Below are 288,358 nucleotides of genomic sequence, written 5' to 3' on the forward strand. Positions count from 1 at the left end.
CCATAATGTTCACAATATATAGCTGACCCTTGAACAAATGGGGTTTAGGGGTGCTGACCCTCGTGTAGCCCAAAAGCCAAGTATAACTTTGTACGCCCCCCCAAAACTTAACTGCTGTTAAGTTAACCTCTGGTTGGCTGAAGCCTCACTAATGGCATAAACAGTCAAGGACCACATGTTTTTTATTTTTTTGCCAAGTTGTTTCTTGAGTATAGTTGACACACAATGTTACGTTAGTTTCAAGTATACAACATAGTGATTCAGCAAGTCTCTATGTTAGGCTGTGCTCCACAAGAGACCCTCCATCACCAGAGATTCTCATACTGCCTTTGAGTATGTTCCTTATATTCCCATGACAGATTCTTTCCATAACTGGACATCTGTATCTTCTCCTCCCCCTCACCCATTTTGCCCGCCCTCCCCCTCTCGTCCCTCTGGCAACCACTAGTTTGTTCTTTGTACTTAAAGGTTTGATTCTGCCTTTGAGGAACACATTTTTTTTTTAATGTTATGTATGATATCCTCTATCTTTAGAAGAATGGCTAACTATCTTTTCTTCTTTTTCTTTTCTTTTTTGGTATTTCTAGGCTACATGGTTTGTCTGCAAGTGTTTCCAAATTGTCACAGATGTCAAGAAAAATTTGCAATATATTTACTGAAAAGAGTCTGTGTGTAAGTGGACTTGTACAGTTCAAATCTGTGTTGTTCATCTAATGTTAAGGGACCAAAAAAAGGATCAGACTGACTATGGAGGTCAGTTCTAACTGTGCCTGTGGGTGTATATCTATGGGAAAATAATTACCTCTGATTAGGTATTGTTCTCTTGAACTGTATCCCACATGCAGGTCTGAGACATTCCTGGAGGTAACTTTATTTTAAAGAAACTATGGTCATTGTATCTATTAAATGGTAGCGTCTATCCAGTCATCCTGAGTTCTTAAGGAATTAGGAAGACGTTAATTGATTCAGGTCGATGACATGAACGGATGAATTTTTTTTTTCTTTCTGAAAGTACGTACCTTCAGATACTTCCTGAGCTCCTAAGATGCCTTGAAGGTTAAATTTAATCTACATTCTCTGTTTTGGATTAGGGTTTTCCTTATTTTTCCTCACGTGTACATATGACAGAAGATATTCACAGACTGGGCATACCTTCATGAATGTATTTTGATTTACACACAATTTCCAGAGTGATAATGGTAACATCAGTTATTTCATTAAAATCCTGGAAGTTCAGATGATTTAGGTATACACCACTGCAATCTGTTATTCACGTATTAACTAAACATCTAGCATTTTCTCTCTTTTAAGTTGTGGAGAGGTGCTCTCAGTTGGGTTTCTTTTTGAGAAGGAGAACTGCTTTTTCATCCTGTGATACAGCAGACTCCACAGCTCTGATGAAGTAAGGGAAGTGAGAACCAGTGTCAAGGGTGTTGGATCTTACAACAATCGAGTGCCTCTCTCCTCTTCTGCCCAGATAGCCAAAGAGAAGAGAGACTCTTCCCTACATCTTTCCTCCTCCTGACTGTCTTCAACAAAATTCCAGGGTAACTTTTTCTCTGGCTATCAGGGTTAACCCAAAGCACAATGTAATTTGTTTCAAAGATGTGTAAGCAAGGAAAGAAAAGGTCCAATAACACTGGCTCGTATGTGATAGATGTTACACATGTGATAGATGTTACAGATGCGATAGATGTTACAGATCGGATAGAAAGAGAAGATCTCTCTTCCTTGCAAAAGCCTAACTGGCACAGTGGCTGGGCTCTGAGAAGACTCCCAAATCTCTGATTCTTCCTTCTCAGTTTCTCTTTCACCCTAGTCCCCACTATCCCCAACACCACACCTGCATTCCAACCCCTGAAAGGAGGAGAGGAGAAAGAGGGTTGGAGGCATGGACCTTCCCCTTATGAACCCAGACATGACAGACATCACTTGCACACATAGCCTCTGGCCAGAGCTAAATCACACAGCTGCACCCAGCTGAGAGCAAGACTGGGAACCGTAGACATGTTCTGTGCCTCTGATACTAAGGCATATGGGGAGGGTGGCTAATGAAGGGCAGCTTGCAATCTCTCCCACAGTGAGCATATACGAAGAACCCCAAGGAGGAGCTTACGGAAACTTTGAAAATAGATTCATATTCAGAAACGATTGTATTGTGACCCTTTTTTCTCACCCAGACAGAATTTAAGTTGCAGGTAATGCAAAACAAGTACAATGAGGACTAGTGGTGTTACTAGATTGACTTACTTTCTGGAAATATAAGGTCTTTCCAGAACTTCTTCATTAATGTGAGTAAAATTTTCCCCCTTTCCTGCCCATCAGACAGAAACAGTCACACCTCAGAATGACTAACTGTTTTTGTCGTCAACCTCAGAAGATAATAGCCTCAAAAAAAATAATAATAATAACTGGAGGCCTCCCCCTTCTTTTTGTACCATCAGTGTCTTAACTGGATTTGGATACTTTAAATACGAGGGCCAGTGTTCCAGCCCCTGAAAGTTTTTCAGAGGTAAAGAGCAACAATCAAATAGTCAATCAACTGGGACATTTAAAAATGAGATTTGTGCTCTTTCTTCTGCTTGTATTCTGTCTTCCCAAGCACCAATAATGAAAATGAGAAGAATCACCTGGGAATGTTGTTAAAAGCACAAATTCCTGGTCCCTCTTCTCCAACGAGAACCCAGTGAGCCTGGATTAGATTCCAGGAAACTGCACTTTTCAAAGGCTTAAAAAAATTTTAATTTAGTTTAATTTTCAACTTAATACATAGTCAGATTTGAAGTTCACAAGCTGATCATAGTGATCTCATCCCATATCATAAATAACTATATTGATAAATCCAACATATATAAGCAAACCACTATGAATTAACATCTACAATACTTAGAAATATTTTTTAGTAATGCTATTAAGTGCGTTTTGCGATATCTATACTAAATGTTCCTGACCTTTCATAATCCACCTCCTAAATTACGAGTAAGTAGCTTTTATTATATGTAAAAATGTGTTTATGGAGTTCCATTTTATGTTTTGTAAGAACTGAAGGAAAATCTTGAATATTTCTTTTGGTCGTTGACCCACTGAGAATCACAATTGTGATAATAGATACCCTTTTAGACAATCAGAGTAAGTGATTGTACCCATTAGGGGTTTTTTTCATTATTATTTTTAATGTAAATTCAATTAATTAACATGCAATGTATTAGTAGTTTCAGAGATAGAATTCAGTGATTCATCAGTACCCATTAGTTTTTGACCAAAAGAACAAAAATTTCCCCAAGTCTTACAACAAAGGGAATTTCCTGCAGGGAAGTGGTTACTTTGGTGGTAAGAGAGCAGAAAAGCCAAATGGAGGAGGCAGCAGATGACCCAGAAATTAGCAACAACCAGAAAACCAGTACTGCCCTTAGGCCGGGGATGAAAGGGAGAAGCAGTGACACCTGAGACCTGGGACCAACACCACCTAATGGAAACTATAATCACTTCAGGTCTGTTTGGTAGGAGCTTGAGTCTTGAGAAGGTGCAGTTGTTACCAGACATGCCATCTAAGACTGTGGGGTAGGAAAGCAATGATCTGTCTTGTCCCCTCCCCAGTCCTCCAGTCTCTCATCAGTTAGCTGCACCTGACAGAAAGCCAGTTGATAGAGACAGCCTGAGCAGCACATCCTGTGGAAGTTAGAGGATGAGGGGAACAGGGGCAGGGTGAGGACCAGCACAGACTAAGAGATGCTGTGAGGATAAGCGTGTTGGTGGTTAGGGGTGAGAAGTGAAAGAAAATGTGATCCAAAACAAAGAATGTTGCCAAACATTAATTATAAGCCAAGAAGGAGTCCTTGATAACAAAATTCAAAATCTGACAACAGGTAAAGATCAGGTTATCTGCTTCTGCTATAAACTAGACTCCCACCTCTAAAAAAAATGCTTGGAAGATACAAGGCATTATGTAAGGCTATAGCATACATCAAAAGTCATACTCATGTCATCTTTCTTAAAAACTGTACTTTATTCATTCAAATGTCTACGATTATCAAATTTCAAAAACAGGAATTAATTTGAAGTAAATTATATAGACCAGAGAAAAGGAGAATAAAAAGATATCTGATTTTAGAATTTAAATTAAGAGACAACTATGAACAATCATATGCCAACAAATTGGATAACCTAGAACAAATGGATAAGTTCCTAGAAACATACAACTTTCTAAAATGGAATCATGAAGAAATAGATAATCTGAACAGATCAAATACTGGTAAGGAACCTAAAACTCCCCAAACAAGAAAAGCACAGCCCAGGACCAGATGGTTTCACAGGTAAAATCTACCAAATATTTAAAGAATAATTAATGCCAATCTTTCTCAAACTCTTCAAAAAACTTGAGAGAAGGGAACACTACGGAAGCCAGAAGAGAATACTACAAGTAAAGAACACTACTGTCCAATATCCCTGATGAATATAGATGTGAAAATTCTTAGCTGAATAACAGCAAACCAATTCCACAGCACATCAGAATGATCACTCACCATGATCAAGTGGGAGTCCTTCACAGGATGCAAGAGTGGTTCAAATATGCAAAGCAATAAATGGGATACATCACATTCATAGAATGGAAGATAAAAACCATATGATCATCTCGAGAGATGCAGAAAAAGCATTTGACAAAATTCAACATCCATTCATGATAAAAACTCAGCAAACTGAATATAGAGGGAATGTACCTCAACATAGTAAAGGTCAAATATGACAAACTTATACCTAACATCATCCTCTAGGATCAGGAACAAAAGACAAGGATGTCCACTCTCACCACTCTTTTTTGATTTTATTTATTTGTCAGAGATAGAGAGAGAGAGTACACACAAGCCGGCAGAGAGGCAGGCAGAGGCAGCGAGAGAAGCAGGCTCCCTGCCGAGCAAGGAGCCTGATATGGGACTCGAACCCAGGACCCCAGGATCATGACCCGAGCCGAAGGCAGAGGCTTAACCAACTGAGCCACCCAGGCGTCCCCACTCTCACCACTCTTATTCAACATAGTACTGAAGGTCCTAATCAGACTGATAAGGCAAAAGGAAAAAAGAATAAAATTCATCCAAATTGGAAAGGAAGAACTAAAAATGTCTCTGCTTGCAGATGACACACAATCTTATATACAGAAAACCCTAACGACTCCACCAAAAACATATTAGAACTAATAAGCAAACACAGTAAGGTTACAGGATATAAAATTGACAAAAATCAGTCGCATTTCTATACTTTAATAATGAACTATCAGAAAGTGTTACAAAAAGAAACCATCCCATTTACAATAGCATCAAAAATAATAAAATACTTAGGAATAAATTTAACCAAGGATGTGAAAGATCTGTGCCCTGAAAACTATAAGACATTAATGAAAGAAATTGAAGAAGATAAAAAAATAAATGGGACGATATCTTGTGTTCATGCATTGGAAGACTATTGTTAAAATGTCCATAATATTGAAAGTGATTTTCATATTAAATGCAATTCCTTTCAATATTCCAATTGCATTTTTTCACAGAAATAGAAAAAAAAATCAACCCTAAATTCATATGGAACCATAAAAAGCCTTGAATATTTATGGCAATCTTGAAAAAGAAACAAAGCTGGAGACATTATACTTCCTGATTTCAAACTATATTACAAAGCTGGAGTAATCAAAACAGTATGGTACGGCCATAAAAACAGATGCAGGCCAATAGGACACAATTGAGAGCACAAACACATGAATGTACAGTCAACTACTCAGTGGAGGAAAAAAATAGTCTCCTTAAAACTGGATATCCACAGGCAAAGTAATGAAACTGTACCCCTATCTTACAACATACACAAAAATTAACTCAATATGAAATAGATAATTTAATGTAAGACCTGAAACCATAATTCTTCTGGAAGAAAATATAGGGAAAAACTCCTTGACAGAAGTGTCTTGGCAATCATTTCTTGACTATGATACTGAAAGCACAAGCAACAGAGGCAGAATTAAACAAGTGGGACTATATCAAATTAAAAGGCTGTGCAGCAAAAGGAACAATCAACAAAATGAAAAGACATTCTATAAAATGGGAGAAAGTGTATGCAAATGACATATTTGGTAAGCAATAAATATTTAATATACATAAGGAACTCATATAAGTCAATAGCAAAACACTACTAGTAATAATAATACAATTAAAAATGGGCAGAGAAACAGAGTAGATGTTTTTCCAAAGAGACATACAAATGGCACACGAAGAAATGCTCAGTACCACTAATCACCAGGGACATACAAATCAAAAGCACAAGGACATATCAGCTCTCATGTGTTAGAATGGTTGTTATTAAAAAGACAAGAAATAACAAGTGCTGGTGAGAATGTAGAGAAGAGAACAGCAGGGCAGTTCCATTAGTTGGAATGAATGTACCATCTGGTGGGGGATGTTGATGTGTACATGTGTAGAGGCAGGGGGGCATACTTTTTTCACAGCTCAATTTTCTTGTGAACCTAAGACTACTCTAAAAATTAAAATCGATTTTTAAAACACTTAAGGAATGTTTAATGCAGTGACTGTAACTATTAAGTGAATTTGTCAAGGTTATAGGACAGATGGCCAATAAAAATTAGTTGTGTTTCCTTATACCATCAGAAATTAAATTTTCAAAATCTTCCTGCTTACATTAGTGTAAAAAATATAAACTATTTAGAGATGAATTTAAGAACAGACATGTAACAATTGTATATCAAAAACTATAAAACACTGCTGAGAAAAATTAAAGGAAGTATACATAAAGGGAGAAATATACTATGTTCATGGATCAGAACACATCATCAAGATGTTAATTTACTCCAAATTCATTTATAGATCCCATGAAGCCTTATCAAAATTGCAATTTTTTGGCAGCCACTGACAAGCAGATATGTACATGGAAATTCAAAGGACCTATAGTAGTTAAAACAAACTTTAAAAAAATGAAGTTGGAGAAGTTCCCTTCCTTATTCTGAGATTTTTATAGAGCTACAACAGACAAGGTAGTGTAGCATTGACATAAATATAGAATAACAGATCAATGGAACAGAATTGGGAGTCCAGACAGAGACACAAACTTATGTGATCTATTAACTGGTTTTCAACTGAGACACCAAAGCAATTATGTGGGAAAATGTGTGCTATCTATAAGTACCTGACATTAAGCTTTTGGTTGCTAAGGCATCCATTTCAAAAGACATCCAGCTTGAATAAACGTATTGCCAGCTGTAAGTAGCAAAACAACCAGGTGAGGAACCAGATTGCTCCTCCCATGAAACTCCTTCTTTTAAAAAAGTCCTGGGTGATCTAGATAATCAACTGTGTGAGTGATCCCACTTCTCCCCTCCTGCTTCCTAACTCCCACACTCATGCCTTAAATTAACCAATAAAGAATGGACCACAAAACCCTAGACACCTTTGGACCATAATAAAGGCATAACCCCAGGTTCACACTCTTGTCTTCTCTCTACCCCCCAGAACTGGCCATGTGGGCTCTCAGGTATGTCCTCTACCCTCCAGGACTTGTTAGTAATTAATCTTCTTCCTCAAAATATCCTAACGATAACTTGCTAAAGTGTGTCCTTTGATCATGATAAAGATTATAAGAGATGGACCAACCATAAATAATGGCCACAGTAGAAAAAACGTATGGGGACCTTTGTATGAGTGATGTGTGTCCAGCTGGGTGCTGCAGACATTTCTAACTGAGTGTGCTACCCTCAGTAGCCTCAGGACCCATAGAATAGTAAGTCCTTATGTGAATGGTGATGGAGCAATTGGGTGACCACCTGGTACCTCGATGCGGACCTCACACTGCATGCAAAAATTAATCTAAGGTAGATTAGAGACCTAACTATAAAAACTTCTAGATAAAACTATAAAACTTCTAGAAGAATCATAAGAGAATATCTTCATGACTTGGGGGGTAAACAAAACTTTATTAGAGAGGATTCAGAAATTACTAACTATAAAAAGGTTTTGATTGATATTTTTCCTCAAAATAAAAAATTCTCATCACAAACACTTAAGAAAATGAAGATGAGGAAGACTCCTGGGTGGCACAGTCAGTTAAGTGTCTGAGTCTTGGTTTGAGCTCAGGTCATGATCTCAGGGTGGTAGATGGATTCCCACTCAGTGGGGACCCTGCTTAAGATTTTCTCCCCCTCTCTCTTTGCCCTTCTCCCCTGCTCTCTCTGTCTCTGTCTCTCTAACAAATAAATCTTGGAAGGAAGGAAGGAAGGAAGGAAGGAAGGAAGGAAGGAAGGAAGGAAGGAAGGAAGGAAATGAAGGGAACAAGCCACAGACTGGGAGAAAATATTTGGCACACCTGTATGTGAAAACAGAGCCTGTTACAGAACATATATTTTTTTAAAATCCCTCCAATTCCATAGTAAAAAGGTGGTTTGTTAAAAACATGAGCAAATCATCTTGAATAGACATTTCACAAAGGAATTTGTATTAATAGGCAATATGCATATGAAAAATTCCCAATATATTGTTATTGGGGAAATGCAGATTAAAATGACAGAGAGATATTATTGCACACCCACTAAAATGGTAAAATTTAAAATACCAAGCAATTAGAAATTGCATGTACTGGTGGTAGGAGTGTAAAATTGTGCAATCACTTTGGAAAAAATTTAGCAGCTTCGTGTAATCTTTTCCCCCTATTACCCAGCAATCACACCCCTAAGTATTTACTGGAAAGAAATGAAAACATGTGCCCACACCAAGAATCATAAACAAGTATTGATAGAAGCTTTATTCATAATGGCCCCAAGCTAGAAACAGCCTGAAGTCCATCAACTGATGAGCAAACAAACCATGGGAAGACTAAAAGGTGAGGGTATTCAGTTATAGGGAGTAGAGGTGGGCTCTAGTCAACTGAGAGGGCCTCTAGGGAAGCTGTAGGTTTTATACTTCAACCAGCTCACCCGACACCTAAGATTGTGAAATGATTATCTTGAAAACATTTGTACGTGTGGATTCTATCAAATGGAGTGAAATCAGTAAAATTTGCTAAAAACCCACCAATGTAAGAAAATTGTTTCAGCAGAAACACTGCCAGCTTGGGCTAAAAGGGACAAAGAAAATAGGGGGACTCCCAAAATTCTCCACGAGAAGTGGGCTACTAAAACTGCCCAAGTGTAAACAGCCACCTTCATGCAAAAGGAGGGAGGAAGCAGAAGATAAAACCAAAAGCCCAGAGCGCACACCTGGGAGCTGGAAGGTATTATTCCCAGGCCTTGAAATCTTTTCAGGAAATTCCCACTTTCTCAGCTGTAGTTCAGAACAGCATTTAACAGGGAGGTAAGTTCTATCTTCCATTTTCCCATTTTTTGGAACCGTAATACTGTAAGTGTTATCCTATGGCTGTCGCACCATGACATGTTGGGAGCAAATAATTTACATCTTCAGTTTCACATCTGCACAGATGAAGAAAAATTGGGTCCTTCTGTACTCAATAGATTACACCTAGCTGCCTTATTCCCACCTGGCACTGGTTTCGATTCTGTATATGGGCTGATAAAATTTAGATGAGATTTTGGACTTTGAATGGATACTGTAGTGGGATGAAACTCTTGGGAACCTTGAGGGATGGATGTATTTTGCATTTGGGAGGAACCTAAATGATTGAGAGTGAAGGAGTGGAGTATGGTAGGCAGAATTCTGACATGGTGCCCAAGATTCCCACCCCATAGCATGCACACTTTGTATAAATCCTTTTCCTTAATTGTAGCCTTGATCTGGAGAATAAGATGGTGTGCCCCCATGATCCCCTGAAAGTCAGGTGACTTGGAGTTCAGCAAAAGAGATACTGTTGTGGGTGGGTCTCATCTAATCAGGTAGGCCCTTATAGAGAAGGGAAGCAGTAGTAGGTATGCTCCTCTTGGCCTGGAAGAAAGAAAACCAGTAGCCATCTTGTGATCTACCTATGGGACCACACAAAACAGGGAACTGTGGGTGGCCTTCAGGAGCCGAGACTAGTCCCTGGTAATAACTAGCAGGAGAGTGGGACCTCTCATATGATTGTAAGGGAAGGAATTTCTCCAACAACCAGTGAGCTGGGAAGAGAACTCTGCACCTTGGCTGAGTGTCCCAGACCTTGCCAACACCTTCACTTCAGCAGGTTATCTCATGCAAGCAAAGCCAGGGGAGAGTCCTAATAACATATAAAGGACATTCCTTGCTTCATTTCACTCAGTCAGCCACACTACTTCTATCAAAGAGCTGAAATGTTATGTTCAGAATGAAGAAAATATTATTGACCTATCTTCATTACCTTGGCTGCCTCAAGATGGATTAAGTTTTGATTTTCTTTGTCTTTGGATGTAATAAATGGCCACAACCTGAAGGTTAATGAACTGCTCACAGAGTTTTGGTGTAGTGAAACTCTATGAACACTTCTTTCTGTCTATGCCACAGCAAAGACTAGATTGATAGTTTCACTTTGGGTCCTGAAAATGTATTACTTCCTACTAGAAGTAAAACTTGACTTTAATTATACTGTAAGTCAAAGAACACAATGAAATGAACAAAAATGTTGTTATTTTAAGGATCTTATCAAAATAGAGGTCATCTCCTTGAATGCATTTGTCTTTTTGAATTATGTTATTTTGAATCATAAAGTAATATCAGTTCCTATGCTCAGGTTTTTACTGTGGAGCAATGGGATATATTGACTGAATACCCACCTTAGGCTGGGTCTTTGTGTCCAGATGTATCAGTAGAGCCACCATATTAGACAAACTTTGACTAGTACAAAAATACTCAAAGTTGTACTGTCAGCTCAGTTGTTAGTTTTCTTTCTTATCCAGAAGATGTGTATAAAGGCACACTGAAGAAAACACACACACAGACACACACACACACACACACACACACACCCCACATGGCTTTCTGATGTGTAGCTAAAATGAAACTAAAAGACCTTGGTTGTTTTGAATCTAGTTCTTTCATAGTAATTTCCAGTAATTGTTTTTTTAAATGTCTCTTTCAGGTCAAGAGAACTGGGGAAGACCTGTTTTGCCCTGGCCCATACTATTAGAAGTTACATTTCTAGACTTTTTATTCAATCCTTGTTGTATTTCATTCAAATCTGTAAGTGGCTATTACATACCAGTTTGGACTTAGCACCAGCAATAAAAATTATACTGATAATAAGAGGTGCCATTGTAACTTTATTTTGTGTCAAGAACTGTTCTTAACATATATGATTTCATGAAATTCTCATAATAACACGATGAGACAGATTTCTTTTTGCATTCCTCATTTTATATACAGGAAAAGTGGTAGAAGAATTGGGTTATCACAAGGCATCAAGGTACATGGGCATGATGAGCTCAAAGGAATCTACTTCATAGAAGTATCATCTTCACATTAAAAACAATTTGGTTTTAGGGTGCCTGGGTGGCTCAGTTGGTTAAGCATCTGCCTTTAGCTCAGGTCATGGTCCCAGGGTCCTGGAATCAAGGCCCATGCTGGGCTCCCTGCTCAGAGAAATAAACACATCAGAAGAGTCTTCAATTATTTAAAAGGTTGTTGCCCAAAGAGTCAATGCATTGTTCTTCATGGCCTTATTGCTAGAGCTATAATAAGTGGGTAGAAGCCACACACACACATACACAATCAAAGTTGTGGCAAGATTGGAAAGATGGAATGGGCTACCTCGTGCAGAAATTACTTTCCTTTCTTTGGCTGCATTTCAGCATAGAATTTCATGACCAGTTGGGGTCTTGGGTGTAGATGGGAAGGGTAGCCCAAAAGGCCTTTAATGTCCCTTCCTGTGCTGAGATTCTCTGTTTCTTAAGGAAAGGTTATTGAAGCTAGGAAAATAGGAGATAGACTTCACCCAGTACTGTTTTACTGTTTCTCCAGGACTACGTCTCTTTGTGATGAAATCTGAAAAATATGCAGTATCTCAAAGACATAGGAGGTACCAACTAACATTTAAAAAGCAAGTGGTTGTTATTCTTAGGAAAGCTCTTTAACAACTGAGATGAAAAGCAGGGAAACAAAGGATTAAGCTAATATCATGTCAATGAATGGGTAGGAGAGCTTCTCTTCTGGACATGAGAAAGATGGTCCTCCAGTTACTTCTTCAGTCCTCCAGTTACCTCTTTCTTTGCTACACATTTAAATGGAGAAACTAGCTCCCCATACTTCCCTTCCATGGTCCACTATATTCCTCATGAAAGTATAAAATTGGTTCATTCTCCGCCTCAGAGAAGTCCTGATAGGAGAAACATCATTACTGAGAGACAGTAGATAAATTGAAAGGAAACACTACATGCCACTATTTTAAAAGAACTGGCAGAAATGAGAATCTTGGAGAAGAGAAGGAGCCCAGGGCATTAAAGCTGACAGAGAACAAAATGAGTGTGGTAACAGTAGAAGTGTCCCATTCACTTCATAGTCCAACACCCATACCTGAAAAAAATTGGTCAACGTAAGTATCAGTAAATAAACAAATATGAACCAATTAAGTATTTTCCTCCTTTTCTGCAGTACAAAGTTTAAAATTTTGCTTTGCAATTTTGAAATCTTGTAAAATGTAGATAGATGAGAAAACATACTCAGAATTATTCTCTCTTTACATTAAAAATATAGGTAATATTTCTGTAAAGCCATATTGATTCAACATATCAACTTGACTTCTAGTATAAAAGAAAACAACCCAGATATTACTTTTCCTTCGTTCATACATTATCAAAGAAAAATGGGTAAAATATCCCCAAATTAAGCCTGAATTATTATTTATTCCTCTCCCTCAGTGATCCCAGCATGAGTCTATCACACCAACTCCTCCTTGTCACCCGTATGACACACAGTCCACCTCGCCCTCTCATACTTCTCATTACCTAACTCTGTCTACTTTTCCTATTTTCCATAATTACCTTTGGAACAATTGATAATGTACTTCTTTAGATTGTTTATTATTCATTGTCCCCTCCTGGTGGAATGAGGGCTCTAACAGAGCAATAATCTCTGCTGTTTTTCCTCACTAATTTATTCCACATCCAAAACAACCAGATACATGGCAAGTGTACAATCCTTACTTGTTGATGAATAAATGCCACTCATCTATTTCTTACCTGTTTTTTTTTTCTCCACAAAGTTATAAATTCCTTAGAAACAGAAACTGTTTCTAATTTGTGATGATGTCCCAGCACACAGCAAACAGTTAACAATGTTGAGTGAATTGAGAAAGGAAAAAGAGCAACCACGGACCTTCAGAAGACGGCTGGCACTCACGGGGATGTCATCTCATTCTCCTATTAGACATAAACAACCTCATAGAACACCAACCTCAAACAAGATAACTCTGAGACCATGGTAAAATGAGATGAAGCAACTTCGTAATTCTGTCTAAGCACGGACAAAGCAAGGTCCCTATGCCACCCACAAATACCAGACACTCCTCCCTCTTGCATAAAATAAGGGACCTTACAGCTTTATTTTCGTATTAGTGTTCCTTCCTTCATGTAAGATTTATTGAGATGCTCAGTCTTAGACATTATCCAAACCAGAGAAAACCTCCATTTCCTTAGACCCTCTTCCAGTTCACCCTAATTCTAAAAGTGGTTCTTTTCAATACTTCTTATGGGGATACCCCGTTTTTCCTCATGGTGTGTGTTCTTGCTCATTGCAATAAGTAATAAGTTCAACTTGTTTCACTACTAGTGTTTTTGGTGGTCCTTGGCTGAAGAGCATTGACAGAAAAAATGAACTAATTCACATGAGCATTTCCTAAATTATCTGCTTTGGGATTCCTTAATATCCTGAATTTTACAATTTCCTAAAGCCATTACAGGGAAAAGCATTTAATCTGCCCTCTTCTCCAGAAAAAAAGATGTTGTCCCATCTCGGGACAAACTTCAGGAGACATATTTCAGTAGGATTTTGTCATCTAAAAGTAAATCCACAAATCAGGGATAAGGGATGTGAAAGCCTTATGGAGCATTTTTAAATTATAAAGTCATACGTTGTATATTTATTCATAACCAAAATGCCATTGCTTATAAAAACAACTAATTCAAAGTACATCTCTGACCTGTAGACAGTTACTTTTCCAAGGTATTGATACATCAAGGGCTTTAGCAGTTCTTTGAAGTTCAAAGTAATGAGTATTACTATACAATCTGTGTTGTATAAACCCAGAGAAATGGCAATAAAGGGAGGACAGGGAAGGAATAGGGATTTGGAAGGCATTTTTCAAGGACCTGGTACCCAAGATAAGCAATGCCTGGGCACTGGTTAAAACAGCAATAGGGAGAGAGTCTAGCATAAGCCAACTTCATCTTCCATCTGTACAGAAGTGACTGACTGAGCGTTTTAAAGGGAGAATGTGGGGTTCGGGGGGAGTGGGGATGGAGTGGATTGGAGCAAACAGCGAATCTTGAGCTTTCACAGTAGGAACGTAAGGAAGACTAGGGTCCTCCTGAGGAACCTGAGCCATAAGAAACTATGCTCTGTTATGTTTGAGTCTCCTAGTGTGGGTGTTTGGACAAAATCTTTTATGCTGAGGGTCTGTAGTCCTTATTAGCCTAGTCAAGAAGAGAGCTCCGAAGAGCCTGAGTTTGGTCAAAAAGAGGGTCTCTGTCAATAGTAAGATTGACCAAGCAGCCCTGGACTTCAGTGTCCCCACGTGACTAACACAAATACGGTATTTATTGCCAACATGGTAACTAGGTTACTGGTGTAGACGGTAGCAGACATTGAAATTGTCCTCACAACATCCATCCTATCTTCCTCTATGTGTAGCATCCATACGATTTGAGTGTGTCTGACCCCATTCTCAGCTAATGGGGATTGGGGGTGATGGGAAGGTTGATGGGTCTGAACCAGTCAGGAGAGTTCCTTCCCTCTTGTTTCAGTGTCCCAGTCTTAGCCAGTCAGCATACACCATTCCCCTAGCCACATGGATTCAAAGGTGTGGGCCAGGTGGGGACACACTCTCTGCTTATGCTGGGTGGCAGTGAGAAGTCACCCACTGTCTTTTCAGGACTGCTGTACAGCTATGATTGTTAGCCCTCTCCCTGCAGTGAGAGACATCAGCCCGAAGATGAACTGGGATACAGAGGAGGGCAGAGTGGAAAGAAACATTCAAGACTACAACCAGAGGGGCGCCTGGGTGGCTCAGTGGGTTAAGCCTCTGCCTTCACTCAGGTCATGATCCCAGGGTCCTGGGATGGAGCCCCACATCGGGCTCTCTGCTCAGCAGGGAGCCTGCTTTCCCTGCCTTTCTCTGCCTGCCTCTCTGCCTACTTGTGATCTCTCTCTCTGTCAAATAAATTAATTAATTAATTAAAAAAAAAAAAAAACAAGAGCAGTGCCAAAAAAAAAAAAAAGACTACAACCAGAGCTCTGATCAAACAGTGCAGCCTGCTCTTCCCTTAGCCAATAAGTCTCCCTTTTTGTTCAGGACAGTCTGGGTTTGCTTTCCTATTGTTTGAAACTAAACTGAAGTATAAATTTTAATATGACCTTTTGAAAACAAACGGTACAAACACAACCAGGGGACAAATTCTTCATTTGTTTTCAACAGAACTTCAACAAGAAATGAGAAACACAGAATCATTTTACAATTTAATGATTTGGTGTTTCATATATAAGAGGGAAATTTCCAAACCTATTACTCCAAGTGGGAAGATGGTAGGTACGTGGAAGCCTAGTAGTGACCACAGATATCATCTTTTGTCCTGAGTACACTTGTTCACTGGGCACCTTTTATTTTCCCCAGTAGTAATTGGTTGCTCTGAAGTATACATTAAAATAAAATTAGTTGGTGAGTAATAACCCCTTTTAAATTCATGTACCATAATGGTGTCAATTTATTTGAATAGTTAGCTTAAAAAGCCATTGTATTGAACTGGGCATAAGCACATTCACAGGCAAGTGCCTTTTATACCCCTGTGCTCTCTATTCTCTCATCCATTATCTCCTAATTAAACAACAAAGGTTCTCTGGAAATGCCCCAGTTCGACATCATTACTAAGCATTTTGCCATCATTTGCTGGATTAATGTGACTAATTATACAACCTGCAGCAATGAGTCAAGACCTTGGTGAAACAGTTGAAATGAGGTGTACAAATCCCTTTGTAAATTGCTTTAAATCAAAGCGAGTTTATGTGTTATTGATAGACTAGATTACTTTAAATGTCAGTATCTCTCTTTTCCTCCCAGTCATTGCACGCTCTAAAAGGTGACTGGACGATTTATAGCTCTTGGGGATTACTTCTCAGGAACAACATTGGATCCTTGTTCTGCTTCAGAGCCACAACCATTTCGTCTGCGTCGGGAGACTAGGTATTGTATTAGGTCTTCTTCTCCTGGTACAGATCAGGAGAAGGGTAAAAAGAAAAGTCCACAGAACATATGCCACATGCTTGATAACCATTTATGTCTAAAAGGATGGCAGGAGGGCTTCCTGGCTGGCTCAGTAGGTAGACTATATGACTCTTTAGCTCAGTGTTACAAGTTCAAGTCCCACTTTGGGTGTAGTGAGTATTAAAAATCTTTAAAAAATAAAACAGAAAAGTAAAAGGATTGAAAGGGAGACTTAGTGGTTTAAAAGGTAGGCTCTGAGGAGAAATCATCAGGGCTCAGTTCCTGGCTCTTCTCCTTCCTAGTTGTGTAATCTTAGGGAAATATGTGATCCTTTCAAGCCTCATTTTCCCACTCTGTAAAATGGGTATAATAATTACTCCTATCACATCACATTGTTGTGAGAACTCAGTGCTTACGAAGTGCTCAGCCACGATACTTACTAAAATTCCACAAAAGTTAGCTTACAGTTTTATGAAGAGGAATATGATAATCTGGTATAAAAAATTGAATATTAATACAAATGTGTTTATAATTATATTTATTCTTATTACATACTATTAGCATCTCAGAAGAGGGATTTAGGGCATTTCTAAGATTTGAAATCTGATATAAGGCCTTTCCAGTGTGGGGCTGAAGTAGAAGAGGGTAGAGACCAAGACATAATAGTTCAAGATTGGTGACAATAGTGGTACAAAGATTTCTAGACAAGAGGTTCAAATAGACTCGGGGTATAAATTATCATTTGCTCTTCTCTGAGGAGAGCTGATGGGTCTTTCAGGGAATCCTTGAACTGAGTGATAAGGTTACTTGCCTCTTACATTTTCCTGAGTGAGAGCTTCCTAGAACAAAATTGTGTTGATGAACAGATTGGAATAAAAGTCACATTAATGTGGACAATAAGCTGTGTGAACTTCTGATTTTAATGTAAAATAAAATAGTGGTTAACTCAGAATTTGCTTCCATGGAAAACCTTCTAGGATTAATTTTTGCAAGAAATTTCAATTCCAAACTTTATTTTGTAAAAGTGCTGCTAAGTGTCTGTGTGTTCATTTAGTACTTCCCATGTGTGCATACAAGAAAAGGAACTGGGAAGGAAAGAAGTTAGCCTTAACTTCTCTTTAGAGAATCCACATTTGCAGACTTAAGAAACTACTTAGCATGATGAATAACAAAGAATTATGTCAAAGTTCTGGTCTCTTTATTTGGGATGTTCTCAAGGTTTGATTTGGGGTTACACTGCTGAAATCTTTTGTTTGTTTGTTTGTTTGTTTTTCTGGATGTGAAGGAGAAAATCATTAAAAAGAACATGGCAACAACTCTCTCTCCTTACCAGTCATTGGACTCCACTATTTCTTTCTTTCTTTTTTTTTTTTTGAGATTTTATTTATTCATTTGAAAGAGAGCGAGAGCACCAAAGCAGGGGGAGAGGCAGAGGGAGAGGGAGAAGCAGACTCCCCGCTGAGCAGGGAGCCCAATGCAGCCTCATGGACATCATGACCTGAGCCGAAGGCAGATGCTTAACCATCTGAGCCACCCAAGCGTCCTCCACTGTATTTCCTTACCCTCTTGGCTCTACACCCTCCTTACTCAATTCATAGTATATAAATCAATTCATATTCTATAAATCTTAAAAAGTGATGACAACTGACAGGCACTGCCATTGCTAACCCTTCAAATCTCTTGCCCTTTTCTTCCTGAATGCCACTTATCTTGCAAAACACCACCCATTGATGAACCCAGTTGTTGCAAATGGAGAGCCATGCCCACTTTTACTTAGCCATGCAAAATCCTTGGTTATTTTTGGTAACAGTAGTACAGACAGTTTGAAGTAGGTGAAAGCTGGCTATTTCCTCACAAATCCACTGATTGGTTATAATAAAATCGAGGCACAGATTAAATGTTGCCACAAACATAGACTTCTTGTGTACAATTATGTATTAGCAAGCAGGTGACAGAAGTTCTGTAGGCTCAGCGTTCTGGCCTTTTAGAGGTCTGTCTACCTCTGGCATGAAACTAACTTGACACAGACACAACACGGCACAACCCTTACGTTTGCTGTTAGACGATCAAAAACTCTTTAACCAATGACTAGACCAGAGTCCATATAAGGATATATTTTGCTCCTATGCCTTCAAAATATTTTAGGCAACTCACATATCTTGAATACCACTGATTTCACCACTGAGAGCCCATTTCCAACAATTATGTTAATTCACAAGCCTCTAACTTTGCAAATAAAACTTAACATTCATGTGCTAATAAAGAAAAAAATCCTGGTGTCGATCAGGAACAGAAAGTGCTACATTTCTTGCAGTGAATGCCTAAGAGTGTGGCCTGTCTAGCATCCTTGAAAGGCAAATCCTAAGATGACAACTGACTGCTCCTCCAGCAGACTCTCAATATTTTTAATCTGGAGGAAATTTTAAATGATTTTCAGATACAAAATGTCCAAGAGGCATGATATATGTGGCATATGGTATATGAACATGGACATTTTTCTCTTGTTTAAAATTAAAAGTAACTTGGGATGCCTGGGTGGCTGTCGGTTAAATGTCTGCCTTTGGCTCAGGTCATGATTCCAGGGTTCTGGGATGGAGCCCTGCGTCGGGCTCCCTGTTCAGTGGGGAGCCTGCTTATCTCTCTGCCTCCACCTGTCACTCTGCCTGCTTGTGCACCATCGCTCGCTCTCTCTGACAAATAAATAAATAAAATCTTAAAAAAAAATAAACAAAATTAAAAATAACTTCAATCATTGTTGGATAAAAGGTAGAACAGTTAAGCTTACTTTACCTTTCTTAAAATTTAACTCTTCCTTTCCTTTTAGAAATTTTAAACACTCATAAAGCAAATATAATACCTTTCTGTTAAATAACTAGTTTAAACCAAAATGGAATTTAATTTTTTAAAATCTGGCTCAATAGAGAAAATTTAAAGAAAGATTATAAATTTACTTTAATGTTATTTATAGTGTGAAAATGTATAGGCAAACAATAAAACAATAAATAATAAATAGCAAAGCTTCTAAAATCATAAGCCAAAGCAAAATGAATAAAAATATAGCTTAAGAAATGATTTTAACATAACCCTTTGACAAGCATTTCTTACAAAGTGATATAATCAAGCTCAAATATGGGCTTAGCAACTACAAAATTATATGTGTTGATTTCTTCATCTTTTTGAGAAACCTACATATGCATTTAAAAAGTGTTATTTTTGAAACTGAAAATAAAGGATGAAATTTACCTCTTAAATTCAAAACTGCTTGCACGGTGTCGCATCAAAATTCAATTCTGCGTCAAACTTGAGACAAACACACACAGATTTCATTTTCAACTGAAATTGGATAATTTTTGCTCCTGCTCCACGTTTGAGAACATTCGAAATCAGCAGCCAAATGTCTGTTGTTTCCTCTTAACTGGCGGGACACTCTTTTTATGCAGAAATCCAGCTCTTGTTGAGGGAGACATCAAGAGTGTAAAATTATATATCTCTATAGCTCCCAGACTTTTTCCTCTTCTCCCAAAACTGTGTTGTCAGGCTGAGCAAAAGATTGAGAGAAAGGCTCCCTCAGCTGGTCATGCACTTGCATTTAAAGAGAGGGAAAATATAATTCAAGTTTCTTCTGGTTCTTCTGGTTCTTTTTTTCAATAAGGATAGACATCTGTTGGTAGCCTTAGGCTCAACTAACAATGCAAACATCTGAAGATTTTCTTTGCAATATGATTTTTTCCAAAAATGCCATTTCCTTCTAAGTCCAAAAATCTTGACATTTGGCATGAAAATGTTTTTTGCAAAGACTTGTTTAACTGATTGGTGTGATGAAAAACATCTGCTAATTTGGCGAGGGTCAGCAGCCATCTTCCATCTTGGAAGCGCTCTGCGAAATGTGGTCTTCTATGTTCTTGAAATTTTCCCTCAAGCGCACCAGTGAAATTTCTTTTTGTGGGAGATTATGTCTCTTCATTGGGGTTTTCATACAATTTTTTAAAAATTTTCAATTGAGCTAACCTTTGTCTAATGAAGCTAACCATATTTGTGGCATCCAAAAGTTTTTCCATTTCCTCTCCAAGAGTTTTTGATCCAAGCATCTCTTTATGAACCAATCACAGTGTTGTGACAATGTCAGGATTTCCTCTCTCTTTTTACAAAAGAGGGAATTTCTCACAGAGCCAACCATGGAAAAGGCCTTACCAGTACAGATGCCAACACGATTCCTCCAAAACCGATGCTTTGCTTCAAGACATGAAAACAAAAATGAAAATACGTCTTGGCCTTGGCTTGTTTGAGCAGCTTGTTGTAGCTGACAATATTTCTTGGATTTTGTCATTATTTACAAACCTTACAAATGACACAATTGGTATCAAGCTAGATGAAGAAGCTGTTTTTATCAGTTTATTACACAAAACCTTTCCCGCATCAAGTGGCTTCTCACCAATACGTCAACTCATCATACAGCAGAATGTAGGAGAGAGAGAGCAGAACCTTTCCTATTTTTTGTGCTGTAAATTGTCCTAGCATTTAAATCAGTATAATTTTATGTGCTGGGGATTATTAGGTTCTCACCAAAGGTTTGATCTTTTTACTTTTTTGGGGCAATAAGTTTTGCTACTAAAAAAGTTGCTTCCTGAGCCATCTTTCTGAAAGAGAGTCTTTAAAAAATACGCTACACAGTTTCAAAATTCCAATGACGATTTAAAATAGTCAACATCTGTCCTTGTCAGGCTTCTTATAAGGTATCTTTTCCATTTTGCCAGAGTCACTGTAGCTTTCATTAAGTTGTTTGCCATGGAGAATGTGAAATGGGGTAGAACAATTTGGATGAGCTATGCCATCCACTGATGAGCAGTTTCCACTGTACGTACGAACCTGTAGGCTTCTTGTGTGCCCTTCGATGCAACGAAATGACTCAGAAGACAGGTTCTTTGTCACTCCATCGCTTTATCAGAACTGTCTGTAAGTCTAGATCTAGAAATCTCTTACATCTCACATGTCATTTTCAAAAATCACCACATGACCCCTCAGACGTGTTTGGAAACATAAATCCCTATGAATTATTATGCAGGATGTATAATGAATAACTGAACAAAAATTGCAAAAAAAAATATGAAAAGGTCACAATAAAATTCCCTTCTAACCTACAAGGTGCTGCTTCAAAAGGTTTATAGCAGCAAAATGGCAGGGGTGGTGGTGGAAGGCAGAAGTAGAAACTATGAAAATACCTTCTTTAAAGTGAAAATTCCCTCCAATTTTCTATTGCCACTCTGGGTTCAACTTGTCTGCTCCGTGGATTAGCCAGGAGTGTGGGAGGGTCGGGGAAGGCTGTGTAATTCTGAAAGGGAGAGAGCGCTATCTTGTCTAGGGCTCTCCATACATGCAAGACGACACTCACCCGTCATTAACAGCCTTCCGCAAATGCACACAGTCCCACTGTTCACCGCCATCCAGCAGGGCAAGAGAACCTCTACCAAAATTCTGACAAGTCAGCTGGGTCACTAGTAACACTAGCATCATGGGGTTTGTGAAGTTCCAAAAATGGTGTTTACTGTTTCATTCATGACCTCTTGTTGTCTCACAAGATCCCTAGTCTTTGTGTAGTGTAAATGAACACACACATTTATATCTTACCGTTTATGCTAAAGCGTATTAGAAGTAAATAACAGACGATTGGTGAGTGTCCACTTTCCTATGATTGTCCTTGGGCATCTGAGGGTTTCTGAAACAGTTCACGTGACCCAGTTGTGTCAGGGATGTTTCCGATGTCTGGTAACTCCCATTGGCCTGCTAACTGTAGGGGGCATCTCTGGTAGGCTTGCTCTGCCATCTTTCCCAAGGACAGTTTCATACTTTTCCTTCTGTTTTCAAATCACACATTGAGCCTCCCTCTTATGTCTTCTCCCGAACGCTCTCAGTTTCCAGCGACTTCCATCATACTTCACGACCTGCTTCATACCCCTCTCAGCAAAACTAAATATAAACCTATTTTCAGTTAGCCTCAACCTTCATGTATTCCCTTCTGCCATCATGAAAGAGGTGTCCTTCCTTTTATCCGTGACAACCTCTTTGCTTGGTCTGCATCCCATCTAGTCTTTTCCCCTTCAAGACTTTCATCTGCGTGGTCCCATTTCTCTTACACCAGCCTGTCTTTCAACTGGGTCATTTCCATCAACATGAAAATGTACTGTAATATCTCTCAACTTAAAAACAAAGTGAAAAATACCTCCAGATGTTATCCAGCCCTATGACCTCTTTCACAGTAAAACCACTTGAACTAGTGCTTCCCACAAACTCTTTCCACTTCCTCACCTGTTAGCTCTCCTCAGACTAATACACATTTGTGTCACTTCACTCTGCCTGCTTTTGTCCAAGTGACCACTGTCTTCTAGTTACCAGATATGCTGATTCTACACCTCCTCTTAACAGCATTTTGTGTAATTCACCCTCCCATCTTTTATTTATTTTTTGCTACAAGAATATTTATTTTTGTAATGGGTTTATTGAGATACAATTTATACGCCACACAAATAGTTCATTTAAAGCATACAATGCAATGGTTTTTAGGATATTCTCAGAGTTGTACAACCATCACCACAATAATTTTTACAACACTTTTATCATCCCAGAAAGAAACACTGTACTCTACTGTGGCCATCACTTTCTAATCTCTCCAACTCCCCTCCCAGCCCAAGGCATCGAATAATCTACCTTCTATCTCTACAGAATTTTCTATTCTGGACGTATCATTTAAATAGAATTATACAATTTATTATCTTTTCACAGAGCATGTTTTCAAAGTTATCCATGTTATAGACTGAATCAGTACTTCATTCTTTTTTTTTTAAGATTTTATTTATTCATTTGACACAGAGAGAGAGAGATCACAAGAAAGCAGAGCAGCAAGCGGGGGGAGGGGTGGGGGGAATCAGGCTCCCCGCTGAGCAGACAGCCCGATGCAGGGCTCAATCCCAGGACCCTGAGACCATGACATGAGCCAAAGGCAGAGGCTTAACCCACTGAGCCCCCCAGGTGCCCCAGTACTTCATTCTTCTTGATTGTCTAATAATGTTCCACTGTGTGGATATATCATATTTTCTTTTTTCTTCTTTTCTCTTGGGTACACGCCAAGGAGTAGAATTATGAGGGCAAATGGTAGCTCTATGTTTAACCTTTTGAGGAACCACAAGACTGTTTTCCAAAGTGGCTATGCCAATTTACGTTCCCACCAGCAATCAATAAAGGTTCTAATTTTCCCCTTTTTACCAACACTGGTTCTTGTCCACCTTTTTGATTATTGCCATCCTAGTGGATGTGAAGTGATACGTCATTGTGGTTTTGACTGGCATTTCCCTGATGACTAATAAGCACTATTCATGTGCTTATAGGTCATTTTTATATCTACTTCAGAGAAATGTCTATTTGAATCCTTTGTCCAGCTTAAAAATTATTTACTGATATTTTTATTATTGAATTATGTGTTATTTATATATACTAAATACAAGTTCCTTATTTGATATATGATTTGCAAATATTTTCTCCCGTTTTGTGAGTTGTGATGAAATTCAATTTATTTCTTTTCCTTCTGTTGCCTGTGCTTTTGGGGTCATATTTGAGAAATCATTGCCTAATTCAAGTCACAAAGATTTATCCCTTCGTTTTCTTCTAGGAGTTTAATAGTTTAACTCTCGCACTTACATGCATTTTGAATTAATTGTTGTGTATAATGTGAGGTAGGGGTCCAACTACATTCTTTCGCATGTAGATATCCAGTTTTCCTAGCACCATTTGTGGAAAAGACTATTCTTTCTTTATTGAACTGTTTTGGTAACTTCGTTAAAAATCAATTGACCATAAGTGTGAAGGTTTGCTTCTAGGTTCCTAGTTCTATTCTTTTGACCTATGTACCTGTTCTTATGGCAATACCACACATCTTCTTGTAACACATTATCCTCTTGGCTTCCAGATCACAAAACTTTCCCTGTTTTTCTCCAAACTTTCTATATCCTATGTGGGTTCATCTGTTTCTGCCAGCATCCTCTAGTATTTAAATTTGTCTAACAAACTTGTTTAACACTACTTAGATATCGCATAGGTATTTCACACTTTATGTGTCTGAAACTAAACTTTTGCTCCTGTCACACACCAAAAATTTCTGATCCAACTCATCCCATCATAATAAATGGCATTTTCTGCCCAACTTAAACTAGAAACCTGAAAATCATTCTTGTCTCCCTCTCTTAGCTTCATCTACATCAGTTAGGATATAATCAAAAGACACCTCACTAGTTCTTTTAACAGAAAGAATTTAATATAAAGAATTCTAGTCAGATATTAGAGAATATGAAAAGGCAAAAGAAGTACTGAGCTATCACAATGATAGTAAATGCAGGGTACAACTATAGCCTTATGGCTGTGGAGACACAGGGATAAGGTTGGAATTATTAAAAGTTTGGGGTGATGAGAAGCTTGGGAGAGGTATTCCATGGAGCAGGCATTCAGATTTCTAAGGAGGGATCACTACTGGCTGTTGCTGGTACCTGGAGGTGAGGGTGGGGATCATAATGAAGTTGAATCTGGGAGTATTAGGAGACAGACATAAAACAAACTGAAATTCACTGTTACAGCCAAGGTGTAGAATGCTGACTAGAGCAATGTTGACAGGAACAGGAAGGAGCAGGCCCCCTCTTACCCCTCCAGCTTTCTAGTAACACTTTAATGTCTCCTTTTGGCAGAGCACAAGTTGGGAGCTGACAAAGTCATGTGGATTTGAAGAATCTCTGTCTCAGCATCAAAAAAGTGAATGAAGAAGTGTGGCTTTAAAGTTAAGAAATAATAATTTAATAACCAGGACACTCCACTATTCATTCAGATCCAGACCTCCCATTGCTCCTACCTATGTGCTCTGAACCTTACCTGAGCCTCTAAACTTGGTCCCTAATTCAAAAGACTTTGGTCATTTTAACTTTCTTTCAGATCCTCAAATCTACATAATAAATTCTTTTTTTTTACTTTTTTTTTTTATTTGACAGACAGAGATCACAAGTAGGCAGAGAGGCAGGCAGAGAGAGAGGGGGAAGCAGGCTCCCTGCAAAGCAGAGAGCCCGACGTGAGCCTCGATCCCAGGACCCTGGGATCATGACCTGAGCCGAAGGCAGAGGCTTTAACCCACTGAGCCACCCAGGTGCCCCTTTTGGCTTGTTTTTTGTTTTGTTTTGTTTTGTTTTGTTTTTGCTCTGGCTCCTTCCTTTTCATCTTTAAAGTCTTAGCTAAATTATCTCTTGCACTGAGTGGGCTTCTTTATCCACACAAAATAGCAACTGACCTTTGTTCCCAGCACTTTTTTCTTTTCCTTCGTTGCACTCATTATAATTTTCACTGTATGTTTATTTGTGTGACTATTTGTTTTATGTCTGTCTCTGTCAACAGAACACAAGCTTCGTACTTAACTTTGTTCATCACTTCATATATATGACCTAGTGCAACTCCCACCATTTAATAATGCTGAATAAATATGGATGGAAGGGATGCTGTATGGAACCGCCTCATTCTATCAGGAGGGGTCGAGTTCATCCACAAAAGAATCAATTTCAGATTGAGTAAGTGTTGGGTCAGTAATTGTGAGTTTGCGGGGGCGGGGGCAGAGGGGAGAAGCCCAGTGAGGAGAATAATTTTCTTGCCTTCATGTCAAACATAGCACCAAAACCAGAGTTGCATTAAGAAAATATTTAAGAAACAGAGCCAAAATTATCTGGGGGAAAAAAAAAAAAAACAGAAAATGGGTATCTGGAAGACGTGGAAATAGGCAAGATATGTTCTCATTATGGACACTCAGAAAGCCAAACACAGCGTCCAGAGCAACCTGATTACCCCTGAGAACCAGGAAAGAGTTAGTTTCTGGTGTACTAGCACAGAAGTAGTTGAGCCAGTAGAAAATGTTCCAATAAAAGCCATGTGTCAGTGAACTGACTACATTAACAAGGAGGTGTAACACATCTACCAACCCTATCTCTAGATGAGGGAAGGGAAAGTTTGGGAGCTAAGAGTAAAAGAGAGGCATAAGGAAATGGGGGTTTTTCAAATTGACCTACATTTTGTCCCTTTTCTTTTTGTTGTTTTTTTTTTTTTTTTTACTTGCCTGTTCTCAAGGACCCCAAAACAAAGTATTTTCACTAAAAGGACTAGTCTCCATCAACACCCTTCAGCAGATAATGTCGGGAATTCATTACTTGTAGTTGGGGCTGACTTTGTGGGTGTACAGCCAGCACAGTTGTATGGGACCCCAGCTCATAAGAGCAACACACTTGATCTCACATTCTCCTGTTGCCATCTTGAAATGCAAATAACTTTTGAGCAAGGGGTACTGCATTTTTATTTTGTACTAGACACTGCAAATGATAAAACCAGCCTTTCTTTTAGTGTAATTCTATATTATGCTGAATGTAAAGCCATACATTTGTCCTTCCCAACCCTAGGTTTCATTAGGAATGAAATTGGAAATGTCATTCACTGGAAATTTCTTCTATTAGTTTGAATCTAGAAAGTGCTATGACCCAGCACTCTTCCCCCTTCCTGAGACTTCCATCCCCGCCCTCCACTACCAGAAGCTTCAGTACTACTCCACAATAAACATGGGTGGGAATTAATGATGGCTCAAATTCCCCAAAATGAAGGTCACAAACCAACAGATCCTCCAAAGATGGTCTTGTGCAACATAAATGAGGGCAGGGGCAGCCTGTGCTTTGGGGATGATATTAAAGGGTGTGTGAAATAACGTAAACCAACTCCCTCCTTTCTCTGTAGCCTCAGGTCCCTGGTCTCACACAGTTTAAAGCACAGTTTGAATTTTTAGTATGTTATAACCAATCCCAGGTTCCCTCTTAAAGGTTTGTGTGGTTTAAAAAAAAAAAAAAAAAATATATATATATATATATATATATATATATATATATATATATAACACATATAAAGCATTTGCTAGTTCTCTAAGTGTTTAACCTACTTTGTGTCCTTTGATTACCACAGTAACCTGTGCAGCAGGCAGGATGGATCTTACAGTCTCGCATGGCAATGCCGTCAAGGGCAGAGAGTGGAAAGAAGGCAGGTAAATCAGGGTCAGATCTTGGCTAGAAGGCTTTCTTATCTGTCAAGTGGGGTTTTAGAGAGCTTAAACGTGAAGTTGTATAAAAATCCATGTGCAATGCCTGGCAGTAATAGGTACTCCACATACAGGAGCTTTGGTTGTGTGCGCACTTTCTCAGGAAGGCCAGGATAGCACCATCTCGATTAGAACCCATCCGCTCTCCTCACTGCTGCCCTGACCTCGCTCCACCATTCCCAGACTACATCACACTCTCCTGTGGCCCGTTGGCTTTCCACCTCCTGCTCTCTCAGAAATTGCTGCTGCCCCTTTTCTATCTGGCTCACTCCCACTTATTCCTAAATACTATCTACTGGGCCCCCTTTCTTTAGCCTTTCCCCAGTGGCCCTCCTCCACCTGTGTGAGGTGCTCATTCCATTCTGTGGACTCCTGTCTCCCACTCTTCTTATCTCTATGGCGCAGAATGTTGTGCCATAGACATCTGTTCCCAAGTTTACCAACTCTGGTGTCTATACTTACCAGTAGGGCAGGACCTGTGTCTTTCCTCTCTGCTTCTGAGTCTCTGAATAGATGTTCAGTAAATACTTCTCCTTAAATGAACGAATATGTAACTGGATAAAAGAAGGCAGGAAAGAATGACTTAATTTGCTTCGTATGTGTGTGTGTGCCCCCTAGTAACAGAAGCCAGGAGCAAACCAGGCTTTCTAATAACCTGGAGATAAGCCAGCACTCCCTTTTGAAGCTGAAAGCAGCAGGACATCATTTCTCTAAATAAAAGGAGTTCTGGGGTTCTCAGGAATCTGGCCCGTGGCCACAGGTATAGAAACAGCAGACTGCTAGATCTGGGTTGGGGGAAGGAGCATCACTTGACTGCAGAGATCATTTTTCTTGGCACTTGTCAAAGAAGAGGACAGAGACATCTGCATGCCCCAATGACATCACTTGGCCCTGCCTTGCACAATAGAGGAAAAAAACTGCCAGGGCAAGTTTCCAGTTTATCTAGACATAGCTGAGCCAAGGCCAGGATTTTCCACCCCTCTCCCAACCCTTACTGATCCCAGCACTGAAATGGCTCTTGGAACTCTGCATAAAACTGACCTCAAAGAGCCAAACTCTTAATCGGATTTGCAGCCATGAATTCAAGGCACTGTTACCACCTCCCTCTTTCCTTCATGCCTCCATCCTCCCCCAATCTAACTCCCGCCCAAGGAAACCACTGTCTTCAATCTGGGCTCGGTCATCCCTTCACCTTTCTTTGTACTTAAACTATACATGCACATATTCTTAAAAGTATATAACATTGCTTTATATATTTTAAACTTTACATGTTATATGATGTTGTATGTATGTTTTCATCTTTGATTTTCCTTAAACTTACTGTGTCTTCTCGATGCAACATTGTAAGATCTATCCTCATGGACCACTGTAGCTCTTCTTCATTCATGATATGTAATGGCATGCCTTTTGATAGTATCAGCTCCCTTGGGAGACTGTCAAATGTGGCAGAGATACCAGTTCAAGATGCCCTGCATGTGTTATGGGAGACGGGGGTGGAGACGAAGAGGACACACCATGCACAGGGCTCTACCTTTTTTCATCCTGGGGTGTCTGGTTGTGTCAGGGGGCTGGGGGTATCTGTGGTATGTTGTACAACATGCAGATGAGGCTGGTCTTATTTCGTGAGCTTTGTTCACACCTTGAGTCATTCTATAATCTGATAGTATCTTATTGCCAGAAGAACTCTAGGCTGGAAGTTAGGAACCCAGCCTCTTGTCCCAGTTCTTGGTAAGAACTTGCATGATCTTGGGCAAGAAGTTTCACCTCCTAAGCCTCCTGGTTTCCTCATGGAGTATAAATGATTCCTCTAAGCTGCACTGGTCTGAGAGAAACATGGATGTGGTTATTGCGTGAAATGTGGTGAAATTGTTGAACTTTGTGCAGAGAGGAGCACTGGGCCTTCTGTACAAAGTTCAACAGAAGGACCCAGTGCTCCTCTCTGCAAAGGAACTTTGCAGATGGGACTAAGTTACAAGGAAATTGAAATGGGAAATTACCCGGGATTAGCAGGTGGACCCAGTGTGATCACAAGGGTCCTTATACAAGGGAAACAGGAGGCTCAGAGTTGAAGAAGCAGGAGACATGGTGCTAAAAGCACAAGTATGTGTGTCGGGTGTGGGGGAGAAGCAGAAAGATTTGAAGATACTCCATTGTTTGCTTTGAAGATGAAAGAGGAGACACAGGTCAAGGAATGCAATGGTGTCTAGAAGCTGGAAAAACAAAGGGAAGACAGAATTTCCCCAGAGCATCCAGAAAGAACACAGCCCTGCCAACATCTTGATTTTAGGACTTCTAACTTCTAGAACCATAACCTAATGCATTTGTGCTGCTCCCACCACTAAATTTGTGGCACTCTGTTATACTACCAATAGGTAATTAATACAAGGGGTGAATGAGTTCGACATGATAAATCCACTCCAGCATTTCTATCTCCCCTTTTGATTCCTTTGTGTGCACTGAGCCAAGACATTTCTGGCACCACCAAATCCTTCAGTTGGCCCACAATTTCCCAAGTCAATGTTTCAATCAACACTCCACTGTTGAGAACCATTCTCAATTATTCGAGCTTAACCCACAGAATGCAGAATCTCAGTAAATGTCCCTTATACGATAAGTTCAGCCTAATCTACAATTATGTTCTTTTCTTCTATGACCTTTAGAACCCCGCTCCCATCCTTCCCTGGTTTCTGTTGATATTAATTAGCAAAATCTTGCAATTTGTTAGGTGTGTGAGTCTTCTCTTTTCGGGTGGGACTCTGTGCTTACCCACTGAAACTTTGCGGGGATCCTGACTGCGGTGTTGTCAGGAATGGAGAAGCCAGGGACCTGGGGGCATTGAGGGAACAAGTGCCCCCTTGTTCAGTCATCACTTCAGGTGAGATCTTTTCGTGAAGTGACAGGAACAGAGGCTCCGCTTCTGCTGGTAATGAAGCTCTGTTCAGGTTTACATCTGACACCCTCCTTCCTATCTTCTCTTTCCTAACATGGTTCTCTTTTCACAAAAAAGACGGTGTGACTTTGGAAATACACAGCCTCTGCTGTACTTCAGCAGCTCACAAAGGTAGACTGAGTCCCTGATTCTTAGATGCATCAGCCTGTGGCTACAAAATGTGAGAAATGTTTTTTAAGGGCATTCACAGAAGTTTCTTGGCTTTCTATTTATTAAACATGGAATTTAAGCCTTGTGTTAGCATATTTTGTTTTCATTAAGCTTTCTGGCATAGTAAAAAACAAGGAGCTCGTATTCTGAAGGTATGGTATCTTTATTGCTTTCAATCCAACCAGATAAGATTATAATCCCCAGATCCTCCCCCACCTCTTTTTTTTGGGAAGACTGATACTACTTACTATTGGGGTAAAAGTTCAGTTGCAGAGAATAGATCTTACGCTAGCTGGTTTAAGTAAGAAAAGACTTATCACAGACTATTAAACGCATTCTAGAATCATCAGAGAAACTGCGGAAACAAATTCTGAGCTGAGCTTCTAAGAACAAGTTTTAAATCACAGGGCATCCCTGGCAACCAGGAGAGTTGCCGCTTCTGCTGCGGTCAGGCACGAAGAAGCTGCTGACGGAGGGACAAAAGCTGACTCTGCACCTACTGGTTCCAGAGCCACACTGGCTGGGCTAGGACCTATGCAAACCCAGGAGGAGGTTCATTGCCCATCTCACATTCAAATCCCAAGCAAATGTTTCTGCTCAGCAGATCTAAGTCATAGCCAGTACCACCCCCGCCAAACAAAAAACCAAACCAAACCAAAAGGCTCTAGCAGCCGGGGTGGGGGGGGGGGTTGTTCTAGGAGACGTAATCTACAGCATCGCAGCATTTCCTCTAGGAAGAAAGCCATCCACCGTGTTGGCTCATTTCCCTGGAGGGCTCCTAAATGAAGTGTCCTCAAGGATCTATTTGGAAAACTGCGGCGCCAGTCACCGGAGCCAGATGGCTGCATTGGTGGCTTAGGGACACACCCGGAATCTCTTCAGGACAGGGGTCTGGGAGACAGAACCAGCACTGAGAAGGAGGCAGGACCAGCTGCCTTGCAATTTAGGAAGGGAATTCGGCCTCAGTGCGTATATGTTCCTCAGTTCAGAAATTCAGACTCTGAATCGTGTTCCATTGTTACCTCTCTGTGTTTTAGATTTTCCTCCGTAGTTACTTTTATCTCATTTTCCTAAGTCCTCCAATTCTATTGCCGAATGAGAGGCAAACAAGATGTCGCTCCTGTATTCAAGATAGGCAGTGGGAGCCGCTGCGAGCGAGAGAGAGTGCCTACCACAGGGGAATTCCCTCCGACCAGCTACTTGATTTAAGATTTCTCAGTTTATGTTCAATTTTGGCAAATGGGCGAGCCAAATATGCACTGTTTTTATTTTGAAGTTTGTATCTATACAATTAACTAAGTAAAAGCTAGCATGCCACATGAATGCTAATTAATCACGCCTCATTTAAATAACAACAATTAAGACATTGTTCAAGCTGTCCTGGTTTGCATATGCAAATTGTGTTTTCCTCTGCTACTGGAAACTCACTCATCACAGCTGTGTGAAAAATGTCTGGTTTATGAAGTTTCCATCAATCTTCACATGATAATGCTTAGTTATGCTGAATTAATTAGCATTTGCAAATTAACAAATTTGACTTTCATCTACATCTACCTTTAACTCCCAGAATTGTACCATGAATCCCTAAGAGAACTGGTGAAGAAAAACCATTTAATATTAAACCAAATAATAAAACATTTAAATTGGAGAGCACACGTGTGAAGAAACTGGAGAACAAGCATGCGTCTGACAAACGGAACATACGGAGCCTTTTGATTTATATAAGAGCAATGGTTCCTGAGAGCCCACAACAGGCCGTGTTGGCACAGATTCTCCAGTGACTAAGACTGTTCTTTTTTCTCTATACCTCTTTCCATTTTTCCATAAGGATTTTTTAAGCTTTGTATTGTTTATTTAAGCCGAAATCACCAAATCACCTCAGAATTTTACAATAGAGCACGAGAAGGGCTATTATTTTAGTCATTGCTGTTAACAGGGGTGCAGATGTTTTAACATCTCCTATGGTCTATGCAGCCAAATCACTTCTCCCTCTGTGCATTCACACCAAGGAAGACTAGTTTGTCATTTATTTAGATGTATATTGGAGATTTGTATACCTTTAAAAAAAAGATACCTCTAAGCCCCCAAACCCAAATCTTAGAAAATATCCGCATTTCCCCCCTCCCACCCCAATGACTCAGTCTAGAAATCAATGTGCTCTAGAAGTAAACTTGGGTATTTCTTTTTTTTAAATTTTTAGTTATTTATTTATATATTTAAGATTTTGTTTATTTGTTTGACAGAGATCACAAGTAGGCAGAGAGGCACGTAGAGAGAGGAGGGGGAAGTAGGCTGCCTGCTGAGCAGAGAGCCCGATGCGGGGCTCAATCCCAGGACTCTGAGATCAGGACCTGAGCAGAAGGCAGTGGCTTAACCCACTTAGCCACCCAGGCGCCTCAACTTGGGTATTTCTAAAAATCCAATATGGATAATTGGATAAAGAAATAGTATCCAAATTTTCTCTCAGCTATGCAGGTCTAGCTACAAACCACCAGGTTCTGGGTCTTAAACACTGGGCGATTGACATAAGATTTTTTTCCCAGGCTGAATGTATAGCCTTGTCTCCAATTAAAGGCTTCCTTCCTCAGTGCTATACTATTGATTAATTTGTAATCTGCTAGCACATCTTCTTGTGTTTGTTACCTAAGACACAGTTCCAGAGAGGAATTCTTTGTGAAACACCTTGTCAGTGATAATTCAAAGTACAATTGTGCATCTTAATGATTTCTTGGTGAACAGATGTTATTCTGAATAATCAATTTTGTTATTCATCTGCTTCTCTCTTCTCTTATATCTTTCACAGATAATATTTATCAACTGGATAATTTATCTTAATAATCAAGAAATTAGTCACATATGCTTGTGGTGTATGGTAATTGGGGAAAACATTTCCCGAGATCAAGAGGGGTTGAAATAAATTGTAACTGACTAGGCAAACTGACTTCAATATTTTATTGATTCTCATAAACTATTCAAAAGCATCAGATGTTACCATTTCTTGCCTCCCTGAACACATACCAGAGGGTTTCTCGGTAGTGTTGGAGGCACCGATACGTTCAGCCGCCAATAACATCTATCTCCATAGGAAGAACAACTTCTTTGGCCTGGCTTCATTGCCTGGTCCTATAAGGAGAGCAAAATACTTGGTATCTTTCCAGAATACATGTTGACTCCCATGAGAACTCATGTAGGAAACCCACAAGTTTTTAAGTACCATATTAGTCAACCATGTTTAGTAACTTTCACATAGACACATGCAAAAATTTGCTTCCACACTGTTTTTGATAATCTATTCTGGAGAGAGCAACGTGGTTAATTCATGGGCCAACTCCATGAACTCATTAAATCTTTCTGGAACCCTGCATTAAGATTCTGAGGTCCTATATAAATTTAATAGGAAAGAACACAGGTCAAACATCATTGTTGCCTCGTCTCCTATCTTTTGCATGGAACTTTGACCTACCAAACCACCTGTACACAGGTGAGGTATGACAGCACCTCAGTTCACCTACATTATGCATCTTTTGTCTTCTGTCCAGGGACATCTGTGTTCCTGTTGTCTGGGGTGTTTGTAGGAAATAGACTAGCCTTTCTACCAGAGGGCAAACTGTTGGGGCAACCCTTGGCCTTGAGCTGGGAGCCAATGACCAAGTACTCCATTTCTGTCTTGGAAAGGCAACTCTAAAGAACATTCTATACTGTTCCTCGGACAGCCCTTAGGGTTGAGTGTTAGTTGCCCACGGCAGGAACCAGCTCAATAATGCTTGCATGGATTCCCTCTTTCACCCCCTCAACTCCCCAATCCTAGCCTCTGAAAGCTCTTCTCAAAGTAAATTATTGCCATAGAAGTTCTTATTTCTAGTTCTGTTTTTTTGGAAAATCCAAGCTAGGAAAAAATGCCACACTAAATTATTGGGGTCAGCCATGAGGGAAGGATTCATGAGGAGTTACAACTCTAAGCTACATAGTTGCCATGCAGAGTCTCTTCCATCCTTTATAATGATTTAAATTCTAATAATTCTAATAATGCCTTAAATTCTAATAAAAACAGAGCAGCTGACTCTGCCCTGAGGGTTGGTCAGCTGAAGTAGTTTCGTTAGGTAAGAACCAACAAAGTGTTTTAACGTCAAGCTTGATCTTTGGCTCATTACCTTTAAAAAACTGAGACAAATTATTCATTCTCATCATCCATCAACAATATCAATAACCTTATCTGGGTGTTTTTTCTGGGTGTGTACTTTTTCAAAATATGATGGAAGTGTTGGGGAAGATCAAGCAGAGAAAAGCAACAACACCTGCTTGAGGACTAACATGTCAATGATAAAGAGAAGGCCCAAGGAGAAAAGTTAAAATAATACCACGAAATTGCATATTTTAAAGGCTACATTAAAAAAAAAATAAAACAAAAGCTAAATAAATGACATGAAGAAAGTCTCATCACCTTCAGGGTGATTCTGCAGGGAAGAGGTGGAAGTTGACTGGATGTACTGAGCAAGATTGCACAGACAAAGGAGGAGACTGAAATTTCCAGGCTGAGCACTGGCTTGGACAAAGTGTAGCCTGGGAATAATTAGTCAGCAAGTTTAGGAGAGGACCCTTATGGAAACAGAAGGAGATAAGTTTGGGGAGATAGAGTGGGGCTAGACTATAGAGAAAGATGAAGATCAGAGTTAGAATCTACAAGCAGAGGGTCTTACTATTTATTGACTCAAATGCTTATCAACAATGCCTGATATTTTGGATCAGAAGCAGTGAGAAAATATCTCAGGTCATATTGGAAAGCACAAAGAAGACCACAGTCTGCTCTTAAAGCGCACAACTGCTCCCCCCATGACTTGGGGAGAGTGAAAAGTTAGTGTGGGAACTTTAAATAATGCTTGAACACCAGAGAAGCAAAAGCCAAGAACTTACTGTTTAAGCCTGCAGCTTCTAGTCTGGATACCAGTGTTTTTTCTTCGAAGGACTTTAAGTAATCTCTACACTCAGTGTGGGGCTTGAACTTACAACACTGAGATCAAGTGTCACATGCTTTACCAACCGAATCAGCCAGGCTGATTTTTTCTGAACAAAGTCACTGTTCTTTACAAAAATCATCTCTAGATTCCAAGACTTAGAAGGTGTTTTAAATCCCCATAGTAAGTGACCAATTAAATGAAGCTTAAAATTTTTTAAGTTTTATTTTCCATTTCATAAAAAAAATTAAAAATCCATGACCATGCATCAGTGATTTTCCTAGTTCTGGTCTCAGCATTTGAGTAAAACTTGAATGTCTCCAAGAAATTTTTACATTTGGTTAGAACTTAAATGTTTCCATTAGGTTTTTACATTTCTGTAGGAAATCCTAACTTACTTGTCCATAAGGGATGGCCAAGTCAGCTTCCATGGATTTGGATTCACTGCTTTCCCTCTGACTTGAAAAGCAGATAACAGACTGAAAGAATTTTTTTGTTTCACATGTTTCTACTCAGATCCCTTAGGATGTTCACTTTCTATCTTCTCAAACATTCAAAAATTCTCTCTAGCAATCTTGAAATGTGAAGTAATTCTTTTATTGCTCTTTCCATTCTGCTTTGAGTTTAATTCTTCAAGATTCCATTATTTAAGCTTTAAGTAAGTGATCATTATGATTTTATTACATCAGAAATTCAGCTGGTGAATTTTCTACAACTAACCATTGAAAAAAAAGCTTTTTAATACTTAGATTTCCTTAGGCAAAGATAATACAATGGCTAAAAACTCCAGAAATTAGCAAATTCCATCATATTCATAATAAACCTGATGTCTTTGATAGTTCTGTGGTGGCGTTTCTATGGAATGAAAAACCTTGTGCAAGCTGGAAAAATACTTAAGAGTGACATTATGAGGTTGCTCTTAACCTATTTTTTAACCTGCAGAAAAATAACAACAAAAAAGGACATTAGAAACATCATAGTCTTAGTTTCAAGAACTACTTTTGTCTGAAAATGGAAAAAAAAAAATGTACCGTGTTTGCCCACAGTTGACATTTCTCCATCAGATAGAAAGGAAAGCAAAAGTACATAGCAAAATGTGATTTTGATCAGTTGCTTCAGGTATCCAACAAGAATATATTGACCTTGTGTCTTCTTCCAAGGATGCTGCACAAGCATTTTCTTCACAAAAGGCAAAACCAGTCACTGTTCAAAACCAACATGGCTAGGTTGAAAATATCAGCAACATCTGTGAATTTCTCTTCAAACCCATCAGCAGGAACAGGCGGTAATTTAACAACCAAATAAGCAAAGTAAATGACTCTACAGAGAACTCCTTTATAGAGGATGGGCTGTGGGAGTTGATGCAATCAAATTACTCAGGCTGTCCCACTGAGTTTGCAATTTTCTTCTCCAAATATAATGCCAACTATAGTGGCTGCTGCTGTAACCACCTAGGTCTGAATGTCCTCTACTTCCTGCTACCCATCTGCTACTCCCCTCAGAGAGGACAGCTCCATGTCTTCCAAACCATTATAAACTCACAGCTTCTCATCTTTACCCATGCTATTCCCTCTTCCTAGACTCATGCTTATTTCTTTCCTTGGAGAATGTCTGCTCATTCTTCCAGATCTTGTTCACAACAGTATCTTCTCTCAGAAGGCTTTCTAGATACCCTGCCTCCCAGAGGCATGTCACAGAACAGTTAGTCATCATTTACCTTTTGTTACGGGCTTAATGCTTGTGTCCTCCCTCCTTCCAAAATTTATACATTGAAGTCCCAACAGGACCTGATTGTTTTTGGAGATAGGGACTTTATGAAAGTGATTAAAGTTAAGTGAGTCCATATGGGTGGGCTCTAATCCAATATGGCTGACGTCCTTACAAGAAGAGATTAGGGCACCTGGGTGGCTCGGATAGTTAAGCGTCCCCCTTCTGTTCAGGTCATGGTCCCAGGGTCCTGGGATTGAGTTTCCACATCGGGCTCCCTGCTCCTTGGGGAGCCTACTTCCCCCTCTGCCTCCACCGCCCTCAGTCTCTGTCTCTAATAAATAAATAAAATCTTTAAAAAATAAAAAAGAAGAGGAGATTAGAACACAGGCACACATGGGGGGAAAACTATATAAGGACATGGGAAACATGGTCTACAAGCCAAAGAAAGAACCAACCCTACCAACACCTTGTTTTCATGCTTCCAGCCTCCAGAACTGTGAGGGGAAAAAAATTCTATTGTTTAAGCCCCCTATCTGTGGTACTTTGTGACGCATCCCTAGCAAACTAATCCACTTCTCCAGCCCCTCCCACGAGAATGTGAGTCTCCAAGACAGAAACTATGCCTCAGTCCCACAATACGTGCTCAGTTCGCGCTTACTGAGTGAAAAAAAAAAGCTGACAATGAGACAGAACAGGAGAATGGACATAAGAATGTAGTAAAGGAGTCACTCGTCACAGTGACAGAGATGGTCACCCTTCTTCTAATAGAAACACCCTCCTTACTTCTTGCTAACTACAAATTCGATTTTTCAAAAGCAAGGATTTCAAGATGAAAAAACCAGCTCTTGAACATGCTTGCTCCTGCTCTGCTAGCTGATGCTTGGGCAAAGGCCAAAAGTCGCCTGTCAGTACAGATCAGGGACTTCAGCAAGCCGTCCTGTCAGCCTCAACGGTGAGCGGCAGATAGCACTGCTTGTACTGATAAACGTTTCCATCTCACACTCTAGTGGGATTAGGAAAGCGCTGAAGTAAATATCTTTAAACTGGCATTATTCACAAGAGATAAGATATGGGAACAACTTACGTGTTTGTCAACCGTGAGTGGATAAAGAACAGGTGGTATATATACAAAATGGAGTATGATTCAGCTTTAGAAATGAAGGAAGCCCTGCCATTTGGGACAACATGGGTGAACCTGGAGGGCACTTATGATAAGGGAAATAAATCAGTCACAGAGAAAGACAAAGACTATATGATCTCGCATATGTGGGAATCTAAAAAAATAAATAAAACCCTCAAACTCGGGCTGCCTGGGTGGCTCAGTGGGTTAAGCCTCTAGAGGTCTTCAGCTCAGGTCTTGATCTCAGGGTCCTGGGATCGAGCCCCACATCGGGTTCTCTGCTCAGTGGAGAGCTTGCTTCTCCCTCTCTCTGCCTGCCTCTCTGCCTACTTGTGATCTCTCGCTCTCTGTCAAATAAATAAATAAAATCTTAAAACAAAACAAAACAAAACAAAACCCTCAAACTCCTGGAGACAGAGAGTAGAAAACTGGCTGCCAGGGGTCAGGGGCTAGGAGGTAGGGGAAGAGGTAGGTCACCGGGCATAAGCTTCCAGTTGTAAGATGAGTAAGTTCTGGGATGTAATGCCCAGCATAGTGACTACAGTTAATCACACTGTATTGTACACTCTTAATTTGCTCACAGACTACATTTTAAGCCTTCTCAGCCAAAAGAAAAAAAACAAAACAAAACAAAACAAAAATGTAATTATGCAAGGTGATGAGTATGTTACTTAAGTTGATTGTGGGAGTCATTTCACAATGTATACAGATAGCAAATCATGCTGTATACTCTATATTACAATTTTATTTGTCAGCTATACCTCAAGAAAACTCAAGTAGTTGTCAGTCTCTGCCCCATCTACTCTATTATTTTAATGATAATTTTTTAGCTCAAATTTATTTATTGCTATATTAATATCTGATTTTGCATGTTAACTTTGTGCATATAATCTTTGAAATACTCAACCTTATAATTTATTTACAGATTCTTTTTAGTTCTCTAAGTACACAATCATCTCATCTCTAATGATGCCTTTTTTTTCCCCTCTCCAAGCTTCATGTGTTTACTTCTTATCTCACTCTGCTGATTAGAACTTCTAGGATAATGTTAAAATGTGGTGAAAGCAAATACTTTTGCCTTTATCTTGATATCACATGGTGAAGTTTTCACTGTTTGAACATTAAATTGACTCTAAGGTTTTTTTAGGTGTTTTTTGTCAAAGAAGTACTCTTCTGTAACTAAGCTAAGAGTTTCAACATGGAAGGATGTCAAATTATATCAATTGTTTTTCTGCATTTCTTAAAACAAGGGTGATTTTTCTCTTTCAATCAGTTATTGTGGTGACTGATGTTGATTGTCTACTGTTAAACTAATATTGCAACTAGGCATGATGGATTATAGGTCTTAAATATTCCTGGAATTGTTTTGCTCATAACTTGCACCTGTATTTATGAGTAAGATTGGACTGCGAATTTCTGTATGTTCTTCTCAAATGTGACAGAGGAATTCATAAAGAAAATGTGGTGTATACATACAATGGAATATGATTCAGTCTTGAGAAAGTGTGCCAAGTGTGACAACGTGCACGAACCTGGCAGACATCACGCTAAGTGAAATAAACTGGCCAGAGAAGGACGAATGCTGTACCATGATTCCACTTACACAAGGAATGCAAAATAGGAACCCGATTCATAGAAACATAGAGTAGAATGGTGGGTGCCAGGGACTCAGGGGAAAACAGGGAGCTGCTGTTCGACAGGTTAAAGTCTCAGTAACGCAAGATGAATCTGTTCTAGAAGTCTGATGTACCACATTTTGCCTATAGTTAACAATACTGCATGAGGCACTTCGAAATTAATTACGAGGATAGCTATCATGTCAAATTTTCTTACTGCAGTAAAAATTCAAAAAAATAAAAAGGAGCACTTGTTTCATGCAATTGGTTGGAATAATATCTCCCACCTTTTTTTTTTCCTATTCAATAATAGGTATATGATGTAAGTTATTTTAGTAGTTTTATTACTTTAAACACATGTATTAAGGAACAATTTACCTGCAATAAAATTCATACATTTTAATTATACGATCAAGGTCTTTTGCCGAATGTCTATCAAGTACACCCAGTAGAGGCATAGAGCATTTCCATCTGTCTCTTCCATCTCTTGCGTCTCCACGGTCTCACTTTCCATCCCCAGCCCCTGTCCCCAGGAAACCACTCATCTACCTTCTATCACTCAGATAGGTTCTGCCTGCTCTAGAAGTTCACATAAATGGAGACATGCAGTAGGCTCTCTTCCTCTGTGTCTGGCTTCTTCCACTCAGCGTCAGGTGGAAGGCGTTGTTCCCGGACCTGTTCTATGCGGGAGCAGCACCAAAGTACAGGCTGGGAGGAGTCATCCTTACCATCCTGTCCTGGGTATGATCCATTTAAACGTGGCTTCTCCCAGCGGAAGCCCCCACTGGCAGGCATCCTGTCTGCTGACAGCAAGCCTTTGACAGTGCTGCTTCTCCGCGTGCTGTGGTTTGGTGTCGTTGTGAAGTCATGTTGTTGTTGCTGTTTGCCTTGTTGCTTTTAGGCAATTTCTGACAGAAGACGGTTCTGTCATTACTGTGCCTTTTTAAGACTGGAAGCCAGGGGCTTTGTACCTTGGTCAGAGTTAGCTGCTCCCTCTGCCTCGAAAAGATCTACCGCTCAGTGCCTCCCCCTGAGACATCCTAACCTCTGAGGCGGATTCCTCCTTCGGGTGTGATTTCAACGCCACACGTTCCCACACCACACAGAGTGGCGCTCTGAAGTGAGCTTGTTGCCTTAGTTGTTTACTTGGTTTCAGTCCCTTCCCCTCCCAGAATGGAAGGGGTACTTGAAATAATCCCTGAGTCAAAAAGGCTTTAATAGATATTTATGAATGAGGGCACTACAGAAGTTGTCAGCTGGGGCTCCTGGGGGGGCTCAGTGGGTTAAGCCTCTGCCTTCGGCACAGGTGATGATCTCAGGGTCCTGGGATCGAGCCCCGCGTTGGGCTCTTTGCTTGGCGAGGAGCCTGCTTCTCCCTCTCCCTCTGCCTGCCTCTCTGCCTACGGGTAATCTCTCGCTGTGTGTCAAATAAATAAAATCTTAAAAAAAAAAAAAGTTATCAGTTGACTTTCTGGTTTTATAAATCGGCTTCCTATATGCTGCTTTAACATAAATTGGTATCTCCGGGGCTGGTCTTTCTTGACAGATTTGATTCTATCAAAACCATGAACACAGTCAAAGGGACTCTGGGACAACACAGTGTCCAATCTAAGGGAGCTACTCCTTTGTCCTTCTGTCTCTCCCTTTCAACCCAGACCTGTAACTTGACCAAAACTGAGAAGAAGCCTAGATCTAGGATTTTTCATTGGCAGTTACTTTTCTTAAAAAAAAAAAAAATTATTTATTTATTATTTATTACAGAAAGAGAGCCTGAGTGCAGGGAGGAACAGAGGAAGAGGGACAAGCAGGCTCCGTGCTGAACACAGAGATCATGACCTGAGCTGAAACCAAGGGACCAGCGCTTAACCGACTGAGCCCCCCAGGTGCCCCGGCAGTTACTTTTCTGGGAACAAAAACCTTTAATTTTAGGACATAATACTTTTCTGAAACTATCTTTAAGAACAAGCACCTGTAGGGCACCTGGGTGGCTCAGTCAGTTGGGCATCTGCCTCCAGCTCAGGTCATGATCCCAGGGGCCTGGGATCGAGTCCCACAGGGGGCCTCCCTGCTCTGCGGGACCTTGTTTCTCCCTCTGCCCCTCCCCCGACTCATTCTCTCTCACACATGTACTTTCTCTCTTAAATAAATAAAATCTTAAAAAAAAAAAAAAAAGAATGCCCACCTATAGAAGACAGAATGGCATTTCCCAAAGTTGCCCATCCCCTGATTCTCAGAGAGAACTAAAATCACAGATCTTACAATAGAGATACCCTGAATTATCTGGGCAAACCTAGTCTGACCTAATGAGCCATTAAAGGCAGAGAGTTGTCTCTGGCTAGAGGCCAGAGATGTGGCAGAAGGGGAGTCAGGGAGAGTCCAAGCAAGAAGGCAAGGACATTGCTGATCTTCTATGTGGGCCCTCCTGTGAGAACTAGAGGAAAACTTTGGGGGAGTTCCTATCTGACAACCAGGAAGAAAATGAGGTTTCAGACCTACAGCCGTGAGAGATGGGACTCTGCTGCCCACCAGCCTGAAGAGCCCAGGAGTCAGTTCTTCCAGAACCTCCCAACACTGTGATTTCAGAGAAACCAGCTGAGTCCATCCCGACTTCTGGTCTACAAACTGTGATATCACAAATTTGTTTTATTTTAAACCGTTCAGTGTATGATAATTTGTTATAGCGGCCATAGCCAACAAACACAGCACTCTATTTGAAAATAGTCATTCCTTGACTCAGGACTATTGATTAATTATTAATGAATAAATCTACTTATTTATTGACTTATCACTGATCTTTATGGAGATGATCTGATTCGTTTTCTTTTTTAATTTTTTTAATATTTATTTATTTGAGAGAGAGGGAGAGAGAGCAGACAGGGGGAGGGGCAGAGGCGAGGAAGGGGGGGTATCTCCCGCAGACTCCCCGCTAAGCACAGAGCCTGCTACGGGGCTTGATCTCACAACCTTTCAGGGGTTGGGGAGGGCTGAATGTGTGGGGAAGTGAATGTAGTGGGTGCACCAGGGAGGTGGCTGAGGTGTGAGGCTGGGCCACAGCTTCAGCGAGAAGTGAGTCCCTGGCGGGCTGGGGCAGGGGAGTGGCGTGCCTGCCTGGGGCATGGGCAGGACCACTCTGGCCGCTGGCTGAGGGCAGGCTGCCAGTGGAACAGGACGGAAGCCGGAGCACCACTTAGGAGGACCTCCCCAGCGCAATCCTGCATTGACCCTGAGACATATTTACCCCACACATCTGTGCTTGTGTGTAAACACCTTCATGCTGATAACATCTCACTCTGTGGCAGATAAGAGCTCCACAGACTTCGAACAGTCACTCTGACTTTCTTGTTATACCTACATCGCTGTTCCCTCTAAAACTGAGCCCACATGGGAAAATCACCTGTATTTCTTCCTCTTGACACACTGAAGAGCTTTACTTAGTCGGTAAGGCAACTCACAATTGGGAGAGCAAGACAAAGTTAAATCACTGTGTATTTAGTCCTATCCTTACACATTTTCCCCTGGCAGCTTTAGCAGATGGCTTCTTGAACCAATGCTTTTGATCTAGTCCTGTGGTCTCTCCCCCACTAGGAGGTGAGCCAACCACCTAGACAGAGGACTTCCAAACTTCAGATAATAGTGTCTTCTGAAAATAGAATTTACATAAAAATTTACATAAAACTTACTCCACATCTCTAATAGGTTTTGATGCTTACATTTCAGAAAATGCAAAGGATTTTTGTTTTGTTTGTTTGGGTTTTTTTTTCTTTGTTTGTTTGTTTGTTTTGCATTTCCTGAGGATTCACTGTAAAACCCATCATAAACTTGGTGTTCCTTAAATACTTATTGAAAAATTAATTAATTTTGCTATAAAGTCAACTGATCACAGCAGAAGACAGAGCCAGTCTGTGAGAGTAACTGCGAAGGTCAAATGCAGGCAGAAAAGCTATTTCCAATGGGTCCATTTACTTCAAGATAGGATCTGCTAAGGACACTTAGGGCTGCCTGGGAAAAGCAAAGAATCACCTGGAAAGACATTTTCTCCAGATATCCCAAAATTTTTTAATTGAAAGAAGAAACAAGTGGATGCTTAAAAACATGCTCTACGATTGCAAAGGTCCAAGGTCCTGATGCTCTCATCGCTGTGTGGCCACAGGTCCATTGGAACTGGGACGTAGAGGCATTTGGGCCCTATTTTCAACAACTTTTGAAACTTGCAACAATTAACAGTGTTCTCAAGAAAAGAAAAAAAAAAATGCTTCAAGCCTGGACTTTCATGTTTAAAGGAACTCCCCACAAACACTCTTTCTGAGCTACACTTTTTTCTATCTTCTAGTGGAAATTATAACCACAGGTTACCATGTTTTCTTTCCTGTGTTTGAAAACCACATGTGTTTTAGTGAAAACAGTAGGGTGAACAATGAAATTCAAGACTTTAAAATACCAGATAGTTGTCACTGGAAATGGAAACGTCTTACTTATGGCTTCCTCTGTTGCAAAAAATTCTAGTTAAGTTGAAAATGTAACTTTTAGGCAATCTCCACACATACAAACCAATTATCTAACTGATATCAGTGTAATTATCTGGAGTAAAAAAATAAGAAGTACAAATATTTTCAGAGTCAAGTTAGTTTATACTTTTAGATTTTTAAAATTGCAATGAACATTTTATAGTCCATCACAATGGAGGAAACAGAGCCCCAGAGAGATGGGTCTCCCCCATACAGACATGGATGGTCAATACTGAAGCCCAGGGGCGCCTGGGTGGCTCAGTTGGTTAAGCGTCTGCTTTTGGCTCAGGTCGTGATCCCAGGGTCCTGGGATCAAGTCCCACGTCAGGCTCCTCGCTCAGCAGGGAGCCTGCTTCTTCCTCTGCCTGCTGTTCTCCCTGCTTGTGCTCACCCTCTTGCTCTCTCTTTCTGACAAATAAATAAAAAATTCTTAAAAAAAAAAATAGTGGAGCCCAGTCATGAATCTAGATTTCTTCTGCTCCAAAGTCCATGCACTTTCCATCGGACCACGCTTACTGTATCTTAATATAGCAGAGAACATTAAAAGGTGGGTGGGGGGTGCCTGGGTGACTCCTTGGGTTTAGCGTCTGCCTTTGGCTCAGGTCATTATCTCGGGGTCCTGGGATCAACCCCCACATCAGGCTCCCTGCTCTCCGGGAAGCCTGCATCTCCCTCTCCCTCTGCTTGTGTTCCCTCTCTCACTGTATGTCTCTCTGTCAAATGAATAAATAAAATCTTAAGAAGAAGAAGAAGAAGAAGAAGAAGAAGGAGAAGGAGGAGGAGAAGAAGGAGAAGAAGAGGGGGAGAGGTGCACATGGCATGCTTACTTATAAATTTCCACGTCTTATTTAAACGAATTCTTACCTGTGAGGTAGATAAATGGAAGCGAAGCAGTGCTGTAAAATGTACTGAGCACCTACTAGGCGAGTAAGAACTTTAAATGCCACAGGGAGCCTTTTATGATCAAGATTTAGTTGCTGTTAAAGGTGGAGAAATGGGTGATGGTGCTTCTTTAAGGCTGAGAGTCAGAAACCAAGTTCACATTTACACTTTTCTGAAGGCAGAGCTTGAAAATTCCCTCTCTTTCTCTGAGTTCCTCACCAACACCAGAGGTACAAGCAGGACCCCATTATGAAGAGACACCCACCCCTGCACCGGACATCATGTTGCTCACAGGCTTTTGTGATGGGGAGGCGAAGGGAGAAGGTCACGCAGAGCCCGCAGTCACTTTCAGCTTGGACAGCAAGGACCTTCCTCCATCCAGCTCCCTTGCTCCTACGATGCCCCCTTTTCCTATGCCCAACTGGCCCCTCAGGGTGGCTGCTCCTTGAAAGATTCCTATTCCAGCCTCTGACCCTGGGTTTGGCAGTTTTAGAAACTCAATTTTGCCTGCATGATCCATGCCTGATGAGAAAACGCGCACTCTCTCTAAAGAAGGGTCTGTCTCACGAGTCACCAGCATCTCTCCCATCACCCGGGAGACTAAACACAGATCAGATTGCTTCTTCATGAGCAAAGAAATGTTTGAAGAACAAGAATAAAGGAAAGTGAGTGTTCTCAAGAGGCATTTATATCAAGCTAAGAGCGGTTTGTCTTTCTGCAGGGTAGCAACTTCCCTTTGGGAACAAATATTTTCAGCTCCTGAAGTAAAGAAGTACAATGAAGTATAGTTGAACAATTCAGAAGACAAGCAGACAAATTCTCATCATCCAAACTTCCAACTTCCTTTTTAATGTTCTTTATCAATCCTGTTTTCTATCATGTAAACCTCATCTCTCATTGATTCAAGTAAAACTTTTCCAGATGATTCCTTATGGTCTTTGTTTATATTTCACGGCAGTTACTTCATGATCCTTGAATCTCACAGACATGCTACCTTCATGTTGAGTGGACATAGTTACTCCCATTTACACTTTATGTTCTTGATTGGGTCAGATTAAGAAACTGGCATGAACTGCCTCTCACCCAAAGTTGAAAAATATTTTGTCCTTTTTTTTTTTTTTTAATTTTTGAGGCATTTACCCACTAATTAACATGAGGAACAAACTTTTCTTTACTGGGTTTTTGCCTTTAAAAGAGCAGATATTTGGTATAGCCTGCTCCGCATGGGGCATGGTGGAAGGATCCAGGGAGGCAGCATAAACCCATACAGAGGGGTTGTCAATGGGGTGCCACTAGCAGGATGTGCCCTAGGACTTCAGAGAGATAGAGATAGAGAGAGGGAGAGACATCACTGTGAAAACAAGAGCGGGGGAGGAGCAGGAGTTTAGGATTAAAGCAAGGCGGGGGGGGGGGGGGGGTCAAAAGGACTGGAAACACCATCTTAACTAACTCCTTCACTCATTAAGCAAGAAAAAAAGGATTCGAAGTATTACTAATTTGGGGTCACACTGTCATTAAACTTAATTTGTTGGCTTTCTAAAAAACACAAAGAGAGAGGAAGATAGACAGAAACAGAAACAGAGAAACAGCAAGAAATAGAGAGACAGAAGCAGGGAGACAAAGACAGAGAAAGGGGGAGAAAGAGACAGAGAATCACAATGAGACAGAGAGACAGAGAGAGGGAGAGATCTGCACTCACTGTGACTCTCACTGAATTAATCAGCTCTCCCTTACCTGGAACAAGAACACTATTTCTGCCTATACAGAAAGGGCTTTATGAATATGATAATATTGCATTCCATTTTCAAATAACCTTTTTAAAAAGATTCAATCTATTTAAACTAAAACAAACAAACAGAAAACAAAAAAAACCAGTCTACCCACTTCTCCTACCCCCATCTCCCACCTCTGGTAACCACAGATCTGTTCTCTATATCTATGAGCTTAGTTGTTCTTTTATTTGTTTTAGATTCTGTGTTTAAGAGAGGTCGTATGGTAATTTGTCTTTCTGTCTGACTTATTTCACCGAGCGTAATGCCTTTGAGGTCTATGTTGTTGCAAATGGCAAGATTTCATTCTTTTTTTTTTAATGGCTGAATAATATTCCATTTAAACGTATATATGTGGTGACATTTTCTTTATCCATTTATCCACTGATGGACACTTAGGTTACATCCATAACTTGGCTATTATAAATAAGCCTGGTGGTGGGTATTAAGAAGGGCATATATTGCATGGAGCACTGGGTGTGGTGCATAAACAATGAATTCTGGAACACTGAAAAGGAATTTAAAAAATAAATAAAAATTTAAAAAAATAATGATGCAGTAAACATGGGTGTATATACCTTCTTGAAATAGTGTTTTTGTTTTCTTTGTGTAGACACCTAGAAATTGAATTGCTGAATGATACGGTCGTTCCTTATATAATTGTTAGAGGAGCCTCCATTCTGTTTTCCATAATGGCTGCACTAATTTACATTCCACCAACAGTGCATGAGGGTTCTTTCCCTTTGTCCACATCTTGCCAACACTTGTTATTTCTAGTCTCTTTCAAATAACATTTCATTGGGGTTGATACACCCAGGAAAGCCCAGAAGCCACAAATATGTAGCCAGATGGATTTTTACAAAGTGAACCTATCTACGTAACCCACTTCTTGTACCAAGTGATCAAAATATCACCAACACAGCATAAACCATCTTAACCCCCCTTCCCAGACACTACATCACCACCTCCCCAAAGGTAATAACTGTTATCCTGACCTCTCATGGCCTGAATTCATGTTGCCCATTTTTTAACTTTATGTAGATGAAATCATACGGTATCTTTTAACCCAGACTTCCTTCGTTCTGTGCTATGATTACAAGATTTGCTCATGCTGGTGCACTAGTGTGTGAATTTTCATCTCTGTTTCCTGCCTGTTGATTGACATGTCACAGTTTAATGATGCATTTTCCAGTTGATGGATGCTTGAGCCACCTCCAGCGTGAGGTGATTACAAACAGTGCCGAAACGAATATGTTATACCCATCTCTTCGTGCATATGTGTACATCTTTCTGTGGGTTGTGTGTTCCTGGAATGCCTGGACCATGCGATAGGCATATACTCAGCTTCAGTAGACATTGCCAAGCAGTTTCCCAAAGTAGTGCTAATTTGCATGAGAATTCCACTTTCTGCACAACCTCCCCAGAATGTACATAATGGACTCACTATGTCCAGGGAGTCACAAAATAGATGGAGGAATTTTTGGAATTTTCTTTTTTAGCTAAGAAATAAAAGGAAGAATTTAAGTGTAGAACCATGGAAGAGGTCTCCATTCTGTCCAAATGAAATTGCAAGGAATAGAGAGGCTAATTTTCAAATTCTCAAATTCTCAAAATGTAAGTAAATAGAGAGAGGCTTGGAAAAACAAATACACATACAATAGTTTGTTTTTTAATTCTTTGAAGTTCTTTGGCACTCTGTGGTACATGCAGAAGGCCACGATAACCTCAAGAACCTATGTATAAACAGTTCCAGTTGATTTCTTGTTTGGTTTCTTGAGTGAGGTTTTACTAGGTTCCCAGGAAAAGTAGAAGCTGGGTAATAACATCTAGCAACTAGAATTTTCTGCACCTTGCTGTGTTTCACCCAGAAGCCTTTTTAAGTTCTGAAGGTTTTAAGTCTTTTTAAGTGCCCTTGGCAGGTCAAGTCACAAGACATGAAAGTTCTCAAGCAACAGCTTTCTTGTCTTTTGCCTAGAGACAAACTTTCTTAGTGGGATTAAAATTAATCCACATTTCTGCAGCCCTCCCAGATTTACGTAACACCTAAACTTATTTACTTAATCTGGCCGTCAGAATCAGTTTCTTTGGCCTGACCAAAAGCTTTCTCCTCTAGCTAAAAGTGCATGAACCAATTAGTAAACAGGGAGTTGGTTTTCTTTCACTGTGAAGGGGACACGGCTTAAAGCAAGTCACATTTGAAGAAAAAAAAATAAACCACTCTGTAGAATTATAAGGGCAGATTCAAACAGTGACATTGCTCATTCTTGAAGGTATTTTGTGTAGGGGGGAATAATTTGTGTCATTTAGTAAAAAGTAAAGTAGCCAGTCTTATTTAGAGCAATGGAAGAATTACAATCATCTGTCTAAAAATCATATTTGCAATTCCTTGACAAATAAAACATCAACAAATCAATAAAAAATCAAATAACTAAAAAGATTTCATGGACTGTAAGTGACACACATGATACAGGTAGTTTTAGCTTTTGTCTCAAGACTTGTGTCCTCAGTCAACAACAAGAATAAGAGACCAACAGATAATAGTTATCTTTATATTTTGAGTTTATGAAGGAATTAAAGTTTCTTTTATACACACATTTATGTTTTTCAAATGACCTCTGATGAATATCCATTACTTTATGATCAGACAACAAATAAAATTTATTTTTAAAATAAAATAATTCCCCAAATTTCACATAGTTATAAGATAGTAAGGAAATACAACAAAATGTTCATTGTCTTGGATTGGGGAGTTATGAGCAGTCATTTTTTTTTTTTTTGTTCTTGCCTTTCTCTAATATCTAGATGTGTGTGTGTATGTGTGTGTGCATACAAGTAAATGTGTAACTTTTATCCTAGGAAAAATAACAAATAGTATTTTTCAAAATCATCTTATAGATTATGACCCCCATTTTTAGCCTTTGTAGATGATGGCCAGAATTCTCCAGACACAGCTTAGTGGATCCAAATGAGCCCACCTGGGTTCTGATTTTGGCTCGACCACTCTTGCTGTGTGATACTGGGTAAGTTACTTATCCTCCCCGAACCTCGATGCTCTCATCTGTAAAGTATGAATAACAACACCCATATTATGGGATTGTTATAACAGTGTAACAAGGTGATTTATGTAAAATACCATGGTACAAATGCTCTACAAATGGTAGTTGAGCATTCAAAGTGCAGCATTCTCTTCTTAAGGTTTTCTGGGGATCAAAGTACTTTAAAGATCTTGTCTACTCAATTCTCCTAAGAAGTCTGCAGAATGTGATAAGACTACCTCCCCTTTTACTAATTTTAAAACAAACACTTGGAGGACAGAATTTTTGAAATTTTGAAATTTTGAAATAATGTATGACATCTGTCATCTATTTAGAAAAATAAGCATATCTTCTAATCTGAGATACTATGTGTCTTTGATTTTTTCAAGAAAAATTATTATTGGAATATAGTGGACATACAATGAATGCCACCTCAGCTTGGGGTGCACAGCATAATGATTCTATACACTTAGCTTTGGTTCTGAGCATATCTCCATCAAGTTCAAATAGGAGGTGTGAAAACATCATTTTTCATCATTTTAAATGTTGCATAAATGTACAAATAAAGAGAAGCTACTGATATGATTACTTAGAGATCACAGGTTTTTCTTTAATCGTCAGAGTACATTTATTCAAATACTGAACAATCTGTGTGTGTATGTGAGTTCGTGTGTTTCATGTGTAAAACAGAGACAAAACCTCCACTCTCCAAAGATATGTTAAATCCCAAATGCAGTGCTTTACTTCTTTTATTTGCTGACTCTGTCGAGTAACAAGCAGAAAAAGAAAAAGAAGAAGAAAATGTCAGCTTTGGATCTACTTACAACTTATGAGCCAATATAAGTGTAAAAAAATAACCAGTCTTGAGGGTTGCCATTTGGGGTTAAAACCAAACATTTCAGGGGTGAGATGGCTGGGCTGGGGGATGATGTGTGACGGTGCAACATAGCACTTTGAACTGACTCACACAACAGCTAAATATGGTCAATTTAATCTCATTAGGCCACTGTTCTGACCAGTGAGAAAAAAAAAATTACTTAAATTTCTGTTTCATAAAATTTATACTTGAAAGTGAACAGTTGAGACTCTGATGTAGGGAGGACAGTTATGCACAAAGAAGAAAGTAATGATTTTCGGTGTTTCCTGTGCTATCAGTGTATGACTTCCTTGACAGTATTTGAATTTTTTATTCTAGTGAATATATTTAAATAGAATGAGTACTAGGAGAAAATTATATCACATTCCCCATCACTGACAATCAGAACTTTCTTTTAATTGGCATTTATTTTCAGAATTTTAAAGCTGGAATAAACCTGACTATCTCATTTAGTACAACATAAATTGTATGTGTGTGTGTGTGTTAATATCAAAATAAAACCATCAGTGGTGTGTATTTGAGGGTGTGGATGAAGAAGAGAGTAGTGAAGGGCAGGTGTGGTATTTGCTTCTAAAAAAAAAAAAAGGATTGAGAGAATAAAGTGGTTTAATCTAAAGTAATGTGCCTTCACTGATAGATTTTTAAAATCCTAGGCAACTGCATTATGACAAATTATAGAATTGTAATAACCAAATTCATAAATATGACAGGGTTCATCTTGATTTCTTCCTCTGGGATTCACAGATTAATTCTCAGATTTATTGGTCCACCCTGTGGAGAATTTCTCATCAAATGTTCAGGCTTTTGGACTTTCAGGTTGCTTTGCTTTTCAGTGGTAGAGAATCACTAAAAAGGGGGTCTCTGTAGAGCATTCTATCTAATCAATAACTCTTTAGTTTCAGACAAAATTTTATATGCATTTGGGCCGTCCTCATTATGCTGATATCCTTGGACTCACCAAATCCAGAATTGTATCTGTGGATCCTTAGAAATACTGTACCTTTCCTTCCTCCCTGATTCTGCCCTTAGACCTCACAAACACACCAGAAGTTTATTGTGTTAACTTGTATCTCTGCTATAACAACATTGAAAATGTTACTATTTGCTACATGATTCAGATACTTATGTTGCAATTAGAGTCTCTGTTATCAGTGATGACTTTAAAAAAAAAAATCAGTGCTATAGTATTTCAGAAGCCACAACTAAAACAAGACAGTAATATAGAGTTTTTATAACTCCCCTACCTTAAAAACAAAAACAAAAACAAAAACAAAAACGGTTTGGGGGTGGTGAAGAAGAAATACTATCATGCTCAATTTCATTCTTCTGTAATGTAAGAATAGTTGATGTTCAAGAAAAAAATGACCTCTAAATGTTCTACAACATTAAAGATTGAATTCTTGCTTTATTTTCTATGGCTGCCTTGTTAAGTGGGCATTTTGATACATTATAATTTATAAATTGGCCATGTATACATATGTTAATTCCTTTTAAAATACCATGTTAACTAGGACATCTGTAACCATACACATTTCCTTTACTGTTTCAAGAATCAGACTATAGTTTCAGCTCTTGTTTCTGTGTATATAATGATAAAAGTCATACATTTGGGGCTCAAAAGACTAGGAGTCAAACATACACCATTACTTACCGGCTCAGTGAGCCTGGCAAGTCACCTGATTGATCCCTAAGGCTCAGCTCTTACATCTATAAAATGAAGAGGATATTCCCCATCTCGGGGGAGTCACTGTAACAATCAAATGAAATAAATAGTGCTGCACACCTTGCCCTGGCACATGTTATAAATGCACAATAAATATTAGTTACTATGAGGTCACTCATCATCCTTTTTGTAAATGGAGATATTATACCTACCTCCCATACCTTGTCTAAGATTTTAAAACTAGCTTAACTTTACTAAGCATACATAACAATGATGGGACTTTCAAAAACATCACATTATGAACCTTGTTCCTCTTTTAACTCAAGATAAAAATCAGTATTCATCATTCCCCCTCCTGATTTGGAAGAATTGGTATCAATCTTCTTACCAATAGAAATCAAGGTTTATTTAGTCCCTAAAGGAGAGTGAGTTTGGTTTCAATGTTTAGAGCTCTCTTCTTGCAATAACAATTTCTACCTTCTAATTATCCTTTTTCCCATTTGAATGCATAAAGTTAGACTGAATAGGAAAAAAAAAAAATCTCCCTTTCCCTTGTCCCAGCTGTGAATTTAAAATACCTGTTTTTCATCTGCATGTCTGTCACTTTCACCTATAGCTCCTAGAATAATTTTTACATTTTCTGAATAAATTTATACTAGACTCCACATGTTTCTCTGGTCTTGGTAATGGCAGATCATTGTCTTCTAATTCCATGCCGTTCTTCTGGGGATTCAGGCTGACTCCTTTAAAAACAATCTTTGCCAGGCCTTTCGGAAAGTGACAGGGGGAGAGCCAACTCCTCATGAAATTGTCCAAACTGGTTTCCCTCTGAGTGGTGACTTACTGCAGAGACAGAAGTGTCCTTGTTAAATAATCCTTTGTTCAAACTGTCTGTCACGTCCCACTTCTCCCCAAATACCATCTTCTCCGATTTGAGGCTCATAATAAGAACATCATCTCTTTAATTTCTATCCTAAATCCTTTATCGAAGATGAACCTCACAGATGCAGGACGTGGTCTCTTCTGGAGACAGAAGATAATCGTCAGCTAGGTCCAAAATAAAAGGAAGGTGATGATGTCTCAGGCTCCTTCTTGCAAATTCCCGGTTGGAGAAAGATGGATTGTCATCTCTCCAGAGATAAGATTCTTGAAGTCGTTTATTTCTTAGCTCTGGATCCAAAGCAGGGATCATGTCTGTTCCAGTTAAGGGGGACTGAAATGGCTGTACCACAGTATGAATTCAGCATCATTCCAGGAAACTTTAGGGCAGAAACTGAGGGGGAAAAGAAGTACACAACCAAAAGTTTGAGTGTGTTTAATGCAATGAGTGGAACCTCCCCACCCACATGTAGTCCCCTCCAGGAAATGCCATTTCCTCTTCCAGGAAACAAAGGTGTGGAGAGCTTCTGAGCAGCAGACGTGTTTATAAAACAATGAGACAAAGTCTAATATAAAACAGAAATACCTTGTAGCCTGGGAAAGGAGGAGACTGCTCCCCCCCTCCCAGGACACCGGGATCAAAAAGATCTATCGGTATCCCTAACACCTAGCATGTAACAAGAACAGATCTGGATTTTTTTCTTTCAGGTGGGATTCAAGACAAATAAACACCCACAACAGGCAAAAACCTCTTCCTAGACTTCTGATGAATATTGTTTTAAAAGATTCAGTCTTTAGATTAATGGGTTTCCAATTGCTATAGAATAGGAGAGGGGCATGGGTCCCCAGGGACCAGCTGTCCCAAGGAGAGCCAAGCAGAAAACAGAGGGAATGGCTGTAGAAGGGAGACAATATCCAACAGTGTTTGGGGGAATGCTTCACACGGGCCTGAGTTTGAATCCTGGTTCCAGTACTTTACTAACTGTGGGGTTTGAGGCAGGCTCTATTATTATTATTGTAAGTTTCATTATTCTTATCCCTAATATAGAGATGATAGTGATGATATAACATCTACCCCATAACTGTTACAAGGACTAAATAAACAGGGCATCAAAGTGTTCATCATATTGCTTGGTATAGAGGTCCTCAGGACATGATCATCATTATTTGGAACCTTTTTAAAGTCACTGACTATAGACTACATTAACAGGACATATCAATTTCCCTTGAACTCCTATAGGTACGGAACCCCTTATGTGAATGGTCAATGAAAATCCCAGTAGTGGGGAATGAGTGGGTTCACTATGTTCCGGGCACGGCAGCATCCGCAGCTGCCATCTCTTCTTGATGTGATGGGCTCCGTTTAAGGATGGCAGGAGAAGAACCAGGAGGAAGGAATTTTGAACTTCTCAGTGGGACTAATTCTGCCAGCTCTGTCACCTTGTGCCCAGTCATACCTACCTTTTGCCACCAAATTTCAATAGCAAGTATACAATGAGTGCCTACTATGTGCAGGGCTTTCATGATGTCATCGTGAGTGGCACATCTGAGGTTCCATCCATTCTTACACCTCCTGGCTAGAATCTTCCAAGAGATGGCAGCCTCTGTGCTGGGTGATTCTGCCTGAGGGCCAGTTCAATGCTGTTAGATGTTAACAAGTGTAGGAGAGGGGCTAGTTTTCAGGGATTATAGTTTTATCCTTAAAAGGTGTGTGTTTCTCTTGCTGAATTCATATCGATGAGGGGTAAGAGACCATACGCGGCTTCCCAACAGAGGCCTGCCGCAAAGCAGCAGCGTGAATCGCTCAAGTCACCCAAACCTTCTGGGTCTGCATTTTTTCATCTGTAGATTAAAAGTCTAGAACTAGCTGTAGGCAGAGGACCTTTTCAGCGGACACTCTACACATGCGAGATCAGAAGCCTAAGCCAAGGTTTTGCTCTTTGAAACCTTTTAAATCTTCCTCTCTCAAAAAAAGAAATCATTTCGGGGCGCCTGGGTGGCTCAGTGGGTTAAGCCGCTGCCTTCGGCTCAGGTCATGATCCCAGGGTCCTGGGATCGAGCCCCGCATCGGGCTCTCTGCTCAGCGGGGAGCCTGCTTCCCTTCCTCTCTCTGCCTGCCTCTCTGCCTACTTGTGATCTCTGCCTGTCAAATAAATAAATAAAATCTTTAAAAAAAATCATTTCGCAGACTCCTCTGGTCTTAGCACATGATAGCAGCAAATGCCTTGAACCCAGCGCATTTTAATCATGCAGTATCCTAACGGAAAGAGAATAGCTCCATAATAATATTAGTAACCAGACATGAAGTTTCTGAATGAAAAACTAACTCTAAGGAGTATAGGAAAAACCACCCCGATTATCCTCATCCTGATTACCATTAGTCTCCCCAACAAGGTGTACAAGTCTTCAAATGACAAGTGCACTGTGAGGACGTTACGCTGCAGTTTCAAGGGCTGTCAGATTTCAAGCAATGCAACTTTGCAAATTATACGTAAGACCCTCAGTGTGCAAAATCGAAAAAAAAAAAAATCCTACGTTAGGGCACAACCTAGAAAAGACCTACGCCAAACCTCCTGGCGTAGGTCCCTTGAAAACTTCAGACCAACGTTGACGAGCCCTTTCTAGAGTAAAAACAGACAAAAGCGACGAAGTTCTTTTTACCGAACGACCTTGATCCTTCCCCTTCGGAAGGATCGTTTTCGATTTTCAGTTTGGGAAGGCGCAGAGCCCCCGCGCGCCCGGCCCGCGGCTGCTGCGCGGCGCCCCTTCCGGCGACCTTCCGCCTCCCCGGGGCGGGGGCACGCGGAGGGTCGTCCCCGGGGCCGAGCTGCCGCCGCGCGGGTAGCGCGGGGGAGGAGCGCGGCCGCGGTGGGAGGGGACGCGGCGCGGGGCGCGGGCTCCTGGGCGTGCGTCCGCGGAGCCCGCTCGGGCGCTCGGGCGGCGGGGTGACGAGCGCCCCCTGGCCGGCGCGGAGCCCCGCCAGAGCCCGCGCGGCCGCCGAGCAGCAGCGCGCAGGGACCCCGGCCGCCCCGCCTGCAGGTAGGTGCCTGGGCGCGCGTCGCCGGCCGCGGGAGGGCAGGGGGGCGTCTGCGCGGGGCCGGGAGCGCGGCCCGGCGAGGGGGGGAGGCCCGTCCGGCGCCCGCTCTGAGGCGTTCCGGGGCGGGGGGCGCGGGCTGACTGCCAAGCCGCAGAGGGACTAGAGCGCAGCGAGCTTGGGGCCACTCGCTTCCTGTGGTTTCTTGCGTGCGGGGGGCGCGGGATGCTGCGGCCCCTGGCCGTGTGGACGCCCCGGGGCTGGGGGCGCCTTCTCTTCCCTCTCGGTCCCCCGCACCCCTTACCTGAACTGACTGGGGTGGGAGGGAGGGAGGGAAGAAAGTGGCAAGTTTTATGTCCTTGGCAAACATCTGGAGGAGAGGACGGTGATGCAGGTGGTGACCAGTCCACAGGAGACAGTTCGCTTGTTTTCTTGGGTTTGTGAGAGCAGCGGACGAGGCTGCCAAGACTCACTTCTAAGCAAACGCAAGTTGCTTTTCAAGGGCCTGGAGTAGGGTGAGGCGGCTCTGTGATAGACCGAGGGGAGGAAAAAGAGTCTGTCGCTCAGCCCCGTAACCTCAAGTGAACCCGTTCGTATATCAGCATTCAGGGCCACATGTTAAGAAACTAGAGGTAAATATCTTTATTTCATTTAAATTTTAAGAGCCCCAGTTATCAGTGTGAAAGGGACTGACACCAAAGGCTTGGGCACTGCCTATAGCCATGAATGAAGAGGAGCCCCAGGCTGGCCCCGCTGGAAACGGTTCTTTCCGCCTTGACCTTTGGGGTTGTCCTGCCCCAAGTGGCGCCAAGAAAACGTTTTGCGCTCATGGCACAAGCTGACGAGGTCGGGGTGGTGATGTGGGGGGAGAACTGAGAACTCACTGCTCTCCTCCGTCCGTCCGTCCCTAGCGAGGGTGCAGCCCCCTCGGGAGGCGAAGGTCCTGCCAGCGACGGGTGCGCACCCCAGAACGAGTCTGGCAGCCCCTTCACTACTTCGCCCCACGCTCCCCTTGCACCTCTGTGGAAGCGGTGACCGCCGCCACCCCTCCCTGGCAGGGACGTTCGGGCACAGGAGCCCTGCTCCTCCGCTCCTGGGTCTGCCCCACCCCAACCTTGCCAATCACCATCTTCATTTGTTTCCTAACTCGTCTTGGGTAACTGGTAAAATGGAAGGCTTACTGTGGGTGCTTAATCTCTTTAGAAAATGCTGTGTCTAGTGGGAAAGAGGGTGACGTTTACTAATTTGGTTGCAAATTACTTTTGAAGTTTATGCACAGCTGTTTGAAATCCCTCTGAGATCAGGGCCATTGTTTGAGGCAGGTGTCTGCCGCAGATAGATCTTGTTAGTGCCTTTCTTCTGCTGATTGAATGTATGTGTATTTAAAGCCTGGGCATAGGACGACCTTCTCAAACCTTCAAAGCCTCAGCTGTGAAACTCCTCCCAGTTAGTAATTAAGACTAAATTGTTTTGTTTGGTTTGGGGTTGTTGTTTTTTCTGTCTCTTAAATGGTTATCTCTGATTTTGAGAGTCACCTGTTCAGCATTACCAGTCTTTGTTTTCAACCTCCTGTGATTTTTCTTGTAAACTTTTAAAATGTAAAGTTCCAGGGAACACTCTTGTCACCACCCTCCACTCTGTCATGTTCACTTCCGCCACCGTCTTGTGCTATGGTGGCTCAGAACGACAAGTAGTGCTTGGGCAAGCTTCTTTGTCAGATCTCCTACCGGGTCCCCCTTCCCCGGACAGATACTCCCTGATCGAGTCTGCTTTGAATGCATGTGGGTCAGTTATTGGACTGTAATTTCTTTTGTTTCTGCCATTTCTCTTTCAAATATGCAGGGATATTGTCCAATTCGTTACACCTTGGTCCCTCTTATCATCTCAAAGCTCCCTTTCAACACTAACCCTCAGTTTTGCTTGTTCAGAGCAGGTACTGGAGGGCCCCTTGCATAGCGCTTTTGTCTTTGTCATTTTTATTTTATTTTCTATTTTAAGATTTTATTTATTTATTTGATGGACAGAGATCACAAGTAGACGGGGAGGGAGCGGGGAGCAGTCTCCCTACTGAGCAGAGAGCCCAATGTGATGCTCTATCCCAGGACCCTGGGATCATGACCTGAGTGGAAGGCAGAGGCTTTAACCCACTGAGCCACACAGGTGCCCCATCTTTTGTCATTTTTATAAAGGTCCCTCATTCCGTTGTACTGTATTCTCTGAAGAGATGGGAAAGACATGATTCTTCTGTATAATGAACTTGATGTTTTATCTGAAATTCTCTGTGGACTGGGTCCAGGATTTTTTGAGAGTGTGGGCTTATAGTGCAACTCTGTAACTGGCACCCAAGAGTAAAATCCGCAAATCCCCTCCTAATGCAGGATTTAATGATAGGACATTTGGCTTCCTTAAAATAGGAAGGAGAATTAGTACTTCCTGTTTTTAAGGTATTTCATGTTTTAGACTTACTGATTATATTGTTTCCTCCTGAGAATATTGCTGATAGAGTAAATGCCTGTGACTGTTAATAAGGTTGTATTTCATCTCAGCTGATTTTCTTTGTATAGGGTTCAACCTTTTCTTCTTTAGAAGTACTTTTTCTAAATTGTTTAAAACAAAGAAATTGTTATATGATGAAAAATCCCAGAGAACACAGATGTATCATGTGATGCTATATTGATATAATTTTGTTGCCCCAAATCAAATCTGTAATTGAAAGTAAAGAAAGTAGATTATGGTGACATACATAGCATTTAACTTCTTTCTGTTTCTGTTCATTATATTAAATTTTCAAATGTTTCTTTTTCAAGTAGCAGTGGATCTCATTTTGCCTTTTCATACATATCCTGCTTGTTAAGGAAGAAATCTTGAGAAACTCAGAAAAACATTGAGGCAGAAAGGTGAACCAAAAAGGTGTTTTCTTTTTTTTTTTAATTTAATTTTTTCAGTGTTCCAAGATTTATTGTTTATGCACCACACCCCGTGCTGCATGCAATCCGTGCCCTCCTTGATACCCACCACCAGGCTCACCCAACCCTCCAACCCCCTCCCCTCAAAAACCTTCAGTTTGTTTCTCAGAGTCCACAGTTTCTCGTGGTTCATCTCCCCCTCCAATTTCCCCCACTTTACTTTTCCTTTTCTTTTCCTAATGTTCTCCTAATGTTATTCCTTATGCTCAGAAATATGGGTAAAGAAGATATGGTCCATATATACAATGGAATATTATGCCTCCATCAGAAAGGGTGATGACCCGACTTTTGTATCAAAAGGTGTTTTCTTGCATAAGGGAAACATCTTCATTGTTTTAATACATCAAGTATTAATATACAAATTCACATTGCTGTGTCATCTAAAAATATTCTTAGGACAAAATGAGAATCAGAGACTTCAGAAATTAGGACTAGTTTACCAGCCTAGAATCATAGATTTCTGTTCCTGGGATTAAATTAGCAGATTTGTAATGTACTCACTTTGGTGGGACATATTTCTACAGCTTGATGTTAGTTTTTGAGTTAACTAGTCATATTGGTGATTAATGATAATAAAGCCAACAAAATATGCCAGTTATGAAACTCAGAATTTTGTATTTGACAAACATTACTATCTCATTTAATCTTCGCAGAGCTTTTATAAATTAGACGTTGTCATCATTTCATTTTATGAGTGAAGAAGCTGAGACTCCAGGAAGTCATGTCACTTGCCTGGCTCTCACAGCTGGCATGTGCTGGAGTCAGGTTTGTCTGATTCTGATACCAAGCAGAACAACCTACCAGTTCAAGTGTTTGTTTTTTTGTTTTTTTAATTGCGGTAGAATTGTACACATAACGTAAAATTCACCATCTTAATCATTTTGGAATGTACAGTTCATGGGCATTAATTGTACTCATACTGTTGGGCAAACATCACCACTGTCTGTCCACAGAACTCTTTCATCCTGCAAAACTGAAACTCTGTCCCCATTAACATTCCCTGTCCCCCTCCTTCCAGCTCCTGGCAACCTTCCTCCTATTTTCTGTCTCTGTGAATTTGACTACTCTAGGCCCCTTATAGAACGGAGTCATATCTTGCTTATTTCACTTGCCATCATGTTCTTCAGATTCATTGTTGTTGTAGCATATGTCAGAATTTCCTTCCTTTTAAAGGCTGAGTAATATTCCATTGTGTGTATATATCCTGTTTTGTTTATCCATTCTTCTGTTCAGGGACACTCGGGTTGCTTCCACATTTTGGTTTACATATAAAAATGCTTTGAACGTGGGTGTATAATATCTCTTTAAGTCTCTGTTTTAAATTCTTTTGACTGGATTAAATGGTAATTCTATGTTTAATTTTCTGAGGAAACATCATACTGTTTTCCGCAGTGGCTGCGCCATTTCATATCCCCACTGACAGTGCATGAAGGTTTCGGGTTCTCCACATCTTCTCCAACACTTGATATTTTCTGATTTTTGTTTGTTTTGATAGTGGTCATCCTAATGTGTTGTAAGGTGATAACTGATGAATTCTTTTACAAAATTGGTTGAGGGGTCTGTGGACTGATGCTACTCCTCAATTTATTGGTTTTTCCTTCCTCTCCTGTGCTTGTATACTTTTCTCTAGTCCGAATCATTGGAAGAGCTACTATTCACGCATCCCCTGAAGGAATAGGGAACCCATAGGCAGGAGGGCGCCTGAAAGATAAAAGGTCCCTCCAAGTAGGGTTGCCCCTACCTCCATGAAGGAGCTCATGGTTTAGAAATAAATTGTCAAGAATAAAGTAAGCATGATGTTTGTGCTAGAAACTCTAAATACGTAGAACAGACCCTTTGCGGATTAAAAGTTAAATTACCTCTGGCATTCAAGCAAAACCAGACAAATTCTCAGGACAATGGGGAGAGCCAAAAGGTTGAGGGCTGTACTTTAATTCACCAGGCTTTTGTTATGAGCCTCAGAAGCACACACTGTCCTGTATAATCCATAGGGGAAATGCACACAGTCAAGGGGAAATGATAATGAAGTCTGATAATTTCATCATGTATCTATATTGCTACATGTCAGTTTATAATGTTACTGTGTGTAACTACATTACGTATCTGTTTATTTCTTGTCTATTTCCTTCTCTAGAATGGGAGCTAGTGTTTCATCCATTGCTGTATCTCTAGGTGCTGTAGCAGGGCCTGGCACGTAGTAAGCCCTCAGTGCAGAGTGAGTGTGGACTTGCCATCCTGGGGATGTACTTGGGAGTACCTCGATTTGGGGTAGCTGAGAAGATATCTCAGGAGAAGTGATGGCTCAGGTAGATGGCTGTCAGCTCAGTGAGAGTGTTCCAGAAGTTGGGAATGGCCTTTGTAGAGAATGGCCTGACAGCGTGTGAGCATGACATCTTAGCCAAGGAAAGGAATACAGTCTGGTCTGAGCACAGCAGGTGAGAGCAAGAGAGCAGGGTAAGCCCAGGAACTCCCCTCAAAATGTGTTTGTGGCACCCACTACCACTCTTTAGTTAAAAATATGAAGAGCATACCCTTAACTGTCCCTGGATCTCTTTTCCTCCTGCTCATCTCCAGCCCTCTGAGCCATTCACCCTGAGCGAGGACTAAAAAAAGTGCCTAGTGAGTAGAAGCTCTCAGGACACTGGTGATTCCTGAGCAAACCAAGTGCTATGAGTTTATGGTCAGATAAGATGACTTGTCACAGCCCAGATGATCAAGAAGCCAAGAGTTTTATGACCATAAGCTGAAATGTCTTTCTTGCAGTTTGGGAGAAGTTCGTTTAGTCATGTGTTTTCCATTTTTGGAACAATAGTCTTCAACCTTTTCCATTCCGTGGTCCATGTATGGACTGATTTCAGTGATAGCAAAACAGGGCTCTTATGCCATGTTTTTTAAACTGCAAGACACAATCCATTATTGGATAATGAAATTAATTGATTGATTTATGATGAACATATCTTTAAAAATGAAATAGATTGGAACAGAAAACACTAGACCCCACTTTGTGTAGCAAGAGTAATTATTTCATGAAGTTTTATGTCGCGGAATTTCGGGCATATTCAATCTGTTTTGTACCTAAACATTGGAAAATTATAGACTTATGACATTCCTGTTAAGTCATAGAATCACATAAACTCTGGGCTGGAGGGAAGAAGGAAAAATAGAAAAGAAAGTGACATGGGTTGAGTGTGTGCTGTGGCAAGTGCCCGGATACATGGGATCCTTTACTCCCAAAGCCTGTGCGTCAGACGGGTCAGAGGGAACACTGGATCTGGTAGAGGTTAAGACACTCCATCAGGGGTCACACAACAAATTACTAGCAGCGAGCCCCGATCTCTTGGCCCCTAATTTAATATTCTTTCTATGCCTCTGCATCAAATGTGGGTTGTATTCTCCAAGTTTGTTCATTGTTGGCTGTTTGTGGGAGATACTTTCTTGGAGCAGGTGTTGTAACCATATTCCACATTGTTAGGAAGAATGTAAACTTTGAGCTATATCCCATCAGCTTCTTAAAGGACTAGATCAGTTAGGAGGGAATAGTGTTGATTCTATGGACCAAGGATCATTCATCCTGAAGTTGACAAAAGTGAAAACAGCTACTCCTTCCCCACTCCCCCGCACCCCCCCCACCCTGACAAAGTTTTGCCCCAGAGCTGGAAGACGAGGAACAATGAGCGGTGCCATTGAGATAGTGTGCTTTCCTTTCTGAAGCTGGGACCCCTGGGGCTATGACTGAATCCAACTGTCCACTTTCTCCAGCGTGTATACAGAGATTGATGAGTTTTAATGGACAAAATTGTGCAACTATGCAAATTCATGATGTTCTGATTCCATGATTTCCACCTTCAGCCAGGCTCTCAGGCTTTCCCCGGTCAACTCCACTTGCTTTCTACAGCACGTCGGACCTTCCTCTGACACCCCATCCCCTTACTCCCAGCACGTTGCCTTGCTTCCTGCTTCGCTGAGAAAAATGGAAGTTTTCCTGATGAGATCAGCCTGCCTTCGTGATCACAAGGCTATAATCTAACTTCATCTGGGTCTCCCTTCCCATCCTCACCTCCTTTTTACAATGGAAAAAAAAAAAATCACCTCCTGGCTAATGTTCCTCATCCATTGGTGCTCTGGGATCCATTTCTTCCTCATTCTTGGGCATCTCATTCTCCTGATTCTCTCCTCTCTCATCTGTGTTTTCCTTCCCTCCCTCATCAGTGGCTCCATTTTCACTGCATCAAACATGCTTAAAACCCTTTCTTCTTTGAAGGAAAAGACTGCCCTTCCTCTAGGTACTTTCTTCTCTCTTTCCTCCTCACAACCAAACTCCTTAAATTGTCCTGTCTGCCTGCTACTCTGTCCTGGCCACAGGCATCTGGCTTTGCCTCTCCTAACTCTTAGGAAACTGTGGCTCACACTCCAGTGCTCACCCTTGCTGAAGTCTCTTCCTATCTTACTTGACTTCTCTGCAGCAGACCATGTACTGAACTCTCCTGCATTCTTGAAGCAGTGTTTCCCTTCCATCCCCTTTCTCGTTGTTCTTCCTTCTTCTCTTCTTTGAAATCTCCTCCTCTCCGCTCTGCTCCTGGGAGGCTGGTGAGCATCAATTCTCTCTCCCCATGACAACCTCATCTCTCACTCATCTTAGGAACCATCTCCTCGCTGACCACTACCCCAAAGTTACCTATCCAAAGTTCTGCTGATCTTCTTCTGCCACTAGTTGATGTCCACATTCAATATCAAATGCCCCAAACTGAATACATCACCTTCCCCTTTCTCTTGCTGCAAATATTTCCCTCCCACTCTTTTCTGTACCTGGCATTGGCATCACTTCTTCTCACACAAGCAGAAATCTGGATGTTTTTACTTGACTCCTCGCCTCCATAGCTCACCCCAAATCACATTCTATCAATTCCACCCCCTGAATCTCTATTCCATCCACCCTTTCCCACCTCCCTTTCCCCAGTCTATTTACAGATCAACACCATTTCTCTTCTGTATTACTTCTGGAACTTTCTACCTGGCCTCTGTTATTATAGACAGGTTCTTCCTGTTGCAGCTGGAAGAGCCCTTCTAGGACCCAGATCTGAGCATGTCACTCCTGGCTTTAAACTCCGCTGCCCAATGCACTTGGAAGGAAACCCAGACTTTGCAACATGAACTGGAGGGTTCTAGTTGATCTGCACTCCCCTGTCCTCTCAAGCAGCACACTCATCACATTCTCCCAAGTCCAAGCCTCTTTGTGTTCCTTAGGGGTCACGTGCGTGGTCATTGCCTCATGACCTTTTTGCTCAACCCCTAAACCCCTCCTTCCTTTTGCAAATTCCTATACATCTTCAGCCCCTGTCTTAGATACCTTTTCCTCAGAATGCTTATCCTCATCTTGTAAATTTGGGTTTTGTTTCCTTCTACATGTTCTTAAAAGACAGGTGAGATCATTCATATAAAGTGCTTAGCACCATATGTAGCACTTAGTAAGCAAATAATGAATGTTGGTGACCACAGCACTTACACAGTATTGCCATTGTTTGTTTATTTTTAGATTTCCCGAACAGATTACAAGCTCGATGAGGGCAGATGCCACATTTCCATTTATTCTCTGTTGAATCCCTAGCATCTGTTAACATATGTGATGTATAATAAGTGCTTAATAAATATTTGTGGGATAAATAAATGAGCCATAAATTTTAGAACCTGTCATGTCTAAGAGACTACATGCTAAGTGATAGGAGAAAGGAATCCTAATCCAGAGAGTTTTAATATGTGCACAAGAGCATCATTATCATCTTGGCCAGTCTTGTGGGTCTATGGATTTGTCTGGATAAATTCTAGAAAGTAAGACTTGGAGGTGATGGGAACATTCAAAGATGCTAAAAGACAATTTGCTGCAAGATAAAAAAATCTCCCATCTCCCCTCCTTACAGTGTGATTTTTTTTCCTCTCTCCATCATTCCCCCTCCAATTTCCTTCCAGTTTCTCACTTTAATGACCACTATAATGGCAACAATAAAAGGGAAAAAAAGACTAAGTCAAGAATGATCAGGAAATAAAAGGCAATATTAAAATATTCTGAAATATCCTACAAGCAAAAGGGTGAGGCAATAGGTAAACTTTAAACGTAGATATACCAATAACTCAAATTATTTTAATAAAAAGAAAATATTAAAGGATAAAAAAGGTAAAAATTTTTTAATGAAATAATAAAAGATTTTAAGAAATCTTCAGAAATAATCATAATCATCTTAAAAAATTCATTAAAGCAGGTAATAGCAAGAAAGGTAAAAAGTAAAAGCCTAAATCCAAGAATTTGGATGATAAAAGTGTGCCAAAGATAAAATCATTGAAAGCAGTTAAAGAAAAATGTTTTAAAAATACAGAAGAGGGGCACCTGGGTGGCTCAGTCATTAAGTGGCTGCCTTCAGCTCAGGTCATGATCCCGGGGTTCTGGGATCGAGCCCCACATCAGACTCTCTGCTCGGCAGGAGGCCTCCTCCCTCTCTCACTTCCCCTGCTTGTGTTCCCTCTCTCACTGTCTCTCTCTCTCTCTGTCAAATAAAGAAATAAAATCTTTAAAAAAAAATGATAAGTTATTTAGGGGGACTCATTTACTGGTAGAATAACCAAAAAATATTGAAACCAAGGCAAAAAATACCGTAATCTTTCAAAAGAAGATAAAAAATAAATCTCAACACTAATAAAACTTAATGGGCACATGCAGAGGTTCCTACCAATATGTAAGCCAAAGCTAAAACAATGTTAAAACTGGAGTTTAGGACTCTGGCTTATAACAAAAAAAGCCCGTGTAACCTCTGTGGGATTTCAGAGGCAGATTTCAAAGTATGCTTTGTTACATGAATGGCATTGTGTTTCAGGGAAAATACACTGTGAGTTCCATTGTGACATTTCCCTCCTGTGGAGTACTGACATAAAGTCAGCTAAGGGTAACCAAATAGTAAGCTCACCTTTGTCTGTGGACTAAGGGAGACGACACTACTCACTGTGAAAGACTTAGACTTCTCTGCATTCCAGCCCCATAAGGGCTTCACCACCCAGAGTATCCTGCTTTCCTTGGGGAAATAAGAAAGTAAGGTAGCCTCCCAAACTCTAAGTGTATTCTTTCTTCTGCTCGTGAAGAACTCTTCTCAATCGTAGTCTCTTTGGGCAACTACAAAAAGTGTCTTTTTGTGTTATGACTTTGCTGTGTAGTGTGTAATGCATTTACCCTCTCTCTTGTACTTTCTTGTGTCTCTGAGGACTTGCAGTTTCTATCCAGCTCATAACCATAGATCAGTAATGATATTTTAATTCCTGAGTAAGCCTACCTAAGGGCATGTGACAGGTCTTCCATTTCTCTTTCTTTAGCTCAGAGCACAGAGCTCAGGCTGCATCTGGAGCTGAGGAAGGGAATATATTTTATTTTCTTCCAGCTGTCAGCATGAAGCATTCTATCAAGATCACATTTTTCAGGGCCCTAACCTCCACAATTTTTGTCCATATTTGCAAGGTGAGGTGTAGGGACCTAACTGAAAAGTGGTTCATAGAGCTAAGTACATTATGGCGATTTGCTGTGCTGACTTCTGGTAGCCAGTCCCTAGCTGGGCATCTGCATCTGCTTCCCTCCCCTCACTAGTTCTCTGGTGCCTTCTCTGCTCATCGTTCTCCAGGTTCCTTGCTAAATGGGGACATATGGTAGTCAGCACACAGGGTATTAAGAATCTGAATTAGAGTCTCCCGTTCAGTGGAAGAGACTGGAGAGGAGCTGTTGGGTCTTGTGGCATTGCCCTTTGTCCCCTGCCTTTGTCCTGCTTTTCCAGACACCCACCAGTCTTTCACGGCCATCCCCCTGTGAAGGCAGATAGGAAGATCTTAGACATGACTGTGAAAACAGAGTTGTCAATCCAGTTTTGCGATATGGATCAAAAGATACGTGAATTGAATGATGGGTCTCTAGGATGTCTCTCGGATTCCCCCTGATCCTAATATTTTGTGGCTGTTTCCTGGGTTCCTTTGATATCCACATATTCCAATCAGATGTCACCGGGCACCTGGGGTGGTACAGTATTGGGTGAGTGTCAAGGTTCCCAGGCCACAGCTAGCCCGTTTGTAAGCGTTGGTGACTAGGCTATGTGGTGAGTGAATGTCACCAAGAGAGGAATGTGTAACCCGTCACCCATATGTGGAACCTTAGTCACCTGAGCTCCAAAGCTGTCCAGCGACAGTTCTGACTTTGTAACTAGAAAACATCTTTCCTTCGGTCTTAGTGAAGATTAACATGCCAAATTTCCTCAAATGTTGAACAGCCAAGTTTCCTTAAAGTCCTGGTTCTCCAAAAGGAACAACCTGACTTCCTCAGCGGATTTTGTTTCTGGAAGATAAAACGATGAGGAATAGCAGCCAGATAGAATCTTCTATCCTCTAAGAATGGGAATTTTTTAAAAATTGGTTCTGTGTTAGTTATTCAAAAACAAGAATAAATTGACACGGATTTTTTAAAGATTTTTGTTTATTTATTTGACAGAGAGAGAGAGATCACAGGTAGGCAGAGAGGCAGGCAGAGAGAGAGAGAGGGAAGCAGGCTCCCTGCTGAGCAGAGAGCCCGATGTGGGGCTCGATCCCAGGACCCTGAGATCATGACCTGAGCTGAAGGCAGCGGCTTAACCCACTGAGCCGAAGGCAGCGGCTTAACCCACTGAGCCACCCAGACGCCCCAACACGGACTTTTTATACACATTAAGGCTATTTAGAAGGGATAATATTCATAGTAAACATAAATAAACTCTTTCAGAAGAGGAACTTAAGGGGTGCCTGGGTGGCTCAGTCAGTTAAGCCTCTGCCTTCAGCTCAGGTCAAGATTCCAGGTCCTGGGATCAAGCCCCCTGTTGGGCTCCCTGCTCAGTGGGCAATCTGCTTCTTCCCTTTTCTTCTGTGTTCCCTCTGCTTCTGCTCTCCAGCTTGCTCTCTGTGTCAAATAAGTAAAATATTAAAAAAAAAAAAAAAAGGAACGTGAATCACTCTACCCCTTAGATATAACTGAGCCAATCCTAGATTTTTGTAAAAATCCTTTTAATGTTGATGAAATAATTCAGTGAGAAAGAACTTGCATAATCCCAAATTCTGAAGCAGAGGCAGCGTAAGTATTTGCTAAAGGCACAGCCCAAGATTCTTGAACCTTCCTTCCTCTGTTCCAATAAAGAGAAGGATGTTACTACTGAGATCCTTCCTAGTTCCTAAGCATTGAGATTTGTTAATGTTTATAGTACACTTGAGATCGGAGCTAACGTGCTTTAGGAGAGTAAGCCACATGAGCAGTAGGAAGAGGTTTTTTGTCTCCTGTTGAAATAAATGTGATGTATTTGGCACACAAAAAAATTCCTATATTGTTAAGTATAAATTAGCATATAATTTTAGAAATTAATGAACTAAAAGGCATCCATTAACAGTTTCTCATGGGCAGAGCTGGCAACGGGAAATGTCTACGCATGACATCATATTTGAATTTTATTATTTCAATAGAAAGGAGGGGAAGAAGGACAAGCCCCTTCAGAGAACAGACTACAAGTATGCAGCACAGAGAGGATATGTGTTTATTTAAATATATAAAATCGATTTTCTCCTGGAAAAATATCGCCGATATTTTCTTTTGGAGAGATAATCTAGTCCTTTGGGTCTAAATATCTAGACCTAGAGAGATATCACACTATTTATTCAAGTACTGGACTATCTCAAGACACTGCACCATACAGCTCTGAAAGCAAATTATGAAGAATCATCAAACATCCTGTGGGTCCAATGCGTGGAACATGTGTTTGTTTGGATATTTGTCTGAAAACTACCAACAGGAAAATTTAGATGGCACTCCGGGGAATTGTAATGCACACACCACATTTTCTTAGCTTTTTGCAAGGCAGAATCAGAGGACCACATTTTCTAAGACCCACCTTTTAAAAAGCTTGAGCCCTCATCAGTTGAGTGTGACATAGGCTTGAAATGAGATTTGGTAATAAATCATCAATAGTGAAGGACAAGTTCACACATATTGATAGTGGACCAGAGCTCTTGCCCTGAAGTTGTCAAAGTTGCAGTTTCTTATTTATCTGACATGTATTTATTTGGCTCAGAAGGTTGCTTTGGATATCAGTCCCTGTGGGATGAACTTCCCCCAAAACTTAGTGACTTAAAACAATATCATTTCATTTGTTCATGATGCTGTGGATTAGGCATGTGGGCTGGCTCTGTTCCTCGGGGCGTTACCTGGGGTCTCTCACGAGATTGTGGTCCAGACAGGAAATGTGCTCAATCATGTTTGGCTCCTAGCAGGTATGGCTAGAAGGCAGGGACCACCCACTCCCTCCCTTGCTCTGTGTAGCTACTTTGAGCTTCTTTTCGTGGTGATTAGAGCCTAAGAGTGAGTATTCTGAGTGCACAAAGGCCAAAGCTGAGATGTCTTAGCGGGCAAACTGAGAATTCACAGAGCATCACTCCTGACCCATTTGCCTGGTCAGCAAGTCAAGGCCAGCCAAGGTCATGAGCAGGGGCAGTAGGCTGTACCCCTCTGGGGTGAGGCCAAGCAGCATTGCAGAAGAGCTGTGGAGGGGGCATTACGGTCACAGCTGTCTTGGGAGACGTTGTCTAGCCCAAGACATTAGGCTGTCAGGGAAACCATTTCATGAGGGGGACCTCATGCTGGTCTTCCGAGTTGTAGCCTTCATGTGGCTCTTCCCATGAACACCACACACACTGTGCTGATAGAGGAGCTGACAAACACACCATCTGAAGGCAAATTTCCACTTGACAAGTCCATGGTTACTCCACACCACCCTTAGAATGCAATTCAGACCCTTGGCATGGCTTGCCAGGCCCTTTCCACCCTGTCCCTACCTGTTTCTCTGACCTCTCCACTCGAAGGCTTACATGCCCTGTTCTTCAGCTGTCTCTGGGGTAGCAGTGCTCCACATGCAACCATGTGCTGCCACACCCTGCTTCCCATCAGAATCCCGTCCCCCAACACTCACACATCCCCCATGTGCCTGGGGTCCTGCAGTGATGGCACTGCCCCCACCCCAACCCCCTCCCCGACCCCAACCCCAACCCCACAGGCATCTGTCTCTTAGTCCACCATCCAGCCCTTCCCCTTGCGAATAGGTCCCTCCATGAGTGCTTGGTACCATTTACTGATGTCACCATCCCAGTGCAATGGCAGAGCTGAGGAGTGCCTTCTGGGTAGTCCGAGAATCCCAAACAGGAGGAAGGGGGGTGTGATGATGAAGGTGAGCTTGTGATAGAGCCTGAGTGGCGGGTCCAGTGCCACCAAAGTGCAGACAGAGAATGTGCTAGATGAGATACAATCACAGTCAGTGGAAGAGAAAATTCCATTGGATGTGGGGGACAGCCAGACATGTCATGGCTAAGCACAAAGCAGTGAACAGAGGGCCTTCTGTCAGACCAGCCCTGTGGCCTCTGCAGAGATGTGCAAAGAGTGCCCCTCCAGGGTGCCCGGGACCTGAAAATGGGACACCCCAATCTAAGCAATGTGTGACTCTCGGCAAGTGACCAACCATCCCAAGAGGTCAGAGGAGAAGTTGAGCAGAGAGAAGGGAAGAGCCTGCTTCTGGAAAAGTGTGTGGGACTGTCTCTTGGGCGGATGCCTTCATCCCTGAGCTCAGTTGACTGGGTCCCATGAACATGACACAGATGGTGATGTGCTTGGCTTTGACAAAGAGGACCTGGTGTGACTGGGGAGAGGTGAGGTGACCCCTAAGCCCGACCAAGGGAGACTTACCTTGAAAGAACCCATAGTCTTCTTCTGACTGAACAAATATAAAGAAAGTAATCATCGTGTGGAAATATTTTTGCGTATACCAGCAGCTGCTCTGCTCAACTTACATCCATTAGTTCACCTGGGGTAGGTCCTCTCATTGTCCTCATTTTACAGGTGAGGTCATGGGTAAATTAGGTGGTTCAAGGTCACAGAACTCCTAAGTGGCAGACCTAGAATGCCATCACAGGCAGCTTGATGCTATGGTCTCTGTTCTTATTCTACTTGGCTAAACCTGAGTTTGGCAATATACTCTAGCTACAGATTCATTTTTTTAAAAATGCTACCTGACATCGGTGTTAATTTTGAGAAGTGAGTTTTGAGAGTTCCTCTTCTCTTTATATCTCAATTACTTTTGGGGCACATTTAAAAATGGCAAATTCTATCATATGTGGACACACACATGTACATGTCTACACACAGCTATAACTTGGAAAGAACTGTGAGAAGAATGTTTAATTAAAAGTGAGTGAGAAATGCAGCCATATTAACATTCCTTGGTAATCACTTTGAAGTCTGAACTTCAGTCTTATGGGATCATTCTGGAAATTGGAAGAATGATGTATTGTTATACTGTGAGATACATTTAAATTGTTTCTAGCATATGCTTGATGTGACTGTGTAATTTGCTTTTTAGCCAGTAAGTTTTCACATCTATGAATCACTAATAAGGTTCACATTAAGGTTTTGATCCTTTTAGGTCTAGTATTTATTATTATTTGACAAATTCCTGAAGCCCAAGATTCTGAAAAGTTCAGAGATACCTCTATTTAAGAAAATATTACTCTTGTCAGTATTTTCCAGAGATTAATTTTTAAAATCCCAAGAAATCTGTACTTTATCATTTTTTTGTTGGGTTGCAAAATAAAATCAGAAACACAATAGATGCTTCATATTTGAGCCAATGGACAATTTTCAGATGTTGAGCAATTCATTGAATTTAAATAATAGCCCTCAAAATATATAAATAGGAAACTTATAATAACAACCAAGGCACAGGACATCATGATTCATGATCTCAGAGACAGAAACGAAGTATCTACATTTTGTATGCCTTCTATTTTAACCTTATCCTTCTATCCTTCGTGGACCCCTGATGTGCCAGCTTGCAGCCAGGACTTTTAAAGGACTTATGGATTCAGCCACAGAGGAAGGGAAGAAGTTGTGAGCAGAACAGAGTGTTTTTTTTTTTCCCCCTTGAAGTGTACTTCCCAGCAAATCCAAGGGTGACCACCTTTGGAATGCCACCTCCTCCCTGATCTCAAAATACCTCCTGTTGCACTGCCAGAAAGTTCTCACTTCACTTTATTCCAGTACCTGGAATTCTGCCAACTAGATGTTAAAGGCATAGGTCCTCTTAGAAATGCCAGTCCTGGCGAGGTTTCCCTCCGATGTTAGAGGGACTTGCTCGTTAACTTAGAGAGGATGGGACTCTTCATGAGAAGGAAGGCTGGAATTTATTCAGTCAACGGATATAAATTGACCAGGCACATAATTGATTATTGGTCAGTGACTGATCTAGGTGTTGGGAGCACAGGGGAAAAAGGGGGCCAAGATCCTGGCCGTGTGAAGCTTACTTCCTTTTGGAAGAGAAAGACAATGTAAATGAGATGATTCAGATGATGACAGTGCTATGAAATAATAGTGAAGAAGGTAAAGATCGAAATAAGCAAGTTTTTGGAATGTGGCCTGCTCTTAGAATGCCACATGCCTTGTCTTTATGGACAGTGAGGGAAAGGAAAAATGTGAGAGGGACTCACTGCCACAAAATTATGGTTTTAAAAAAAGGGTGCAGATAAGTCCTGAGATGACCTAGGAAAGGTGTAATCTGTCCTTCCCCAGTCCCAGATAATGTATAATTCTCATCTTCTGCCTTCTTCCTGGGGCCGTGGCTTCTTCTCCATTGCTGTGTTCCTTTGTTGGTACATGCCTGGGATGCAGTAAGTGGTCCATTAATATTACTCTCTCTCTCTCTTATTTAGGGTCTGTTAGGAATCGGACTTTAGGATTCCTGTTAGTAATGAGGAGCTAAGGACATACACCTTTTATTTCTTTTTTTTTTTTAAGATTTTATTTATTTATCAGACAGAGATCACAAGTAGGCAGAGAGACAGGCAGAGAGAGAGGGGGGACGTAGGCTCCCCACTGAGCAGACAGCCCCATGTGGGGCTCAATCCCAGGACGCCAGTTCATGACCTGAGCTGAAGGCAGAGGCTTAACCCACTGAGCCACCCAGGCGCCCTGGAGCTACACCTTTTCTTAAAAAAAAAAAAATACACACACACAAAAAAAACAAAAACAAACAAAAAAACCCCAACAACTTTACTTTGCACTGCCTGTTGCTACAATTTCAGCAGGTAAGCACATGAGCAGAAGGAAACTCTAAGTTTGCCTAATTAATTCCCACTTGTGTAGCCCCAGCCCCAACGTTTTTACTTCCTGTCCTCTTTGTAACTTCCACATATGCCACATCTGAAGGGACAAGCCTTGCTGTGCTTGAGAATGATTTCGGTACTCTAAATATTTCACTGGGAAGAGAATGGCCATCCTCAGTTTTTAAACAGGGTCTCTTATTGCCCCTTTTTCTTAAATCCCAAGGGTAAAAACCATCTCTGAGACTCTCCCCCAAGTCTTAATAATACTTAGATTAAAAATAGTAAAATATGGAATTTTAGCATGTACAAATATGAGTTATTCTTCTCAGAATCCTCATGTTCAAGGCTAGGAGAGTGGGGTTTAGAGGTTCCAGGCAGGACATTCCAAGGTGTCACAGCTGGTTGGTGGTAGGATCAAGATTATCCTGAAGGATTCTTGACTCCCACTGTTTAACTCTGGCTCTAAAACAACCTTCACAAATACCAGCGATCTCCCATGCCAACCAGAAAAAATCAACTTCAACCTAAAAATCTTGCCTCTTCTTCTGTATCAAGGTGACCGTGTCTTCTCAAGTGAAAGGGACGTGATTCAGTAGATGAAACTAGTCCAGCAAGCAGGACTAATGTTCCACTAAGAACATTATGTCCATCGAGTCAGTCCACCAGCTTCCAAAGCAATTTCCCAGACCTTCATACTACGCCCATGATGTCTACTTGCTGAACCATCAACTTTAACTTCTTAACCCCCTATCTTTCATCTCAGTTTTCTGGTTGTGTTTTATCTAAGTCATCTTTACTTTAGTTGAGCTAAAGCTGTGGTTTTGCAAATTAAATCAGTTGTGGGTTTCTGCATATATCTCCTCTATGTGTTTACTAAGCCTTTTTTTTTTTAAATTAGCATTCTGTGTCTGTTTTCATCTTTTAGTTGTGTGAGGGAAGATTTGTTTTGCTTAAGGTTTTCTAAAAGCACATTCAAAACTATTTAGAGGAACACATTTAAAGAAACCAAAATGCTTTTTAAACCTATAGTTTTAGCCATCATTGAACCCTTAAAGTTTTGATGTTTGATTCTAATGAAGAGATCATGCAGCTTTTGAGCCTGGAACTAATGCTTGAAGCAGAAAAGATGTTCTATGTTTTTCAACATGGAAGAGGTTTTGAAAGGCATCTCTTATAGCTACTGCGGAAGAGGAATAGGCAGAGGGTTGGTATTAATTAGGAATCCACTGTATTTAAAGAAACTATCTGAAGTTCTCAAACTAAAATACTAAAGAGTAGGGATCAAGTACGAAATAAATAACCAGATAAAATTCATAGGACTTATTGCATAGTGGGATGGAAATGAGAGTGAAGGAGTACTCAGAGTTGAGTCCAATGTGTGTAGCTTAGGAGACTCAATAAATGGTAATTGCCTTGATCAAGACAGAGGAGAGAGGAGAGGCATAGGCATTGGGGAAATGGTAGAATTCATATTTATCTTGATTGTACATGAGAAGCTAGTGGGACACCACTTGGAGAGGTCCAATACACAGTTGAAAACATAGGACTGAAAGACAAGCAAGTATGTATCAAGAAAAACATACCTTTTGAAGTTATCATTACGTAGAAGACCATTGAAGCCATCATTATGGTTTCACAATGGTCCACAGATATTTCTTTCTCTCTCTCTCTCTCTCTCTCTCACACACACACACTTAGGGTCTGTTAGGACCCTTAAAAAAAGGTCAAGTCCAAATCTGGATGTTTTCCATAATATTTAGGCAAAGCAAACTGAACCAAGAGAGTAGACTAAGGGTGACCAAAGTGATGGAAGGGACAGCCGGAGGGAAGCAGGGGAGTTGGCAGCGTAATGTAGGGGAGTGAGGAAGAAGAGTGAGAATGAACCAGTGATCTGGAGGGGGCATCATCACTGCCTTGGAGAGAGCAGGACTGGCACGGTGGTGGGTGGTGGAAGCCAAGGGGCAGAATGTGGAGAAGCCAAGGGAAGGTGAGGAAATGAAAATGGTCTGCAGATCTTGTTGGCGAAGGAAAGAGTCAGTGCCACGTCTGCAGGAGAAGCAACGTCAGAAGTTGTCAGGGGACAGGAAGTGTGAGCACGTTTGCAGGGGGGAGTGGGACAGAGGCCGAAATCACAAGAATGACAAGGGGTAAAAGGGAATAATAGTTCCAGGGATGTGGCCAGGGGCACGGTCATACTTGGGACACTCCGGAGAGAAGAGGTAGAAATAAAGAGAGGTTGAACCAGAGTGACAGAAGCTGAACAAATCTGTGTCTTGTGGCTTCCATTTTCTCATCAAAATGGACTAGCCCATCCACTGAGAGAAGAGAGAATTATGTTTTTGGAGACGCAAGGAGAACAAGTGTGGGATGGCCAGCTAGGAAATGGGGAAGGAAGCAGCCCAGGAATGAGATAAAGTTCAGATTGTTGGCAAATTCAGTAATAAATCAAATGCTTTGTAAATACTAAAGTGTTATTTGTTGTTTCTTATAGTAAAAATACACATAGCATAAAATTTACCTTTTTAACTATTTTTTAAGCACACAGTGCAATGGTATTAGATTCACCACTGCTGTGATCAATTTCCAGAATTTTCTCACCATCCCAAACAGAAACTCAGGACCCACTAAGCAATAACTCCCCATGACCAGCTCCCCCCAACCCCTGGAAACTGCCATTCCATTTTCTGTCTGTATGGATTGCCTGTTCTAGGTAGCTCATATTTATTGCTTTTAAAGGCATGATGTACAAACTAAGAAAAAAGGGAATAACCAGGAGGTTATTCCTGTTCTGTGTTCTGTATGTGATGTTCTGTAATGAAGAGGTCATTCTTAAACCATCTCCTATCCTCTTTAATCCGCCCTATGGTATCCACTTACAAAACATAACTATAGGGGCACCAGGGTGGCTCAATGGGTTAAGCCTCTGCCTTCCCCCTTCTTAGGGTCCTGGGATCGGCCCCGCATCGGGCTTTCTGCTCAGCAGGGAGCCTGCTTCTCCCTCCCTCTCTGCCTGCCTCTCTGCCTACTTCTGGTCTCTCTCTCTCTCTGTCAAATAAATAAATAAAATCTTTAAAGAAACATAACTATAATATTATAAACTTGGTAAAATGCATTACCCTTAAAGAAATTCAAATTTAATTTGAAACCCCTTAAATTCTCCTTTGATGTCTGCTTACAATATCTGTACACAACAACGGGTGCCTTTTTCCCTCATCCAAATGGTAGCAAAGAATTGCAGTTTGGTAAATATTTTCCTGTTTAGCAGTCTGTTTCAGAGGATTGCTCTCTTCATCTGCATCTCTGTTGTCTGAAATAGAAGCTCCTAAAAATAGCTTGTATATGCATCACTTAGAAAGATGAGAGATTCTACTACTAAGATACGCAAACAGATAACCGCTCTGCTTTAATGTCAGTTATAGGTTATGTGAACACATCCTTACTGTCCACGAGGAGATGTGGATGAGTCGCTCTAGCACTAGACTCCGCTATTCTTCATGGAAATCGTTTTTTATTCCCAGTGAAAGTAACTTCTGATAGGAGACTTCCGGGAAGAAATGTCTGATACTGCCAACTTCCACTTTCATTTTCTGTGACCAACCCCAGAAAGAGTCGACAAAATTCCCTTAGTGGAGGTGAGTGATAGGTGCCTCTTCCTACAGCAGTGCCCAGGGGGTGAGACCTCACCAGGTGCCTTCTAAATTTAGGGTTCTACGCAGAAACGTTGACAGCCAGGGGTACCCGGTGATTCAGTTGGTTAAACATGTGACTCTTGGTCACCGATCGGGTCTTGACCTCAGGGTCATGAGTTCAAAACTTGCACTGGGCTTCACGCTGGGCATGGAGCCTACTTGAATAAAGAAAAGAGAAGGGAAAGGGAATGTGAGCAGCCATGGTACCTTCCGGAGCCTTGAGGCTGACTACCATCCTCTAAACAGTGCTGACCACGCTGTCAGAAAGGGGAATTGTTTTCATATTGTTTCCCTTCTCCCAACCTTATCTCCCCTCATCCCATTCCAGTGCATCTCTGCTGCCCCACTTTGAGCCCTATTTCTCTCCTGAAACTAGTGCTCTGGGGTTTCCTCTCGTCAGAAACCATTCCTTTAGAATCTTTGTGGGTGGGCTTGGGCACCCACTGGATTTTGCTGCTTATGTGCATCAGTCATGTGTCCCAAAGAATCTATAATCTTTTTTTTTAAAGATTTTATTTATTTATCTGACAGACAGAGATCACAAGTAGGCAGAGGGGCAGACAGAGAGAGAGGAGGAAGCAGGCTCCCTGCTGAACAGAGAGCCCGATGCGGGGCTCGATCCCAGGACCCTGGGATCATGACCTGAGCTGAAGGCAGAGGCTTAACCCACTGAGCCACCCAGACACCCCAGAATCTATAATCTTCTTGAAGGTGCTGTGTTTTCGTCCACAGAATCATGAAACATTACTGCTTTACAGATGAGGACGTTAAGCCCAGAGAGGTGAAGTCCCTGGGTTAAGGTCACACAGCTGAATTCAACAGACAGTTGAATTGGACATTAAAAGGATGGAGAGAGAGAGAAGTCTGTTTCTTCCTCAAAAGTACTTGAAGGGGCTCTGCCAGAGTTTGTCTTTGTGGCTGTTTTTTCTTCTTTTTTTCTGTTTCCGTTGCTAACTGGCACCTTTGTGTTTCAGAGACCTTTCTCCACACAAAATACAATTCCATACTATTAGTTATATTTTGGTCTTAAAAATTATAATCACATTTCCTGCCTTCTACAGATAATCATGATTGAAGTTTTAGGTGTTTGGAAGCTAGTGACGCATTTACAGATTTAAAATTTTCGAGAGTAATTTGGCAATAACTACAATTACACAACCTGTAGTTTGATTACTTCGCACATATTCTATAGAAATTCTCAGACATGTGCCAAAGGAAAGATCTACAAGGATGCTCGTAATGGTATTGTTATTATAGCAAACAAACAAACAATGAACCCAAGCAAAAACAAAATGAAGCAAAACCCATCAAACTTCAACAGAAGAACAAATATAAGATCTTCATGGGTGTATTTCATAGAGAAATTTCATAGAGAGCAGTGATTCTCAAAGTGTGTTTCTGGGAGAACCCCAGAGATATGCAAGACTTTTTCAGGGACGTCTCATCTCAAAACTGATTTTATAGAACTACTAAGGCCTTTTTACCTTTTCATTTTTATTCTATCCAGTGGAATTTTCCAGAGACTCTATGTTTTGATAGCAACAGACTGGATGCATGAGTAGATATGAAAAGCCTGCTGTCTTCTATGAAGTGAGATATTAAAAAGATTTGCAAAAAGAGGTTGCCTGGGTGGCCCAGTTGGTTAAGTGTCTGCCTTCAGCTTAGGTCATGGTCCCAGGGTCCTGGGACCGAGCCCGGAGTCGGGCTCCCTGCTTGGCAGAGAGTCTGCTGCTGCTTCTCCCTCTGCCTCCTGCTCCCCCTGCTTGTGCTTTTGCTCTCTCTCAAATGAGTAAATAAAATCCTAAACAAACAAAACAAAACAAAAAGCAAAAGCCCCATTAAAAAATAGGCAAAGGACTTGAACGGACATTTCTCTGCAGATATTACACAGATGGCTAAGAAGCAGCTCAACATCACTAACAGTTAGAAAAATGCAAATTAAGATCACGGTGAGGTACTACCTCACCTCTATTAGATGGCTACTCTCAAAAAGAAGTTTCAGTGAGGATGCAGCGAAATTGGGACCCTTGTCCAATAGGGAATGTAAAGTGGTATACCTTCTATGGAAAACAATTTAGTAATTACTCAAAAAATCAAAAGTAGAATTGCAGCATGATCCAGCAGTCCCACTTGTGGGCGTAGAGCCAAAAAAACTGAAAGCAACAGCTCAAGGGATATTTGCACACCTCTGTTCGTAGCAGCATTATTGACGACAGCCCGTGTGTGGAGACAACCCAAATGACCATTGCTGGATGACGTACGTACAATCCAACACTATTCGGGGGCGCCTGGGTGGCTCAGTGGGTTAAGCCTCTGCCTTCAGCTCAGGTCAGGATCTCAGGGTTCTGGGATCGAGTCCCGCATCGGGCTCTCTGCTCGGCAGGGAGCCTGCTTTCCCCTCTCTCTGCCTGCCTCTCTGCCTACTTGTGATCTCTCTCTGTCAAATAAATAAAATCTTAAAAAAAAAAAAAAGAAACACTGTTTGGTCTTAAAAAGAAAGAAAATTCTGACATATTCTAAACATGGAGGAGACTTGAGGACATGATCTAAGGGAAATCAGCCATTTACAAGACAGAAAAATAGTTTCTGGCCACCCCACAGCCACCATCCGTCTCCAGATTCTGCTTACATGAGGGGTCAAAAGTAAGAGTCATGGAAACAGAAACTAGAATGGTGGTCCCCAGGGACTGTGGGGAGGTAAAATGGGCAATTGTTGTTCCATGGTTTTCCGAGTCTCAGTTGTGCATGCTGGAAAGTTCTAGAGATCCGTTGTCCAATGATGTGAATATCCGTAACTCCACTGAATTAAAAATGGTTAGGATGGTACCTTTTATGTTGTTTTTTACCACAATAAATGGATAGTTCTAGCAAGGCTTCATCTGACCCAGGAATTTTTGGGTTCCTTGCTCTCACTGCAGTTATTGTTAAAAATAGTTAATTAACTAAATCTGAATTATCTAACTCTATTTCTTGCTCGGACTCCCTGCTTCTAGTCTTTTACTTTCGTTCATACTGAGCGTTCTGCCCTTCCAGAATACCCTCTATTTCCTCTCACCTACCTAAGTCCTACCTGAAGGAATTCTGATGGGTCCCTCTGGAGGATGCCCAGGCTCCACATTCTCCTTGATAGAATCAGGAGCCATTCTAAGTCGTTTGGATCCCTGCTGCCTTGAGGACTGAGCACACTTATTTCGTATACAACCTATCGCCCATTACTCATCTCATCCATTTTCTGTTTGGTCTTTGATCACCCCAACTAGAATTTAAGCCCTGGAAGACGAGTACCAGTAACATTACTGTTGCTTATGTTTGCCTGCCACTGATCTTCGCACGTAGCCAGCACACAGTAAGACTGGTGAATGCATGAATTATCGGATGAGTGGACAGATGGATCAGTGGGATTTTAAAGCTGGAGCTGAGCTGAATGTGGCAAAATTAAGTATAATATCTTCTCAGAACTCTGGCTCTGTTTTCCCTATGCTTTACATATATTCCTTGCACCAAACCCCAGATTTCTTCTCAACAGCCCTGTCTTGCACTATCCAAAGAGGCAATTCTACCCCAAGCCTGGGTGGAGAGCGGGTAAGGTTGTCTTTATTCCTTTACCCTGCTCCCCCTGAAACTCCCCTACTTATGGCCCTTTTGTTTTAAGGGGCTTACCATTTTTTTTAAGATTTTATTTATTTATTTGAGAGAGAGAGAGAATGAGAGAAAGCACAAGACGGGGGAGGGTCAGAGGGAGAAGCAGACTCCCCATGGAGCAGGGAGCCCGAGTGGGACTTGATCCCGGGACTCCAGGATCATGACCTGAGCCAAAGGGATTTGCCCAACCAACTGAGCCACCCAGGCGCCCTAAGGGGCTTACTATTAATTGGCACACAACAGCAGACTGCAGGTAGCAAAAATGCTAAGTACCAGGGCTTGCACAACACTATAAGAGTCATGCTTGGTATTTGATGTTAGATGTCTCTCATCTCAATTCCTTACTATTCTACTTACAAGCTGTGACAATATAACCTTTTTTAAAATTGTAGTAAAATATGTGTGGCATCACGTTTACCATCTTAACCATTTTAAAGTGTATAGTTAAGTGGCATTAAGTACATTCACCTTGTGCAACCCACAGCCACCATCCGTCTCCAGAAGTTCTCAACTTCCCAAAGTTTCTGTTCCCACTAAACACTAACTCCAAACCCCCCTCCCCCCCCGGTGTCTGGTAACCTCTATTTTACTTTCTGTCTCTATGAATTTGGCTATTCCCTTTACCTCATATAAGTGAAATCGTAATATTTGTCCTTTATGTCTGGATTCTTTCACTTACGAAAATGTCCTCAAGGTTCATCCACATTGTACCATGCATTAGAATTTTGTTCTTTTTGGAGGCTGAGAATATTCTATTTGAAACTTTTTTGGACTTTAGTTGCCTCTTCTCTAAAATGGGATCAGGGGGTTTTAAAGCCCATTTTTTAAAGTTTGCTGTGAAGACTTAACAAGACCATGAGCAATGGCAGACAGTGCCCAACACAGTGCTTTGACTTAAGATGCTGATCGAGTTTCCTTTGTTCCCTTTCTATTCTATAAATTTCATGAGGACCAGGTGCAAGAAATATGTCTTTCTCATTTCCCTAGTTCCTTATGTCACACAACAGTGAGAGCACAGAAATGATCCTGTGCAACCAAATTAGAGAATCCCCTGATTTAATAAATTAGAGATCCTATGCCAGGGTCCCAGCATTATAAAAGTGATTGTCTGTTTCACTCCTTTCTGCTCCTCCTCCTCACCCCTACCTATAAATCAATATCAGAGAGAATAATAGCAGACTTCCATCACTCAGGTAGACAAAGTTGATGGGATACACCATGGGATTTGGTTCTCTAATAGCTTAGGTAAGAAAGAGGGTTTGAATGGGTTATCTCGTAAATTCAGATGGTGAGGATAGGCTGAGAGCATCAAGGCATAAGTTTTCAGTTATCTTAATTAATCTTTTCACCTAAGTCAATTAGAGTTAATCACTGTGGAGTTAATTATAGTATCACTCCCTTGTTGTTACCAGTATGTTCTGTGGTCTTCCCATTAGAATGACAAATGGATACTTAAGGGTTGACAGTATAGCTGGGTCACTAAAGAGTCAAATCTGATGGAGAACCTTGAGTGATGTTGATTCTGGTAGAAATACAAAGCCTTCCAGGAACTTTCCAGAACGGATGTCAAGTGGCAGGAATTAAACTAAAAACAGACTCTATGACAAGCAGTGTAACTTCTTTCAGATTGATTTTCACCATTGTTAAAGTTACTGTGAAAGAATTTACTTCACATTCTCTTTTGTTTCTTAAAACATGGTTTACCCCAAACCCCTCTTCCTAGAGCTCCCTCAAAATATTTATTTGATACGGAAATATTTTGCCTTGAGAATTTCTTTTTTCTTCAATATGAATGAATGACTCCAGCCTTAATTCATAGTAGGGGTATGCTCAGGGAGAAGAGTCAAGTTTTTTGAAATCCTATATTCTGTTAAATGAATCTTACCTATCTAGACTGAGATAGCAGTAAGTGTGTGAGTTTATGTAGAAATCAATGTCAAAGTCTACTTTATTTTGTCTTAAGAAAAATTGGGCTGGTAGAGTTTGTGAATATTAGGCACCTAAAATAATATAGCTTTCCAGTTTGTTGAAAGTAAATGTGTCATCTTTGTTAAAGAGTAGGCTTCTGAATGTTTCAGGAATGATACACTACATGTCTCAGGAAGACCAAGCCCTTAACTGATGGAAAATAAAGGGACCCTATATTTGTGCCACAAGCATACCTCGGAGCTATTATGGGTTTGGCTCTAGACTACTGTAAATATCACAATAAAGCAATTATCACAATAAGGGAAGTCAAATGAAATTTTTGGTTTCTAAGTGGATGTAAAACTTACGTTTACACTATACGGTGGTCTACTAAGTGTACAATAGCATTATGTCTAAAAAAAAATCAATGTATATACTTCATTTTAAAATACTTGATTGCTAAGCAATGCTAACCATCATCTGAGCTTCCAGCGAGTTGTAATCTTTTTGCTGGTGGAGGGTCTTGCCTCTGTGTTGATGGCCGCTGACCGATCGGGGTGGTGGTTGCTGAAAGTGGGGGTGGCTGTAGCAATTTGTCAAAATAACACAATTGAGTTTGCCACATTAATTAGCCCTTCTTTTCATGAATGATTTCTCTGTAGCATGTGATGTCATTTGGTAGCATTTTATCCACTGGAGAATTTCTTTGGACAACTGGAATCAGTCCTCTCAAACCTTGCTGCTGCTTTGTCAAGTTTATGTGATACTCTAAATCTCTTGTCATCATTTCCACCGTCTTCACAGCAACATCAGGAGGAGGGGATTCCATCTCAAGAATCCACTTTCTTTGCTCATCAATGAGAAGCAACTCTCATCCATTCAGGTTTAATCATGAGATCGCAGCAGTCAGTCCCATCCTCAGGCTCCACTTCTAATTCTGGCTCTCTGGCTGTTTCCACCTCCTCGGCAGTGTGCCACTGGATCAGCCCCTAAGAAGAGAGTCAGCCTGTCCCTTGAATCTTGGAAGCCACGCATTACCTTCTCTCTAGCTATGAGAGTTGCAGATGGCATGTTCTTCCAACACAAGGCTGGTTCATCTGCATTGACACTCTATTGTTTCTTGTAGCCACTTTCATTAATTATCTAAGACAGATTCTGGATCACTTCCTGCTTCACCTTGCTCTTTTATGTTACAGAGATGACTTCTTTCCTTAAACTTCATGAACCACTTTCTGCTAGTTTCCCACTTTTCTTCTGCAGCTTCCTTACCTCTCTGAGCCTTCGTAGACTTGACGAGAGTTAGGGCCTTGCTCTGGATGTGGCTTTGTCTGGTTTGATCTTCCATCCGACCTCTCAGACTTTCTCTGTATCAGCAGTAAGGCTCTCTTGCTTTCTTATCATTTATGTTCAGTAGAATAACACTTCTAATTTCTTTCTGGAATTTTTCCTTTGCATTCATAACTTGGCTAACTGTCACAAGAGGCCTGACTCACTAAGTTTAATCTTGTCTAGTTTTTGATTTAGAGAGAGATGTGTGACTCTTCCTTTCACTTAAACACTTAAATCCCCTTGTAGGGTCATCAACTGGCTCAATTTCAATATTGTTATGTCTCAGGGAATAGGGAGAAGGAGAGAGAGTGGCGAACCGCCAGTTGGTGGAGCAGTCAGGACACACATTGATTAAATTCACCATCTTATGGGTGCGGTTTATAGCACCCCAAAACAATTGCAATAGTAACACCAAAAATGGCTGATCACGCATCGCCATAACAAATACAACAATAATGAAGAAGTCCGAACTATTGCAAGGATTACCAAGATGTGACACAGAGACATGAAGTGAGCAAAAGCTGTTGGAAAATGTGCTGATAGACTTGCTTGAAGCAGGATTGCAAAAGAGAAGCAATATCCAAAAGTACAATAAAATGAAGTTTAATGAAATGAGGTATACTTCTGCACTAAAACTGGAGACCAAAATAATGTGTAGGTCATACAGAGTTGGCCGTTTGTCTAGAAACAAAGAAAGGACAAAACATAATATTGTACAAATATTCCATCTTGTCTTTTCTTCCCGGGATCCCATACTTAAGGGTCACCCAGGGGCTCCCAAAGGATAGAGTATCTTAGCAATGAAGCAGCGATGGCTTTGGAGGCAGCTAAGGCAGTGTAGATCCCTGGTCATTGGCAGGGCAGGTGGGGATGCAGAGGGGCTCAGATCTCTAGACCCACCCTGCACATAATGATAAAGTAAAAATTAACATGGTACTCATATGTTTGCTGTCTTGTCTTTCTCTCCAGATGTATATTGTGAGTCTTCTGTATGACAGACGCACAGTAAGAAAACTAAGTCTGCATTAATGAAATGAATTAATTAAATCACAATAAACAGTTCCTTTGTTTTAATTCTAGTTTATCAATTTCGGGGGGAGGTAAAGTAATTTAAGTCGTTAAAAATAGGTTGTTGGAGGCCGCCACCTTTAAACATAGAAACTGGCTGGCCTGGAGAGTGGAGTGGGCCTTCTGTGTTAAATCGTGGCTCTTTCCCTTTTTAGCAGTAAATCCTTATGTGAGATGTTTAACCTCTGCACCTAATTTCTTCATCTGTGAAGTAGGGATGATGATTTCCACTTTGCAGAGCTGCTTCTGGCATTTTTTTTTTTTCAGATGAATGTTAAGTACACAATAGGTACTCAATCAGTGTAGCCAATCATGTTATTTCTAACTTGCTATTTCCATTGTAAATATCTGTAACTTACACACTTAAACATACCCACTTTAGACTCAAAATAGTGTTAGCACTTCCCAAACGTTTACCAAGATATGTTCTCCAGAGATAACTCTCCATCTAACACTTCCTTGTGAAATTTGACACATATTCCAAATTAATCATGGATGAGGGGTAGACTGAATTAATGAGGTTTTCTGTTTATCGTAGCGAGTGCTAAAATCTGTTTTACTTACCCGAGGGAAGCACGGTAACCGGCCTTGAAGGTATATGCAAACCACCTGAAAAACACGTAACCCTCTTAACATGGGTTCAGAGATGACTTTTCCTTTTCCCATAATGAGGAGGGTTGACGTGCTGGTTCCCAGTCCTGACAACTGCCTACACAGAGTGTAAGTCCAACAAGATCACTGTCATCTCAGCCAGGAAGGACGCACCTGACCAGTGAATGCCAGGAGGGGCACGGGGGGCAACAGCACGGCCTGTGCCCAGATTTCCCCACGCGGGTGTTCATTCCAGCACCAGCCTGGGTTTCCCTGAAGAGTAGCCCCACCGGGCATAGAGCAAAAAACCAGCCTCGTCAGAAACTGGGCTCTGCTCGAGTGAGTGTCTGTCATCCTTCACGACAGTCTCAAGCATCTGGAGGTGTATGTTTGCTTTTCTCATGTAACCACAAAATAGCAGTTGGTTTCTAATAGATAAGGGTGACAGAAGTTGCTGCTGGCTTGGAAATGAAGTATAAACTCTAGAATTCTGAGAAGGAACTAGTGAGTTTAGTCAAACAGACCTAGTTCTCACTTCTTCCTCTGCCTTTTTCCCAACTCCACTCATCCCCACTCCGTTTTCTCCTTCCTTCCGAGCTGCGAAGAGACCCGAGAGGGCTCAGCAGAAAATGTCAGGAAGCATGCGCCGTGCTGACCGTGTTTTCTGATGCCTGGGTTCCACCTGTGTGACTTTTTCTTCTTTTCTTTTTTTTAAAAGTAAACACCGCAGGGTGTGTGTGCACCAATTACTGAGCAGACAGAAATGCAGGACTGGCTTCAAAGGACAGAGGCAGGCTCTGGGTGCCTCCCTGCCAGGCAGTTAAAGAGCTATGCTCTCTCCGGAAGAAGAGTTCACTTCCTACCCCTGGACTTTTTGTAGAGCCCTGCACAAGGGACTCTAACTTAGGGAAAGGATGGCTTGGCAGGGGGGATTCCTTCTAGCTCTGAGACCTTCTGAATCCCTCCTGTCTTAGAACTGTTAGGACTAAAATTATAGACACAAAGTTACTCACATGTCCCTGGCTTCTGTCGGGCTGCTGTATCCATGTTTTGTTGCTCCCACTAAAATGTAAGTGTTGCAAGGAGGAAATGCCTATCATCCATGCTTGATGAATATTTATTGTGTGAATGTTATGGCACAGATCATTTCTGTGTTATTCCTATAACATCTGAATGCAAGGATGTTTCTCCAGGATGGCAGGCTCCCATCTGCAAGTATGTTAGAATAGCAGAACGACGAGCACAACTAGCAACCCCCTCACCGTAGGGGGCTGTGGCACAAATAGACTGCAGAGATTAATCTCTACTCCCGGGTCTTATAGGCCAAGAAGCTGAGACCTGCAGAGATGAAGTGATTTTCCCAGACTTGCCAGTTCCTCACTGAGCTTTGTACTGGCCTCTTTTTCTTGGTGGGAACACAAGAACTGGCCACAGTTGGGACCTCGGTCCCTTTGCAAAGCCCAGGTTCCTGCCTCTAGCAGAGAATCAAGGAACGTGGTGATTGTGTTTGCTTTCCTAGACCTTGAACTTCATATTGCAGAAATGCCCTTGGGCTCAGCATTTTAATAAGTTCATATGGAAATCAGATGTTACCCAGTGAGTAGGGGAAAAAAATCATTTGAAATTTGAATATGAATACTTTTTGGAGAAAAGCATAAAGAATAGATATTACTTTGTATGGGAAAGAGAAGGCTTGGGGGTGACTTTAATATGTCACATCAATATAAGCAAGATAATTGAAAAGAGTCCTAACTAGCAATCTTCTGATCTTCGCTTAAAAGGGAGAAATAGGCTTTTAACAAGGCAGAAAGTTTTCTGTTTAGTTGTTAAAAAAAAAAAAAAAGATAAAAAAGTGATAATCAGCAGAATTCACAGATTTAATAAATTTCATGCCAAACTCACCTAATTTCCATTTTTTGTAGGTTTACCAGACTGGTGAAATGCTAGGCTGGCAAGGGTGCATTTTTATTTCAGTGAGACACGTATCCAGAATGTCTTTTTTTTTTTTTAATTTTATTTTTTATAAACATATAATGTATTTTTATCCCCAGGGGTACAGGTCTGTGAATTGCCAGGTTTACACACTTCACAGCACTCACCATAGCACATACCCTCCCCAATGTCCATCACCCCACTCCCCCAACCCCCCTCCCCGCATCAACCCTCAGTTTGTTTTGTGAGATTAAGAGTCACTTATGGTTTGTCTCCCTCCCAATCCCATCTTGTTTCATTTATTCTTCTCCTACCTCCTAAACCCCCCATGTTGCATCTCCTCTCCCTCATATCAGGGAGATCATATGATAGTTGTCCTTCTCCGATTTACTTATTTCACTAAGCATGATACCCTCTAGTTCCATCCAGAATGTCTTATAATCCTATTGCTCAATATATGGAAATGGCCCTGTTGGTCTCAGGAGAGACACGAGAGAATCTCCAACCAAATTAAAACTGTGTGTGTGTGTGTGTGTGTGTGTGTGTGTGTGATAGGACTATCATGGCTAACTGCACATCTAAGGAGTCACAGTATTTTCTGGAAAGAATTTTTATGCAATCTGTGATTCCAAATGCTGAACTCAGAATGTCCACAAGGTCAGTATATGTAACTTTAGACAAAGTTCTCCAAGTTCTAACATGTCACTGCCTTTCACCAATGAGTCCCAGAATTATGGTAAAACAAAGTTTTAGGATCAACAGAGAGGAAAGCAGAGACTCTAATTATCAAATGCACTAATATTTCTTCTCTCATGTGAAGAACCGTAACCTGATGCTTACCGTGTCACTTTCAATTACTAAAGGTAAATTAAAAGTACTTCCTTTACAGATTGTTTGGAAACAGTTCAGTTAAAGGTTGACAGGGAGCCTAGAATCGGACATTGGAGGTTCGTTCTTGTTCCAACTCCAACCTCCCTCTAAGCAGCAGAGAGAGACACACGTCACCTTGGTGACAGCGTTATGGCATCACCGCAAAGCAAGGAAATTCTCAGTTTTCGTACTGCCTTGGTTCTCTGAAAGCAGAAAGAACCAGAGTCTTGGGGACTCTGGGGAGGAGTCTTGGTTTTAAAGAACCATTCCTCATCCTCAAACCTAGTCATGCCAACTGCAGATTTGAAACCAAGCATTGAACGTTTCCCAATGAAACAGCTTCTGTAAGATGCTTCTCGTCTCTCTGCTAAGAGTCATTCCCGTTAGAATGCCATCTTCTCCAGTCAGAAACCAGCCTGGCTTTCTTAGCTTACTGCAGGCCCAGCAAAGACATAGCTGAAAATGGTGTAGACAGGTTGCGCCAGACTTGCCTACCCATGTCCTGCTCCTCCCAAAGTCAGCCATCCCTGGGTCCTGGTCCTGTGGCCCCAGAAGTCGGATGACAGTGGACAGGACCCCTAGACAAGCTACAGAGTCTAATCAGCCCAGCAAGATAAGAGGGCATTATTCTGGGGGATGCTGGCAGAAGCCATGGTCCCAGTCTTGCTCCTGCTGGAGGTGATGTGCACAGTCCTTCTGGGGAGAGAAGATCCAGGGAGAAAATCTCTCTCCTCCCTCTCTGCCTGCCTGTTTGCATGAAGGCCAGATGTTCTGTTTCTGTCACTGTGTTTTAAGCCATCCCATCCCCCTGGAGGAAGCAAGGAATTACAGAGGCCCCAAAGGAGGAAGCGTGGGTAGGGTGTCACCATGGATGCGGAACCAGAAAAGGCAGAATTGTTCCTGCTTCCCTGACCAACTTTGCAAAGACAGGAAGTGTGGCTTCATTACTGGGATCAACTCAGATGAAGGTATCCCTTGAGGACCTTAGAGAAGCATTAGATGAATAATACCTTTTAATCATCATGTCTTCGCTGTGAAGACCAGCTGCGGAGAACGCGGTGGGAACCCAGAGGTTTCTCAACAAAGATGTCAACATAACTCTCTCAGTCAGATGTAATTAAAAATAATTACTTATAGAACAGAACTGAGCTTACAGGAAATCAAAAAACTATGTGTCTTTTGGAAAAGACACCGTAAAGGGGAGAGAAGGTTTACAGCAGAGGGCCCTCAGGTCAGCCTCTGTGGCACTTGAGTTCCAGTCCCCCACTCCACCACGATTAGCTGTGCGAGCTTGAACATATGTCCTCACCTCCCGAGCCTATTTTCCTGTCTGTAAAAATGGATAAGAGCACCAACTTGAATGTGTTAGAAGACCACAGTATTCAAATGGGGGAAATGTATGTGAAATCATTTTGAGTAAATGTCAGATTTTGCTATCCCTGATTCTTGTTCATTTCCTGGAGAGGTAAACTGAGGTACAGATTAATGAAATAGCATATTGCTTTCAATTCTTTTTAGAACAAGATGAAATGTTGGTTTTAAAAACAAAAGTAAGAGAGAAGAAGAATCCCCCACTTCCCTAGAGCCATTCACAAATCCCCCAGTGAAGAGCCAAGAGTGCTCAGCCCTTCTCCATGTCCATCTATCCATGCTCCCTCACCCCACATGGTTAAGGGCCCATCTGTCTGTCCTGTAAGCATGACCAGCCTACTGCAGTGGACACCTGACCAGTGCTCACTCCTCTCTGAGCCCTGGGGAAGAGAGACATTGAGAATTAGGGGCAGGGGTATTTTCAAGATACTGTAGGTTTTGTTTTGTTTCAAGGAGGAAAAGGCTGTGTCCTAGAGCTCAGGCTTTTGCTTCTTGCAGCCCAAGAGCATGACAGAGGTACTAAGTCTACAATGTGTTTCCTTCTGCTTTCTCTCCCAAAGGTCTTCCCTAGGCAAATTTGAATTTCAAATGTTTAAACCTCGGGAAAATATCTGTGCCCAGAAGATAGTTCGGGTTTGTTTTATGCTGTTCATTGCGGGGATGGGAATATGACACTGATGCCAGATGCCCCATTTGACTACCATTGTCACATCCTCTTTCCTGGGAGCAGGACAGGGAGAATTGGCTGGTCATTCTGAAGGCAGAGAAGAGGAAGGAGCAGAGAGGGGAAGAGGACTTTGTAGAGTAGAAGAATAAAATTCGGTTTTCTTATCAGGATAATTATTGTTCAGAAAATGCTTTCCGTTCTATTCTTACTTCTTACTAAAGTCTTGGGAAGTGCAGTATTCATTAGTCTCTATGTTTGGCTGATGTTCCAGAACTCCAAAATGACAGTGGTGTAAGCTTGATAGCTGACTTCCCTCCCATCTGAGAATCCAGACTCAGGTGGCCAAACACATTGCCAAAGTGACTCAGTGCCACCACCTCCATATTCTAGCCAGTGGCAGGAGGCAGGTGGGCCCAACCTGGAGGATGAGCATCAGCAAGACTTACCCGTCATTGGCCACATCCAGATCCAAGGGAATTGAAGGGAATAAATCAGGGGACAGCTCTCTATCTCTGTGCCTGCCCTGACCTTCAAATGCCCCTTTTTGGAGACCACCATTTGCACACGTTCTTCTTCTTGTCCTCATCCTCCTTTTTCTTAGTTCACCTTCCCCAGCATCACTCTCCACTGCCCTGTCTCCACTCCCACTCCCAGCCCCTGTCCTCTTTTCCTGCTGTACCTCTCTAATCCATGCTCAGCATCACCTGCCCGGCTCATCTCCCAACTTCTGCTACCTCCCCAGAGTCCTTCCCCATACCTTAACTCGCACCGCCCTTGGCCATGGGACCCCTCAGGTGTCCTGGAGCTAGGGAAGGACCTGATCCCACTGCTCAGTAAACAAAGAACTTCTCACCAGACTTCCCCAAGCTGTCTTAGATTGTGTTCTCAAACTCTAAATGGGAGGTTGGGATGCATTGCCTAGTAAGTCTATTGGAAATTCATTGTAGGTGGTTTCAGGGTATCATTTAGTACTATAGAAAATGTGCACATGTGGCTTCAGCATGGGTAACACTGCTATGGGGGAAAAAGTCTATTCTCTGACCTAAACAAGTTACTTATTAATGGACTTAGAGACCACTACTCTTTCCTAAATTAGGAATCCCTATTATAAGAATTGGAATAGCCTTGAAATCAAGAGCTATGACTTCGTTGTCTTAGTGCTTCCCCATGACACATCATCCATAGGGTGCCCCCTAATCAGGTGGGTATGAAACAAAAGAATGACTTCTTGAATTGCCAAATGTTACCAAGGCTGGGGATCTGAATGCATGCCAGGTGATATCCGGGGCCAAGTCAGCAGAGGCCTTGCCATGGAAAGGGACAAGATATGGAATCAGAGGACACAGGCAGGCCCCATCATACAAGTTCTGTAATCTTGAAGAAAGTCCTTACTTCCGCAGGCATCCGCTTCTCCCTTCTCTGCAATGGGAACCATCCATCCTACTTTATGTAATTGTTAGGAATGAAAGAGGAATCAATATGTGAAAAGCAGTTTTCCCTTTTGGTTATACAAGATCATTTTACAAAATCAGAATTGTCAGCTCCTCAAAAGTAACTACTTAAAATCACCTAAAATCCAGTCCACCCAGTGATGACATTTTGGTTCAGATTTTTTTCCCACTAAGATTTTCAGGAAACAAACTGAGGGTTTTAGAAGGGAGGGGGTGGCGTGTGATGGGTGAGCCTGGTGATGGGTATTAAGGAGGGCACAGATCACATGGGGCACTGGGTGTTACACACTAACAATGAATCATGGAACCCTACATCAAAAATTAATGATGGGTGATATGGTGACACAATTAAAAAAATAGATTTATGCATGTAAATTTATATCTTTTGAAATGAGTTCCTATTAAACATATGTATAGTGATCTATATGCTGAGGTTAGTACATACCATTTCTTAACATATATTATTTGTTTCAGGGGTACATGTTTAGTACATCCCTTTTTTAGCTTAACTCTATCCTGTAAATATCTTTATTATGGTGAATAACAATCTACTGGTTGTAAAATATTCCATTGTAGTTATTTGCTATAATATATTCCAAAATATTATATTTTTGGACATTAAGGATGGTTCTGGGTATGTCATTATTAAGCAGTGCCTCAGTGGGCATTCTTGTATGTATACCTTCATATACTTGCCTTAAAGTCATTTGATATATATTTTCTTCCATAAAGATTGGACATGTCCCTTCTCCAAACCATTATGACCAGCTCTGTTTCCAAATTTATACTTTATAAAGGTAGTAAACTTAAACATGTATATTGCAAAATATTCCCAATAACCTGTATGTTGGGGGAAGGACATTAACAGTTACATTTAGTGTAAAAAATCGATCATAAATAGCCCATCTCAGGTTTGCTACAAAATTACTTCATACTACAGAATGATTTCTTTTCTATTTTCTCAGCATTTTAGATTTTGGAATTATAAAGAAGGGATCATGAAGCTGGCCAATTTACATTTCTTCTATTTCTAGTGAAGTTGACCTTTTTCATATTTTATTCACCCTTCATAATATTTATTTTGTGAGATGTCTGCTCTCAAACTTTGTTAGTTTTTTTAAGTAGGTAAATAGTATTTCATTATTAGACTTTCCTCTTTTCATTGATGTTTAATAGCTTTTCACATATTTGTCAAATATTTTGCTGCATACATTACAATTGTGTCTCCTGCTTTGTTGTTTTAGACTTTAAGTATAACAAAGTATACATTTTTAGGTAACATAGTATAGAAATTTATTCCTTTCTGGAGCTGGTCTGTGGTATCATGTTTGAGAATTAGGATATATCATACTCTAATTCCAAAGGATATAATTGTTAATCTACATATCTAGTTCTTCTAGTAGTTGGAGAGATTTTATCTCTACATTAATACCCTCAACCTATCAATTTTAGTTTGATGTTCACTTTAATATAGGTTTTAGGTAACATACATTTTTAGGTAACATCGTATAGGAATATATTCCTTTCTGGATCTAGTCTGTAGTATATTTGAGAAGTCTCCCCTAATTCCAAAGGATATAATTATTAATTTACATATCTAGTACTTCTAGTGGTAGAGAAGTTTTATCTACATTGATATCATCAACCTATCAATTTTATTTTGATGTTAGCTTTAATATAGGTTTTAGCAAATGGCCCACAGCCCCATGTATGAAGCAATCCTTCCTTTCCCCACTGGCTTCAAATGCCATCTTCATTATACACGAAACTTTTGTAAATATTTGGTCTGTTTCAGGACAGACTGTCTTATTCTGACAATCTGCCCAACTCTTATGCTACCAGCACCACATAATTTCTATTATTATATCTTTATTTTTTAAATTTTAGTATCAATTAGGGCTGGGGAGGAAGGGGGGATGTATATAGACTGATCACAGGATTTTTGAGACAGTAAAACTCTTCTGTGCGATACTATAGTGACGGATACCTGTCATGACACATTTGTCCAAAGGCAACGAATGTGTAACACTGAGAATGAGCCCTGAAGTGAGCTATGGGCATGGGGCGATGGTGGTATGTGCAGTGCAGGTTCAAAGCCTGTCACTACTGTACCATCTGCTGGGGGATGATGATAGTGGGGGAAGGTTGTGGGGAGCCAGGGCGTGTGTGGGAAATCTCTGTACCTTCTGAATTTTGCTATAGATCTAAAACTGTTCTTTTTTTAAATTTTTTTTATTTTGTTATAAACATATAATGTAGTATTAGCCCCAGGGGTACAGGTCTGTGAATCGCCAGGTTTACACACTTCACAGCACTCACCATAGCACATATCCTCCCCAATGTCCATAACCCCACCACCCTAAAACTGTTGTAAGAAATGAAATCTAAAAAAAAAAAAAAGAAGAAGAAGAAGAAGAAAGAAAAACTAGGCATTACTTCTGAAATCAAAGAGCTTATATTCAAGTAGTGGGTGAATATAAAAAGATAAATAGAAAATTAAAGTAGATTGCAATTTAGCAAGTATTGTGATACAAAGGGTGACTATCATAACACAATTTAAAAAAAAAAATGCTTCTCAACTCTGATGAAGAACCAGTTTTGAAAAACAAGAGCAATTTCCAGTACCTATTAGCACTAGCAACCTCCTTATTACCTTCATTTTTGAAGAGCTATTTGTAAACTGTCAAGTACTCTATGCGTATCACTTGTTCTTTGCCACTCATCTGTAATGGATTCCTTGTTAAAATGAAGATATTCATTCACTCCACCTACCTTCTACTCTGGAGAACAATGAAATTGCAGTCATGAAGTGCTGTGCTGTCCTTTTAGGAGACTGTTGTTTTACAACAACAGGCTGAAGTACATTTCAAACAATGGCTCTGATCACAAAATTGTCTTAAGGGCGCACGAAAAATTCACGAGGTAAAGTCAAGCTTGGCACTTGCAGGAGATAGAGCCCATAATCAAATGCTTCTTTTTCTTTTTACCATTTTTTTTTCCCCTTCAAAGCAGCGACGTTTTTAATCTCTCACATTTTGTGTGTATATGATGAATACAGAAAACCCCCTTTGGGATGTGCGCAGTGAGCAGTCATGGGCTGAGGGCCTGGTTTACTGTATCTACAGCTGCTGAAATCCACGAAACTGTCCACATCACAGAAAAATCAGCATGGACCACGGGTCTCGCATGAGGCGGGTTACACAGTCTTTCTGTGCAAGCAGTGCTAATACTCTGTGCATAGACTATGTGACTATAGACCCAACCGTTTTTCCAGATCATACTCCTCATTGAACGGCATCCACAACAGTAGAACACAGGAACAGCGGAGAGATAAATGCAGAAGAATCTAGGGGACCTGAGCCGTAGCAACACTTCTTTCCCTAATTAGACTGGCCACTTTGATCTCTTGCCTTAATTTCTCTGAGCCTTAATCCTCTCATCTGTTATGAGAGAGGACAGACCTCTTGATGACTAAGCGCCCTTTCAGCTTTCAAGAAGAAAAAAAAAAAAAAAAACAAAAAAAACAGATCAACTAATTTGTTCACTGATTTATTCATTCCTAATTGATTTGTCAAAAGATAAATTGTGAGAGTGTTGTTTGTCAGTTACTGCGCTACTTGTGGTCCCCAAATGGGAAGGCAGTATGGAAAAGAGAGACCCGTTGCCCCAGGCCTGTGCACTCCCTTCTTTCTGTGGGGCTAGAATTCATTAACTGTGGGGAAGTGATGAGAGACGGTGATGGATGGGTAAGGGAAACCCTCAGACTTCACCACAGTTCATGCATATAGTTAGAACAGGAATGCTCAAACTTAGCACGGTTAATGCTTTTGTGTGGTGGCTGCCTGGTGCATTACAGGATGTTTAGTTCAGCTACATCTCTGGCCCCAGCCCACCTGATGTGAGTTGCATCCCTCCAAGGTGTTTGTGACAACCAAAGAGGTCTCTAGACATTGCCAAGCATTCCCTGAAGGCAGATCACCCTGGTGGAGAACCAGCTTGGAGAACCAACCAAGTGCCCAGCACTGTGCTGGATACTGAGCAAGTCAAAATGAGGAGGACACGGGCCTGGCCTTGTGGAGCTGTTGCTAGTGGGCTCTTTGTCCAATCTCAGTGCCCACCTTGGAAGTGGAAGCCTCCGGATTGCTGAGCCCTGCCCACAGAGTTTCTGATTCAAGTGGGACTGGGTGGGGCTGGGGCATTTGCATTTCTAGAGTTCCTCCATCCGTGTTGATGCTCAGTGAGAACCTCTGAGCTAGTGGGTTCCCATCCTGCCATTGAGGTGTGTGACCACTGGAGTTGTGGCCGACAATATGTCCGTTCTCTTCTCATGCGGTACAACTCGTGTTCCCTGAGAGTCAGAGTGATCTGTGGTTTTTAAAATGAGAAAATGGACCCCAAATGGGCCACTAAGCCTACAATAAATTTGACATATCGCAGGAAGAAAAACAAGTAGAGGATGTCATAACCTAGAACAGTGACAAATGCTGGTCAATGTTATGTTAATTTTGACTTCATTCTGAATGAACAGATTAATTAAGGTCAGTCAATGGGCTAGTGTAGGAACCTAAATTTCAGTTTCCATGGATTCTCAGCTGTAATTACAAACATGCTTTTACAACCCACTCATTTCTAATTTGGGGACATTTCTCTGTGCGACAAGATGTGGGTAACTCCACACGCACTCCGATCTACCCAAGATCATCTGACCTTGCTCTGCCTCTTTCTTTTCTACTCCTGGTCCCCATCCCTGGTCCATCCCATCCCCTTCTCGGCAGCCCTCTTCGTGAGATGGGCAGTTACCCAGAGCAGCATTGCCTGCCATGGCTCACACACACAGAGGATTCCCTGCGTGTTATTCTGTACAAAACTCTGAGTTCATTTGTGGACTGAACACCGCTATTTCCGTTTGCTGTGGTGATACTACCAAATACTGTATTTTCTTTGAAAAGCATCACCCAGGAGGAAGTGGGGTGTGGTATCAGAGCAGCACTGGGAGGGCGGGGTATTTTGACAGCGGTGTACCCAGAAGTGAGAGCCTAAGTTGTCATTTCTTGTCTTTTCAGTCTCTAACGCAAAGTCCATATTAGCTGGCCACATCACTTTACTGACAGGAGAGAAGGACAAGAAAGTAGAGTGCAGGTTCTCAAAACCCCCTTCTTGTATCCGGCACAGTGCTGCTTATATAGCAAGTAGGTTCAGCAGATGCTTATTAATGACCCAAAATGGACGTGCACATTGCTTCTTTCCTCAGCCCGTAGTTTAGGAGTATAATATAGTCCATTGAGCAAGTTACCATCATTGGCAGCTAATTTTCATCAGGGAGAATTTCTAAGGATACTCTGCTGGGAAAGTCCTGAGGGAATTCACCAAACTCGACTATAAGCATTTCCCTTAAGTTAATTCATTTTATTCCCATGACAACCCTACGAGGTAGAGCTGTTATTTTCCCTGTGTTACAGATGGGGAAATGTAGACACAGAGAAATGAGGTCATTTGTCTCAGACTGTGCAGTTGTAAAAGCTGCATTTTCTTCCACAACAGTGTCATTGACACACCCGTGAGCTCATCCGGGTGTCTCCATCCTCCCAGTCTCCGGCCGTGCGAAGGCCAGAGGAAAGTGGACTGTGTGTCTGGGACTTCAGCGTCACCTTCTCAGTCACGGTGCTCACTGACCAGAGTTCCCTGGGCCCTGGCTCTTATTTCACACCGCTGGAGGAGGTTGTGTGCTTTTCCTCACTGATGACCTAACTCCCAGCAGAAAACTCTTGACTCTTGTGCATTAGGAAGATTACAGGGTATCCCCCCTCTCCTGAGAGTTCCTGGGTTGACAAAAAGAGAAAATTGTCTGTCTCCCCAATGTGATTGAGATACAACTGACAATTTCAATGCGGATACACTTAAGGTATACAACTCGGGGACTGGAGGTGTCTACACATTGCGGAAATATCAGTACGGTCAAGCTAATTGAACCTATTCACTTCGTAGTTACTTTGTGCGTGTCTGTGTATGTGTGTGTGTGGTAAAGATTATCTTTTAAGAGTAAATATTGACCCAGGGACAGAGTGTACATTAAATTTGCTTCCTTTACGAGGCAGCGTCTTTGGGCTCAGGACGTGATTACTCTAACCGTGGTCAGAAAATGGTGCCAAGGAGACCCAGTGCCTCGCAACTTTATGTGTTAGTTCCAGATCCTGGCCATGTAAATCCTCGCTCATCCCAACCCTCCACCTCCAACCTCATGAATGGCCAGAGCAGGCAGGTGTGGGAGCACACACTGGCGACATCCCGGGGATGGCACCCAGCTCAGCAGTGTTGACCTCACTTCCAGGTGACAGCTTATGTTATTCCAGGAAACCTCAATGCCCATTATAGCCCCCACTTTTTCACAGCTGTGGGGTAGAAAGATCATTAAACCACAGGTACCGACAAAGAGAAACGTCACATTAGTACCTGAAGTAATTAAGCAGGTAGGCAGCATGGAGGCTGCTGGAAAAGCCCTTGTGGGTTGTTGTGATAGTCCTTTCTAATTAGGGGCTGGTCGATCACTCTGTGGGGAAATCTCCATGCTTTCACTTCCTTCCTGAGCTAACCTTAAAAGGCATTTTCTAACACGGAATAATGAACTAGTTTGGGTGGAGATGCTTAGCAATGAAGCCTGGAATCCAGGCTCTGCTCTTGACTCACTCTGTGACCCTCCCCAAGCTACTTACCCCAGCAAGCCTCAGGCTTCTTATCTATAGACTGGAGCTAATTCTACCCACCTCCTTGCAGAGGAGACTGAGTGATGGAAACTATGTAGAGCTCTTTACATACATGTGAATTTACACATGCATTGTAGGGGGTCCATAAGTAACCCCTTCGTGGTTTTGTTGGTGTTTGGGACAAATGGAGAGATAGATCAGAAGTCAGAGAGATGGAAAAAAAATTCAACTCGAGGCTGGTTTGGTGGATATGGCTAAAGTGTTCAGGCAAATGGGCTGGTCTTTGTCCATGTGTCACAGGCACTGCTGGACGATGGCTGGCCTCCCAGGGCTGAGGGGGTGGGCCCTACCCTGCTTACGGCAGAGAAGAGTGGAGAAGCATGCTAGGAGTCAGCAGATTCCCTCCAAAAGAAAGGAAGGTCTGGGCTTGGCAGGTGCGGTTTGTTCTTCTAAAACTTACCCATCAGATAAATCATTCCTCTTTCTGTGGGGAACAGGGAAAAATTTCTAAATGAGGCAGTCTGTGAGTGAGGTCCCCCCAACATGAGAAGGATTGGGGGATGGCAGTTGTGCATGGGTGGGGAGGACAGAGCACTCCAAACAGAGGCACTGAGGCACATAGCCACCGAGACGATGGTTAGCAAGCAGAGAAGCTGAGATGTGTTGAGAAGCGCGCTGTGTGGGGAGGGCCCGTGGGAGCCAATGGGTGGAGGCTCTGAGATAACAGGTTAAGAAGCCATGATTTAATTCAGCAAGGACGGGACAGTTTTCTTGAGTATTGGTATAATTTGATCAGAGCTATGCTTCATTGGACTATCTGTTTATGTCGCGCATTTAAATTAGTGTCAGAATAGTAGCAATGTTAACTGGGTGTTTCGTTTTCTACGTTTCAATATTTCTTTCTATTTCTACGTTATTTTTGGTGATAGTCGTTATATTCTGCTGGGGCTGACATTACAGAATACTGCAAACTGAGAGGCTCTCATAGTTCGGGAGGCTGGATGTCTAAGGTCAAGATACCCTCAGAGTTGGTTTCGGTGACAGTTCTCTTCCCACAGGTTGACAGCACCTTCCCACCGTGTCCTCACATCATGGAGAGAGAGAATGAAGTAAGACACCAGAAGACTTCTGTTGTCTCTTCTTCTTGCGAGGACTTATAAGGTCTTCTTATAAGGACCCTATCGGATTAGGGTCCCACCCTTACGACCTCATTGAACCCTAGTTACCTCCTTAAACACCCTAACTCCAAATACAGTCACATGGGGGCCCAGAGTCTCAATGTGTGAATTTGTGGGGGACATAGCTCAGTCTCTAACAGTTGGTGGGGGATGTCTTGTTAGTGTTTTCAGGTAGAAGTGCAGTACGAGTTCTGTCAACAAATCCCCTTCCTTATTACTATTTCTAACAATTGGTTGAATGTTGGGCTTACATTCTTTGGTCATTACAACACATGCTGTAGGGGTTATTTTAAAATATTAAATATATAATATTAAAATATTATAATACATAATATTAAAAATAAATTTAATTTAAAATATTAAAAATATATAATATTAAAATATTATAATATGCTATTTTCCATGCTTTTTTAATTCTCTTTTGAGCCCATATTTGCAGGCAAGAAGCTAATATTTAATCGGGTTACTTTTATTATACTACTTTGTAGAAGTCTTAGCAGCAGGCTAAAACACTTTTTGTTTGATCATTCACTATTTGCCATCTTTCTTCTCTGCCCATTGCAAGGCAAGTTATTCTTAATTTATAGGTTATTTTCTCTAACAGTCACTTTTACCCAAGAAACCTATCTGTAAAGACCTGTAAAAGCTACAGATGTTACTTAATTTGCCCACATTTGCCTGATGTTTAATTTCCCAAACTTCGGCTGAGCTGACCCACTTGGACGCCATTGAATGCTTTTTGTCTCTCATTCCTGGGTTGACTGTTGATTGGTGTTCCCTCTTCTCTAAGTCTGAGGCTTTGATATTTCTCTGAGACTCCCCCTTTGTCTCTGAGACATCTCCTGCTAAATTATAGCAATACGAATGCTGTTCACTCTTTTGTTTTGAAATAAAGAAGTACGCTCATTCTTACTTCACTTGCTGCAGAGAAAGAGAAGTCTTGGTATTTTTTTAGCTGATGAGAGCATATAGATCTCCTGTTGCTTTCTATTTCTTTGCAACTTCTCTTCCTCAGGTTTTGTTATGTGGTGGCAATGCTTAACATTGCTGTGAAAGCATTTGGCAGATTTGAATGGTGATAGGTGAGTCACCCTGGGCAAGTAGGTGAGTCAGCACCCAGGGAGTCAAGACCAGTATTCTCAGCTCAGCACTTAAGAGTGTATGACCTTAAGCACGCTTCTGAGCCATTATACTTGGCCATCTCCCTGTGTCATAGCCACTTGCTAAAGACAAAGGAGATCACACTTAAAGGTGAAAACATTGAGTCATAAGAGTAAAGATTCTCTGCAAATTTAAAGTGTGTATTATGATGATATTTCGCAGCTGAGATCGCGAAAGCACAGAAGATTGGATGGGCAGACACACAGTCCATTATGATAAGTTCCGGCATCGAGATGACTCTATCAGACGGTAGTAAGTGCTCTTGGAGAGATACATGTGGGGTTTTATGGGAGCTCAGTGGCAGAGCACAGAGGGAGGCCACATGATTCAGCCCAGATAGGCTCCTAAAAGACTATTTGTACTCTCTTCCTGCCCTTTTTTGGTACAAACTAATAAAGTCAGTAAAGTCCATTGGAAAATATATCAGAGTTGCAGTAATAATAATAACTAACATTTTTGAGTTTACCCTGTGCCAGTCCCATTCTAAGCACCTCCCTGTATTTGCCCATTCTGTCCGCATAGCCCTTTGAGACAAGTAATGGCACTATTACCACTTTCCAAATGAAAGGACAGGCTTAGGGAGGCTAAATAATTCCTGCATTTGAGCTCATAATGGCATTGGTTCTTTGTAACAATGCCTGGGACGTTTCCCTTGTAGTGACTTCCTCTACTACTGCCTGCTGCCTAGTTGGACCAGACTATACCCTTGCAGGTAAAAGGAATGCATAAAGATTAAGAGATTATTTCAAAAGCCTTCCTTTTGAAAATTAAGTTACTTAGCAAAATTGCATTGAGCATCTATTACATGTCAGACAGAGGGATCAGCCCTGGAGATGTGTGGATGATTGAGGCTTGATCCCTGCTCTCAGAGATCACAGACCTATTTGGGAAGACAAATATGAACCAATAGATCTAATAAAATATTTTAGGGAAATCTGGCTGTGTGGGACCAGCTCTGGATCTCCTCCACAGTTCCACGAAGCCGACTTAAATGTCCAAAGCAACGTGTTAATAGAGAAAACCGTTTATCACAGTTTGGGTCTCGTAAGTGAGGCACCCACTTGCACTCACTCTGGAGGGGTTTTGCTAGATACTTTGCAGATGAAACCAGTGCGACTTCTATGGTTTGAGTGATATCCCTCTTCTGAGTGTCAGTAATACCTTAAGAATTACGCAGGAGAAATCCTGGTGGGGCTCTTCTATGTCCCCCAGTTTTGGAGGCTGGAAATAGGGAGACAAAGAGAATTTGAGTTATAGGACCTGCCCCACTCAGAAATGGGAAAGAGCAAGCCATGGCAAATGAACATGGCAAGTGCTGTCTCAGCCATGCCCAGGAAGCTGTGGGGGACCTGGAGGGCTGAATGGGTTCCAGCAGGGTGTGCTGGAGGGAGTGTGATGGAGGTAGAGGGAAGAAAGGCTTCAAAGAGAAGGTAGGGACTGAGCAGGAATTTGAAAGGTGAGGAAGTGGGGGTGGGGGGGGCGAGAGAGGATGGAGTGAAATAGGAAGGCATTCCAGGGGGAGGGAACAGCGTTACTAAAAGCCCAGAGCTGTGAAACAGCTTGACACATTGGAGAAACTGTAATAGTTCTGCACAGTCCTAAGTAGGATCCTTTGGGCTGCAGCATGGAGACGTGCCTGGGAGTGAGACTTGCCAAGACTGGGTAGAGGGACAGGTCAGCTGCTGCGAGACGTGGAATCCAGGTAAGGGGAGGGGAGTAGGAAGGAACAAAACAAATGGGCTCTGGAGCGGGAGGGGAGATGCGACCTCTGCGTGCTGAGCTGAGAGCCGTGGTACCCGCCGCTGAGCTGGTAAAATAGAAGGGGCAGATTTGAAAGGCTGGACAGAGTTCTGCCTGGACCTGGCAGGTTGAGGGTCCTCAGGAGCCGTCCAGGAGGGAATGGAATGTGTGATTGTGTCATTCAGAAGAGAGGTCTGTAGAGCGACCTGACTGCTGCACTGTCCAGAACAGCCTGGCCAGTCCGTCCTGTACACACACTGTCTGTTGTAAAGGGGGAGACCACCATGAATGGCCAGCAGAGAGGACGCTTATGAAATCTGCATTCCACAGAGAGACGAGGGAAGGCATCTCTGACAGATGTTATTCCAGTACATGTAGTATTATACAAGGCAATTCCCCTTTCTATCTGAGCCCCCAGGGAAATCCCCCTTCTCCCTTAACCTCAAGCTCTGAGCACAAAAGACCAGCCCACAAAAATCTTCCGTGTTAATTTCACCTTTATATGCTTATTACAGATCTTCTAGGCTCTCTCTACATACATATATACACATACACATACTGTACATGCAGGTATGCGTGTGTTCCACAAGATTGTGGAAACTGCCGCTCACAACAGCATTATATCAAAGTGTATGATTCGTGTTGTCCTTGCCAGTGTAGGTAAGAGCATTTCAAAAATATTTGCTAATTTCATGAGTAAAAAATATTATTGTGTTGTATTTTATAAGTATTTTAACTTATTTTATTATTATAGTTTAAATCAAGAGTTGAGTATTAATGGATCCCCAAAGAAAATGCATTATCAAATTCTAATATTATTTTTTCTCTGCTGTTTGCTCCAAAATGCAAAAATTTTCCAGACAGCTTAAATAGCAGAGTAAAAGCTATTTGTTTTTCTTAAGGCTCTGACATTTTCCCTTTGGTAAATTGAAGCTACTCTTGATTACTTTAGATTTTACTATTTTATTATATGAATTTCTAGTTTCCTAATGTATATTCATTCATCTGTACCTAATGTGCATTTTATCTATATAACCACTGAATTTATAGTCCATGCCTTGAAATGCCAATAGCATATCTTAAAATTTTGGTCTTTAAATGATCATATGGCAAAATTGATGGTTGTTCTTGCTGTATAACTCTGTGAATTTAAATCTAGATTTCTGTGATCACTACCATAACCAGGCTATAGTACAGCTTCATCTTCTCTCCAAAGCTTGTTCATGCTGTATCTTTATAATGCCCTGTCTCCTGTTCCCCTGTCCAAACCACTGCTAACCATTGTTTTCTCCAAGGAGCTTTGTCTTTTCAAGAGTGTTATATAAATGCAATTATATAGTATCTTGTTTTTTTTAAAGATTTATTTATTTGTGAGAGAGAAAGAGAGTGCAGGAAGGGGATGGGTAGAGGGAGCAGGAGAGAGTCTCAAGCAGAGTTTCCACTGAGTGCAGAGCCGGGTATGGTGCTCAGCCCCATGACCCTGAGATCACGATCTGAGCCAAAAGCACGAGTTAGGCGTTTAACCAACTGAGTCACCCAGGTGTCCCATATCTTGTTTTATTTTGGATTTCTTAAATTGCTCACAAGGCCGAACATTTTCCCATATACCTAGTTATAATTATGGTTTGTTTTGTTTTGTTGGGTTTGCTTTGTTTTGTTTGTAGTATTTCATGTAGTTTGTGTCATTGCCACTTAATTACTTGGGTCATAAGCCGTTTTTGTTTGGTTTGCTTTTACAGACTTACATACACTTATTATGTCAGAATGATGTTTAGTTACTGTCCGTTGTACTTACCATAGATATTTTCCCTGCTAAGTCTTTGCCTTTAGGTTTTATTGTTTTCTTTACATGTGTAAGACTTACAAATAATACTACTACTTGATCTGGTAATATTGACTAGTGATCTAGTCTGATGCATTATTCCTAAATTTTTTTTATTATAAAAAAGTCCTTATCACAGCTTTATTTCTATCATGGGAGATCTGGAAGCCATATAAATATGTAACTATAAGACATTGGTAAACCAGATCATGGAGCTGCCCCTCACTAGAATGCCATGCAAGAATTAAAAGGATGCTTACAAAGATGACACAGCAACTTGGACAGTTTTTATGGTAAAACATTAAAAATAAAAAGCCAGATATAATCCCATAAACACAGTATGAGCTTAGCATGTAGAACAAATCCAAAATAATAATAGTGATTTGCTGGTGGAACTATGAGGAGACTTTTTACCAATTTTGTGTATTTTCTTTATTTTTCATAATGATCACGTTGCTGTTACAGGAGGGGAAAAAGTTCTGACTAGCTCAGTAGTAAAATGCTTCCTTTTGTCTTAAAAACACACCCCTGAGCAAACAACGTGTTAGGTTCAGCACACAGATGCCAATTCTGTCTTCTAGATGTCAAAATGTCAGATACCGTCTCAGTGACTGGACCTGTTTAAAGAGAAGCAGTGGCTTGGCTATTGAACAGGTGCTTGCATTGGGTAAGCCGGCAGAATGCTTATCCGTGAGGGGCTAGGGAAGCCAATCTGGACTGCTAGAGGGATAGGAAGTCAGCTAATGTCTAATCAAGACGTGCTGGGGGAGAGAGGCTTCCTCTCCGACTCTCACACTGTACCAGAAACCCTGGTCACCCCAGAGGTTTCGCTCTGCTCCCCAGACAGACTTTCCCAGGTGCATGTTGAGCTGCTCCTGCTGCTAATTCTGAACCCAGCCTGGAAATAGCAGAGTGACACAGCTGTCACTAAAGGTCACCGTGGTTGTGACTCGGGCTTCATGAGTCTCTGATCCCTCCGGATTCAAATCCAAATTAATTACTCACCTTTACTCATGTTGAGGAAATCTTCAGAGTGTCCACACGTGGTAAACACTCTTGTAGATGAGGATAGTTCTTGGCAAACTTTCCTGATCAGTGCAGAATTATAGATTTATCCAGAAGACCTACGTGACCCAGGAAAGGGGGTTCTCAAGGCAGGTTTCTCCAGAGAGCTCTTAATCGTTAGCTCAGCTCCTGTCCAAGAATCCTAAACTCGGAGCATGAAGGGGGCCCCTAAAGACACATCTAGAAGTCATCTAGCAGCTGTTCCAACATTTGACTCATACAGAATGAGTTTCAGAGACTAAGATCACCTGATTAATACGATGATTCTACCAGCGCCTCCTTTAATTAAACCTGCTAAGCTGTGGGAAATTGAGAATTCCTTAGAATTCACAAAGTTAAGAGCGGTTACCAGGAGCCCCTAAACTCACTCCGTATGTTCAAAAAATGCCCAAAGACCACCAGCATTTCAGAGAACAAGCGGTCTTTAATGGCTCTGCCAGATTTGGGATGATGGGCCCCAGATTTCCAGTTAGGCCGTTGGTGCTCCCATGCAGGCTCTTACTATTCTGAGGAGCTGACTTTCTTCACACGAAGGTCGAGAGGACAGCTCCTGCTTTGTTCTTCTTACCTTCAGCTTACTTAAGATTCTGAAAGAAAATTAGGGAGGAGAAAACAGTTCAAGAAGAGAGGAGAAGCAAAGAAGTAACTTTTTCACTGAGTACCAGAGGATGGTTTCAGATCAATAGGATCTCATGGAAAAGTAGGTTAAAAAAAAAGAAAGAGGAAGGAAGGAAGGAAGAGAGGGAGGGAGGGAGAGACTTGGGGGTGGGGGAGAGTGGTGGTTGGTTGAGGTAAGTGGCCAAACAAGGACAAGGAGGGAATGGCAGATGAAACATCAGACTAGAACCCTAGAACTTGTTAGCCAGCGTTATGATGGTGTTCACCTGTATCTCCAGGTATGCGTGATTATTGGTATACTTTGTTTATCTTTAGATGATAAAGCATGACTTTATGGTGGGCAATGACTTAGGGTTTTTTAAGTGGTTTATAGAGTTCAAAGACTCATTCTATATATAGGTAGATGTGTGTGCGTATGTGCATACATATATACACATTCACAGGACTCTGAAGAAGGTAGACCTTTCTGAAATGTCTGAAGTAAACAGAGTCCAGTTGCTAAATGCCCAGAGCCAAGTGCGTCATGTACATAAATAGCCCGTATAAGAATTTTGTGGTGTCATATTTAACTGTTGTGACTAAAATAGACTCACCCTTTCTAAACTCATTTTCTTGTTATTGTGGTTTGTTTCTTGGGTACTTACTTGAATAGTAGAAGAAATAAAATATCAGAAATTGTTTGCCTCTCTCTGCAACTATTAGATGTAACTCCATTACATTAAGAGTGGAATTATAATTCTAACTGATGGGGTCGAATAAGGCAGACGTCCGGAAAACCTCTTTCCGTAGCAAGTCAGTCTGTGGTTTGGGGTGAGCCCAGGAATGTCCTTTGTCGAAGGGGAAGTAAAAGCATTTGTTCAGATGGATAGCTGAACCATTTGAGCTTCTGGGCTGCTGGTGATAAAGCACTGGGTACGTGGGAACGGGACACCAAAATAACTTATTGTATGGCATTTGTCTTTTGTCATTTTGCAGGGAGCAATCATGTCACCATTTCTTCGAATTGGTTTGTCCAACTTTGACTGTGGGTCCTGCCAGGCATGTCAAGGAGAGGCTGTTAACCCTTACTGTGCTGTGCTTGTCAAAGAATATGTAGAATCAGGTAAGCTGCTCGAGCGGGTGTTCGAGGTGGGGGAGGAGGAACGTCCTGCTGTGAACTATGAGGCAAGTCCTTCCAGGAACTTAGAGTCATCTGGTTCAGTCTAATTTTACAGTTCAGGAAACTGATGCCCAGCCAAGCCAAGTACTTCCTCAAGGGCGTAGGAGCTAGTGACAGACTCGGAAGGAGACCCAGTTTTCCTACCTCATGTTCCATTTCCCTGTGCCATTTTTCTACATAAGCAAAAGGAACAAAGGAAAGGAGAAATGGGTTGAGGACAAGATTCGAGGGGGTAAAGGGGCTAATAGACTACTGGTAAACTCAAGTGGAACAGGGGACCCATAATGTTAACGCTGGTTGTTTCCAATGATTACAGATAGGGTCAGTCTTCATAATCTTGCAATTAAGCCTAAAGATAGCTTATTTCTTCTTTGGGCTAAGCTTAGATAAATGTTAAAAGAATATGTAATTAGCCATTAGAATCCAGATTTCAGAAAACTTATATCTTTACAAAACCCTGGATTACTGAAAGAATTGTCATGTTTTATCAAATGTAAATATTTACAGGCAGTTCATGGTAAGGGGGAAAGTGTGACAGATCCCAAGATTCATTTTGTGGGTTTAGATCATTCAATTAAAGTAATCCTGTTCTGCCTAAAACCTCTCCACGGAAGTTTACATCCCACCTCTTTCCCCGTTTCACCACTTTTCTCTATTTCCCTACATACCTTTCTTGTTTTAGTAGACACATTGTAGAGACATGTGATTAACACCAGTGCAGGTTCGTAGTAACTATAGGAGCCATTCCATTTGCCTTACACAGAAAGTGTTTACGGAGTGGGAGAGTAAAAGCGCCTTTTCCTTAGAGCTTCTGTTCTAGCAGAGTAAGAGAGGCATGGGGCAAACTGGAATATTTGGAATAATGGTAAGTGCCGGGCAGCAAACCCAAGCAGGGCAAAGTGGAGAGCAAAGGCTTGGGGACAGAGAGGTGTGTGTTATTTCGTATAGGGTAGTCCTTAAAATGCCTCTTATGGAGTGGCAGTTATGGGTGGAGGAGGAACCCAGTTCAGCAGTTGAGAACCTCCAGTGAGGTGTTTCCAGCTCAGAATCTTGGGTTTCCAGATCCTACCATGCTAGTTTTTTCCTCCCTTGCAAGATTTGTGCTTTATGATCGATTCCACCCCTATAGCCAGTGTGAGAGCATCAAAGCTGAAGAGAAGGTCTGAATCATCCTGATTTCCCTTCTGCCTGGATTTCTCTCCCGTTTCATTAAAAGTGAGAATGGCACTTGCTCCCAATCTAAAACCTTTCAAATGTCACAGAAACCTTTGAAGTGTAAAATGTCTTGAGTTTTTCAAAGCCGCTTTCAACTTAATGGGTCTCCTGGATCCCATTCTCTATAAGCACAGGGCCTCACTGACATTTGCCTCCCAAGAGCCTTTTTAAAATTTCTTCTTCTTCTTTTGGCCTTGCCTTTGAACTTGCTCTGATCAGCCATGTGGATCAAGGGACCTTGTCAGAAAGGAAGACTTCGTTTTTCCAAAAGGTTAGCCTGTGGAGTTCGGAGGTTTTGGTTTTTGATTCTGTTTTGGTTTTGTTCTGAAAAGGAACCACTCTGCACATCAAAGTTCAAGTATTACTTCAATAGAATTTATGTTTTTGTTTTTGTTTTTTTTTTTTAGATTTCTTAATTTGATTATAGTTGACACACAGTGTTCTATTCTTTTCAGGTGTGATTTACACGTTACACTATGCCCACCACGAGTAGACCTACCATCTGTCACAAGTCAGCACTGCTACAGTACCGTTGGCTATATTCCCTGTGCAGTAACTTTCATCCCTATGACTTATTCACTCCAGAACTGGAAGCCTGGACCCCCCACTCTCCTTCACCCATTTTTCCCATTCCCCACTGCACCCCTCTAGAAACCATCAGTTTGTTCTCCATATTTATAGGTCTCATTCTGCTTTTTGTGTATTTATTAATTTGGTTTTCTTAGATCTTACATATGAGTAAGAAATCATGGCATATTTTTCTTTTTTTAATTTGCCTTATTTTACTTACCCTAATACTCTCTAGACCATCTCTGTTGTTGCAGGTGGCACGATCTCATCCTTCTTAGGGCCATATATTCTCTCCCATTAGGTATACATCTTATACATTTGTGTTTCGTTGAACACTTAGGTTGTTTCCATATCTTGGCTATTATAGATTATGTTGCAATAAACATAGAGGCACATGTTTTTCTTCAAATTCATGTTTTTGTTCTCTTTGGGTAAATACCCAGCAGTGGAAGTACCGGGTCATATGGTAGTTCTATTTTTAAGTTCTGAGAAGCCTCCCTACTATTTTCCACAGTGGCTGCCCCAATATTTAAAAGCGTATCCATCTTGGAAGTCTTAGATTGCATTTTCCATGATGAGTCAACTGAACAGGGACCAACAGGGCAGAGTGTTGTCAGTCTGGGAGTCTGGGAAGCTCTGGAAATGGTAAAACTCACTGAAAGTCATTAGGATCCCGAGTTCTGGTCCTCTTTTTAGGCAATTACAAACCTCATGAATGAGAAGAAGGTGAGAAGAGCCTCACCACAGATCTCTCTGTCCCTTGCAGGCGCGGGGAGAAAGGTTACAGCTGAGGAGTTACAAGAAAGAGGGGCTTCCCGTCTGTGGAAATAGAGTGTTACTGTGGCCATTAGAATTGCCATGGGTATTTTTTTTAAAAGTCCAATCTCCAGTAAAATCTTTTCAAGCAAGCCATCAAAACCTTCCCCTTCCTCTTCCACTTTGGACCTTGCCAGAGTTTGTCCCTTTCATAGCCAGGTTTATGGAAAATTAGAAGTTTCTGTTTATTCAAGTGCTCGTACACATCCCAAAGGACAATTTAGCAAATGATAGGCTTGTGTTCTGCTTTGCCATCATGCATCAGAGAGAATTGGCCATCAGGACTCTGAACTGCATTGTTTCCTTGCTTAAATGGATTTTTCCTTTTTGCTTTCCCAACATCTCTGAATTGCTAAATCTGCCACTTAGTGTGCTTATCAAAAGAAACCAACTCTCAAATACAGCTGCAGTTTGCTGTTCCTGAAATGATTAAAGAATAAACACTACAGAAAATCCAGTGGGGATGAAACATATGCCCCTATCACTTAATCACACTAACAGACTCTTTTCCAATCTCTTGGTGGTTCTGGAGAGGTTTTCCTACCCTTTATCACCCTGACCACAGTTCTTGTCATCAGCCACCTCCAGATCTCTCTCCTGTCTGCCTTTTCTCATCTGTAGGTCCACAGCCTACTTCCCTGATCCCATGGACTGAGACCACTGCCTCTCTGAGTTATGTGTTAGTTTTTGCATAGGGTGCGCATTGCGTGTAAAATGTATCCTCCCTTGAGAATTAGAGAAAAGAAATAATGGCTCATTATGCTTTAAAGGTTTTTACCTCACAGTGCATTTATGTCAAATGGAAAAATTTTAAAGGTCTTTTTAAGGAGCACTTACTGTAAGCCTTAAATTATGCCATAGAGTCTGTCAGATGAACACACAGTAGTTTTCTATCAACTCTTTTTAACTAGATGACAGTGACATTAATTAGTTGTGTGTCCACCCTTTGTAGATCATTAGAGGAAAGTCCCAGAAGGCTTAAAAGTGTATGACATGTAGAGGATGGGACCTAGGTCATTCTAACCTCCCGAATATAGTAGGCTTGGCCCCCGATTGTCTTTCTATTTGCTCAAAGTAAAGAAACTGACTGTTCAATAGGAAAAGAACGTCGGCAGTCCAAGACATTATCATCTATTTGCTGCTTAAATTACCAGATTGACTTTTAAGTTTCAGTGTATCACCTTGTGTATCAAGGTGATCACTCAGATACTGATATAGTGTATCACTCATACAGACCTTGGGACTTTCTCATTTTGTCCTATATTGTCTCTAATTGTTTAATGTGTTACTTTTGACTTCCCAATGGAATTATATATCCTAGAGGACAGAGGGAGCAGGTGCCACTATGAAGTTGAATTATTTCCCAGAGTTGGCTAAAGGAGTAATGAGAATATTTCTTTCTGTTCCTAGAGAATGGGCAAATGTATATCCAGAAAAAGCCAACTATGTACCCGCCCTGGGACAGCACTTTCGATGCCCACATCAACAAGGGAAGAGTAATGCAGATCATTGTGAAGGGCAAGAACATGGATCTGATATCTGAAACTACCGTCGAGCTCTCCTCTCTGGCGGAGCGATGCAGGAAGAACAACGGGAAGGCAGAGATATGGGTAAATATCCAGGCTGTGAGCTCCTTTTAAAGTGTTCCCACCACTAAGTGGTAAGCATCATGCTTGCTGAAGACAGAGCAGAGTTTCTGTGTCATCCTGGAATTATGACACACTCGTCTTAGGTAAACAGATTCCCTACCACTTACTCACTGATGACTTGATAATGACAATGACTGTTCTTGTGGACTGTCAAACATACGAACATATTCAAATGTCTAGACTCCTGTGTAAGGTGAAGAAGGTCTCTTAGGCTATGAAGAGTCATTATTGATCTATAAGTGTAAGATAAGCTCAGAAATATCGCAAATTCCCCTTAATTTGGGAAACCTAGCTGTGGACTATTTGTTGAGGTATCTATCTATGTGATCTCTTGATAAGATGTCTTGGATAAGGTGATAGATAAGGGAAAAGACCAGCAAGATCCATGTGAGGTTTGGTCTTCCCTCTCCATACTTTGCCAATCCTTGTCAATTTTTTTTAGTCATAACTATTCATTTAGTTCACTTTGTACTAAACACATTGTGTGTGTACATCACACACAATCCATGTTGCTGCACTAAGTTTTTGAAAACTTAGGTTATAACTGTTTGGGTAGTGAATGTTTAGAAACGTTAAAGGAAAGAGTGAAATATGAAAGCATAAAAATTCTCATGAAGATTTCTGGGGTTCACACAATGAAAAAACAAAGCAACCACAAACACTAGTAAAAACTGTTTTTAAATGATCTGAAACTCAGAAAATGTTCTCAAATGCTCTATCATTTATGCAAAAGGAGAGAATCTTACCTTTTCACTTCTCGTTTCCTATAACTCAAATTTCTAAGAACTCCACTCAGAAGATTTTGAAGTTGCTGGTTTCAAAATGGGAATGACAGAAACCTAACAACTAGAATTCTGTGTCAGTTTTCTATTTTTGACCTCAAAAAAAAAAAAGTACTTTCTAGGAGAGTATATATTTATCCACATCTTTGCTGGTGACACTAAAGTAATCTTTGAAGATAAACATATACCAAGATTTTTTGTCTTTTAAGTCCCCATGCTCGGATATGTTTAGTAAATGTAGGCCAGCAGTATCTGTGGAGCACTTCTATGTCTGGTTGGAGAAATGATCCTGCAGATAGATCTCGGTTTGGGGGTGCTGCTTAGGCAGGTAGAAGAGGCTGAGTAACTAAATATCATCACAGGTGCAGGCTTAATGTGGAAGGGTCTACACACGAGGGAGGGAGCGTGAGACGCCAGTCAGCTCAGGGCCTGAAGGGGGGCCAACACCTAGCTCAGCTAGGAGAAGAGATTAATTAGACCAAATGTTATCTACTTTTCACTCATCCCCATTTATCTTCTGCTTTCTGCCTCATTTTTTTAAAGATTTTATTTATTTGACAGACAGAGATCACAAGTAGGCAGAGAGGCAGGCAGAGAGAGAGGGGGAAGCAGGCTCCCCGCTGAGCAGAGAGCCCGATGCGGGGCTCGATCCCAGGACCCTGGGATCATGACCTGAGCTGAAGGCAGAGGCTTTAACCCACTGAGCCACACAGGCGCCCCCTCATTATTTAAAAAAAGTCACCAAATCCCTAATTTTTAAAAGTAGCACACTCTTTGGGGTGCCTGGCTGGCTCAGTCCATGGAGTGTGTAACTCTGGATGCCGGGGTTGGGAGTTCAAGCCCACACTGGGTGTAGAGATCACCTAAAAATAAAAATCTTTAAAATGAACAAACAAACAAAAAAAAAACAAACAGAAAAGTAGCATGCTGTTGGATTTCCTTCTCCCTTAACAAACGGATAACTAATTTTTAAGTTATTTGCCTAGGCTTCCCTGACAAGCAGGTTGGTTTTCTATTTATAGCTCTTAAAGTTGTGTTTGATTTCTTGCTTAGGTGTCTCCTGATTTTATTCCTTTGAAGTTTTGATTGATTGATTGTATTCTACAGTTATTAAAGCCATAAGCACTTGGTGGCCTTCAGATTCTCATTTTACTTAAGCAACCTTTTTACATTTTGTAGCTTTTCTTTCCCAAGAATGTTTCCTAGTTTACTTTCATTTATAGTGTCTAAGGGCCAACAGGGTGCTTTGGACTTTGATTTCCCCTTGCTCTATTGAAATCCACTTTCTTAGAAATAATTTCTCTGTCTAAAAAAATATCCACAGAGGAAAGTGGGGAAAAGAGAATGGAAAGAAATCAAAGAGGGAGACAAACCTTGAGAGACTCTGGACTCTGGGAAACAAACTGAGGGTTGCAGAAGGGAGGGATTTGGAGAGATGGATTTGTCATTTTCCCCTTTGTCACATCACATGATAACCTGAATCCTCCCTTCAGTGCTACTCTGCTCTGGTCTCTTCTATGTAATGATACTGAAATGTGTATTTTTGTCCATTTTTAGACAAATCTAATCAGAATTTCCCATGGTAGATTATCTAGCACTTTCCCAAAGACAGTTTCCTTACTTTCCTTACCAAAGAAAAACACAGCTCCCAGTTCGTACCCTGGTTAACCTAGAGGCATGTGGGTAGGCACCTTCAAAGCAGGATCCATCTTGTCTTCCAGAAGACCTACTGTTAACTGGTCCCAGTGCCCCGGATCCTTTTGTCATGATGAAGATCTGAACCTGCCCTAGTCACAACCGTGCCGATGAGGGCCAGCACAGGGCAAGAATATCAAACGGAAACTGTTTTAGAATTTTGTTTCTTCCTCATGGAAAGTTTGATCTCCAAGTAAAATTAATGAGCTGCTGAGGTGTTTTAATAAAAAAAAAAAAAAAAAAAAAAAAAGGTTGAATGCACAGATGGCGCACTATTTGGATGGTAACCGCTATGAGTAAAAAGTGAGGAGGAGGCGGTCTTGGGTTCTACACTGGAAATCTCCTGCAGCCACCACACTCACCAGTTACTGTGTCATTCAACGTACAGCTTGTTTTGCATTCTCACTGATATTTCCTTTTTTTCTCTCAATCAGTTAGAGCTGAAACCTCAAGGTCGAATGCTAATGAATGCAAGATACTTTCTGGAAATGAGTGGTAAGTGACATTTTGTCTTGTTTGTGGGTGAGGAGGGCGTGTCCTTTCTCCTCGTGTGCAAACTGTTTGACTTTTGCAATAGCAGAGAAAATCATTAGGAGAAAAGGAAACACAGGAAGTTTTCTCAGAAGTTTTCAGTGGTGTTCAAATATTGTTGAAAATTTACTCTCTGGGCCAGAGAAATGTAGAAATAGAAAACATTTATAGCATTAGTTTCTCAATAGTGTGAACTCATGTGCCCAGTGCTTTTAGAGTCAGTCTTTATTTTAGTTTGGAAATGTCATGTAAATACAAAAGGCTCTGTTGACATGTCACTATATGAGTATTAAATAAGAGGTCACACTGTCAGTAAAATACAAAATGAATAGGAAACCGGTAAGTATTTCTCATAATGCTAGTAGCAAAATAATAATGCTTCAAGTTAGCCACCTCAAATCCTTTTAGGAACGGAAGGAAAACGTGCATTGGAACGTCATTTCCACGTCACGCACAGACATGGGTCACAGAGGTGACTAGAAGCAGGGCTCTTGGTGCCTGTGACAACCTGTCCATTCCTTCTATTGCATTTGTGCTCTGCCATCAAAGTGCCGTGCAAACAAATCAAATGCTGCTACTCCTGAAATCGTAAACCTCAGGATGGATATGTGTACTTACTGATCACAGACTGATTTTGTTTTTTCCTAAATTAGTTTAACTACCAAGAGAAATTTTTAGTTTAGAGATTTATGGTGCTTTCTGGGCTTTGGCTTAACATATCTAGTGTCTTTGGGTCCAGATTCATACAAATGCATTGGGGGGAAAAAACATATTATGAGATTATCAGGGAATCTTGAACCCTCACCAGGTGTTTGGTGATATGGAGGCATTGTTATTAGTTTTCTAGGTGGGATGATGGTATTGTGGTTCTGTTTCCTAAAATGGGTCCTCATCTTTAAGAGACATACTAAGGGGCACCTGGGTGGCTCCGTGGGTTAAAGCTTCTGCTTTCAGCTCAGGTCATGATCCCAGGGTCCTGGGATTGAGCCCCGCATCGGGCTCTCTGCTCAGTGGGGAGCCTGCTTCCGCCCATCTCTCTGCCTGCCTCTCTGCCTACTTGTGATCACTGTCAAATAAATAAATTAATCTTTTAAAAAAAGAGAGGGAGACATACTAAAATGTTTATAGATAATGCAACACCAGGCATTTGCTTCAAAATAACCCATTGGTATGTGCGTGTGGATAGCAGATAGCATGGTTTGGAAAATAGTGGCCTTAGACCGATCATTATTGAAACTGGATGATCTATACTGGGAAATTGATTACATGTTTGCTCAGCTTTTGTATGGATTTAAAAATTCCCATAATAAAGCTTTTTTTTTTCTTTAAGAAGAAAAGGATCCCTAAAGAGGTAGCAGTACAATATGAAATTTTCTTTTATCTCGTGGAGGCTCTAGGTACATAGAACGTGGCATTGTGCCATTTTTTAAAAGATTTTTTTATTTATTTGAGAGAGAGAGAGACTGTTCACAAGCAGGGGAAATGGCAGAGGGAGAGGGAGAAGCAGGCTCCCCTCTGACCAGAGAGCCCGACGCAGGACTTGATCCCCAAACCCTGGTATCATGACCTGAGCCAAACATTCAACCGACTGAGCCACCCAGGTGCCCCAGCATTGTACTACTTCTGAGTTGGCCAAATGGTAGAGTGGTTGTAGGAGCTGAATAACTGGGTTAAGTGTTTCTGGTAAATGGTTCAAAGAACACTGCTTTGAAAAACAATTTCAAGGATATTTATCCTGTTGCTTCAAAACTTAATTTTCTGGGGCACCTGGGTGGCTCAGTGGGTTAAGCTGCTGCCTTCGGCTCAGGTCATGATCCCAGGGTCCTGGGATCGAGCCCCGCATCGGGCTCTCTGCACAGCGGGGGGCCTGCTTCCCCCTCTCTCTCTGCCTGCCTCTCTGCCTACTTGGGATCTCTCTGTCAAATAAATAAATAAAATCTTTAAAAAAAAATTAATTTTCTCTTAGAATGAGAGATAACATTCAGGTGGCCCCAAAACAATGATATTTCATGGATAGTAATTACCCAGATCCAAGACTTTTTTTTTTTTTAAGGATAAAATTTTGTCATGTTTAAAATTTTTGTATCTAGACCCAGATTGAGACTCTGTTTCAAAAGTTTTATATATCTAAAAGCTTTAATTTTTAAGAAACAATATTTTGGACTAGCCTAACTAGAAAATTCTTTATTGATGACAAGAACTATAAGATATCATTCTATTTTAAGAATATTTTATTTATTTATTTATTTATTTATTTATTATAAGAAATAGTTTTTGGAAGGATTCAGAAAACCAAGACATGAGTTCTCATATTCAAGGAACTTAAGCCTAGATTGGAGAAGTGGTATAGACTAAACTATTGGAGAAGATACCACACAAATACTGATTAACCAAGAGATCAATAGGGGTTGCCTTCATTTCAGAAAATTCCATAGAGTAGACATTGAAAGACTGGCATAATTGAATTTGCATACAAGAGGGATAGCTTTCTAGGAGGAAAACATGAATATTTGAGCAAAAATATAAATGGATGTAGAACTGTGAGAAGACCAGTCTAGGCAGATCATAGGGCACCTGCTAAAACCAGAATGAAGAACCTAAGACAGATCTCAGAGGGCTTGGAATCCAGGCAAGAGGAGTGAGTAGATCTAGGAGAGTTACCAACAAGGAGTCACAGTCCCATTCTTGAGCAGGCCATGATATGATGAAAGCAATGTTTGGGGGAAATTGCTTCTGAATGAATATGGGACAGATCTGGAAAAGGAAATAGACTGGGTATAGAGAGAGCCTATAAATTTCATTTTTGCAATGGAGAGGTGATGAGAACCTGGTCTTGGGTCGTGGTTATAGGAATGAAATAAAAGAAAGAGTCCAAACAAAAATAAGATTTCATGGCAGTGTAGATGAAAGGTTATGCCCATTATGAGTAAATAGTTGAAGTACTTTATAATTCTTTAAAAGTGGAAGTTGAATAAAGGCAAAAATATTAATGATATTCCTTAAAATAGTTGGACCAGGAAAATGATAATGGGAGTGGTAAGAATGGGAGGTATGGGAAGAGAAAGCAATTGGGGGAGGATACGGGATTCAGTCGTGGATAACATTTCTGATAATGTCATGTCTCCAGTACTCCTCTTTTATGGAAGCATCGATATTTTTCTACTCTACAGGGTAGCAGATGGCTATTGCTCTCCACACACAAATCACTCCATTCTCTCTGTTTCAAAATCCTCATTCTGTGATTTCTGTGTTAGATTACTTTGTCTTCCTCCCTTGCTCTCCTACCAATCAGTCTTGGCAGCTTTAGTCTTCATTCCCACCTCATATTTTGACACCTTCCTACACTTTTCTTTATCCATTCAAAAACCTGCAGTGACACCAGGTTTTCACTTGGAATTCTCCACTGTTGAGAACTCAGAGTCAGACCTTTCTCTCTCAGAGCTCATCTTCCTCCCCTGTCAGTTCTGTCCTTTCTTTCACCCACTAGCTACAGGAATCTACCCTAACCTGGTTTCTCTCTTCACACCGTTTGTTAGCCCACATCTGTCCTTGACTCCCTACCTTGCCTGAAGTCCATAGCCCTTTCCAGCACTCTGCTGTCATGAGTGCCCTCCTCTGCCAAAAATGTTCTGATCTCCAAACCTAGCTTTCTTCCCTCTCCTCCAAGGCTTTGCTAGAAAAAGCCATCCAGCTGAGTCCATTACAAACTGTTGCTGGTAGATAATGTTCTGATGTTTCAGATTCATGTACTTAACCCCTTAGTGGATCTTTCCAAGTAGATTTCCTGTATTACTTGGAATTCAATATGTCCAAAGTTACACTCACCATTTTCACCAGTAACCTATTCCTTTTGTACTCACTATTTCAGTTAATTATTACTCCAGCCACTCAGAAACCTGGAAGTAACTTTTATAGCCTCTCTTTACTTGACTTCCCACCTTAATCCAACAGTTTTTGCCCATGTTGTCTCTTCAGCATTTTTCGGTTTTTCTCCTGCTTTTCATCATCCTTGCCTCTTGCCAAATCCCAACATTCTCCTACATGGCTGCCAGAATAAACTATGTAAACTCTGTTCTGAATATGCCAGGCTTCTCTTCCCCCCTTTGCCCCTGCCTACAGCCTTTCAGTGTTTGCAAATTATCTATAGGAAAATGTTCAAACTGACCTGATACCTACAAATCTTCTGTGTGTGACCACTGAGGTTTTCTGTTTCATATTCCATGCTCTGGGAGTACACACATCCTCAGGGACCTTATCTGAATGTACTCTTGTGCATTCCCTTCCATCTAGAGAGGACATCTTTTGCTTTTCCCCACCATACCATCTCCTACTCATTGGTAGAAGTTATCTATTCTTCAGAACCCAGCCCAGAAATCATCTTTTAGTACCTTTCCTGTCCAACTTTACTCTTTTTCTCACCTCCACCTCTCTATACCTGCCTTAACTGGTGTAGTTTCCTTATCTCTGGTTACATAGCATCCTGTGAATATTTATGTTCTGACTTTTACTGCAATAATTGTCCTCTGTAGACTCTAAATTTCTTGCAGGAAGGCAATGGCTGAACCATGTCTTATTTGTCTCTTTAACTCCAGCACTAGGTTGCATGCCACGTACATAGGAGGGACTTAATAAATGTTCATTGAACTACTCAGACTCACCCTGGAATTTAGAAATTCCTTTTATTCCCATACAATGGCTATTCCAAAATTACCCTACTCCTCAGTTTCTAAAGGTATCTCATTTTTCTCTCACTTTCGGAGTTTGGCTGTGCCCCCAGTTTAACCAGGAATGACTCTTATCTCCTGTCTGTCTCTGTACATTAGAGATAGCTGCTGCTCCCTATACTTGCTTCCTGCTCTGTGGACTCAGAAACAGTCAGTCCCTCCCTTTCTGGGTCTCCTGCCTCAAATTCCTAGCAGTTACCTACCATAAGCTCTGTAGCATCTTCAATGTTTCCTTCTCTCTTAGGTTTCCAACTCATTGCCAAGACATACTGAATTAAGCCATCTCATCCAGTCTGAAAAAAAAGATAATTTTTTACCTTAAAAGTCTGGCTTATATTTTGACAGACCCACTAAGTTGCTTTCTTCAAGAGTATGATTCCGCAAAACAAATTTCGCTTTCTTAGCCTCTGGTTTCCTTGATATCTCTATACTAATGCTGCAAAGCCCATTCTTTCTTGGCTTACCCAATGTGATACTATTGAAGTTTTTCTCTTAATTTTTTAACTGTTCCTTCCTGGTCTCTTTTGTAATCCCTTTTACTACCTCCTAAAAAATATGGGTGTACATATCAACATGTCCATTCCAAACCATCACATACTGTTCTTTGTGTGAGTGCCATGTCTTCCTGACTTGACTGTTAGCCACTCAGAAGTTAGGGATAATATCTCATATTTTTTCAGAACATTAGGCATAGAAGTTTGCTCTGAGCTGCCCAGGAAACATCTGTGGTTGACTGGTTACAAGCAAGTGATAGGTTAGGCTAAATAATAGATTAGGAACTATTGCTAGAAAGAAATAACCAAACATACAAAAACCAATAAGCTTATTCAAGCCAATAGAGAGCAGATTCCTTCAGAAAAAAATAAATACCAGAAGAATTCTGAGTGTTTATATAGTTGCTCTCCTGTAATGATCAAAATGGTTAGAGGATAAAGAAAAATCAAAGGAAGTCCCAAGGGAATAAATGTATTTCTAGCACTTTCTGACATCTTAAAAAATTTACAGTTTTATATAGTTTAATGTTCAGAATATGCATATATGCATATATATATTTATTTACAGTAATAAATTTTATAGTATTTAATATTTACATTTATAGTAAATTTACAGTATTTAATATTTACAGTAATAAAATTAGGATTCCCGGAATAATTCACTTCTATTGCCTGAATTTAAAAGTAATTTTATACTTTATTTCATTTCATATGGACCAAAATAGAAATGAGTCAGATCTTACTGACAAACTACCTACTACGCCAGTCACAAGTTGTAAATAGATCTGCTTATACCAGAACTTGCAGAAAACAGCAGTTGCCTCAGTGACCCTGAATTTAACCCCTCATTCACCAAACCTAATTTATTTCCAGCTCAGTTCTATATAAAAAGATCTACATTACCTAACCTTAAAGTATTGGGCAAAATATTATATCTCATCTGTGGAACTTTTTAGAGTTATTCGGAATGCTCTTTATCTGAGAGTTGGAGTTGCCATAAAACAGACCTGTGGACCACTGTAGAGAAGATGTTAGTCATAAAATGGGGCATGGGATTTGGATGGGTTGCTGGGGGAGAGCTCTCTATCCACATGCCCCCCACCCTTTATCTATCCAATGTATTTCTAGCCTGGTTCCATTAAAGATATGGAAAATAAAGTACATTGGCAGGGGCATTTGTCTCAAGAGTATCATCATACCTCTGCCACTGCTTATCCAGAATGGAAGTAATTTAGTTTAAATATTGCTAAGTCATTATATTTGTGAGATATAAGCCTCGTATTCTTGCTAAGCCTCCATTTTTAATACTTGTAAAAATATAAGAAATGTAAATAATCTAAGATACTTTCCAGCTATTTAAAATTATAGCATTAGAAGTTACAATCACTAAATTCCTTATCCTTATTTTAGTAATAATTATTTTTTCTATTTATTTTTATTTTTAAAAAATTTTTTATTATGTTATGTTAGTCACCATACAGTACATCATTAGTTTTTGATGTAGTGTTCCATGATTCATTGTTTGTATATAACACCCAGTGCTCTATGCAATACATGCCCCCCTTAATACCCATCACCAGGCTAACCCATTCCGCTACCTCCCCGGAACAAAACCCTCGGTTTGATTCCTGAAGTCCATAGTCTTTCATGGTTTGTCTCCCCATCTAATTTCCTCCCCCCCTTCATTTTTCCCTTCCTTCTCCTAATGTCCTCCATGCTATTCCTTATGTTCCACAAATAAGTGAAACCATATGATAATTGTCTTTCTCTGTTTGACTTATTTCACTTAGCATAATCTCCTCCAGTTCCATTCATGTTGACATAAATGTTGGATATTCATCCTTTCTGATCCCTGAGTAATATTCCATTGTATATATGGACCACATCTTCTTTATCCATTTGTCTGTTGAAAGACATCTTGGCTCCTTCCACAGTTTGGATATCATGGACATTGCTGCTATGAACATTAGGGTGCATATGGCTCTTATTTTCACTACATCTGTATCTTTGGGGTAAATACCCAGTAATGCAATTCCTGGGTCATAGGATAACTCTATTTTTTAACTTTTTGAGGAACCTCCACACTGTTTTCCAGAGTGGCTATACCAACTTGCATTCCCACCAACACTGTAAGAGGGTTCCCCTTTCTCCATAACCTCTCCAAAATTTGTTGTTTCTTGCCTTGTTAAGGTAAGGTTAAGGTTTGGTGAATGAGGGGTTAAATTCAGGGTCACTGAGGCAACTGCTGTTTTCTGCAAGTTCTGGTATAAGCAGATCTATTTACAACTAGTGACTGGCGTAGTAGGTAGTTTGTCAGTAAGATCTGACTCATTTCTATTTTGGTCCATATGAAATGAAATAAAGTATAAAATTACTTTTAAATTCAGGCAATAGAAGTGAATTATTCCGGGAATCCTAATTTTATTACTGTAAGGTGGTATCTCAATGTGGTTTTGATATGTATTTCCCTGATGGTTAATGGTGATGAACATTTTTTCTTGTGTCTGTTAGCCATTTGTATGTCTTCTTTGGAGAAGTGTCTGTTCATGTCTTCTGCCCATTTTTTGACTTGATTGTCTGTTTTTTGGGTGTTGAGTTTGAGAAGTTCCTTATAGATCTTGGATACCAGCTCTTTATCTGTAGTGTCATTTGCAAATATCTTCTCCCTTTTATATTTATCTCTTGTTTACCATTTTCTTCTCTCTTGAATGTTGGAGTTGTCATTACACTTTGAACCATGATTGCCTGCTTTTGTGTGTTTTCTTCAAGTCTGTGCTTCAGCCAGGAATCATTAGTATTCTCAGAATTTTACCAGCCTTTTAGAAATATGTTAAATTGGCATGGGGCACTATGGACAGTGACTATCATAGTACCTTCACCAATATTCTGAGCCCAGAATGAACTGAAGAAATGTGAATGTGATGATTTGATTTAGATGAGTAGAATTCCAGAATTACCTAGACATTTAAAAACAATTGCAGTCAACTATTAATTTCTGGCTTTTTCCATGCTGACTGTATAGACTGTAGTCTATAAATTTATAGCTGGTGCACCTGATCACTGTGGACATCATGAACCAGAGCATAAACTTTCCAAAGTTCTTTTGCCCTCACACACAAGTCTGGCCAGCTCCCCTCCATCTACTGGACCCTGCCCATAAACCACCAGACATAAAGCATCCTGGGAAATTTAAAAAAAAAAAAAAAGCTGTTTCTAAGTTGCTGTCAGTAACCACATTATTCTCTTGAATACAGGCAAAAAGTATTTACCACTTCCTGCTTTTTCTGGCTGACTCATTATTGACAATAGGAGAGGTTGATAAATACTTTGAAAGTTCTGACCTCTGGTTTTAAAAACTGAAAGAGGATAGCTTAGCACAGTCAAAGAGGCATGAGGGCTTGAGCCAGTAATCCAACCTCATTGTTTCGACCATATAGTAATACACCCTACAATAATTCTGTATTCTAGAATTAAAGAAAGAAGCTTAGTGCTATACCACCCTTAATAAGAACCTGGGATTTTACTGGTTTCAGTGCTTGCCTAATTACTTGTCTGTCTCCATCTTTTCCCCATCTCCCCTCCACCCACTTTGTCCCTTGTCCTGTTCCTGCAGACACAAAGGACATGAGTGAATTTGAGACTGAAGGCTTCTTCGCTTTGCATCACCGCCGAGGAGCCATCAAACAGGCCAAAGTCCACCATGTCAAGTGCCATGAGTTCACCGCCACCTTTTTCCCACAACCCACATTTTGCTCTGTCTGCCATGAGTTTGTCTGGTATGGTAACTTGGCATTTCACTCCAAACTTCAGCTTGTGCATTGAGTCAGATCCTCTCAACCTGTCATGCCCAGCATGCTCCACCCTCAGGGGAGTGTGCTGGCATAAGCACTACATGGAAGGATGAGGCTTAAAGAGTGTGAATCTATACAATATTTTCGTAATATGACTCCTCTAGAGAAAGGAATCCAGCTCTAGCAGAAAAAGTTTTCAAGAACTTTAGCTTCTGATTAAATGGGGGCCACTCGGGGTAAGAGGGAAGGACAGAAGAGGGAAACATCTTTACTGCTGGCACAGTTTTACAGTTGAAACCTCTACCACCTTAATAGCCCAACTGTGCTGTTACTAATGTGTGTGAAATGCAAGACTTTTGCTTTGGAGCTAATGGGTTTAGATGTTCACGGGCTCTTGGGCATCTTAGCAGCCCTCAGACAGAGATCAGTTCAACCTCAGTAAGCACACAGCAAAGGCGATGGGACTGCAGAGACTTGAAATGACTCCTGTCTCTGGTCTCTGCGTCCTCGCCTCTTGATGGGGTGTTTTTTCCTTTGGGCTGCTTCAGAATCCATCAGCTCACCACCCCAGTCTAACTAGGGAATCTAAAGGTCAAATAGACTTTTGATGGATTTCCACCAACTGTTTCCATTGAATGATTAGAATTGTCTTCCTTTCTAATAATGAGCATTTCTCAGGAATGAGTCTTACGCTCAAGAATTTAGTGGTTGCAAATATTCTCAGATACTCAGAAAAAGGAAGCAACACATTGTACAGATATCTTTGCTTATCTCTACCGAGCTTAGAGAGACAATGAATTTTTAAGTGTAAGACATGGAAATTTGCTACTAGGAGCCTGTGATGCATTTTCAGTCATGTATTTTCATCTCTACATGTTTGTTTGGAAAAAACACGAGTGAGAGGAGAAACACAGTTTCTCATTTAATTATCAGACTTTCAACAAAGCAGTAGAAATTAAAAAACAAAAAACAACAATACATGTTAACACTTTCATCCAGTGACAGACCAGGGCTGCTGATCAGGGAATGCTTTGTGATACTAGGAAGCTATGGGATCTTGTTTGAACGTTTATGGTGCTGCTGTTGGCGCAAACCTCCAAGTAAGCCAGACATGTGCTTTATTTCAGGGGTCTGAACAAACAAGGCTACCAGTGCCGACGTAAGTAAGAAGGCTTTCTGTTGTCTTATTGTCATTCTTTTTACTTTGTTGTTCCTTAACTTCTGAAAATCTTAAGTTGCAATAATTTCTTTTCAGAGTGTAATGCAGCAATTCACAAGAAGTGTATCGATAAAGTTATAGCTAAATGCACGGGATCAGCCATCAATAGCCGAGAAACCATGGTATGTGTTCGGGTTCCTCTTTCTGTCTGGAATATGGTCATTTTATCCTAACATTCAGTTTTACAGCCCACTAATTCTTTTTAGTATTGCCTGAGCTTGAATGCATAAGCTTATCAATGAACAGCAATCTCCATAAAACCCTTTCCTCTTCAGTAATGATTATTACTGAGATCCAAAACCAGGGGGTAAGTACGAAAAACAAAATAAGACTATTGATGACTCTACCTTTTCCAGGACATCATGATAGAGAGTGCCCAGGAAACAGTTTTGGTCAATTATATGAGAACAAATCTTGTGGCATCTATAGCTAGAATGGACAGTTAAGGATTAGAGGCAAATGATGACAAAATACAGATGCAGGCATTTACAAGGTTAGTGTGAGATGTAACAGAAGTATAATTCTTATGTTGAGAGGCAAGTGTTACTTTCATAATGAACTTTAAGACATATGGCATAAGGACAGGTTGGATGTTACCCTGTAGGGAAGGGAAGGAGAGCTAGAGAGTCAGGCATACTTTCTTTCTTCATTCAACAAATATTTAGTGTATATGTAATACATGGAAGGTACTATACTACTATGTACAATGCAAAACAGAGCACAAAACAGACCTGGTCTTCCTTTTATAGAACTTACTGTAAAATTAGGGAAACACATAATTAACAAACAGCAATGTATTTTTTCCATTTATATTAAATAACCAACAAGGTGTGATGATGGAGAAAAATTGAGTGACCTACATAAACCTAAGTTAAGGGAATCTCCCAGGTGAGCATTTAAGCTGAGAGCTAAGGGTAAAGGAGCCAGCTATATGAACAGCAGGAGGAAGCAGCCTCCAGACAGAAAAGGCCCCAAGGAGGAAAGAGTCAGCATGTTCTAGGAACTAAAATGAGACCATGCAGCTAGAACAGCGAGGGTAAGAAAGTGAATAGAATACGAAGTTGGGGAACTTGGCAGGACCTAGATTAGATTTTTATTTTTTTAAGACCCTGGAGAAGTGGTTGGATTTTATTTGACCTATAGTGGGAAGCCCACGTGATGACTGATATAGGGGAAATTATGGGTTGAGGTATGAATGTAAAAACCAGAGGTGACTGCAGAAGTCCTCTCAAGGAGAAAGGTTGTTGGCTTGTACCAGTATGGTAACAATGGAGAGGGAACAAAGTGATCAGGTTTTCGGGTGATTTTCTTGTTAGAAATGACTGGATTTGTCAATGGATTGGAAGTGGAAAATAAAAAAGAGGGAAATAAAGATGATGCCTAAGTGTCTGTCTTGAACAGTGGGGAAGTGGCAGAACCATTAACAAAGTAAGACTGAAGGAGAAATTGATATTTCAGTTCTTAATAAGTCCAGCTGAGATGCCCGTGGACATCCAAGTGGGGGTATCAAGTGGACAATACTACATGCATTTGGAATTCACAGGAACCAGTAGACCAAATATATAAATTCCCCAAAGGAATCTAAAGTTGCATGTTAGGTAGAAGAGAAGGAGCTTGTGCTAAAGACTGAGAGTTGATATAGGGCTCTTCAGATATTAAGAGTACATGAGGTTACAGAAACCAGAAAGCAAAGGGCTCAGTTGCATTCAGGGCAGTTAAGAAGTTGAGAAAAATGAGGACCCTGTGGAGATCTCCAGAGCCCTTGATTGGAGAAATTTCAGAAAATCGTAGAGGTGTTTGCTTCACTGACCAACACTGACGGTCACTGAGAGTTGGTGACATGGAAACAATTTATGTGCTAATATTATCAGGAATATTAACCTGAAGCTCATTGAAGTAGGACAGTCTCTGAAAGGAGGTGAAACAAAGGGATGGGAATATCTCCACTGCTAGAGAGAGAGGAGAGATGGATGAAGCTAGAGAGAAAGCAACAACCAAAGCAGTCAAGGAGGAAGAAGTCCACCCTTGGCAAGAGGGGATGATGTCTAAAGCACATGTGGAGATGGGTCTCTAACAGAGAGATGGTTGGTTCATCAATTGTAACAGAAAGGGAGAAGGTGATGATGGCGGATTGTAGATTTGGGGGCAGGCAGATGAGAGAGCTTCGCTGAGACAGCTTACCTTCAGTGTCATCTGAAGGTTGGTGGGAGGAAGAAGAGAAGGCCGCAAGTGGCTTTGAGGAGAAAGGACCTGTGAGAGAATTATCTTGGGATGGAAAAGCAAGGTGGTTAGAGAGGAAGAGTGGGATTGCTGAGGACCATGCAAAGTCAGCCTGAGTTTGAGGGGCCAACCTGCCCGGGTGTGTGATTTTCTCCAGCCACGGGGCAGGCACAGAGATGGCTAATTGGTTGGGTTCTGTAGAGCAGAGTTTCTTTTAAAAGTTAGAGTTAGAAGGGGACAGTCTCCTATTAAAACTGACTCTGCTAAAGCTCAAAGAGGTTAAAGTAGTTTGTCTGCAGTCAGTCACATTTGATATAAGTAGTTGGCCTGGGACAAAAGTTCAGATCTCAGTCTCCCAGAGCAGTGTGATAGACTCCCCCCACCCAGTTTTATTAAGCAATAATTGGCATATATCACTGTATACATTTAAGGCATACATGATGATGGTTTGGCTTGTGTATACTATGAAATGATCACCACAATAGGTTCAGCTAACATCCGTCATCTTACATAGATCCAATAAAAAGAGAAAACAAGATTTCTTCTTGTGATGAGAACTCTTAAGATCTACTCTCTGAACACCTTCCCTGTATATCGCACAGCAGTGTTAGCTGTGGTCACCATGCCGTACATTCCCTCCCTAGGACTTATTTATCTTATGAGCAGAAGTACCTTTTGACCACCTTCCTCCACTTCCACCTTCCTCCTACCCCCTACCTCTGCGAACCACAAGTCTGATCCCTTTCTATGAGTTTGGTGGGACTTTGTTTTGGTTTGGTTTTTTGGATTCCACATATAAGTGAGATCATGTAATATTTGTCTTTCTCTGACAAGTGTTTTGTTTCTTTAAATGAAATTGCCACCTCCCAACCTGCCTCCTGCTCTCTCTACGTGATGCCTTCAGTTTTCCTGGGAAAATCACAAATTATAAGAATGACTGTTAACTTCAGTAGCTTTCCCTGAAAACAGAATGAGAGCCGCAAGTGCAACTTAAAATTTTCAGGTATCCTCGTATAAAAATTGAGGAGATAGTTTACATTATTTTTCTCATAAAAAATCTTCAGAATCCAGAATGTGCTTTACACTGATAGTGTATTGTCTTGTCATCTTGCACAGACTCACTTGGCCCATGTGGCTAATTGGAAAATACAAATCTATAGTCTTTTCCAGACATATTTGGAACTATTTTGAGCGAGGGGTCAAAATTTGAGGTTGAAGTCTTCCAGCCCAGACCTTGACATAAATTGTTCATCTTTGTATGGAAATGTTTATACAAAATGAGATCTGAAAATTATTTTTTCTTGGTTGAAAATGGCTAAGATAAGTTCTGAGTAACATTTGAACAATTCTAAACAGCTGTTCTAATGACCCGATGTTAGCCAACATCCTCGGTGGAAATATTAGATATATCACTGTTAATGAAAAAGCTTAAGGCTTCATGGCTGTGCACATTCCCAAGGAAATTGTTTAATTAAAAACTTCTGAGGAGATTATAAGTCTTAAGTAAAACTTTCTATATTACACAAGAATATTGGTATTCTCACCAGGAATCAGACCTCATGGTTCTGTTATTGCTGTTGTTCACGTGATATGTTTGGCTAAAGGAGAGAATTTCAACTCTGGAAAACAAAACAAAACAAAAAATCCTGTAATACATCAGCTACCAGCACCCCCTCTCATCTCCCCTCTTCCCATCTCCTAACTCATCACCTTGACTTTGAGAGAAGAAAGGGTCATGACGGAAAGAGGATAGGCTGATTCTGACTTCAGGCCTGTAGATGTCCCAGCTCACAGCTGTGGGACCTAAACAAGTATCTTGTCCTCTCTGTGCCTACGTTCCTCATTTATCAACTGAGGACTCTAATAAAGGCTCCTGCAAGGGGGTATTTGCAATATAACCTGTGTAAAAGATAATACGTGTGACATGCTTATCCATAGCACTGGCAGGACCTGTCACCTGCTGCTCACCCCCTCCAATCCATGTGTAATAGCTACGAAATTCTCCATACTTAGGCTTTTATAGTAATAAACCTGAAACAGGGTTTCCCCTAGAGGAGGCATTATATAACATCTTCCAAAGGTTAGAGTCCTAGTTCTGAGTTGAAAAAGAAAAGGCAATATGTATACTAAAATAGGAAGGGCAGTGCAGTGTTCACCCAGATCCCATTTAGATAAGTAATCCCAGTCCCACCTTCCTGAGGATATTAGCCTACCCGTGAGAATGTCTCAAACCTCAGCGTATTCCTGGTTACTTGATGTGTGTCTTAGCACACAGTCCCCTTGCCCGGAGGAGCTAATGGCTGGCTGCCTTCTTTGGCCATGTCTGTAAGGTTGACAAGGAAAGCTTATGGCTTAAAGCACACACCATTCCAGTGTTTTTAGTGCTCTGTTAGGCTAGAGCAGCTGCTAAGACTCCAGAGGCTGAGAACCAGGGACATGCACGTGGTCACATGTTCTCTTCTTTCAGTTCCACAAGGAGAGGTTCAAAATTGACATGCCGCATAGATTTAAAGTCTACAATTACAAAAGCCCGACCTTCTGCGAGCACTGTGGGACACTGCTGTGGGGCCTGGCCAGGCAAGGACTCAAGTGCGACGGTGAGTCCAGTGGGAAATGAGCGTGGGGCCCGTACGGAACCCCAGCGGGGTGGCTTTGCAGCTTTAATGGAGAGCACGAGAAGAAGAGGGGGCACAGAGGGTTGACTTCTCCGGCTAGCCCAGAGGACCCTGGGATCAGGAATCTGAAGTTCCCAGGACAGCAGGCCACTGCTCTTCTTTCCCGTCCATCTCCAACACCATCATCCCGGAATCCCAGAGAAGTGCAAACCTGCTCACGCTCTGTGTCAAGTCTCCTGGCCTGTCACCCTTCTGTTGTACCTCGTGCTAGGAAGAGAGGAAGATGGCACTTTCCCTGGGACCTGCACTGCTGTCTCCTGGTGTTCTTGGCCTGCCCCTTCTGACCCTGGCCACTCAAGCTATACCCCCACCAATCTCCCTCACACCTTAAGATTCTCTCTGTAGCCCACCGAGAAGCAAGCCCGGGACATCTGCTTGGCTGGTGGATGGTCCTGCACGTAGGCGTTCCGACTTAGACTGGAGGGTCGATGCCCAAAGCATGCCCAGTAGGAGGCCCAGCCCAGCACGGACCATCATGTCCCTTCCTCTGATCTCTCCTTAAAGGCTGGCATTGCAGCAAGGCCTGATTGTGCTTCTCAGACCTGCCCTGAAGAAAGCAAAAAGCATGTTCTTGCTCTAAAAGTTCAAATTTCTAAGGCAATAACCTTTGGAAACTGAGATCTGTTACACCAGGATTATGCAGTAGGGAGGGAAACTCCAGTAGGGCACTTGTGCCTTCTGCGCTGGGAGGGAGGGTGGGGCAGGGCTAGACATTCAGAAAGGAGGGCCTCTGGTTGCAGCAGAGGTCTTTCTATTTCAGATTATTAAATATGGAAGCCACTTTGCTTTTTCTTGGCCTTCCCATTTTGTTTTATGCCGCTGGCTTCATCTTTTAAAATTCTTATCTTTTAAGTGATAAAGGTGAGGGTCACCTTCAACAGCCTTCTCTTCCTCATGCCCACTGTGCTCATGTGTCTGGTGAAGTCTGGAGTGGTGTCTTGTAGAGATGGGGAGGGTTAGGTTTTCACATGCGGTGAAAATTCACCTTAATCATCCCTTAGGAACAGCACTGTGCACCTTGCTGTCTACACCAGTTCAAGAGCACAGATGGGGCCCTGGTACTCTGTGGAGTATCCTTATCTTTAGGCATTCACAGGCAAGAGTAATTTCAGAATTGAACAAGCAGGCATGAGCAATCAGATCTCCTCTGCGGGTTCCCCAGGTCCTCTGATGTTCTCCCTCACAGGGCAAGTTCCTTTACCCTGGAGCCTGAGCACCCCACCTGCCCAGTGGTGCCAGCAGCCTGACTGATGCCTCTGAACTCAGAACATCCATGAGGGTTCTTGCCATTGTTTCACGACCCACACACCTGCTCTGTTCCATCCCCCCCTAACATTCTTTCTCCCCCGTCCCTTCTCTTTCTCTCTCTCCCCTCTCCTCCTACAGGCCAGGCAGCCCCTCTCCTCTCCCCCCTCCTCTCCTCTCCCCTTTCCTCCCCTCCCTGTCCCCCCCAACACCCTCTGCTCTCAAGGCTGACACCTGCAGACATCACTGTGTCCTTGCCCCCCATGCCCTTGACATTACCTCCCCTTCCAATCTACTCTTTGGGCTCTGTTCCTCTGCCTTGGCCCTGTTTTTCTGTCTTGTTCTCTTCTAAGTCACCTTCCTAAATAAGGCCTCCCTTCATCTTCACTCTATCCTTTTCTCTCTCCACTTTAATTCCCATGAAAATCACCATCCAAAGGGACTGTTTGCACTCAAAGAGATCAAGTTATCACCTAATAGGTCAGTAACAGAGACATATGACATTATCAAAGTGGGAATGGGGCCTGCCTTCATGGGAGTGTGTCTGAGAAAAGCTTAGGTCCAGCTACCATGTTTCAAAAACAAAGTGAAACTCTCCAAACCCCCCACGCTCAGTCCTTGTTTGCTGCCTCCCTTTGGCGTGTGGTAAAGAGTAAGGAAATGCAGCAAGGGCTGCTGAGTGTGCAACCTGCCTCAAGTCCAGTAGGAGTCCTGCTAAATTCAGAAGGGCAGAGTGCCCTCAGCAGCAGCACTGTTACTGTATTACAGAATTTAGATATACATAGAAGATTTCACTTAGAACAGATTTTGGTTATATCAATGCATATAGGCTGGGACAAGTACTAGGCTATACTTACACAGAAAATGCTAGTTTATTTTTATTAGGAACTATCTGAGAAGAATAAGCTAGTTAAAACTAAAGGCTGAAGCCTGCTAAAGTTTCACTTAAGTATTTTAAAACATATCTCATTGGAATAAATAATGAAGATGAAAAAGAAGTATTTGTTGAGTACTTATTTAGGGCCAATCACTGTGCTAAGTTCTTTACACACAAATGGGCTAATAAACAGGTGAGGGTAAAAGTGCACTATTTTATAGCCTGTCCTGCCTACTGCCTTATAAAAACCCCTATTGATAGACCCTGATAGAATGAAATAGGACTTGAGAATAGAATTCTATCAGCCAGAGTTTGGAAATCTTAAATTATTTTTTTATTGTAATGGCAATATTTCATAAGCGGAATCTTGGTATTCTAAACTAACAATGTGAAGTTGTGGTTGTCTTTATACAGACGGACAGGTGCACACACATCCCAATCCAAGATAGCCCATGGTATCACAGTGAGTGGAGGGTGGACCTTTCTTGTGCTGTTTTCGGGACTAATCAGAACATTCCCCCGGGATCATAGGTCTATATAAATCATTTGGTTGAACTAGCCCAACTCTGTGATAGGATGAAGATGAGGTCTCCAGGCCACTTTCTGTCCTCCCCCGCTTGTCCCTAAGCTCAGACCACCCCCTGTCCTTTCCATTTCAGTTCTGCTGGCTGAGGTTGCACCCTGGGCTTCAACTTAGAGTGAGAGAAACTCCTTGGGGTCCATGTGGGAAAGGGGTTGTTTGGGCTCCAGTCCAGAGTGGGAGTAAATCACCTTGCATCCCAGCATTGCACATTTCCCCCCCACCCCCAGAGAGTCAGCGTCATGTTTTTCTCTCAGCAGGGGCACAGTGTAAATGCATACTCCCCTATCAGCAAGCCTCTGGTTCTGACTCAAGTGGGAGTCATTCCCCAGCATCAAATAGAGGAACATCTGGTCTGTGTGGTAGTCTTGGCAAGGGGAGGTGGAAGCATAGAGACATCATAAAAATACTGCCCTAACTAATTTATTTGTGTGCAGTGTCTCCTTCTGCTGGGAGGATGGCTCTAGATATTTACCAGTTGTCCCTCAACATATGTGTACCTACAACAGTCCTGTGAAAAGTCCACTCAGTGAGTTCTGCTGCTTTCGCTCAGTGACTCTTTCTCCTTTTCAGCATGTGGCATGAACGTCCACCACAGATGCCAGACAAAGGTGGCCAACCTTTGTGGCATAAACCAGAAGCTAATGGCTGAAGCACTGGCCATGATTGAAAGCACTCAACAGGTAGGAAAGGGATTTAGGTTGAGTTCCTGTGATTTCCACTCAGCAAGGACCAGTCCAGTCCTTTTGCCCTTGGAGCTGTGGGACAACATGGGGTCTGTCCCTGAGCCCCTGTCTTTGCCCTGACTTTCATCCTCATATGCCTATTTATTTAATACATTTGAATTGCATAGTTCTTTAGAAGATCTTAAATTCTTTGTGGGATAAGCAAGAGCAGAAACAAATTCATTAAGATTATTGAGGATTCATTACCATCTTTATACTTATATCCTTGCTAGAATCATCCCTAAAATGAGCACAGAACATGGAGTCCAGGGAAACTTCTGCCTTGCCACTTACTCATGTGCACTAGCATGCTGAATTTACCTATCCAAGAACAAAACCTCTTTAAGACTTGGTGCTGCCTATGAAAGCTATTTTTTCATCCATTGACCTTCCATTCTTATTTGTGACTGAATGATGTAGATAGCATAGGAAAAACCAGTTAGCTGCCCCTCCCCCTCAACCCTGGCTATAGACTCCTCCAGGGTATGGAATCCTAAAGGAGTGCTAAAGGAAAGAAGAATGTTGGTTTTCTAATGCATTTAGAAATGTTAAATGGATCTCATCCCCAAGAGCAGCAGGCTGAGCTGTCCCGGCTGTAGTGGATGGGTAGGTCAGTGGTCTAACTCTTTGTTTCTACTCCAGGCTCGCTGCTTAAGAGATACTGAACACATCTTCAGAGAAGGTCCAGTTGAAATTGGTCTCCCGTGCTCCATAAAAGGTGAAGCTAGGGTGCCGTGTGTACCAGCACCTGCGAAAAAAGGTAGCTATCCTGGCCCTCAGTGGAGTCATTGTCAGTGATTAATCTTGGTCAACCCTAACCTGAGTCCTCTGCATTTAAATTCTCCATTTACCTGGTCTGATAGATAAGAGCCTCCTACTTCTTGGAAGTGAAACCAAAATGTGCCCCATTAGGAAAGAGGGTGGGAAGTGGGGGCAGGGGTCTGAGCTGAAGGCAGACGCTCAAGCATCTGAGCCACCCAGGCGCCCCAGATATATCTTTTGCAAACATCTTCTTCCATTCACTAGGTAGCCGTTTTGTGTGGTTTTTTTTTTTAAGATTTTTATTTATTTATTTGACAGAGAGAGAGAGAGATCACAAGTAGGCAGAGAGGCAGGCAGAGAGAGGAGGAAGCAGGCTCACTGCTGAGCAGAGAGCCCGATGCAGGGCTCGATCCCAGGACCCTGAGATCATGACCTGACCCGAAGACAGAGGCTTAACCCACTGAGCCACCCAGGCACCCCACTAGGTAGCCTTTCTGTTTTGTTAATGGTTTCCTTTGCTGTGCAGAAGCTTTTTTATTTTGGTGTAGTCCCAATACTTTATTTTTGCTTTTGTTTCCCTTGCCCAGGAGACAGATCTGTAAACATGTGGCTAAGACTGATGTCTAAGAGATTACTGCCTATGTCTTCTTTTAGGAGTTTTATGGTTTTAGGTCTGACACTTAGGTTTCAATCCATTGTGAGTTTATTTTTGTGCATGGTATAAGAAAGGAATGCAGTTTTGTTCTTTTGCATGTAGCTGTTCAGTTTTCCCAGCACCATTTGTTTAAAGGACTATTTTTTAAAAAAGAAAGAAAAAACTATTTATCCCCATGGTATGTTCTGGCTTCCCATGTCATAAATTAATTGACCATATAGGTATGTTTTTATTTCTGGACCCACTATTCTGTTTCATTGATCTATATGTCTGTTTTTGTGTGAGTACCAAACTGTTTTGATTATTATAGCTTTGTAATGTTTCTTGAAATCTGGGATTGTGATACCTCCAGCTTTGTTCTTCTTCCTCAAGATGACTTGGCTATTCAAGGTCTTTTGTGATTCCATTCAAATTTTAATATTATTTGTCCTAGTTCTGTGAAAAATGCTGTTGGTATATTGATAGGGATTACACTGCATCTGTAAATTGTTTTGGGTAGTGTGGACAATTTAACAATGTTAATTCTTCCAAGCCATGAGCACAGAATATCTTTCCAGTTGTTCTGTCATCTTCAATTTCTTCCATCAGTGTTTTATAGTTTTTAGAGTACAGGTTTCACCTCCTTGGTTAAATTTATTCCTAAGTATTTTATTCTTCTTGATGCAATTGTAAATGGGATTGTTTTCTTCATTTCTTTTTCTATTACTCTGTTATTAGTGTATAGAAATGCAACAGATTTCAGTATATTAATTTTGCATTTTCTTGACTTTCATTAGTTACAATAGTGTTTTGATGCAGTCTTTACAGTTTTCTAAAGATAATATGTCATTTGCAAATAGTGACAGTTTTACCTCTTCCTTATCAGTTTGGATGGTATTCATTCCTTTTTCTTTTCTGATGGCGACAGCTAGGACTTCCAGTACTGTGTGGAATTAAAGTGGCTTGAGTGGACATCCTTATTTGTCCTGATCTCAGAGAAGAAGATTTTAGTTCTTCACCATTGAGTATGATGTTAGCTGTGGGTATGTCATCTGTGGTCTTTATTACATTGAGATGTTTCCTCTAAACTCACTTTGTTGAGAGTTTTTATCATGAATTAATGTTGTTTTTTATTTTGTCAAATGCTTTTTCTGCATCTGTTGAGATGACCATGAGGTTTTTATCCTTCCTCTTGTTAATGTGGTATGTCCCATTGATTGATTTGTAAATACTGAGGTATTCTTGCATCCTTGGAATAAAAGCTATTTGATTGTGGTGAATGTTTTTTCTAATGTGTTGCCTAATTCAGTTTGCTGATATTTTTTGAAGATTTTTGCATCTAAGTTAATCAGAGCTATTGGCCCATGGTTTTCTTTTTTTGGTATCATATTCGCCTGGTTTTGGTATCAGGGTAATCTTGGCCTCATTGAATGAATTTGGAAGTTTCCTCCTTGTATATTTTTGAATAGTTTGAGAAGAATAGGTATTAAACCCTCTTTAAATGTTCGATAGAATTTCCCTTGGAAAGCCATCTGGTCCTGGAGTTTTGTTGGGAATTTTTGACTACTGATTCAATTTGATTACTAGTAATCAGCCTGTTTGGATTTTGTATATCCTCAAGATTCAGTCTTGGAATATGTTTCTAGGAATTTATCCATTTCTTCTAGGTTGTCCAATTTGATGGCACTCCATTTTTCATAATTTTTTTAAGTAATTGTTTGTATATCTGTGGTAAAGTTGTTATTCTTCTTCATTTGATTTTGAGTCTTCTTTTTCCTTGATGATTGTGACTAAAAGTTTATCAATTTTGTTTACCTTTTCAAAGAACCATCTCTTGGTTTCATTGATTTTTTTAATTATTTTTTAAGTCTCTGTTTAATTTATTTCTTCTCTAATCTTTATATTTCCTTCCTTCTACTATCTTTGGGCTTTGCTTTTGTTTTTCTAGCTCCCTTAGGTGTAAGGTTACGTTATTATATTTGGGATTTTTCTTATTTCTTGAGATAGACCTGTATTGCTATAAAGTTCCCTCTTAGAACTGCTTTTGCTATGGCCCCAAAATTTTAGATCATTGTCTTTTTGTTTTTATTTGTCTCCATGAATTTCTGATTTCCTCTTTGAGTTGTTGACCCATTTGTTGTTTAGGAGTATGTCCTTCAGCTCTATGTGTTCATGTTTTTTCCAGATTATTTTCTTTTAATTGGTTTCCAGTTTCATACCACAGTGTTCGAATGGAGGCTTGATCTGACTTCGGTATCCTTAAATTTATTGACTTTTTGTGTGTGAGTGAACTAATGTGATATATTCTGGAGAATGTCCCATGTGTATTTGAGAAGAATGTGTATTCTACTGTTTTGGGCTGGAGTGTTCTGTATATATCTTGTTACATCTATCTGCTCTAATATATTGTTCAAAGCCACTGTTTTCTTATTGACCTTTTATCCATTGATAGAAGTGGTGTATTAAATTTCCCTAGTATTATTGTATTACTATCAATTTCTCCCTTTACATGTTAATATTTGCTTTATTCAATTTGGTACTGCAATGTTGGGTGCATAAATATTCATAATTTTATGTCCTCTTGTTGGATTGATTCCTTTATCATTATGTAGTGCCCTTCTTTGTCTTGATGCAGCCTTTGTCTTAAAGTCTGTTTTGTCTGATGTAAGTATTGCTACCCCAGCCTTTTTTTTTTTTCTTTCTGTTTGCATGGCATATGTTTTCCCAGATTTCATTTTCAGTCTGTATGTGTCTCTAGGTCTGAAGTGAGTCTCTTGTAGGCAGCATATGATGGATCTTTTTTTTTTTTTTTTAATCCATTTAGGCATGCTATGACTTTTTTTTGGAGCATTTAGTACATTTACGGTAATTATTGACAGGTGTGTACTTATAGCCATTTTGTTAATTGTTTTCTAGCTGTTTTTGTAGTTTTTCTCTATTTTCTTTTTTCTTTCCTCCATTACTCTTTCATTGTGATTTGATGCCTTTCTCTACTGTTACACTTGGATTCTTTTCTCTTTACTTTTTGTATATCTATTACAGGCTTTTGATTTGCTTTTACCATTGAGTTTATATATAACATCTTATGTGTACAGCAGCCTATATTATGTTGATGGTCACTTAAGTTCAAACACATTCTAAAAGCACTGAATTCTTACTCCTCCCCTGCCTTTATGTATAGGATGTCATATTTTATACCTTTTTATTTTGTGAATACTTTGACTCTTTTTGTAGATATAATTGATTTTACTACTTTTGTGTTCTAACCACCATACTGGCTTTATACATAATTAATCTACTACCTTTACTATATATTTGCTTTTACCAGTGAATTCTTTTCCTTTCATAATTTTCTTCTAATTATGGCTTTTCTTTTCACTTGAAGAATTCCCCCTTAACATTTCTTATAAAGCTGGTTTAGCGGTAATGAACTCCTTTAACTTTAGTTTGTCTGGGAAACTCTCTTATCTCTCCTTCTATTCTGAATGATAGCCTTGCTGGATAGACTATTCTTGGTTGCAGGCTTTCTTCTTTCAACACTTTGAATATATCATGCCACGCTCTCTGGCCTCCAAAATTTCTGCTGAAATAGCCTTATGGGGTTTCCCTTGTTTGTAACTGTTTTCTTTTCTCTTGCTGTTTTTAAGATCTCTCTCTTTATCATGACTTTTTGCCATTTTTATCATTATGGGTCTTATTGTGGACCTCCTTGGGTTCATCTTGTTTGGGGCTCTCTTTGCTTCCTGGGCTAAAAAGCTTATTTTCTCCCCAGAATAGGAAAGTTTTCAGCTCTTATTTCTTCAAATAAATTTTCTGTCCCCCTTTCTCTTTCTCCTCCTTCTGGAATCCCTACAATGCAGTGTTATAATTCTTAATGGTGTTGCCAAGTTCCCTAACTTATTTTTTATTTTTTATTTTTGCTATTCAGCTTGCTTGCTTTCCATTACTCTCCCTTTCAGATTGCTCATCCCTTTCAGATAGCATTCTCTAACCTGCTCTTGATTCCCTCTAGTGTATTTTTATTTCAGTTCTTATATTCTAAAGCTCTGGTTGGTTCTTATTTTCTATTTTCTGTCTCCTTGATGAAGATTTCACTGAGATCATCTACTGTTTTCTCAAGTCCGGATGTATCTTTATGACTACTACTTTGAATTCTTTATCAAGAAAACTGCTTGGGGCGCCTGGGTGGCTCAGTGGGTTAAAGCCTCTGCCTTTGGCTGAGGTCATGATCCCGGGGTCCTGGGATCGAGCCCCACATTGGGCTCTCTGCTCAGCAGGGAGCCTGCTTCCCTCCCTCTCCCTGCCTGCCTCTCTGCCTACTTGTGATCTTTCAAATAAATAAATAAAATCTTAAAAAAAAAAAAAAAAGAAAGAAAACTGCTTATCTCCTTTTCATTTTAGCTCTTTCACTGTGATTTTTGTCTTGTTCTTTCATTTGTGATCTCTCTCTGTCTCATTTTGTCTGTGTTTGTTTCTGCATATTAGGCATTCAACTACATCTCCTGTTCTTGAAAGTAATGGCCTTGATAAGAAGAGGTCCTATGGTGTCATGAAGTGCAGTTCCCCGGGTCATAAGAATTAGGAGCTCCAGAGGTGTTCGTGGCTGGACAGTGTGTACCCTATTGGGGAGGCTGAGCCATAATTGCCTTCAGCTGAGCAGGCTGCACTGACCTACTTTGCCTGCTGTGGGTGCACAGGGCAGGCTCTCTTCCCCAAACGACTGAGAGGCCTGTCTAATGCCACTGTGGGGTTGTTGGTGGGTGGAGCCAACAATCAGCCTATCTAGGGTTAACCTTTCTGCTACAGCTGCAGGTTCACTGAGGGGCGTTGATCCCTCCCTGCACAACTAGGTGAGACTGAATGTTGGAACGAGGGGTGCACTGGTGTGTGTAGTTATCTCCTCTATGCAGATGGGGATGTTACTTAGGATGGGCAGTTACTTAGGAGTGGTACTGGTCCCTACTGGGGTTTCCTGTGGTGTTGGTGGGGCAAGAGCTGCTTTAGAGGGATGCCTGCTGAAGTGGGCACGTTGAATGGGGCAGGTCCACAGATGATTGCTGGGGCAGGGCATGTGGTATTGTCAAAGTAGATGGATCTCACAGTCATCTGGCTATCTAGGCTTGGGAAGGGAAAGAGATTTCTCTTGGTGCCTGCCCATAGTTTTGTTCCCAGAGAAATCCCCTGAAGATCCCTGACTCTCCAGCACACATTCTAAGATTCATCCATAGATCTTAATGTATACCCCAGGCATTTTTTAAACTGCTGCTTCTGTGCTGTCTTGAGCCAAGTTATTATGATGGTTCTTTAAGTTCTGTGTGATAGGGACTCATTTTCGTGTCACGCTCCTGCTCTCCCCAGAGTTAAGGCTGCTGATTTTTAAAGCTCCTAGTTTCAAGCCCTACGGGTTTTCCAAGCCAAATGTTATTGACATTTATCTTCTCAGTACAGGCCCCCATGCCAGGGGTGCCTTCTGTGGCATCTGATCCTCTGGCTTCTCTGTGCTTGTGGTATCCTTCCATTTGTGGCTAGTCTCACATGGGTTTGGTTCCCAACTGTATCTATACTCCTTCCATCTTTCTAAATGTGGCCTCCTGAGTATAATCAACTATGGAGGGTCTGTTCTGCCAGTCTTCAGGTCATTTCCAGTGTTAGTTGCATAGATGTGACTGTTACCTTGTTGTGCTCATGGGATGAGGTAAGCTCAAGATCCTCCTTCTCTGCCATCTTCCCCATGATACCCCCATGAAATTTTTTGTAAGCCAAAATGACATAAAGCAAAGAAACAATTACTATTACTTTATATAGAATACTTTTTGAGTATTCCCAGACCCAAAAAAATCACCTTAGGCTTTTCTAATAGCTTAGAACACATATTGCTAACTGAGGCACAGCATACTTGACATCAAGCACTAATGCTCACACAGTTCAAAACTCTGGATGCTGGATGCTGAGCTGCTGAGTGCAGTTCCTGGGGAAGGGACTGGGTGGTACAACTCTTGATGTTCAGGTGTGCTGCCTCTTGCCAGCTTGCTGCAAAACCAATGCAGGATATTATTTGTACTTTTCTTTTTTCTGTAAAAGAGAAAATCCTCTTCAGATTTTTTTTTTCAGCTAGCAAAAGCAGGTAATAATGTAGATCTCTCATGAAAGCGAAGTGGCAAACGTAAACTTTCAAAAACCTGGGGGATGCCTATATTTATTTCCCTTGGGTTTAGGGAGAAGATGAAAAGTAAATCTGGAGATTGAAAATAAAAGAAATGTCATTATTCCATCCAGAAAAAAGAAAACTTACGTGATGTGATAGAGGGGCTGTTGCAAAATGGCCATCGTATCACAATATATAAATGTATCATGCAAACAATATCAAAAACTAATGATGTACTGTGTGGTGACTAACATAACATTTCATATATATATATATATATATATATAAAGTCAACATGTTGTACACCTTAAATGAACATAATATGATGTGTCAAATATATTTCAATAAAAAAGAAGAAATGTTATAAAGGGTTGGGAGAAAGATTCCAAAAAAGTTTTCTGTACTTCCTCTGGCATTGGGTGAGGAATAAATTGGCTGACTTGAATACAATGAGGGATGATGCAATTCAGATCTCCATCAGTCTGCTTTCCATTTCCTCATCCCTCACTTGCAACATCACATGTTGCCACTGTGCCTGTGAGCCATGCAAGTAGCTGAGAACCCTTTTTTTCCTCAAATTTGGTTAAAATCTCTATTTTCCCCATGATTTGACATGATTTAAAGTACCCCTTTGTTTTGCATATTTGATCTTTTGCTAATTAGAATATGTTTCCTAACATTAAATTTCTCCCAGTTTATTGAGTAGATAAGAGATAAGAGTCCATGCCCCAAATGTCAGGCTCACAGGGACTGCCTCCCCCCCATTTTTGTGGATAGAGCCTCAGAGTGGGAAGTGGAAGAGAGAGTGTTCTCAAAATAACTAGAATGATCCTCCATTGTTTCTTGTTTACTTTTAACTGCTAGCTTGCTATTTTCAGAGCCTCAGGGAATCTCTTGGGAATCTCCTTTGGATGGGATGGAGAAAATGTGCCATCGTCCAGAACCTGAACCGAACATAGAAAGACCATCTGTACATATGAAACTAAAAATCGAGGATTTTATCTTGCACAAAATGTTGGGGAAAGGAAGTTTTGGCAAGGTATGATACTATAGAATTCTACAGACCAACTTAGAGAAATTGAAAAGCAAAGCTCCTAAACTTGTGGGACCAGAAATGGTCATGGGGTTGGAGAGGACATTCCTGTGCATTTTTTTGCCAGGATAGAGAGGGGTCTGAGTAAAAAGGAAACCCAGGAACTCTAGGAAGTAGTGGCCTCTGCTTCCTGGGAATCATTGTTCCCAAGCCATTTTGTTTCAAAGATGTACATCCCACACAATTATGAGTTTGATATATTTGGACAACAAGGAAATGAAAAGCTGCCTCAGCCAGTTTCTATTTCTTACAGGTTTTTTGGTTTTCGTTTCTCTTTGGCTCTTTTCTCGAACTTGGCAGTGTTGTTTTACTTTGAATGCAATTTTTTTTTTCTTCTATCAAATGTTCTGTCTTGTATTAGTTTGCTAGGACAAATGTAACAAAGTATCACAGACTGAGGGACTCAAACAACAGAAATTTATTTTCTTATCATTCTGGAGGTTGGAAGTCTAAGACCTACGTGTTCATAGAGTTGTTTCTTCTTTCTTTGGCTTGTGTATGACCATCTTCTCCCTGTGTCTTCACATCATTCCTCTGTGAATCTGTGTCCTAATCTCCTCTTCTTATAAGGACACTAATCATGCTGGATGAAAGCCCACCCTAATGAACTTATTTTAACTTGATTACCTCTGTAAAGACCCTGCCTCCAAATACAGTCACATTGTGAGGAACAGGGGTTTAGGACTTCAGCATGTAAATATTTCAGAGGGGACACAATTCAGTTCATAACAAAGCTGTAGCTTGAGAGTCATGAGAGAAGTTTCATGGGGAAAGTCCCTCCTCTAAATCCTTCCTGCCACACACTCGAGTTATGGGCTGTCTCTGTCAGTCACAAAGGACAAATGGAAAAGGAGGAAGATGACACAATTTACGATCAACTATCAGTGATGGAAAAAAAAAAACTTCAAGCTAGTGAATGTAAAGAGGGATGACATGGGACATGAGCCTTGAGATTATTCTAGATATTAAGGCAATCTATTATATTAATGACACTCTCAGTTTTATTCTTGGATGAAACTCCTAGGAAAATTTTAGCCAGAGACTACTTCTATGAATTTGTACATCCAAAGCCAGCATTATGCTCCACACCTGCTCACCAGACTTTGGCTGGGAAACTCACCCAGTTTATTTAATAATAAACTAGAACGCAACTGAGCATCACCACAGCTGAATCACATTATCCTCCAACTGGGTTTGGATTTAAACACCACTGCAATGCTTTTGGCAAAATCTGTTCTGCCCTGCAAACTAGCTGATCTCCATTAATTCTTTTAGTTCATTTCCACAATAATATGAAACACAGCAGGCTCATTTGGTGTTAATCTGTGTAATAGGCAATTTTATAGCTAGTCTTCATTATAATTTAGCATCAATTAATGTGCAATTATAACCTGTTACCAAAAATTGAAAGCCCATTATAGAGATGGAAATTGCCTTTTCAGCTTCTTAGTTTATGGCTGGTTTGGGGATGTTTTATTGAAAGAAACAATTACCAAAAGAGCACTTTTAATTGTTAATGGAATGTTTATGTTTCTCTGTTCCCACGTGGGTTTCTATATTTGAACAAGGTTAATAAGAAAGACATTAGGTTAAACCTACAAGTCTTTATAAAATATCCCAAGGGACAACTGAGACACTCAGGTATCCTCTGTTTTATGTCCAAAGCAATATGCCCCTTGCCATCAGGACCCTGAATCCCTACAGACTGAGAAGACTGAAACGTGGGACCCAAAGAAAGGAGGACAAAACACCAAAGCAAAATGGGACAGTCATATTTCCCTTTCTTACAACCCTGAGAATACTCTAAAACTTGTTTTCCTTCTTTCTTTTGGCTCTAGATAGGAAGTATGGTTTCTCAGCAAAATGGTAGCCTCGGTATAGTCTTATTCTCAATTTACTTTGAGGTCCAGAAAAAAAAATTGGGGTTTTTTTTGTTTTTTGTTTTTTGTTTTTTGTTTTCTGGGAATATGCACATTATCCATTTGCCTGCAATATTATCTAAGTTCTATGCCCTCTATCAAGCCAGCTACCCCAAAGCTATGTATGTGCACCATATTATTTTAAATATAGACACATACATTTTCAGTACTGGTTTGGTGTCATTGACTTTGACATTCCCTAAAAGTCAAGAAACAAATGACAAGTATTCTTAATAACTGTCATTTCAAGAGCATTTTATAGTTTCCAAATCACTTTCCCATGTGGTAGTCATTTGATTTTCACAATGGTCCTGCAAGTTGGAGAATGTCATGACAATTATCTCTTTTACACATTTAGGAAACCGAAGCCCAGAGAGGTTAATTGGTTTGCCCACATTCCCCCAGCTAGTAAATGTCTATGAAAAGAGACCCAAGCTGGAGTTTTCTGTTTCCAAATGCCATGTCCTCACAACTGTCCGTCATCTGTTGCTGCATCATTTGCAAAAGCAAAAGTTGTAGAAACTCTCCATTATATGCCATCTGGTGTCCTTTCATATAAGATTCATGAAATCAAGTAAAAAAGTAAATTTGGAATTGTGTTTTTTCCACTGAGTAGCTCCATGAATTTGACCGAGTGAAGTTACTCTCTAAACCCAGTGTTTTGTTTTGTTCTTTTTTATTACTATCTATCTTGTGGAGAATCCTGAGCTAAGAATTAGATAAGAAGCAGAGTATGTGACACACAGTAGGACCTACACATGGCATTAGTGCCTATGCTATCAGATGAAATGGTGTGCACTCTTTTAAGCATCAGGAAAATTCTATTCCCCTGTATTCTTTTTTTCACCTTGAAAAACTGGGTAAAACTTAGAGCTAAGTTTTATGCTCATTTGCATTGATGTTTCAAGTGTAATCAAATCCTCCTCTCTGCTACTTGCTCTTGCTTCCTTCAGTATGCACTTAGTTTCTGGGAATTTATATTATGAATTTACTCAGGTCCCTGGGCAGACAGATCATACTTTTTTTTTTAAAGATTTTATTTATTTATTTGACAGAGATCACAGGTAGGCAGAGAGGCAGGCAGAGAGGAAGGGAGGCAGGCTCCCAGCTGAGCAGAGAGCCCAATGTTGGGCTCAATCCCAAGACCCTGGGATCATGACCTGAGCCTAAAGCAGAGGCTTAACCCACTGAGCCACCCAGGCACCCCAGATCATACTTTTTTTTTTTAATTTCTTTTCAGCGTAACAGTATTCATTGTTTTTGCACCACACCCAGTGCTCCATGCAATCCGTGCCCTCTCTGATACCCACGACCTGATTCCCCCAACCTCCCACCCCCCGCCCCTTCAAAACCCTCAGATTGTTTTTCAGAGTCCATAGTCTCTCATGGTTCACCTCCCCTTCCAATTTCCCTCAACTCCCTTCTCCTCTCCATCTCCCCTTGTCCTCCATGCTATTTGTTATGCTCCACAAATAAGTGAAACCATATGATAATTTTTTAAACAAAATTTTTCCGGGACTGACAATAACTCATCCAATTGTACATTAGTTTTGTGGAACCCTTTGAAAGGTACAAAGCAAGTGTGAAACTACTAGGTAATATTCTAAAATCAGTGAAATGCTCTATTTTGTATCTGTAAAGGGGATAGAGGAGGATTAGAGAAGAAATTCTCTTCTCAGCCAACACAGATCTCTCTCAGGACTTTGCCCTTTTTTAGTGAGTATGAGATCAAATTCTAAAATAAAGTTACTTCTTACCTTTCCTTCTAGGTCTTCCTAGCAGAGTTCAAGAAAACCAATCAGTTTTTTGCAATAAAAGCCTTAAAGAAAGACGTGGTTTTGATGGATGATGATGTTGAGTGCACAATGGTAGAGAAGAGAGTTCTCTCCTTGGCCTGGGAGCATCCGTTCTTAACGCACATGTTCTGTACATTCCAGACCAAGGTAAGGCTTGGACAACCCTTCGTCCACCTCTCACCCAGCAAATGTGGAGATTAAGCAGGGTGCCCCTATGGCTTCCTTATTAGGAGACACGGGGAATTGTCTCCATATTTTTCTTTATCTTTCAGTTCACCTTCCATTCGTCCAAATGAGTTTCTTCTCCAAACACCGCTGATATATTATTTCTAATTTTTAACATAGTTGGGTGGGAAAGGGCTTTAATTCTGGGTTTGTCTATTTGATTGTGTTTTAGAATTTTATTTTATTTATATAACAAGAATTCTAATCAGCCTGTGACTTGCTTGCTGAAGCAGAGCTTTGTGAGGGCCAAAGATGTGATACTTGTTTGTTCATCTACTGTATATGTTTTTGAAGAGACAAAAGTTGGACAGTAGATCAAAATGTGTGTGCACTGTCATATTCCCTCGTGTGGCCAGCAGAGACGCAGGCTTACAGTGGGCCTGAGCAGTGAGGTAAAAGGGTGAATTCTGTCAAAAGGTTCTCTTCTTCTGGGATGATTCTCTTCCTGATCTCCTTATTCCTTAAAAAAAAAAAATGTTCTAATTGCCTGTTTTTCACGATGTCCTGACTTAGTCAGATCTTGCATGTCAAACAGAATAACCAACTAAATACCACAGGTGAGTGTAAAAAGCAGCAATTGAAATGCATGATGATTTGCTGTGGGAAAATTTTGGAAGTTGCCTTTCTGAGGGAATGACCGCTACTTTGCACACTAGTGAAAGATATTAGATAACATAAATGAGCTGTTCACTTTTCTGGGGGGTATTGTTGTTTATAGGCAAAGTTATTCATTGGCTTTCTACCTCCAAAGAACCCAGCTGTTGGAATGCCAGGTTACTCAGGAGATTCTGAAGAATAGTTATTTGCCTGTTACTTATTATTATTTTTGTTGAAGTGTAATTGACATACAATATTCTATTAGTTCCAAGTGTACATCATAGTGATGCAGTATTTTTATACAATACAAAATGGTCCTCCTGAAACGTGTAGTTACCATCCACCACCATGAAGAGTTACTACAATATTAACTGTATTTTCTATGCTAAATATTATATCCTGTGACTGACTTATCTTATAACTGAAACTTTGTATCTCTTAATACCCATCACCTATTTCAATCACCCCTCGAACCCCTCCTCACTCAGGGGACTCACAGTTTATTTCCTGTATCCGTATGTCAGTTTCTGGTTTGTTTGTTTTATTAGATTCTACATATAAGTGAGATCACACAGTGTCTTTCTGCATCTGACTTATTTCACTTAGCATAATACCCTCTAGTTTCATCCATGTTGTCACAGATGGTTTCATACAACTTTCAGAATTCTTTGTCCTAGTTCTGTGAAAAATACCATTGGTATTTTGATTGGGATTGTATTGATTCTGTAGATACCTTTAGGTAGTACAGACATTTTAATAATATTAATTCTTCCAATCCATGAACATGATATATCTTCAATTTCTGTTGTCTTCAGTTTCTTTCACCAGTGTCTTACAGTCTCCAGAGTACAGGTATTTCACCTTCTTGATAAAATTTATTTGTAGGTACTTTATTCTTTTTGATGCATTGTAAGTGGGATTGCTTTCTTAATTTCTCTTTCTGATAGTTCATTTTTAGTGTATGGTAACCAATGCAACCACTTTCTGTATGTTAATTTTGTATCTTGTAAGGATGCCTTTTACTTCTCTTTTTTTCTTTCCTTATTGCTCTGGCCAAGGGTTCCAATACTATGATGACTAAAAGAAGTGAAAATGGGCATCCTTGTCTTCTTCCTGATTTTAGAGGAAAAGCTTAGAGCTTTTTACTATTGAATATGATAGTAGCTGTGGGTTGGTCAGATACGGTCTCTATTATGTTGAGGTACATTACTTTTATACCCAGTCTGTTGATCATTTTTATCCTAAATGGATGTTGAGTTTTGTCAAATACTTTTTCTGTATCTATTAAGATATCATGATTCTTATCCTTTGTTCTGTTAATGTGGTGTATCACATTGATTTATGGATGCTGAACTATTGTTACCTCCCTGTAATAAATCCCAGTTGAGAGTGGTGAATGATCTTTTTAACGTTTTATTGAATTCAGTTTGCTAAAATCTTGTTGAAGATTTTAATCTATATTCATCAGGGATATTAGTCTGTAATTTTCTTTTTTGTGTGTGGTGACTTTGGTTTGGTTTCAGGGTAATGCTGACCTTGTAAAATGAAGTATTCTTTCCTTTTCATTTCTTCTTTGAATGATTTGAGAAGGATAGGTACTAGCTCTTCTTTAATGTTTGGTAGAATTCACCAGTGAAGCCATCTGATCCTATACTAGTTATTTTGGAAGAGTTTTTAAATTACTGGTTCATCATTAAAATTGGTCTATTTAGATTTTCTGTATCTTCATGAATCAGCCTCAGAATGCTGTATGTTTCTAGGAATTTATCCAACTCCTCTAGGTTTTTCAGTTTGTTGGTGTATAATTCCTCATAGTGCATTCCTATGATCCTTTGTGTTTTTGTGGTCAGTTCGTAACTTCTCTCATTTCTGACTTTATTTTGGCCCCTCTCTTTTTTTCCTAATGAATCTGGCCAGAGATTTATCAATTTTATCTTTTCAAAGACCATATTTTGATTTCTTTAATCTTTTTTTTTAAAGGATTGATAGATTAATTGGTTGATTGAGAGACAGAGCATGAGAGAGGAGAGTAGGAGAGGGAGAGAGAAAAGTAGGCCCCCTGGGAGCCTGATACAAGGCTTGGTCCCAGGATCCTGGAATCATGACCTGAGCCAAAGGCAGATGCTTAACCAACTGAGCCACCTAGGTGCCCCAGTATCTTTAATCTTTCCTATAGTTGTTTTTTTTTTTTTTTAAGCCTGTCTTCCACTTATTTCCATTATGATCTTTGTCATTTACTTCCTTCTACTAACTTTCAATTTTGCTTTTTTCTAGTTCCTTTATTTGTGAAGTTAAATTGTTTATATCAGAATTTTTCTTGTTTCTTAAGGTCGACCTGTATTGCTATAAACTTTTAGAACTTCTTCGGGGAAAGTCACATAAATTTTGGAAAGTTAAGTCTTCGTTTTCATTTGTTTCTAGGTATTTTTAGATTTCCTCTTTTATTTCTTTGTTGCTCCATTGGTTGTTTAGTAGCATGTTGTTTAGTCTCCATGTTTTGTGTGTCTCCCACTTTTCTTCTGTAATTGCTTTCTAGTTCCATACTGCTATGGTGGAAAAGATACTTGATATAATTTCATTGCTCTTGAATTTGTTGAGACTTCTTTTGTGACCTATCATATGATTTATCCTATAGAATTTTCCAAGTGCACTTGAAGGGAATGTGTATTCTGTTGTTTGGGATTAAATTTTCTGAACTATCAATTAAGTCAATCTGGTCTAATGTGTCATTTAATGTCAGTGTTTTCTTACTGCTTTTCTGTCTGAATGATGTCGCCATTGAGATAGGTGGTGTATTAAAGTCCCCTACTCTTACTGTATTGTTTCAATTGTATTGCTATCAATTTCTCCCTTCTGTTTGTTAATATTTGCTTATATGTAGATGCTTCTATGTTAGATGCATAAATATTTATGAATGTTATATCTTCTTCTTGGACTGATCCCTTGGTTATTATTTAATGCTTTCTGTGTGTATGCGTGTGCTTTCTAACAATCTTTGTTTAATGTCTGTTTTGTCTGATAGAAGTATTGCTCCCTCCCTTCACTTTCAGTCTGCATGTCTTTAGATCTGAAGTGAGTTTCTTGTAGGCAGCACATCAGTGGGTCTTATTTTTCTATCCATTCAGCTATCCTATGTCCATTGATTGGAGCATTTAGTCTATTTACATTTAAATTAATTATTGATAGGTATGTACTTCTATCTTGTTGACTGGTTTTCTGGTTGCTTTTGCAGTTCTTTTTTCTCTCTTCTTTTGGTATCTTCCCTTGTGGTTTGATGGGTTTTCTTTAGCGTTATATATGGGTTCCTTTCTCTTTACTTTGTGCATATCTATTGTAGGTTTTGGTTTCTCAGTACCATGATATGTGTGTGTGTGTATACACTACCAGCATATATATATATATATATATATTTTATATATATATATATATATATATTTTATATTTATATTTATATATTTGTGTGTGTCCATGTACTTAAAGTTGATAGTTGCTTAAATTTATACACATTCTGAAAATACATACTCCATCTTGTGTTTTCGATGTCATATTTTATATCTTTATTTTGTGTATCCCTTAACTACTTATTGTAGTTATAATTGACTTTACTATCTTGCCTGATCAACTTTCATACTAGCTTTTTAAATGGCTGATCCACTGCCTTTACTATAAAACTACCTTTGCCAGGGAGATTTATTCTTAAATATATTTTCTTTTTTTAATTTTTAAAAATTTTCAATTGAAGTGTATTTGACATACAGTATTATATTAGATTCAAGTGTACAACATAGTAATTTGGCAACTATACACATTATGAAATGTTCAGAATGATAAGTGTAGTTAGCATCTGTCACTACACAAAAGTATTATAATATTAACCGTATTCCCTACACTGAACTTTTCATCCCTGTGACTTATTTTATAACTGAAAATTTGTACTTCTTAATCTCTTTCACTTATTTTGCCCATCTGTACAGCTCCTCACCTTAGGCAAGTACCAATTTGTTCTCTGTGTTTATGAGTCCTTTTCTGTTGCTTTTAGTTTATACATTTGTTTTCTTTTTAGTATTCCACATATAAGTGAAATCATATAGTATTTGTCTTTCTCTGTCTTCTTTCACTTAACCTAACACCTTCTAGGTCCATCTGTGTTGTTGCAAATGACAAGATCTAATTCTTTATTTGGCTGATATTTAATTTTACACACACACAGCCTGCTTCTTTGGCATTTATCTATTGACAGACACGTAGGTGGCTTCCACATCTTTGCTATTATAAATAATATTGCATTGAATATGGGGGCACTTACATCACTTTGAATTAGTGTTTTCTTTTTCTTTAGGTAAATACCCAGAAGTAGAATTCCTAGATCATAATGGCACTTATAATTTTAATTTTTATATCCTTTATTTTTAATGACTATACCAATTTATGTTCCCACCAACAGTGCATGAGGGTTCCCTTTTCTCTACACCCTTGACAATGCTTGTTCTTTCTTTCTTTAAATTTGAGCCTTGCTGACACACAAGGTTACATTAGTTTCAGTTGTTATTTCACGTCTTTTTCACACCAGCAATTCTAACCGGTGTGTGGTGGTATCTCATTGTGGTTTTGATTTGCATTTCCCTGAGAGTTAGCAGTGCTGGGTGTATTCTCATGTGTCTGTTGGCCATCTGTATGTCTTCCTTGGAAAAATGTTTGTTCAAGTGCTCTGCCCATTTTTTAACCAGATTGTTCTGTTGCTGTTGTTGTTTTGGGGTTGAGTTCTTTCTGTATTTTGGATAATAAGCTCTTAGTGGATAATCATTTGAAATAACTTCTTCCATTCAGTAGGTTGCCTTTTTGTCTTGCTGATGGTTTCTTTCACTGTGCAAAAATTTCAAAATATGATGTGGTCCAAATATTTACTTTTGCTTATGTTTCCTTTGCCTAAGAAAACAGACCCAGAAAAAATATAGCTAAGGCTGCTCTCTAAGATTTTACTGCTTATGTTTCTTCTGTAGGACTTCTTTGGCTTTGGGTTTCATGGTAAGATTTTAATCTACTTAAAATTTTTATGTGTGTATGGTATAATAAAGTGGTCTAGTTTATTTTTTTCTTCCTTTTTTTTCTGGCACATAATCATCCAGTTTTATTGAAGACAGTTTATTTTACCCTTTGTATACTCATGCCACCTTTGTCACAGATAATTGACAATATAAGCATGAGTTTATTTCTAGTCTCTATTCTGTTCCACTGATATATGTGTCCAATTTTGCACTGTACCATAATGTTTTGATTATTTTAGCTTTGTAGTATAGTTTGAAATCTAGGATTGTGTTCCTCTTAGCTTTATTCCGCTTTCTCAAGATTGCATTGGCTATTTGAGGACTGTTGTGGTGCCATATAAATTTAGAATTATTTGTTGTAGTTCTGTGAAAACTATTTATATTTTCATAGGGATTACATAAGGATTACATAGTAGATTGATTTGGGTAGTACAGACATTCAGTCAATATTAATTCTTCCAATCCATGAACATGGAATATCTGTCCATTTATGTCATCTTCAGTTTCTTTCATCAGTGTCTTATAGGTTTTCAGAATACAGATTTTTCTCCTCTTTGGTTAAATTTATTCCTAAATATTTTAAGCTTTTTGATGTAATTATAAATGAGATTGGTTTCTTAATTTTTTATGTTAATTTATTGTTAGTGTACGAAAATACAACTGATTTCTGTATATTAATTTTGTATTTGGTAACTCCACTGAATTCATTTATCCTATAGTTTTTTAGTGGAGTAATCACAGTTTTATATATATAGTATCATATATCTTCAAATACAGTTTTATTTATTCCTTACAAATTTGGATGGCTTTTCCTTTTTTTAATCTGTTTGCTATTGCTAGGATTTCCACTGTGTTGAATAAAAATGGAAAAAATGGATATCTTTGTCTTGTGCCTGGTCTTGCTTTAATCCTGATCACCACTGAATGGTGATGTTAGCTGTGTATCTGTCACAAATGGTTTTTATTATGTTGAGGTATGTTCCCTTTAAGTCCATTTTGTTGTGTTTTTATCATAAACAGATGTTAAATTTTGTCACATTCTTTTTCTGCATCTGTTGAGATGATCATATGACTTTTATCCTTGATTTTATTATTGTGATGTACCACATTGATTGATTTGCTAGTGTCAAACTGTGTTGAGCCTCTGGAATAGATCCCACTTGATCTTGCTGAATAACCCTTTTATATATTGTTAAATTTGGTCTGTTAATATTTTATTGAAGATTTATGCATCTGTGCTCATCAGAGATATTGGCCTACATTTGTCTACAATTTCCTTTTGCAGTTTCTTTGTCTGGTTTTTGTGTAAGAGTAATGCTGGCCTTGAAGAATAAATTTGGAAGCATTCCTCCCTCTTCTGTTTTTTGGAATATTTTTAGAAAGATAGATATTAATTCTTTAAATATTTGGCAGAACTCACCAGTGAAGCCATCTGTCTGGTCCTGGACTTTTGTTTGTTGCAAGTTTTTTGGTTTTTTTTTGAATTACTGATTCAGTTTCATTACTAGTAATTTGTTCAGATGTTGTATATCTTCATGATTCAGCTTTATAGAATTGTGTATTTCTAGGAATTTTATCCATTTCTTTTAGGTCATCCAATTTGTTGGCATATAATTTTGTGTAGTAACTCATAATACTATCAATTTCTGTGGTGTTAGTTATACTTCTCTTTCATTTCTGATTTTGAGTTCTTTCTCTTTTTTTCTTGGTAATTGGCTAAAGGTTTATCAATTTTGTTTATTTTTTTCAAAGAACCATCACTTAGTTTCATTAATCTTTTCTATCGTGTTTTTAGTCTCTATTTCATTATTTCATTTATTGCCCATCTGATCTTTATTATTCCCACCTTTCTACTAACTTTTGGCTTTGTTGTTTTCTTTTTCTTACTCCTTTATGTGTAAAATTGTTTATTTGATTGTTTTTGCTGTTTCTTGAGGTATGTCTGTATCACTATAAACGTCCCTCTTACAGCAGCTTTCTCTGTGTTCCAGAGATTTTGAACCATTGTGTATCCATTTTCATTTGTCTCCATGTATTTTTTAATTCCATCTCTGATTTATTCATCTACGCATGGGTTGTTTAATACCATGATGTCTAGTTTCCATGTGTTCATGTTTTTTACAGTTTTTTGCTTTTAATTGATTTTTAGTTTCATACTGTTGTTGTGGTCAGAAGAGATGTTTGATATAGTTTCAGTATTCAAAATTTATTGAGACTTGTTTAATGGCCTTACATGTCATTTATCCTGGACAGTGTTCCATGTGCACTTGAAAAGACTGTGCATTCTACCCTTTTGGATGGACTATTCTATTTATATCTATTAGGTCAGTCTCATCAAGTGTGTTGTTCAAACCCATGGTTTTCTTATTGATATTGTCTGGATGATTTTCCCACTTATATAAGTGAATATTAAAGTCCCTTATTATTATTATTGATTTTCTTTCAATTTTTCCCTTTATGTCTGTTAATATTTATGTGTTTAAGTACTCCTGTGTTGGGTGTATAAATACTTAAAATTGTTATATCCTTTTGCAGATTGAAAGCTTTTATCATTATATAATGTCCTTCTTTGTCTCTAGTTAGTATTTGATTTAAAGTCTATTTTATCTGATCTAAATAACGCTACTCCAGCTTTCTCTTCATTTACATTTGCATAGAATATTTTTTTTTCCATAACTTCAGTTTCAGTCTGTATATGTCTTTCTTTAGGTGGAAGTAATGTTCTTGTAGGCAGCTAACAGATGAGTCTTGGGGGTTTTGTTTTGTTTTAATTCATTCAGTCACCATGTCTTTTGATTGCTACATATAGTCCATTTAAAGTGTTTGTTGATATGTATACTTATCACCATTTTCCTTATTGTTTTCTCTCTCTTTTTTTGTGTGTGGTTCTCTTTCTTCTCTTACCCTAAGCTTTTTATTTGTTGATTTTTCTTTAGTATTATACTCAGATTCCTTTCTGTTTACTTTTTGTGTATCTATTATAGGTTTATCATTTGGGTATATCATGAGGCTTCTATATAACATTCTGCGTTATAACATAGTATAGCAGTCTATATCAAGTTGATCGCGTAACTTCAAACATATTTAAAAGCACTACATTTTTGCTTCCCCCACCATATTTTATGTATATGATGTCACATTTTACATTTTTCATTTTGTGAATTTCTTATTTAATTTCATAGATATAATTAATTTTACTTTTTAACATTCATACTACATTTTGCTTTTACCATTGAAATTTTCCTTTCATAAATTTCTTGCTTCTAGTTTTGGCCTTTAACTTTCTGCTTAATCCACAGCCTTAAACATTTCCTGTAAGGCTGGTTTAGTGGTGGTGAATTCCTCTAAATTTTGTTTGTCTGAAAAACTCTCTCTTCTTCAATTCTGAATTTGCAAAGTAGAGTATTCCTTTTTTTTAATAATAAAAAATCACTTGTTAAATAGGAAGGAATTTGTTAAAAAGGAAATAGATAAACCAGATAAAATATTTAAGTAGAGTATTCCTGATTGTAGGTTTTTTACCTTGAGAACTTTCAATGCATCATGCCACTTTCTTCTGGTCTGCAAAGTTTCTATTGAAAATCAGCTGACAGCCTTATGGGGTTTCTCTTGTATGTAACTGTTTGTTTTTCTCTAGCTTCTTTTAAGATCCTTTATCCTTAATCTTTGAAATTTTTAATTATCAGGTGTCTTGGTGTGATGGTTCTTAGGTTAATCTTTTGGGAGCTTTCTGTGTTTCCTGGACATCTGTTTCCTTTCCCAGATTATGGCACTTTTTAGCTATTATTTCTTCAAATACATTTTCTGCCTCTTTCTCTCATCTCCCTCTGGAACCTTTATAATATGATTGTTAGTACACTTTATATTTTCCCATATGTCCCCACCTAAACTCATTTTTTAAAGTTTTTTTTTTTTTTTTTTGCTCTTCAGCTGGGGTGTTTTCCACTACCCTGTATTCCAGATTGTTGATTTGTTCCTCTATATTATCTAATTAGTGTTGATTCCATCCAATATATTTTTCATTCCAGTTATTCTTAAACTCTGATTGGTTCTTTTTTTTATATTTTCTAATTCTGCTGAAGTTCTGAGTTCATCCCCTCTTCTCTAGTCCAGTGAGCATCTTTGTGATGTTTTTTGACCTCTATCTGAAACATTTATCTCGGTTTCATTCAGTTCTTTTTCTGAGCTTTTGCTTTGTTCTTTCACTTGCAACATATTCTTCTGTCTTCTCATTTTGTCTGACTCTGTAGGTTTGTTTCTATGTATTAGGTGAGTCAAGCATGTCTTCTGATCTTAAAAGTGGTGGTCTTAGGATATAGGTATCCTGTGAAGCCTGGTAGCAAAATTCTTCATTGTTTTCTACAATCAGGGAGAACAGGGTGTCCCCTCTGTTCAGTCCCTCTGGAGGGACTGAATGCACCCTCCTTTTGTGACTGGTCCAAAACTGCTGCTGGCACCCTGGTTGATGGGGTTGATGCTCATCCCAGGTATCAGCAATGACAGGCTATGACTAATGCAAGAACACTGGTAGGTAGAGCTGACTCCTGGCATGGCAAGCTGAGAAACCCAGCTAGAGCTACTGTAGGTGTGCTTACAGATGTGTCTAGCCCTATCATACCTGGTCTACTTCAACTGCTAAGGGTGTACTGGTGGGCAGGGCTCCCCCTGTGCTAGGGCAGTCACCAGTCTCTGCCGGGGCTGTCTGCTAGTGTGGTAGATATAGTCATTTTGGGGGTTATGTCAGTGCTGATCAAGCCTGCCCATCAGGTGTGGTTGGATGGAGGAGCTTCTTTGGAGGGTTGTCTGCTAGGGTGAACAGAACTAGAAAGGTAGATGATAAGTGTCAGAATTGGCTCCTACAAGTGTCTGGTAAGCTAGGCTGAGGAAGTCCAAGAAAAATGGTGCCTGCCAGGACTTCTCCTTCTGGGGAAAGCTCCCACAGATCCCTCACCCTCCAGCACATGTCCTAAAATTAGTCAGTAAATTTCCTTCACCTATAAGGAGGTTTTTAAATTCTGCCTCTGTACTATATCTCAAACCAAGTGCTGTAGCACACTGGCCCTTTGAGGGTGGGCTCTCAGTTTCCTATAGCCCTCCATCTCTCCCAGAGTTAAGCCCCACTTATTTTCAAAGCTCCTGGAGTTAAGCCCTGCAGATTTTCAAAGCCAGACATTATGCGGGTTTGTCTTCTAGGTACAGGTACCCAGGGCTGGTGTGTGCCCAATGTGGGGCTTAATCCCTTCATTCCTCAGAGAGAACCTCAGCACTTGTGATATCCCTCCCACTTGTGGTTTGCCACACTGAGAGTTTAGTTCCTGACCTCATCTCTGCCTCTTCTACCCTTCTCAGTGTGGCTTCCTCTTTATGTCTTTTGCTGTGGAAGATCTGTACTGTTAGACTTCAGGTCTTTCTGAGTGAATTGCATCACTTGAGGTGTTGGGCTCTGCATGTTCATATTGGGTGGAGGGTGGAGGTGAGCTCAGCATTTCTAGTTATCACCTCTTCTCTTCCACTAAAGACAATCCTTTAACACTTCTTGGAAGGCCAGTATAGTGATAAATTCCTTTAGTTTTTCTTGTCTGAGAACTTCTCTCTCTTTCAGTCCGAATGATAATCTTGTTGTGTAGAGTATTCTTAGTTGAACATTTTTTCCTTTTTAGTCCTTTAAATATATCCTGACACTCACTTCTAACCTGCAAAGTTTCTGCTGAAAAAATCAGCATCACCTTGTATACTGAATGTGTCTGGCAGCTTTGGCAGGCCAGCTAAAGCTGGAGCAGGTGCACTCTTGGCGGTCCCAGGGCATGCTAAATTTGGGTCATTTGAGGGAGGGCTGGATCTAGAGCTGGTATGGCCAAGACTGTCCCAAGGCATGCTTCCCTTGGGCTGCCTTGGCAGGACAGCTGGAGCTAAAGTAGTGGGCTGGGTGTACTGGAATGAGCTTTACCACAGCCATCTTGATCAAACATGTGGATTGGGGGCAGGCTGGGGAGTGGTCTTGAGATATACCACACCCAGGCTACCTTGCACAACAGCAGTGTTGTAGCAGGTGCAAGCTGGGGGATCCCAGTGTGAACTGCAGTCACCCTGGAGTGATGGCAGGGGCTTCAGAAAGCAAAGGCTGAGGGCCCTGGGGCATACTTTGCTGGGGCTACCTTGGTGAGATGGCTTGATCTGGGGCAGGTGTGGGCAAGGGTACCTGGGGGCACATGATCTTGGGACCATCTTGGGGGACTGTTGGAGCTGGTGTGGGCAAGGGGCCTAGGGCTCATTGGGGTAGCCCTAATAGGCTGGCTGGAGCATGTGGACCCTTCTCCTGTCTATGCTATCAAGGTAGAGAGTGAACATGAACAATGGCACTTGCTGGCATCTCCAGCCCTAGATAAAGTTCCAGCAGTTTCCCTCCCCTTGGCAGACACTCTAGGGTTTGTAAATGGATTTCTTTCACTTACAGTCTAGTTGCCTTTAAATCAGATATTTTTGCTGTGCCACAGACAAGTGAGTATGCACCAGCCTCTTGGTGATATCCCTATATACTGTAGGTCACTGTATCAGGAGTAGAGTTCCCATCATTACCGCATCTCTATCCTTCCTGCCCTTCTCTGTGTGGTCTCTCTTTTGTTTGTTTAGCAAATCTGTACAGTTAGCCCTCAGTTCTTTTTCTGGAGGGATTGCTTTATATGTAGATATAGATTCATTATGTCAAGGGAAGGTGAGTTCAGGACTTCCTGTGACACCATCTTGAACAGATCCTATCCATTTATTATCTATCAGGGCCACTAGTTTAAATCTTGAAAGGCTTTTAAAGCTTGGTATGAGGGGACTGTGGCACGTGAAGTGTACAAATATGGCAAGGCCATTTAGGAAGCCATGGAGAATGAAAATAGCTGTGGGTTTGTCTCCTCAAGCAGTTTAGTCCCAACTCAACCATTTGTCATCTAGACTCTGAGGCTCCCTTCCTCCCCTGCATGGGGTAGAGTAAGAATGACTGTGTAAAAGGGTTGTGGAGTTATAAACCAGGTACCACATGTGGAATCACAGTGCTTGGGACCTAAATGTGCAAAACAATACTGGTTGAATCTAAACCTGAATCTGAGGGAGGCTCAAAAAAAAATTTTTTTTTTAATTTTTCTCTGTGATACATCAAGATAACTTTGTACATCATTCAGATTATGACATAAATTATTAGTATCAGTCTAGTAGAAATCAGGATTATGAGAAGTTGTCTTAGCAGGAGGGAATGGCTTTTTATTCTTTACTTTTACTAATATTTTTCCATTTTAAAAATATTTATATTTTCTATGTCTCACATGAAAGTCCAGAGGGCTTAAAATTGCATGGTCCCTCCTGGTATCAAATGCAGTCTGAATGCCACCCACCTTCACACTACTGGATTTTACGCCCATATATTCTGTCCATATTTTTCACTGCTTACATTCCCCAAAAATGTAAAAATAGGAAAATCCACAATCAAGTTTTATGTATAAGAAGAATTGTCATAAGTCTTTTTACTGTACTAACAAGTCAATTAAAAATTATTAGAATCAAACTAATTATTCATGGAACCTTGAAAAACATTCATTTCACAGCCTACTTTCAAAGATTACTGTGTAATTCAAATTTTTTATGGTGGACCTACTATTTGTAAGTTCTCTAGCTTTCCCCAAAATAGGCAAGACTCTAAAACTGTATGAGGATTAAATCACAAAGCTATTTCCCTTTCCTACCTAATTCTAGTTAGTAAATAGAAAACAAAGTCCTACCAAATTTGGAAAAATATTCCACTTTCTTTATCTTAATATATCATTAACAATTCTATGCACTATTAATTTTCTTGATAAAATAATTATTTTAAAATTGTATACATTAGAAACTATCTCCAAATATTAAGATTGTCTAAATGTGAAATAATGTGTAAGAATTTGCCATGGGTTGGGGAAGCATGTGAGTGGTACAGTCAGTTAAGCATCTGATTCTTGTTTTCAGCTTAGTTCTTGATCTCAGGGTCATGAGATCTAGCCCTGTGTTGGGCTCCAAGCTCAGCAGAGAGTCAACTTGAGACTCTCTCCCCATCTGCCCTCCTCCCACTCTAAAATAAATAAACCTTCAAAAAGAAAAAAGAAATTTCCACTGGCTGCTGGTAACAGGGACCTGGCTTCAATGAGCTGTAAGTGTTTCTGTCTTCATCTAAAAGGAGTGAGGCATGTGCAGTTCAGAGCATCTGTGATAGTTCCATTGTGTCATCAGAGATCCAGGCACTATCTACTTCCTGTTCTATCATCCTAGGCACTTTGCTTCTATCCGCAAGGGTACTCCTTAGTCCCATATGGTTGCTGGAGCCCAGCCCTCACAACTACAGTCCAGTTAAGAGACTGGAAGAAGAGGGAGAGGATAGAACAATCCCATGCTTGCTCCTTCTTTATTAATTCACTTTTCCATAAGACCATAAGAAAACTATTTACATTTTTCTGACTCTTCTATAGCTGCAAGAAAAGCTATAAACTTGGTCTTTCAGTTAGGCATACTGCTACCAAGAATATTTTTTTCCCTAAGGTAGGCAACAAACCCTCTTTGCCCCCAAAATTTTTTTTAATAGAAAATATTTTAAAATTAGAAAATGTTTTTTTTTTAAATAGAAAAATAGGATAAAAACTACCTTTACTGAAGGTCGGTCTATTCTAGGTAGCTTCCTAAGGACTTTAAATATATTATCTCATTGAATTCCACTAACTCAGGTGAAGTGGATATTGTTACAAACCTCATTTTACTTATCATAAAACTGAGGCTAAAAAAGATGAAGTTTGCCTAAGACCATTCAGCTGGGAACTGGGAACAATGTGCAATCTTACTTTTGTCTCTGTGTCCAGATATCGGCCTCCTGTGTATCATACACTGTAAATGTCTTGGCGACATGTCATCTCTGTAATAACTAAACATATACTTACAGGGAAGAAAAAACACTGAGAAAAATAATATTCCTGTCTAAATTAGCACAAAAAAAAGATCAGTAATTCAATTATCCAAAATTTCTCTGATCTATCTCTAATAACACTATGGAAGAATAAGGGGGGTTAGTTACAAAATTAGTTTGGTAAGGAAAGAAGCATCTAACAATGTGAGAATGGCTTTATTTTCCTTTTTTTTTTTAAAGATGAAATACAGTTGACACACAATGTTACATTAGTTTCCAATGTACAACATACTGATTCAACAAGTCTCTGCATTCTGCTGGGTTTTATATGTCACCCCATATAACATTAACAAAACCACGGACTATATTTCCCAATGCTGACCTTTCATCCTTGTGACTTTTTCTCTCTATAACTGAAAGCCTGTACATCCCACTCCTCTTCACCCATTTTGCCCATCCTTCCCCTCTCTTCTGGTAACCAACAGTTCATTCTCTGGATTTATGAGTCTGGTTCTGCTTTTGTTTGTTTTCTTAGATTCCACACAAAGTGAAATCATATGGTATTTTTCTGACTTATTTCACTTAGCATTACGTTTTTGGGATCCATCCATGCTGTCATGAATGTCAAGATCTCATTCTTTTTTACATCTGAATAATATTCCATTCTGTGTATGTACATGCCACTTCTTTTTTCAAGTTTCTTTTTTTTTATTAATTTCTTTTCAGCGTAACAGAATTCATTGTTTATGCACCACACCCAGTGCTCCATGCCATACGTGCCTTCCATAATACCCACCACCTGGCTCCCCCAACCTCCCACTCCCTGCCCCTTCAAGTTTCTATTTTAATTCCAGTTAATATCACAATATTGTATCAGTTACAGATGTACAATATAGTGATTCAACAATTCCATACATCACTCAGGGCTCATCATGACAAGTGCATTCCTTAATCCCCCTCATCCATTTAACCAACCCCCCACCACCGCCTCTCCTCTGATAACCATCAGTTTGTTCTCTATAGTTAAAAGAGTCTGTTTCTTGGTTTGTCTCTCTCTTGTTTTTTCCCTTTGCTCGTTTGTTTTGTTTCTTAAATTCCATATATGAGTGAAATCCTATGATGTTTGTCTTTCTCTGACTGACTGACTTCACTTAGCATCATACCCCCTAGCTCTATCCATGTCATCGCAAATAGCAAGATCTCTTTCTTAATCTATTCATCAGTCAGTGGACACTGGGTCTACTTCCACGTCTTGACTTTCATGGATAATGCTGTGATAAACATAGGGTGCATGCGTCTCTTTGGATGAGTGTTTTTGTAGTCTTTGGGTAAATACCCAGCAGTGGGATTGCTGGATCATAAGGTTGCTCTATTTAAAACTTTTTGAGGAACCTCCATACTTGTTTTCCACAGTGACCACTCCAATTTACATTTCCACCAACAGTGCCTGAGGGTTCTTTTTATTCCACATCATTGCCAGAACCTGATATTCTCCATCATTTTGACAATAGCCATTCTGATAAGCATAAGGTGATATCTCGCTATGGTTTTGATTTTCATTTTCCTGATGATTAGTGATGTTGAGCATTTATCCGTGTGTAAGTTGGCCACCTTTATGTCTTTTTGGAAAAATGTCTATTCAGCTTCTCTGCCCATTTTTTAATCAGATATCGGGTTTGGGTGTTGAGTTGTAGAAGTTCTTTATATATCTTAGATGTTAACCTCTTATATATCATATCATTTGCCCTATAAACCCACGTTGTTGAGAGTTTTTATCAAGAATAGACAGTTGAGGGGCACCTGGGTGGCTCCGTGGGTTAAGCCGCTGCCTTCGGCTCAGGTCATGATCTCAGGGTCCTGGGATCGAGTCCCGCATCGGGCTCTCTGCTCAGCAGGGAGACTGCTTCCCTCTCTCTCTCTCTCTCTCTCTGTCTGCCTCTCTGCCTACTTGTGATCTGTCCCTGTCAAATAAATAAATAAAATCTTAAAAAAAAAAAGAATAGACGTTGAACTTTGTCAAATTTTTTTTTTAATGTATCCATTGAGATGATCATATGATTTCTGTCCTCTTTAGAGGACATCATGTGCAAAAGGGCTGCCTTTGCATTTTGTTGATGGTTTCCTTCACGGTGAAAAAGCTTTCTTATTTTAGAGTATGCCCAGTTGTTTAATTTTGCATTTGTTTCCCCTGCCTGTGGAGACCTATCCATAAACATGTTTCTAAGACCAATGTCAAAGAAAATATCTCCTATGTTTTAGAGATTGTGATTACAGAACTCACACTGAAGTCTGTAGTCCATTGTGAGTTTACTTTTGAGTGTGGTGTAAGAAAGTGGTCTAGTTTCATTCTTTGCATATAGCCGTCCAGTTTTCCAAGAACCATTTATTGAAGAAACTAATTTTTCCCCGCGGTACATTCTTGCCTCCTTTGTCAGTTTGCTGGGTGTTTTTTTTTTTTTTATTACCGATTTAATTTCCTTGCTGGTAATTGGTCTATTCAAGTTCCCTATTTCTTCCTAATTCAATTTTTTTAAAGATTTAATGAATTTATTTGATAGAGAAAGAGAGAGAGAGAGCTCAAGCAGAGGGAGAGAGAGAGAAGCAGGCTCCCTGCCAAGCAGAGAGCCAGATGCAGGACTCAATCCCAGGACCCTGGGATCATAACCTGAGCTGAAGTCAGATGCTTAACTGACGGCTACCCCGGTGCCCCCTAATTCAATTTTTGAAGATTATATGTTTCTAGGAATTCATCCATTTCTTCTGGGTAGTCCAATTTGGGGCATATAATTTTTCATAATATTCACTTACTGTCTTTTATACTTCTGTGGTGTTGGTTGTTATTTCTTCCCTTTCATTTCTTACTTTATCTAAATACTCTCTCCTTTTTTTTTTTAATCAGTCTGGCTAAATGTTGATCTATTTTGTTGAACTTTTCAAAGAACCAGCTCCTGATATCATTGATCTTTTATCTGCTCTATTGACTTTTTAGTTTAGTTTAGTTTTTTTTTTTTCTGGTCTAACCTTTATTATTCCCTTCCTTCTGCTAGTTTTGGGTTTCATTTATTCTCCTTATAGTTCCTTTAGATGTAAATTTATTTGAGATTTTTCTTGCTTTGTTAAATAAGCCGGTATTACTGTAAACTTCCCTTAGAACAGCTTTTCCTATGTATCAAAAAATTTGGACCGCTGTGTTTTCGTTTTCATTTGTCTCCATGTAGTTTTTTATTTTGCCTTTGATTTCTTAGTTGGCCCATTCATTGTTTTGTGACATGTACTTGTTTGCCTTTCAGGTTTTTTCTTGTGGTTGATTTCTACTTTCGTAGTGGTGTGGTCAGAAAAGATGCATGGCGTGACTTCTCTCTTTTTTAATTTGTTGAGACTTGCCTTTGTGGCCTAATATTTGACATATTCTAGAGGATGTTGTATGTGCAACTGAATAGAATGTGTATTCTGCTGTTTTAGGATGGAATGCTCTGAATATTTGTTAGATCCATGTGGTCCAATGTGTCATTCAAAGTGACTGTTTCCTTATTGATTTTCTGTTTGGATGATGCATCCATTGGTGTAAGTGGGGTTGAAGTCCCCTGCTATTACTATATTACTATCAATTACTTCCTTTGTTTTTATTATAGCTGCTTTGTGTATTTGGGTTCTCTTATGTTGGGTGCATAAACATTTCCAATTATTTTATCTTCTTGTTGGATTATTCTGTTTGATTATGTAGTATCCTTCTTTGTCCCGTGTTACAGCCTTTGTCTTAAAGTCTGTTTTCTCCGCTATAAGTATTGCTATTTCCGTTTGCATGATAAATTGTTTCTCCATCCCTTCCCTTTCAGTCTGCATGTCTTTAGGTCCGAAATGAGTCTCTTCTAGGCAGCATACAGATGGGTCCTGTTTTTTTATCCACCTTATGTCTTTTGATTGGAGCATTTAATCCATTTACATTCAAAGTAATTATTGATATGGGTGTATTTATTGCCATTTTGTTACTTGTTTTGTGGTTGTTTTTGTAGTTCCTCTCTGTTTGTCTCTTGATAGTTTCTCTCATGATTAGTTGGCTTTCTCTAGCGAAATATTCAGGTTTCTTTTTCTTTTTATTTTTTTGCATGTCTGTTACTGTTTTTTGAGTTGCAGTTACCATTTACTTTATATATAACATTTTCAGCATATAGCAATCTATATTAAGCTGATGGTATCTTACCTTTGAACTTATCCTTTTCTCCTCTCCCCTCCACATTTCAGGTATTTGTTATCCTATTATACATCCTTTTATTCTGTGCTTCTCTTAACTGATTTTTACAGATCACTCTCTGGTTTACTCGGATGTGAGTGATATTTAGTTGTTAACATGGGACTTAGGGTCCTCCTACTCTGCCGTCTTCCCAAGTTCCTCCCTCGTCCTGTACTTTTGTTTGTTGGGAGATTTTTGATTACAGATTCAATTTCATACTAGTAATTGTCCTGTTCAGATTTTTTATTTCCTTTTGATTCAGTTTTGGAAGATTACATGTTTCTAAATTTATCCATTTCTCCTACGTAGTCAAATTTCTTGGCATATAATTTTTCATAACAGTCTTTTAAAGATTTTATTTATTTATTTGCCACAGAGTGAGACCACAAGCAGACAGAGAGGCAGGCAGAGAGAGAGGGGGAAGCAGGCTCCCTGCTGAGCAGAGAGCCCGACACAGGGCTGGATCCCAGTTCCCTGGGATCATGACCTGAGCCGAAGGCAGAGGCTTAACCCACTGAGTCACCCAGGCGTCCCTCATAGCAGTCCTATAATCTTTTTTTTTTTAAGTCCTATAATCTTTTATTTCTGTGCTGTCTTGTTTTTTTTTTTTCATTTCTGATTTAATTTACTTGAGTTCTCATTTTTCTTGTAGAATCTAGCTAAAGCTTTATCAATTTTGTTTATCTTTTCAAAGAGCCAGGTTGGTTTCACTGACTTTTTTTCTATTTCTTTGAGTCTCTATTTCTCATCTGATCTTCATTATTTCCTTCTTCTTACTAACTTTGGACTTTGTTCTTCTTTCTCTAGTTTCTGGTATAAGGTTAGATTGAGATTTTTATTTCTTGAGGTAGGCTTGAGTTCTATAAATTTGCCTCTTAGAACTGCTTTTGCTGCGTTCCAAAGATTTTGGCTTATTGTATTTTCATTTGTGTACATGTACTTTTTGATTTCTTCTTTGATTTCTTCATTGACTCATTGTAACATGTTGTTTAGTCTTCGCATATTTGTATTTTTTCCATCTTTTAATTGATTTCTAGTTTCATGCTGCTGTTGTCAGAAAAGATGTGTGATATGATTTTACTATTCTTCAATTTGCTGAAACTAGTTTTGTGTCCTAACATGTGATCTATCTTGGAGAATGTTCCTGTGCATTTGAAAAGAACATGTATTCTGTTTCCAGATAGAGTGTTCTGTATATTCTCTTAAGTCATCTGGCCTGATGTATCATTCAAAGACATTGTTTCCATATTCATTTTCTGCCTGGGTGGCCTATCCACTGATGTAAGTGGGTTGTTAAATTCCCCTACTATTATTTTCATTATTGTCAATTTCTCCCTTTATGCCTGTTAATATGTGCTTTGTGTATTCAGGTGTGCCAGTGTTGTGTGCATGTATATTTACAATTGTTATAGCCTCATGTTGATTTGATCCCTTTATCATTATCTAATACCCTTCTTTGTCTGTTATTACGGTCTTTGTTTTAAAATAAATTTTGTCTGATATAAGTATTGCTTCCTTGCCTTTTAGTTTGCTTCCTGTGCATAGAATATCTTTTTCTATCCTTTCACTTTCATCTGTGTGTGTCTTTATGTCTAATGTGAGTCTGGTGTAGGCAACATATATATGGGTTTGGGTTTTTTATCCGATTTGCCATCCAGAGTTTTTTGGTTAGAGCATTTAGACCATTTAAAGTAATTATTCATAGGTATGTATTTCCCATTTTGTTAATTATTTTCTGGTTTTTTTCTCCTTATCACTCCCTCAATTCTGAATGATAACCTTGCCTGGTAGAATATTCTTGGTAGTATGTTTTTATTTTCAGCAGTTTGAATGTATTATGTCACTCCTTTCTGGTCTGCAGTGTTTCCGTTTTTTGTTTTTTAATTTTGATTGTGTTATGTTAGTCACCATAAAATACATCATTTGTTTTTGATGCCGTGTTTCTGCTGAAAAATCAGCTGGTAGCTTTATGGGATTTCCCATGTATGCAACTATTTGCTTCTCTCTTGCCATTTTTATAATTATCTCTTTATGTTTAACATTTGGCATTTTCATTATTATGTGTTATGGGGTGGACCTCTCTGGCTTCATCGTGATTGGAACTCTCTGTGCTTCCTGAGCCTGGAAGTCTGTTTCCTGTCCATTTATTTCTCTCTCTTTCTCTCTCTTCTCCTTCTAGCACCCTCATAATGTGAATGTTCATCTGAGGTTCAAGAAATTCCTTAACCTAGCCTTTTGTTTTGTTTTGTTTTTGCTGATCAACTGGAGTATTTTCCGTCCTCCTGCCTTCCAGATTGCTGGTCCATTCTTTGGCATCTGCTAATCTGTCCTTCATTCCTTCCAGTGCATTTTTTATTTCAGCTGTTGTATTCTTTAGTCTGCTTGGTTCTTTTTTACATTTTCTTACACTTTGTAGAAGATCTGTGTTGATCCACCCTTCTCTCTAGTTCAGTGAGGGACTTTATGATTATTTAAACCCTTTATCATACTTATTTTCATTCCAGTATCTTGTTTCGTTTGGAGCTTATTCCTTGGTCTTATCATTTTTTACTTTGTGTTTCCATGAATTATGCGGAAGAACTACATTTCCTAAACTTAAAGGAATGGTCCTATGTATGGTTCTCCTCTGTGTAGACTGTGCACGCAGTGCTTTGGATGGCTGGAGCTGTAACTGGTGTGGGATGGGGTCCTGGGGAACTCCATACTGGGATGGCCCTGATGGGATGGTGAGAGAGAAAGTGGGCATGCACTGGAGTGTTTCCTGGGCTCTCTGTACAGACAGCACCTTGGCAGGACAGCTGCAGTTGAAATAGGATCATCTGAGTGCTCAGGGCTGGGGTGGTAGCTAGCTAGGATACTCAGGCACTCCCTTCGCCTATCTGTGCTATAAAGGTGGAAGGGGAATGTATCTATCTGGAGAGAGTTCTAGGGCTAGATCTTTTATATTCTAGTTGCTCTTCAAAGCCTTTCTGTGCCCTATGGCATCCAGAGCTGGTATGGGCTAGGGACCTGGGACTTACTGAGATGGTAGGCTTTTTAGGGTACCCAAACCCTGCTCTCATCGGTGCTATGATGAGGGGAGTGGCGCATAAGCTATCTATCTTGCTTGCCTCCTTCTCCAACCCAGAGAGAGTTCCAACAGTTTTCCCACTGTTTATCAAGGTTCTAGGGCTTTTTCCTTTATATTCTAGTTACGCTTTTTAGATCTCAACTTTTTTTCTGTACCCCAAGGCCCTCAGGACTCTCTCTCCCCACTGTAGTTTCCAGCCTCAAAGGCAGGGGTTCCTTTCTTTACTGTGTTTCTATCTCTTTTGTTGTTCTCTATATTGTCTAGGTCTTTTGTATAGAAGCTGTTTAGCCATCCCTCAGTCCTTCTTCAGGAGGAATTGCGGTATAAATAGGTGTAGATTTGGTGTGTCCCTGGAGAAAATGAGTTCAGGTTTTCCTAGGTGACGGTCCTTAATTGGAAGCTCAGTTTTAAGGAAATAATTTTTCCTTAGAAATTAAAACTATAGGCTCCATTTTTGTCTCCTTTGAATTTGGGAAGTGTTAGATTGTATATTGTATATCTCTGGGCCCCTCAGGTTGAATGTGAGTGAAAGCACTGTGGTTTTACAAGTCTCTGTAAAGAAACTCTCCAACATGATGTCAGGAGTGAAGATGCTAGTGTTACTTCATATATTTACACCACCACCCTTGACTTCCACACTCCCAGTCTGACCCAATTGAGCCTTTTATGTCAGTATTACTTTGCACATTAGCTTTTATGAAAAAGAAAATGGAGTTTCACTTTCCATTTAGAGAATAAACAAAGCTTAACTTCCGGACCTTAACTCCCCTGTGCTTATGATTTCAGGGTATGAGTTTATGCCTGGTGCTTTGTGTGACTCTCAACAAGTCACCACTTGTTTTTATCCTTGGTTCTCCTCTTTTTACATCCAAAGGGATCATGTTTTACAAAATAGCATGTATGGAGAAGTTTGAATCCTTTGTGGATAGAGTACCGTACTGACTATAAGATATTCTTACTACTTGAAATAGAAGGCAAACCCTTTCAATGTGCTAGGTTTTTGAAGCATGTCATTCTGGTACTTCCATGGTTTAAAGGCAAAATCCATCCACGATTGCCAGACAGTTTTTAATTTCAAGTATTTTATTCAGGAACTGCCTCATCTGAAGCTCTAACACTTTAATCCATAAACCCTGCAGTTGAGTTAAGGGTGCTGGTAATTATCACAATTTTAGCAAGAAAAAAAAAAAGCCACATAAACCACATCCTCAAAAACACTTATCCATGAAGTAAGAATTAACTTTGTGTTGTCCCATTTATAGTGACTGATATGTCTCTCTTCTTTAAAGTACTTTTGCAGTTTTCTGGTACTAAGACTACTTGAAAATTGTTATTTCAGAAACTTCACTTCACTTTGATGTCCTTGAGATGCCCTTTTTGCTCAACTAAACTGTGATTTGACAGATGATAGAGTCAGGGTAGATCGGGGTTGCACGCACCAAGTTTTAGATCCTGCCTTCCACAAAACACTAGAGATAATCAGCAATTAGTGAATAAATATTCAGGAAGTCTTTGACAATGAGCATTGCCTGGTGAGTCTGAAATGTCATGTCCTTTCTGCACACCTGCTTTTTAAGCTCACAGAGATTTTCTCACCTTTGTGTATGACTTTTTAATGTTTCTTCAGGGCTTAGGCGCACACACTGTCAGTCCATTGCTCTGTCAGCTGTTGTCTCAAAGCCCCAAAAGTATCGTCACCAGCTTCCCTCAAGACAGGAGCATTTTAAGAGCAGGAAAATGCCCCTCCTCTGTGAATCTACATACCCTCTTTGGAAAGCTTGCTCAAAGCTCCATAATGGCTTTCAGAGTCACTAAATTCTACTTAAATACTACTATCTTTCACCTTCTCAGGTTGCTCAGCTTACAAGACCCAGAAAGGTGGTTTTTTTTTTCCCCTGTATCATGTGGCCTTTTCTGTGGCAGTTTTCATATGTACTCTGTTTTGCCACTTAATACATTCCTCATATCAAGAAAAATGGTTTGCTCTTTTCCTTTTTTATATTTTACCCACAGACTGCTAATGTTCAGAGTGGGGGTAGTAAAAGAAAAGGAAATGTCCTATAGTAAATTATATTCCCTGACTAGAATGTCTGCTGGTATCTTCAGGTGCAGAGAAGAGGTCTCCTTGGCATACTTTCTCCCACTTTTCTGTGACCTTGACCCAGGTCCCCATGACCTTGTGCCCACTACAGCTCTCTGGACTGTCTGCCTTCATCTCCAAAGCATCCCTAGTCTCGGCACATCAAAGCTTGTATTGCTTCACTGTCCTTTTCTCAGCTAACCATCTTAAAGGAAATACATGATAAATAGTATATGGCTACTTATAACAGATTCAAATGTATTGTTCTCAGCAGTAGTTTCTTAAAACAGAGTACTTGGAGATGCAGTCCATTATTAATCTGTTTTTAAGAATTCAGCTGAGGATAGGTAAAGATCAAATGGACTTTATTCAGGGATTCATGGGTTAGACAGCATCCCCTCTAGGAAATAGAAAGGAGTTCCAAAGAGCTGTGTGAAATGGAAGGCTTTTTACAGGCGGAAAGTGGGCAAGACATAGAGGGTATTGCTTTAGCGATGGTCACTTTGGACGAAGGTCAGGAGCCTGTCCCTCGGCTTACCACACTAGTGCCGATAAGGTAATTCCAGGTTTACTGCTTAAAGGTCACATTCCTAGGAGAGGCTGAAACTGCAGTTAGGTTAGACATTAAGTCTTGGTTTGCTAATGTGACACATTAGTCACACAAGTGACTCTTACTTGGAGGACTTGGTCTCTTTTTAAACAACACCCCCATTTGGATCTCACTTTAACAGGGAAGTGGACCCAGGGGCCTCTGACATACAGATCAGAGTTTTTGAGGCAAAATCCTATGGCCTGAAGGGTTACTTCCCTTATCAAGGGCCTGGGAGACATGGATGATGGGTTTTTTTCTTTTCAGGCCAGTGCAGCATGAAGGAAAGAAAATGAAGGAAGGATTTTGCTTCAAGTATGAAGTCTTAGCCAGGCATGTTTGGGGGGCGGGGTGGGGGAGTGGTCTACATCAACGCAAGCTCGTTGGTTTGGCTTACGTAGCACCGGATGTCAGGCAGAGCCTTCTTCAGCTGTGACATATGGGGAGGGAGGGAGGAGAACAGGGTATAGTCCCTTCTGTGGAGATTCAAGACCAGTCTTTGTTCTTAGTGCTTCCAAATTCCTAAGAAGGGTGAGAGAAAACTGGAAATGTCAGTTTGGAGAGCTGTAGCCAGATATCTAAGGAAGCTAGAATAATTTAGATCTAGTCCAGTTTGCAGGTACATAACACAACCTCAAATACAATTAACAAGACTAGAATCTAATATTTGCAAAGGTGCAGACATAATTTCTCTAATTACCCCCATTTTTAAATCAAACATAATCACAGTAAAACAAATTTATTTGCATTAAATTTGGCCTGATTATGTAAGTGCAGCAAGCATGGTGACTGACCCTATAAGCTCTTTCTTAAAGACTTTCTGCTGGAGTTTGTCACATGGAGTGTGGGCTTGAACACTTAGAAGCCTCTGAGGCCAGGAAGCTACCAAGGGTTCACCATCAGGTTTCACCTGCAGGGCCATTCCAGCCAAAGTCATCATGATATAGCCAATGTTTTCAGTTGTATCCTATTATATAAATAACTATACTGCCATGAAATGGATATTCGAGAGTTTCCCAACACTGGAAGGATCAGGTAGGAAGAAAAAAATGTTACATCTTTATTTACAAAGAGATATTTTACCAAATTGTAAGTCACAAACAACTTAACAGGAAAAGTTTCCTCAAATCCAGTGAACAAGCAATTGTTCAAAGAAGCAGCCATAAAAACTATAATAATCCTCCTCCTCATTCATTCAGTCCCCTGTTATTAATCCTTCTCTGCTTGAATCCAGCTGTTTTCATTAATTCTGGAAATCTTTACCCAATTCAGTCTTAGGATCTTATAAAGCCCTTTCCATGAAGCTCCTCAAAGATGAAGAATTTTTGCAGGAACACTTTTGCAGAAGCACCACAGTAAAACTAATTTTGTGAATGACAAAAGACTTAATATCCTCAGTTAAAGATCTGAGGAGAGTTCATTATAACAGAATTGACAAGGATATATGGTTATTTTATGTTATATGAAATTATGACTAATCACATTATACCAGAACAGATCTGATTTTTAGGAATTTCATATAATTTTTAGAACACTTATAACACATACTTGTACAAATATAACAAAGCTAACCTATCAAAAAGCCTAATCCTTTTACTATCTCACTTTTTATAAAGAGAGTGAACAAAACTTTTGCGATCTATGGACCCCCTTCAAAAGTTAGTTCAAGGTCAGAACTCATACAATTTTTAAATTTAAATTCCAGTAAAGGCACTCATAAGTTTGTTAGTTGAAAGAATACTGAGGGGTACCTGGATGGTTCCGTCAATTAAGCATCTGTCTTCGGCCCAAGTCATGATCTCAGGGTCCTGGGATGGAGCCCCATATCAGGCTCCCTGCTCTTGGGAAGTCTACTTCTCCCTCCCCTTCTGTCCCTGTGCTCGTTATCTCTCTCTCTCTCTCTCTCTCTCGCTCGCTCAAGTAAATAAGATCTTTAAAAATCTTAAAATAAAAAAAAGGAAAACTGATATAAAAAGTTCACAATTGCTAATCTTTAAGTTTCTAGTGAAAACTAAGAGTCAAGAATTCTAACGTAATTAAGACTACTAGAAATAAGGGATATAACTCTATAAACAAGAAAAGTAAGATCTGTGTTTTTGAAAAAATGAGGAATGGAAATACATTTTTTGTTGAGGGAAAAGAAAATAATTTTGTCCTGAGACTGGTTATTTAAATAAGAAACACTTAGGGACAAAATCTGAAGGTACAGAGTAAAGCTGTAGAAGGTTTGCAGTGATGGAAGTCTTAGAAGGGAATTGTGTGTGGTCAGTTCTGGCTAAGACAGGAATAAATTGAAGTAAATGAGTTTTTTTTAAGATTTTATTTGATAGACAGAGAGATCACAAGTAGGCAAAGAGGCAGGCAGAGAGAGGAGGAAGCAGGCTCCCCGCAGAGCAGAGAGCCCCATACGGGGCTCGAACCCAGGACCCCAAAGAACCATGACCTGAGCCGAAAAAAGAGGCTTTAACCCACTGAGCCACCCAGGTGCCCCAAGTAAATGAGTTTTAATATAAAAAAATACACTGATACAAAGTTAAAATTTTTGCTTTTGCTGTTAAAAGGTTTTCTTAAACTTTTGATCTGCTCTTAATAAATTGATATTGTAACCAGAAAAAAAAAGTTTGTCAAAAATATCAAGTTTTAAAAACATTTGGTCACAAAGGATCATAGATAACAAAAGAAATGGGGATGCCTGGGTGGCTTAGTCAGTTAAGCATCTGCCTTTGGCTCAGGTCATGATCTGAGGACCCTGGGACTGAGTCTCCCATGGGCCCCTTGCTCAGCGAGGAGTCTGCTTCTCCCTGCCTGTGCACTCTCTCTCTCTCTCTCTCACAATCACTGAGGTAAGATGGATACCTAAGTATTGTTTTAAAGTAATCAGAGAGGGGCACCTGGCACCTGCGTGGCTCAGTTGGTTAGTCATATGCCTTTGGCTCAGGTCATGATCCCAGGACCCCGGGCTCAAGCCCTGCATCAGGTTTCCTGCTCAGCAGGGTGTCTGCTTCTCCCTCTCTATCTGCCTCTCTCCCCCTCCCCTGTTGGTGCTCTCTTGCTCTCTCCCTCTCAAAGTAATCAAAGGCCTGATAAAACAAAATGAAACACAGGAAATTATTTTAAGACACAAAATATGTTTTCTAGGCATATTGCTTAAAAAGGTAAAGAAAAAATATTTTACAATCCGGAAAACTTTGTCCTTTATAACAAAAACCAAACTGATTTGGTAGCAGCTTACTTCTGTTAACTAAACTTCATTCACTTAGTTAAATTCATTTCAATCTTAGCCAGTCCTGACCACACCTATAATTCCTTTCCACAAACCTTAGAGGCTTTAATTATATGTATTAGAATTTTTAACCCTGAACACCTTAATTTTTTACTAAAAATAATTATGAATTTTCTCTTACAGTAGTTTTTGGTGGACTGGCAGATTTATACTCTCTATAATTTCTAGAAATGCATGCTTTCTCAAGTAAATATCTCAGCAAGGACACAAAATGTATTGACTAATAAATCCCAATATCTTTAGTTCCTCTGTAAAAGGAAGACAAAATTGGATAAACCTATGTTCAATAATTAATGTTTTAGTATTTTATTTGGAAATAATCTAGATATTTAATGACTATTCATCATTTAATTTAACTTACTTAACTTCAAGGTTTTGGGTTACCAAAAAGATTAGGAAAACTATTTTTTAAATTCATCTAAAAACATTTATTTTGCTTACATTATTTAATTCACTTGTACTCAACAATTTTTTTGTTTTTGTTTTTGTTTTGCTGACATGTTTTATAATAGAAAGAACATGAACTTGTTTGACTTGTAAACCCAGGCAGAATAAAAGTTGTATGTTTGCACAATATTCAATGTTGATAATGCTGAAGACATGTCTGTTTTAATTAAACCCACAAACTTAGTTTTAGTAGTGAATATTTTCCCAGATTGTGTGAACCTGAAAAACATTTAGGTTAGTTTCTATTACATTTCTGAGAATTTTAGGATTCATATAAGTGCTTACTTTTCTTGAAGCCAATTAAATAGAGCTCTTTTACAAATATAGCACTCCCATCCTGAGAAGAAAAATACCACCCATCCCAACACACATTAACATATAAATAGAGACACTTTATAGGTTCCATCTTAAAATTACTGCCACGAATCAGGTATAGTACAAAGCTCACTAGTTAGAAAGAAGCTGGATCTAGGTTGTTTTTCCTAGTAGACATAACAAGGGGAGGTTATCTGCGCATATGGCTAAAGCTTTTTACTAATATTTGTGCAGGACACATCTGTTTCATTTGAGCTGATGTGGAAGAATTTGCATAGAACTTTGAGAACATTTTTTTTTTCTGGTGTCCCAGATGCTTGACCCTAGGGCCACTGTTTTGATGGTGGACCCCTAGGGGAGTGTGATGTGGGGAAGGTGTTAGGATAGATGCGTGTCCTTGAGCTGTTGTAGCAGGAAGCACAGTGTCTCGGTGGACTTTTGTTTACAGTCGTGTTTCAAAGTCCTTTCAAAGTGCTCAGTGATGGTCCCAAGTTCATCCAACCTAGTGGCCTCCCATCCCATTCTCTACCTTTTGTTCAATTTACTAATCTCGGGCAGCAAGAACAGTTTGGGTGGCCTCATTTATTGTATGGAACCTAGAATGCCCTAGGAAGAGAGCTTCCTTAAAAGTCTTAATTTTTAAAAGTCTTAAAAGTCTGCCATACATTCATCCAACAAATGATGTGCATGTTTGAATGATAGACAAATCAATGTGGGCTTGGAATTCTCCAAGAATGAATTTTTTTTTTGTAAGATTTTTATTTATTTGTCAGAAAGAGTGCATGCACAAGCAGGGAGAGAAGCAGGCTCCCCACTGTGCAAGGAGCCCGAGGTGGGGCTCGAACCCAGGAGCCTGGGATCATGACCGAGCTGAAGGCAGACGCTTAGCCAACTGAGCCACCCAGGCATCCCCAAGAATGGCTTTAAAAAGATCAGTCAGTACTCTGCCAGCTTTTTCTGGTCCATTAGGAGACCATGTTGAAAGGCCATAATCTTTGCTATCACCCAAAAGGTTATACGACCCTGCTTCTTGCATCTAAGTTTTCCACCAGCAGGTGCACAAGCTGATAAAGATCTGGAAGCCTGGGGTAATGACTCAAAATTGTTCAGAAAACTTGTGTGTATCCTCCCTGGGTTTAAGAAGTCCTTAATCTGTGGCCCTTAGTTCAGTCTTGGTCCAAGGAATGAAAGGCACCTGAGGAAAGTCTCCCATAACCTTGAGTAGCTTTATTTTAAAAAGTAACTGGCTCACATGGTTAAGGGACTTTGGCTCAGGTCATGATCCTAGAGTCCCAGGATCCTGTCCCACGTTGGGCTCCCAGCTCCTCGGGGAGTCTGCTTCTCCCTCTGACCTTCTCTCCTCTCACGCTCTCTCTCTCGCGCTCTCTCAAATAAATAAAGAAAAGCTTTTTTTTAAAAAAGTAACTGTTTAACAGTCTCTCCAGAGTGGAAACAGTTCAGACAGAGGACCAGTAGAACACTCAGGCAAAGGAGAGTAGAAGGGAGCAGGAAGAGTCCCATCAGTTCTATCTTGTGTCTTTAATTTTTCATTAGCTATTTGCAATAATTTTTTTTTAAAAAAGCAATTTTGGAATCTTGAAGCCTTTTAAAATGCATTAAAAATGCATATGAATTAAAATAGCTATTCCAACCTGTTTATGTATTCTGCTCTTGCTTTCAAGTACACTTCTTAAATGAATGATCTTGTCTGTTGTAATGTTCCCCATAATAGCCATTATAATCCTAGCTTTAGTAAGATTTTGCCATTTTTGTAGATATTTATAGCTTCCAGGGCCAAAGTTTTGAGACATAAAATAAGCAGGTGTGCTTCCAGGCATCATGCTTAATTTTTTAGAATTTAAGGATCCTTTTTTTTTTAGAATTTAAGGATCCTTTTTTTTTTTTTTTTTTTTTAAGTAAGTCTCTTGGCCCCAAGCTAATACCCAAGTGGGATGAGAAGCTGCTGGGTTGGGGTTTGTGTGGTGTTTTCATCACACAATGGTGTGCCCCATTGCATAGATGTTTTAACCTAATGTCGGAGTCTTTGAGTTAGGTGGCAAGCATTCCAACAGGGAACAGATACAGACACCCATTCGCAACAGCATTTATCTATGTAAAACGAGATGAAAAGCATGTGTGCCTTAACGTATTGGTAGGAATCAAGAGATTTTACTACATCCTGGCCCAAAGAGGGCCCTATGCCGAAACAAACATGCATGGCACCCTAATCTATCAGGAGTAAGCAAGAGATATGACTGCATCCTGGCCAAGAGAAAGCCTCCTGTGCTGTGGCACCAGGTCCCCCTGGAACCTTGGACTGGGCGAGGGGCTGACTCAGCAGATCTCAGCAAAGGCAGACTGTGGCCTGGCAGCTCCACAGAAGTGGGGAAGTGCCAAGTACCACGAGCAGTTCCCCTCTGGATTTAGGGACAGAATCAAGGGCTGGGTGTTTCCACCAATTAAATGAGAATTGTGAACTGAAGTACCAGCGGCTGCCTCTGTAGAACCAACTAAGAGCCAATTAGATCAGGAGCTTAACATAAGAGAACAGAACTGAGAGGAACTTCCCCGGGGCTCTCAGAAATGGGGGAGGGCGTGGTACGGGTACTCAGAATTCAGGATTATCACACCGTGGTTTTCCTATCGTGTCCAATGCTGTCAGGAGTTTGCTTTGGATCCCATCACTACCACCAATTCTCTTAAACATTCAACTGAATAAATTTAAAGATCACATTGGTTTTATCCAGTGATTTACAAGTCAGGCAGCACCCCAGCTAGCAAATAGAAAGGAGCTCCGAAGACAAAGAAAGTGTATTGTTTCAGGCAAAGTCACTTTCTTTTGGAGGAAGGGGGTGGGGGTCCCCTCATGCAGATTACCTACCAAGTGCTGGCCGCATAATTCCAGGTTGGCTGCTTAAAAGTTACATTCCCGAGAGAGGCTGAAACTGCTGTTCAGTTAGATATTAAGTCTTGGATTATTGATGTGGGTTTAGCACAAGTGAGTGTTTTGCATCTTTTGTCTCTTTAACAAAACCAAAGACCACATTGCATTTAAGGGGATTATGAGTACATACTGAGGAAGGGGGAAATGTGAGACTCTTTGCAAACAGGCAGGAGTTGGAACTACGGGAAACTATGTGACTTGTAATAAACCTACGGAAGAGGTTCAAGTAGCAAACCAGAGCATCCCCCTTCTAAGCCAGAAGTAGTAGAAGGAAGAAGAGGAAAGGTACATGACAAAGACCCCTCAGAGAGGGTAGTGTGGGGGGGGGTTGGGGGAATCAGAAGAGAAAGATAAATGGACAGGGAAGGATTTCAAAAAAGAGAGGACTGTACCCAGAGTGGTGAGGGCGCTGACTGGGCTGTTTAGGAGGAACAGAGGGAAGCATCTAGTGGGAGGAGGAGGGACTAGGTCGGTCTTGAGTGACAGGTGGGTAGACTCAGTGGTTATACAGAAGTCTTTCAGACAGCCCGTGATCACATGGCTCGAGGGTTAATGGAGGACTCTGATGACAGAGGAAGAAGCCAGACAAGAGGCAGGAATTCATGGAGGAAGATTTTGGAAAATGAAGAGGTGAGGGATAAAGCATATAGCAAACTCGTGGTAAGGAGAGGGGCACTTCTAGGACGTGAATGGAAAGCTGGAGGCAGGAGAGAAAATTGGATTGTGTGCGTCATGGTTGCAACCATTCCAGGAAAGAAGGAACCTTTCTCAGGCTGACAATGACAGGGACAGGAATGGGAATGAGCACAAGAAGACCTAGAAAAGGCTTGAAATGTCAGCAGCAGGGGCACCAGTAACAATTTCGTACAAGACAGAGCACGAACTGTGAGATACCATCGAAGGGCCAGAGTCTGAGGAGAAACAGGGATGGGAGTTTGCAAGGGTGGAAACTGGCAGGGTTTTAGGGAAATAAACTGAAATAAAACTGATAGTGTGCCTCCTCTACCCACTTTATAAGGATTTGCATTTAGCTAGAATGTGAATGAGCTCTTAAATCCTAAGTGTTTAATAGGTTAACAGATAATAAAAGATAATAAAAGATAAGCGGTAATTCTCCAGGAAACTCTAGTGTTTTTTTTTTCCTAGAAGAGCAGTTACAAATATTTTGATTAAGTAGATGCTATCAACCAAAGTAAATAAAAATGTTTCTGGAAGTCATATTTTCAAGGAAGATTTTACATAAAACCTGCAAGCTCTACCTTCTTTGTATAAATTTCTACCGTTATAGGACACATAAACTCTATAAGAATTTAGAATTTTATTAGTCTCCATATTCTTTAGCCATTATTTTATTGATATTTGTACAAATTCCACATGAGGATGAATCTTAAGCATGTTTTTTTCTAGTCTTATATATTAGCATCACTTCGAATGTACTGGCTAGCCTAGAGCTACCTTTTTTTTTTTTTAATTAATAGACTATGTTTTTAGAGCAGACTTAGGTTTACAGAAAAACTGAGTGGAAAGTAGACAGTCCCATCCCTCCCTGGCAGTCCCCAGAGTTTCTGTGTTTAAATCTTGCTTTAGTGTGGTACATTTGTTGCAACCAAAGAGTCAATACTAATACATTGTTATTATTAACTAAAGTCCGTAGTTTATATCAGGGTTACTTTTTGTATTGAACATCATATAGGTTTTGATAAATGTATGACATATATCCACTATTGCAGGATCATACAGAATCATTTCACTGCTCTAAAAATCTTCCCTTCACTCCTGGCAACCACTGATCTCTTTACCGTCTCCATAGTTTTGCCTTTTCCAAAATGTCATGTAGTTGGAATCATTCGGTATTACAGCCTTTTCACATAGGCTTCTGCCACTTAGTTATATGCATGTAAAGTGCCTCCATGTCTTTTAGTGGTGTACCAGCTCATGTCACCGCTGAATTATATTCCGTTGTCTGGATGCACTACCGCTTGTTTATATATTCACTTGCCGGGGAACATCTTGGTTGTCTGTGCTCATTTGTTTTTCTTAGATTGATAGACTCAATAGATAAAGCATTATTAAAGCGGCTTTCAATTAACGAGGCATTGGGGGATTGCATGGAGCACTGGGTGTGGTGCAAAAATAATGAATACTGTTACACTGAAAAAAATAAATTAAAAAAAAAAAAAAAACAAGGCATTGGGGAAGGGGTCTAAGATGGCATCTTATGAAGATCCTGAATTCACATCCTCCCATGCACAGACAAAATCCACAGCTACATAGGAATCCTTTCCCCCTGAAGAATATATGAAAACTAGATGAGGTGCTCACCATGAGAAAGGATACAAGGACCATGCTGAGACCTAAAGGAGAGGCAGAGACAGTCTCACAAAACCCCACCCTTAGGGCAGCAACACGCAATAGGGATCTCACTAGAGAGCTACTTTCCCCAAAGAACCAAGAGATTGGTTTGGATCCCAGGGACCAAGGTGCCTGATGTGAGACACCAGGGAGAAGAGCCAACACTCAACAAAGTGGTTATGGAAGGAACATAACATAATAAAGGAACATAACATAATAACATAACATAATAAAGCTGTGAATGGCACACTCACAGCTCATATTCAACAGTGAAAAGGTAAACCTTTTTACTCTGGGAAAAAGACAACAATGTCCACTCTTACCACCTTTATTCAACCTGTTATGGGAAGTTCTAGCCACAACAAGCAAATGATGTAAAAAGCATTCAAATTGGAGAATTAAAACCATTTTCAGATAACATGATACTATATATAAATAAAAAGCCCTAAAGACTCCACCAGAAAACTATCATAATTTAGTAAAGTTGTAGATACAAAATTAATATACAGAAATCTGTTGCATTTCTGTGTATCAATAATGAAGTAGCAGAAAGAGAAATTAAGACAATGATGCAATTGTAAATGGAATCATTAAGAATAAAATACTAGGAATAAATTTAACCAAGAAGGTGAAAGACCTGTACTATGAAAAATCTAAGACCTTGATAAAAGAAACTGAAGAAGAATCAAATAGAAAGGTATTCAGTACTTATGGATTAGAAGAATTAATACTTTTAAAACATACATACTACCCAAAGCAATCTACAGATTTGGTGCGATCCCTACCGAAATACCAATGGCATTTTTCATAGAACTAGAACAAAAAAAAATTTTTATTTGTATAAAATCACAGAAGAACTCAAAGGACCAAAACATTCTGGCGAAAGAACAACAAACCTGATGGTATCATGCTCCTTAAATTCAAAGTATACTACAAAGTCTTGTAATGAAACAGAATAATATTGACTCAAAAACACATACATAGACCCAATAGAACAGAATAAAAATAGAGAGTCCAACAACAAACTCATGCTTTTACAGTCAATCTTTGGCAAAGGGGGCTAGAACATACGATGGGGAAAAGAATCTCTTCATTAAATGACGTTGGGAAAACTGGACAGTCACATGCAGAAGAATGAACTGGACTTTGTTACACCAGACACAAAAATAAAGTCAAAATGGTAAAACTCCTAGAAGAAAACATAGGCAGTAAGCTCTTGGACATTAGTCTAAGTGACATTCTTTTGTGTCCTCAGATAAGGCAATAAGCACAAAAATAAATGAGACACCTTCAAACTAAAAAGCTTTTGTACAGAAAGGAAACCATAAAGAAAAGGCAACTAACTGAAGGGGTTCTACTGATAGAAGATATTTATAAATGATAACAAATAAAGGCTTAGTATCCAAAATATAAGAACAGATACAATTCGATATAAAAAAAATAACCAATTGAAAAATGGGCAGAGGACCTGAATAGACGTTTCTTCAATTAAGACATACAAATGGCCAACAGACCTATGAAATGTGTTTAAACACTACTCATCAAGGAAATGCAGATCAAAGCCACAATGAGATATCACCTGACACCTGCCTGAATGGCTATTATAAAAAGTCAAAAATAACAACAGTTGGCAAGGATGTGGAGAAAGGGAACCACTGTGCACTCTTGGTGGGAACGTCAATGGTGCAGCCATTATGCCAAACCGTATGGTAGTTCCTCACAAATCTAAAAATAGAACTGCCACGTGGTCCAGTAATTTCACTTTTGGCTGTTGATCCAAAGAAAATGAAAACACTAATTTGAAAAGATCTATGCACTCCTATGTTAATGCAACATTATTTATAATAGCCAACACATGGAAATAACCTAAGTTGCCATCAATGGCTACATGGATAAAGAAGATATGCGTGTGTGTGTGTGTGTGTATGTGTAATGGAATACCACTCGGCTGCAAAAAATAAAATCTTAACATTTACAACAACATGTATGGACCTTGAGTGTATCATGCTAAGTAAAATAAGTCAGAGAAAGACAAACATCACATGATTTTACTTTTATGTGCAATCTAAAAAACAAAACAAAGAAAACAAAACCCAGACTTATGGATACAGAGAATGGGTTGGTGGTTGCCAGAACTCCGGGAGGGGGTTGGGGGTGAAATAGGTGAAGGGAATTAAGGACTACAAACTTCTAGCTATAAAATAAAGTAATGAAGATGTAATGTACAGCAAGAGGACTATGGTCTGTAGTAGTGTATAAACTTTGTAAAGTGACAGACAGTAATTAGACTTATTGTGGTAACCATTTCCCAATGTATACAAATGCCGAATCACTGTATTATACACCTGAAACTAGTATAATATTGTTTGTTAATTATATCGATATATTTTTAGAAGTTTTTTAAGCATAGGAGTTGAAATTTTGGGGTCAGCAGCTTCCCCCATTTTGCAGTGAAGGAAATGGAAATCCAAGAGTCAGCCTAGCTGATCACATGTCAGTGTTCTTTTCTAGATAGTATCAATCCAAAATTAGAAAAATTGAGATTTCAAGGTGCCTAAACACCAAATCTGACTCACAACTCATTTTAAAGTTGTTTTGTTGGTTTTTTTTTTTTTTTTTTTTTTTTTTTTTTTTTGACAGAGATCACACGTAGGCAGAGAGGCAGGCAGAGAGAGAGGAGGAAGCAGGCTCCCTGCCAAGCAGAGAGCCCAATGCAGGACTCGATCCCAGGACCCTGAGATCATGACCTGAGCCGAAGGCAGAGGCTTAACCCACTGAGCCACCCAGGTGCCCCCACAACTCATTTTATTACAGAATTATCCTTTTCATGACTTAAGCCTTAGACACAAGCAACAGAGGGGGGGCTCTCTAGCTTGCTCTCTCTTTAGCACTCTCTGTATGTATGTATAGAAATATAAAATATATTTAATGCAATAGTTGATAAACTTGATTTTTAACACTTAAATTTTTTTTAAATATTTTATTTATTTATTTGACAGAGATCACAAGTAGGCATAGAGGCAGGCAGAGAGAGAGGGGAAGGGAAGCAGGCTCTGCTGAGCAGAGAGCCCAATGCAGGGCTCAATCCCAGGACCCTGAGATCATGATCTGAGCCGAAGACAGAGGCTTAACCTGCTGAGCCACTGAGGCGCCCCAACACTTAAATTTTTATACGTATGGTATTGGCATCCACTTGTACCCTTGCTCCAGACCTTGCAAATGTTGGGGCCATCCTTGCTCTGACTATAATACAGATTAATGTTTTTATTCCCTAGGTGATAAATAATGACAATATACATAATATGTGATGAGTTCTTATACTATTCCAAGCACAGAGCTAAATACTTTAGGTGTATTATTTCATTTTAGTTTGGACAAGCTCTTCTTTGTTCTCCAGGATACACCTCCCAGCTCCTTCCATGAGCTCTATCACGGTATATCCCAAAGAGTTTAATTCCATTCTTCAATTTCCATCCTGTTACACTATGATCTTGCATATTACAGCATTTACTAAGGACTTAACACAGGATACTCTGAAGGAGGTACTGGTATACTTTGTAATAAATATTCCAGTTGTATTTCTTCAGACATTGCAAGTCCTCTCTTGTATACAGTTTATGACATTAACTTACTAGTCTTTGAAGGAAAAAAAGCTAGGAAAAAGGACTACGATGGTTCTTTTCCTCCTTTTCCTGGAAATGAAGTCTATATTCCTCACCTCATTTGCGTGGTATTTGCAAAGTTCTCCATTTATTTTCAAAGTTATTACTGGTTTGATAAGATTATTAATGTCTTTAATGCTATAAAGTCTACATTCATCTAAGAACATCTGCACATTTGGCAACTGTTCTCTTATTTACTTAGTATTTGGCTACATTGAATAGTAGTCATCTCTAAATAATTTCCCAGGTTCTTCATTTTCATGCTCTTAATAAAAAGAATTATGGTCATTCTTAAGGCCGTATAGAAGGCACATTATATTAGCGTAACTTTTGGAATCCCTCCTTCACTAATTCTAGAATTTTCATTCACAAAATGTCAATGTTTAAAGCATACGCTAATATTTTAAAAGGATGTGTTTTGAAAGCCCTAGGACTCTTAACTTTGCTAAATGACATCTGTGTCTGCAAACAGCCCCATGGGAATTACACAACTGGTTTTATGAAATCCCACCTTAATCTTGTACGCAATCAACTTTCTTTCATATGGTGACTACAGATTTCTCTTTTAACAATGTTTCCTTTTTTAGGTCTTTTCAGTTTTGAGTCTTTTGAAAGAATGAGTCTATTGATATTATTTGATTAGAAAGGACTTTAAAAGTATCTAATCAGAAGACTCGACTGCCCTGTGGGTGGCCACACTTTTGTCAGAATGTTTAAGCCTTCCAGTTTCAATTTAGGTGACCTCCAAAAAAAAAAAAAAAAGCCTCTCGCTTGACATCACTTAATCTAAAGTCCATGCCAGCCTTACAAATAGCAATACTCATTTTATCAGCGAACCAGACTTATTCCAGGCCTCTCTGAAATTGATACACAGGCTAGAGTACAAGGCTCTAGCCACTCCTTGTACTTTTGGAGAATCATTCAGTAGCTTAAATCCGAACAGGATTAGCAAGCCCCCTGGACAAATGTTGAGAATATATACCATATAAATATAAGATGATAGAAAAAAAAAATCACCCACTTATAATTTCTAAGTCATATTAATATTTTCCCTAATTATAAAATTTTATAAAATTATAAAATTTAGAAAAAATATAAAATGTTCCCTAATTATAAAAATTACAAAATTTTCCCTAATTATAAAATTATAATGTATAAAAATACATTAGAAATTGGAAAATACATAAAAGTACTATAAAAAGGAGAGAGTCGTTCCAAATTAGAGCACTCAGAGGCACTCAGAAATAGGATTTTTGAGTATTTTTATCTTCTTTTTACATCTTTTTTTAGTAACTAGTGACTGACCAAATAGTTTAAATCCAGTATTAATGATTTAGTGACAAATCTTCAGCAAATTAGGTCATTTCATATCAAAACTATATATTGCTTAAAACTATCCTTTTATTTTAGAACTTGGTCTTTAAGAGGTCGTTTTGTGCTTGTGAATATATGTCTCAACATGCCTATGCACATGTACCATACATATACAATAGCTACCATTGTAAGTGTACTAACAGCGGACATTCATAGAGCACTCCCTGTGTGCTGGTCCATGTTGTAGCCACCTTACCCGTTCTGGCTCATTTACTCTTCATAGCAACCCCCATAAAGTAGATACTGTTCTTATCCCCATTTTACAGATAAAAAAAATGAGGTGATCTTTAAGGGATAGGCAACACATCAAAGGTGAAACACCTGTTAAGCAGGGAGCCAGGATTTAAACTCAGGCAGTTCAAGTGGTGAGGTCCATAGGCCTAACTGCTTTAGGGCTTCTCATTAGAGACCTAATCCTATCACGGGAAACAATTTTAAAATTCACGAAATGGAGTTCTGTTTGTACTTTGTCATGAAAGGAAATAATTTGTTAGTTAATGCAAAAAGACCCCGTGGGACAATTAAGCCAGTAAATACCAACTGAGCCTGAGTTCCCGTTGCAAGATACAGACCTCTAGAAATTCAGGCACATTATTTCTGAAATGTACTAATAGGTCTATTAAAGGCAGTGAATTTTACTAATTAGAGTTTAAAGCCCTAATGAATGAGTTTGCTGGTCTGTAGAAAGGAATTTCTCCCCCCCCCCCACCACACACACTCCCTAGTTAGATATAAAATGCACACATATGATTATCTGTTGGGTTTGAGGATGTGTCCTTAATGAAAAAGGAAATAAGCCTGTTGTTGTAGGATGTTCGAATATATAGCTCAGTATAGAAGAAAGCAATAGATACAATACTCCAGATTCCCTTCCAAACTACATGCATAACTAGGAAGTTGAGTGTTGGGGTGACCAAACTGATAAGATGTAAGTATACAGGTGAGCCCACCACCCAGTGTGCCCCACACTTGTGCCAACCGGAAGCAAGCTCCACCCCCACTTGGGGTGCTCCTTCCGAGGACGTGGCTCAGGTTGCTCTGCCCCCAGCTCTGTATTCTTCCAGACAGGAAACCCCTCCCATTTCTGCATGACCACAGAGCTGGGGATGTCAGAAAGGCAACTTTCCCAGGTTGTAATTCTCAACTAAAACCTTGCTTCTGGGGGGACAGTAAGTGGAAGTAAAAACTTCTGAGGTCGTTCACACTCTGAAGGGGATGGTATGTCCACTTATAATATGAGTTAAGACTCAGCACATCGAGGGCGTAAGTAAAAATGATGGGAGACACAAAGGTAGAGGTTCAAAGGCAATGTCTTAAATTCAGACCAGAATGGTCTAAATATAAAGGTATTTAGATATTAGAGCCTCCCTACAGCAGTCTCATATTTTGTAAGAACATAGGAGAGAGAACCAAGTATAGTGTTCCATCAGCCAAGTAATGAAAGATATTTGTAGGAACTGGAAAGCCCAGTACTTTTGTACCCAAAGACACAGAATTCTTTGCAAAATGCTAGGTTATTTTGAATTTTTGAAAGTACTTAATATATATTATTTAAGTGATTTTAGAATATAATAAATACCATTTTTTAAATCACCAAAAAAAAAAAGAGCTACAGAACTTCCAATAAGAGTAAAAACATCAATAACTATGTTCAGTTGTCAGAAAATCACAGTAAAACAATATATAACTGTCCCTCTCATTTTTATAGTCTGGCATACAGAACAGCATGTATGCCATAGGTATATTTATAAACTGAGCATTGGTAAAGGTTATTGAATGGTATGTCAAATACTTTCTTGTTAGCTAGAGGTTCTTCAGGACTATTCAAGGCAGCTCTTCTTCTAGTGGCTATAATGTCATTGTACTGTCAAACCCCAGCTAAACTTACTTTACTGAGAGGATGGAAATATGCTCAGTGTTTTTATTGTTTCACTAATAAAATCAGTGGATGAAGGAAGGACACTTGGAGAACTCACTCTAAAGACCAGGAAGGCTTACTGAATACTCTTTTTTACAAATCAGTCTGTTCGAGTTCATACCAACAGAGCTTACAAGACCCTCAGCATGTTTCCTCCTGCAGGGAACGCAAGGCAAATTTTCTTTTGTAAATTTCACTTTTCCAAGGAGTACTTGACAGAATTTTATGTTTTTGCCACCTACATACACAAGAAAAAATTCACTGATTACACTGGGGACAATATCCCTATAGGTTGTCAGACTCGACTCCATTGTTTCTATTCTTTTCCAAAGTCACAGACGTTCTTCTTTAAGCAAGCCTGCTTGAGTTCTAAGACACTAAAATACACGATTCAGAAACAAAATAGAACAATCAAAAAGTTATTGTCTTGCCACTCAATGTCTGCTCAAAACAGTGTTAAGACACATCCTAACCCATTCTAACCCATGGGACACAGAGGTATCTGCCCCCAACCAATAGCCATGTTCTAGGAGCATAACCAGGAGACTACTTAAATGGGAAGAAGTCATCTGACCACTATTCTAGAGCCTTCTTTGGGGTGTCATGGTGGGCCATAATGCTTACCTCCTTTGAGAAGAGTTCCAAGGGAAGCTCACCTCTATTCTTTAATTTTATTTCAAATATGCATTGTTTCCAGACAAGGACTTCTCATAAGAATTTTGCAAGCCTCCCATCCTCTTAAATGCATTTTGCCATCAGGGAGGAACTCCATGGATCTTATGTACTCAGTAGGTTAAGTCATCTTTATCCCCAAAGGAAAAAAAAAATTAAATGTATGGTGAAAATCAGGGGGTGCTGAGGCCACTAAAGAGGAGTTTGGTCGATATCCCTCGTGTCTCAGAGGTTGAAAGACCGAGGCCTGGGATGGCATGATTTCCGGGTCACACAGACTGTCAGTGATGGCACAGAGACAAGAATTTCTACTCCATGGTTGCTGTGCCAGGAGCTGCTGACAGAGTCTAAGACCAGGGCAGATTGGAGCACCCCATCCCCCAACACCCTCACAATGTCAAGTCTCCCTCCGCAAAAGAATCACGTGCTTCAGTTAACGTGTATTACTAAGCATTAAGAGAGTTCCACACTGTTGTGTGTGGTTCACAAGCCCACATCCTTCCTCAGCAGTCTGCTTTGCATTTTCTCTCAGCTTGTCACCAGAACAGAGAGGACACCACTGGAGGAGACCTAGCCTCCTGCTTTCCTCTTTGTTTCGAGAGCCCCAGGACCATGTAGGTCCTTTTTCTGAGAAGTATCTGCTATTGTTTGGTTTTGGACATCATGTTAGTACTTCCTGTAAGACATAATGAAAATTAAGAAAGGTGGAATTGCTTATATAGATGTCCACCATTTCTTGAAGAGACTGTCTTTGCTCTGTTGTATTGCTTTTGCTTCTTTTTCAAAGGTCAGTTGACTATATTTGTGAGGTCTATTTCTGGATTCGGTTTTGTTCCATTGATCTACTTATCTATTCTTTTGCCAATACCACACTGTCTTGATTACTGTGGCTTTATGGTAAGTCTTCAAGAGGAATAGTGTCAGTCCTTCAACATTGTTCTTCTCCTTCATAAAATTTTTTGTCCATTTGGGGTCTTTTGACTGTCTGTGTAAACTTTAGAATCAGTTTTTAGGTATTCACAGAATAACTCACTGGGATTTTGATTGGGATTTCACTAAATCTATAGGTCAAATTCGAAAGAACAGACATCTTGATAATCTTGTATTCCTATTTATGAACATGGAATCTCTAGTTAGTTCTTCTGATCTGCTGGGGTTTTTTAACTGGCTTTTCAAATTGTTTCCTATAACAACAGCTACCAATCATCAAGTGCATGCTGAGGGCTAACCCTGAACCAGCTTTCTACCTATATCAACTCATGTAATACTCATGATAACCCTATGAAGTGGGATTGTTCCTCCATTTTGCAAATAAGTAAAGATGAGGTTTAGGAGAGGTTAACTTCTCCAAAGTCACAAATAAAGGAACTATGAACTCAGCTCCCAGTAAAGACAAAGCTTCTGGTCTTGACCATTACCCTGAGTCTTGTCCTTCTGGGTTTAGTTCTGTCTGAGCCAATGTGGAGTCTTTTCAGTGGGCAGACTTCTCTTTTTGAGAGTGATCCTATAGGGTTCCAGGTTAGCGGTAGGTCACCTTCAGCTCTGAGCACTCTTTTTTTTTATTAATCATTTTTTAAATTTATTTTCAACATAACAGTTTTTGTACCACACCCAGTGCTCCATTCAATCTGTGCCCTAATACCCACCACCTGGTTCCCCCAACCTCCCACCCCCCCCACCTCTTCAAACCCTTCAGATTGTTTTCAGAGTCCATAGTCTCTCACTGTTCACCTCCACTTCCAATTTCCCTCAACTCCCTTCTCCTAACTCCCCACATCCTCCATGCTATTTGTTATGCTCCACAAATAAGTGAAACCATATGATAATTGACTCTCTGCTTGACTTATTTCACTCAGCATCATCTCTTCCAGTCCCGTCCATGTTGCTACAAAAGTTGGGTATTCATCCTTTCTGATGGAGGCATAATACTCCATAGTGTATATGGACCACATCTTCCTTATCCATTCGTCCATTGAAGGGCATCTTTGTTCTTTCCACAGTTTGGCGACCGTGGCCATTGCTGCTATAAACATTGGGGTACAGATGGCCCTTCTTTTCACTACATCTGTATCTCTGGGGTAAATACCCAGTAGTGCAATTGCAGGGTCATAGGGAAGCTCTAATTTTAATATCTTGAGGAATCTCCACACTGTTCTCCAAAGTGGCTGCACCAACTTGCATTCCCACCAACAGTGTAAGAGGGTTCCCCTTTCTCCACATCCCCTCCAACACATGTTGTTTCCTGTCTTGCTAATTTTGGCCATTCTAAGTGGTGTAAGGGGGTATCTCAATGTGGTTTTAATTTGAATCTCCCTGATGGCTAGTGATGATGAACATTTTTTCATGTGTCTGATAGCCATTTGTATGTCTTCATTGGAGAAGTGTCTGTTCATATCTTCTTCCCATTTTTTGATATGATTGTCTGTTTTGTGTGTGTTGAGTTTGAGGAGTTCTTTATATATCCTGGATATCAACCTTTTGTCTGTACTGTGATTTGCAAATATCTTCTCCCATTCCGTGGGTTGCCTCTTTGTTTTGTTGACTGTTTCCTTTGCTGTGCAGAAGCTTTTGATTTTGATGAAGTCCTAAAAGTTCATTTTTGCTTTTGTTTCCTTTGCCTTTGGAGACATATCTTGAAAGAAGTTGCAGTAATCTCTTCGATATCTGCCACAGCAACTTCTGAGCACTCTTTTTTCAGCCATTTATGGAAGTCTGAGTCTGTTTTATTTGTATTTACTTTTTATGACTGGAACTTGGGATTCAACTTTTAAAAGATTTATCTATCCTTCAGAATGTGATCCTTGAAACCCAAACCCTAGGACTGTGTGGTTTGTGTGTATATGTATTTATTCTCATTTCATCACAGAGCCATCTCATTGAGCCCAGAGTGGACCCAACAGTTCCCTGGATGAGTAGTTACCTGAGACTTCCAGTTTCTAGAACCCTCTAGAAAAGAGCAGCACCTTCTAGCAGGATAACTGGTTTCTCCCATCCTGCCCACCTAAAAGCTGGACCTCCAGGCATGGACTGCCCTAAACCCCTATAAGCAGCCCAACTGGTAGTTGCCCAAACCAAGCACTTCAACTGAAGCAAAATGCCATCATAAATAACCAAAGAGGATTGATTGGCTTTTTTCAGCGTCCCTGGCTTAACCTAAAGATGAGAATTAGAAGAGATTGGTTTAAAAAGATTTATTGTAGAGACAAAACCTTTTAATAGGATAAGTATGGCATCCAAGATCCTCTAAATCTCCATTACCATTTAATTAATAACCACTATGGTAGTGTGTCTTCTTGGAATGCCCAAGGGAGTAAACAATGACACTGCCTTGGGATATCTTGGACTCTTTCACCACACAGATTCAGCCCCCAATCCTTCACAGCTAGGTGCAGAGCTGATGGAAGCCCAAGAACTGATGGGACTACTATGCCCATGGTTGTGTAGAAGTTAAGGTTGGCCTCTTGCCTGTAGTCTTAGCTGACAATATATAAATTCCAAATTTTCAACTTTTATAGGAATTTGCAAGCTCCCTAACTCTTGAGGATCTTTTTGTCTGAGCACTGTTATCAATGACCTTACTTTAAGCTTTTGTATCTTTCATTCTCCTGAGCATCTAGGCAATTCTACCACTGTGTGTGTACAGGTCATCATAGTTTTATGTTAAAGGGTAGTTACAAGTCCATACAGTACTTAAAAGAATAAGAGGTAAAGGAAAGATGTGCTGTTGCTAAAGCAGATGTGTGAAGATTGGACAAATGATTAATCTCAAATTTCGTGTGAAATAACAATGTTAAGTTAGGACTTCTATCTGCAGAGAATTTCAGCCTGTCCATAATGGAAAGGGATCCACTTGAAGATATATGGAACCAGTAAACTAGATCAGGGGTCCACTTCCGAAAAAGCAGGACAACACCTAAACTATTGAGATAATAGCCCCAGTATTTAGTTTCCCAGTAGAAATGTCAGGCTGTACGTCACTGTCAGACCAGAATACCGTCACCTCATATGCCCCAGGGCCTTGGTTAGTCTCACATCAAAACTCAAAGGTTAATTCTGTTAAAAATCACCCAAGTGAGACTTTCAGGAGCAAATTCATCCACAGATATGTTAAATGTCTTCACACTTCAAGGATGACTAATTTTGTGGTTCATGAGGACACTCAGAATCGAGATGCTCAAAATGCCATAGAAGTACTTATTGGAGAAGTATGGTCTCACACAGTAGGGGGAACTCAGGCTCATTGCAATTGTAGTCACATCTGATACTCTAACCACAACCTGAAGACCACTCTGCCTTGCTTTGGATGGCCGCCATTCAAAGGGACCAACCCAAGTACCGTGCATGGTGTCTTCTGTTAGGAACAGCGAGCTGGCTCATTAGCTGTGACTCACAAGCGAAATCAGGACTGGAAAGAAGTAAGACTATACTTAATCATAAGGTTCCTGAAGACACGACTGTTTCATCTCTCATGGCTGAGGCAGGAACACACATCCCCCAGTCTTGCCACAGTGCCATACCTGTACAATATGTTCAGAACTACCAGCTGAGTGTTGAATGCACACTTCCAAGCCCTGAAACTGGAATTGGAGCCCCAAACTGTATTCTTTTTACCCTCCTACACATCATCAATTTCAGTACTTCTACAGTCTAAGTGCCCAACACCATCCCACTGCTGGGTGGGGAAGTCCAATGGGACCCTCCTTCAGGCTGTGACCCACCTGCTGAATCATAGCAGCAAGTATCCCAGCAAATGTTACGCATACATGTACGCCTCCCATATGCCCCAAGCTTCTTGGTGTTCAGAAATGCTATACGTCAGCTAAGTTACTGGGACCGTCTTTTTATATGTGATCAAGACAGAATTGGTTTCCCTGAAATAATCTAAATCCATTTAAAAAGTAGTCCTTGTTTTCTTATTTTTTTAAAAAGCTGAAATTTGGAATGGTTTTGTTTTTCTCTAGGAAAACCTCTTCTTTGTGATGGAGTATCTCAATGGAGGGGACTTAATGTACCACATCCAAAGCTGCCACAAGTTTGATCTTTCCAGAGCAACGTAAGAGCCTTCTGAAGGGTTTGGGGTTTTTCCAGTGTTCTTGTCAGGTATCAAGTACTTACTTTACCCACAGAATATTCCTCCCATGTGGCATTTTTCCTGTTGCCTCACTCAGCATGCCACTATCCCAGGTCAGGGCAACTGCCTGGGGACATATCAGACAAGGTAACGTTCCCAGTTTGTGAAGTTTAAACTGGAGTCTGTTTCATTTCATTTCTTTGTGTTTTGAAATCAACAACTTGGTTTCTTAAGATGCTGCCCCAATACATCATGCTTCTAGATAATCTAAACACAGAAGCAAATATTTGCCCTTTGAAAAGAATTAGTCAGATGAAACACAGATCTTTAAAAGGTGGTCATGGGGATGAAGCTTTAACTAAAGCTTTTAACTAAGGCTTTAACTAATGGGGAGCTCTATGTGAAGGCGTAAAGCATCTGGCTCCGGGGACATGAGTATTACAAAACCAGAAGAGGCATTTACTCCTTGAGAATATATCTTCACCTTTTCTGGCATCAAGTGAAAATAGGCAGACTGCATTTACCAGGTGGTAACACAGCTGAGTTCCACAGAAACCCCTGGTACTCCTCCTCCCATGGGCCCTGTTTCCTCAAAAATAAAACCGCTGTGACCTTCAGAAAAAGAGAAAACTGTGCCATGAGGCTCACTTAAAAATATGGATACACACTAGCTTTCTTTGCCTGGTGCTCTGTAATCTTTCACTCACCCCTAATGAGCACTTTGAGTGGTTTAGGCTGAGCTGGGCTGAAAAATGGACTGGTCCTACCAGCTCCTACAGAAACCCGTGGGTGAAATGACTTTTTGTCAAAGCCATTGCCTAGCATACCACTAAGCTCATCGCCTCCAGGAACCATCAGCAAAGTGCCCAGAGATAATTTTATGGGATTTCTGCGAAGCAGAAAAATCATCAAGCAGTTTTCATGCTAAAGGATTGTCAACGTGCCTTTCTCATACCTCTGGAAGGCATGAAAGCCGTCAGAGACATGCTGTCTGCTCTGAATGCCTCCCAGGTGCCGGTCCTCACTGGAGATGGAGCACAGCATCTCACTCCCATCTTCCAATATCCCTTCCTTTACCTCTCGGGCTACATTTCTTGCCCATAAACAACTCAGATCTATGTGGAATGACCCTGCATGTAGGTCTAAGGGCACTAAGCAGAGTTTAAAATAAAAGGGAAAATTATTTTCTTGGACTACTTACACTATTATGTTTAGTGTCCATGGGTGTTTTATTAGAAAAAAAGTTGGAAAATCATAGCTTAAAGTATAAGAATAAGCACTAGGTGCAGATAAGACTAAATTCCGGCTTTATTTCATCCTCTCAGGGCTGGGGTTGCACATACAGAATGGATGACGTCTCCCTTTTTTTGGGACTGAACAAAATTATAAACAGAAGTTGTGTGTACACACTGAGAATATATAAAATGGGGATTTTCTTTCATTCCATTAATGCATCCATATTCCACTTTGATTTTCCTTCCCTCAGGTTCTATGCTGCTGAAATCATTCTCGGTCTACAGTTCCTTCATTCCAAAGGAATTGTGTACAGGTAAAGTTTACTCTTTGGAAACACATGCTGAGAGATCTGGATTTCCCTGTCCAGTTAATTGAATCACTGTAGTGAGGGGAAAGGGCCGGGTGCTTTTGTGGCAGGAAGTTCTATGCCCATGGTGAGGACAATCAACTCAAGAACTCCAGTCTCCAAAGCAGTAAGGGTCTGTCCTCATTTTGTTCTTTGTTCTGATCATTACAGTTATCATCCCTCGCATGTCCACTTTCCTCATCTCCTTCCATTACCCTGATTTCTCTTTGGCATCTTATTATGGCTTTCTCTCTGCCTCCTTCAAATCTCTTGGTTTTGCATGGGTCAGCTAGAAATGCTTATGGAATGTTCTCTTCTTGGGTAGGAAAGGAGGGGAATGTTTCCTTGAACATTCAAATGCACCTGTGGGAACGTATCTGCCTACACCTGAAAGAAGTGCATAGAAGCCACACATGTACCCTCCTTCATGAATGCATGTCTGTCCAAAATGTCTCTATCATACACCATTTTTTCACATCCTTCTTCGAGGAAAGCTGTTGTGCTTTAATCTCCTTAACTTCTTTTCTCAAAATACAGTTTGACACTTATTTAACATAGAAACCCTCAAAAGCTTAGTTTTTTGGTTTCTGACACACTGCAGGCTAAGGGAAAAAATAAGAATTTAAAAAAAAAAAAAAAAAGAGCTAGACAGGAGGCTGGCTGAGCTGCTGAGGATGGCCCAGCAAGCACAGTGAGAGGGGCATGTTGAATCTGACATAAAAGGAAGATGTGAGACAACTTAAAGGCCCTGGGAGAGTGGGATTATGTGCTCTCCTGTAGCAAGTGTTCATAACACTGACCTGGAGTCATCAGTAAGGTTCAGTGGTAAGAGGGGGTCCAAGACAACAGCTTAGGAAAAGCCTAAACTTACCTCCTTAGGAAAAGCCTAAACTTACTGTTGGAGTAGATTTGTGTACACACAAATCTACTCCAACATATGGAGGAACAATTCCACCTGAAGAACTTAGGGCCAACTAGACCACTTCTCCTCAGCAAAGTATAGAGGCACAGTAATGATGGGAGCCCAACACTACCAACTTCAGAGGGCGGTATGGCACTGAGGAGGGCCATGCAGACTTGCCCACCTGGAGGAATAGTGGTTTAAAGGGCAACTAGACTCCAAGTGAAGGAGACCCATTTACTAATCCTACTAATGTCCACCAAACAGTGGGGGAAACTGCTGAAACTCTCCCTGAAATCAGAGGTGCCAGCAAGAACCACTGTTTAAGTTCCCCTTGTACTTTGATAGTGCAGATAGGAGCAGGGTCCAGGCCCTCTAGCCAAGCTGTTGTTTCTGGGAGCCCCAGGGTGCCAGCCTACACCAGCTCCATCCATCCCCCTAAGGCAACTCCCACCCCCACCTGCCCCACCTCCAGCCATCTCACTAGGGCTGCTCCAGTATGTACATATTAGGACACTTCTAGACAGCATCCACTATGGCTCCAGCCATCTAGCCATGGCAACAAAAATGCAAAGCACTCTAGGACACCCCTAGCCCATGCCCACCCCAGCTCCAGCCATCCACCAGGGCAAACTGATATAAGTTGCCCTAGGATGTACCAGCCTATGTTCACTTCAGCTCCAGCCATCCTGCCAGGGCACTTGCTTTGTGTAGCATGCTGGCCCATCCCCATCTAGCTCCAGCTGCCCCACCAGGACACCCTCAGTGTGGAATGTCCCAGGAACTCCCAGGCTGCACCCAGTTTAGCTCCAGCCACCCTGTCAGGAAAGCCATAGTGCAGAATGCCCGAAGACCCTTTAGCCTATACTTGCATTAGCTCCAACCATCCCTCCAAGAAGCCCACTGCACAGAGCACCCCAGGCATACACAGTCTATACAGAGGACATTCCTACACAAAGTGATTCCTTCAAGACTAGGGAAAGTAACTTTATCCCCTAATTCATAGAAATAAACAGAAAAAGTCAGAGTGAGAAGAATATGTTCCAAGCTAAAGAACAAGACAAAACTTCAGAAAAAGAACTACATAAAATGGAGATAGCAATCTAACAGACAAAGAGTTCAAAGTAATGGTCATGAAGATGCCCACCAGACTTGAGAGAAAAGTGGATGAACTCTGAGAATTCAACAAACAGAAAATACAAAAAAGAGCCAATCAAATAAAGAATGCAATAGCAGAAATGAAAATTACACTAGAAGGAATTAATACTAGATTAGAGGATGTAGAACAGATCAGCATGTGGAAAACAGCATGTAGAAAGCATGGAAGCTGAAGAGCAAAAAGAAAAAAAAACAAAAACTTAAAAATTAGCATTGGGTGGCTCAGTCAGTTAAGCATCCAACTCTTGGTTTCAGCCCAGGTCATTATCTTATGCGTCATGAGATCGAGCCCCATGTTGGGCTCTGTGCTCAGCAGGTAGTCTTGAAGATTATCTCACTCTGCTCCTCCTCCCCACTCGCTCGCTCTCTAAAATAAATAAATCTTTTCAAAAAATTAGCATAGGTTAAGGGACCTCTGTGACAACATCAAGTATACTAACATTTGTATTAGAAGAGAAGAGAAAAAGGGGTGGAAAATTTATTTGAAGACATAATAGCTAAAAATTTCCCTAACCTAAGGAAATAAAGAGACATCCGGGTTCACGAAGCATAGAATCCATACAAGAGGAACTCAAGAGGTCCACACCAAGACACAAAATATTTAAAATATAAGAAATTAAAGATAAGGAGAATCTCAAAAGAGGCAAGAGAAAAACAACTAGTTATGTTTAAATGAAACTCCATAAGGCAGATACTCTGAAGGCAAAAAGGCATGATATATTCAAAGTGCTGAAAGGAAGAAAACTGTAACCAAGAATACTCTACCCTGCAAGGTTATCATTCAGAACTGAAGAAGACAAAGAATTTTCCTGGCAAAGGTTAAAAGATTTCATCACCACCAAACCAGCCTTATAAGAAATTTAAAAGGACTACTTTAAGCAGAAAAGAAGGGCCTTGAAGAAAATAATGAAAGAAAAAAAAATCACTGGTAAAAGAAAACAGAGAAAATCACTTGTAAACCTAGTATGAAGGTTAAAATGGAAAATCAGTTATATGTACAAAAATTCTTGGATTCACTATATAAAAGTATACATAAAATAAACTATCATAGAGTGCCTGGGTGGCTCAGTTGGTTAGGCAGCTGCCTTCTGCTCAGGTCATGATCCTGGAGTCCCAGGATCGAGTCCCAGCACCAGGGACTCTAACCCTCCCCACCCTCATGTTCTCATTCTCTCTAAAATAAATAAATAAAATCTTTTCTTAAAAATAGAACATTAAAAATACATAACGTGGAGGGGGAGGACTAAGAATGTAGTCTGAACTTAAGTGACCATCAAGCTAGTATAGACTGCTATGTACTCGGGATGCATTTATACATCTATAATAGATAACAAAAAATAAAGAGAAAGGAACCCAAGCATAACACTAAAGGAAGTCACCAGTCATAAGGGAGGAGAGCAAGAGGAGAACAGAGAACTACAAAACAACCAGAAAACAATTAACAAAGTAGTGATAAGTCCATACTTATCAATAATCACTTTAAATGTAAACAGACTAATGTTCTTGTCCAAGGACGTAAATGACTGAGTAGATTAAAGAACAAGACCCAATTACATGCTGCCTACAAGAGACTTAAGATATAAAGACACAGAGAAAGTAAAGGTGTGGAAAACATAATCCATGCAGATGGAAGAAAAAAACTATAGTGATATTGTATCAGACGGAATCAGGTTTAAACTGAAGGCTGTAACAGAGGCAAGCATTGCATAATTATAAAGGAACTGATCCAACAAAAGGACATAAAAATTATAAATATGTATCAACACAAGAGCATCTAACATAGGAAGCAAATATTGACAGACATAAAGGGAGAAATTAACTACAATGCAATAATAGGGGATTTTAACACCCTGCCTACATCGATAGACAGAACATCCAGGCAGAAAATCAATATGGTAACAGTGGTTTTAAATTCATTAGACTACATGAACTGAACAGATGTACACAGAACATTCTATCTGAAAACAGTAGAATAAACATTCTTTTCAAGTGCACATAGGACATTTTCCAGGATAGATCATGGGTTAGCCCACAAAACAAGTCTCAATAAATTCAAGAACAGTGAAATCTTATTAAACATTTTTCCAACCACAGCAATATGAAACTAGAACTCAGAAGAAAAAAAAAAAACCTGGAAAAAACACAGACACATGGAGGGTAAACATTCTACTCAACAGCCAGTGGGTAGATGAAGTCAAGAAGGAAATCAAATATACTTGGAGACAAGTGAACCTGGAAACACAGCGGTTCAAAATCTTTGGGACACAGGAAAAGCTGTCAGTGAAATTTATAAGGATACAGGCCCACCTCAAGAAAGAAGTCTCTCAAATAAACAATCTAAATTTAAACCAAAGAGAACAAGAAAAAGAAGAAACAAAGCCCCAATTTATGGGAAATAATAAAGTTCAGAGCAAAAATAAAAGAAATAAAGAAAAAAAAACTAGAAAAGATCAGTGAATCTAAGAGGTAGATCTTTAAAAAGATAAAATTGGCAGAACTTTTGTCATAGTAATCACAAAGAGAGAGAGAGAGGACCCCAAATAAATAATATCAGAAATGAAAGAGAAGTTACAACTGATGGCACAGAAATATATAGGGTTATAAGGAACTATAAAAAATTATATGCCAACAAATTGGGACAACCTAGAAGAAATGGATAAATTCCTACAAATATACAATCTTTCCAAGACTGAATCAAGAAGAAATAGAAAATCTGAACTGATTACTAGTAACAAAATTGAATAAGTAAAAAAAAAAAAAATCAAATTCAACAATACATTAAAAAAGAGTCATTCACCGTGACCAAATAGAATTTATTCTAGGGATGCAAGTATGGTTAAATACTAGCTACTCAAGGTGAATACACCATACCTGCAAAATGAAAAATAAAAATCATATGATCATCTCGACAGATGTAGCAAAAGCATTGATCAAATTCAACATCCTTTTATGATAAAAACTTTCAAGATGGGTTTAGAAGGATCACCACACATCAACATAACGGAGGCCACACATGACAAACCCACAGGTAACCTTATGTGCAGTGGTGAAAAACTGAGAGCCTTTCTTCTAAGATCATGGACAAGACAAGAATGTCCATTCATGCCACTTTTATTCAACAGTATTGGAAGCAGGAAAAAGAAACAAAGCCATATTGGTTAAAAAAAAAAAAAAAGTAAAACTCATTATTTGTTGAGGACATGACACTATATATAGAAAATCCTGAAGATTCCAGGAAAAAAAAAAAAAAAACTATTAGACTAAATGAATTCAGTGAACTTGCAAATACAAAATTAATATATAGAACCTGCTGCTACATCTTTATATACTAATAGTGAAGTATCACAAAGAGAAATCAAGGAAACAACCCCACTTACATCAAAAAAATACATAGGAATAAATTTAACCAAGGACATGAAAGCTATGTACGCTGAAAACTAACACACTGAGGAAAGAAATTGAAGACAAAACAAATAAAAGGAAAGATACTTGCTGCTCATGGTTTGGAAGAACACTGTTAAGATGTCCAGACTACACAAAGCAATCTGCAGATTCATTGCAATCCATATCAGAATTCCAGTGGCATTTTTCACAGAACTAGAATAAAAAACTTTAAATTTTTATGGAACCACAAAAGACCCCAAATGGCCAAAACATTCTTGAGAAAGAAAATTAAACCTGGATGTATCAAGTTTCATGATTTCAAACTCTACTATGAAGCTATAGTAATCAAAACAGTATGGTAGTATGGTAGTATGAATGGATCCAGAAGGTATTATGCTAAGTGAAATGAGTCAGACATAAAGAGACAGATACCATATGAATTCACTTATATGTGGAATCTAAAAACCAAAACAAAAAAGAAACAAACTCACAAAGAGAAACAGAGAACAATAAATACAGAGAACAAACTGCTGGTTGCCAGAGGGTAGGGCAGTGGGGGGACAGGCAAAATAAGTAGATACTGAGAGGTACCAACTTCCAGCTATAAAGTAAATAAATCACTGGGATGAAAATTACAGCACGGCGGGTATGGTCAACAATCTTGCGGAAGTGTTGTACGGTGACAGATCCCGAGTACACTTGTGGTGAGCATAGCATAAGGTATGTAAGTGTTGAATCACTGTATTGTACACCTGAAAGATACCGTATGTCGACGATACTTCAACAGAAGAAAGGTTAAATAATGTGCCACACTGAGTGTTGAAGGCAGCAAACTGTGTATATCACAACGCAGAAGCATTCTGTTAGAGATGGTCAGTACTGAGATGCTCACGGGGGAGGCTGAAAGTTCACTTTGAGAAACCTCTCCATCCCCAGAGGGCACAGTCCCAGAAGAGCTGTCCTACGTAGAATCACAGAACACAGTCTTAGAGGAGGTTTAGGAGTCATTCTCCTTAAGCAGTCTCTTCAGCAGCCTTTGGATATATGGTGGGATTTTTGGTCGGTCTACAAAATATTATATTAAAAACCTGTTTTATGTAATTTCTTTATTTCCAGGAAATTGAAAATTGAAAACCCTGATCAGAATCTACAGGTTGTTGGGTTTTTTTTTTTCCCCTCTTTACACCTGTGATGCCAGCAATACATATAAAAATATACTGGCAGCAGAGCACTCAGTAGCTTGTGTAGGATAGATGAATTGGAGCAAGGAAAAAATAAGATTGGAAAGAGAGAGGTCTTAGAGCTCAAAGGAACCTCTTGAGAGAAAAGCCCACATGCCCCAGTACAGTGTGCTTCTCCGCAATACAGTGCTTTTCTCTAGCATTTCATCGTATAAACTGACACTCAGAACAAAAAGACCCATAGTCCTTAATTGTCTTTAATGTCACAAACTGTATCCAGTTGAGGGCCCTTCCTATGTCCATGTATGAGAAGTGGTGTTTTCTACGGCTTTTTATGTACCAGTAAGAAAATATTGGGTTAATTTAGTAGCATATTCACTGAAGTTGTAGAGAATGCTTGAACAACACCATCAAGGAGAGGTCATCTAGCAAGTACACGAGAAGGAGACTGGCTTGCATTAAAAACCATTCAACTCCCCATGCGTAACTTTATTGACTTAAACTGTCCATTCAGCAACTGAATTAACCCGGGGATTCTATTAATTTCTTCCTTCTTCTGACCACTTGGGTTTATGATTTCTGGGTTTGTTCACAAAGGAGGTATATTAGTTTTGAAGTGTTGCTATAGCATTACCACACCCTTGATGGCTCAAAGAGAAGTTTATTCCCTCACACTTCTGGAGTCCAGAAGTCCCAAACCAACCTGACGGCACAGCCACCCTATTCCCCAAGTCTCTTGAGAGGAATGCTTCCTTGTCCCTGCTGGGGTCTGGTGGCTCGGGCGCTCCTTGGCTTTAGACAGCATCCTTCCTGTCTGCCTCTGTCTCCCCACAGCCTTGTCTCCTTGCACCTCTTTTGTCTTCCTTGTAATCTCTTAGGAGGATACTTGGCCACCTGGATAACCCAAGATGATCTCATTCCAAGATCCTTCATTACATCTGAAAAGACCCTTTCCCAAAGAAGGTCTCATTCACAAGGTTCTAGGGGTGAGGATATGAACTTATTTTGGGGGGCCACCTTTCAACCCACTATAGCTGGTGATATCGACAGACCAACCCCAGAATGGGCAACCCTTCATTAAGCATTGCAGTGTGCACAAAACCTACTGAACTCCCAATCCCTGGATACCTAATGATGTCACTTCCTGGGTTATTTTATGTTTTGGAGAAAAAGTATAAGTACATGATAAGACACTTAAAAAAAAAAGTCTGAGTGGATAAGATGCTAATTAAAAATGTCAACAAGAAGAAAAATTGTGTGCTCAGAATTAGGGGAGGGTTTGCCAAAAAAAATTTCTATCAGAAAGGGGATTTTTTTTTTTTTTTTTTTTAGAGGAGGAGAGACTTTGCACATGGAAGTGATTCCGGAAAAGGCACAGAAACAGAAGTTAAGGGGGTCGAGCAAGGAACATTAAACAAATGGGTCCAGTTTTATTGGAAAGGCTGAGGCTGAGCAGTCAAGAATTGGGGCTGAGAAAAGTAGAGAAGCAGGTGCCAACATCATCTTTTATCTCTGTTGGTGTTGTAAAAGTACAGGCATCTTAAAGGATGCCTCAGCCATGGTTTGGGTTAAATGTAAAAATGAGAAGCTGGAAAATATGCAGACACAGAAAGAGAAGAATCTAGAATCTCCAGTCTTAGAACTATTAGAACTGTAAAGCACCTTAGATAAGATCTTATCCATGAGAACACTGGCCTAACCCCTATATTTGAAGCCACTTACAAATGCCTTCACATGGATTACTTCATTCAGTGCCCACAAAGGTCCTGTGGGATAAGCAAGGCAGGCATAATTGCACCCATTTTCCAGATAAATCACTGTGGGCTTAGAGGGGATGTGTCTTGGCTGAGCTGGTGTTCTGTAAGGAATATGTGATGAGTAAATAGCTGATGTGCCTACAAATGCTTTGGCCTTTGGGTTCTGTGGCATTTCCAGTTAGCCCTCCTCTGCCCTCATTCCTTACCTTCATGGAGGTCTGTCTCTGGACCGACAGACTTCTGGACCTTTCTCATTCTAACTTAATCTCTCAAAACATCAATGACCCTTTCTCTGTCAACCCCTAACACTTGGTTCACCTTAGAGGGCGGAAAGAAAATCAAACATGCTCGTTTTCCTAGCCTGAGGCCCAGAGAGCATTTATGTTTAGGATTGATTAAAACGCACCCTTGTAATCACAGGAGACTTGGGATCTCAGCAAGTTCAGTACAATGAGAAAAACTAGGTAAGCTTGGTTTAGAGGATGTAGAAGAGAAGGCCTGGGTTTGCACCCTAGCCCACTGACTGTATGGGCTGGGATAAACCCTATAAACTTTAAGAGTCTTGCTTTCAATCAGAAAAATGTGAATAAAAATAAGAATTCCAAATCAAAGGGTGGTTGGGAGAATCAAATGATAAAAAAGCACCTGAGAGCAAGAAAATCCAATACAAATATTAGACACAATGTTCATTGTCCTCAGGACCTATGTATAGCACTGCAGCTGGATATCTGGCACTCTAGTGATGACCCCCAAACCATCCTTTAGCCAATTTCTAGGAACATGTGTACATGGCTCTAAGTGATGCAAATATGTTCCATACAGCAGAAACCCAAAATGATACCAGTATTGCACAGAGCACATAAACTAATGAGGTACTATATGTTGGCTAATTGAAGTAAAAAAAAAATAAGCTAATACATGGAAAAAATATTACATAGAGTGCTGATTAGAAAATGAATCTGCAGTTTTAGCATGAGGAGTAAAATAGGACCTATACTTGGATTTATTGGAATTCATAAATCACAATGAAAGTGAACTTAATTAAAATTAAGGAATAGGAAGGCAGAAGACCGGAGGACAGACATATTGGACAGACATGCTAGTCCTGATTGAAAGTGTGACAGCATTTGAGTTAGGAAGAGAGAGAGAAACAGAACCAATGGGGTGTGAACATGAGATACATACTGACATGTGTCCTGGAGATGCCCCAGCCACCCAGCCAGATGGGAACAGTCTGTGACACCCTGGTTTATGGAGATTATGGACCAAGCTAGCCCAGATGGACGCTCTAGGGACATCTGCTAATATTGTCATTCCCCCAAAACACAACTGCATTCCATGCTCACTCTCTCTGGCTAATTTACTCCAGCAGAAGGTGGAGAAAGCAATGGAAGGGGACAGTACTTGGGACTTCATCACAACTCATAATTGCTGGTGGCAAGGCAATTCCTGGTGGGTGATGGTTCATTCAACAAACATTTATTGAATGCTCTGTACCTGGTACCCTCCTGCCAGAGCTGTCACAGTAGAGCAAACAGCAAACAATACACATTTCCACTCTCACAAAGCTTAGAGTTTAATGAAAAGCAAAAAGAACAGCGATCAGAACTTTAGGCTAATATGAATATTGAAGACCACTCGTACTTTTGCTTAAGTGAAATCTCCACTTCCTTGAAAAACTGGAATGGAGAATGCAGACCAGTCAGAAACCAAAGTAGCTTCTCGCTCATCACTGTCTCTTTTTGGGTTTACACAGGCTCTGTCTTTGCTCTTGACCCAGCCACTTCATTTTTCTCCTCTAACTGGTCTTCTCTTCCTATAAGGCTATGCTAGAGGACATCCATCAGCAACCCTAAGTACCAGACTTCTAACCGAGACACGTCAGTGCTACCTTCTCACAGCCCCAACACCCCCAAAGAGAAAACATGAATGATCCAGTGGAGTCCCATCATCTGAGGTGGAGGGGACAGGGCTACTTGTGAGGCCCTTTGGGACCAGAATCTTTGAGAAGAAAATGCTGTGCAAATTGTCTAAGAGGAGGTACAGAAAAGAGTAAACTGAGAGCTGATCCTTTGTTCTCTCAAGCCACCTCTGCTAATAAGGAAGACCATGGTAGCCACCACCAGCCCCACATCCTCAACTTAGATTTCAGGAAGTTCAGAAATCCAAGGGAAGAAGACATAAAGGAAAAGAAAGCTGGATGTTCTAGAGCAAACCAGAATTCATAAGCTGCCATCAACTAAAAAAAAAAAAGTTTAAAGCAAGTGATGTCAAGTGTAACACTTGAATGATCTTTAAAACATCAATTTCATGCGTCCAGAGTGAGAAGAAACTGGCATAATGGCAGTTTATGTAGGGGAAAAAAAAAAAAAAAGACACCGGGAGGTTTTAGTTTACAGTAAGCTCACTGTTAACCACTACTGTGATCGAGTGTCAGGACACAGCAGGGCAACAGGAGGGGAGCAAGGAGGCTCGAGTGGGGAGGGGGCAATGGTGTCAGGACAGAAGGTAGCAATGCCACCGTCATTGGCACAATGTGATTATATATCTGGAGAATACTGGTTCCAGTCTCAAAACAAAGTTTTAAGAAGGAAATTGATAAATTCAAGCTATTTGGAGGGTAGGGGCCAGAATGCTGAGGCATCTGAACACCAGGCTACCTAAGGAACAAAATTCTTGACCTTGGTGAAGACAAGACAAAACAAAACTTGAGGTCACTTTCCAAATATTCATGAATAGCAATAACGTACTAGTGTAATCACAGGGAGGCATGATTTGGTTTATTTTTTTTAATATTATCAGTCACATTTACTTAAAAATGGAATGGGTGCTCTACAAGGATACTGATTCTCTAAGGAAAGGGGAATTTATTGACGTGGTTTCTGGCATCAGATGGATTCTGGTTCTAGAATTATTCTCAGTTAGAAGCAGCCTTCCTCACTCAGTCTTGGTGCAACACAATTTATCCAGAAAGAAACAAATACTTGGAAAGTCACAAAAAATGAGTGTGTGTTTCAAACCTTTCTTCCCTCGCCATGGAAAAAAGATGCTGGGATAAAGAGCCTCAGGTCCGTGTCTTCCCTCTTATTATATCGAGCCATACTCCTTGGTCAATCAGAAAAAGGGATCAAAAACCAGCCATTCCCTTGAAAAGTCCATGCTATCTACACCACTGTCTTTTGCACAAGTAGACAGCTGTACTAGTTGGTTAGCATTAAATACCATCCTATGTCAAACACATCCCCAACTACAGACCCCTGAGGGCATTTCATTGCTGGCTGTTTCCTTACATCTCAGTATTGTTTCTTGCAGGCACCTTAAAACCAAAGGACGCTACCCTGGAGAGATCCCATTTTACCCATCCCACCACCCATGCAGCCGTCCATACTGAGCTCTGGAGATGCACCAAGTGCTTCGCTGGGCATGGGGAATAAAAAGTCTGTCAGAGTCAGACCTGAGAAAGCTGACCTGGGCCAACAAGGACCAGGGGGAATCCCAAACACAGGATGCTAGTCAAGGAGGAAACACCAAGGAAAAACCAGTGAGCAGAGGGGCAGAGCCATAGATTGAAGAACAGGGCTGGAAAGGAAGGGGAGGACCAGCAAAGCATGCACTTCTGATGGTCTCAGGCTGTGATGGGACAAATGACTGCCCCTCATGAGGCAATTCTATTTTAACAAAAAATGTATTGAAGTGAGATTTTGCTTTGCTTTTGTGTTTCAGAGACTTGAAGCTCGATAACATCCTGTTAGACAGAGATGGACATATCAAAATAGCAGACTTTGGAATGTGCAAAGAGAACATGTTAGGAGATGCCAAGACAAACACTTTCTGCGGAACCCCTGACTACATCGCCCCGGAGGTAAGGATGTGCTGCCTGAAGGGTGTGCATGAGCGCTGGCCCAACTCCACATGTCCCAAGCACCACTGCTCCTTCCTCCTGTGGGGGGTGGAAATCAAAAGACTTTGATAGTTTGTCTCAGGATTGGTCTTTGTTTTTCTGAGTATCTCATACATGCAGTTGCACACAGGGGCTATGTTATTATTTAATTATTAATTATTTATTATTATTTATTCTGTTATTATTTAATGGGAGGTGGTGCTCATGCTGATTAGGTATCTCTCTGAGTCTTGAATGGCTCTGCATACCCTCCTCAGTCATGGCTCCTCCCACAGCAGCCTTAAACTGTATTCACTCCACTGAGACCAACCAGAGGAAACAATGGTGAGGAACCAGATGGTCGCTGAGCAGGCTCATAAGCATCCACCTGAATAAGTCCAGTGGTTTCATCTTGGGACCAGAAACACCTAAACTGTGGTTTCCAAGCCGCCACTGTGTGACCATGGAGAGATTGCTGCGGTCTGCAGACCAGCAGCCCCTTTTCTGAGGAGGATACTTATGGCCCAGCTTATTTTTAGTGTAAAATGGAAGAACCTACGAAAGTTTAAAAAAGGGGGGAAGCTCATATTCTAAGCCCTTAGAAGAATGGCAGTTTCTCAGAAGGCCACTGACAATCCTACTCTACCCGTGTTCCCCTCCCCTTGTTATGGAGTCCTCCCCCATGGCTGACTCCAGGGCAGTTGGACACCCCTTTGCACTTGGCCATTCTCATAGCACAACACTCACCTTCATTGTTGTTGTTCTTTTTTTAATATCAATCTCCCTGTACTATCAGATGATTGCTCTAAAGTCAGACTATTTATTTTGCAATCATTATAGATTAACAAGAAGTTGCACAAATAGTATAGACATGCCACCTATGTATACCTTTCCCCCAGTTTCCTCCAATGGTTACATCTTCTATAACTGTGCTACAAGACCAAGACCTGGGGATGGATATGGGTATAACATGTATCCAGTTCTATACCGTTTTCATCACATGATTTTTATCCCGTGTATACATGAGTGTACATTACTCCCATTTACATCCACAGACCAAGTACAGGACTTGGCACATTAAGTTGCTAATAAAATAGCTCTGGGAAGAATTAATGAATGAGTATTGATGTGTAAAAGGTTTGATAGCATTGGACTTCTGATTTCCTGGGTCAAAAATTAGCAAGTCTGGCATTGCTCACATAATTGTGGCACCCTAACTCTAAGAAATAGGTGGTTTTGTCCTGTGCTTATTTGGTATTTAATTTTAATTGAACCTTGTTTAAATGCAAAATTGGCCTCTGGGCAACAAGAAATTATAGCTTTTAACTTTCCTGTCTGCAAATGCCTTATGCCAGATCCTTTCCCTCATTCCGTTTGCAGAATTTAGCATCAGTGACTGACTTCTCTTTTTGCAAATTCAGTCTCTCTCATCTTCCAGCATCCTTTTCTTCACACTATTCCATTCTTTTTTTAAGATTTTATTTATTTGTCAGGGAGCACAAGCAAGGGGAGCAGCAGGCAGAGGAAGAAGCAGGGTCCCCACTGAGCAGGGAGCTCAATGCAGGACTCCATCCCAGGACCCTGGGATCATGACCCGAGCTGAAGGCAGACGTTTACCCGACTGAGCCCCCCAGGTGTCCCACAGTCTTCCATTCTTGACGCCCTTATTTTATTATATGTTCTCCATGAGTGATAGTATTTAGGACTATAGTTTAAATCAATATGGCCAGCCCAAACTTCTTGCTCCAGCTGCCACAGAAAAAAAGACTGGGATCATTCCCTGCATATTTTCAGACCACAGTGCTCTGAAGCTAGAACTCAATCACAAGAAGAACGTTGGAAAGAACTCAAATACATGAAGGCTAAAGAGCATCCTTCTAGAGAATGAATGGGTCAACGAGGAAATTAAAAAAGAATTGAAAAAAACTTCATGGAAACAAATGAAAACGAAAACATAACTGTTCACAATCTTTGGGACACAGCAAAGGTGGTCCTGAAAGGAAAGTATATACAAGCCTTTCCTCAAAAAACAAAGGTCTCAAGTACACAACCTAACCCTATACCTAAAGGAGCTGGAGAAAGAACAGCAAAGAAAGCCTAAACCTAGCAGAAGAAGAGAAATAATAAAGATCAGAGCAGAAATCAATGAAATAGAAACCAAAAGAACAGCAGAACAAATCAATGAAATTAGGAGCTGGTTCTTTGAAAGAATTAATAAGATTGATAAACCGCTGGCCAGACTTAACGAAAAGAGAAAGGACCTAAATTTAAAAAATCATGAATGACAGAGGAGAGATCACAACCAACAACAAAGAAATACAATTACAAGAACATATTATGAGAAACTCTATTCCAGCAAATTTGACAATCTGAAAGAAAAGGATGCATTCCTAGAGACATATAAACTACCAAAACTGAACCAGGAAGAAACAGAAAACCTGAACAGACCCATAACCAGTAAGGAGATTGAAGCAGTCACCAAAAATCTCTCAACAAACAAGAGCCCAGGGCCAGACAGCTTCGCAGGGGAATTCTACCAAACATTTAAAGAAGAATTAATACCTATTCTCCTGAAACTGTTCCAAAAAATAGAAATGGAAGGAAAACTTCCAAACTCATGAGACCAGCATTACCTCGATCCCCAAACCAGACAAAGACCTCATCAAAAAAGAGAATTACAGACCAATATCCTTAATGAACACAGATGCAAAATTCTCACCAAAATATAAGCCAATAGGATCCAACAGTACATTAAAAGGATTATTCACCATGACCAAGTGGGATTTATTCCTGGGCTGCAAGGTTGGTTCAACATCTGCAAAATCAATGTAATACAATACATTAATAAAAGCAAAAACAAGAACTATATGATACTCTTAATAGATGCTGAAAAAGCATTTGACAAAGTACAGCATCCTTTCTTGGTCAAAACTCTTCAAAGTATAGGGATAGAGGGTACATTCCTCAATATCATCAAAGCCAGCTATGAAAAACCCATAGTGAATATCATTCTCAGTGAGGGAAAATAGAGCTTTTCTTCTAAGGTCAAGAACACAGCAGGGATGTCCATTATCACCACTGCTATTGAACATAGTACCTGAAGTCCTAGCCTCAGCAATCAGACAACAAAAAGAAGTTAAAGGCATCTGAATCAGCAAAGAAGTCACTCTCTTACTCTTTGCAGATATGATACTGTATGTGGAAAACCCAAAAGACTCCACTCCAAAACTGCTAGAACTCATACAGGAATTCAGTAAATTGTCAGGATATAAAATCAATGCACAGATATCAATTGCATTTCTATTCACCACCACCAAGACAGAAAAGAGAGATATTAAGGTATCAATCCCATTTACAATTGCACCCAAAACCATAAGATACCTAGGAATAAACCTAACCAAAGAAGCAAAGAATCTATACTCAGAAAACTATAAAGTACTCATGAAAGAAACTGAGGAAGAAGAAGAAATGGAGAAGCATTCCATGTTCATGGATTGGAAGAACAAATATTGTGAAAATGTCTATGCTACCTAAAGCAATCTACACATTTACTGCAATCCCTATCAAAATACCATCATTTTTTTTTCGAAGAAATGGAACAAATAATCCTAAAATTTATATGGAACCAGAAAAGACCCCAAATAGCCAGAGGAATGTTGAAAAAGAAAGCGAAAGTTGGTGGCATCACAATCCCGGACTTCAAGCTCTATTACAAAGCTGTCATCATCAAGACAGTATGGTGCTGGCACAAAAACAGACACATAGATCAATGGAACAGAATAGAGAGCCCAGAAATAGACCATCAACTCTATGGTCAATTAATCTTCGACAAAGCAGGAAAGAATGTCAAATGGAAAAAAGACAGCCTCTTCAATAAATGGTGTTGGGGAAATTGGACAGCCACATGCAGAAAAATGAAATTGGACCATTTCCTTACACCACACACGAAAATAGACTCTAAATGGATGAAAGACCTGAATGTGAGACAGGAATCCATCAAAATCCTTGAGGAGAACACAGGCAGCAACCTCTTCGACCTCAGCTGCAGCAATTTCTTCCTAGAAACATCAGCAAAGGCAAGGGAAGCAAGGGCAAAAATGAACTATTGGGACTTCATCAAGATCAAAAGCTTTTGCACAGCAAAGGAAACCGTCAACAAGACCAAAAGACAACTGACAGAATGGGAGAAGATACTTGCAAATGACATATCAGATAAAGGGCTAGTATCCAAAATCAATAAAGAACTTATCAAACTCAACAGCCAAAGAATAAATAATCCAATCAAGAAATGGGCAGAGGACATGAACAGACATTTCTGCAAAGAAGACATCCAGATGGCCAACAGACACATGAAAAAATGCTCCACATCACTTGGCATCAGGGAACTACAAATCAAAACCACAATGAGATACCACCTCACACCAGTCAGAATGGCTAAAATAAACCAGTCAGGAAATGACAGATGTTGGAGAGGATGCGTAGAAAGGGGAACCCTCCTACACTGTTGGTGGGAATGCAAAATGGTACAGCCACTCTGGAAAACAGCATGGAGGTTCCTCAAAAAGTTGAAAATAGAACCATCTTATGACCTAGCAATCGCTCTACTGGGTATTTACCCTAAAGTTACAAACATGGTACTCCAAAGGGGCACGTGCACCCGAATGTTTATAGCAGCAATGTCCACAATAGCCAAACTATGGAAAGAACCTAGATGTCCATCAACAGATGAATAGATAAAGAAGTGGTATATATATACAATGGAATACTATGTAGCCATGGAAAGAAATGAAATCGTGCCATTTGCAATGACATGGATGGAACTAGAGGGTATTATGTTAAGCAAAATAAGTTAATCAAAGAAAGACAACTATCATATGATTTCTCTGATATGAGGAATTTGAGAGGGAGGGTGGGGGTTATGGAGGGAAGGGAGGGAAAAAAATGAAACAAGATGGCACAGGGCGGGCAGGGGGTTGGGGAGAGAAACCTTAGGAGACTCTCAATTTCACATAATAAACTGAGGATTGCGGGGGTTGGGGAGATAGGGTGGCTGGGTGATGGACATTGGGGAGGGTATGTGCTATGGTGAGTGCTGTGAAATATGTAAGACTGATGATTCACAGACCTGTACCCCTGGGGTAATAATACATTATATGTTAATTAAAAAAAAAAAAAACCCGCACGGGAGCACAGAGCAGGCAGGACAAGGCCATGAGGCCCACCTGGCAGACAGGAGAACCCAAATTACAGTAATAAATGCATTTCAGAGCAATACCAGGAGCGATGCAGCAGGACAAAAAAGAAAAAAAACAGACTTCCCTCCACAAAGCTGGGGAGTATCCCCAGTCCATATCTCCTGAGATACTAAACTCTACGGTTCCCTGCATCTTCCAGTGACAGGACTGAGGGTTGAACATAGAATTGGGGGTCCAAGTTCATTTTGACAAAGACTAGGGAAAGAAACACAGGAACACCCTCTCAGTATATACTAACCACTTAGTAAATCCGTGTGGGATTCTGGTGCCCAGAAGGCTCCCTGGGGAGAGCAGAAGTCACTTGAAGACCAACAGGTGCTGGGGGAGCAGGGGGGAGTTTGGGGGGGTCCCTTCATGAACTCGGACAGCACATCAACACCGTGAGCTTATACAGATGTAACGCCCTAGCTCTGCCAGGCAGATGGAATTGCAGACCGCTCTCACTGCTGGAGAGGAAGGAGACTCTGACATCAAGGGGCAAGGTCTTTACTATCTGAATCATTTGAGTAAAGTTGGGGGAGGGAAGGGGACAAAAGATGATGAGACCATGAGAAGGCAGCAGCAGTTAAGACAGAAACAGGGAAAAGGGCCGCTCCAGTCAGGGTTTCTCCACCACTTTCTTTAAAAATATCGATAATGTGAGCCTGGACTTGATAGCCTGAGGCTTAATCCAGGAGACATTAAATATGAAAGGAACATTATGTAGTAACCCCCGTCCCCCAGCAAGGACCAGCATCCAGAATATCGCTCAACTCACTCACTAGGACATCTTAAATAAGACAGGCAACCTCCTAAAGTCTAGTCACTGTCCTTTGTGAAATAGGGACCACAGGACCTACCTCAGGAGTTCTTACAAAAAAAAAAAAAAAGAAAGAAAAGAAAAGAAAACACTTAACGTATGGCAAACACCTAACGCAGGTCCGCACACTTCTGTTCAGGCATTGTGAACCTGTGTTCCCCCTGACCTAAGACAAATTCTTTATTAACATCACCTAGCTTTAAAAGGCTTCATTTCCACTACAGCCGTCTGTGGTCCTCCAAATTTCTTTTCATCTGCCCTTGCAGATGAAGTTGTTGATGAAGAGGGTCGCTTAGAGCAGTTTCTGGTTGCTTTGGGCTCCCCCTGGTGACAAGCCCTGGGAATTGCATGTGAAGCAGCTTTCCCGGGGCCCCTCCCAATTTAAGGCAAATACACCAGAACCCAGATTCTGTGCCTGTGCTCACACAGGCACCCCTGTTTTATCACTCTCTCTGGATCTACTTTTAAACTCTGCCTTAAGGAATATTCTATCTTCTCTAAACTTGAAAGTTAAATTTAATAATACTTTAAAAGTTAAGTATTTGAAAATTGAGCTAAGGATAGTGGTTAGAATTTTTATGCTGGAAGTCAGTGCCAGATCGCCAACATCTTCTGCAGCTTGGTCTTTATTTTCACAGATGGGTAGCTGTTGATCCAGATGCGACCCTATCCTAGAACCCAGTAATAAGCCAGACAGATGTTATCACCACTTTTCACAAGTGAGGCACAGAAGGGGTGATGGGAGTCTGCCCAAACTACACCAGGAGGGACTGAGCTGGAACCCACAACATGTTGCATGGCCATCTCAGCTTCCTTGTGGCTTATCAACTCTGGTGTTGGAAGCACTTCTACCACCATAACCTGGAGCCTCACTCCAGACATATCTCCTTCCCCAAGGACAGGCGTGGGGTGGGGTAGCAATCAGAGCTGGCAGCTGTGCACATGTTCTGCTGCATCAAGATTCACCAACATTGAGACATGAAATGTCTAAAAAACCAGCATCATTTTTCTTTCCTAAAGCCACCAATGCTGTAATTCTACCGTTCATTCCCAGAGCCCACTTAAGAAGAAACTCCATTTCAAATGAGGAACTTTAACCGTAAAATGACCTTCGTGGGTTTCTGTGTATGTGCTCACATGGGCAGTGGTCGGGGGAGCACGGAGCTGGGCTTTAAACTACAGGTGGAAAGGATGACCCATCCCAAGAGAGTCTTGCTTTTTAATTTTGTCCTTCAATACTGTTATCACTTCTCCATTTTGTGTAATGAAGCAGCTTGTCCCCAACCCATCCTGGGAGTGGCAGCCATGAAAGACAAGGATTTTCTCCTTTTCTTCATTTAACAAATTGTTGTGTTCCTACTACATAGTGGATTTAATTGTGGCAAAATATACATACTATAAAATACACCATCTTTCCATTCTTAAGAGTATTATTCATGAGTGTCAAGCATATTCCTGTTATTACACAAGCAATCCCCAGAATTTTTTTTAATCTGGCACAACTGAAACTCTATACCCATTAAACAGCTCCCCATTTCCCCGAACCCCAGCAACCATCATTTTACCTTCTGTCCCTGTAAATCAACCCCTTCTAGGGCCCTCGGAGAAGTGGAATCATACTGTATTTGTCTTCTTGAGTCTGGCTTATTTCACTTAAGCGCAACGTCCTCAAGGTTCGTCCAGGTTGTATCATGTGTCAGGATTTCATTCTGTTTTAAGGCTGAGTAGTGTTCTGCTCTATGTATAGATCATCCATCCATCTATCCATCCATCTGCTGATGGACACAATGCTCCGTTTAGAGAAGGCCGCAGCTCGGTTTGTTAGGATTGCAAGCACTGAGTGTCACAGGTACACGAACTACGTCACAACATTAAATAAGGAAGCGGTTGAATACAGATTACAAAATCTTTTCTACCAGGAGAGTGGATTGGTGGAAGGGTAGCAATTTTTTTTTTTTTAAAGATTTTATTTATTTGACAGGCAGACATCACGAGTAGGCAGAGAGAGAGGAGGAAGCAGGCTCCCTGCTGAGCAGAGAGCCCAATGCGGGGCTCCATTCCAGGACCCTGGGACCATGACCTGAGCTGAAGGCAGAGGCTTTAACCCACTGAGCCACCCAGGCGCCCCGGTAGCAATCTTTTTAAAACGTAGGTGAGATCCCAGGCTTTAAACTCACTCACTTCCCTGAAGGACAGACCAGACCAGTTCTACTCAAAGCACTGCTGTCGAGCTGCACACCAGTCTCAGGGAGATTTCTGCATCTGAAGTCTATTATCCTGGTCTCTCTTGGCATACTCCCTGAATTTTTTTTTGTTTTGTTTGAGAGAGAGAAAAAGCTCAAGTGGGGTGGGGGCGGGGGGAAGGGTCCAGAGGGCGAGAGAAAATCCCAAGCAGGATCCTTGCCCAGCCCGGCTTGGGGCTCAATCTCACAACCCTGAGATCATGACCTGAGCCAAAATCATGAGTCGGACACTTAACCAACCGAGCCACCCAGGTGCCCCACTAAATCGGACTCTTTAATGGTGACCATAGATGGGACTCGTTAGTTGTACAACTGTGGCTGGACAGGATTTAAGGGATGGATTAGGTCAGATGACTTCTTTGGAGGTACGAGTAAGTACTCAAAGTTTATGCAAAGTCTCAGGAGGGAAGTCAGTAAAACATGTGGGTTTGGGTTAACTATTCACAGGAGAGCATAGATACACACCAGCTTCCTTAGGTCCGAGTCCACCACACAAGTCCTCACATCGCAGGTGGGAAAATGAAAGCTAATGGCACATGTCAGTACATAAGACCAGAAGAAAAGTAGACATTAAAACCAAAAAAGGCTTGCTCAGTTTGGCACTGTCCAGTCATTTCTATTCAATCCTCAGCTTCTCAAAAGATCCGTTTCTGGCGTGATCTGTGTTAAAACCACATACTGTCATCACCGTCAACAATTTACTGAGTGGTGTGGAAGAGTTCAAGCAGGGCTTTCACTCATCTACCTCCTGTTTATTAACTACATCTCTGCCTCTTAATCACACAGATCTTGTTGGGTCAGAAATACAACCATTCTGTTGACTGGTGGTCCTTTGGCGTTCTCCTCTATGAGATGCTAATTGGTCAGTCACCTTTCCACGGGCAAGATGAAGAAGAGCTTTTCCACTCCATCCGAATGGACAATCCCTTCTACCCTCGATGGCTTGAGAAGGAGGCAAAGGACCTTCTCGTGAAGGTAAGAAGTGAAGTCAAGGAGACTCCACAGGATTAGTACTGGGCATTCTGCCTGGTGCTCCCATTCATTTCTAGGTTGCGATGGATATATGGTAAACAGTAGCCGTCTCAAACTGGGCTTACATGGGATGCTCACCATCTGTGTCAACAAGGCACCAACAGGGTGGACATTAGACACCAAAATGAGAAGATAAACATCCGTGTGCACAATTTACACAAGGAATGTCCAAAAACCAGTCCCAGGACTATTGAATGCCCTCACTTTGAGAGGTGACTGGCACCTTGACAAGGGCAATTTGTGGCTAGAAACTCAACCTTTGGTTTCCCATCATGCCCATCAAACAGGTTCAGTCCAGTGAATCTTCCTCTTCCCACCTGGACAGGATAGAAGACTTTTCTGCTCACTCAGGCCTACGCAAGTCTCTCATCACTCCTAAGCCATAAAATCTCGGTTCAGAAATTAAAACTCTTCAACTCAAGACAGAAGACAGAAGTTATCACATCAGCCTGCTCTCTAATGCAGAGACTTCTACTCCTCCTCCTCCCATGAGGTTCAGGGCCGGCAGCCACTCACCTCTGGAGAAGGGAATGTGGTTATATTGTGGTCAGCTGTGCCCTCCAAAGGTGTTCTCTCCCTAACTCCTGAGTTTCTATTTCAGACCATACCAGGTTAAGTGCAGGGGGAGGATGGAGGGATGAGGAGGAGAAGCGATTGTGATTTTATGGCTGGGTGGTTTCATGCTCTGAACACGGTGGGTTGTGAAGGTCAGCACTTTTGTGAGACATTCTGGGGGGGTCTTTGGGAAGTCTCAGTAAGTGGGAACATTTTCGGCTGAAGCCCTGGGCACACAGGTCAGTCCAAACTCCAATTCCATGATGTCCCATCTCACTAAGCGCCTCCCCACCCCCTGCCTGCTGGATGAGCCTCTTAGGCAGTATTTAAAATTATGCAGACCAGCTCTCCTGCCACATTCCCTTCCTGTGTCCATGGGAAATATTGATGCATTTTCCCCCTGTAACTCAGAGTTCAGACGGTCACGATCTCTGCAGCAACCTCCAAGTCAGACCCCTGACCACGAGGCCCAGAACAAGTGCGGAACTGGTAATGCCACAGAGGGGAACGGGGCTCAGGGAATCACCGGCTGTGAACCGGGAGCTCCTAGGGCGAACCAATGAAGAGACATAAGCAGCAGCTGACCGCCATCATTGAAGACTGGATTTTAAGCAGAGTCCCAGTTTACCCTTGTAGAGGACGCAAACACAGTGTTTGAGTACAAAAAAAAACAAAAACAAACCCCAGGACTCCACCATGCTATCACATAGAGCTGCCACCTGCTCCCAGGGAGCTTCCCAGCAACTCTCCGGACAAGGAGAGCACCCCTGCTCCCTCCCTCCAGGGGTGCTCACCTTGGGGGTTGGATTCAACGTGTGGATTCTGCTGGAACCCTGAAAGAAGTGGACCAGAAACGCAGGTGTTTTGAATTCCGGCATCACCCATTTCAGCCGGCTTTTTTTAAAAAAACATCCTTTAGGGAAATAATTTTCAGCCTTGCTGTCTTTCTATTGAAATGGGAGAACAGGATAAGACTTTCAACATTAGAACTTACCAGTGGATTTTAAACCTAAACTAAAAAACAGGACCAGGCCCACCTTTTTTCACGAGTCTGCTTCTCTCTCCTGAACTCCTTGGACTGACACGTGAGGGGCAGGCGCTGCTTCTGCGGGCAAACTACTGACAACTCTTCCAGCGTTGAAATGTTGAGGCAACTCTAGAGCTCTCCCTCAGGAACCAAGATGTTGATTCTAAGGTGGGGAAGAAGCCCTCCCAGGACACCCAGCCCAAGGCTGATGGCGTTTAAAATCCTAGCGGGTTCACTGCAGCTTCTGTTATCCGAACAAGTCATCAACCCAGAAAACTCTCCAACAACCAGTTAAACACTTTTAATGACGGGACAACACACGTATAAGATGAAAGCGGATTTCAACATTCACCAATTAAAAAGAGGACTGCCCTAAAAATGAAGTGAGCGGGACTGGAATGGAAACGGTTCTGCTTTAGGTAAAGGCAAGTTCAAACGTTACCCGAGTTGCTGCTTTACACGTGGCTTCGGCTTCGGGCGAGGACGGTTGACTCCAGCCCCCGCAAACAGGGTCACAGACAGAGGGACTCACACAACACATTTACCTACTCACGGTTCTGGAGGCTGACGTCCAAGAGCAGGGCCCCGCAGGGCTGGCGTCTGGAGGAGGCTGTCTTCCCCAACTAGGCACCTTCCCGCCTGGCCCTCTTATAGTGGGGGAAGCGCCCTCTGCTGTTTCCTCTTAACTAATCTGTGGGACCAGGTTCCTGCCCGTGTGACCCCCACTTAGCCTTAACGCGTCCCTCCCTCCAGGGGCGCTCACCTTGGGGGTTGGATTCAACCTGTGGATTCTGCTGGAACCCTGAGAAAGCCTGCGCCAACACAACCCACCAGAAGGAGGAAATAAGGGAACAGTCTGGGGGCTGCCCGGAGCCGGTCCACCTTCAACTGTTGATGTGTAAAACTCAACAGCTGTTCTTCCCAAAGCCAGCTCCGCCTCGGGACCTGAGAGAGCTCCCAGCAAGGAGTGAGGGCGAAGGAGTAAGGGGGCCAGGTGGCGTTAATCAGGAGGAAATGCTGGGAGTGATGGTTTGCAAAAGAGAGAAGTACTGAGTAGGAAGAAAGGATCACTTCCGGTTGAAGGAAGAAAGATGGCGAGTCAGTGTATGGCATATTACTCAGCAGTAAAAGAAATGAACTATCATTGGTGCACAAAATAGCTTGGTTGGATCACAAGGGCGTTAGGCTGAGTGACCAGGAAAAGCCAGTCTCAGAGGTCACGTCTGTGTGGGTCCACTTGTGTAACATTGTCAGAAGGACATTGTGGAGACAGAAATCTGATTAGTGGCAGTGGGGGTTAGGGAGTGTGAGTGTAAAGGGATATCCCGAGGGACAGCTTTGTGCTGACAGGACAGTTCTGTGTCTTGTGTGTCGTGGTAGTTACCCAGATCTACATGTGGGATAAAATGACAGGAGCAAGACACACACATTTTATCAATGCCAGACTCCTGGTTCTGATATCATACTATAGTTATATATAAGCATTGGGAGAAGCCGGGGGAAGGGTACACAAGACCCTGTATTAGTTTTTTTTTTTTTTTTAAGATTTTATTTATTTGTCAGAGAGAGAGCGAGGGAGAGCAGAAGCAGGGGGAGCGGCAGGCAGTGGGCGAGGGAGAAACAGATTCCCCACTGAGCAGGGAGCCCAACTCAGGACTCGATCCCAGGACCCTGGGATGATGACCTGAGCCAAAGGCAGATACTTCACCAACTGAGCCACCCAGCTGTCCCCACCTGTACTAGCTTTTCACATCCTGTGAACCTGTATGTCTGGACTGAATGCGCCCACCCCAAATTCTATATTGCAGCCCCAACCCCCAAAGTGATGATTATAGGAGGTGAGGCCTTTAGGACATAGTCATAGATGACACAATGAAGATGGGGCCACCATGATGGACTAGTGCCCTTATACAAAGAGGAAGAGAGAGATTTCTCCCCCTCCAGTACACTCACCAAGGAAAGGTCACATGAGGACACAGCAAGAAGGTGGCCATCTACAAGCCACAAAGAGGGTCCTCACCAGACACTGCCCAGGCTGGCACCTGGATCTTGGACTTCCAGCCTCCAGAACTGTGATAAGGAAATGTTGATCGTTTAAGCCACCATGCAGTCCAGGGACTTGGTTATAGCAGCACAAGCAGAAAAAGGAACTACAATTACTTCAATGAACAGGTTATAAACAAAATAAAATCTAAGACAGAAATGTGAACAAATACCCAAGCCAAAATCAGGTGCAGTTTCAACAGCAGGAAAAAGAGTTGCGGTGAGGGCGGAGGAGAAATCAGGTTGAACAGAGCAGGAACCAGGACAACGGAGGATAAAGACTGGCAGAGGGAGGGAGGGACCAGTTTGTGAAAGTGGTTTTACATCCATGTGGAGGACTTGGGGCTAATTCTTTCCATGTGAGGGAGTAAGGATTCCCTGTCCTTGCTCCATGAGGAAGAAAGTCCTCTCCTGTGTCCTAGCAGTTGGGTGGATAAAAGTTAGTTTCCCCCATGCGATTTGCTGACAATAAGACTGGCCTCGAGTTTCAGCTCTGCTCCCCATTTACTCTGTAACTTTGATCCAAATTCCCCCACATCCTTAAGCTCCCTTTTCTACAACGATCAAAGGTAGTGTCATTTCTGAGAAACTTCCTCTAGGGAAGTGTAGATATATAAAGTGTCCCACAACCCAGAAGTAATCGGTCCTCTGAGAAAGCGGTGCCTGCTCCAGTAGCAGCATCCGTGTCGGACTCCGTCCCCTCTAGCCGCGGTGGGGCAGGGATGCACACAGCACTGATCAAATTATTCGGTGGAAGAGGCTGCGTTCCATCATGGATCGGAACTGCGACACGGCTGTTCTGCCAACTCTTGCCAAAGACACAAAGACACGTCCGCTTTCTCCCTCCTGTGTTCATCCAGGATGTCCTGCCCATTTATTAGGAAACTGCTGGGAGATGAGTGATCTCAAGCAGAAACAGCTCATGTAGAAAGATCAGAGGAGGGAATGAGGAGGGGAGGAGACTCCAAGGACAGGCGCTGAGCGCTGGTGGTCGTCCTCTGCAGCCCGGCACTGCGCTCTAGCCCAGACAGCTGAATGAGTTTAAACAAACTCCGGCTGCATCCTGGCCATTCGTGCACGAGGGGTGCTGTTTCCTATAAATGTAAACCACCCTCTGACAGCCTTTGTGAACAAAGACAAGTCTTTATTCCTAGACACTGAGTTCCTGGGTGCAGCTTCCATAACACAGAGCTGATGGCCTCCCATGAGGTCACCCGTCATCTTCATTACCTGGAAGGAGGAGGGGTGATTTGTGGCAGGACAGAGAAGGAAATAACTAACTCGTGCAATACTAGAAGGAAACTGGCCTCTCAAAGCTGGAGATCGCATTATATTCTCATTACACATTTTATCTTTAAAAAGATAAAAAATAAATTTTTTAAATTTCACAGGTACATAGACCAGGCTTAGAAAGCTTTGTCATGATGCCCTAGGTACAAATGCCATTTGGTACTAGGAAAATCTAATGGGAAACAGCATGGCACACGTGCAGCCTAAGGTAGCTACTTCTAATTTAATTCACTAAAACCTTTAATTATAACAACATGAGCTAGTTTTTGGCCAATTCTTGAGGCACTCACACCTTCCCTCTCATCTTGTTTCATCAAAATGTCCTTAAGAAGTAGAGATCAATAGGGTATTTTATGATTGTTTCAAGGGAAGAGATATAGGGAAAGTCACTTATTCCCTCTGCTTCTAAAAAATCAATCTGGTTTTCCATCTGTTGATTTACATTGGTGTCTGAGTCTATAGAAAAAAAAGTTTCACTGTGAAGTTGGTGCCTTTTCTGTATGCTGTTCTATATGCTAAAAACAAGAAGCTAACAGAAAGTGAGGACTGAAGACATATGGTCTGTAAGTTGTAAAGTAGGACCACTTGCTCACTTATTCAGCAGTCATTGAGCATCTTTGTGCATGGCACTGTGTGCCCCTGGAAGAAGACGTCTGCCCTCAGCTACACTCTAGTAAAAAAATATATATATATATTCTTAAAAGATATTTATATATAGTGATTCTTTATCTAATGAAGGGAAGATGTTCGAATGTTCTGTGGAACCCACAGGAGAGACTATTCAACACCAAAAACGAGAAGGGGCTGCTTATAATTTAGGCTCTACCCCTGACGATGGCAGGATCTGTGATCTTGAGCAAGTTACAGAGCTACTCTGAACCTTAGTTTCCCCAACGGACAATGGGACAGTGATATCTGCTTTTGGAATCTCTTTTTAAAATCAGGATGATACAGCTGAGGCATCTAGCACCATGCCTGACTCTCTAAGAATGTTGGTTGGAATGAGTCCCAGAATCAACCATATGACCATGAGCTTGACTTGAAGGGCAGGGAGAGCTCACGAGGAGTTAAGGGAATCAAAGAAAACCTACTAACACCAAAGAAATACAGACAATTTTAAGAACATATGAGCAACTCTATGCCAACAAATTTGACAATCTGGAAGAAATGGATGCATTCCTAGAGACATATAAACTACCACAACTGAACCAGGAAGAAATAGAAAGCCTGAACAGACCCATAACCAGTAAGGAGATTGAAACAGTCATCAAAAATCTCCAAACAAACAAAAGCCCAGGGCCAGACGGCTTCCCGGGGGAATTCTACCAAACTTTTAAAGAAGAACTAATTCCTATTCTCCTCAAACTGTTCCAAAAAATAGAAATGGAAGGAAAACTTCCAAACTCATTTTATGAGGCCAGCATCACCTTGATCCCAAAACCAGACAAGGATCCCATCAAAAAAGAGAACCACAGACCAATATCCTTGATGAACACAGATGCGAAAATTCTCACCAAAATACTAGCCAATAGGATTCAACAGTACATTAGAAGGATTATTCACCACGACCAAGTGGGATTTATTCCAGGGCTGCAAGGTTGGTTCAACATCCGCAAATCAATCAATGTGATACAACACATTAATAAAAGAAAGAACAAGAACCATATGATACTCTCAATAGATGCTGAAAAAGATTTGACAAAGTACAGCATCCCTTCCTGATCAAAACTCTTCAAAGTGTAGGGATAGAGGGCACATACCTCAATATTATCAAAGCCATCTATGAAAAACCCATCGCAAATATCATTCTCAATGGAGAAAAACTGAAAGCTTTTCCTCTAAGGTCAGGAACACGGCAGGGATGTCTGTTCAACATAGTACTAGAAGTCCTAGCCTCAGCAATCAGACAACAAAAAGAAATTAAAGGCATCCAAATCGGCAAAGAAGAAGTCAAACTATCACTCTTCGCAGATGATATGATACTATATGTGGAAAACCCAAAAGACTCCACTCTAAAACTGCTAGAACTTGTACAGGAATTCAGTAAAGTGTCAGGATATAAAATCAATGCACAGAAATCAGTCGCATTTCTCTACACCAACAACAAGAAAGAAGAAAGAGAAATTAAGGAGTCAATCCCATTTACAATTGCACCCAAAACTATAAGATACCTAGGAATAAACCTAACCAAAGAGACTAAGAATCTATATACAGAAAACTATAAAGTATTCATGAAAGAAATTGAGGAAGACACAAAGAAATGGAAAAATGTTCCATGCTCCTGGATTGGAAGAATAAATATTGTGAAAATGTCTATGCTACCTAAAGCAATCTACATATTTAATGCAATTCCTATCAAAGTACCATCCATTTTTTCAAAGAAATGGAACAAATAATCCTAAAATTTATATGGAACCAGAGAAGACCACAAATAGCCAAAGGAATATTGAAAAAGAAAGCCAAAGTCGGTGGCATCACAATTCCGGACTTCAAGCTCTATTACAAAGCTGTCATCATCAAGACAGCATGGTACTGGCACAAAAACAGACACATAGATCAATGGACAGAATAGAGAGCCCAGAAATAGACCCTCAACTCTATGGTCAACTAATCTTCGACAAAGCAGGAAAGAATGTCCAATGGAAAAAAGACAGCCTCTTCAATAAATGGTGTGGGGAAAATTGGACAGCCACATGCAGAAAAATGAAATTGGATCATTTCCTTACACCACACACGAAAATAGACTCAAAATGGATGAAGGACCTCAATGTGAGAAAGGAATCCATCAACATCCTTGAGGAGAACACAGGCAGCAACCTCTTCGACCTCAGCCGCAGCAACATCTTCCTAGGAACATCGCCAAAGGCAAGGGAAGCAAGGGCAAAAATGAACTATTGGGATTTTATCAAGATCATAAGCTTTTGCACAGCAAAGGAAACAGTTAACAAAACCAAAAGACAACTGACAGAATGGGAGAAGATATTTGCAAACGACATATCAGATAAAGGGCTAGTGTCCAGAATCTATAAAGAACTTAGCAAACTCAACACCCAAAGAACAAATAATCCAATCAAGAAATGGGCAGGAGACATGAACAGACATTTCTGCAAAGAAGACATCCAGATGGCCAACAGACACATGAAAAAGTGCTCCATATCACTTGGCATCAGGGAAATACAAATCAAAACCACAATGAGATACCACCTCACACCAGTCAGAATGACAGATGCTGGCGAGGATGCGGAGAAAAGGGAACCCTCCTACACTGTTGGTGGGAATGCAAGCTGGTACAACCACTCTGGAAAACAGCATGGAGGTTCCTCAAAATGTTGAAAATAGAACTACCCTACGACCCAGCAATTGTACTACTGTGTATTTACCCTAAAGATACAAACGTAGTAATCCGAAGGGGCACGTGCACCCGAATGTTTATAGCAGCAATGTCTACAATAACCAAACTATGGAAAGAAACTAGATGTCCCTCAACAGACGAATGGATAAAGAAGATGTGGTATATATACACAATGGAATACTATGCAGCCATCAAAAGAAATGAAATCTTGCCATTTGCGACGACGTGGATGGAACTAGAGGGTATCATGCTTAGCGAAATAAGTCAATCGGAGAAAGACAATTATCATGTGATCTCCCTGATATGAGGGAGAGGAGATGCAACATGGGGGGTTAAGGGTGTAGGAGAAGAGTAAATGAAGCAAGATGGGATTGGGAGGGAGATAAACCATAAGTGACTCTTAATCTCACAAAACAAACTGAGGGTTGCTGGGGGGAGGGAGGTTGGGAGACGGGGGGTGGGGTTATGGACATTGGGGAGGGTATGTGCTATGGTGAGTGCTGTGAAGTGTGTAAACCTGGCGAGTCACAGACCTGTACCCCTGGGGAAAAAAATATATGTTTATAAAAAATAAAATTAAAGAAAAAAAAAAAAGAAAAAAAGAAAACCTCACAAAGAAGAAGGGACATTTAAAGACTGGCGGGCTGGGACTTAAAAATGGGGAGAAGGAAATGGGAGCAGAAGGTATAGAGAGGTATTTCCTCTCAAGATGGAAAGGTCACTAGCGAAGGACAGAGGTAGGAAAGACAGGTGGCACATTCGGTGAGTAGACATGTCTGGACAGAGGAGAGGGTTACGGTGGGAATGGAAGAATGTGTGTCAGCAGAGGCCACAGAGAGCCTGGGATGGCCACCTAAGCGCAGAGGACATAGGACTCCCCATGGCATAGGATGACCTTGCTTCACCATGAATTTTATAGGTGAGGAGACTGAGACGACCTGCCCAAGGCCATGTGGGTAATAAATCTCTTGAATGACAGCCTCATGTTAGTGATTTTCTAAGAGCTTTAAAGCCTTAAGTTCCATTAAGAGGCTGCCTCTGCCAGCATAGGGTAAAGCGTGGGAGGACGTTAGGACAACTAATCATGTGGATGTACTAGGAGGTTATATTAGCATTACATTTGGATTAAAAAAAAATTATCATAATTACGAAAAAGAAGAAAAAAATCTCCACTTTGCTCCAGCATGTTGGTTTTGTTCTTTTAGTTTGGGGATTTTGCAGGGGAAGGGTTTGGTAAAACCTTTGAAGATTTTCAAGTAGGAAGGCAAGACAAGTAAAGTAGTGTTGGAAAACACATAGACTGGCTATTCTTAAAAGGGGTAAAAACAAGAAATCCCTCTAAATTAGTTGTTAATGGAGGTCAGGCCCTGCCCGAGCCTCATGGAAAAATCACGGCATTTCACTGTGGTTTTTGTTTCAGAGACCCACGGTGTCCTTATGATACCCTGTAGTTAGCTGTGACTTTATAAACAGACATCTAGCTGGGGAAGGAAAAAGTGGCACCCACGGCAGGCACTTGGGACCTGTGGCTTCCCCAGGTCCCGTGTTTAGACTCTCCTATTCCATACTGCCCTTGTCCTACTGTGTTTGAATTTGAAGAGTTTCCAAGTTTCTTTCCTGTCCTGGCCAATGTTCAGTTTGACCTTGTGGGAGAAAGTAACAGGAGAGGGGACAACACACAAATATATATATATATATATATTTGTGTATATATGTGTGTATATATATATATATGTATATATGGAACAAGTCAGAAAATATTAAAGATGATTTGACTTAAATATTATTTTACCGGCAGGCTTGCAGATGTCTTATCCAAAGCGGACTCTCGGCAACTGGTTTATATTATCCCTAAAGTGAGCTTTTCCTCATGGCAGGACTGTTTTCCTTAGAAGGCAGCTTCATCAGAAATCAAAGTCGATTAATGCGCAGTCAACGAAGCGGCAAATGATCCACATACTCTCTGTGGCTTGGTTTTACAGACCAGGCATCAGTGCACACGTGTGTGTGTGTGCGTGTGTGTGTGTGTGTGTCCTCCTACCATCCCCCCCACAGAGCAGTCCCGCAGGAAGGATACCTCACTCACTTCACACGTGAGGACACTGAGAGAGAGTCCCCTAACCTGCCAGAGGTCCTATACATGTAGGATGTATACAAAGCTGATTTCAAACCAGGTTTATATCCCTTGAAAGACAGCATTTCTAGGGCAAGGAAGCAAAAGCCCAGATTCTGGAATGTTCAGAAGGCTCATTTAAGGGAGAATGTTGTCACCAGTGTGACTGGAGGCAACAGTTGGTACTGGTAAGTACAGAAATAAGATTAGAAAAGTCAAATTCCGTGGCTCTTGGCTTGTGCACTAAGAAATGTGATGTCATCCGAGGCTGACCAGCTAGTCCCTTGAGAAGTAACGCCCCCCTTTCTGCTGCTGCTCAGCTCTTCGTGAGGGAACCAGAAAAGAGGCTGGGAGTGAGGGGAGACATCCGCCAGCACCCTTTGTTTCGGGAGATCAACTGGGAAGAGCTTGAAAGAAAGGAGATTGACCCACCATTCCGGCCCAAAGTGGTAAGGACCCACCAGGACCCTTTGCTCCCCGCCATTCCTGCTTTGCTTCTCCCCCAGCCCCGGGCTGCCTGCCCACCCTTCACCCCGGAGCCCCAGCTTTCCTCCTGGGTTGTTCTTAGAGGAAAGGGCTTCCTTAACTATAGTTCAGGTTATTTGGCTGGTGGGGGAACGGGATGCAAGGGGATGTTACTCTTGTTTGGAGTATCTAACCTCCGTGCTGAAGTCACGTACCTGCATAAAAACGAACTGCTGGGCGTACATGCACCAGACTTAACATGCATGTGCCATGGGACTCTCCGAGAAGATATGGAGCCTTTGCATGGGTACATCCATGCTCCATGGTCCCTCTACATGAGTCGGACTTGGATGTCAGGGATGTGGGAACCATCATTTCCGTGCTATTTATTCAAGTCTGCCTGACATTTATAATTCATTCACGTAACTCTATTCTCTGATAGTGATTGTTATGTGTTCTTCTGTTTAAGGAAGAAGTCAGTTGGGGCTTGGGAAAAGACAGGTCTCTACGTTCCCATGTGTATGCTCCCTAGCAAAAGTCACTAAGCTCCATAAGGAGAGGCAGAATGACCTGGCCACATGCAGAACTGGCCACCATAAAGTGAAGACAAAAAAGCATGGTTAAGATGAAGGAGCTCTGCAGACGGATGTTGAGAACGGTGCAAGCATGGCTCAAATGGTTGCTTTTAGGTTAGGTTTGTTTGACCACCGTTTTTACAAGAATTGATTTTTTTTTTTTTAAGAGTAAAGCACTTTGCTGTACAAAGTGCTGGGTTTGCCAGCTTCACCCACTCCTGGTGATTACTGGGAAAGAAGCAGTAAAGACCTGGGTAGATAAAAACCATCTCTGCTATCTTTTTGCATGGAGAGGGCATAGGCTTGTGGATTCCAAAGCAGAGTGCTTCACTCTAGAAAAGAGCTACTCCTACTAGGAGAGTAGGTGGCCAGAAGCAGCAAGTGTGTTCCCAGGGTTAGCAGAGTCCGTTTCAGCGTTTGTCCCCAGCTCTGGGGATGCTCTAAGTGTTCTACAGGCTGGCCTCTAGCACTCTTATTATTTGTGAAAGTGCCATGCCTAATCGATGAGCTAATAATTTGTGATAAAAGGATGAGTACCCAACTTTTGCATCAGCATGGATGGGACTGGAGGAGATTATGCTGAGTGAAATAAGTCAAGCAGAGAGAGTCAGTTACCATATGGTCTCACTTACTTGTGAAGCATAAGGAATAACACAGAGGACATTAGGAGATGGAGAGGAGAGGTGAAGGGGGGGAAATCAGAGGGGAGATAAACCATGAGAAACTGTGGACTCCAAGAAACAAACTGAGGGTTTAAAGGAGAGGGCGGTGGGGGGATGGGTGAGCCTGGTGGTGGGTATTGAGGAGGGCGCGGATTGCATGGAGCACGGGGTGACTCTTGGAACACTACATCAAAAACTAATGAAGTACTGTATGCTAACATAACACAATAAAAAAAATGAATTTTTACCTTGCTTTAGCTCATCAGAATAATGTGACTCCTGTCTCAAATTCCATGGTACCTCACGATCAACTTGATATTGTCCACCTAAAAATCAGAATTTTGATCTACACTTTCCCTATAGGACAATTCTTGATTCTGCCAGTGGGAAGGAATTTCCCTCAAATGTTGTATAAAGAACTATTTGTAGGCTAAGCCACAGGCCATTGGCCTCACCAGGCTACAAGCCCCCTTGAGGGGCTGACTCTTAGTTATGCTCATATATACAAAGGGGACTTTTTGATAACATTCAGAAAATTGAGCTATCCACAATAGAAAGCAGTATTTATAAATAGATGCTTGCTTTTACATTCTTTCTTTTTTTTTTTTTTTCTCATGGACACCAGTGGACTGGGTGGCTTGAGGGAATCTATCTACCTGTGGTCACAATCTGTCTGTGGAAGACAGTCCAAGATGGTTAATAATAAAATTAACACAGGTAGAGGAACTAACAGTAGTGAAGGATATTCATATAAGAACAGGAATACATAATCCGAAAAACTCCTGCCCTCAGTTCCCACCCTCCATCCCTTCCCTCCTCCCCCTCCCTAAACTGTCCCTGAAAACTGAATGAGTACAGGTCAAATTTGGGCTCACTGCTGCTTCTAAGTGCCAATCCCGTTTCATGTAAACTATTAACCAGAAGCAGGACATCCTATCTGAATGTATATAGTGAAGTTCCTTTACATGCATTTAGTTGTGCTATTGCTAAGTGAATGCCTCAAGATCTTGGAAACAGTCCATAAATCCAAACAACCGTAAGTATTACTTGTTGACCTACAGTGCCCACCTTGTCATACAGCGACTATAGCTTAGATAACAAAAATGAGGATAATTAATTCAGTGGCTGATTTTCTTCCCTTTTTCCCTCCACCCCTCCCTTAAACTCTCCTCAAGAAATCACCGTATGACTGCAGCAATTTCGACAAAGAATTCTTAAATGAGAAGCCCCGGCTGTCATTTGCAGACAGAGCCCTGATCAACAGTATGGACCAGAACATGTTCAGAAACTTTTCCTTCATTAACCCAGGGATGGAGAGGTTGATATCCTGAAGGACCTCCCCTGACACACGAGGGAATTTGCCTTGCATCTGCAAACCTGTTCCAGTGACGCTCCTTGGATTCCTTTTCACCTTGGGAAAGAAAAGAAACACTCAATAATACAGACTGAGACTTTTAGCTCCTCACTGACTTCGTATCTGCAGCAGAAGCCAACTCCACTCCACTAATAACCATGCCCTTTGGTGCCTCTCCTGTGGTCACTCTTGAAGCTAGGTCATTACTAACCATAGCTACTTACTGGCATGATGGTTCTCCTCTGCACTGTGGAAAGATCTGAAAAGTTCCTACTGCCCTAAATCATGGCTCTTTCCGTGGCCACCAACAGCTGATCAATGACCTGAGGGGCACAGGGAGCACTGACTTCTCAAGACCGAAACAGGATGTCACCAGCTGCAGGAATGGACGTCATTCAGACGCAGACAAGGAGCCACTGACCCGTTTGGTTGTGTTCGCATCTGTGGAAGTGTAAATGGTGGTGGGGGCAGGCCTGGATCGGTTTTTATGGGAATTCTTCACAATAAACATAGCTTGTAACTTGAGATTTACAAATCCATTCATTCTGATTAGCCCTGAAGTTCTCGGGAAGGAGGAAATGGAAAGTAAGAAGAGCTCATGTCACTGAGATGGAGGGTTTAATAAAACATCTGCTGTGGCCATCTTGTCAACACAGACATTAGAGTCAACAAAGATAGAGTCATTCACTCCTCCCGGTAGAATTACTTCATCCGCCCATTCTCAGCTGACTTCAGTATCAGTGGAAGTCACTCATTACCATCCGCTTCACACTGTAACAAGAAAGGAAGTGCACAATTCTTCCAACAGAAGAGAAAACCAATCTCTTATTATACCCTTAAAGTTGATTTGATGACTCATTTGTCTCCCATTAGGCATTATTCAAGATAAAAGACCTATGCATGCTACTGGTAGCAGTCGATCTTGTTTAACTAGAATTCTAGCTATTCATTTTTAAGTATCTGTGCTGTTTGTATATTTTGATAAAATATTGTGACTTAATGATGAAGAGGTGGATATGTAAACCTGGAATAAAAAAAGAAAGAAAGACGCCTCCTAATAGTTTAATTCCCTACTTGTGCCCCCCAAGAACTTGGGTTTTGTCGTGCTATTATCAAAGTGTAGCTAGCATTGAGTTGATGTTGTAAATTTTGGGAATCCTGAAAAATCCCCAAATGGGAGAGAAACTCAGGTGACTTCTAAGTTACTGTTGTGTTCCTCTTTCCCTTCACCCCAAGATCTCCTGGGAGTGGTCCATGTGTGCTGCCTTGACTCCAATCCGTATCTCCAGTTCTAATCTTGTTCCCAGGCTTCAGTTTCCACTGACTTGCTCTATTTTCTTACAGCCTCAACCTCTCTTGTGTTTCCTAACTCTGTTACTGGCACCATCATGGGTCCACTTGTCCAGGCTCAGAACCTCACAGTCATTGTCAACTGTCCCTTCCCATTTTTTTTTTTTAACCAAATCTTATAATTCTGCTTCTACAGTCTCTCCAAAAGACATACTTGTCTCTACTTTCTCTCCTGCTAATCATGTCTGGATTAGTCTCCCTATCCTAAGTCTTTCTCCCCATTTTAATTCATGTACACATCATACATTATAAACTACAGGGTAGGAATAACTTTTCCTCTGCTCTCTTGTGTTAAGAACCGAGGGCCTGCTGATTAAATTGACAAGAGAAGCACACTTTTACTTACACATGCTATACTCATATATGTAGGAGTGCCCAGTAATGGATAATTCAAAGAGTAGTTAGAATTTGGGATTTAAATAACCTGGCTTAACAGGATAAAGTAGGGTGGGGGAGAGAAAAGTCTCCTATGGGAAGGACAAATAGGTTTCTTTAAGGAACATAAATGGGGTTTCAAGAGAATATTACAAACTTTCAGAAGATTGTAATGATGCTTGTCTACAGAGGGATGAGTGGTCTTCCATCTTCCATAGGGCTGTAACATCCCCCCCGGAGGGAGAACTTATGGTAAGTAGGTTTACTCTTGGTCTCACTCCTACAAACAGACCCACTGTGAAGGAGAAATTTTTGCAGTTCTCAGAAATTTCTGCCTTGGTCAGATAAGGAAATCTCCAAGAAGACCTCTTCCTGCATCTGCTGAATCCCAAGTGTCTTTAACTTAAAATAATATTTATTATTTATGAAACATAAAAATATTATCTCCAAAAATCAGTTTTTAACCCCATTCATGTTCAAAACTCTGTGCAATCTTCACTGGTTAGTGAAAACCCATACAGGGCCACCCATTTTGTCCTCAGCCTCTCTACCTGACTTCCCATTTCCACCTGTCATTCACCTGTGCTCCAGGCAATCTGAATTTCTTAGCACTGCCTATAAACTCCCACCAATTCCCACCTCTGGGACTCCCTGATACTAGTTTTTCAGCCTAGAATGCCCATTTCCACACAGTCAACATCTATCTGTCTCTCAAGACCCAGTTCAGTTGACATGTCTGCCATCAAGTTTCCCAGTCCTGGGGTATCCCATGAGCTGTTGTAGAAAGATGGCAGCTCAGTCATGATTACAGCATTGCAGAAGTCACTGACTTTCCTGGATGGGATTATCTCACCTATAAAATGGAGCGCATTATCGACAGTGTATTGGGTCGTTGTGAGAATAAAAGATGATCCAGCACAGTGGGGGACCTTAGTGCATGCTTCCTAAATGAGAGTTATTGTGGTGCTTTCAAGTTGTTCATGAGCTTGCCAGAAGGTATCTGTATCTATATGTACCTACCTACCCACCTACCTCCCTATCTAAAGAGATAGATAAATATCTACAGATGGACCTTAGAGAGATTGCGGGTTTGCTTCCAGACCACCACAGTAAAACAGGTATCATGATAAGGTGAGTCAAGTGAAGTTTTTGGTTTCCCAATGTATATATGAGAGTTACAATTACACTATACTGTACTCCATTAAGTGTGCAGTAGGGTTGGGTCTATCAAAAAAATCAATGTATGTACCTCAATTTAAAAATATTTAACTGCTCAAAAATGCTAACCATCATCTGAGCTTTCAGTGAGTCATAACCTTTGCTGGTGGAGGGTCTTGCCTCAGTGTTGATGGCTGCTGACTAATCAGGGTCCTGGTTGCTGAAGTTTGGGGTGGGGGTGGCAAATTCTGCAGTAAGACAACAATGAAATTTGCCACAGCAGCTGACTCTTCTTTTCACTAATGTTTTCTCTGTAGCATCTGGTACATTTGACAGCATTTTACCCATATAGAACTTATTTCAAAATTGGAGTCAATGCTCTAAAATCTTCAAAACAAAGAGGCAACCCACAGAATGGGAGAAGATACTTGCAAATCACAGTACAGACAAAAGGTTGATATCCAGAATCTATAAAGAACTCCTCAAACTCAACACACACAAAACAGATAATCATATCAAAAAATGGGGAGAAGATATAAACAGACACTTCTCCAATGAAGACATACAAATGGCTATCAGACATATGAAAAAATGTTCATCATCACTAGCCATCAGGGAGATTCAAATTAAAACCACATTGAGATACCACCTTACACCAGTTAGAATGGCCAAAATTAGCAAGACAGGAAACAACATGTGTTGGAGAGGATGTGGAGAAAGGGGAACCCTCTTACACTGTTGGTGGGAATGCAAATTGGTGCAGCCACTTTGGAGAACAGTGTGGAGATTCCTCAAGAAATTAAAAATAGAGCTTCCCTATGACCCTGCAATTGCACTATTGGGTATTTACCCCAAAGATACAGATGTAGTGAAAAGAAGGGCCATCTGTACCCCAATGTTTATAGCAGCAATGGCCACGGTCGCCGAACTGTGGAAAGAACCAAGATGCCCTTCAACGGACGAATGGATAAGGAAGATGTGGTCCATATACACTACGGAGTATGATGCCTCCATCAGAAAGGATGAATACCCAACTTTTGCAGCAACATGGACGGGACTGGAAGAGGTTATGCTGAGTGAAATAAGTCAAGCAGAGAGAGTCAATTATCATATGGTTTCACTTATTTGTGGAGCATAACAAATAGCATGGAGGACATGGGGAGATGGAGAGGAGAAGGGAGTTGAGGGAGATTGGAAGTGGAGGTGAACCATGAGAGACTATGGACTCTGAAAAACAACCTGAGGGTTTTGAAGGGGCAGGGATGGCAGTATGGGGGAACCAGGTGATGGGTATTAGGGAGGGCACGTATTGCATGGAGCACTGGATGTGGTACAAAAACAATAAATACTGTTATGCTGAAAAGAAATAAAAATTTTAAAAAAATTGGAGTCAATGCTCTAAAATCTTGCTGCTGCTCTATTAACTAAGTTTATGTCATATTCTAAATCCTTTGTCATCAGTTCAACAATCTTCATAGTATCTTCACCAGGAGTAGATTTCATCTCAAGGAACCACTTTCTTTGTCTTTAAGAAGCAATTACTCATTTGTTCAAGTTTTATCATGAAATTGTAGTAGTTCAGTCCCATCTTCAGGATCCACTTCTAATTCTGGGTCTCTGGCTATTTCCATCTCATCTGCAGTGACTTCCTCCACTGAAGTCTTGAGTCCCTCAAAGTTGTCCAGGAGGGTTAGAATCAACTTTCTTGAAATTCCTGTGAGTGTTGCTATTTAGACCTCTTCCTATGAATCACGAATGTTCTTCATGGCGTCTGGAATGGTGAATCCTTTCCAGTGGGTTTTCAATGTACTTTGCCCAGATCGATCAGAGGAATCACTATCTATGACAACCATAGCCTTATGGGATATATTCCTTAAATAAGACTTGGAAGTCAAAATGACACTTTGATCCATGGGCTGCAGAATGGATAGTGTGATAGCGGGCATGAAAACAATATTAATTTTATTGCCTGTCTCCATCAGTGCTCTTGGGTAACCAGGTACATTATCAATAAGCAGTCATATTTTGAAAGGCATGTTGTTTTCCTAACCATCAGGTCTCAACAATGGACTTAAAATATTCAGTAAACCATGTTATAAGCAGATGTGCTGTCATCCAGGCTTCGTTGTTCCATTTATAGGGTACAGGCAGAGTATATTTAACATCATTCTTAAGGTTCCTGGAATTTTCAAAATGGTCAGTGAGCGCTGGCTTCAGCTTAAAGTCACCAACTACATTCACCCCGAATAAGAGAGTCAGCTTGTCCTTTGAAGCTTTGAAGCCAGGCATTGACTTCTCTAGCTGTGAAAGTCCTAGATGGCATTTTCTTCCAATAGAAGACTGTTTCATCTACATTGATAATCTGTTGTTTAGTACAGCTACCTTCATTATCTTAGCTAGATCTTCTAGATAAATGGTGGCCTCCTGTTGCACTTTTATGTTATGGAGACAGCTTCTTTCCTTGAAAGTCATGAATCAATTTCTGCTAGATTCAAGCATTTCTTCTGCAGCTTCTCCACCTCTCTCAGCCTTCATAGAATTGAAGAGAGTCATGGTCTTGCTCTGGATAAGGCTTTGGCTTAAGGCAATGTTGTGGCTGGTTTGATCTTCTATCCAAGACCCCTAAAATTTTCTCCATATCACCAATAAGTCTGTTTTGCTTTCTTATCATTCATGCAGTCACTGAAGTAGCACTTTTAGTTTCCTTCAAGAATTTCCCTTTGCATTTCCAACTTGGCTAACTGTTTGGTGAAACAGGACTAGCTTTCAGCCTCTGTTGGCTTTCAACATGCCTTGTGCACTAAGTTTACTCATACCTAGCTTTTGATTTAAATGAGAGACATGAGAATTTATTTCACTTGAAAACTTAGAGGCCATTGTAGTGTTATTAACTGGACTAAACTCAACATTATTGTGTCTCATGGGATAGGAAGACCAGAGGGGAAAGAGAAAGAGAGATGGGGGAATGGCCAGCCACTGAAGCAATCAAAACCAACACAACATTCATGATATATTATACATATTATATATATATTAAGTTTTCCATCTTATATAAGGTGCAGTTCATAGCTATAGTTATACCACAGATCACCATGACAAATAAAATGAAAAGAAAATTTTGCAATATTGCAAGAATTACCAAAATGTGACAGAGACACAAAGTGAGCAAAGGCTGTTAGAAAATAGCACTGTGTGGGGCACCTGGGTGGCTCAGTGGGTTAAAGCCTCTGCCTTCGGCTCAGGTCATGATCCCAGGGTCCTGGGATTGAGCCCCACATCGGGCTTTCTACTCAGCGGGGAGCCTGCTTCCTCCTCTCTCTGACTGCCTCTCTGCCTACTTGTAATCTCTGTCTGTCAAATAGATAAATAAAATCTTTAAAAAAAAAGAAAATAGCACTGTGGATGCAAGCCTACCACAAATCTTCAATCTGTAAAAAACAAACAAACAAACAAATAAATACAAATAAATAAAAGAAAATAAAGAAAAAATGCATATCAGTGATACCAAACAATCAAACAACATATGCTTCAAACAAGATATGCTCATTTGAAGATGGATAGACAGGCAGACCAGATATATCTATATCTTTAGATAGATGTTCAGATAGATTTGAGATATATCACATGTGTCTTATAAATCATGCCAATCAAATTGGCGACAAGAGAAATAGTTATTGACTGTCTCCACCAAGCAGTGCAGAGCAGACTCTGTGACATTACCTGAGAGGCTGTTGCCAGCCACTTTGCCTTGGTACTGTGAAGTGACTGGAAAAAAGAGAACCTAGCAACTTGAGTTAAAATGGAATTCTTTTTTAATCACCTGTCTTTTGGCTATTGGGTGGTCTCCAAGCTCAGAACCGCTTATAGGTGGAGCCTCCTAAGTTAGTCTCCCATCCCGCCCCTTGTGGAGAGATTGCTGACAACTTGGACCACATCTGGTCCATGATAATTCCAGCCCTAGCCAGGGTGAGGACAAACACAAATTAACAAAAAGGGGCTTAATTCTCCCTGTTGAAATGAAGGGGAGAGACCTCTCCCCCTCCTCTTCCTTTTCTTTCAGAATGTCTCTCTGCTTTTTTCAAATATATGTAAAACTTTACCATGGCAAAGTAATCTTTGCAGGTCTCAAATTCAAGAATGTTTACTCGCTGACTTGGGAGCCATCCTTTTGAAATGCAAACATCAAGGGAGATAGCTCCCCTGCATCCCAGTTCCTTTGGGAGGGTAAGAGCCTAACTTTATTGGGCACCTGGCTTCCATTTGCAAAACTACCTCCTGTCCTAAATATATGAGGAGTCCAGTCTGTTCTCCGCTGGATAAAACCAGCACAGATCGTCTCCCCAGCTCCCATGAACTATGTGTGGGAAAAGATGCTGTAACATCCTCTTGTTTATCTCGAGAACACGTGTTTCTGAGAGATGGTATCTGCTTCAGTGCATAAGGACATCTCTGTTTCTACCATCTCTTAGCAGATCACCTGTGATGCATGTTACAGTCTGGTTTAATGTCTACTCAGTAACAAAACTGTGTTCTTTCTCTCCCAATCCTGTGGAGAAGTTTTCTGGATTGAGAAAAGATTTGGGGTTTTTAAATTACACTACCCCAACATTAGCTTCTCTTAGCTGTCCATCTACGGAGGGGATGTGGGAAGAGACAAGAAGCATTTTTGTAACTATCTGCCTTAGTCCAGTTACCCTGAAGACAGCCTGGCATGAAAAAAATTCTAATATTCTATTTAAAGGGACACTCTTGTGCTTCCTCTTAAACCATTCTTAAATGATTAGAAAACCATTTGGTCGGTCTGTTATTTCTCAGACATTTTCTTTTGCTCTCCAATCAGAAAATCATTCATCAAATATTTATTGTGCACCTACGATATGCCTAGAGGTACCTGTACCTGACTTGTCTGCAAGACCCTCCCGAAAAACTCTGTGAATTTTCCATCTGCTTCCTATTCCGTCTAAGATGTGTGCTACTCAAGAATTTTTAGCCGAAATTTGGTAACTGCAGTTGTCAGACACATGATCTTTTTTATCTATGTAATTTTCTCCCACAGACTAAAAACTTTTTTTCTTAAATGGTGATGCTATTCCTTAAGCAATTCCCTGAGGCTGTCTGCAGGGCTAGTCTGGCTGCTTCCTTGCAGAGAGCACCCTGTGCCCTGAGTGGTGAGGAAGGCGGAGGAACTTCTATCTTCAAGGCAAGGTGGTGGGTTAGTTTGTAGTCAGACTCAGCCGTTCTTTTTCTGGTAACCTCTGCGCTATTGCAAAGACTGCCCACGTGAGGCCTGACCTTCAGGGGACAGCAGGCACACCGACAGACCAGCAGGAGCATGAGGAGTAAGAGAAGATCAAAGACAGAAAAGCACATTACAGCCAGATTTCCAGCGCTGCAAATATTTGGTTAAGGAGTTTGAATGTCATTCCGTGAGCAAAGGTGGAGCCAACTGAAATTAGGCCAACAAAGCACAATGGAATCCTCAAGGCATAAGCACCAGAAACACAGTGAAAAAAATCTTAATTTTTTTTTAAAAGAACACTTTCTGCCGACCTGGAAGCGAATTTTCTGAAGCGAAGAGCCACTCAGAGTTTCCTACACATGAGATCATATCATCTGAGGAGGAGTTCTTAGCCCTCATACCCCCACGAAAACAATGAATGAACAATCATTCAGGGAGACAAGTAGCTGGGGGTGGGGGGAGCTCTTGAATAAATTGAGAAACGGTAAGAACCCTGGGGCGGGGGGGGGGACAAAAAACCAAGGATGGTCACATAGAAAAGTACAGCTGAGTAGAGTGCAGGGGATAGTAGGGGCACCAACCTCTGAGCAGTCCAAAATCTGTGAGGAATGACTGACTCACCCAAAACTTAATGATTAACAGCCTCCTGCTGACCAGAGGCCTTACCGATGACATGAACAGTTGATTAACGCTTGTTTTGCATATTATATATATTATATCCTGTATTCTCACTATAAAGTAAACTAGAAAAAAAAAGTGTTAACAAAATTGTAAAGAAGAGAAAATACATTTACTGTACTGTATTTATAACAATAATTAAAAAAAAAAATCCAGGGGCACCTGGGTGGCTCAGTGGGTTAAGGCCTCTGCCTTCGGCTCGGGTCATGATCCTGGAGTCCTGGGATCGAGCCCCGCATCGGGCTCTCTGCTCCGCGGGGAGCCTGCTTCCTCCCCTCTCCTTCTCTGCCTGCCTCTCTGCCTACTTGTGATCTTTCTCTGTCAAATAAATAAAATCTTTAAAAAAAAAATCCACATAGCTATGGGCCCATGCAGTTCAAACACAAGTTGTTCAAGCGCTAGCTATAGTGGCGTTTTACCTGCGAATCTGTTCCTCATCCTGGCACCGCTCAGCAGCAATGAATCTTGTAGGCACAGCTTCTCCCTGAGGAGGAAAAGGAGAGCAGGAGACTCCAAAAGCCTGCACGCCAATGACCCCCCACCAGCCCCTTCACTACTGCAGACACCCCTGCTAAGGGACTAATACCCAAACTATATAAGGACTCACACCACTCAACAGAAAAAAAAAAATTTAATGGTCAAAGGACATACATAGACATTTCTCAAAAGCAGACATACAGATGGCCAAAACGTAGGTAAAAAGGTCCTCGACATCACTCATCATTAAGGAAACGCAACTCAAAATTACAACAAGATACCACCCCATGCCTGTCTCAGAATGGGTAGTTGATATCAAGAAATCGAGAAGTGTTAGCAACAATGTGGAAAAAAGGGAACCCTCGTGCACTGTTGGTGGGAATGCAAACTGGTGCAGCCACTGAGAAAACCAGTGTGGAGACTCCTCCAAAAACTATAAATAGAACTACCCTGTGATCCACTAATTCCACTTCTGCATGTATGTGCAAAGAAAATGAAATCCATACCTCAGGGAGATGTGCACTCCTATGTTCACTGTAGCATTATTCACACTGACCCAAATACAGAAGCAACTTTAATGCCCATTAGTGGATGACTGGGTGAACAAAGTACCGTGCATATATACAATGAATGTTACTCAGCCTTAAAAAAGGAAATTCTGCTATTTGCAACCACATGGGTGAATTGGGAGGACATTATACTAAGTGAAATAACCCAGAGAGTACTATATGACCTCGCTTACATATGCAATTTAAAATAATTACACTCATAGAAGCAGAGAGTTGAATGATGGCCATGAGGGACTGGGACAGGAGGAAATGGCGAGATTCTGGTCAAGGGATAGAAAGCTGAAGTTATGCAAAATGAGTAAGTTCTGAAGTTCTAACCTAGAACAAGGTGACTCTAGTTAACAATGGTCTTGTGTACTTGAAATTTGGTAAGAAAGTAGATCTTAAGTGTTAACACACACACACACAGGTAAGTATGTGAGGAAATGCATATGTTAATGGGCTCATGGTGAAAACTTCACAATGTATACATATATCAAAACATCAAGTTATACACCTTACGTATATACAAGTTTTGTCAATTACACCTCAGTATCATTGGGGGAAATTTCTTTTTAATTTTAAAAAAGAACCTCAAACATAAATACAATGAGGTAAATCATCTCTCTGTATTAAACTATCCTTATATATGTTTCATCAGCTGCTTATTTTGTGTGAGTGAGTTTCTAGCTAATGAACAAAGACGCACATGCATCTCCTCAGCCTTTTGCACCAGGAGGTCCTGAGGCATCAATGCCAGAAAAGCGGATTCAGATTTTACAGAAGGAAGACGCTAAGAGGAAAAAAGCATTGACCAGGAAGATGGAGTGACAGAGTAGCTGAGCAGATTTAGAGTTCAAGCACTTGGCTCCCCCATACCTTGGCCTCCCCATCCCCATGTCTGGGTGGAGGCCCTGAGGTTTTAAAGATTGTTCACAAAGAGCTTTCTGCTGTTCCTTGGTGGGAAAGCCATCGTGGCTGGACACCCGCATGCAGAGAATGTGGAAACCTATCCCTGCCCCCTCACTTACGCTACTAGGGGAAGAGGAGGATCAAGTACCCATTCTTCCCATCAGAACAAAGACAGGTTGAGGCTGCATCCAGGTAATTCTGCCCAGGCTGACAAATCAGTCCAATGTGGCTCTCCAACAAGTTCTTAATATTTTAAGTAACTGTTACACCGATTTTTAGAATGAATTTGAGACCAGTTTTATTTTTGGCCAATGCAGGATTCTTGGCCTTTTCAGAAGTGATGTTCTCTCTGATGCAGAAGAAGATTAAGACCTCTAATTTCATGCTCACAGACTCCTGGTCTCTGGGTCACAAACCCACTATTTCTTTAAAAGTCAGCTCTATTTTTACCCAGACATCCTCGCCTTATATTACTGTAAATCTTACACACACATTCCTTCCAGATGTGTGTGGGAACTCTGAGAATAAATCTGTGTCCATTCTGGTTTCTTTGTTATTTCGTGTCACAGCTTCTGTGACAAAAGCATATTTAAAGCATTCATATATACTTAGGTAGACTATTTATAGCAGTGTGTGACGGTCTGACTTCTTAAAATGGGATGAAAGAGTTCTGTTAATTTAATACAGATTCTGATTTCCAGAGAACGAACTTCTAGCCTTGAGTGCGGAGCTTTACCTCTTCTCTGGATCTTGCATGGCAAGATGGCCATGGCCTCCTGAAATTATAAAGGAATTCATTACATTTCAGAACTGGAGGATTCTTAGCTATCCAAGCCCCTCAGTTTGCATTTAAGGAAATAAAGCTTCTGGAAGACAAGTGCCCCTGCCCACCCCCACACACAACCTCCCAGCCCTGAGGTGACAGCTGGAGAATAATGGAGGTAGAATGCCATTTCTGAGCTCCTTCTTCTGGGTCTGTATGACCCAATCCATTGCTCCTCAATCACGCAGAGCAAGATGGATTCCAAACTTTCCACATCAGAGCTTCGGCTTAGAAAAGGGGAGTTGGGTGAAGAAACCATACTTATTAAGCATCTGATGTATTAGGAAGAGAGAAGATACACATAGAACCCCATGAGTCAGGTATTATAATTATAAACCCATTTCACTGCCCTATTTTACAACTAATTACCAAGGCAAAATTTGGACCCAGGTCTCTCTAATTTCAAAGCTCCAACCTTTATCCTGACAGCATGTTTTTCCTAATTCTCTCCCTTTTTGAACTAAACTGTACATTCTCTTTCCGTGTGGGGCCATTCCCTCCATGTTACACCACCAACCATCCCTCACCAAACCTACATCCCACCTTGTTGACATGGAAGAACCATTGTCACTGCCCTCAGGGGACAGTCTAGCAAGTTCTTTCTCCCCAGTACCTTCTTTCATTTTTCATCACTGCCCAGTTACAAAGGCAGGGGAGGACAGGAGAGTGTGTGTAGCTGCCATGTTACTCTCCCTCCTCCCTCAGAGATGCTCTACCCATCATCTTGACAAGTCAGTCTATTTACAGAGGATGGGGCAATGAGAAAATAGCCAGACCACTATGCCTTTCCCTCCCTTCCAGACCAGTAGAGAGGAGCACAAACAATTCTGTCAAAGGCAGAGCAAGTTACAAAATGAGGTGCCCCTGATGCTGGTGGTATAAAATATATATAAAACTATACTGATCATGAGAATCCTCTTCCTTATAATTATTTTCCTGAGTCATGTTGCCAAATTCCATAAAGGAGATGTTCAAATTCTGTTCATCCCTCTGCTACAGACTTTGTCCCCCCAGAATTCGTATGTTGAAACCTAACTCCTAATGTGATGATGTTAGGGTAGTGTTAGGAGGTTACTTTTGGCCGGTAATTAGACGAGGAGGGTGGAGCCCTCGTGAATGGGATCAGTGTCCTTGTAAACAGACCCCAAAGAGTTCTTTTGCACTCTGTACCCTGTGAGGACACAGCAAGAAGATGGCCATCTGCAACCCAAAAGAGAGAGCCTTTACCGGAACTCGACCCTGCTAGCACCCTGATTCAGACATCCACATTCCAGAACTGTGAAAAAACACATCTCTTTCATGTATGAGCTCCCCAATCTGTGGTACTTTGCTATAGTGTTTCATATAGACCAAGACACTCTCCAAAGCTGAATGTCTCTGGCACTTTAGATAGCCTGGCAAATTATTTGCTCCTCAGGCTTCAGGGAGAGACATTAAGTGACCAAAGAATGAGATGAGAACCCTCTGATCACACAGGCAACTGGTACTAAGGCTGGAAATGGTGCTAGGCAAGGTTGCCCCGAGTGTACATCATTACCCATGGAGTGTGGTCCTAGGACTGTCTGAAAACCCTCCTTACAGTTGAAAACACACCTACCAAAAATAAGATCCTACAGACTGATGCCTGTTTAGAGTTGGTAAGAACTTGAAAAGAGCCAGGGCGCCTTCTTCTGTGACCAGAAACATAGATCACCCCAGATCACCGAAACAGGGGAAAAGGCACAAAAGAGAAGGCAGGGAGAAGGAAAACTACCTTTTCGGATGTTGTCAATTTATTAATCTTCAGAAGTACTGGATCTGCAAGCTTTTGTGAAGTATTCTCACCCATAGTCGTGTGGGGAAGGCAGAGAGAGACAGCTACTCTTTACAGAAACTGAAGGCACAGAAAGGACTAGCTACCCTTTGTCTTCGTATTCTTCTAGTTTGGAATGTGTGGAGTTTGTCAGCTCTAGATAACAAGAGAGCCCTAGGACAGAAGAGGGTGGGGGCAGGAAATGGAAATGCAGTCTTAGCAAACTGGTATGTCCAAACACCTGACCTCAAGATTAGACTTCCACCGGAAAGGTCATCATGAGGCTCCAGGGACCGTAATGATATCTACACATTATGACAGTTCCTGCCGTAATACCCATAGGCTTCCCTTCTAACAGTGACACAGGGAATAAGAACAAATTAGTATTTGTTGTTCAGTGAGGCATGACATCCTCTATCTCATCACCCTAAATAATGGCTTGGCACCATTTCACTTATTCATTCATTCATTCATTCAGAAAACCTGGAGCACATTCTCTGTCTTGGAGTTTAATTCCACAGCATCCGATGAATACAGAACGTAGGTCAAATATGGTGCTAGATATGAGATAATCACTGAGGAGAATGCCCAATTTGAACTTTTGTGGTGTGTGCAGTAGTCAAACACACAATTTTCTTGATGAAAATTTTCTTGATAAAAATTGTGGTTCATAAATTATGAAACACAGTGTATGCCAGGACTGCATGAGGTGGGGGCAGTAAATTAAACAGTGAGTCAAGGAGGGAGGGCCTTCCTGGTGAAGAGGCTTTTAAAGTGATGTGAATGACGAAGTAGTTGGGGAACTAAGCAACGTCCGGAAAATCTGGAGTGAAGAGGAAGGGTGCGATAGGCAGGTCTGCCAGCACATCACAGCTCAGGAGGCTAGACTTGATCCTACAGAAATCAGGAGGTGAGCAGTAGGGAAGCAACATGATTAGATTTCAAGTTGGGGAAGACTGAGCTAGAAGAGGTCCTGAGAAGAAGAAGGCTAGGGGGGTGAGGGTGGAAAGGAGGTACTTTCCAGATGCCTGGTATTGTGTCATACCCAAATTCTCAAGTAAAATTATTTTGTTTTGCTATTATCTGTGGCTTAAAATTATATAAATGAAGTTTACGATCCAAAGTCAAATTATTACTAAAAACTTATTCAAAAAAAGCATTTACCTACTCTAATAAAGAAAGACCTCTAAGATTTGATAAGGAGTCCTTTCTAGGAGATAGTGGTAGGTGAAAAAAGAAAAGTGCAAGAATATACAGTTGACCCTTGAATGGCACCATTGGTTGGGGTACCTACCACCCTCCCCTGCAGTCGAAGATCTGCATATAACTTTTGACTCCCCCAAAACATTACAATAGCCTACTGTTGCCTGGAAACCTACCAATGACATTAACCAGTTGACTAACACATAATTACATATTATATGTATTTATACTATATTCTTACATTAAAGTAAGCTAGAGAAAAGAAAATGTCATTAAGAGAAAATGATAAGGAAAGGGTGCCTGGGTGGCTCAGGTGGTTAAGCATCTGCCTTCTGCTCAGGTCATGATCCCAGAGTCCTGGGATAGAGTCTGTGTCAGACTCCCTGCTAAGCAGGGAGCATGCTTCTTCCTCTCCCTCTGCCTGCTGATCCCCTTACTTGTGTTCTCTTCTCCCCCACCCCCATCAAATAAATAAATAAAATCTTTTTTTTTTAAAAAAAAAAAGGGAATAATAAGGAAGAGAAAATACATGTACAGCATGTATTATAAAAAATCTGCATGTAAGTGAACCCATGCAGTTCAAACCAATGTTGTTCAAGGGTCAACTGTACATAGTTTGCCATGTATATATACATTTTTTTAAGGGAAAAGCTTTACACATTCACTTATCATTGCATGAAGAAGCACGGGAAGGATAAGCCAAAAAACACCAAAGGTAGTTACCTGCAAGGGAAAACGTGACAGAAGAGATTTGGGAAAGAGTGGTTTTCTCTGAGAACACCTCTTGTATAGTATTGACTTTAGAAAGTATACCGAAAATAATTTTAAAATGTAAAAAAAAAAAGAGAGAGAGAAATGCAAAATAACTATATATGTTTATATCTATACAGTTATAAATCCTACATTAATAAATGTTTTTAAGCAATTAGCAAATATTTAAAAAAATAAAACCCATGAGAATTTAAAAAAAAAGTGTGCTGATATTCTACCTATTCAAAATGAAAAATTAAATCAGAATAGGGAAGAGTAGAGATAAAGATTTATAACTGAAAGCAAACACAAATAATCCAATTGTATTTCAAATATCTTCAAAGGAGAAGGAAGGAAAAGTAGTAAGGAGGGGGGAAAGGGGAAGAGAAAGAAAGAAAACTAATCCAAGGAACTCATGAACACAGTATTTAAACAAAATCCTGAGTCCAGGAAGAATGGATTGAAAAATTGCAAACGAGTCCGGAACTCCTTTTCAGTATTTTGTTTTAACTAAAGTAGTACCAGCAAAGCAATTCTGACAGTGCTTTCGATGTAACACAAGGTTGAACAAATTGTTGGATGTGTTGATACTGGAAGCCAAGGTTCTCACTGTGGAAGAAGGGACATGCAGGGACGGAAAGGGGAAAGATGAGAAAGAAACTGGTTGGTAAACTGGAATTGAAGGAATCAGTATGGGTTCATGATTTCTAACGTATAAACATGTTTGGGTGTAAGCTCATTTCTATGCTGATTTATACATGTGCATATGTGTGTATATATGTGCATATACATGAGTATGTATGTGTCTTATATGCAAATAATGTCAGCTCTTTCTGCTGAAAAGGCCAAGGATTAAGGACATCCAGTGAAATGAGCACCTGGGTCTTAGTCTCCAATACCATTGCTCATTAAAGGAACCAGAAAGTTCCTTAGAGAAACGGCTGATTAAAGGGCTGGTGTGATGTGAGCCAGGTCGTCTTGTCATACCACAAAGTAATGAAGTGCTCAAAAGAAATGATAAGAGTCTGTCACAGGGCACCAGATGGAAGAGGCTCCCACTGATCACATGAGGGACAGTTTGAGCATCAAAATAATTTATATAGCAATGAATTACAAATAACTGAAAATGAGGAATGTATTAGTTCATGAAACCAACAATAGATAGATAAATAAGGGAAGAAATAAAAGGCTGAGGGCTGACTGGTAAATACAGAGACAGAATTGTAAAGCAGTCATTTGGAGCAGGCAAGACGTTAAGTTTATGGGGGGACATTAAATTTAGGGGGAAATTGTGATGAGGAGCAGAATACTGGCACTGTCATGAAGTGACTTTCCACAAATGGCTTCTTAGTTGCAAGGAAAGGAAAAAAAAGAAAACCTCCAGTTATTAAGTGGTATCCAAATTGGACAGTACCTTGACCAGGTAACCAAAGGTGACATCACCAATGAGGGATAGGAGAATATCATGGCCCTCCAGACCATCCCTCCTAAGAAGGACACATCAATTATGTGATACTCCAGCCATGAACGCCTAACCTCAATATAATCCTTAGGAGAAAACATCAGATGAGTACGAGATGTAAAATCTTCTACTTAAAAAAAAAAAAAAAGTTGAGAAAGAGAGGAAAATATTGTTCAAAATTATCAAGGCCATAAAAGACAAAGACTGGAAATGTTCAGATTAAAAGAGGCTACAGAATCATGACAACTAAATTCAAAGCATGCCCCTAGACTGGATCCTGTACTGCGGAGAAAATATACCATTATTGTGTCAATTGGCAAAGTTGAAATACGGAAGGTATATTAGCTAACATATTGTATCAGTGTAAACTTATGAAGCTTATCACTGAATTATAATTTTGTAAGACATTATCTTCATTCTTAAGAAATAGACACTGAGGTGTTTAGGGATAAAGAGCCATAATGTATGTCACTTACTTCCAAATGGTTTGTAAAAAATACTGAAAGAACAAATGATAAAGCAAATGGAGCAAAACATTAAAAACAAGTGAATCCAGTAATGGGTGTTTGGGCATTTCTTGTACTATTTTTGTTTTTGCAATTTTTACAAATTTGAAATTATTCCCCCGCCCCCAAAAAAAAACAAAACCACCACAGAATCATTGACTGATCATTAGTAGTAGTTACAGTGAGTCCTTTTTACTTTGCCTCAAATGCTGCCTTGACATGTGTGGTGGAAGGAACACTAGACTTAATGTTGGAAATCATTTGAGTGACTTTGGAAAGGCCATTTAAAGTCTTCAAAACATGGTTTGCACATTCGTAATATGCAGAAAACAAGATACACTTCAGAAGCAAGGACTTTAAAATTAAAGATATTACAAAAAGAGACTGCATAAACTCTACAGTGTCATACAAATCTCAGAGAAGATCACCGCAACCCATCTACCCTGAAGTTCAAGGTAGAAACCCTGGGGTCCTTCTGCATGCTGTCTTCTCTCCCCCATATATATCAGACCTCAGGTCTTATCTAGTCTGCCTATCCCCTCTGCCCCCTTCTCTCTACCTCCACTGACTAATCTTAGTTCCAGTTCTCATTTTCTCCTCCACGACCAGGCAAGAGTACCCAAAGTGTCTCCCAGCCACAGTGGTAATCCCTCTAACGCATCCTCAGAGCACCCAAGATCATTCTAACCGGTTAATATGATTGTGTCATTCCTACTTCTCCTTCTTTGGTACATTTAAAGCAATGGTTTTGACCTTCTGTGAATGCAATTTGTCATAGTTTCAAAGGGGGTTTGGACTCCCTGAAGTCTCCCTGTTGAGCCTAATTTAATAACTCTGTTATAGTTCCTCCTTTTCTTTCATAACTGGATCCTACCTCCCTCTCCATCCTCATGTTCCACGCACCACCCCCCCACCACAGTTACTTCCTAATTTCAGCCACTGAAACCTCTTCTTGCTCACTTCTTGGCTTTAAACACGCAGTTGAACATGCCTAGAAGAGTGTTGCCACTTCTTGGATTGGCCAATTCCTAACCATCCTGCAATTCTCAATCCAAAATTGCCTTGTCTGAGAAACTTCTCCTGACTCAATTTGGCCAAATTAGAGGCCTTCCATTAAAGGTTTCCATAGCACCTTTTGCACACCTCTCCCCTGGTCCTTCTTATACTGGACTGTCTCTGACACCAGACTGAACTCCTTGAGGACAGGTACAGTGAGTGTACCTTCAGCCCCTGGAATCATGTCCAGCACATCACAGGGGATCAGTAAATATGTAGTGAATGCACACATTAAATATTAAAGTCAAACTACCATTATAAAGACCTCGTTCCCCTTCCTTTTCTCCAAGAAGTCCAACTCTCAACAATCAATGATAATGTAAAGACAGGAAAAACAATATAACTAGAATGCTGATATGACCCAAAAATTCCCTCCTAGCCATTTGGTTCAATCTCTTTGCCCATCAGGCATTTTTCTAGAACATGGGACAAACATCAATACTGAGACCCTTGATCCTCTTCACATGCTCTAACAAAGATGATCCCTAAAAAAAAATACAAGATGTAAATTCAGAAGGATAATAATTTTCTGCCTTAAGACCCTCTGACTATATTAAAAACATAAACATAGATCTACCCAAGTCAAAATCTTCATTCTGAAATTCCAAATAAAATACTTGAAATGTCAATAGACTGTAAATCCAAAGACATGTTCATTCATGGGAGGAATTGGCGTTTGTGAAGGAAATGTAGCCGTCCTGTTCATTACTCATCCCTAGTAGAGATGATCTTAATGAAAATAGAGAAGTGGCCAAAGAGTACCAAACATAAGGAGACTTGAAAGAAGAAGAGACAATAATTATTTACTTAAATCTATTAAAAATTAAAGGTAGAAAGTACACTAGGTTTAAATGTTTTCTTTTAATGCAAGGGAGAGCACTAGAAGATTAGTAATAGGCTGTTTTACTTACAAACAATTAGAAGGAAAAAAACAGAACAAATAAAGTTTAAGAAAATAATTACAAAGAGGAATAGTAAAAGGGAAAATTAATTCAAGCATGACACTAATCATAATATATGCCAATGAGTTACATCTTTTCTTAGAAAGATAAAGACTCTCATGTTGATACAGAAAAAAATTCTGTCAAATGCTTATTAAGAGGGGTAGAGCCATAACAGATAACAAGAAATTTTGAAGGGGAAAAAAAAAGATAAGAAAAGACATACTAGTCAAATGTAAAAGAAAAGAAAGGTAAAGTAAGTAAGGGAAAAAGGAACAGTGGAAACAAAAGGAGGGAGGGAAGAAAAGAAAAACTCAGGAATATTAATGCTAAGCCCATACAAAACAGAACTGAAAAAAATATATTCCAAATTGAAGAAAAGCATGCAAATACATGCAAAAATAAGGATTTAAAAAGCGAATTAAGAACAAAACTGATAGAAATAAAGAAAGATAAATTCATTGTCATAATGGTAAGTATTAAAATACCCATGTCTTAGTAAACAAGAATAAGTAATGACAGAGAATATTTCAACAACAGAATTAAGAAGCTTGACCTAATATATAAAAAGAGAACTTTGAAGTCAATAAACATTGAGTATATACTTTTTCAAGGAAAAATGTACCCTACTTCACAGAGTTAGTATGAAAATTAAATGAGTTAACATAGTGTGGGGCACATAGTAAATACTCAATAGGTCTATGCTATTGTTATTCTTAAAATCTGCCAATGAAAATGTCAACAAATTCTACAAAGCAAAAGTGATAGGGCTGTAGCCCCTGACCACAGTTAGAAAGTAGTGATAGGAAGATAGCAACAATATTCTACCTACATGAGGAGTTAAAACAAACTTACAGAGACCTCTAGATTAAAGAGAAAATAAAAGTAAAATTTAAAAATTATTTAGAAATGAGTGACAATAAGGGGCGCCTGGGTGGCTCAGTGGGTTGAGCCTCTGCCTTCGGCTCGGGTCATGATCCCAGGGTCCTGGGATCGAGCCCTGCATCGGGCTCTCTGCTCAGCGGGGAGCCTGCTTCCCCCGGCCTGCCTCTCTGCCTACTTGTGATCTCTCCCTGTCAAATAAATAAATAAAATCTTTAAAAAAAATAAAAGAAATGAATGACAATAAGAATATATAGGTTAATATCTGTGGGATGCGCCATAAAAGTACTCAGAGAAAAGTGTGTAACTTAAGTTCATATATTATAAAACAGGAGGATAAATAAATGAAATTTGTGGTTTTATTAAACAAACCAGCAAAAAAAAAAGTCCTTATCTGCTAGAAATACAAACTAAAGTATTTAAGTGAAAAATATGACATCTGGTATTTGCTTTAAAATATTCCAGAAAGAAAAAGTTTAAATGTAGAGGAAAGAAGATGAAACACAAGCAGCAGAAATTCGATGTCTGTTGAAACCAGGTGACTGACATCCAGGGACTGTTTTTTTCAGCATCATCTCCACTTCCATGTATGTGAAAATTTCCACAATAAAAGTATTTTAGTTTCAGGTGTAAAGAAAAAGTACTTAAAAATGAACTACCTAAGAAGAAGTCATAAAAATAACATCAAGGAAGCCTTAAAAATTGAAAAAGAGAAAATGAAACTGATAAAAAAAAAACAGAAATTAAGAAAAATTATGTAGTATACTTCATGAATAAATCCAAACATTGATGTTTTAACTAAACAACTATTTGACTACTTGTTAATAATTGAGATGCCATTGATTATAATTACAAAAACAAAAGGAAATTATAGATATTAAATTATAAAGATATGTATAATTACATCTCAATAAATTTGGAAATCTAAATGAAATGGTTCATTTCCTAGAAAAAAAATCATTAAAATTGGCTTCAAGAAATAGTTTTTTAAAAAATCCAATAATCCTAACCAGGTGGGATTTATTTATCCAAGGATGGTTCAACATACAAAACTCAATGTGATACACCATATTAACCGAATGAAAGGGGGAAAACACATAATCATCTCAACAATATAAGCACAATCATTTGACAAAATTCAACACACTTTCAGGATAAAAAAAAAAAATACTAGACAAACTAGAAATAGAACAACAAACTAGAAATAGAAGAAAATTGTCTCAAGGTACAAGAGCCATATATGAAAAGCCCAAGGCTAATATCATATTCAATAGGGAAGACTGAAAGCTTTTCCTCTAAGATCAGGAATAAGACAAAGATGCCTGCTTTTGCCACTTTTATTCACCACGGTACTAGAAATCCTAGGAAGAGCAATCAGGCAAGAAAAGAAAATAATAGGCATCAAAATTGGAAATGGAAGGGTGCCTGGGTGGCTCAGTGGGTTAAGCCTCTGCCTTCAGCTCAGGTCATGATCTCAGGGTCCTGGGATCAAGCCCCTCATTGGGCTCTCTGCTCAGCAGGAAGCCTACTTCCTCCTCTCTCTCTGCCTGCCTCTCTGCCCACCTGTGCTCTCTGTCTGTCAAATAAATAAATAAAATCTTTTAAAAAAAAGATTTATTTATTTTAAAGAGAGGGAGCATGAGTGGGAGGGGCAGAGGGAGAGGGAGTGAGGCAATCTCAAGGAGACTCCATGCTGAGCACAGAGCCCGAGGTGGGGCTCGATCTCAGGACCCTGAGATCATGACCTGAGCCAAAAAGAGTCGGATGCCCAACTGACTGCACCACCCAGGTGCCCCTAAACAACACACTTCTAAATAACACATGGATTACAGAAGAAATCTCAAGATAAATTTTAAATATTTTGAACTAAAGGAAAAGAAAAACATAACTTATGAAAATGTGAAATGCAGCAAAAACAGTGTTTACAGAATACTCATAGCAATGAGTGCATATATGGGAAAAGAAGAAAGATCCAAAATCAATCATCTAAGCTTACACCTTAGATAACTGCAGAAAGAGGAGAGCAAATTAAATCCAAAGTAAATTGAAGAAAAGAAATAATAAAAATTAAAGCAGTCATCGATGAAATTAAAAATAGGACCCGATAAAGAAAATCAAGGAAGCTAAAAGCTAATTCTATGAAAAGGTCAATAAAATTAATTATCCTCTACCCAGGCCAAGAAAGAAAAAAAAAGCCCAAATTATAAATATCAGAACTAAAAGAAGGGATGTCACTAGAGATCCCACAGACAATTAATGGGCGATAAAGGAGAACTACGAACAAATCTATGTCCATAAATTTCAGAGAAAAATGGTCCAATTCCTTGAAAGACACAATCTCCCAAGATTCACAACAGAAGTAGAAAATCTGAATAAGTCTGTATCTACTAAAGAAGTTGAATCTATAATTAATCTACATAATTCCAGGGGTGCCTGGGTGGCTCAGTTAGTTGAGCATCTGACTTGATTTTGGCTCAGGTCATAATCTCAGTGTCCTGAGTTCAAACCCTGCATAGGGTTCTGCACTCAGTGGGGAGTCTCCTTGTGATTCTCTCACTCCCCCTTCCTCTGCCCTTCCTTCTGCTCATGCTCTCTCTCTCTCAAAAAACAAAAACAAAAACAAAAACACTTTTAAAATAATAATTAATAACCTTCCAAAATGGGGAGCACCAGGCCCAGATGAGTTCACAGGAGAATTCCAGAAAACATCTGAGGGAGAATTATACCAACTGTCTACTCTTTCAGAAAACAGAAGCAGAGGGAATACTTCCTGATTCAATTTGTGAACCCAGTATTACCCTCATGCCAAACCAGACAAAAACATCTCAAGAAAACTCCAGACCAAGATCCTTCTCATGGACATAGATGCAAAAACCCTCAACAAAAACAAATAAGATCCAACAGCATGTGGAAAAAATTATATACCATGACCAAGTGGGATTTATTCCAGGTATGCAAAGCAAATTCAACATTCAATTAATATAATCCATCATAACAACAGGCTAAAAAGGAAGCATCACATGATCTATATATAAATACATGCAGAAAAAGCATTTGAAAAAATTCAACATCCATTTACGATAAAAATTCTCAGTAAACTAAGAATAGGGGAGAGAATTCCTCAACTTGATAGAGGATATCTACCAAAAACCTACAGCTAACATACTTATTAGTAAGAAACTAGAAGCTTTCCAGGGCACCAGGGTGGCTCAGTCAGTTAAACATCTGCCTTTGGCTCAGGTCATGATCCCTAGATCCTGGGATCAGGCCTTATATCGGGATCTTTGCTCAGCCAGGAATCTGCTTCTCCCTCTACTTGTGCTCTCTCTCTCTGTCAAATAAATAAATAAAATCTTTAAAAAGGAAAAAAAAAAAAAAGAAACTAGAAGCTTTCCTACTAAGATCAGGAAAAAAGCAACGACATCTCCTCTCACCACTTTCAAGACCATATTGTAAATCCTAGCTAATTCAATAAAACAAAAAAGGGAAGATTGAGAAGGAAGAAATACCATGGTCTTTGTTTGCAGATGGCATGATTATCTATGTGGAAAATGCAAAAAAAATAAAAAATAAACAAAAACTCCTGAAAGCAATAAGCAATTATAACAAGGTTGCAGGATACAAGGTTAATATACAGAAGTCAATTGTTTTCCTAAAAACCAAAAATGAACAAATGGGATTTAAAATTAAAAACACAACACCAGGGGCGCCTGGGTGGCTCAGTGGGTTAAAGCCTCTGCCTTCGACTCAGGTCATGATCCCAGGGTCCTAGGATCAAGCCCCGCATCGGGCTCTCTGCTTGGCAGGGAGACTGCTTCCTCCTCTCTCTCTGCCTGCCTCTCTGCCTACTTGTGATCTCTAGCTGTCAAATAAATAAATAAATAAATCTTTAAAAAAAAACCAAACACCATTTACACTAGCACACTCCCAAAATTAAATGTTTAGGTATAAATCTAACGAAATATGTACGAGATGTATATGAGGGAAACTACTAAACTCTAATAAAAGAAACTGAATAACTAAATAAGTGGAGGGATATTCCATATTCATCAACAGAAAGACTCAAAATTGTCACAATGTCAGTTCGTACTAACGTGATCTACAGATACCAATCAAAATCCCAGCAAGTTATTCTGTGCCATCAACAAACTGATTCTAGAACTTAGATGGAGAACAAAACACCAGACTAGCCAAATAATGTTGAAGGAGGAAAATAAAGTTATAGGACTGCCACTATCCAACTTCAAGACTTGCTGTAAGGCGACAGTAATCAAGACAGTTTGGTATTGAAGAATAGACAAACAAGTCAATGGGAGAGAACAGAGAGTCTAGAAATAAACCCATATAAATATAAGTTATCTGATCTTTGATAACAGAGTGAAGGCAATGAACAAAGAAGATAGTCTTTTCAACACATAGTGTGGAACAGCTGGACAGCCTTTGAAAAAAAAAAAAAAACACATCAGCCTAGACTCAAACTCTACACCCTTCAAAATAATTACCTTGAAAAGGGTCACAGACCTAAATGTAAAATGCAAATGTATAAAACTCTTAGTAGATAATGTAGGAAAAAATCTAGATGATGTTGGATATGGTGATGACTTTTTAGATACACCAAAGGCATAATGCATGAAAGAATTGATAAGCTTGACTTCATTAAATTAAAACGTCAGCTTTGTAAACTACAATATCACAATAATGAAAAGGTAAGCCATAGACTGTGAGAAAATATTTGCAAAAAACACATCTGGATAAAGGACTTTTACCCAAATACACAAAGCACTCTTAAAATTTAACAACAACAGCAAAAACAACAACAACAACAAAAAACAGAAACTGGCCCAAAGACCTTAACAGAGACTCATCAAAGAATATGTAGGATGGCAAATAAGCATATGCAAAGATTCTCTACTTCATATCATCAGGGAAGTGTAAATTAAAACAACAATGAAATGTCCGTACATGCCTATTAGATTGGCCAAAATCTGGAACACTGACAGTACCAAACGCTGACAAGGATGTGGAGCAACAGGAACTCTCACTTGTTGCTGGTGGGATCACCAAATACAACCATTTTGGAAGACAGTCTGGCGTTTCCTACAAAACTAAATATACTCTTACCATACAATCCAGCAGTTGTACCACCTGATATTTAGCCAAAGGAGCACAGAACTTATGTCCACAAAAACCTGCACAGGAATGTACATTTCTAATAGTTCTATTCATTATGGCCAACACCTGGGAGCAACCAAGATGTCCTTCAGTAGGTGAATGGATAAATAATGTGGAACCAGTACCCAGTACTACAAATAAATGAGCTCTCAAGCCATGAATATGTAGGAAAAAACCTTAACTGCATATTACTCAGTGGAAGAAGTTCCTCTGAAAAGGATAGTTGACCCCAACTCTATGACATTCTTGGAAAAGGCAAAACTATGGAGACAATACAAAGATCAGTGTTTACCAGGCATTTGGGCTGGGGGGCTGGGGGGATAAATCACCTGAAAAGGTGATTACAATGAAAGAACTATCAGGTAAAGTTAGCATCTCAAGCTTTGAATTAAATAAGTCAAGCAGAGAGAGTCAATTATCATATGGTTTGACTTATTTGTGGAGCATAACAAATAGCATGGAGGACATGGGGAGTTAGGAGAAGGGAGTTGGGGGAAAGTGGAAGGGGAGGTGAACCATGAGAGACTGTGGACTCTGAAAAACAATCTGAAGGTTTTGAAGGGGCGGGGGCTGGGAGGTTGGGGGAACCAGGTGGTGGGTATTGGAGAGGGCATGGATTGCATGGAGCACTGGGTGTAGTGCAAAAACAATGACTACTGTTACGCTGGAAAGAAATAAAACATTTAATAAATAAATAAATACAAGGATAAAGCTAAAACCATTTTGGAGCTGCTGTTTGTTTACCTTCTTTTCTCCCCATTTTTGGCAGCATGATAACCGTACGAGGAATAATCTACAAATGCATGTGAAATTCAACTGTTCCAGACATAAAAAGCCTGTTGAGGAAAATAAACCATCGTAGCAGGCCAAAGGGCTAGGGAATTCATGTTACCTTAAGGCGATAATAAAAGTGAATGGACAGTCTGACAGGTGCGCTGTGAAATTATCATGACTATCTTGAGGCTATGATGGCATTTTAGAGCATTCTAAGACATTCTGCGGACCTGAACCCTGAGAACCTCATTTAATGTGATGAAAATCGGTGCCTGTCTTCAAAAACACTGATTCAGTGTTTGGGTCTTTTGTTCCAAAAATACTATTAATACCACAGCTCTCCAGTTACATAGAAAATCAACACGTCTTTCCCTTCTGCTCCAGATGAAAATGCTCACAGATGTTTACCCAATGCTCCTGCTGGAAGGAGGAAGAGAACGGACAAGGGACAAGGCGTGGAGGGAAAGGCCATGGGCGGAGGTTCGGAAATGTCCGGGCCGTCTGTTCTAAAACATCTGTGCTTCTCACTCACTGTGAAACCTTGAACAAGTCATTTAATCTCCTGGGGCCTCAAAATAAGGGGTCAGCAAAGATGATATCTATGATCCCTTGAACATTTTCTGGTTCTAATCTGAATCAAAATCCTGAGGTCTGCAAAGGTCAATGAGCAATACTTTCCACACATACAGAAACTCAATGGTTTTACACTTTGCAGACTGGAGGGAAGCCTTGGGCCCCTCTTTTCCTCAGCACACCTCTCCCTCAGTCTGGGTCCTTACACACCCCCTCCACAGTTATCCAGTGTTCTCATGCTGCCCGGAGACCCCCAACCCAGAACCCCAGCAAGAGATTTTTTTTTAAGAATTTTTTATTTATTTGACAGACAGAGATCACAAGTAGGCAGAGAGGCAGGCAGAGAGAGAGAGAGTGGAGGAAGCAGGCTCCCTGCCAAGCAGAGAGCCCGATGTGGGACTCGATCCCGGGACCCTGAGATCATGACCTGAGCCAAAGGCAGTGGCTTAACCCACTGAGCCACCCAGGCGCCCAGCAGGAGACATTTCTAAGAGTTGTCTTTTAGAATTCAGATTTTGAATCTGAATCATATTCAGATTTTGAAAAATCAAATTCAGATTTTTACCCGCTCCACAGTACCCAAAACAATGTTCAACAATGTTTAACTCATAATTGGCTTTTGATAAGTGTTGCCAGTATGAATTGGCTGGATGACAGAGAATATTAATATCTGCTTTGTATTTTAGAGTATACAGAGTGTTTACACATCTCATTCTATTCTTTTGGGAGCCCTCTGAAATTGCTTATTAACGTATTTATTTAATAGGTAAGGAAACTGAGACTCAGGGACATAGGAAGTTGTCAAGTGGAAACTTGAACCCTGATCACTTCACATCAGATCCTGACTTATTCCTGCATCAATCCATCAATGTGATATCCCCATAATTTTCTGGACAGAGTTTTAAATTGACTTGTCTGATTCAGGTCCATACCTGGCCTCACCTGTCCCATTTCTAGGGAAATCAGCACGGGGAGACCGCTTCATGGACGCCTGGCCCTCACCGCCTCCCTCAGTGCTCTCCCACACTGTACTTCTGCCTGGATTCAGTCTTCCCAATAAAAAATGGGAACTCTTCCTTGGAGCCCAAAGTTACTGAAAAAAGGGAGATCACTGTTCCTTTTGCAGAAGATAAAGACTGAGAGTTTGGCCGTTCTCATGGAATCTTTACTGCACATGCAAACAAATAAAGAGGCATGAGTACTTCCTGTGTAGAAGACACAGGCCATAGAAAGCGCCTCCCCAGGTTCTTCCCAGAGCCCGTTAGCAAGCCCACCAGGAGCAGTCACTTGCAGGGGCATTTCCCACCAATGCCTAACTAGAGAAAGTCCCACACCACCAGCCAGAGGAAACATACTTTGCACATCCACTCACAACTGTCCAAATCAAGGAAGACTTCTCTTTCCACCCCTCTTTCTTTATATACCCTCCCCCCACCTGGAAGAAGGCAGGAGGGCAGAAACCATAGTCATTGAGCCAGAAAAGGACAAGACTGTTGCATGGGGAGATGAGAAGTTCTAATGAAGCTGCAGGCCTCTTTCTTACCACCACAAGTGGCCAGCATGCAGCCCATTTGAACGAGAGGAGGGGAGAAGACCTACATTAAATAAATTGCAGATTTTGCCATGGCATTGCACCTTTAAATCGCTGAAGTGAGACTTGAGCTCAGGAAGACCAGAGGGGGTGGGCAACATTTTCATTCACCTAAAAAAACTACCAGAAATGTCAGTGGACCTTTAAGATTTCAAAGTTTGAAGAATTAATCTCACAGAACAGGTTTGGATGGGCAGTAGGCAAAAATGATAAAGATTTTTTCGTTTTATTTTGTTATGTTTTACCCTAAGAGTTCTGTTCATACACAAACATGTATTATAGCCAAGACTTTGTTGCTCTTGGCACCACAGCATTCATGAGTGATTCTGAATGCTCAGGTCACCTGCCCTTTTGTCTCCAATGCTACAACTCTTGCAGGTGCTCAGTACATTGAATGAATGAATGAATGAATGAGTGAGTGAATGAATGAATGAGTGAATGAACGAACGAACGGGTGAGTGAATGAATGAGTGAATGAGTGAGTGAATGAGTGAATGAATGAACGAAGAAACAGGTGAGCGAATGAATGAATGAGTGAATGAATGAATGAGTGAATGAACAAACGAATGAGCGAATGAATGAATGAGTGAATGGGACTGTGGGTAAGCAGCCAACTATGATCATCTATCTGTGTGAGGGGCTAGTTGATGAGAAGGCCTGGTGGTAAGTGCTTTGTAAGAATTTTTGTAAGAAAATTTGGTATCAGATTCTCTCTCTGGGGATGAAGAGGAGAAGCCAGGAGGTAGCTATCATGAAAGGTGACAGGGAATGTAGTCCATCACTGTAATAGGGACTATGGGGAACCACTAGAATAGTGACCAAGAACTAACCAATTCTGGAGACACTTAGAGTTGCTCTGACATCCTGGAGTTACTAAGGGGTCCACAAAGTCACTGGGGAGTTTTGTAGGTAACCCTCCAGTCAATCCTGTATTGGTTCTCTGACTCACTGAGCTGACTCTCACTCACTCAGAGAACCATCTGGACAAATGTGGGAGCAACCCTCCAATCCAAAAGCAAGCTAGAAAACCAAAGAGATACATGCATTCCCTCAACGATACCCATCCCATCTCTATGTACACTCAGAAGCCCTGAACCCAGAGAGTCCTGAGTGTAACTCTGATTAACTACTACAAAATACACCATAGAGATAAAAGTATCAGACTGGTTGACTCATTGTTCCCTACATACCTGATGTGTATTCCTGTCCCAGAACTTTGACTCATTTTCTCCCACCAGCCTGAAAGTTCCTTCCATAACTTGTAAACAACCCAAAGCCAAGCCACTCCCCAAGGTCAAGTTGAAGCTCCAAGCTCCCATATGAGGACATGGTCAGCTCACCATGGTCAGGGATTCTTCATCTCTCATTTTGTCTCTTAAAATGACAGTATGTGAAAGCAGGCCCAAACAACAAGAGCCCAAAGATACTAGGGGACAGAGGAGGTGGTTTTTGTATAGCTCATAATTCACAGTCAAGGAAGAACCTTGGGGCCTTTGGCTCAGGTCATGATCCCGGGGTCCTGGGATTGAGCCCCACATCAGGCTACCTGCCCAGCAGGAACCCTGCCTTCCCTCTCCCACTCCCCCGTTCGTGTTCCAGCTCTCACTGTCTCTCTCTCTCTCTCTCTATCAAATGAGTAAATTTTTTAAAAAAAAAAAAAAAGGAAGCACCTTGAAAGGTGGGAGTAACTCACATTGAGGCGGCTCCCTCTGGGAGGTAGGGTGATATCCTACGAGGGAGACAGGAAAGCAACCTATTTTCTGTCTCTTGGCCCTCTACTTTCTGTATCACTTTGATTGCTGATTAATAGAATGCACTCACTTCATTAATAAATTGTTATTGTTATTGGGCCAGTTCCTAGATGGAAAGTGGGAAGTAAGAGATTTCCTTATGGACAAATCTTGCCAAGTACCAGGCGCTGTGCTAGAGACTATATGTATAGTCTTTCACTTCTTCCTCAAAACAACCCTGTAAGGACAGCATGATTGCCCCCACTTCATAAAGAAGGACACTAAGATTTGGAAAGTTTAGGTATCTTGCCCAGTCTTTTAAAAAAAAAAAAAAAAACTTGATGACAGTGGTTGTGCTTTCCATCACTATAAGGCACTGCTTGCTGGCATCATGGCTGAGTGAGAGGATCTGGAGTCAGGCTGCTGATTCGGACCCCCGCTTCACCTGATATGAGGTGTAACCTTGGACAAATCACTTAAACACTACATGCCTCAGTCCCTTCCTTTCTAGAAAGAGAACAATAGCAATGCCAGCCTCATAGAGGCATTATAAGAAGTGAATGAGATAATATGTACAAAGCACTTAGAAGACCTCCTACTGTGTAAGTACCTACTAACATACCAGCATTATTATTGTACTAACATATCTCAACAAGTACTTCAGAGATCTCTTTTACAGGAAAAATAATTCTTTCTGATCACCAAAGGATGCTTTAATATGAACAAGCAAAAAAATAGATAAATACACACATACACACCAGCTTATGTCTCTTATGCAGCTATAGAACCAAAGTAAAGTTATGGTTTGTAAAAGTTGAAGACAAAATTATGAAAGTAACAGCACTGAAATTAACAGTATTAATTTGATGTGCTGATGCCATTGGAAGCTGAAGTGAAACCACCACTCCCAGCACAAATGCGTCCCAACTGCACAGTATAAACTGATTTGCCTTTGGTGCAGTTAGATGACCATGCACAATGTGATGACTCAGTCCCCCCACTGCTTTTCTCTACAGAAATATCGAAGAAGAATCAGCTGCATATCTGGAGGCATTTAACCTTCATTTGTCACAAATGCTGAAGTGTACCTCAGCTCTCTCCTTACAGCACATGACAAAGTAATTCCATTGTTGCCAACAGTTCTGAACCAAATGCACCACGAGCTCTGGAGCTCAACACTGTCTGATCAAACTTTATGCAGTGATAGAAATGTATATATCTTTGCTGTACAAAATGGCAGCCAATAGCAACACATGCTTATTGCTTGAAATGTGGCTTGGACCAAGAAGCTGAACTTAATTTTTTTTGTTTTAATAACTTAATTTTAAATAGTCACATATGTCTAATAGCTACCATACCAGAGCACAGCTCTGAAATCTCATGATGGACTTGGTTAAAAGGAACTTGGTATGACCCATAATTTACATAAATTTAAAAATCTATGTGTGTTTGTATATGTGTGTGTATGTATACCAAAATAGCATACATGTGTGTGGGTGCACACAAATTTCAAATGGGTAGTGAGATCCTTCAGAGAGCTAATAATGTCCCAGTTTGAGGAAAACTCAACCATAGAATACTGTGTTCTCATTGGGAAGATTATTCAGTTCCAACCCTGAACGCCAAGGTTTCTACTCCCCCAGAACAAACCTGGTACTGGGTTAAAAGTAGAGAATCTAGGAACAACAGTAGCATATTCTGAAATTATCAGGCCATGTCAAGAATGGGGGTGTTACGTTCTAAGAGGGACCTCAAAGAACTGAAGTTGATTGAGAGGGGGGTTATCAGAAAGACAAAGGGAAACCAAATTATGTCACCCCAGAAGAGTCACAAGAACTGAAGGTGGTTGGCTTGGAGAAGAGAAGGTAGAAGGAAGAGAGAAGCTATGGTTCCAGGGCAAATACTTGAAGGCGGTGCTTATACGAAAGAGAGACTACACTTGTTTCAGTTAGAAGTTAGAGAAATTAGAATACTGGCTCAAGTGAAAATGGGATCACCTATAACTAATAGCCTAAATTCCCAGGCTAGTTATGAAACACGGCAACACAGCAGCTTTGCAGTAGTGTAGCCCTAGAGGAAAACCAGGTTAGACTACAGCAGGCAACAGTGGTGGCAAGGAGTCTCACCCTGAGGGGAAACGAACCAAACACTGAGAAGAAAATATGGTGGGTTTACGTGCACTAAAAAGGGCCTTCATTTCTATCAGAGATTTGAGGGTCAATTAGAGATACACAGAAAACAAAACTCATTAATAAATTAGGTAGTTATTAATTCTAGATGAAATTAAAATGCATAATCACAATCCATAAAACAGATCCACTGTGAATAATAGTCACATGCCAACAATTACGTAAATTCACAATTAATCAAGCTGAGAGTTGTGACCTAATTGGGAGACTAGTGGAAGAGTAGAGAAGGCAAGCACAAAAGGGAACAGGTGAAATAAGTGTTCATCTTTCTTATCAGGATGACAAAAGATAACCTCAACGTTTATAAGTCATAGAAGAGCAATGGACAGATCTACTTGAGACATACTAAGGAAAAATATATGTGCATTCACTACTTTGAACACACAAATCTACCTAGATAGAGGGAGAGAGAGGTGATGATAGATGACAGATGGATAATAGAGGGATAGATGATAGATACATGATAGACAGACAGCTGATAGAGAATATTTGTTAGATGGGTGGATAGATGCAAGAAAGCTAAGTGCTTGGTCAGAAGCATTTAAAGGATTTTCAAGCATTAGATTCTAGTTAAAATGGAATCAGTCAAGTCCCCCTCTGACCTCTATGATTCTGTAAGCAGCCGTCGAGTTTGGACTGAGAGGGGCACGGCCAGCTCCTGAGTTGAGTGCCGAGACTGTGGAGAAGGCTGGAAAGAGTCTTGAAAGGAACAGCAGACATGTTTTCCTCCCCACTTCCTGTGGCGGTCCTCCAGGGCTGGGGAGAGATGACAACAAGAAGGAACAAGGCTTAGCTTTGCTTCCTGTCTCTTTGGGGAAGTCAGAGGAGGCCCCGACTGACCTCTACAGGAAGGAGTACGTGGGGATTTACACCAGACCATATTCCAGCATTCTTAGTGGGTCTTGGTTCATCAGTGTCCTCTGGGAAGAGTCAGATACCAAGAACTACGACCAATCTAAAATTTGTTCTTACTCAAAGACGGGTTCTGTCTCACATCTTTAGAGATCATCTTTCCCTATTTTTTTTAACAAATGCAAAAGTTCTCCAAATCCACATGTAGTACTTTAAAATGCAAACAGCAGCATGTCATTAATTCTAAAACAGAGATGTTATTTAGAAAAAGTCAGCTTAAACCTAAAGGGAAAGAGGATATTTCTGCAAATGCTTGTAGCAATGACCACATGGTATTTGTTTTTTTCCAGTGCTTCAGGCTTTAAGAGCTCTGGGTGTCCAATTAAAGATATAAATCTGAAAAACAAGTGGAAAATCTAAGTCCAACAAAGCCTACTCATCTTTCAGTCAGTATTTCAAAACACCAACAGATGACATCCACACAAGAGGAACGAGAAAAGACCCATTTTGAATTGTCCTCGTGGTCACACAGATTTCTCTGTTTTCAGCCCCCTCCCCCTCCGACCATCCTCCCCCAGACATCCACTCACTACAGCCATGGAAATTGTGCTTTTAAGGTTTTCTTCTAAGATGTTATTTGTTGTATGGTGAGATGGGGACCTCTAGTGTCCTAAAACTGTATTCCCTCCAAGTACAAATTGCGGTATTAGTACTGATGAAGAAGAATTTATCAAGGGGAAAGTGGATCCTACTAGCCAAAATATGATCCTAAAATAGCTGAAACCCAGAGCAAAATAGAAATAAAAATCTTCTGTATTTTGCGCTCATTACATGTCTGCTGAACCACAACAGGGATCCAAATTGTTTTATCATGGTGAATATTTGACTCCCTGAGGGGGTATGTTTCACAAATAGCTTACAATCTGGCCCAATCCTTTTTCAAAGGAAAAAAAAATTACAAGCAATTGTCCTACTCTGGAAAACAGTATGGAGGTTTTTATAGAACTACCCTATGATCCAGCATTTGCACTACTAGGTATTCCCCCAAAGGATACAAAAATACTGATTCAAAAGGACACATGCACACTGGTGTTTTAGTATTATCAACAACAGCCAAATTACGGAAAGAGCCCGAGTGTCCACCAAATGATGACTGGATAAAGAAGAGGTGGTATATATATACAATGGAATGTTACTCAGCCATCAAAAAGAATGAAATTTGCCACTTGCAATAATGTGGGTAGAACTAGGGAGTATTGTGCTAAGTGAAATAATTCAAAGAAAGACTCATTATGTGGAATTTAAAAAGCAAAATAGATGAACATGGGGGAAGGAAGAAAAAAAAAGGAGAGGGAGGCAAACCGTAAGAGACTACTAACTACAGAGAACAAACTAGGATTCCTAGAGGAGAGGTGGGTGTGGAGAGGCTACAGGGAATAGTTATTTAGGAGGACACTTGCTGTGATGAACACTGGGTCTCATATGTAAATGATGGTTCACTAAGTTCTACTCCTGAAACTAATGTTACACTCTATGTTAACCTACTAGAATTTAAATAAAACTTGAAACAAGGAAAAAAGAAACAATTGCCAACAAGAGAGCTCCATCTGTACTTGACCCCACCAACCCCAGAACAATACCTAGAAATACACGCTCTCTGGATTCTTAGCATAAATGGGATTTTATAGATGGTGGTAACCAAAGTTCAACCACTGGTTTTCAGTATGATTTGTTACCTCTCCCCAACCAGGAGCTTGTCTTCATGCCTTCACTCTTCTGATCTGAACTAGGGAGTTCTTAACCTGGGGTTTGTGAATGAATCAAAATTTCCCAATTTTGCATATGTGTATAAATATGTATTTTCTTGAGTTTAAGTTAATTTTCTCTTTATTGTTGGTTTTAAGAAATTTTATAATGATATGCCTGATGCAGTTTTCTCCATATTTTTTGTTTCATGTTATTGGATCTACTGTTTCAATGTTTTCATATTTGGAAAAAGAGGTCACTAGTTCTTTAAATATTTTTACAGTTACAGTTTTAATTTTATAGTTCCTTTGGGAACTGTAACTGCATATATATTTGACCACTTGAGGTTTATCCCACGGTGTTGTTTTTTGGGGGAAGAGGGTCATTTCTCTCTCTGGGTTTTATCTTGGATGTTTCCTACTTCTACATCTTCAGATTTACAAATCTTTTCTTCTGCAGTATCTAATCAGTGCATATGGTAGTCTTCACCTTTAGAAGGTTGTTTTTTTTAAATACTTTTCGTGTCTAAACTAACATATTAAATATTTCTTTTTGAAATTATAAATACAGTTAGAATAATGTATGTAATGTCCTTGTCTATTAACTTTGTTTTCTGTGGCATTTCTGGGTCTGTTTTGCTTGCTTTTTTTCCTCCTTATTATGGAATTTATTTTCTAATTTCTATGTTTGCCCGGTAGTCTTTTTTTTTTCAAGTTTTTATTTAAATTCCAGTTAATTAATATGCAGTGTTATATTAGTTTGGGTGTCCAATATAGTGATTCAACATTTCTATATATCATCTGGTGCTCATCACAAGTGTACTCCTTAATCCCCATCACCTACTTAACCCATCCCCCCACTCTCCTCCCTTCTGGTAACCATCAGTTTGTTCTCATAATTCAGAGTCTGTTTCCTGATTTTTCTCTCTCTCTCTCCCTTTTTCCTTTTGTTCATTTGTCTTATTTTTAAATTCCACAGGCGAGTGAAATCATACGGTATTTTTCTCTCTCTGGCTTATTTTGCTTAACATCTAGCTCCATCCACATCATTGTAAATGGCAAGATTTCATTCTTTATGATGGCTGAGTAACAGTCCATTGCCTATGTATAACACATCTTTATCCATTCATCAGTCAACGGACACTTGGGCTGTTTCCATAGTTTAGAGATTGTAGATAATGGTGCTATAAGCATTGGGGTGGATGTATCCCTTTGAATTAGTATTTCTGTATTCTTTGGGTCAATACCTAGTACTGTGATTGCTGGATCATAAGGTAGATCTATTTTTAACCTTCTGAGGAACCTCCCTACTGTTTTCCACCATGGTTGCACCAGTTTGTACTCTCATCAACAGTGCAGGAGTGCTCCCCTTGCTGTTGGTATTTTGATAGGGATTGCATTAAATGTGTAGATTGTTTTGGGTAATATAGACATTTTAACAATATTTTTTTCTTCCAGTCCATGAGCATGGCATGCCTTTCCATTTCTTTGTGTCCTTTTCTGCCTGGTAGTCTTTTGAATGGATGTCAGACATGGCAAATTTTCTTCTTGGTTCCTGGATATGCTTGTCCCCCTAAAAATATTTTTGAGCTTTGTTCTGTGATGTGATAAAGTTACTTGGAAGCTGTTTGCTCCTTTCACATCTTGCTTTCAGTTGTCATAGGAAGGCCCAGAAAAACATTTTGTTTTTCTGCATTACTGAGGTAAGATCTTTCTTTGTATTTCAACCACTACCCTGTGGGGGTAAGAGAACTTGCACTCTGGCTGTTAGAAACAGGCACAATCTTGGGCTCTTTGTGAGCTCTGGGCACTCTTCTCTCTAGTCCTTTCTGGTAGTTTTGCCCCAGCCATGGGCAGTTTCCTCGTGCATGTGCTGAACACTGCAGAGGGACTCTCTATAGATCTTAGGATTCTCGTTTCCCCACCTCTCTAATGCACTCACCTGTGAACTCTAGCTGCCTTCGATTCTCTGGACTCCTGCTTCCATCAGCTCAATGCAAGGAAATTGCCAGGGAACTCCCTGGTTCCCACTCCACGCTCCATGACCTTGAGTCGGCAGGTACAAGGCTAATGCTCACCTCATTTGCTTCCCACCTCTTGGAGATCACTGTCCTTTCTTACCTGACTTCTGTTGCTATTTCATTTATTTTGTTGTTTTTTAGTAATTTGAGGTAGGAGGGTAAATCCAGTTCCTGTTACTCCATTTTGACCAGAAATGGAATGCTCAAACATATTTCCTAACCGTGTGTGTGTGTGTGTGTGTGTGTGTGTGCTTGCATGCATGTCATACACACGTGTGAGAAAAAGAGCATGAAAGAGCATCTTTGATCTTCTCAGTCCAAATCTACCCTAGAATTAAAAATATTTAGTCTGATTACAGAGGGCCTAAGGGATGCCATGGAGGTCATTTTCTTATTGGTGACACTGACAGCAACTTTTAATATTTATAGTTCATTTGTTTTTAAGTAAGCCTAACTATGTTAGAGTTGTGGAAACACAGAGAAAATTATAATCTCTGTACATAAAACTAGGGCACATGAGCAATTGTACTCATGAATGACTGTGAAAGATAGCAACAAACCTAGGAATTCTGACAGTATCAGTTGTGTCTAACAGACCAATAAATCCAGGAGCTGTTTCTTTGAAAATAAATTAATAAAACTGATACCTACAGCCAGACTTATCAAAAAGAAAAGATAGGGGTGTCTGGGTGGCTAAGTCAGTTAAGTGTCTGTCTTTGGTTCAGGTCATGGTCTCAAGGTCCTGGGATCAAGTCACACATCAGGCTCCCTGCTCAGCAGGGAGTCTGCTACTCCCTCTTCCTCTACTCCCCCCCCCCTTATTTATTAGAGATAGAGATGCTCATGCACTATCTCTAATAAATAAGTAAATAATCTCAAAAAAAAAGAAAGAAAGAAAGAAAGAAAGGACCCAAGTTAATAAAATTACAAATGAGAGAGGAGATATCACAACCAACCACATGGAAATAAAAACAATTATGAGAATATTATGAAAAACTATGCCAACAAACTAGATAACCTGGAAGAAATGGATGAATTCTTAGAAACCTATAAACAACTAAAAATGAAACAGGAAGAAACAGAAAACCTGAACAGGCCAATAACCAGGAAAGAAATTGAATCAGTAATCAAAAAAACTCCCAGTAAACAAAAGTTCAGGGTCAGATGGCTTCACAGGGGAATTCTACCAAACATTTAAAGAATAGTTAATACCTATTCTTATCAAACTACTCCAAAAAATAGAAAAGAAAGGAAAACTCCCAATTCATTCTATGAGATCAAAATTACCCTGATACCAAAACTGGACAAAGACACCACTCAAAAAGAGAACTACAGACCAATATCCATGATGAACACAGATGCAAAAATTCTCTATAAAATACTAGCCAACTGAATCTAACAATATATTAAAAGAATAATTCACCACAATCAAGTGGGATTTATTCCTGGGTAGCAGGGTGGTTCAAGATTCAAAAATCAATCAACATGATACATCACATTAATAAAAAAGGATATGAACCACATGACCATTTTAACAGATGCAGAAAAAGCACTTGGCAAAGTACAACATCCATTCATGATAAAAACTGTCAACAAAGTAGGTTTAAAGGGAACATACCTCAACATAATAAAAGCCATATATGAAAAAGCTCACAGCTAATATCATCCTCAGGGGAGAAAAACTGAGAGCTTTCCCTTTACAGTCAAGAACAAGATAGCGATGTCTGCTCTTACCACTATTATTTCACAAGGTACCGGAAGTCCTAGCCACAACAATCAGACAACCAAAGAAATAAAAGTCATCTAAACTGGTAAGGAAGACTTTCACTATTTGCAGATGATATGATACTGTATAAAGAAAACCTGAAAGACTCTACCAAAAACCTGCTAGAACTGACACATGAATTCAGGAAAGTCACAGGATCTCTACTTACCAATAATGAAGCAGCAAAAGAGAAATTAACAAATCAATCACATTTACATCTGCAGCAAACACAGTAAGATACATAGAGATAAATCTAACCAAAGAGGTGAAAGACCTGTACCCTGAAAACTATAAAACACTGATGAAAGAAACTAAAAAGGACACAAAGAAATAGAAAGACATTCCATGCTCATGGACTAGAAGAAAAAAATATTGTTAAAATGTCCATACTGCCCCCCAAAAATCTACACATTTAATGCAATCCCTATCAAAATACCAATAGCATTTTTCATAGAGCTACAATAAATAATTCTATAATTTGTATGGAACCACAAAAGACCCTAAAGAGCCAAAGCAACTTTGAAAAAGAAAAGCAAAGCTAGAGTCATCACAATTCTGGACTTCAAGTTCCATTACAAAGCTGCAATGATCAAAACAGTATGATACTACCACAAAAAAAAATAGACACATAGATCAATGGAATGGAATATAAAACCCAGAAATGAACCCACACCTATATTGTAATTAATCTTTGACTAAGCAGGAAAGAACATCCCATTGGGAAAAAGTCTCTTCAACAAACAATGTTGGGAAAACTGAACAGCCACATGCAGAAGAATGAAACTGGACCACTTTCTTACAGCATATACAAAAATAAACTCAAAATGGATTAAAGACCTAAATGTGAGACCTGAAACCATAAAAAAATCCTAGAAGAGAACACAGGCAGTAACCTCTTCGACACTGGCAACCTACCAATGGAATGAGAGGAGATCTCTCCAAAGGACATATCTGATAAAGGATTAGTATCCAAAATATATAAAGAACTTATAAAACTCAACATCCAAAAAACAATCCCATTTAAAAATGGGGAGAAGACATGAATAGGTATTTTTCCAAAGAAGACATACAAATGTCCAACAGACACATGAAAATATGCTCAATATCACTGGTCATCAGGGAAATGCAAATCAAAGCTCCATGCTTTAAATTCCTTAATTAATTTAATCTTCATAACTACATAAAGTATTTACTAAGATCATGCTCACCTAACTAGTAGAGAACTTGAAGTACAGAAAGACTAAGAAACTAGGCCCAGGTTACTTTACTGTTAGAGGATTGAGTTGGACTTTGAACACTAGAGTCTTCTCTCATAATAAGCTGGAGGCTAAAATGAAAACTACTTATTGCCTAAAGAATTCTTTAGGTTTTCTATAAAACCCAAAGATCAAAGCACCTAATTCCTCTAATAAGTCTGCAGTCTTTCTCAAGAGGAATTACTGGCATTAGGGAAAGGACCATTATTTCCTGTTTGGAGCTGCTCAGCTCATTGTAAGACACTTTGATCCCTGGTCCCCGAGAACTAAATGCCAATCACGCCCACTACCGCCACCTTGGGGGCCATTTTAAAAACCAAAACTGCCCCCTATGCATTTCCGAAACCACTGCTACTTATACCCCGGGACTGTGAAGCTGTTGGGGGTCAACCTCAGCAGCTGTTGACCTAGAAATAAAGCTTCACCTTTTCCCCCAGATTTTCTCTCCCAAGAACACAGTGGCCATAGAAAGAAAAGGTATTTTCTCATCGGCCTTACTCAGCCAGGATGATGAAGAGTTCCACACAGAAAGCCAGCCAGCTGTGATCTCCAGCGCTTGGGATTCCAACTTAGGAGCTTTGTTCATTTACTTAAGGATTTAGGTCATTTTAAAAGTACATATCCAGGCGCATGGGTGGCTCAGTTGGTTAAGTGACTGCCTTTGGCTCAGGTCATGATCCTGGAGCCCCGGGATCGAGTCCTACATCAGGTTCCCTGCTCAGCAGGAGTTTGCTTCTCCCTCTCACCCTCTCCCTTCTCATGCTCTTTCTCTCACTCGCTCCTCTCTCTCAAGTAAATAAGTAAAATCTTTTAAAAAAATAATAATAATAATAAGTAAATAAATAAAAATAAAAGTACATATCCTGACAAGGTGGCAACACTTTAAACAATTCTGTAAGTGTCCCTTAATAAGTATAAATTACAAATCATCTAAAAATCAACCAATCAGTAAATGAAGACATTTATTGACAAGTGAATACCGAAAAAGTGTTAAAGGGCTGCCTTGTGTTCTGTCCCAACATTTTCCTAAACAGTTAATGAGCATACTGCCAGAATTCTTCTGGTGGAGGGCAGTCTGAAGTTAAAAACACCACTTAAATTTTTGTGCTTGTATTGGCATTAACCAACCTTTTAACACATTTCGCCAAAGGCACATTCAGCTAACCTTTCTACCTTACAAGACTTGTAATTTTGCCATTGGGAGTAAAATCATGAACAAAGAAACTTTCCCTTGGTTTGCTACATTAATCCTAGCTATTTTTCCCTTTCCATGAAAAATAGGTTTTTATTAGATTGACATTCCTGCTACAATATCTCCTTCAAGCTACAAAGTGAAAGGTACCCTACAATAGGTTTACTCACTTTAACCTAAGTGGAGGAGATTATCTTACTGTTATCAAATTGTGATGTCTGGAAGTTCTTACAGGAATAACTGAAATGGAATTCCAATTGCAAATTCTAGAAAGCATATGTAAAATGAAACAGAAAGAAACACTCCAACTGGGGGCTGAGGGAGGAATATCAGTATTAAGTATTGAATAATGAGGTTACAAGGAATAGCAAACATCTGAATTTAGTTTTTCTTCCATAAATCCTCTGAGGCAACTCAGATTGGATGGTGAAAAATGTCCTTGGTCACATAAAACCTATACACTAAACTTTCTTATAGCCCACTCTATTACTGTGAAAATGAAAATCACAATGAAATACCATTGCACATCTGCCAGATGAACAAAATTTAAGTTGGAAAAGGAAGTAAAGCTTCAAGAACATTCACCCACTGCCGGTAGAGACATAAATTAGGACAATTGCTTTGGAAAACAGTTTGGCATTGACTAGTGAAGTTAAACCTAAATATATCCTAAACTCTGCCATTTCATTTATGGAGGGATTGCTGTTACAGTTATTAACCAGAAGACAGTAAGAGAATATGTGTAGCAACATTGTTCATAATAGCAAAAACCTGGAGCCATTCCAAATGCCCAGCAACATATGAATGGATTACTAGTAACACCTAAAGAATTAGTCGATCTAGGTGTTAAACACCCACAGCTTCTAGTATCTCCAAAAAAAAAGACAACCTGATTTTGTCTCATGAAAGAAAAGAACACTGTCATTCTTGCCAAAAAATTTTTAAAAAATCAAACCTGTGTCTAGCCAAAACTCCATATCCATCCAAGTATTCATTCATAGGAAATACAGAAGGAACACAGAATAATATGTCAGAGTACACCTACAGAATGGAATCAGCAAGATCCAATCTGGGCAATTCCATAAGACAAAGTTTTCCAACAAATAAATTTCAAGGAAAAAGGGGGAAGCTGTAAAATTATAGATTTAAGAAGACTTAAAAGACATCAATTCATCACAGTGTGTGAACCTTACCTGAATCCTGATTCCAAAAAAACTGCAAAACAAATAAACAAATAAACATGACACGAAGCCTTTGGAAATTGGAACACTGAAGAAATGGTGGTATTAAAATTATTGCTAATCTTCTTGGTATAATAATGGTATTATGGTTATATTTTTTAAAAAACTTCTTTAGAGAACTTTATAAATACATGTGCAATATTTTACGTATTTAGAGATACAGTAAAATGATTTGTTATATGTAATTTGCTTCAAGAATGGCAAGAGTGAATTCAATGGGAACATGGATGAGAGAAGAACTGGCAATTGCAAAACCTAGGTAATGGACACATGAAGATTTATTATACTATTCTGTGTTTGTATATGGTTGGAATTCTCCATGTAAAAAATGTTCTTTAAAAGAAATAGTTATGTATGGTATATTCATTCAATGACATGTAACAATTAACAATGTACAGTTAACGCATTAGCAATTTTGAATGGCAAAGACACAAAGCTGAGTAAAAGAACTAGGTCAATGGTGAAAACATACACTTTGATTCCATACATGTAAAGTTCATAAACAGAAGTAAAAAGAAGCAAAAAAAAAATGGATTTAAAAAATATATAGCAGGACAACTGGGTGGCTCAGTCATTTAAGCATCTGCCTTCGGCTCAGGTCATGATCCTAGGGTCCTGGAATAGAGTCCTGCATTGGGACCTTTGCACAGTGAGGAGCCTGCTTCTCCCTCTACCTCTGTCACTCCCCTTGCTTTGTGCTCATGTGTGCACTCTCTCCCCATGGCAAATAATAAAATCTTTAAAAATAAAATAAAAAATAAAAATAAAAAAATAACATAAAGCAAAGGGAAGAAATTAAAGCAAAAATCAAATGGTCACCTGTGATACAGGTAGGGAGGGACATGGAAAACTCCTGAAATATGGTATATTCTATTTATTGGACTTTGTGGTTAATACAGGGGTATTTATTGTTTTCTAAACTGTACCTTTGTCTTTTCCTATACCCTGTCATGTATATTCTATTTTTAAATAATTTTTTAAAAATAAAAATATGTCACCACCAACACAATTTGACCTTAGGAAACTTGTAACACCCTGTGTCAACTAGAAATTAGGTGTATAGCTCACCGAATTTAAGTAAATCCTCCCAAAAATTAGTATGCCTGTATATATATTTTTCTAAAGTTTTACAACTCATTTCTTATATAGAACCTTCAGAAAACAGTCCTACTGATGACTGAGAGTTAATTATTCAAGAACCAAGAGGTTTTATAATTATTTTGAACAGAAATATCTAAAAGCTGTACTGTGCAGTTCCCTGAACTACATACAGTTTGGTTCGTCCTACTGACTTAGGGCAGGCATTAACGACATTTCCAAGGGAATCATAAGTTGTGTCTACACTGAGAATCACTGGCTGAAAGGCTACTACCTCTAACATTAAGTTCTCAGATTCATTTAAAACCCAAAAGAAGTAGAGAAAAGAAATCCCTTGTTTGTGTGTTTCGATTACTAATGCACTCAATAAAAGCATAGTGAGTACCTTGGCAGAGACTCCCCTCTGTTCTCCAACAGCCTTTTCCTTCTTATTCCTGAACACCAGCTCAGCTGGATTTCACAGTCAACCCTGCAGTGAGTCGAAGGCATGAGCCTAAGATCTAGCCATTAAAATGTGGGAGGAAATAATGTAAACTACTTCCAGGCTTGGCCTACAGAAACCTGCCATTATGCTCCGTATTCTCTCTTTACTGTCTGCCAATAGCACATTTACATCCAGGAATGCTGTAGAAGCCGCAAGTTGAATAAGGCAGTGCCTTTATCGGCCTGGTTCCTTGGAGACTGCATGTAACAGAATCCTCCATCCACCCACCGGTTCATCACAAACATCTACCTTGAAGTTAAAATAAGCCAAAAAAAAAAAAAAAAAAAAAAAAGTTCTACTGCCTTGGCCTTAATAGTCCAGAGTTCTCTTACAACAGCCAGCACTGATCTCACCAGTACGCAGTCCTGCTGGGGCCCTGTGCTCAGGACAGACCTTAACACAGACACTGGTCTCTGTCCTCATGGAGCTTATAGTCTGATAAAGTAAACAGATGAAGGAATGGTTGGTGATGATGTGACATGCTTCATAAAGAAGGAAGGAGGAAAAGAAGAAAGAGGGCTTTGTAAGAAACAATAACAAACAAACAAACAAAAAAAAACCAGATTTTCAGATAGGAGATCAGGGAATGTTGCTCCAATGAAATGCCATTTAAACAGAGACTTGCTTTTTTTAATTGAATTTTCTTTTATTAATGTGCTCTATCACATTGATTGATTTGTGAATGTCAAACCACATTTGCTTCCCAGGAATAAATCCCCTCTTGCCGAGGTGAATAATCCTTTTAGTGAATTGTTGGATCCTATTGGCTAGTATCTTGTTGAGTGTTTTGGCATCAACATTCATCAGAGATATTGGTCTGTAATTCTTCTTTTTGATGAGGTATTTGCAGAGTTTGGGGATCCAAGTAATTCTGGTCTCATAAAACGAGTTAGAAGTATTCCTTCACTTCTTTTTTCTGAAAAAGCTTCCATAGAATAGGTATAATTTCTTCTTTAAATGTTTGGGAGAATTCCTCTGGAAGCCATCTGGCTCTGGACTCTTTTTTGCAGGGGAGAGTTTTGATTACCACTTCAATTTCCTTACTGGTTATGAGTCTGTTCAGATTGTCTATTTCTTCTTCTTTCAGTCTTGGTAGTTTATAAGTTTCCAGGAATACATCCATTTCCTCAAGATTGCCTAATTTGTTGGCATATAGCTGCTGATAATTTTTCTTTTATTTTTATTTAATTTCTTTTCAGTGTTCCAGAATTGTTTATGCACCATACCCAGTGCTCCATGCAATACATGCCCTCCACAATACCCACCACCAGGCACACCCAACCTCCCACCCCCCACCCCTCCAAAACCCTCGGATTGTTTTTCAGAGTCCACAGTGTCTTGTGGTTCATCTCCCCCTCCAATTTCCCACAACTTCCTTCTTTTCTTCATCTCCCCATGTCCTCCATGTTATTCCTTATGCTCCACAAATAAGTGAAACCATATGATAATTGACTCTCTCTGCTCAACTTATTTCACTCAGCATAATCTCCTCCAGTCCCGTCCATGTTGCTACAAAAGTTGGGTATTCATCCTTTCTGATGGAGGCATCATACTCCATAGTGTATATGGACCACATCTTCCTTATCCATTCGTCCATTGAAGAGCATCTTGGTTCTTTCCACAGTTTGGCAACTGTGCCCATTGCTGCTATGAACATTGGGGTACAGATGGCCCTTCTTTTCACTACATCTGTATCTTTGGGGTAAATACCCAGTAGTGCAATTGCAGGGTCATAGGGAAGCTCTATTTTTAATTCCTTAAGGACTCTCCACACTGTTTTCCAAAGTGGCTGCACCAACTTGTATTCCCACCAACAGTGTAAGAGGGTTTCCCTTTCTCCCCATCCTCTCCAACACACATTGTTTACTGTCTTGCTAATTTTTGTCATTCTAAGTGGTATAACGTGGTATCTCAATGTGGTTTTGATTTGAATCTCCCTGATGGCTAATGATGATGAACATTTTTTCATGTGTCTGTTAGCCATTTGTATGTCTTCATTGGAGAAGTGTCTATTCATGTCTTCTGCCCATTTTTTGACATGATTGTCTGTTTTGTGTGTGTTGAGTTTGAGGAGTTCTTTATAGATCTTGGATATCAGCCCTTTGTCTGTGTTGTCATTTGCTAATATAAAAAGCATTTATTCTATAATAGTATGTTAAAAAATAGACTACATGCTACCGTTAGAAGTTTGCCTCCTTCAGCATGAAGAAAACTGAAGGGAAAGATAGAAAATGAACACTATTGATTTATGCTATGTGGCCTTTTGTTGCTCTCATATTGCTTAGTTCAGTTAAAAACTTGGTTTCTCTGGTATCACAAACAAGAGGTAAGATATGAAATAGAAGTTTGCAATAAAAAAAAAACCCATAAGGAAGTTCTCTAAGAAATGAAACATTAAGGCACTCACTTCCAAAATCATGGAAGACAAAATGAATCTATATAAAAAGACAAATAACACAAGCAAAGTCATGACTATAAAAAGTATGAAATAAGCCACAGAACAAATGAGGCAATATTTTGATTTTCACTAGAATGCCAATGATATTTTTATAGGTGGACAATAATATTACTTAAATAGTTTCTAAACTGACACTTGCATATTCTGTTTGTATATGAAATTCATTTCTCATTTCTCTATCCTGAAGTCATTTTAGAAAGACTTTGAGAAAACCAACTGATTAATCTTTAGATTTCCATCCCCCCAGCGTATATTATCACTTTTTGCTATCTCTAAACTCTGATGAAATTATTGAAGTATTTAGAATAAAGCTTTAGAAAGTCTAAAAAAAAATAAACAGAGACTTGATGAATAAGTAGGCATTCATAGATTTAAAAAGAAAAGAAAAGAAAAGAAAAATAGCTTTTCCAGCAGAAGAAAGTGTGATTTTGAAGGTACTGCCGTAGAAAGAGGTTGGTACATCCAAGAGTCTAGAAGAAGCCTGGTGTGGTTGGCACCTGAGTAAGAGACATGGATAGGGCATATCGGGTAGATGCTTGTAGGAAGTATTCAGCTAATAATAGATTCTCACAGCAATAGCCAATTACTGAAATTTTTATGGGAGTACCATGATTAGATATAATATACAGAAGATCACTCCATGGGATTATATGAACAGTTTGGAGTGGAGAGGACTAAAACCCATGGTACTAGACAGGACACTGCCACAAGTGTCCACGCAAGAGGGGAGGCAACTATACAGGTAAAGGGAAATAAATATTTTGGATTATATTTTAGATCCAGCATCTATGGTGTTTGGTTACAGATTACATGTGAAGGCAGCAAACAGAGGTCTCAAGGACAATTCCCAAATTTCTAGCATAAGCCACAATTTGGGTGGTCTTTACTTACATAAGGAGAAAAACAAGATGACCAAGTGGTAATGTTAAGAGATAGTTAGCAGTGCGTTAAGCCCCTGCCTTTAGCTCAGGTCATGATCTCAGGGTCTTGGGGTCGAGTCCCACATCAGGCTCTCTGCTCAGTGTGGAGCCTGCTTCCCCCTCTCCCTCTGCTGCCTCTCTGCCTACTTGTGATCTCTCTCTCTTTCTGTGTCAAATAAATAAATAAAATCTTTTTTTTTAAAGAGATAGTGTATGATCCTGGAGATAAAAGATTTGGGTGGAAATCTAAAAATTGGGAGCCTTGGCATATGGAAACTATTTAACATCATCTGGAAGGATTATACTACTCACAGAGAAAGTGTTGGAGAGAAGAGAACCCAAGACTAAGCGCAAGGACCCAAAAACTAAAACATGACAATTAGACTTGGCACATTCCAGATCACTGCAGACGGTCAAGAGCACCTTTTACAGAGTGCTGGAGCTAGACGCCAGACTGGACAAGGTAGACACTGAACAGGAACACAGAAGAATAGAACTTACACAGACAGAAGCTTCAAGGTGCTTGGGATTTTCTTTGCTTTATCAAAGTGAAATGATTATATATGTTTTAATGCATGTATTTCTCACTCAATAGTTCCTCATGGAAACCCTCCATGTCATCTGGTAAATTTCTAAATCATTCATTTTAATGGCTGCATCATACGCTATAGTAAATGTGCAACTTGGTCAACCATTTCCCCATTAATAGACATTCAGCTTGCTTCCAGGTAGTGGATGCTTCTAACAATGTGGTAATAAATAGCCTTGTATATTTGCTTTCAATTCCATGAGACAGATATTCAGGGGAGGAAGTGCCAGGTTGAATGTCTATTGCCACTTGGCTTTCCAAAAAGCCACTCTTCAATTCTAACAGTGATGACTGAGACCGTGTTCCCTCATATTCCCACAAGCATAATTATTTTTAATTTTCCCAGTCTGATGGGTATATAGTGATATTTTACTGTTGCTGGTATAGCCTACATTTCCCTAATTACACGTAAACTGCAACATCTTCTAATATTTCCTGCCCATTTTCTTTTGATCTTCTGTAACATTTTCTATTCATATCATCGATCCAATTCTCCATTATCCATTTTTTTCTGCAGAGAACTTAATTTTCTCTCCTTTTTATTTTTTTATTTTTTATTATATCCTTTATTTTTTAAAAAGTTCTAGTTCCCAGTTGGGAGTTAGAAAAACTAAAATATACTTATATTCATTTATAGGTCTGTTTGGCATGATGGGAATATGGGGAAAGTATGAAAGGATACATGTTAAACTGGTAACAGGGAATTAGGGGTCCTGATATGAGGAGGAAAAGGACAGCCAAAAAAATAAAGTTCTACAATGAGAAAAAATTATATATGACTACTTTGATATATCCATATATATATTGTTTGTGTGTGTGTAAAGAAAGAGAGGAATCAAAAATAATCATGAGAGAGGGAGGATGGCAGAGTAATAACATCCTGAGCTCACCAATTCCCATGGACGCACCAAGGCCACAACTATATATATGCACTTCAGCTCTCTCTGAAAACAACCTAAAGACTGGCAGAACAGATCTGCCACAGTGGAAGCCATAAACAGAACACCACATTGAAAATAGTAGGAGGGGCAGAGCTGTGGTAAGGAACCCCACCAGCTGCGTGGTTCCCCACAAACAGGTGGGACATCACAAGCATGGGGGAGCAAGGAGATCAAGACCAACACAGACACCCCTGACCGTGGGGACCTGCCCTGAGAGGGTGAGACCACATAATGTCTGGCTTTGATAATCAGGAGGACTTAACTCCAGGAGATCTCGAGAGCTGTAGGAAACCAGTCTCTACTCTTTAAGAGTCAGAGTGCTGCCTTGCTCCACAGGAGACCTGGCACAGAAGTAGCAGTTTGAAAAGTGCCTGTGTTAGAAGGGAAGAATATTTACTGACTAATTTTAGGACACGTGTCAGAGGAGCAAAGACCTGTAGGATCCTTCTTGGAAAACGGAAGTGCTGGTGGCACAATTCTTCTTGACCTCCTTCAGCCTAGATAGCCAGAGGCTTGAGGTAGCTGATTCTGACCCTCTCCATCTGACACTCTACCTCGCCAGCATAGCTTGCTCTGTGCATTCCCCAGCAGAGCCACACCATCCAATCTGTGACCCCAGCAGGCATCCCCTCCAAGGTGACTCCCATGTCATCATACCCAGCACGCAACCTCAGTCAGGACCAGTGCCCCTCTCCCAAAGAAACTACCATACCATGGGGCGCCTGGGTGGCTCAGTGGGTTAAAGCCTCTGCCTTCGGCTTAGGTCATGATCCCAGAGTCCTGGGATCGAGCCCTGCATCAGGCTCTCTGCTCAGTGGGCAGCCTGCTCTCTCCTCTCTCTCTGCCTGCCTCTCTGCCTGCTTATGATCTCTGTCTGTCAAATAAATAAAATCTTTTTTTAAAAAAGAAAGAAAGAAAGAAAGAAACTACCATACCACAAAACTCAGGCAATTCCAGGCAGGACCATGCCACTCCCAAAGAGATTCCTGATTTGGAATGGGGGCAAAGTTCACACACCAATGTACCCAGAGTAGTCAAAACCACATCTCTTAGCCAGCTGCACTGGGAACAGGGCCTGCCCACCATTAGACCTGCAGCAGTGTGGCCAATCACTGCAGATAGGAAGGCTGAGGGCCAGCCCTCCCCACCAGGATGCCTACAGTGGCTACAGCAGGGCTTCTCAGGCAGCCATGTAGGGAACCAGGCTTGCCCACCAGTGTACTTGCAACAGTCACAATCCAGCCATAACAGGAGGGCACATGCAGCCGTCATAGGGAATACCCCTGGAGTGCCTGGTTCTGGTGACCAGGGAGGTTTGTGCTACAGGACACCACAGAATCCCTTCTACACAAGGCCTCTACTTTCAAGACCTGGAGATATAGCTGACCTACCTAATACACAGAAATAAATAGAGTCAGACAAAAAGAGGAGACAGAAAAAAACAAGACAAATAAAACAAGACAAAAACACAGAAAAAGAGCTAAAGAAAATGGAGACAAGTAATCTACCTAATAAAGTTTGGAATAATGGTCATAAAGATAGTCACCAGACTAAATTTTAAAAAAATTAAAAATAGAGCTACCCTCTGACCCTGCAATTGCACTACTTGGAATCTATCCCAAGGATAGAGATGTAGTGAAAAAAGGGCCACACACACCCCAATGTTCATAGCAGCAATGTCCACAAGAGCCAAACTGTGGAAGGCATCAAGATGTCCTTCAACAGATGAATGGATAAAGAAGCTGCTGTTCATATACACAATAAAATATTACTCAGCCAGGGGCGCCTGGGTGGCTCAGTGGGTTAAAGCCTCTACCTTCGGCTCAGGTCATGATCTCAGGGTCCTGAGATCAAGCCCCACATCGGGTTTTCTGCTCAGCGGGGCACCTGCTTCCTCCTCTCTCTCTCTGCCTGCCTCTGTGCCTACTTATGATCTCTCTCTCTGTGTCAAATAAATAAATAAAATCTTAAAAAAATATATTACTCAGCCAACAGAAAGGATGAATATCTACCATTTATATTAACATGGACAAAACTGGAGGGTATTATGCTAAGTGAAATAAGTCAGTCTGAGAAACACAATTATCCTATGGTTTCACTTATATGTGGAACATAAGGAATAGTGCAAAGGACAATAGGGGTGCGGGCAGGGGGGTGGTTACTGAATGGGAAGAAATTAGGGAGGGAGACAAACCATATGAGACTCTTGATCCAGGAAACAAACTGAGGGTTGCAGTAAGGGAGGTGGGTGGGAGGATAGGGTAACTGGGTGATGGGCACTAAGGAGGGCACGTGTGGTGATGAGCACTGGGTCTCATACTGAACTGATGAATCACTGAACATTATCTAACACCAATCATGTACTGTATCTTGGCTAATTAAATTTAAATAAAAATTAATTAACTTAAAAAGTAAAAAAAAAAATTAAAATTAAAAATACCCGGAGAAAAATTAAAATGGAAACAGGATAATTGAAATTCTTCGGAGTGTAGCAAAAGCAGTACTTACCTGAGGGAAAGGGGAAGTTTATAGTAATACAAGCCTATTACAAGAAACAAGAAAAATATCAAGCATTCTAACCTTACACCTAAAGGAACTAGAAAAGGAATCCAAAAAATACCAAAGTAAGTAGAAAGAAATAATAAACAGCAGAGTGGGAATAAATAAAATAGACACTAAAAAAAAAAAGAAAAGAAAATCTCAATAAAGTTAAGAGCTAGTTCCTTGAAAAGATAAAATTTATATAGCCAGATTCATCAAGTTAAATAGAAGACTCAAATAAATAAGATCAGAAATGAAAGAGAAGTTGCAATTGAAAACACACAAATATAGAAGATTAAAAAAGACTACTATAAAAAATTATATACCAACAAACTGGACTGCCTAGAAGAAATAAATAAATTCTTAGAATCATATAATCTTCTAAAACTGAATCAGAGAGAAATAGAAAATCTGAAAAGATCAATTACTAAGAAATAAAATTGAATCAGTAACCAAAAGTTCTTAACAAACAAAATTCCAGGACCAGAGAGCCTCAGGGAAGATTCTACCAAACATTTTTTTAAAAGTTAATACCTGTCTTTCTCAAACTATTCCCAAAAAATAGAAATGTGAGAATGTTTCCAAATTCATTCTATGAGTCCAAAATTACCCTGATTCCAGAATCAGAAGACACTACAAAAAAAAAGAAAGTTATAGGCCATTATCCCTGCTGAACACAGTTGCAAAAATCCTCAACAAAATATTAACAAACTATATTCAACAACACATTAACAGCGTCATTTTCCACAATCAGGTGGGATTTATTCCAGGATGCAAAAATAGTCCAATATATGCAAATCAACCAGTGTGATGTACCACATTAACAAATGAAGGATAAAAATCATATGATCATCTCAGTGGATTACAAAAAAAGTGTTTGACAGAATTCCACATCCATTTATAATAAAAAGTCTCAAAAAAACAGGTAAGAAGGGACATATTCATATAATAAAGGCCATAAATCACAAAACCACACCTACCACTATACTCAATGCTGAAAAACTAAAAGCTTTTCCTCTAAGATCAAAACTGTAAGACACTGATGAAAGATACAAGTGGAAAGATACACCATGCTCATGGGTTGGAAATAATAACAGTGTTAAAATGTCCATACTACAGAAATCAATCTATATATTCAATGCAATCTCTATCAAAATACCAATTTTATTTTTCACAGAACTAGAACAAAAAAAATTCTCAAATTTGTACAAAACCAAATACCCTGGATAACTTAATCTCTTTTGAGAAAGAGGAACAAAGCCGGAGGTAAAACAACCCAAGATTTCAAGATATACGACAAAGCTACAGTAATCAGAACAGTATGGTTCTGGCACAAAAATAGACATAGAGATCAAGAGAACAGGATAGGAAGTTTATGTGGTCAATTAATCTATGAAAAAGGAGGCAAGAATATACAATGGGGAAAAGACAGACTCTTCAACAAATGGTGTTGGGAAAATTGGACAGCTCCCTGCAAAAGAATGAAGCTGGACCACTATCTTACATCACAGTAACCACAAAAAGAAACTCAAAATGCAATAAAGACCTAAATGTGAGACTGAAATCATAAAACTCATAGAAGAAAACATAGGCAGTAAACTCATAGACATTGGCCCTAGTAATATTTTTATGGATCTGTATTCTGACACAGGAAAAACAAAAGCAAAATTAAACTATTAGAACTACATAAAATTAAAAGCTTTTTCACAGTGAAGGAAGCCATCAACAAAACAAAAGACAACCTACCGAATGGGGAAAGATATTTGCAAATAATATATAAGGGTTAATATTCAAAATGTATAAAGAACTTATATAACCCAACACCAAAATAAATAAATAAATAAATTATTCAAGGAGAAAGTAAAGTAAATTTAGAGTGGAGAAACCCAGTAGATCATCTACCTGCTTAATCAAATGATGAAAGTTAATATCACCAGTAATGGGAAAAAATACATCATGCACTAAAAGTTATGTTCTACTCTAGTTTTGATTGAAACATCAAACTTCGATAGAGCTATCAAACTTTCTCCTTTATTTTTTAAAGATTTTGTTTCCTTATTGAAAGACAGAGCAAGCAAGCACAAGCAGGGGGAGGGGCAGAGGAAGGAGAGAGAGAAAATCTCAAGCAGACTTCACGCTGAGCTTGGAACCCTACACAGGGCTCGATCTCACAACCTTGAGATCACAACCTGAGCCGAAATCAAGAGTTAGATGTTTAAACAATTGAGCCACTCAGGCACTCCTCCTTTATTATATTTATCTTTATTTGTTGATGTATTTATTTTTATCACTAGGTACTTCCCAGATTGCTTCATTTTATGAATTATAAGTCTTTACTGTAATTACTTGTACTGATATTTAAATTTCCCCATATTTGTTCAATGGGTGCTTCTTTAGGCTGGTTTCTGTTTTCTTTTGATATGTCCACATCATTCTCTGAGCCCTTCTCTACTTTCCAGTAAATAAGGTGTTTCAGGTTTATCATACATTCTCCCTATTCTAGATCAAGAATCAACCACTTCCCAAAGAGTCCTGTTTCTGTAAGTGAAAAATGGCACCCAGAAACCAAGAACAATGTACACTGTTCTGTGGTGTCATTATTTTTAGAATCTCTCAGAGGATAGACCTAGGAAATAGGTACTATAAATAAATGTGTGCACAAATATATATTTCAAGATCTACCTATTTATATATTTATGTCTATATCATAATTAAAAATCATGAATTTATAATACTTCCAATTTTAACCCAACACTATAGCATTCATTCTGCCCCCCCTTTTCATATTTGTAACTACTTTATCCAACAGTGAAAAATATTATTTCTGTAATCTACAACATACTTATTTATACCTATGACCCCAGAATATATAGAAAGTGGTTTTATCTTCTCTCTGTGTTAAGAAGACTACTAACTGCAATCCAATATTAAGAGTTCTCTGTAACTTTAGCCTGAGAGCATACAGTTCATGCAACTGACTTCTAACTCTATTTTCCATCTGTTTGGCACAAGTATATTCAGAATATAATTGATTGTTTATATTGACTTTGTATCATGCTACTTAATTTATATCTAGTTTCAATAGTTTTTTGTAGATTTCTCAGGGTTTTCTGCTTAAACAACATGTTACATGCTAATGAAAACAATTTTACTTCTTTCTTTACAACCCGTATGCTCTTGTTTCCTTTCACTCAATCGCACACTGGCTGTGGTCTCCAGGATGATATCAAATAAAACCAGTGATCCCCAGCATCCCTTTATTGTTCCCAGTTTTAGTGGACAAAGATTAATATTTCGCCATTAAGTATGATGTAATAGAAATTTTGTAGATGCCCTTTATCAGAAGGATGAATTTTCCTTCTATTCCCAATTTTTGAGACTGTTTTTTCATAAACTGGATTTTAATTTTGTCTAATGCTTTTATTGTATCTGATGACATGACTGTGTAATTTCTTCTCCTTTATTCTTAATGAGGTGAATAACACTGGTTGATTTTCAAGCATTAAACCAACTTCATACTCCTTCAGTAAACCCCACTTGGTGGTGACAGATTCTCTATAGAACACTGAAGATATTTGTACAAATTCTTGCACAAGGGATTCAAGGCTTTTCATGTTCTTCTCTACTCGTCCCCATGTATCAGCTTCCTGTGAATGTAGTAACAAATTACCACAAACCGGATGGGTTAAAATAGCAGATAGTTCATCTCTAATGTTTCGAAGACCAGGTCTGAAGTCAGTATCACTGAGTCAAAGTCAAGGTGTCATCAGGGCCATGCTCCTTCTGGAGACTCTAGGGAAGGATGTGCTCCTTGCCTCTTCCAGCTTCTGTGACATCACCACAATCGCCACCTCCATGGGTTCACTGCTGTCCCCCCTTCTGTGTGTGTACGATTTGGGACCACGAGGATAATCCGGGATAAACCCTCCATCCCAAGCTCCTTAAATTCATCACACCTGCAAAGGCTCTTTTTATGCCATATCAGGTCACATTCACAGCTCCAGGGATGAGGTTCTGATGTTTCTTGGGGCGCATTACCAGCCTACCACTTCTACGTTAATTTGTTTCCCTTAGCATCTTAAAAAGGTCCTTCTACTGTCTTCTAGTTTCCGTTATTTCCTTTAAAAAGTCAGCTGTTATTTTTATTGTTTTTCCCAAACATCGGGTGTTTGCGGTTGGGTTTTTGTGTATGTTTGGCTGTTTGGTTTTGTTTAGCTACACTTATGACGTTCTCCTTATCTTTGGCTCTCAACAATTTTACCTGTACCTTCACGTAGTTTCCTTTCTATTTATCCTGCTTGGAGTTTGTTGAGTTTCTTCAATCTGTAATTTGATCATTTTTACCATTTGGAGAAAGTTATTCAGTATTTCTTCAATTACTGCTTGGCCTCATTTGCATGTGGTTTCCTCATTATAACACTATTACCGTGAAAGTTTTGTTACATGGGCAAAGACAATTTTGGAAGATGCCTTTGATCAGATTCTTTGTGTTCTTGTTTAGTTTCATTCTTGTGCTTGGAAGTAGATAAGCCATTTACACTTCTGCCTATTTTCCATCATTGCTTTGTATCTTTCCTGGATTTCTGGTGATAGCACTTTGGTGCCTTTCCTATTCCCATGCAATTCCCCCACAGATCCATACTTCTAAAGCAACCCCTATGTCAAGTATGCATGTTACAAACACTATCTACTACCTTATAGCTTACCTTTTAAATTTGATCCCTTTTGTTCCGAAAAATCTTTGATTTTAGTCTAGTCAAATTTACCAGTCTTTCCCGATTCTTACAGCTGGTGATATAATGATTTGTTACTTTATTTTAAGAATTCAAAATGTTTATCCAACTGGAATTTACTTTGTGTTGTAAGTAGTGATATAATTTTATTTATTTTTCTAACTCAGAGAACCAGCTGAACCAGAATGCACTGAATAAATGACCCTTCCCCTACTGTTTTATAAAACCATCCTATCGTTTACCAAGTTTCCACACATACATGGGTCTGTCCTAGTTCTCTACTTTGTTCCATCTCCCTCTCTGATCTGAACCAACACCACACTTTTGTAAATGTGTCTCAATGTCTAGTTTCACAAATATTATCCCTTTCCTATTCTGTTCTTTTAAAAAAATAATAATTTTATATATTCATGGCCTGAATATGTATAAGCATTTGGGGATACATTTGTCAAATGTCACTTTTTAAAAATATTCTGCAGTTTTTACTGTAATGGTATTTATGAATTCAATTATCATTGATGTTTCATTCGTCAAGTTCTTTTTTTTGTCCACCAATAACATTTTATATTTTTTTCCACAAAGATATCCTATATCTTTTGTTAAATTTATTACTGGCACATTTTAACTATAATAAATGGTATCTTTTCTTTCTCATACATTATATAAATAATCATAGCTAACCTATAGAAAAGCTATTGATATTTCAATATTAAGCTTGGGTCCAGAAATATTACAGAAGTTCCTTATTAGTTTTGTTTTCTTGAATTTCTTGTTAAAGGCTTTGTCTCTAAATCTAATATAAATTATCTTAGAATTTCATCACCAAATGTGATGCTTGCTATAAATTTATATTAGATTAAGGAAATTCCTTTCTATTAATTTGCCAAGAATTTTTGTTTCGTTTTATCATAACTGCTGAATTTCATTGAAAACTTTCTTTACATGCATTATGTTGATCATACGGTTTTTCTCTTTTAATCTGTAAGTGAGGAAGAGAACGCTGATAAATATTTCTGAAATGGAACCATCCTCACATTTCTTGGAAAAATATAGATTGGTTATACTGCATTATGTAATACAATGCAAACTTGATTTGCTAAATTTTTTGTCTCTAAATTCACCAATAAGATTATTGTGTAGTTTTCTTTTCTCATAGTTTGTATATCAGGTTTTAAATAAATGTAACACTAGTCTCATAAAACGAGAATCATTTGTTTCCTCTAGTCTCTGGGGAGAAAAAAGCAAGACAGATTTTCTGTTCCTTGAAGGCTTGGAAACTATCTAAACATTTGTCTAACTGCTCAGATTCCCTAATGGTATTGATTAATACAAAGTTGTTATTTCTAGGGAAGTTAATTTCATTAACTTACATTTTTTAGAAAACATTTTATTTTAACTTGTGTTTTTAAAGTCACAGTTACAAAATTTTCAAAGCAAAGGAACTCTGTTCCTTCAGGATATTTGGGACTAAAGTCCCTTCATGTGAGACAGAGGACTATAGCCTGTTTCCCTGCCTGTACCACGGTCTGAATGAGGTTCCTTGGCTCATGAAAACAAACTGAAATCACGGAAGTATCTAGCCCCTGGGAAACATAATTTTCCCACACCACAGGATGCTCTACTGCACTACCGAGGGAGAGACACCCACATGGTAACTTTCTCTACAACCAGAGAAAGTGTTTTCTGTCACTCTCCATCCTACCATCACTTCTCTGCTTTCACTGCAGCTGCCCCTACTAATGTCTCCAGCATCTTTTCTATTTTATCATCTGTTTTCCTTTTTACTTCTTTATTTGGTTATGAGACTTCTAGGGAAAGACTGGCCTTTCAGAGTATCAGTAATCAGCAAGTACACTTTTCTCTTCTTCAACAGTGAATCAACTCATCTCAGCATATGGAGAATACCTTTGTAATAATTGACTATTTTCCCAATCTATTAATTTTTCCTAGATCCTGAGATGCTTTCCCATATTGAAAAAAAAAAAAAGGAGGAGATTTGGGGATTTTACTTTTTTATTTCTTTTTTTATCTTTATTCTTCTTAAGGGAATAGATACAGAATGCTTGAAACTGAAAGGAATGTGGAGAAATAAGGATAGTGTGCTGAGTTAGTTCATTTAAAAATCTGAAATATCCAGAGGAATTTTAGAAAGCCAAGATTTAACTGTAAGTTAACAGTTTCATGTTTGTTTTGTTGGAAGTTTGTATATTTTCTTGATTAACTTGGACAAAGTAATCTTATTAAAGAAAGACTAATTTGTTTACAAAGAAATGGATTCTATTTGGTTTTCCAAATTTACAGTCCTTCGCAAATCAATCCAGAGGGATGAGTCAACTTTTGACTCATGGTGAGTTACTTGGTAACTTGACATGGTGAGTTACTTGGTAACTACAATTTATTTCAGAACTGGAATCATGGGAATGTCAGAAGGTATTCTTGGGCATATGTACAGAAAACAATTTCTTTAACCATATTAAAACTAGGTCATGTATAAAAATTCTAAAGGGCATGTAAATAAGCCTTGTTTTTATAATTCTAATATATCCATGCCTCTGAGATCCCCCAAACTCTTTTCCTTACTTCTTTTCCTGCCTTCTACATCATATACATAAATCCTAGAGTCTATAGATAATCTGGAAAACTGCCATGACAGCCATCAGGTGATTAGTTAAAGAGAAGCCCTCTAGATGCAAGATACAAGGCACAAGGAGGAAATAATGAGGGTTGGCTAGTACTGTAATTAGAAAGAGACCATCTAGAAATGCCATACACCAAGATACCCAGCAACTCGCATTACACCCCACAAGGGCCAACTGTAGAATTTAATCTTCAGGAGATTTTGGAGCAAATAATATTTATCGAAGATGAAAAAGGTCATTCCATACGGATAAAGGGTTCAACTTATCAAGAGGACTCAATAATTCTAAACATATGCACCTAATTATAATTTTCAAAACACATAAAGCAAAATATGATAGAACCTCAAAACCCAAAGCAGAGTTGAGAAAATGAGGCCTAAAAACATTGCCTGCAC

General features: G+C 40.2%; 1 protein-coding gene and 1 long non-coding RNA gene across 7 annotated transcripts; one reads left to right on the plus strand and one right to left on the minus strand.

Moving 5' to 3' along the window:
• Window positions 1-50,779: 50,779 nt before the first annotated feature.
• Window positions 50,780-54,118, minus strand: LOC116881683. The gene is made up of 2 exons (XR_004385470.1): window positions 53,313-54,118; window positions 50,780-50,956 (listed from the first exon to the last, which is right to left on the minus strand). It is a non-coding gene; the product is annotated as an uncharacterized LOC116881683 (long non-coding RNA).
• Window positions 54,119-56,543: 2,425 nt separating this feature from the next.
• On the plus strand, window positions 56,544-230,358 carry PRKCQ (protein kinase C theta). 6 transcript variants are annotated; one of them, XM_032881635.1, is made up of 18 exons: window positions 56,544-56,652; window positions 107,573-107,699; window positions 111,768-111,967; window positions 114,918-114,978; window positions 123,846-124,008; window positions 125,151-125,182; window positions 125,279-125,364; window positions 129,930-130,059; window positions 133,413-133,522; window positions 134,207-134,324; window positions 141,984-142,144; window positions 145,887-146,060; window positions 192,590-192,681; window positions 194,186-194,248; window positions 206,386-206,524; window positions 215,626-215,814; window positions 226,572-226,700; window positions 229,129-230,358. In XM_032881635.1, exons 2-18 carry the CDS (start codon window positions 107,582-107,584, stop codon window positions 229,282-229,284), a joined length of 2,121 nt encoding a protein of 706 aa, XP_032737526.1. In that variant the 5' UTR covers window positions 56,544-56,652; window positions 107,573-107,581; the 3' UTR covers window positions 229,285-230,358. The 6 variants fall into 6 exon arrangements, with proteins under 6 accessions (XP_032737526.1, XP_032737528.1, XP_032737527.1 ...); XM_032881637.1 differs by lacking the exon at window positions 56,544-56,652 and adding an exon at window positions 77,407-77,426; XM_032881636.1 differs by lacking the exon at window positions 56,544-56,652 and adding an exon at window positions 102,900-103,054.
• The last annotated feature ends 58,000 nt before the right edge of the window (window positions 230,359-288,358 follow it).

The sequence above is a fragment of the Lontra canadensis genome, unplaced genomic scaffold (assembly GCF_010015895.1).
Source record: "Lontra canadensis isolate GAN:19392208 unplaced genomic scaffold, GSC_riverotter_1.0 scaffold76, whole genome shotgun sequence".
In the NCBI taxonomy this organism is placed as follows: domain Eukaryota; kingdom Metazoa; phylum Chordata; class Mammalia; order Carnivora; family Mustelidae; genus Lontra; species Lontra canadensis.

Excerpts from the sequence above, each read along its gene's own strand:
- PRKCQ (XM_032881635.1), top strand. The coding sequence starts at position 107,582 with ATGTCACCATTTCTTCGAATTGGTTTGTCCAACTTTGACTGTGGGTCC. Across the intron at positions 215,815-226,571 it reads CAAAGGACCTTCTCGTGAAG|CTCTTCGTGAGGGAACCAGA; the intron begins GTAAGAAGTGAA and ends GCTGCTGCTCAG. Across the intron at positions 226,701-229,128 it reads CACCATTCCGGCCCAAAGTG|AAATCACCGTATGACTGCAG; the intron begins GTAAGGACCCAC and ends ACTCTCCTCAAG.